This window comes from Ranitomeya imitator, chromosome 4 (genome assembly GCF_032444005.1).
Source record: "Ranitomeya imitator isolate aRanImi1 chromosome 4, aRanImi1.pri, whole genome shotgun sequence".
Classification (NCBI taxonomy): Eukaryota; Metazoa; Chordata; class Amphibia; order Anura; family Dendrobatidae; genus Ranitomeya; species Ranitomeya imitator.
In genome coordinates this window covers 344,766,853-345,055,210 of record NC_091285.1, presented here as the reverse complement: position 1 = coordinate 345,055,210, position 288,358 = coordinate 344,766,853, and positions in this window count along the sequence as shown.

The following is a 288,358-nucleotide window of genomic DNA, read 5'->3' as shown; positions in this document are numbered from 1 at the left end:
CATACCCAATTTGTAGGCCTAATGCAGTGTAGTTTTCTACAACTACTAAACGAGAGTCGGAAGACCGAAGCAATGTGGACGAAACCTGGGGAACACCTTGGAGTGTAACACACCATCTCTCTACACCCCATACCCAATTTGTAGGCCTAATGCAGTGTAGTTTTCTACAACTACTAAGCGAGAGTCGGAAGACCGAAGCAATGTGGACGAAACCTGGGGAACACCTTGGAGTGGAACACACCATGTCTCTACACCCCATACCCAATTTGTAGGCCTAATGCAGTGTAGTTTCCAACAACTACTAAACGAGAGCCAGAAGATCGAAGCAATGGAGAGGAAACCTGGGGAACACCTTGGAGTGTAACACACCATCTCTCTACACCCCATACCCAATTTGTAGGCCTAATGCAGCGTAGTTTCCAACAACTACTAAACGAGAGCATTAAGATCGAAGCAATGGCGAGGAAACCTGGGGAACACCATGGAGTGGAACACACCATCTCTCTACACCCCATACCCAATTTGTAGGCCTAATGCAGCGTAGTTTCCAACAACTATTAAACGAGAGCATTAAGATCGAAGCAATGGCGAGGAAACCTGGGGAACACCTTGGAGTAAAACACACCATCTCTCTACACTCCATACCCATTTTGTAGGCCTAATGCAGTGTAGTTTCCAACAACTACTAAACGAGAGCCTGAAGATAGAAGCTCAGGAAAGGCAACCTGGAGAACACCTTGGAGTGGAACACATCGTCTCTACACCCCATACCCAATTTGTAGGCCTAATGCAGTGTAGTTTCCAACAACTACTAAACGAGAGCATTAAGATCGAAGCAATGGCGAGGAAACCTGGGGAACACCTTGGAGTGGAACACACCATCTCTCTACACCCCATACCCATTTTGTAGGCCTAATGCAGTGTAGTTTCCAACAACTACTAAACGAGAGCCTGAAGATAGAAGCTCAGGAAAGGCAACCTGGAGAACACCTTGGAGTGGAACACACCGTCTCTACACCCCATACACAATTTGAAGGCCTAATGCAGTGTAGTTTCCAACAACTACTAAACGAGAGCATTAAGATCGAAGCAATGGCGAGGAAACCTGGGGAACACCTTGGAGTGGAGCACACCATCTCTCTACACCCCATACCCAATTTGTAGGCCTAATGCAGTGTAGTTTTCTACAACTACTAAACGAGAGTCGGAAGACCGAAGCAATGTGGACGAAACCTGGGGAACACCTTGGAGTGTAACACACCATCTCTCTACACCCCATACCCAATTTGTAGGCATAATGCAGTGTAGTTTCCAACAACTACTAAACGAGAGCCAGAAGATCGAAGCAATGGAGAGGAAACCTGGGGAACACCTTGGAGTGTAACACACCATCTCTCTACACCCCATACCCAATTTGTAGGCCTAATGCAGCGTAGTTTCCAACAACTACTAAACGAGAGCATTAAGATCGAAGCAATGGCGAGGAAACCTGGGGGACACCTTGGAGTGGAACACACCATCTCTCTACACCCCATACCCAATTTGTAGGCCTAATGCAGCGTAGTTTCCAACAACTACTAAACGAGAGCATTAAGATCGAAGCAATGGCGAGGAAACCTGGGGAACACCTTGGAGTGGAACACACCATCTCTCTACACCCCATACCCATTTTGTAGGCCTAATGCAGCGTAGTTTCCAACAACTACTAAACGAGAGCATTAAGATCGAAGCAATGGCGAGGAAACCTGGGGAACACCTTGGAGTGGAACACACCATCTCTCTACACCCCATACCCATTTTGTAGGCCTAATGCAGTGTAGTTTCCAACAACTACTAAACGAGAGCCTGAAGATAGAAGCTCAGGAAAGGCAACCTGGAGAACACCTTGGAGTGGAACTCACCGTCTCTACACCCCATACCCAATTTGTAGGCCTAATGCAGTGTAGTTTCCAACAACTACTAAACGAGAGTATTAAGATCGAAGCAATGGCGAGGAAACCTGGGGAACACCTTGGAGTGGAACACACCATCTCTCTACACCCCATACGCATTTTGTAGGCCTAATGCAGTGTAGTTTCCAACAACTACTAAACGAGAGCCTGAAGATAGAAGCTCAGGAAAGGCAACCTGGAGAACACCTTGGAGTGGAAAACACTGTCTCTACACCCCATACACAATTTGTAGACCTAATGCAGTGTAGTTTCCAACAACTACTAAACGAGAGCCTGAAGATAGAAGCTCAGGAAAGGCAACCTGGAGAACACCTTGGAGTGGAACACACCGTCTCTACACCCCATACCCAATTTGTAGGCCTAATGCAGTGTAGTTTCCAACAACTACTAAACGAGAGTATTAAGATCGAAGCAATGGCGAGGAAACCTGGGGAACACCTTGGAGTGGAACACACCATCTCTCTACACCCCATACCCAATTTGTAGGCCTAATGCAGTGTAGTTTCCAACAACTACTAAACGAGAGCATTAAGATCGAAGCAATGGCGAGGAAACCTGGGGAACACCTTGGAGTGGAACACACCATCTCTCTACACCCCATACCCAATTTGTAGGCCTAATGCAGCGTAGTTTCCAACAACTATTAAACGAGAGCATTAAGATCGAGGCAATGGCGAGGAAACCTGGGGAACACCTTGGAGTGGAACACACCATCTCTCTACACCCCATACCCATTTTGTAGGCCTAATGCAGTGTAGTTTCCAACAACTACTAAACGAGAGCCTGAAGATAGAAGCTCAGGATAGGCAACCTGGAGAACACCTTGGAGTGGAACACACCGTCTCTACACCCCATACCCAATTTGTAGGCCTAATGCAGTGTAGTTTCCAACAACTACTAAACGAGAGCATTAAGATCGAAGCAATGGCGAGGAAACCTGGGGAACACCTTGGAGTGGAACACACCATCTCTCTACACCCCATACCCATTTTGTAGGCCTAATGCAGTGTAGTTTCCAACAACTACTAAACGAGAGCCTGAAGATAGAAGCTCAGGAAAGGCAACCTGGAGAACACCTTGGAGTGGAACACACCGTCTCTACACCCCATACACAATTTGTAGGCCTAATGCAGTGTAGTTTCCAACAACTACTAAACGAGAGCATTAAGATCGAAGCAATGGAGAGGAAACCTGGGGAACACCTTGGAGTGTAACACACCATCTCTCTACACCCCATACCCAATTTGTAGGCCTAATGCAGCGTAGTTTCCAACAACTACTAAACGAGAGCATTAAGATCGAAGCAATGGCGAGGAAACCTGGGGAACACCTTGGAGTGGAACACACCATCTCTCTACACCCCATACCCATTTTGTAGGCCTAATGCAGCGTAGTTTCCAACAACTACTAAACGAGAGCATTAAGATCGAAGCAATGGCGAGGAAACCTGGGGAACACCTTGGAGTGGAACACACCATCTCTCTACACCCCATACCCATTTTGTAGGCCTAATGCAGTGTAGTTTCCAACAACTACTAAACGAGAGCCTGAAGATAGAAGCTCAGGAAAGGCAACCTGGAGAACACCTTGGAGTGGAACTCACCGTCTCTACACCCCATACCCAATTTGTAGGCCTAATGCAGTGTAGTTTCCAACAACTACCAAACGAGAGTATTAAGATCGAAGCAATGGCGAGGAAACCTGGGGAACACCTTGGAGTGGAACACACCATCTCTCTACACCCCATACGCATTTTGTAGGCCTAATGCAGTGTAGTTTCCAACAACTACTAAACGAGAGCCTGAAGATAGAAGCTCAGGAAAGGCAACCTGGAGAACACCTTGGAGTGGAACACACTGTCTCTACACCCCATACACAATTTGTAGACCTAATGCAGTGTAGTTTCCAACAACTACTAAACGAGAGCCTGAAGATAGAAGCTCAGGAAAGGCAACCTGGAGAACACCTTGGAGTGGAACACACCGTCTCTACACCCCATACCCAATTTGTAGGCCTAATGCAGTGTAGTTTCCAACAACTACTAAACGAGAGTAAAGATCGAAGCAATGGCGAGGAAACCTGGGGAACACCTTGGAGTGGAACACACCATCTCTCTACACCCCATACCCAATTTGTAGGCCTAATGCAGTGTAGTTTCCAACAACTACTAAACGAGAGCATTAAGATCGAAGCAATGGCGAGGAAACCTGGGGAACACCTTGGAGTGTAACACACCATCTCTCTACACCCCATACCCAATTTGTAGGCCTAATGCAGCGTAGTTTCCAACAACTACTAAACGAGAGCATTAGGATCGAAGCAATGGCGAGGAAACCTGGGGAACACCTTGGAGTGGAACACACCATCTCTCTACACCCCATACCCAATTTGTAGGCCTAATGCAGCGTAGTTTCCAACAACTATTAAACGAGAGCATTAAGATCGAGGCAATGGCGAGGAAACCTGGGGAACACCTTGGAGTGGAACACACCATCTCTCTACACCCCATACCCATTTTGTAGGCCTAATGCAGTGTAGTTTCCAACAACTACTAAACGAGAGCCTGAAGATAGAAGCTCAGGATAGGCAACCTGGAGAACACCTTGGAGTGGAACACACCGTCTCTACACCCCATACCCAATTTGTAGGCCTAATGCAGTGTAGTTTCCAACAACTACTAAACGAGAGCATTAAGATCGAAGCAATGGCGAGGAAACCTGGGGAACACCTTGGAGTGGAACACACCATCTCTCTACACCCCATACCCATTTTGTAGGCCTAATGCAGTGTAGTTTCCAACAACTACTAAACGAGAGTCTGAAGATAGAAGCTCAGGAAAGGCAACCTGGAGAACACCTTGGAGTGGAACACACCGGCTCTACACCCCATACACAATTTGTAGGCCTAATGCAGTGTAGTTTCCAACAACTACTAAACGAGAGCATTAAGATCGAAGCAATGGTGAGGAAACCTGGGGGACACCTTGGAGTGGAACACACCATCTCTCTACACCCCATACCCAATTTGTAGGCCTAATGCAGCGTAGTTTCCAACAACTACTAAACGAGAGCATTAAGATCGAAGCAATGGCGAGGAAACCTGGGGGACACCTTGGAGTGGAACACACCATCTCTCTACACCCCATACCCAATTTGTAGGCCTAATGCAGCGTAGTTTCCAACAACTACTAAACGAGAGCATTAAGATCGAAGCAATGGCGAGGAAACCTGGGGAACACCTTGGAGTGGAACACACCATCTGTCTACACCCCATACCCATTTTGTAGGCCTAATGCAGCGTAGTTTCCAACAACTACTAAACGAGAGCATTAAGATCGAAGCAATGGCGAGGAAACCTGGGGAACACCTTGGAGTGGAACACACCATCTCTCTACACCCCATACCCATTTTGTAGGCCTAATGCAGTGTAGTTTCCAACAACTACTAAACGAGGGCCTGAAGATAGAAGCTCAGGAAAGGCAACCTGGAGAACACCTTGGAGTGGAACTCACCGTCTCTACACCCCATACCCAATTTGTAGGCCTAATGCAGTGTAGTTTCCAACAACTACTAAACGAGAGTATTAAGATCGAAGCAATGGCGAGGAAACCTGGGGAACACCTTGGAGTGGAACACACCATCTCTCTACACCCCATACGCATTTTGTAGGCCTAATGCAGTGTAGTTTCCAACAACTACTAAACGAGAGCCTGAAGATAGAAGCTCAGGAAAGGCAACCTGGAGAACACCTTGGAGTGGAACACACCGTCTCTACACCCCATACACAATTTGTAGGCCTAATGCAGTGTAGTTTCCAACAACTACTAAACGAGAGCCTGAAGATAGAAGCTCAGGAAAGGCAACCTGGAGAACACCTTTGAGTGGAACACACCGTCTCTACACCCCATACCCAATTTGTAGGCCTAATGCAGTGTAGTTTCCAACAACTACTAAACGAGAGTATTAAGATCGAAGCAATGGCGAGGAAACCTGGGGAACACCTTGGAGTGGAACACACCATCTCTCTACACCCCATACCCAATTTGTAGGCCTAATGCAGTGTAGTTTCCAACAACTACTAAACGAGAGCATTAAGATCGAAGCAATGGCGAGGAAACCTGGGGAACACCTTGGAGTGTAACACACCATCTCTCTACACCCCATACCCAATTTGTAGGCCTAATGCAGCGTAGTTTCCAACAACTATTAAACGAGAGCATTAAGATCGAGGCAATGGCGAGGAAACCTGGGGAACACCTTGGAGTGGAACACACCATCTCTCTACACCCCATACCCATTTTGTAGGCCTAATGCAGTGTAGTTTCCAACAACTACTAAACGAGAGCCTGAAGATAGAAGCTCAGGATAGGCAACCTGGAGAACACCTTGGAGTGGAACACACCGTCTCTACACCCCATACCCAATTTGTAGGCCTAATGCAGTGTAGTTTCCAACAACTACTAAACGAGAGCATTAAGATCGAAGCAATGGCGAGGAAACCTGGGGAACACCTTGGAGTGGAACACACCATCTCTCTACACCCCATACCCATTTTGTAGGCCTAATGCAGTGTAGTTTCCAACAACTACTAAACGAGAGCCTGAAGATAGAAGCTCAGGAAAGGCAACCTGGAGAACACCTTGGAGTGGAACACACCGTCTCTACACCCCATACACAATTTGTAGGCCTAATGCAGTGTAGTTTCCAACAACTACTAAACGAGAGCATTAAGATCGAAGCAATGGCGAGGAAACCTGGGGAACACCTTGGAGTGGAACACACCATCTCTCTACACCCCATACCCATTTTGTAGGCCTAATGCAGTGTAGTTTCCAACAACTACTAAACGAGAGCCTGAAGATAGAAGCTCAGGAAAGGCAACCTGGAGAACACCTTGGAGTGGAACACACCGTCTCTACACCCCATACACAATTTGTAGGCCTAATGCAGTGTAGTTTCCAACAACTACTAAACGAGAGCATTAAGATCGAAGCAATGGCGAGGAAACCTGGGGGACACCTTGGAGTGGAACACACCATCTCTCTACACCCCATACCCAATTTGTAGGCCTAATGCAGCGTAGTTTCCAACAACTACTAAACGAGAGCATTAAGATCGAAGCAATGGCGAGGAAACCTGGGGAACACCTTGGAGTGGAACACACCATCTCTCTACACCCCATACCCATTTTGTAGGCCTAATGCAGCGTAGTTTCCAACAACTACTAAACGAGAGCATTAAGATCGAAGCAATGGCGAGGAAACCTGGGGAACACCTTGGAGTGGAACACACCATCTCTCTACACCCCATACCCATTTTGTAGGCCTAATGCAGTGTAGTTTCCAACAACTACTAAACGAGAGCCTGAAGATAGAAGCTCAGGAAAGGCAACCTGGAGAACACCTTGGAGTGGAACTCACCGTCTCTACACCCCATACCCAATTTGTAGGCCTAATGCAGTGTAGTTTCCAACAACTACTAAACGAGAGTATTAAGATCGAAGCAATGGCGAGGAAACCTGGGGAACACCTTGGAGTGGAACACACCATCTCTCTATACCCCATACGCATTTTGTAGGCCTAATGCAGTGTAGTTTCCAACAACTACTAAACGAGAGCCTGAAGATAGAAGCTCAGGAAAGGCAACCTGGAGAACACCTTGGAGTGGAACACACTGTCTCTACACCCCATACACAATTTGTAGACCTAATGCAGTGTAGTTTCCAACAACTACTAAACGAGAGCCTGAAGATAGAAGCTCAGGAAAGGCAACCTGGAGAACACCTTGGAGTGGAACACACCGTCTCTACACCCCATACCCAATTTGTAGGCCTAATGCAGTGTAGTTTCCAACAACTACTAAACGAGAGTAAAGATCGAAGCAATGGCGAGGAAACCTGGGGAACACCTTGGAGTGGAACACACCATCTCTCTACACCCCATACCCAATTTGTAGGCCTAATGCAGTGTAGTTTCCAACAACTACTAAACGAGAGCATTAAGATCGAAGCAATGGCGAGGAAACCTGGGGAACACCTTGGAGTGTAACACACCATCTCTCTACACCCCATACCCAATTTGTAGGCCTAATGCAGCGTAGTTTCCAACAACTACTAAACGAGAGCATTAGGATCGAAGCAATGGCGAGGAAACCTGGGGAACACCTTGGAGTGGAACACACCATCTCTCTACACCCCATACCCAATTTGTAGGCCTAATGCAGCGTAGTTTCCAACAACTATTAAACGAGAGCATTAAGATCGAGGCAATGGCGAGGAAACCTGGGGAACACCTTGGAGTGGAACACACCATCTCTCTACACCCCATACCCATTTTGTAGGCCTAATGCAGTGTAGTTTCCAACAACTACTAAACGAGAGCCTGAAGATAGAAGCTCAGGATAGGCAACCTGGAGAACACCTTGGAGTGGAACACACCGTCTCTACACCCCATACCCAATTTGTAGGCCTAATGCAGTGTAGTTTCCAACAACTACTAAACGAGAGCATTAAGATCGAAGCAATGGCGAGGAAACCTGGGGAACACCTTGGAGTGGAACACACCATCTCTCTACACCCCATACCCATTTTGTAGGCCTAATGCAGTGTAGTTTCCAACAACTACTAAACGAGAGTCTGAAGATAGAAGCTCAGGAAAGGCAACCTGGAGAACACCTTGGAGTGGAACACACCGGCTCTACACCCCATACACAATTTGTAGGCCTAATGCAGTGTAGTTTCCAACAACTACTAAACGAGAGCATTAAGATCGAAGCAATGGTGAGGAAACCTGGGGGACACCTTGGAGTGGAACACACCATCTCTCTACACCCCATACCCAATTTGTAGGCCTAATGCAGCGTAGTTTCCAACAACTACTAAACGAGAGCATTAAGATCGAAGCAATGGCGAGGAAACCTGGGGGACACCTTGGAGTGGAACACACCATCTCTCTACACCCCATACCCAATTTGTAGGCCTAATGCAGCGTAGTTTCCAACAACTACTAAACGAGAGCATTAAGATCGAAGCAATGGCGAGGAAACCTGGGGAACACCTTGGAGTGGAACACACCATCTGTCTACACCCCATACCCATTTTGTAGGCCTAATGCAGCGTAGTTTCCAACAACTACTAAACGAGAGCATTAAGATCGAAGCAATGGCGAGGAAACCTGGGGAACACCTTGGAGTGGAACACACCATCTCTCTACACCCCATACCCATTTTGTAGGCCTAATGCAGTGTAGTTTCCAACAACTACTAAACGAGGGCCTGAAGATAGAAGCTCAGGAAAGGCAACCTGGAGAACACCTTGGAGTGGAACTCACCGTCTCTACACCCCATACCCAATTTGTAGGCCTAATGCAGTGTAGTTTCCAACAACTACTAAACGAGAGTATTAAGATCGAAGCAATGGCGAGGAAACCTGGGGAACACCTTGGAGTGGAACACACCATCTCTCTACACCCCATACGCATTTTGTAGGCCTAATGCAGTGTAGTTTCCAACAACTACTAAACGAGAGCCTGAAGATAGAAGCTCAGGAAAGGCAACCTGGAGAACACCTTGGAGTGGAACACACCGTCTCTACACCCCATACACAATTTGTAGGCCTAATGCAGTGTAGTTTCCAACAACTACTAAACGAGAGCCTGAAGATAGAAGCTCAGGAAAGGCAACCTGGAGAACACCTTTGAGTGGAACACACCGTCTCTACACCCCATACCCAATTTGTAGGCCTAATGCAGTGTAGTTTCCAACAACTACTAAACGAGAGTATTAAGATCGAAGCAATGGCGAGGAAACCTGGGGAACACCTTGGAGTGGAACACACCATCTCTCTACACCCCATACCCAATTTGTAGGCCTAATGCAGTGTAGTTTCCAACAACTACTAAACGAGAGCATTAAGATCGAAGCAATGGCGAGGAAACCTGTGGAACACCTTGGAGTGTAACACACCATCTCTCTACACCCCATACCCAATTTGTAGGCCTAATGCAGCGTAGTTTCCAACAACTATTAAACGAGAGCATTAAGATCGAGGCAATGGCGAGGAAACCTGGGGAACACCTTGGAGTGGAACACACCATCTCTCTACACCCCATACCCATTTTGTAGGCCTAATGCAGTGTAGTTTCCAACAACTACTAAACGAGAGCCTGAAGATAGAAGCTCAGGATAGGCAACCTGGAGAACACCTTGGAGTGGAACACACCGTCTCTACACCCCATACCCAATTTGTAGGCCTAATGCAGTGTAGTTTCCAACAACTACTAAACGAGAGCATTAAGATCGAAGCAATGGCGAGGAAACCTGGGGAACACCTTGGAGTGGAACACACCATCTCTCTACACCCCATACCCATTTTGTAGGCCTAATGCAGTGTAGTTTCCAACAACTACTAAACGAGAGCCTGAAGATAGAAGCTCAGGAAAGGCAACCTGGAGAACACCTTGGAGTGGAACACACCGTCTCTACACCCCATACACAATTTGTAGGCCTAATGCAGTGTAGTTTCCAACAACTACTAAACGAGAGCATTAAGATCGAAGCAATGGCGAGGAAACCTGGGGAACACCTTGGAGTGGAACACACCATCTCTCTACACCCCATACCCATTTTGTAGGCCTAATGCAGTGTAGTTTCCAACAACTACTAAACGAGAGCCTGAAGATAGAAGCTCAGGAAAGGCAACCTGGAGAACACCTTGGAGTGGAACACACCGTCTCTACACCCCATACACAATTTGTAGGCCTAATGCAGTGTAGTTTCCAACAACTACTAAACGAGAGCATTAAGATCGAAGCAATGGCGAGGAAACCTGGGGGACACCTTGGAGTGGAACACACCATCTCTCTACACCCCATACCCAATTTGTAGGCCTAATGCAGCGTAGTTTCCAACAACTACTAAACGAGAGCATTAAGATCGAAGCAATGGCGAGGAAACCTGGGGAACACCTTGGAGTGGAACACACCATCTCTCTACACCCCATACCCATTTTGTAGGCCTAATGCAGCGTAGTTTCCAACAACTACTAAACGAGAGCATTAAGATCGAAGCAATGGCGAGGAAACCTGGGGAACACCTTGGAGTGGAACACACCATCTCTCTACACCCCATACCCATTTTGTAGGCCTAATGCAGTGTAGTTTCCAACAACTACTAAACGAGAGCCTGAAGATAGAAGCTCAGGAAAGGCAACCTGGAGAACACCTTGGAGTGGAACTCACCGTCTCTACACCCCATACCCAATTTGTAGGCCTAATGCAGTGTAGTTTCCAACAACTACTAAACGAGAGCATTAAGATCGAAGCAATGGCGAGGAAACCTGGGGAACACCTTGGAGTGGAACACACCATCTCTCTATACCCCATACGCATTTTGTAGGCCTAATGCAGTGTAGTTTCCAACAACTACTAAACGAGAGCCTGAAGATAGAAGCTCAGGAAAGGCAACCTGGAGAACACCTTGGAGTGGAACACACTGTCTCTACACCCCATACACAATTTGTAGACCTAATGCAGTGTAGTTTCCAACAACTACTAAACGAGAGCCTGAAGATAGAAGCTCAGGAAAGGCAACCTGGAGAACACCTTGGAGTGGAACACACCGTCTCTACACCCCATACCCAATTTGTAGGCCTAATGCAGTGTAGTTTCCAACAACTACTAAACGAGAGTATTAAGATCGAAGCAATGGCGAGGAAACCTGGGGAACACCTTGGAGTGGAACACACCATCTCTCTACACCCCATACCCAATTTGTAGGCCTAATGCAGTGTAGTTTCCAACAACTACTAAACGAGAGCATTAAGATCGAAGCAATGGCGAGGAAACCTGGGGAACACCTTGGAGTGGAACACACCATCTCTCTACACCCCATACCCAATTTGTAGGCCTAATGCAGCGTAGTTTCCAACAACTATTAAACGAGAGCATTAAGATCGAGGCAATGGCGAGGAAACCTGGGGAACACCTTGGAGTGGAACACACCATCTCTCTACACCCCATACCCATTTTGTAGGCCTAATGCAGTGTAGTTTCCAACAACTACTAAACGAGAGCCTGAAGATAGAAGCTCAGGATAGGCAACCTGGAGAACACCTTGGAGTGGAACACACCGTCTCTACACCCCATACCCAATTTGTAGGCCTAATGCAGTGTAGTTTCCAACAACTACTAAACGAGAGCATTAAGATCGAAGCAATGGCGAGGAAACCTGGGGAACACCTTGGAGTGGAACACACCATCTCTCTACACCCCATACCCATTTTGTAGGCCTAATGCAGTGTAGTTTCCAACAACTACTAAACGAGAGCCTGAAGATAGAAGCTCAGGAAAGGCAACCTGGAGAACACCTTGGAGTGGAACACACCGTCTCTACACCCCATACACAATTTGTAGGCCTAATGCAGTGTAGTTTCCAACAACTACTAAACGAGAGCATTAAGATCGAAGCAATGGAGAGGAAACCTGGGGAACACCTTGGAGTGTAACACACCATCTCTCTACACCCCATACCCAATTTGTAGGCCTAATGCAGCGTAGTTTCCAACAACTACTAAACGAGAGCATTAAGATCGAAGCAATGGCGAGGAAACCTGGGGGACACCTTGGAGTGGAACACACCATCTCTCTACACCCCATACCCAATTTGTAGGCCTAATGCAGCGTAGTTTCCAACAACTACTAAACGAGAGCATTAAGATCGAAGCAATGGCGAGGAAACCTGGGGAACACCTTGGAGTGGAACACACCATCTCTCTACACCCCATACCCATTTTGTAGGCCTAATGCAGCGTAGTTTCCAACAACTACTAAACGAGAGCATTAAGATCGAAGCAATGGCGAGGAAACCTGGGGAACACCTTGGAGTGGAACACACCATCTCTCTACACCCCATACCCATTTTGTAGGCCTAATGCAGTGTAGTTTCCAACAACTACTAAACGAGAGCCTGAAGATAGAAGCTCAGGAAAGGCAACCTGGAGAACACCTTGGAGTGGAACTCACCGTCTCTACACCCCATACCCAATTTGTAGGCCTAATGCAGTGTAGTTTCCAACAACTACTAAACGAGAGTATTAAGATCGAAGCAATGGTGAGGAAACCTGGGGAACACCTTGGAGTGTAACACACCATCTCTCTACACCCCATACCCAATTTGTAGGCCTAATGCAGCGTAGTTTCCAACAACTACTAAACGAGAGCATTAAGATCGAAGCAATGGCGAGGAAACCTGGGGGACACCTTGGAGTGGAACACACCATCTCTCTACACCCCATACCCAATTTGTAGGCCTAATGCAGCGTAGTTTCCAACAACTACTAAACGAGAGCATTAAGATCGAAGCAATGGCGAGGAAACCTGGGGAACACCTTGGAGTGGAACACACCATCTCTCTACACCCCATACCCATTTTGTAGGCCTAATGCAGCGTAGTTTCCAACAACTACTAAACGAGAGCATTAAGATCGAAGCAATGGCGAGGAAACCTGGGGAACACCTTGGAGTGGAACACACCATCTCTCTACACCCCATACCCATTTTGTAGGCCTAATGCAGTGTAGTTTCCAACAACTACTAAACGAGAGCCTGAAGATAGAAGCTCAGGAAAGGCAACCTGGAGAACACCTTGGAGTGGAACTCACCGTCTCTACACCCCATACCCAATTTGTAGGCCTAATGCAGTGTAGTTTCCAACAACTACTAAACGAGAGTATTAAGATCGAAGCAATGGCGAGGAAACCTGGGGAACACCTTGGAGTGGAACACACCATCTCTCTACACCCCATACGCATTTTGTAGGCCTAATGCAGTGTAGTTTCCAACAACTACTAAACGAGAGCCTGAAGATAGAAGCTCAGGAAAGGCAACCTGGAGAACACCTTGGAGTGGAACACACTGTCTCTACACCCCATACACAATTTGTAGACCTAATGCAGTGTAGTTTCCAACAACTACTAAACGAGAGCCTGAAGATAGAAGCTCAGGAAAGGCAACCTGGAGAACACCTTGGAGTGGAACACACCGTCTCTACACCCCATACCCAATTTGTAGGCCTAATGCAGTGTAGTTTCCAACAACTACTAAACGAGAGTAAAGATCGAAGCAATGGCGAGGAAACCTGGGGAACACCTTGGAGTGGAACACACCATCTCTCTACACCCCATACCCAATTTGTAGGCCTAATGCAGTGTAGTTTCCAACAACTACTAAACGAGAGCATTAAGATCGAAGCAATGGCGAGGAAACCTGGGGAACACCTTGGAGTGTAACACACCATCTCTCTACACCCCATACCCAATTTGTAGGCCTAATGCAGCGTAGTTTCCAACAACTACTAAACGAGAGCATTAGGATCGAAGCAATGGCGAGGAAACCTGGGGAACACCTTGGAGTGGAACACACCATCTCTCTACACCCCATACCCAATTTGTAGGCCTAATGCAGCGTAGTTTCCAACAACTATTAAACGAGAGCATTAAGATCGAGGCAATGGTGATGAAACCTGGGGAACACCTTGGAGTGGAACACACCATCTCTCTACACCCCATACCCATTTTGTAGGCCTAATGCAGTGTAGTTTCCAACAACTACTAAACGAGAGCCTGAAGATAGAAGCTCAGGATAGGCAACCTGGAGAACACCTTGGATTGGAACACACCGTCTCTACACCCCATACCCAATTTGTAGGCCTAATGCAGTGTAGTTTCCAACAACTACTAAACGAGAGCATTAAGATCGAAGCAATGGCGAGGAAACCTGGGGAACACCTTGGAGTGGAACACACCATCTCTCTACACCCCATACCCATTTTGTAGGCCTAATGCAGTGTAGTTTCCAACAACTACTAAACGAGAGTCTGAAGATAGAAGCTCAGGAAAGGCAACCTGGAGAACACCTTGGAGTGGAACACACCGGCTCTACACCCCATACACAATTTGTAGGCCTAATGCAGTGTAGTTTCCAACAACTACTAAACGAGAGCATTAAGATCGAAGCAATGGCGAGGAAACCTGGGGGACACCTTGGAGTGGAACACACCATCTCTCTACACCCCATACCCAATTTGTAGGCCTAATGCAGCGTAGTTTCCAACAACTACTAAACGAGAGCATTAAGATCGAAGTAATGGCGAGGAAACCTGGGGGACACCTTGGAGTGGAACACACCATCTCTCTACACCCCATACCCAATTTGTAGGCCTAATGCAGCGTAGTTTCCAACAACTACTAAACGAGAGCATTAAGATCGAAGCAATGGCGAGGAAACCTGGGGAACACCTTGGAGTGGAACACACCATCTGTCTACACCCCATACCCATTTTGTAGGCCTAATGCAGCGTAGTTTCCAACAACTACTAAACGAGAGCATTAAGATCGAAGCAATGGCGAGGAAACCTGGGGAACACCTTGGAGTGGAACACACCATCTCTCTACACCCCATACCCATTTTGTAGGCCTAATGCAGTGTAGTTTCCAACAACTACTAAACGAGAGCCTGAAGATAGAAGCTCAGGAAAGGCAACCTGGAGAACACCTTGGAGTGGAACTCACCGTCTCTACACCCCATACCCAATTTGTAGGCCTAATGCAGTGTAGTTTCCAACAACTACTAAACGAGAGTATTAAGATCGAAGCAATGGCGAGGAAACCTGGGGAACACCTTGGAGTGGAACACACCATCTCTCTACACCCCATACGCATTTTGTAGGCCTAATGCAGTGTAGTTTCCAACAACTACTAAACGAGAGCCTGAAGATAGAAGCTCACGAAAGGCAACCTGGAGAACACCTTTGAGTGGAACACACCGTCTCTACACCCCATACCCAATTTGTAGGCCTAATGCAGTGTAGTTTCCAACAACTACTAAACGAGAGCATTAAGATCGAAGCAATGGCGAGGAAACCTGGGGAACACCTTGGAGTGGAACACACCATCTCTCTACACCCCATACCCATTTTGTAGGCCTAATGCAGTGTAGTTTCCAACAACTACTAAACGAGAGCCTGAAGATAGAAGCTCAGGAAAGGCAACCTGGAGAACACCTTGGAGTGGAACACACCGTCTCTACACCCCATACACAATTTGTAGGCCTAATGCAGTGTAGTTTCCAACAACTACTAAACGAGAGCATTAAGATCGAAGCAATGGAGAGGAAACCTGGGGAACACCTTGGAGTGTAACACACCATCTCTCTACACCCCATACCCAATTTGTAGGCCTAATGCAGCGTAGTTTCCAACAACTACTAAACGAGAGCATTAAGATCGAAGCAATGGCGAGGAAACCTGGGGGACACCTTGGAGTGGAACACACCATCTCTCTACACCCCATACCCAATTTGTAGGCCTAATGCAGCGTAGTTTCCAACAACTACTAAACGAGAGCATTAAGATCGAAGCAATGGCGAGGAAACCTGGGGAACACCTTGGAGTGGAACACACCATCTCTCTACACCCCATACCCATTTTGTAGGCCTAATGCAGCGTAGTTTCCAACAACTACTAAACGAGAGCATTAAGATCGAAGCAATGGCGAGGAAACCTGGGGAACACCTTGGAGTGGAACACACCATCTCTCTACACCCCATACCCATTTTGTAGGCCTAATGCAGTGTAGTTTCCAACAACTACTAAACGAGAGCCTGAAGATAGAAGCTCAGGAAAGGCAACCTGGAGAACACCTTGGAGTGGAACTCACCGTCTCTACACCCCATACCCAATTTGTAGGCCTAATGCAGTGTAGTTTCCAACAACTACTAAACGAGAGTATTAAGATCGAAGCAATGGCGAGGAAACCTGGGGAACACCTTGGAGTGTAACACACCATCTCTCTACACCCCATACCCAATTTGTAGGCCTAATGCAGCGTAGTTTCCAACAACTACTAAACGAGAGCATTAAGATCGAAGCAATGGCGAGGAAACCTGGGGGACACCTTGGAGTGGAACACACCATCTCTCTACACCCCATACCCAATTTGTAGGCCTAATGCAGCGTAGTTTCCAACAACTACTAAACGAGAGCATTAAGATCGAAGCAATGGCGAGGAAACCTGGGGAACACCTTGGAGTGGAACACACCATCTCTCTACACCCCATACCCATTTTGTAGGCCTAATGCAGCGTAGTTTCCAACAACTACTAAACGAGAGCATTAAGATCGAAGCAATGGCGAGGAAACCTGGGGAACACCTTGGAGTGGAACACACCATCTCTCTACACCCCATACCCATTTTGTAGGCCTAATGCAGTGTAGTTTCCAACAACTACTAAACGAGAGCCTGAAGATAGAAGCTCAGGAAAGGCAACCTGGAGAACACCTTGGAGTGGAACTCACCGTCTCTACACCCCATACCCAATTTGTAGGCCTAATGCAGTGTAGTTTCCAACAACTACTAAACGAGAGTATTAAGATCGAAGCAATGGCGAGGAAACCTGGGGAACACCTTGGAGTGGAACACACCATCTCTCTACACCCCATACGCATTTTGTAGGCCTAATGCAGTGTAGTTTCCAACAACTACTAAACGAGAGCCTGAAGATAGAAGCTCAGGAAAGGCAACCTGGAGAACACCTTGGAGTGGAACACACTGTCTCTACACCCCATACACAATTTGTAGACCTAATGCAGTGTAGTTTCCAACAACTACTAAACGAGAGCCTGAAGATAGAAGCTCAGGAAAGGCAACCTGGAGAACACCTTGGAGTGGAACACACCGTCTCTACACCCCATACCCAATTTGTAGGCCTAATGCAGTGTAGTTTCCAACAACTACTAAACGAGAGTAAAGATCGAAGCAATGGCGAGGAAACCTGGGGAACACCTTGGAGTGGAACACACCATCTCTCTACACCCCATACCCAATTTGTAGGCCTAATGCAGTGTAGTTTCCAACAACTACTAAACGAGAGCATTAAGATCGAAGCAATGGCGAGGAAACCTGGGGAACACCTTGGAGTGTAACACACCATCTCTCTACACCCCATACCCAATTTGTAGGCCTAATGCAGCGTAGTTTCCAACAACTACTAAACGAGAGCATTAGGATCGAAGCAATGGCGAGGAAACCTGGGGAACACCTTGGAGTGGAACACACCATCTCTCTACACCCCATACCCAATTTGTAGGCCTAATGCAGCGTAGTTTCCAACAACTATTAAACGAGAGCATTAAGATCGAGGCAATGGCGATGAAACCTGGGGAACACCTTGGAGTGGAACACACCATCTCTCTACACCCCATACCCATTTTGTAGGCCTAATGCAGTGTAGTTTCCAACAACTACTAAACGAGAGCCTGAAGATAGAAGCTCAGGATAGGCAACCTGGAGAACACCTTGGAGTGGAACACACCGTCTCTACACCCCATACCCAATTTGTAGGCCTAATGCAGTGTAGTTTCCAACAACTACTAAACGAGAGCATTAAGATCGAAGCAATGGCGAGGAAACCTGGGGAACACCTTGGAGTGGAACACACCATCTCTCTACACCCCATACCCATTTTGTAGGCCTAATGCAGTGTAGTTTCCAACAACTACTAAACGAGAGTCTGAAGATAGAAGCTCAGGAAAGGCAACCTGGAGAACACCTTGGAGTGGAACACACCGGCTCTACACCCCATACACAATTTGTAGGCCTAATGCAGTGTAGTTTCCAACAACTACTAAACGAGAGCATTAAGATCGAAGCAATGGCGAGGAAACCTGGGGGACACCTTGGAGTGGAACACACCATCTCTCTACACCCCATACCCAATTTGTAGGCCTAATGCAGCGTAGTTTCCAACAACTACTAAACGAGAGCATTAAGATCGAAGCAATGGCGAGGAAACCTGGGGGACACCTTGGAGTGGAACACACCATCTCTCTACACCCCATACCCAATTTGTAGGCCTAATGCAGCGTAGTTTCCAACAACTACTAAACGAGAGCATTAAGATCGAAGCAATGGCGAGGAAACCTGGGGAACACCTTGGAGTGGAACACACCATCTGTCTACACCCCATACCCATTTTGTAGGCCTAATGCAGCGTAGTTTCCAACAACTACTAAACGAGAGCATTAAGATCGAAGCAATGGCGAGGAAACCTGGGGAACACCTTGGAGTGGAACACACCATCTCTCTACACCCCATACCCATTTTGTAGGCCTAATGCAGTGTAGTTTCCAACAACTACTAAACGAGAGCCTGAAGATAGAAGCTCAGGAAAGGCAACCTGGAGAACACCTTGGAGTGGAACTCACCGTCTCTACACCCCATACCCAATTTGTAGGCCTAATGCAGTGTAGTTTCCAACAACTACTAAACGAGAGTATTAAGATCGAAGCAATGGCGAGGAAACCTGGGGAACACCTTGGAGTGGAACACACCATCTCTCTACACCCCATACGCATTTTGTAGGCCTAATGCAGTGTAGTTTCCAACAACTACTAAACGAGAGCCTGAAGATAGAAGCTCACGAAAGGCAACCTGGAGAACACCTTGGAGTGGAACACACCGTCTCTACACCCCATACACAATTTGTAGGCCTAATGCAGTGTAGTTTCCAACAACTACTAAACGAGAGCCTGAAGATAGAAGCTCAGGAAAGGCAACCTGGAGAACACCTTTGAGTGGAACACACCGTCTCTACACCCCATACCCAATTTGTAGGCCTAATGCAGTGTAGTTTCCAACAACTACTAAACGAGAGTATTAAGATCGAAGCAATGGCGAGGAAACCTGGGGAACACCTTGGAGTGGAACACACCATCTCTCTACACCCCATACCCAATTTGTAGGCCTAATGCAGTGTAGTTTCCAACAACTACTAAACGAGAGCATTAAGATCGAAGCAATGGCGAGGAAACCTGGGGAACACCTTGGAGTGTAACACACCATCTCTCTACACCCCATACCCAATTTGTAGGCCTAATGCAGCGTAGTTTCCAACAACTACTAAACGAGAGCATTAAGATCGAAGCAATGGCGAGGAAACCTGGGGAACACCTTGGAGTGGAACACACTATCTCTCTACACCCCATACCCAATTTGTAGGCCTAATGCAGCGTAGTTTCCAACAACTATTAAACGAGAGCATTAAGATCGAGGCAATGGCGAGGAAACCTGGGGAACACCTTGGAGTGGAACACACCATCTCTCTACACCCCATACCCATTTTGTAGGCCTAATGCAGTGTAGTTTCCAACAACTACTAAACGAGAGCCTGAAGATAGAAGCTCAGGATAGGCAACCTGGAGAACACCTTGGAGTGGAACACACCGTCTCTACACCCCATACCCAATTTGTAGGCCTAATGCAGTGTTGTTTCCAACAACTACTAAACGAGAGCATTAAGATCGAAGCAATGGCGAGGAAACCTGGGGAACACCTTGGAGTGGAACACACCATCTCTCTACACCCCATACCCATTTTGTAGGCCTAATGCAGTGTAGTTTCCAACAACTACTAAACGAGAGCCTGAAGATAGAAGCTCAGGAAAGGCAACCTGGAGAACACCTTGGAGTGGAACACACCGTCTCTACACCCCATACACAATTTGTAGGCCTAATGCAGTGTAGTTTCCAACAACTACTAAACGAGAGCATTAAGATCGAAGCAATGGCGAGGAAACCTGGGGAACACCTTGGAGTGGAACACACCATCTCTCTACACCCCATACCCATTTTGTAGGCCTAATGCAGTGTAGTTTCCAACAACTACTAAACGAGAGTCTGAAGATAGAAGCTCAGGAAAGGCAACCTGGAGTGGAACACACCGGCTCTACACCCCATACACAATTTGTAGGCCTAATGCAGTGTAGTTTCCATCAACTACTAAACAAGAGCATTAAGATCGAAGCAATGGCGAGGAAACTTGGGGGACACCTTGGAGTGGAACACACCATCTCTCTACACCCCATACCCAATTTGTAGGCCTAATGCAGCCTAGTTTCCAACAACTACTAAACGAGAGCATTAAGATCGAAGCAATGGCGAGGAAACCTGGGGGACACCTTGGAGTGGAACACACCATCTCTCTACACCCCATACCCAATTTGTAGGCCTAATGCAGCGTAGTTTCCAACAACTACTAAACGAGAGCATTAAGATTGAAGCAATGGCGAGGAAACCTGGGGAACACCTTGGAGTGGAACACACCATCTGTCTACACCCCATACCCATTTTGTAGGCCTAATGCAGCGTAGTTTCCAACAACTACTAAACGAGAGCATTAAGATCGAAGCAATGGCGAGGAAACCTGGGGAACACCTTGGAGTGGAACACACCATCTCTCTACACCCCATACCCATTTTGTAGGCCTAATGCAGTGTAGTTTCCAACAACTACTAAACGAGAGCCTGAAGATAGAAGCTCAGGAAAGGCAACCTGGAGAACACCTTGGAGTGGAACTCACCGTCTCTACACCCCATACCCAATTTGTAGGCCTAATGCAGTGTAGTTTCCAACAACTACTAAACGAGGGTATTAAGATCGAAGCAATGGCGAGGAAACCTGGGGAACACCTTGGAGTGGAACACACCATCTCTCTACACCCCATACGCATTTTGTAGGCCTAATGCAGTGTAGTTTCCAACAACTACTAAACGAGAGCCTGAAGATAGAAGCTCAGGAAAGGCAACCTGGAGAACACCTTGGAGTGGAACACACCGTCTCTACACCCCATACACAATTTGTAGGCCTAATGCAGTGTAGTTTCCAACAACTACTAAACGAGAGCCTGAAGATAGAAGCTCAGGAAAGGCAACCTGGAGAACACCTTTGAGTGGAACACACCGTCTCTACACCCCATACCCAATTTGTAGGCCTAATGCAGTGTAGTTTCCAACAACTACTAAACGAGAGTATTAAGATCGAAGCAATGGCGAGGAAACCTGGGGAACACCTTGGAGTGGAACACACCATCTCTCTACACCCCATACCCAATTTGTAGGCCTAATGCAGTGTAGTTTCCAACAACTACTAAACGAGAGCATTAAGATCGAAGCAATGGCGAGGAAACCTGGGGAACACCTTGGAGTGTAACACACCATCTCTCTACACCCCATACCCAATTTGTAGGCCTAATGCAGCGTAGTTTCCAACAACTACTAAACGAGAGCATTAAGATCGAAGCAATGGCGAGGAAACCTGGGGAACACCTTGGAGTGGAACACACCATCTCTCTACACCCCATACCCAATTTGTAGGCCTAATGCAGCGTAGTTTCCAACAACTATTAAACGAGAGCATTAAGATCGAGGCAATGGCGAGGAAACCTGGGGAACACCTTGGAGTGGAACACACCATCTCTCTACACCCCATACCCATTTTGTAGGCCTAATGCAGTGTAGTTTCCAACAACTACTAAACGAGAGCCTGAAGATAGAAGCTCAGGATAGGCAACCTGGAGAACACCTTGGAGTGGAACACACCGTCTCTACACCCCATACCCAATTTGTAGGCCTAATGCAGTGTAGTTTCCAACAACTACTAAACGAGAGCATTAAGATCGAAGCAATGGCGAGGAAACCTGGGGAACACCTTGGAGTGGAACACACCATCTCTCTACACCCCATACCCATTTTGTAGGCCTAATGCAGTGTAGTTTCCAACAACTACTAAACGAGAGCCTGAAGATAGAAGCTCAGGAAAGGCAACCTGGAGAACACCTTGGAGTGGAACACACCGTCTCTACACCCCATACACAATTTGTAGGCCTAATGCAGTGTAGTTTCCAACAACTACTAAACGAGAGCATTAAGATCGAAGCAATGGCGAGGAAACCTGGGGAACACCTTGGAGTGGAACACACCATCTCTCTACACCCCATACCCAATTTGTAGGCCTAATGCAGTGTAGTTTTCTACAACTACTAAACCAGAGTCGGAAGACCGAAGCAATGTGGACGAAACCTGGGGAACACCTTGGAGTGTAACACACCATCTCTCTACACCCCATACCCAATTTGTAGGCCTAATGCAGTGTAGTTTCCAACAACTACTAAACGAGAGCCAGAAGATCGAAGCAATGGAGTGGAAACCTGGGGAACACCTTGGAGTGTAACACACCATCTCTCTACACCCCATACCCAATTTGTAGGCCTAATGCAGCGTAGTTTCCAACAACTACTAAACGAGAGCATTAAGATCGAAGCAATGGCGAGGAAACCTGGGGAACACCTTGGAGTGGAACACACCATCTCTCTACACCCCATACCCAATTTGTAGGCCTAATGCAGCGTAGTTTCCAACAACTACTAAACGAGAGCATTAAGATCGAAGCAATGGCGAGGAAACCTGGGGAACACCTTGGAGTGGAACACACCATCTCTCTACACCCCATACCCATTTTGTAGGCCTAATGTAGTGTAGTTTCCAACAACTACTAAACGAGAGCCTGAAGATAGAAGCTCAGGAAAGGCAACCTGGAGAACACCTTGGAGTGGAACACACCGTCTCTACACCCCATACACAATTTGTAGGCCTAATGCAGTGTAGTTTCCAACAACTACTAAACGAGAGCATTAAGATCGAAGCAATGGCGAGGAAACCTGGGGAACACCTTGGAGTGGAACACACCATCTCTCTACACCCCATACCCAATTTGTAGGCCTAATGCAGTGTAGTTTTCTACAACTACTAAACCAGAGTCGGAAGACCGAAGCAATGTGGACGAAACCTGGGGAGCACCTTGGAGTGGAACACACCATCTCTCTACACCCCATACCCAATTTGTAGGCCTAATGCAGTGTAGTTTCCAACAACTAGTAAACGAGAGCATTAAGATCGAAGCAATGGTGAGGAAACCTGGGGAACACCTTGGAGTGTAACACACCATCTCTCTACACCCCATACCCAATTTGTAGGCCTAATGCAGCGTAGTTTCCAACAACTATTAAACGAGAGCATTAAGATCGAAGCAATGGCGAGGAAACCTGGGGAACACCTTGGAGTGGAACACACCATCTCTCTACACCCCATACCCAATTTGTAGGCCTAATGCAGCATAGTTTCCAACAACTATTAAACTTGAGCATTAAGATCGAGACAATGGCGAGGAAACCTGGGGAACACCTTGGAGTGGAACACACCATCTCTCTACACCCCATACCCAATTTGTAGGCCTAATGCAGTGTAGTTTTCTACAACTACTAAACCAGAGTCGGAAGACCGAAGCAATGTGGACGAAACCTGGGGAGCACCTTGGAGTGGAACACACCATCTCTCTACACCCCATACCCAATTTGTAGGCCTAATGCAGTGTAGTTTCCAACAACTACTAAACGAGAGCCTGAAGATAGAAGCTCAGGAAAGGCAACCTGGAGATCACCTTGGAGTGGAACACACCGTCTCTACACCCCATACACAATTTGTAGGCCTAATGCAGTGTAGTTTCCAACAACTACTAAACGAGAGCATTAAGATCGAAGCAATGGCGAGAAAACCTGGGGAACACCTTGGAGTGGAACACACCATCTCTCTACACCCCATACCCAATTTGTAGGCCTAATGCAGTGTAGTTTTCTACAACTACTAAACCAGAGTCGGAAGACCGAAGCAATGTGGACGAAACCTGGGGAGCACCTTGGAGTGGAACACACCATCTCTCTACACCCCATACCCAATTTGTAGGCCTAATGCAGTGTAGTTTCCAACAACTACTAAACGAGAGCATTAAGATTGAAGCAATGGCGAGGAAACCTGGGGAACACCTTGGAGTGTAACACACCATCTCTCTACACCCCATACCCAATTTGGAGGCCTAATGCAGCGTAGTTTCCAACAACTACTAAACGAGAGCATTAAGATCGAAGCAATGGCGAGGAAACCTGGGGAACACCTTGGAGTGGAACACACCATCTCTCTACACCCCATACCCAATTTGTAGGCCTAATGCAGCGTAGTTTCCAACAACTATTAAACGAGAGCATTAAGATCGAGGCAATGGCGAGGAAACCTGGGGAACACCTTGGAGTGGAACACACCATCTCTCTACACCCCATACCCATTTTGTAGGCCTAATGCAGTGTAGTTTCCAACAACTACTAAACGAGAGCCTGAAGATAGAAGCTCAGGATAGGCAACCTGGAGAACACCTTGGAGTGGAACACACCGTCTCTACACCCCATACCCAATTTGTAGGCCTAATGCAGTGTAGTTTCCAACAACTACTAAACGAGAGCATTAAGATCGAAGCAATGGCGAGGAAACCTGGGGAACACCTTGGAGTGGAACACACCATCTCTCTACACCCCATACCCATTTTGTAGGCCTAATGCAGTGTAGTTTCCAACAACTACTAAACGAGAGCCTGAAGATAGAAGCTCAGGAAAGGCAACCTGGAGAACACCTTGGAGTGGAACACACCGTCTCTACACCCCATACACAATTTGTAGGCCTAATGCAGTGTAGTTTCCAACAACTACTAAACGAGAGCATTAAGATCGAAGCAATGGCGAGGAAACCTGGGGAACACCTTGGAGTGGAACACACCATCTCTCTACACCCCATACCCAATTTGTAGGTCTAATGCAGTGTAGTTTTCTACAACTACTAAACCAGAGTCGGAAGACCGAAGCAATGTGGACGAAACCTGGGGAGCACCTTGGAGTGGAACACACCATCTCTCTACACCCCATACCCAATTTGTAGGCCTAATGCAGTGTAGTTTCCAACAACTACTAAACGAGAGCATTAAGATCGAAGCAATGGCGAGGAAACCTGGGGAACACCTTGGAGTGTAACACACCATCTCTCTACACCCCATACCCAATTTGTAGGCCTAATGCAGTGTAGTTTCCAACAACTACTAAACGAGAGCATTAAGATTGAAGCAATGGCGAGAAAACCTGGGGAACACCTTGGAGTGTAACACACCATCTCTCTACACCCCATACCCAATTTGTAGGCCTAATGCAGCGTAGTTTCCAACAACTACTAAACGAGAGCATTAAGATCGAAGCAATGGCGAGGAAACCTGGGGAACACCTTGGAGTGGAACACACCATCTCTCTACACCCCATACCCAATTTGTAGGCCTAATGCAGCGTAGTTTCCAACAACTATTAAACGAGAGCATTAAGATCGAGGCAATGGCGATGAAACCTGGGGAACACCTTGGAGTGGAACACACCATCTCTCTACACCCCATACCCATTTTGTAGGCCTAATGCAGTGTAGTTTCCAACAACTACTAAACGAGAGCCTGAAGATAGAAGCTCAGGAAAGGCAACCTGGAGAACACCTTGGAGTGGAACACACCGTCTCTACACCCCATACACAATTTGTAGGCCTAATGCAGTGTAGTTTCCAACAACTACTAAACGAGAGCATTAAGATCGAAGCAATGGCGAGGAAACCTGGGGAACACCTTGGAGTGGAACACACCATCTCTCTACACCCCATACCCAATTTGTAGGCCTAATGCAGTGTAGTTTCCAACAACTACTAAACGAGAGCCAGAAGATCGAAGCAATGGAGTGGAAACCTGGGGAACACCTTGGAGTGGAACACACCGTCTCTACACCCCATACACAATTTGTAGGCCTAATGCAGTGTAGTTTCCAACAACTACTAAACGAGAGCATTAAGATCGAAGCAATGGCGACGAAACCTGGGGAACACCTTGGAGTGGAACACACCATCTCTCTACACCCCATACCCAATTTGTAGGCCTAATGCAGTGTAGTTTCCAACAACTACTAAACGAGAGCATTAAGATCGAAGCAATGGCGAGGAAACCTGGGGAACACCTTGGAGTGGAACACACCATCTCTCTACACCCCATACCCATTTTGTAGGCCTAATGCAGTGTAGTTTCCAACAACTACTAAACGAGAGCCTGAAGATAGAAGCTCAGGAAAGGCAACCTGGAGAACACCTTGGAGTGGAACACACCGTCTCTACACCCCATACCCAATTTGTAGGCCTAATGCAGTGTAGTTTTCTACAACTACTAAACGAGAGTCGGAAGACCGAAGCAATGTGGACGAAACCTGGGGCACACCTTGGGGCGGCAGACACCGTTAGTAGGCCCTACCAAAGTTGTACCCCCAATGCAGTTTTAAAATTCCTAGAGGCTGAAAACAAGACTATTGACGCTCAGCTTTTTTCAAAGGAACACTGAATTGAGTGGCGCAGACAGACACAGGTAGTAGGCCTTAAACCAAAAATTGTGGCTCACTGCAGCTTAAAAAAGGTTACAGGGGTACACAGGCAGCATTGCTCTGGGCAGTGGAGGACAATTTCAATAGTGGACCGCAGACAGACTTTGTACGCCTACTATTAAAAAAAGGATGCTCTATACAATAAAAAATAGGTTCCAGGGGTACACGGGCAGCAGTGGTCTGGTCAGTGTAGGAGTAGTAGAAAGAAGGGACCGCAGACAGGCTTCGAAGGCCTAACATAACAAAATAGGGCTGTTGGCAATTTAAAATTGGTTCCAGGGGTGCACGGGCAGCAGTAGAATTGTCAGTGGAGGCCTTGTGGAAGGAGGGACCGCAGACAGGCTTCGAAGGCCTAACATTAAAAAAATTGGGCTGGCTGTAGGCAATTTAAATTTGGTTCCAGGGGTACACGGGCAGCAATGGTCTGGTCAGTGTAGTAGTAGTAGAAAGAAGGGACCGCAGACAGGCTTCGAAGGCCTAACATAAAAAAATTGGGCTGTAGGCAATTTAAAATTGGTTCCAGGGGTACACGGGCAGCAGTAGAATGGTCAGTGGAGGCCTAGTGGAAGGAGGGACCGCAGACAGGCTTCGAAGGCCTAACATAAAAAAAATTGGGCTGGCTGTAGGCAAATTAAATTTGGTTCCAGGGGTACACGGGCAGCAATGGTCTGGTCAGTGTAGTAGTAGTAGAATGAAGGGACCGCAGACAGGCTTCGAAGGCCTAACATAACAAAATAGGGTTGTTGGAAATTTAAAATTGGTTCCAGGGGTACACGGGCAGCAGATAAACCGATACAAAAATACTGCACTAGACAGGATCTTAATCAAAAAGACATCTTTATTAAATACATATATAATATTAAAAGATATATTGCATAGACCAGATGGGAAATTCAAAGTGGTGACAACTACACCAAGGGCCGCAGGTAAGAGGAGAGACACTATTGCCTAAATAACAAGCATACATCCTATTGACGAACATGGTGTACTGTATAATGCCATATATGGCGTAAATATTATACCGCTGGCGAGAAAAAACCCATCCAGCACCACAAACTAGCTACTGTCAGGACAAGAAATATAAATAGTAATGGCAACGTTACCTCAAACCTGCGACGCCAACACCCCTACGCGCGTTTCGGCATGCATGCCTTCTTCCGGGGGAGTGGCGTCATCAGGTCATACTGCCGTATATAAACAATGGCTATCCAATGAGGATCGACGAGGAAATACCAATCACAGGCGGCCGTGTCGGCGCATGCCCTGTTGAGACCGGAGGAACGACCGTCACGGAGTGCGTCATCGCATAGAGGAGAGCCGGGAACACCCACAATGACGTGGGTACGCACGGCTCGCATAGAACGGTTGCGATGGAGACACCGTCCGTGACGGTAAACAACAGGACACATCGGGCATGCGCACTGGCCGAAAGGAGAAGTATGCGGAAAATAGGAGAGAAGCAACTACCTACAATATATAAAGTGCTTAAGTGCTGCAGATGTAATAGGTAACATATAGACAAAATGTCATAATATGAAAAAATAGAAAAATCACAATACATTGCAAATAGCGTACAGTGAATAAACTTAGTGCACAAACATATGCAGGGAAATGGGGAAGGAATATACAAAACCTACATAACATTAAAAACAATACCAAGCAGTGCAATTGTGTGTGAGTATACACAAGGTACATATAGTATTAGACCATAAGTATACCATAAAAACTGGTACATAAATACAAAAATGGTATATATTTCACATCGATCATGAAAGTGCAGTAATTGTAGTAGATTCTATGTTGCTGAGATGCATAGATCGATGAAAAGGATCCTCTTCAAATATAAAAGAAGTTAATCTCCATATGGACAGCCAGATAAGGTACATCATATCAAATTTATTAAACTAAAAAAGAAAAAACACACAATTAATAATTAAAAACCAAATTAAAAAACCCCTGACGAGGCCAATAAAAAATTCGATGACAGATGAATCAGAGGAATGGAGCACAGCTTATCATTTCGTTGAGACCTTGTGGGTATATTGTGCGTAATTCCCAAATCCAGCGGGCCTCCTTCTGGGCTAGCAGGCGTCCCACATTACCACCCCGAAGATTTAAGTGGACACAATCAATTCCTTTAACTTTAAGTACCGATGGATCACAAGCATGATGTTGTTTAAGGTGTCTCGGTACACTTTTCAAAAGATCCATGTTATTTTCCTCTTTGGCGGCCAAGATGTCCCAAAAATGTTCCCTTACTCTAACCTTGAGGGCCCTTGTTGTCAAACCAATGTAGATTTTACTACATGGACAAAACGCGTAATAAACTACAGCTGTTGTACTGCAAGTGATGGTATGTGTTATTTTAAAAACACGACCATCTGTTGAGGTGAAATCTTTGGCGGACACAATGTTCGGGCATGCCACACACTTTCCGCATGGCTTGCACCCCCAAGATGGCAATGGTTTCTGTTGGCCAGTACAGAAAATAGAGGGTGGAGTCTTGGGTGTATAGTAACTCCTAACAAGCATGTCCCCCAAATTCGGGGATCTCCTGGCTGTCAATGATGGTTTAGATGGTAAGTATTGCCTTAGTATAGGATCCGCCAAGAGTATAGGCCAGTGTTTATCCATAATCTCATACAAATTACGCCACTGAGAGTTATACGTGGTGACCAACCTTACCTGGTTGCTTGGTTCTCTCTTTTTGGATGAATACAGTAATTGATGACGATCCGTATTTCTCGCTCTATTGTATGCCCTCTTGATAGATCTTCTGCTATAGCCTCTCTCCAAAAATCGGGCCTTCATTTCTTTGGCTCTACTCTCGAAGTCCGATGTATCAGAACAAATCCTTTTAATACGTAGAAATTGTCCCGTAGGGACCGCGTTGACCACATGAGGAGGATGGGAGGAGCTAGCGTGGAGGACCGAGTTCACAGCCGTGACCTTACGGAAGGCATCAGAGGACAAGAGACCATCAGGACCCCTTCTGACCAAAACATCCAAAAATTCGACCTGATGATAACTGGAATTAAAGGATAAATGAATATTTAACTCATTATTATTTAGGGTTTGAAAAAACAAATCCAACTCAGTAGGGGTCCCTCGCCAGATCAGGAAAATGTCGTCGATGTAGCGGGCCCAAAAAATGACCCGCTCCATCGACACACCCCGATCTGACGAGAACAGGTCCCTCTCCCACAGCCCCAGGAACAGATTAGCATACGAGGGTGCACAAGCCGCCCCCATTGCTGTTCCCTGGAGCTGTAGGAAGAAGGACCCGTTAAAAAGAAAAAAATTTTTAGTAAGTAAAAATTCAAGCAATACCAACAAAAAATCAGTATCATCAGGTGATAAGTCCGTCATGGTCAGAAAATAAGAGACCGCCCTCAAGCCATGCTGGTGGCGAATGTTAGTGTATAACGACTCGACATCACAAGTGGCGAGGATCATATCCTCGTCAATGTGAATCGAGTCAATCTTTTTTAAAAAATCAGACGTATCCCTGGTGTAAGATGGGATCGTCTCCACCAGGGGCTTGAGGAACGAGTCAATATATCTCCCGATGCCCTCCGTAAGGCCACCCACCCCCGATATAATAGGCCTACCTGGGGGAACCTGCAGACTCTTATGAACCTTAGGCAAAAGGTATAATGTTGGTATTCGAGGATCCTTAACCAATAGAATGTCACGTACTTCCGTAGTAATTAAATGCCTCTCCTCTGCATTCCAAAGAATTTTCCGTAATTGTTCCTTATATAAAGATAAGGGATTAAATGTTAGTTTTTTATAACATGCCATATTTTTTAACAAACGGTACGCCTCAGCTTCGTACAGCTTGGTAGGCCAGACAACAATATTTCCGCCTTTGTCGGCCGGTTTTATTACAATGTCCTTCAAATTTTTAAGGCGTTTAATACATTGATGCTGAGAGATGGTCAAATTATTATGATGAATACCGGATGGAATATTGTCAAGATCATTAGTGGCAAGTTGAACAAAAATCTCAACATTCGGACATGCAGATAGAGGGGGAAATTTTGTGGATTTAGGGCGAAGGGAAGGGGGAACCTTACCCAAGGATGGACCCTGATGCTCAACAGCCAGCTCCTCCAATGTCCTCAATGCTGCTTGTTCAGATGGTAAAGGGAATAATTTTTGAATTTCCTCACTATGATACCATTTCTTAAAGAGAAGTGATCGTCCAAACACGTGCAAGTCCTTAATGACCGTAAATTTGTCACATCTTGTGCTGGGAGAAAAAGTTAAACCTTTAGATAACACAAAAATCTCCTCACTAGTAAACACATGATCGGACAGATTAATCACCTTCAGTGAATCATTCCGTGCAGTGGGGCCAGGAGTGCGTTTATTTGCATCCGTTTTCTGTTCCTTCTTCCTCTTATGATCATTCCCAAATCTAGTTCTCATAGAATGATGGGAAGTATCTGAAGTTTCACCCGAGGATGACACAGATGAGAAGGATACCGATCTTTCTCTCCTAAGGCCACGATTCCTCCACCTGTATACTATACCCTGTTGGTAATCATTGTTGTCACGCAATATCTTTTTAGAGTGAATAGTTTTAATTTGTTTCTCCCAATCATCTGAATTTTTGTCCATAGTAGCATTAAAGGTAACCAAGTTCTCTGCAGTAGATACATCTTTAAGATTACCAAACAGCTCATCTATCTCAGCTTCCACAGCCGTGACAGATTTCTTATTTAATTCAATTAATAGTTCCATAAATTGGAGAGATGATTTCGTACAAATTTCTTCCCATTTAGTAATAAAATTTTCGTCACTCACTGGGAAGGATGGGAACACCTGAATCCTCAAACCACGTGGAATGATTTTTTTCTTTAAATAGTTCTCAAGGAGAGCTCTATTCCACCACATTCGTGTGCGTTTATGTAGTAGTCTTTTGATTTTTATTTGTAAGCCACTCACATCACCCTGAACACCCGTCATCGAATTAGTAGCGTCACCATCAAAGACCTGGGCAGCTTGAACCTGCCAGGATGCATGCCTATTTTTGTAATCCATTGCCAATCAAGGAATTCTGTGAAAAATACACAGCAATAGTTATAAACCAATACAGATCACAATACACAGCGTGTCAAACTAATACAGCTGTGCCCATACAGGGAATTACTGAACCAGAAATCCCATGCAGATATAATAGATAAACCGATACAAAAATACTGCACTAGACAGGATCTTAATCAAAAAGACATCTTTATTAAATACATATATAATATTAAAAGATATATTGCATAGACCAGATGGGAAATTCAAAGTGGTGACAACTACACCGAGGGCCGCAGGTAAGAGGAGAGACACTATTGCCTAAATAACAAGCATACATCCTATTGACGAACATGGTGTACTGTATAATGCCATATATGGCGTAAATATTATACCGCTGGCGAGAAAAAACCCATCCAGCACCACAACCTAGCTACTGTCAGGACAAGAAATATAAATAGTAATGGCAACGTTACCTCAAACCTGCGACGCCAACACCCCTACGCGCGTTTCGGCGTGCGTGCCTTCTTCCGGGGGAGTGGCGTCGTCAGGTCATACTGCCGTATATAAACAATGGCTATCCAATGAGGATCGACGAGGAAATACCAATCACAGGCGGCCGTGTCGGCGCATGCCCTGTTGAGATCGGAGGAACGACCGTCACGGAGTGTGTCATCGCATAGAGGAAAGCCGGGAACACGCACAATGACGTGGGTACGCACGGCTCGCATAGAAAGGTTGCGATGGAGACGCCGTCCGTGAAGGTAAACAACAGGACACATCGGGCATGCGCACTGGCCGAAAGGAGAAGTATGCGGAAAATAGGAGAGAGGAAACTACCTACAATATATAAAGTGCTTAAGTGCTGCAGATGTAATAGGTAACATATAGACAAAATGTCATAATATGAAAAAATAGAAAAATCACAATACATTGCAAATAGCGTACAGTGAATAAACTTAGTGCACAAACATATGCAGGGAAATGGGGAAGGAATATACAAAACCTACATAACATTAAAAACAATACCAAGCAGTGCAATTGTGTGTGAGTATACACAAGGTACATATAGTATTAGACCATAAGTATACCATAAAAACTGGTACATAAATACAAAAATGGTATATATTTCACATTGATCATGAAAGTGCAGTAATTATAGTAGATTCTATGTTGCTGAAATCCATAGATCGATGAAAAGGATCCTCTTCAAATATAAAAGAAGTTAATCTCCATATGAACAGCCAGATAAGGTACATCATATCAAATTTATTAAACTAAAAAAGAATAAACACACAATTAATAATTAAAAACCAAATTAAAAAACCCCTGACGAGGCCAATAAAAAATTCGATGACAGATGAATCAGAGGAATGGAGCATAGCTTATCATTTCGTTGAGACCTTGTGGGTATATTGTGCGTAATTCCCAAATCCAGCGGGCCTCCTTCTGGGCTAGCAGGCGTCCCACATTACCACCCCGAAGATTTAAGTGGACACAATCTTGGCGGATCCTATACTAAGGCAATACTTACCATCTAAACCATCATTGACAGCCAGGAGATCCCCGAATTTGGGGGACATGCTTGTTAGGAGTTACTATACACCCAAGACTCCACCCTCTATTTTCTGTACTGGCCAACAGAAACCATTGCCATCTTGGGGGTGCAAGCCATGCGGAAAGTGTGTGGCATGCCCGAACATTGTGTCCGCCAAAGATTTCACCTCAACAGATGGTCGTGTTTTTAAAATAACACATACCATCACTTGCAGTACAACAGCTGTAGTTTATTACGCGTTTTGTCCATGTAGTAAAATCTACATTGGTTTGACAACAAGGGCCCTCAAGGTTAGAGTAAGGGAACATTTTTGGGACATCTTGGCCGCCAAAGAGGAAAATAACATGGATCTTTTGAAAAGTGTACCGAGACACTTTAAACAACATCATGCTTGTGATCCATCGGTACTTAAAGTTAAAGGAATTGATTGTGTCCACTTAAATCTTCGGGGTGGTAATGTGGGACGCCTGCTAGCCCAGAAGGAGGCCCGCTGGATTTGGGAATTACGCACAATATACCCACAAGGTCTCAACGAAATGATAAGCTGTGCTCCATTCCTCTGATTCATCTGTCATCGAATTTTTTATTGGCCTCGTCAGGGGTTTTTTAATTTGGTTTTTAATTATTAATTGTGTGTTTTTTCTTTTTTAGTTTAATAAATTTGATATGATGTACCTTATCTGGCTGTCCATATGGAGATTAACTTCTTTTATATTTGAAGAGGATCCTTTTCATCGATCTATGCATCTCAGCAACATAGAATCTACTACAATTACTGCACTTTCATGATCGATGTGAAATATATACCATTTTTGTATTTATGTACCAGTTTTTATGGTATACTTATGGTCTAATACTATATGTACCTTGTGTATACTCACACACAATTGCACTGCTTGGTATTGTTTTTAATGTTATGTAGGTTTTGTATATTCCTTCCCCATTTCCCTGCATATGTTTGTGCACTAAGTTTATTCACTGTACGCTATTTGCAATGTATTGTGATTTTTCTATTTTTTCATATTATGACATTTTGTCTATATGTTACCTATTACATCTGCAGCACTTAAGCACTTTATATATATTGTAGGTAGTTGCTTCTCTCCTATTTTCCGCATCCTTCTCCTTTCGGCCAGTGCGCATGCCCGATGTGTCCTGTTGTTTACCTTCACGGACGGCAACTCCATCGCAACCTTTCTATGCGAGCCGTGCGTACCCACGTCATTGTGGGTGTTCCCGGCTCTCCTCTATGCGATGACGCACTCCGTGACGGTCGTTCCTCCGGTCTCAATAGGGCATGCGCCGACACGGCCGCCTGTGATTGGTATTTCCTCGTCGATCCTCATTGGATAGCCATTGTTTATATACGGCAGTATGACCTGACGACGCCACTCCCCCGGAAGAAGGCACGCACGCCGAAACGCGCGTAGGGGTGTTGGCGTCGCAGGTTTGAGGTAACGTTGCCATTACTATTTATATTTCTTGTCCTGACAGTAGCTAGGTTGTGGTGCTGGATGGGTTTTTTCTCGCCAGCGGTATAATATTTACGCCATATATGGCATTATACAGTACACCATGTTCGTCAATAGGATGTATGCTTGTTATTTAGGCAATAGTGTCTCTCCTCTTACCTGCGGCCCTCGGTGTAGTTGTCACCACTTTGAATTTCCCATCTGGTCTATGCAATATATCTTTTAATATTATATATGTATTTAATAAAGATGTCTTTTTGATTAAGATCCTGTCTAGTGCAGTATTTTTGTATCGGTTTATCTATTATATCTGCATGGGATTTCTGGTTCAGTAATTCCCTGTATGGGCACAGCTGTATTAGTTTGACACGCTGTGTATTGTGATCTGTATTGGTTTATAACTATTGCTGTGTATTTTTCACAGAATTCCTTGATTGGCAATGGATTACAAAAATAGGCATGCATCCTGGCAGGTTCAAGCTGCCCAGGTCTTTGATGGTGACGCTACTAATTCGATGACGGGTGTTCAGGGTGATGTGAGTGGCTTACAAATAAAAATCAAAAGACTACTACATAAACGCACACGAATGTGGTGGAATAGAGCTCTCCTTGAGAACTATTTAAAGAAAAAAATCATTCCACGTGGTTTGAGGATTCAGGTGTTCCCATCCTTCCCAGTGAGTGACGAAAATGTTATTACTAAATGGGAAGAAATTTGTACGAAATCATCTCTCCAATTTATGGAACTATTAATTGAATTAAATAAGAAATCTGTCACGGCTGTGGAAGCTGAGATAGATGAGCTGTTTGGTAATCTTAAAGATGTATCTACTGCAGAGAACTTGGTTACCTTTAATGCTACTATGGACAAAAATTCAGATGATTGGGAGAAACAAATTAAAACTATTCACTCTAAAAAGATATTGCGTGACAACAATGATTACCAACAGGGTATAGTATACAGGTGGAGGAATCGTGGCCTTAAGAGAGAAAGATCGGTATCCTTCTCATCTGTGTCATCCTCGGGTGAAACTTCAGATACTTCCCATCATTCTATGAGAACTAGATTTGGGAATGATCATAAGAGGAAGAAGGAACAGAAAACGGATGCAAATAAACGCACTCCTGGCCCCACTGCACGGAATGATTCACTGAAGGTGATTAATCTGTCCGATCATGTGTTTACTAGTGAGGAGATTTTTGTGTTATCTAAAGGTTTAACTTTTTCTCCCAGCACAAGATGTGACAAATTTACGGTCATTAAGGACTTGCACATGTTTGGACGATCACTTCTCTTTAAGAAATGGTATCATAGTGAGGAAATTCAAAAATTATTCCCTTTACCATCTGAACAAGCAGCATTGAGGACATTGGAGGAGCTGGCTGTTGAGCATCAGGGTCCATCCTTGGGTAAGGTTCCCCCTTCCCTTCGCCCTAAATCCACAAAATTTCCCCCTCTATCTGCATGTCCGAATGTTGAGATTTTTGTTCAACTTGCCACTAATGATCTTGACAATATTCCATCCGGTATTCATCATAATAATTTGACCATCTCTCAGCATCAATGTATTAAACGCCTTAAAAATTTGAAGGACATTGTAATAAAACCGGCCGACAAAGGCGGAAATATTGTTGTCTGGCCTACCAAGCTGTATGAAGCTGAGGCGTACCGTTTGTTAAAAAATATGGCATGTTATAAAAAACTAACATTTAATCCCTTATCTTTATATAAGGAACAATTACGGAAAATTCTTTGGAATGCAGAGGAGAGGCATTTAATTACTACGGAAGTACGTGACATTCTATTGGTTAAGGATCCTCGAATACCAACATTATACCTTTTGCCTAAGGTTCATAAGAGTCTGCAGGTTCCCCCAGGTAGGCCTATTATATCGGGGGTGGGTGGCCTTACGGAGGGCATCGGGAGATATATTGACTCGTTCCTCAAGCCCCTGGTGGAGACGATCCCATCTTACACCAGGGATACGTCTGATTTTTTTAAAAAGATTGACTCGATTCACATTGACGAGGATATGATCCTCGCCACTTGTGATGTCGAGTCGTTATACACTAACATTCGCCACCAGCATGGCTTGAGGGCGGTCTCTTATTTTCTGACCATGACGGACTTATCACCTGATGATACTGATTTTTTGTTGGTATTGCTTGAATTTTTACTTACTAAAAATTTTTTTCTTTTTAATGGGTCCTTCTTCCTACAGCTCCAGGGAACAGCAATGGGGGCGGCTTGTGCACCCTCGTATGCTAATCTGTTCCTGGGGCTGTGGGAGAGGGACCTGTTCTCGTCAGATCGGGGTGTGTCGATGGAGCGGGTCATTTTTTGGGCCCGCTACATCGACGACATTTTCCTGATCTGGCGAGGGACCCCTACTGAGTTGGATTTGTTTTTTCAAACCCTAAATAATAATGAGTTAAATATTCATTTATCCTTTAATTCCAGTTATCATCAGGTCGAATTTTTGGATGTTTTGGTCAGAAGGGGTCCTGATGGTCTCTTGTCCTCTGATGCCTTCCGTAAGGTCACGGCTGTGAACTCGGTCCTCCACGCTAGCTCCTCCCATCCTCCTCATGTGGTCAACGCGGTCCCTACGGGACAATTTCTACGTATTAAAAGGATTTGTTCCGATACATCGGACTTCGAGAGTAAAGCCAAAGAAATGAAGGCCCGATTTTTGGAGAGAGGCTTTAGCAGAAGATCTACCAAGAGGGCATACAATAGAGCGAGAAATACGGATCGTCATCAATTACTGTATTCATCCAAAAAGAGAGAACCAAGCAACCAGGTAAGGTTGGTCACCACGTATAACTCTCAGTGGCGTAATTTGTATGAGATTATGGATAAACACTGGCCTATACTCTTGGCGGATCCTATACTAAGGCAATACTTACCATCTAAACCATCATTGACAGCCAGGAGATCCCCGAATTTGGGGGACATGCTTGTTAGGAGTTACTATACACCCAAGACTCCACCCTCTATTTTCTGTACTGGCCAACAGAAACCATTGCCATCTTGGGGGTGCAAGCCATGCGGAAAGTGTGTGGCATGCCCGAACATTGTGTCCGCCAAAGATTTCACCTCAACAGATGGTCGTGTTTTTAAAATAACACATACCATCACTTGCAGTACAACAGCTGTAGTTTATTACGCGTTTTGTCCATGTAGTAAAATCTACATTGGTTTGACAACAAGGGCCCTCAAGGTTAGAGTAAGGGAACATTTTTGGGACATCTTGGCCGCCAAAGAGGAAAATAACATGGATCTTTTGAAAAGTGTACCGAGACACATTAAACAACATCATGCTTGTGATCCATCGGTACTTAAAGTTAAAGGAATTGATTGTGTCCACTTAAATCTTCGGGGTGGTAATGTGGGACGCCTGCTAGCCCAGAAGGAGGCCCGCTGGATTTGGGAATTACGCACAATATACCCACAAGGTCTCAACGAAATGATAAGCTATGCTCCATTCCTCTGATTCATCTGTCATCGAATTTTTTATTGGCCTCGTCAGGGGTTTTTTAATTTGGTTTTTAATTATTAATTGTGTGTTTTTTCTTTTTTAGTTTAATAAATTTGATATGATGTACCTTATCTGGCTGTCCATATGGAGATTAATTTCTTTTATATTTGAAGAGGATCCTTTTCATCGATCTATGCATCTCAGCAACATAGAATCTACTACAATTACTGCACTTTCATGATCGATGTGAAATATATACCATTTTTGTATTTATGTACCAGTTTTTATGGTATACTTATGGTCTAATACTATATGTACCTTGTGTATACTCACACACAATTGCACTGCTTGGTATTGTTTTTAATGTTATGTAGGTTTTGTATATTCCTTCCCCATTTCCCTGCATATGTTTGTGCACTAAGTTTATTCACTGTACGCTATTTGCAATGTATTGTGATTTTTCTATTTTTTCATATTATGACATTTTGTCTATATGTTACCTATTACATCTGCAGCACTTGTAGGTAGTTGCTTCTCTCCTATTTTCCGCATACTTCTCCTTTCGGCCAGTGAGCATGCCCGATGTGTCATGTTGTTTACCTTCACGGACGGCGTCTCCATCGCAACCTTTCTATGCGAGCCGTGCGTACCCACGTCATTGTGGGTGTTCCCGGCTCTCCTCTATGCGATGACGCACTCCGTGACGGTCGTTCCTCCGGTCTCAACAGGGCATGCGCCGACACGGCTGCCTGTGATTGGTATTTCCTCGTCGATCCTCATTGGATAGCCATTGTTTATATACGGCAGTATGACCTGACGACGCCACTCCCCCGGAAGAAGGCACGCACGCCGAAACACGCGTAGGGGTGTTGGCGTTGCAGGTTTGAGGTAACGTTGCCATTACTATTTATATTTCTTGTCCTGACAGTAGCTTGGTTGTGGTGCTGGATGGGTTTTTTCTCGCCAGCGGTATAATATTTACGCCATATATGGCATTATACAGTACACCATGTTCGTCAATAGGATGTATGCTTGTTATTTAGGCAATAGTGTCTCTCCTCTTACCTGCGGCCCTCGGTGTAGTTGTCACCACTTTGAATTTCCCATCTGGTCTATGCAAAATATCTTTTAATATTATATATGTATTTAATAAAGATGTCTTTTTGATTAAGATCCTGTCTAGTGCAGTATTTTTGTATCGGTTTATCTATTATATCTGCATGGGATTTCTGGTTCAGTAATTCCCTGTATGGGCACAGCTGTATTAGTTTGACACGCTGTGTATTGTGATCTGTATTGGTTTAGATTTCAAAAACCTGACCTGCACATCCAAACATAGACTGAGTGTGAACAGGTGCTGAACCCAGAGTCGCCAACTCGTATATAGTTAAGTAAAAAGGGCAGCACACTGCAGCGCCAAAACATGCAAACTTGAAAACACGAAATTTGAACTGCATTACTGCACTAGAAATATGAAAAATGAGAGCTTTTAGCGCATAAAAATGGCCATATTTATGTGTACCTCGTAGCCACTTTACGGCATCTCTCTTATACGAGGTCCTACGCTTGACCTACCTCGCTGAGAATAAACGTCTCCATCTGAATGGGTACATGTGAAACCTCTTCTTGGACTCAAATTCTCACTCACCGTGGAGGGGTATTAGGCCTACTATAATTAAAACACCTGTGGCTAGGAGGCGGGAGTGCACGATCAGAAGGCTAGAGAATACATTTCAAAAACCTGACCTGCACATCCAAACATAGACTGAGTGTGAACAGGTGCTGAACCCAGAGTCGCCAACTCGTATATAGTTAAGTAAAAAGGGCAGCACACTGCAGCGCCAAAACATGCAAACTTGAAAACACGAAATTTGAACTGCATTACTGCACTAGAAATATGAAAAATGAGAGCTTTTAGCGCATAAAAATGGCCATATTTATGTGTACCTCGTAGCCACTTTACGGCATCTCTCTTATACGAGGTCCTACGCTTGACCTACCTCGCTGAGAATAAACGTCTCCATCTGAATGGGTACATGTGAAACCTCTTCTTGGACTCAAATTCTCACTCACCGTGGAGGGGTATTAGACCTACTATAATTAAAACACCTGTGGCTAGGAGGCGGGAGTGCACGATCAGAAGGCTAGAGAATACATTTCAAAAACCTGACCTGCACATCCAAACATAGACTGAGTGTGAACAGGTGCTGAACCCAGAGTCGCCAACTCGCATATAGTTAAGTAAAAAGGGCAGCACACTGCAGCGCCAAAACATGCAAACTTGAAAACACGAAATTTGAACTGCATTACTGCACTAGAAATATGAAAAATGAGAGCTTTTAGTGCATAAAAATGGCCATATTTATGTGTACCTCGTAGCCACTTTACGGCATCTCTCTTATACGAGGTCCTACGCTTGACCTACCTCGCTGAGAATAAACGTCTCCATCTGAATGGGTACATGTGAAACCTCTTCTTGGACTCAAATTCTCACTCACCGTGGAGGGGTATTAGACCTACTATAATTAAAACACCTGTGGCTAGGAGGCGGGAGTGCACGATCAGAAGGCTAGAGAATACATTTCAAAAACCTGACCTGCACATCCAAACATAGACTGAGTGTGAACAGGTGCTGAACCCAGAGTCGCCAACTCGTATATAGTTAAGTAAAAAGGGCAGCACACTGCAGCGCCAAAACATGCAAACTTGAAAACACGAAATTTGAACTGCATTACTGCACTAGAACTAAAAGCTCTCATTTTTCATATTTCTAGTGCAGTAATGCAGTTCAAATTTCGTGTTTTCAAGTTTGCATGTTTTGGCGCTGCAGTGTGCTGCCCTTTTTACTTAACTATATACGAGTTGGCGACTCTGGGTTCAGCACCTGTTCACACTCAGTCTATGTTTGGATGTGCAGGTCAGGTTTTTGAAATGTATTCTCTAGCCTTCTGATCATGCACTCCCGCCTCCTAGCCACAGGTGTTTTAATTATAGTAGGTCTAATACCCCTCCACGGTGAGTGAGAATTTGAGTCCAAGAAGAGGTTTCACATGTACCCATTCAGATGGAGACGTTTATTCTCAGCGAGGTAGGTCAAGCGTAGGACCTCGTATAAGAGAGATGCCGTAAAGTGGCTACGAGGTACACATAAATATGGCCATTTTTATGCGCTAAAAGCTCTCATTTTTCATATTTCTAGTGCAGTAATGCAGTTCAAATTTCGTGTTTTCAAGTTTGCATGTTTTGGCGCTGCAGTGTGCTGCACTTTTTACTTAACTATATACGAGTTGGCGACTCTGGGTTCAGCACCTGTTCACACTCAGTCTATGTTTGGGTGTGCAGGTCAGGTTTTTGAAATGTATTCTCTAGCCTTCTGATCGTGCACTCCCGCCTCCTAGCCACAGGTGTTTTAATTATAGTAGGTCTAATACCCCTCCACGGTGAGTGAGAATTTGAGTCCAAGAAGAGGTTTCACATGTACCCATTCAGATGGAGACGTTTATTCTCAGCGAGGTAGGTCAAGCATAGGACCTCGTATAAGAGAGATGCCGTAAAGTGGCTACGAGGTACACATAAATATGGCCATTTTTATGCGCTAAAAGCTCTCATTTTTCATATTTCTAGTGCAGTAATGCAGTTCAAATTTCGTGTTTTCAAGTTTGCATGTTTTGGCGCTGCAGTGTGCTGCCCTTTTTACTTAACTATATACGAGTTGGCGACTCTGGGTTCAGCACCTGTTCACACTCAGTCTATGTTTGGATGTGCAGGTCAGGTTTTTGAAATGTATTCTCTAGCCTTCTGATCGTGCACTCCCGCCTCCTAGCCACAGGTGTTTTAATTATAGTAGGTCTAATACCCCTCCACGGTGAGTGAGAATTTGAGTCCAAGAAGAGGTTTCACATGTACCCATTCAGATGGAGACGTTTATTCTCAGCGAGGTAGGTCAAGCGTAGGACCTCGTATAAGAGAGATGCCGTAAAGTGGCTACGAGGTACACATAAATATGGCCATTTTTATGCGCTAAAAGATCTCATTTTTCATATTTCTAGTGCAGTAATGCAGTTCAAATTTCGTGTTTTCAAGTTTGCATGTTTTGGCGCTGCAGTGTGCTGCCCTTTTTACTTAACTATATACGAGTTGGCGACTCTGGGTTCAGCACCTGTTCACACTCAGTCTATGTTTGGATGTGCAGGTCAGGTTTTTGAAATGTATTCTCTAGCCTTCTGATCGTGCACTCCCGCCTCCTAGCCACAGGTGTTTTAATTATAGTAGGTCTAATACCCCTCCACGGTGAGTGAGAATTTGAGTCCAAGAAGAGGTTTCACATGTACCCATTCAGATGGAGACGTTTATTCTCAGCGAGGTAGGTCAAGCGTAGGACCTCGTATAAGAGAGATGCCGTAAAGTCGCTACGAGGTACACATAAATATGGCCATTTTTATGCGCTAAAAGCTCTCATTTTTCATATTTCTAGTGCAGTAATGCAGTTCAAATTTCGTGTTTTCAAGTTTGCATGTTTTGGCGCTGCAGTGTGCTGCCCTTTTTACTTAACTATATACGAGTTGGCGACTCTGGGTTCAGCACCTGTTCACACTCAGTCTATGTTTGGATGTGCAGGTCAGGTTTTTGAAATGTATTCTCTAGCCTTCTGATCGTGCACTCCCGCCTCCTAGCCACAGGTGTTTTAATTATAGTAGGTCTAATACCCCTCCACGGTGAGTGAGAATTTGAGTCCAAGAAGAGGTTTCACATGTACCCATTCAGATGGAGACGTTTATTCTCAGCGAGGTAGGTCAAGCGTAGGACCTCGTATAAGAGAGATGCCGTAAAGTGGCTACGAGGTACACATAAATATGGCCATTTTTATGCGCTAAAAGCTCTCATTTTTCATATTTCTAGTGCAGTAATCCAGTTCAAATTTCGTGTTTTCAAGTTTGCATGTTTTGGCGCTGCAGTGTGCTGCCCTTTTTACTTAACTATATACGAGTTGGCGACTCTGGGTTCAGCACCTGTTCACACTCAGTCTATGTTTGGATGTGCAGGTCAGGTTTTTGAAATGTATTCTCTAGCCTTCTGATCGTGCACTCCCGCCTCCTAGCCACAGGTGTTTTAATTATAGTAGGTCTAATACCCCTCCACGGTGAGTGAGAATTTGAGTCCAAGAAGAGGTTTCACATGTACCCATTCAGATGGAGACGTTTATTCTCAGCGAGGTAGGTCAAGCGTAGGACCTCGTATAAGAGAGATGCCGTAAAGTGGCTACGAGGTACACATAAATATGGCCATTTTTATGCGCTAAAAGCTCTCATTTTTCATATTTCTAGTGCAGTAATGCAGTTCAAATTTCGTGTTTTCAAGTTTGCATGTTTTGGCGCTGCAGTGTGCTGCCCTTTTTACTTAACTATATACGAGTTGGCGACTCTGGGTTCAGCACCTGTTCACACTCAGTCTATGTTTGGATGTGCAGGTCAGGTTTTTGAAATGTATTCTCTAGCCTTCTGATTGTGCACTCCCGCCTCCTAGCCACAGGTGTTTTAATTATAGTAGGTCTAATACCCCTCCACGGTGAGTGAGAATTTGAGTCCAAGAAGAGGTTTCACATGTACCCATTCAGATGGAGACGTTTATTCTCAGCGAGGTAGGTCAAGCGTAGGACCTCGTATAAGAGAGATGCCGTAAAGTGGCTACGAGGTACACATAAATATGGCCATTTTTATGCGCTAAAAGCTCTCATTTTTCATATTTCTAGTGCAGTAATGCAGTTCAAATTTCGTGTTTTCAAGTTTGCATATTTTGGCGCTGTATTGGTTTAGTACACGGGCAGCAGTAGAATGGTCAGTGGAGGCCTAGTGGAAGGAGGGACCGCAGACAGGCTTCGAAGGCCTAACATAAAAAAAATTGGGCTGGCTGTAGGCAATTTAAAATTGGTTCCAGGGGTACACGGGCAGCAGTAGAATGGTCAGTGGAGTCCTAGTGGAAGGAGGGACCGCAGACAGGCTTCGAAGGCCTAACATAAAAAAAATTGGGCTGGCTGTAGGCAATTTAAAAGTGGTTCCAGGGGTAAACGGGCAGCAGTAGAATGGTCAGTGGAGGCCTAGTGGAAGGAGGGACTGCAGACAGGCTTCGAAGGCCTAACATAAAAAAATTGGGCTGTAGGCAATTTAAAATTGGTTCCAGGGGTACACGGGCAGCAGTAGAATGGTCAGTGGAGTCCTAGTGGAAGGAGGGACCGCAGACAGGCTTCGAAGGCCTAACATAAAAAAAATTGGGCTGGCTGTAGGCAATTTAAAATTGGTTCCAGGGGTACACGGGCAGCAGTAGAATGGTCAGTGGAGTCCTAGTGGAAGGAGGGACCGCAGACAGGCTTCGAAGGCCTAACATAAAAAAAATTGGGCTGGCTGTAGGCAATTTAAAATTGGTTCCAGGGGTACACGGGCAGCAGTAGAATGGTCAGTGGAGGCCTAGTGGAGGGAGGGACCGCAGACAGGCTTCGAAGGCTTAACATAAAAAAAATTGGGCTGGCTGTAGGCAATTTAAAATTGGTTCCAGGGGTACACGGGCAGCAATGGTCTGGTCAGTGTAGTAGTAGTAGTAGAAAGAAGGGACCGCAGACAGGCTTCGAAGGCCTAACATAACAAAATAGGGCTGTTGGCAATTTAAAATTGGTTCCAGGGGTACACGGGCAGCAGTAGAATGGTCAGTGGAAGCCTAGTGGAAGGAGGGACTGCAGACAGGCTTTGAAGGCCTAACATAAAAAAAAATGGGCTGGCTGTAGGCAATTTAAAATTGGTTCCAGGATTACACGGGCAGCAGTAGAATGGTCAGTGGAGGCCTAGTGGAAGGAGGGACCGCAGACAGGCTTCGAAGGCCTAACATAAAAAAATTGGGCTGTAGGCAATTTAAAATTGGTTCCAGGGGTACACGGGCAGCAGTAGAATGGTCAGTGGAGTCCTAGTGGAAGGAGGGACCGCAGACAGGCTTCGAAGGCCTAACATAAAAAAAATTGGGCTGGCTGTAGGCAATTTAAAATTGGTTCCAGGGGTACACGGGCAGCAGTAGAATGGTCAGTGGAGGCCTAGTGGAAGGAGGGACCGCAGACAGGCTTCGAAGGCCTAACATAAAAAAATTGGGCTGTAAGCAATTTAAAATTGGTTCCAGGGGTACACGAGCAGCAGTAGAATGGTCATTGGAGGCCTAGTGGAAGGAGGGACCGCAGACAGGCTTCGAAGGCCTAACATTAAAAAAATTGGGCTGGCTGTAGGCAATTTAAATTTGGTTCCAGGGGTACACGGGCAGCAATGGTCTGGTCAGTGTAGTAGTAGTAGAAAGAAGGGACCGCAGACAGGCTTCGAAGGCCTAACATAACAAAATAGGGCTGTTGGCAATTTAAAATTGGTTCCAGGGGTACACGGGCAGCAGTAGAATGGTCAGTGGAGGCCTAGTGGAAGGAGGGACTGCAGACAGGCTTCGAAGGCCTAACATAAAAAAATAGGGCTGTTGGCAATTTAAAATTGGTTCCAGGGGTACACGGGCAGCAGTGGTCTGGTCAGTCGAGGTCTAGTGGAAGGAGGGACCGCAGACAGGCTTCTAAGGCCTAACTGTTGTGAATTCTGTGGCTGAATTCACTCCTTTGGTCACAAGTGGTACTGCAGCTTCTGAGCTTCCTCCCTCAGGTGTTCTGGTGAGCTCGTTAACTGCTTCATTACTTAACTCCGCCTGATGCTGCTATCCTTGCTCCTTGTCAATGTTTCAGTGTTGGATCTGAGCTTCTCCTGATGACCTGCTGCTCTGTATAGCTAAGTGCTTTTTGTTTTTTTTGTTGCTTTTTTTCTGTCCAGCTTGTCTTTTGTTTTGCTGGAAGCTCTGAGACGCAAAGGGTGTACCGCCGTGCCGTTAGTTCGGCACGGTGGGTTTTTTTTGCCCCCTTTGCATGGTTTTGCTTTAGGGTTTTTTGTAGACTTCAAAGTTCGCTTTACTGTCCTCGCTCTGTCCTAGAATATCGGGCCCCACTTTGCTGAATCTATTTCATCCCTACGTTTTGTCTTTTCATCTTACTCACAGTCATTATATGTGGGGGGCTGCCTTTTCCTTTGGGGAATTTCTCTGGGGCAAGTCAGGCCTATTTTTCTATCTTCAGGCTAGCTAGTTTCTTAGGCTGTGCCGAGTTGCCTAGGTAGTTGTTAGGCGCAATCCACAGCCGCTTTTAGTTGTGTTTAGGATAGGATCAGGTGTGCAGTCTACAGAGTTTCCACGTCTCAGAGCTCGTTCTTGTATTTTTGGGTATTTGTCAGATCACTGTGTGCGCTCTGATCGCTAAGCACACTGTGTTTCTGGATTGCCTTCATAACACCTGTCATTAGCATACATAACAGTACAAGGAGCCAAACTAATGATTCTCAATAGAGGGAAAGAAAAAGTTCTGACATCATTTTTTTTTTTTTTCTGCTCTGTGTTCACTTTTTTTTTTCCCCTAGACATTTGGGTGATTCTGGACACAGGTGTGGACATGGATATTCAGGGTCTGTGCTCTTCAATGGATAATCTCGTTATAAATGTACAAAAAATTCAAGATACTATTGATCAGAAATCTATGTTAGAACCAAGAATTCCTATTCCTGATTTGTTTTTTGGAGATAGAACTAAGTTTCTAAGTTTCAAAAATAATTGTAAGCTATTTCTGGCCTTGAAACCTCATTCTTCTGGTAATCCTATTCAACAGGTTTTGATTATTATTTCTTTTTTGCGCGGCGACCCTCAAGACTGGGCATTTTCTCTTGCGCCAGGAGACCCTGCATTGAGTAGTGTCGATGCGTTTTTCCTGGCGCTCGGATTGCTGTACGATGAGCCTAATTCAGTGGATCAGGCTGAGAAGAATTTGCTGGCTTTGTGCCAGGGTCAGGATGATATAGAAGTATATTGTCAGAAATTTAGGAAATGGTCAGTACTCACTCAGTGGAATGAATCTGCGCTGGCAGCTTTGTTCAGAAAGGGTCTCTCTGAGGCTCTTAAGGATGTCATGGTGGGATTTCCTATGCCTGCTGGTTTGAATGAGTCTTTGTCTTTGGCCATTCAGATCGGTCGACGCTTGCGCGAGCGTAAATCTGTGCACCATTTGGCGGTACTGCCTGAGGTTAAACCTGAGCCTATGCAGTGCGATAGGACTATGACTAGAGTTGAACGGCAGGAATACAGACGTCTGAATGGTCTGTGTTTCTACTGTGGTGATTCCACTCATGCTATTTCTGATTGTCCTAAGCGCACTAAGCGGTCCGCTAGGTCTGCCGTCATTGGTAATGTACAGTCCAAATTCCTTCTGTCCATTACCTTGATATGCTCTTTGTCGTCGTTTTCTGTCATGGCGTTTGTGGATTCGGGCGCTGCCCTGAATCTGATGGATTTGGATTATGCTAAACGTTGTGGGTTTTTCTTGGAGCCTTTGCGGTGTCCTATTCCATTGAGAGGAATTGATGCTACACCTTTGGCCAAGAATAAACCTCAATACTGGGCCCAGCTGACCATGTGCATGGCTCCTGCACATCAGGAAGTTATTCGCTTTCTGGTGTTGCATAATCTGCATGATGTGGTCGTGTTGGGGTTGCCATGGCTACAAACCCATACTCCAGTATTGGATTGGAATTCCATGTCGGTATCCAGCTGGGGTTGTCAGGGAGTACATGGTGATGTTCCATTTTTGTCGATTTCGTCATCCACCCCTTCTGAGGTCCCAGAGTTCTTGTCTGATTATCAGGATGTATTTGAAGAGCCCAAGTCCGATGCTCTACCTCCGCATAGGGATTGTGATTGTGCTATCAATTTGATTCCTGGTAGTAAATTCCCTAAAGGTCGATTATTTAATTTATCCGTGCCCGAACACGCCGCTATGCGCAGTTATGTGAAGGAATCCCTGGAGAAGGGACATATTCGCCCATCGTCATCACCACTGGGAGCAGGGTTCTTCTTTGTAGCCAAGAAGGATGGTTCGCTGAGACCGTGTATTGATTACCGCCTTCTTAATAAGATCACTGTTAAATTTCAGTATCCCTTGCCATTGTTATCTGACTTGTTTGCTCGGATTAAGGGGGCTAGTTGGTTCACTAAGATAGATCTTCGTGGTGCGTATAATCTGGTGAGAATCAGGCAAGGAGATGAATGGAAAACTGCATTCAATACGCCCGAGGGTCATTTTGAGTATCTAGTGATGCCGTTCGGACTTGCCAATGCTCCATCTGTGTTTCAGTCTTTTATGCATGACATCTTCCGTGAGTATCTGGATAAATTCCTGATTGTTTACTTGGATGACATTTTGATCTTCTCAGATGATTGGGAGTCTCATGTGAAGCAGGTCAGAATGGTTTTTCAGGTCCTGCGTGCTAACTCTTTGTTTGTGAAGGGATCAAAGTGTCTCTTCGGTGTGCAGAAAGTTTCATTTTTGGGGTTCATCTTTACCCCTTCCACTATCGAGATGGATCCAGTTAAGGTCCAAGCCATCCAGGATTGGATTCAGCCGACATCTCTGAAAAGTCTGCAAAAGTTCCTGGGCTTTGCTAATTTTTATCGTCGCTTCATCTCTAAATTTTCTAGCATTGCCAAACCATTGACCGATTTGACCAAGAAGGGTGCTGATTTGGTTAATTGGTCTTCTGCTGCTGTGGAAGCTTTTCAGGAGTTGAAGCGTCGTTTTTGTTCTGCCCCTGTGTTGTGTCAGCCAGATGTTTCTCTTCCGTTCCAGGTCGAGGTTGATGCTTCTGAGATTGGAGCAGGGGCGGTTTTGTCACAGAGAGGTTCTGATTGCTCAGTGATGAAACCATGTGCTTTCTTTTCCAGGAAGTTTTCGCCCGCTGAGCGTAATTATGATGTGGGCAATCGAGAGTTGCTGGCCATGAAGTGGGCATTCGAGGAGTGGCGTCATTGGCTTGAAGGAGCTAAGCATCGCGTGGTGGTATTGACTGATCATAAGAACTTGACTTATCTCGAGTCTGCCAAGCGCTTGAATCCTAGACAGGCCCGTTGGTCGTTATTTTTTGCCCGCTTCGACTTTGTGATTTCGTACCTTCCGGGCTCTAAAAATGTGAAGGCGGATGCTCTGTCTAGGAGTTTTGTGCCCGACTCTCCGGGTTTATCTGAGCCAGCGGGTATCCTCAAGGAAGGAGTCATTGTGTCTGCCATCTCCCCTGATTTGCGGCGGGTGCTGCAAAAATTTCAGGCGAATAAACCTGATCGTTGTCCAGCAGAGAAACTGTTCGTCCCTGATAGGTGGACTAATAAACTTATCTCTGAACTTCATTGTTCGGTGTTGGCTGGTCATCCTGGAATCTTTGGTACCAGAGAGTTAGTGGCTAGATCCTTCTGGTGGCCATCTCTGTCACGGGATGTACGTACTTTTGTGCAGTCCTGTGGGATTTGTGCTAGGGCTAAGCCCTGCTGTTCTCGTGCCAGTGGGTTGCTTTTGCCCTTGCCGGTCCCAAAGAGGCCTTGGACACATATTTCGATGGATTTCATTTCTGACCTTCCCGTTTCTCAAAAGATGTCAGTCATTTGGGTGGTCTGTGATCGCTTTTCTAAAATGGTCCATCTGGTGCCCTTGGCTAAATTGCCTTCCTCCTCTGATTTGGTACCTTTGTTCTTTCAGCATGTGGTTCGGTTGCATGGCATTCCTGAGAATATTGTTTCTGACAGAGGTTCCCAGTTTGTTTCAAGGTTTTGGCAAGCCTTTTGTGGTAGGATGGGCATTGACCTATCCTTTTCCTCGGCTTTCCATCCTCAGACTAATGGCCAGACCGAACGAACCAATCAGACCTTGGAAACATATCTGAGATGTTTTGTTTCTGCAGACCAGGATGATTGGTTGTCCTTTTTGCCGTTGGCTGAGTTCGCCCTTAATAATCGGGCCAGCTCGGCTACCTTGGTTTCTCCATTTTTTTGCAATTCTGGGTTCCATCCTCGTTTCTCTTCAGGACAGGTTGAGTCTTCGGACTGTCCTGGTGTGGATTCTGTGGTGGATAGGTTGCAGCAGATCTGGACTCAGGTAGTGGACAATTTGATCTTGTCCCAGGAGAAAGCTCAACTTTTCGCTAATCGCAGACGCCGTGTGGGTCCCCGACTTCGTGTTGGGGATCTGGTTTGGTTATCTTCTCGTCATATTCCTATGATGGTTTCCTCTCCTAAATTTAAACCTCGTTTTATTGGTCCGTATAGGATTTCTGAGGTTCTCAATTCTGTGTCTTTTCGTTTGACCCTCCCAGACTCCTTTTCCATACATAATGTATTCCATAGGTCGTTGTTGCGGAGATACGTGGCACCTATGGTTCCATCTGTTGAGCCTCCTGCCCCGGTTTTGGTGGAGGGGGAATTGGAATATATTGTGGAGAAGATTTTGGATTCTCGTGTTTCTAGACGGAAACTCCAGTATCTGGTTAAATGGAAGGGTTATGCTCAGGAAGATAATTCCTGGGTTTTTGCCTCTGATGTTCATGCTTCCGATCTTGTTCGTGCCTTTCATGCGGCTCATCCTGGTCGGCCTGGGGGCTCTGGTGAGGGTTCGGTGACCCCTCCTCAAGGGGGGGGTACTGTTGTGAATTCTGTGGCTGAATTCACTCCTGTGGTCACAAGTGGTACTGCAGCTTCAGAGCTTCCTCCCTCAGGTGTTCTGGTGAGCTCATTAACTGCTTCATTACTTAACTCCGCCTGATGCTGCTATCCTTGCTCCTTGTCAATGTTTCAGTGTTGGATCTGAGCTTCTCCTGATTGTTCCTGTGACCTGCTGCTCTGTATAGCTAAGTGCTTTTTGTTTTTTTTTGTTGCTTTTTTTCTGTCCAGCTTGTCTTTTGTTTTGCTGGAAGCTCTGAGACGCAAAGGGTGTACCGCCGTGCCGTTAGTTCGGCACGGTGGGTTTTTTTTGCCCCCTTTGCGTGGTTTTGCTTTAGGGTTTTTTGTAGACTTCAAAGTTCGCTTTACTGTCCTCGCTCTGTCCTAGAATATCGGGCCCCACTTTGCTGAATCTATTTCATCCCTACGTTTTGTCTTTTCATCTTACTCACAGTCATTATATGTGGGGGGCTGCCTTTTCCTTTGGGGAATTTCTCTGGGGCAAGTCAGGCCTATTTTTCTATCTTCAGGCTAGCTAGTTTCTTAGGCTGTGCCGAGTTGCCTAGGTAGTTGTTAGGCGCAATCCACAGCCGCTTTTAGTTGTGTTTAGGATAGGATCAGGTGTGCAGTCTACAGAGTTTCCACGTCTCAGAGCTCGTTCTTGTATTTTTGGGTATTTGTCAGATCACTGTGTGCGCTCTGATCGCTAAGCACACTGTGTTTCTGGATTGCCTTCATAACACCTGTCATTAGCATACATAACACCTAACATAATAAAATTGGACAGGCTGTAGGCACTTTATAATTGGTTCCAGGAGTACACGGGCAGCAGTAGACAGGTCAGTGTAGTAGTAGTTGAAAGAACGGGCCGCAGACAGGCTTCGAAGGCCTAACATAATAAAATGGGCTGGCTGTAGGCAATTTAAAATTGGTTCCAGGGGTACACGGGCAGCAGTAGAATGGTCAGTGGAGGCCTAGTGGAAGGAGGGACCGCAGACAGGCTTCGAAGGCCTGACATAAAAAAATTGGGCTGTAGGCAATTTAAAATTGGTTCCAGGGGTACACGGGCAGCAGTAGAATGGTCAGTGGAGTCCTAGTGGAAGGAGGGACCGCAGACAGGCTTCGAAGGCCTAACATAAAAAAAATTGGGCTGGCTGTAGGCAATTTAAAATTGGTTCAAGGGGTACATGGGCAGCAGTAGAATGGTCAGTGGAGGCCTAGTGGAAGGAGGGACCGCAGACAGGCTTCGAAGGCCTAACATAACAAAATAGGGCTGTTGGCAATTTAAAATTGGTTCCAGGGGTACACGGGCAGCAGTGGTCTGGTCAGTCGAGGTCTAGTGGAAGGAGGGACCGCAGACAGGCTTCTAAGGCCTAACATAATAGAATTGGACAGGCTGTAGGCACTTTATAATTGGTTCCAGGAGTACACGGGCAGCAGTAGACAGGTCAGTGTAGTAGTAGTTGAAAGAATGGGCCACAGACAGGCTTCGAAGGCCTAACATAATAAAATGGGCTGGCTGTAGGCAATTTAAAATTGGTTCCAGGGGTACACGGGCAGCAGTGGTCTGGTCAGCGGAGGCCGATTGTAATGAGTGTCTGCCAGTTAGTAGTCCAAAACAATAAATAAATGTGAATGTCTCGCATTAAAACAAAACGAAAACACTAAAGGGTGCAATCATTAGGTTCAGGGGTGGGATCCTCTGCGTAGTTTCAGACCTACTAATTTAGCGCAAAGTATTTACTGTGGTAAATAGAGGACACTGCCCCTGACTATGTTAAGTACCATCATACATGTCAACACAATGGTATTGTCAGTGGCAGGAATGGAAGGATGTCAGCGCATAGACTAAACATTGGTGGAAGTGGGAGAGATAACTGTGGAAGTGGTAGAGCAATGTTTGACCTGGGGTTGGGTAAACTCTCTTGGGGCCGGCGGTACAGGCCCAGGGCCCCTCATGTTACAACAGTGTGTCTGACGTTGGGTGCGCACCACCACCGCCAGAGACACTTTATTGTACTATGAGGGACCCAGTGGCAGTGCCATCGACCAAAAGCGGGCACACCCACCTCTTCAGACAAACAGCACTCTCACGGGTGCTTGCGCCAAGTCGCGATACCACGGCCCCGTATGGGGAGTTTGGCCATTTAGGGAGGTGTAAACATGTCGTATGCTGGACAATCAGCTGCAGCAAATTAGACATTCGAAAAGTAATTCACAGTAGTCCACAGGCAAGAGCTTTTCGTAGGAAAGCTAGGTGTCTGCCGGGCAAGGTGGGGCAAAAGAATTCGAAATCCAGTTGTGGTTCATTTTAATGAATGTTAGATCATCAACATTTTGGGTAGCCAGACGAGTCCTTTTTTCGGTTAATATTGAACCTGCAGCACTGAATACTCTTTCTGATAGGACACTAGCTGCCGGGCAAGCAAGCTCCTGCAATGCATATTCTGCCAATTCTGGCCAGGTGTCTAATTTTGATGCCCAGTAATCAAATGGGAATGACGGTTGAGGGAGAACATCGATAAGGGATGAAAAATAGTTAGTAACCATACTGGACAAATGTTGTCTCCTGTCACTTTCAATTGATGCAGCAGTACCTGTCCTGTCTGCGGTCATAGCAAAATCACTCCACAACCTGGTCAGAAAACCCCTCTGTCCAACGCCACTTCTGATGTGTGCACCCCTAACACTCCTGGTCTGCTGCCCCCTGGAGCTCGTGTGACAACGATCACGTGCGCTGTGTGCTGGGAATGCCTGAAGCAAACGGTCAACAAGAGTTGATTGTTTGGTTGCTAATATTAGTTCCAAGTTCTCATGTGGCATAATATTTTGCAATTTGCCTTTATAGCGTGGATCAAGGAGGCAGGCCAACCAGTAATCGTCATCGTTCATCATTTTAGTAATGCGTGTGTCCCTTTTGAGGATACATAAGGCATAATCCGCCATGTGGGCCAAAGTTCCAGTTGTCAAATCTGCGGTTGTGATTGGTTGAGGGGCAGTTTCAGGCAAATCTACGTCACTTGTGTCCCTCAAAAAAACAGAACCCGGCCTTGCCACGCAACCAATTTCCAGTGCCCCCGGGAAAGCTTCCTCATTAAAAATATACTCATCCCCATCATCCTCCTCGTCCTCCACCTCCTCTTCGCCCGCTACCTCGTCCTGTACACTGCCCTGACCAGACAATGGCTGACTGTCATCAAGGCTTTCCTCTTCCTCTGGTGCAGACGCCTGATCCTTTATGTGCGTCAAACTTTGCATCAGCAGACACATTAGGGGGATGCTCATGCTTATTATGGCGTTGTCTGCACTAACCAGCCGTGTGCATTCCTCAAAACACTGAAGGACTTGACACATGTCTTGTATCTTCGACCACTGCACACCTGACAACTCCATGTCTGCCATCCTACTGCCTGCCCGTGTATGTGTATCCTCCCACAAAAACATAACAGCCCGCCTCTGTTGGCACAGTCTCTGAAGCATGTGCAGTGTTGAGTTCCACCTTGTTGCAACGTCTATGATTAGGCGATGCTGGGGAAGGTTCAAAGACCGCTGATAGGTCTGCATACGGCTGGAGTGTACAGGCGAACGTCGGATATGTGAGCAAAGTCCACGCACTTTGAGGAGCAGGTCGGAGAACCCAGGATAAGTTTTCAATAAGCACTGCACCACCAGGTTTAAGGTGTGAGCCAGGCAAGGAATGTGTTTCAGTTGGGAAAGGGAGATGGCAGCCATGAAATTCCTTCCGTTATCACTCACTACCTTGCCTGCCTCAAGATCTACTGTGCCCAGCCACGACTGCATTTCTTGTTGCAAGAACTCGGACAGAACTTCCGCGGTGTGTCTGTTGTCGCCCAAACACTTCATAGCCAATACAGCCTGCTGACGCTTGCCAGTAGCTGGCCCATAATGGGACAACTGGTGTGCAACAGTGTCAGCTGCCGATGGAGTGTTTGGCCGACTGCGGTCTGTGGAAGAGCTGTCGCTTCTGCAGGAGGACGAGGAGGAGGGGGTGCGAACGCCTACAGCCAACTGTTTCCTAGACCGTGGGCTAGGCACAACTGTCCCGAAATTGATGTCCCCTGTGGACCCTGCATCCACCACATTCACCCAGTGTGCCGTGATGGACACGTAACGTCCCTGGCCATGCCTACTGGTCCATCCATCTGTAGTCAGGTGCACCTTTGTACTCACAGATTGCCTGAGTGCATGGACGATGCGCTGTTTAACATGCTGGTGCAGGGCTGGGATGGCTTTTCTGGAAAAAAAAGTGTCGACTGGGTAGCTCGTAGCGTGGTTCAGCGTACTCCATCAGGGCTTTGAAAGCTTCACTTTCAACTAACCGGTAGGGCATCATCTCTAATGAGATTAGTCTAGCTATGTGGGCGTTAAAACCCTGTGTACGCGGATGTGAGGATAAGTACTTCCTTTTTCTAACCAGAGTCTCATGTAGGGTGAGCTGGACTGGAGAGCTGGAGATCGTGGAACTTGCGGGTGTGCCGGTGGACATGGCAGACTGAGAGACGGTTGGAGACGGTATTGTTTCTGCCGGTGCCCTAGATGCAATATTTCCTCCTACAAAACTGGTGATTCCCTGACCCTGACTGCTTTTGGCTGGCAAAGAAACCTGCACAGATACTGCTGGTGGTGCGGAAAATGGTGGCCTTACAGTGACAGAAGGGATGTTGCGTTGCTGACTAGCTTCATTGGCCGAGGGTGCTACAACCTTAAGGGACGTTTGGTAGTTAGTCCAGGCTTGAAAATGCATGGTGGTTAAATGTCTATGCATGCAACTTGTATTGAGACTTTTCAGATTCTGACCTCTGCTTAAGCTAGTTGAACATTTTTGACAGATGACTTTGCGCTGATCAATTGGATGTTGTTTAAAAAAATGCCAGACTGCACTCTTCCTAGCATCGGATCCCTTTTCAGGGATTGCAGACTGAGCTTTAACCGGATGGCCACGCTGTCCTCCAACAGGTTTTGGCTTTGACACGCGTTTTGGGCCAGATACGGGCCCGGCAGATGGAACCTGTTGCGATGTTGATGCCTGCTGCGGCCCCTCCTCCACCTCCGCTTCTGAACTACTGCCGCCTGCACCCTGTTCCCCCAATGGCTGCCAATCGCGGTCAACAACTGGGTCATCTATTACCTCCTCTTCTAGCTCGTTTGCAACTTCGTCTGTGTCACCGTGTCGGTCGGTGGTATAGCGTTCGTGACGGGGCAACATAGTCTCATCAGGGTCTGATTGTGGATCAGTACCCTGAGAGGGCAATGTTGTGGTCTGAGTCAAAGGACCAGCATAGTAGTCTGGCTGTGGCTGTGCATCAGTGCACTCCATGTCAGAATCTACTTGTAATGGGCATGGCCTGTTAAATGTTTCACTTTCTAAGCCAGGGACGGTATGTGTAAAGAGCTCCATGGAGTAACCCGTTGTGTCGCCTGTTGCATCCTTCTCTCTTGTTGTTGTTTTTGCTGAAGAGGACAATGAAGCAACTTGTCCCTGACCGTGAACATCCACAAGCGATGCGCTGCTTTTACATTTACCAGTTTCAGAAGAGGAGGCAAAAGAGCTAGAGGCTGAGCCTGAAGGTAAGCCAAAACTTGCTGTTGCTGCTCCGGCTTTAAAAGCGGTTTTCCTACTCCCAGAAAAGAGAGCGTTCGAGGCCTTGTGTAGCAAGACGACGAACCTGGCTCCACAGCTCCAGACTTAGGTGGAATATTTTTTTTCCCACGACCACCTGATGCTCCACTACCACTACCATCATTACCAGCTGACAATGAACGCCCACGGCCACGACCTCTTGCACCAGACTTCCTCATTGTTTTAAAAACTTAACCAAAGTAACTTTATTTGTTGCTGTCAAACAACTTACACGGTGACCTATAACTTCAGTATGATTTCAATATCCCTTTACAGGTTGGTGAGACCACAAGGAAAATCAGGCACAATGTTACACACTCTGTTTTCTGTGGCACCAAATCACAGAGATGCCACACACGCAGGACTGTTACTCAAGCACAAATGTCAATATTAATCTCCCACTGTTTTTTTTTTTTTTTTTTTTAGGGAGACTTTAGAAACAAAATAAAATAAAATGATTTTTTCAGGAAGAATTTAGAAACCAAATAAAAAAACAAAAAAAGGCTTTCTATGGCCCACTGAGTGAGAGATGGCACACACAGGAGTCAGGAGTGGCACACAAGCCCAGAGGCCAATATTTTTCTCCCACTGATTGATGTAGTGATTTTTTCAGGTAGATTTTGGAACCCAAATCAAGCAAAAAAAATAGGCTTTCTATGGCCCACAATTTGAGAGAGAGAGAGAGATGGCACACCCAGGAGTCAAGACTGGCACACAAGCAGAAAGGGCAATATTAATCTCCCACCTATTTTTTTATTTTTTTTCAGGGAGACTTTAGAAACAAAATAAAATAAAATGATTTTTTCAGGAAGAATTTAGAAACCCAAAAAAATAAAATGATTTTTTCAGGGACAATTTAGAAACCAAATAAAAAAACAAAAAAAGGCTTTCTATGGCCCACTGAGTGAGAGATGGCACACACAGGAGTCAGGAGTGGCACACAAGCCCAGAGGCCAATATTTTTCTCCCACTGATTGATGTAGTGATTTTTTCAGGTAGATTTTAGAACCCAAATCAAGCAAAAAAATAAATAGGCTTTCTATGGCCCACTGAGTGAGAGATGGCACACACAGGAGTCAGGAGTGGCACACAAGCCCTGAGGCCAATATTTTTCTCCCACTGATTGATGTAGTGATTTTTTCAGGTAGATTTTAGAACCCAAATCAAGCAAAAAAATAAATAGGCTTTCTATGGCCCACTGAGTGAGAGATGGCACACACAGGAGTCAGGAGTGGCACACAAACCCTGAGGCCAATATTTTTCTCCCACTGATTGATGTAGTGATTTTTTCAGGTAGATTTTAGACCCTAAATCGAGCAAAAAAATAAATAGGCTTTCTATGGCCCACTGAGTGAGAGATGGCACACACAGTAGTCAGGAGTGGCACACAAGCCCAGAGGCCAATATTTATCTCCCACTGATTGATTTAGTGATTTTTTCAGGTAGATTTTAGAACCCAAATCAAGCAAAAAAATAAATAGGCTTTCTATGGCCCACTGAGTGAGAGATGGCACACACAGGAGTCAGGAGTGGCACACAAGCCCAGAGGCCAATATTTATCTCCCACTGATTGATGTAGTGATTTTTTCAGGTAGATTTTAGAACCCAAATCAAGCAAAAAAATAAATAGCCTTTCTATGGCCCACTGAGTGAGAGATGGCACACACAGGGATGGCACTGTAGCAGAAATGCCAATCTTAATCTCCCACAAAAAAAAAAAACAGGGACTGTCCTACAATTACTATCTCCCTGCAGTATTCTCAGCCAGGTATGGCAGGCAGCAATAAGGAGTGGACTGATGCACAAATTAAATAAAAAGTGTGGACAAACAATCAAGATAGCTGTGCAGAACGGAAGGAACAACAGGATTTGTGCTTTGAAAAAAGCAGTTGGTTTGCACAGCGGCGTACACACAGCAATGCAGCTATCAGGGAGCCTTCTAGGGCAGCCCAATGAGCTACAGCGCTGAGAAAAAAAAAATGTAGCTTCCACTGTCCCTGCACACCGAAGGTGGTGTTGGACAGTGGAAATCGCTACAGCACAAGCGGTTTGGTGGTTAATGGACCCTGCCTAACACTATCCCTGCTTCTGACGAAGCGGCAGCAACCTCTCCCTAAGCTCAGATCAGCAGCAGTAAGATGGCGGTCGGCGGGAACGCCCCTTTATAGCCCCTGTGACGCCGCAGACAGCAAGCCAATCACTGCAATGCCCTTCTCTAAGATGGTGGGGACCAGGACCTATGTCATCACGCTGCCCACACTCTGCGTTCACCTTCATTGGCTGAGAAATGGCGCTTTTCGCGTCATTGAAACGCGACTTTGGCGCGAAAGCCGCGTACCGCATGGCCGACCCCACACAGGGGTCGGATCGGGTTTCATGAAACCCGACTTTGCCAAAAGTCGGCGACTTTTGAAAATGAACGACCCGTTTCGCTCAACCCTACCCCTTACCTCTGTGCCAGGGAGATGGGAGAGTCTGAGAAAACTCTCCCAGAACTTTGCCAGTGTTCCCCTGCCTCTGCTGGATGGGAGTTTTGTCTCTCTCGCCTGTACTCCTTGGTTGTCCAATGAACTATAACGTCTGCCGCCAGCGTTCTCAGATGGGAATTATTTCAGTAATTCTACAACAAGGGCCCTCTGGTACTACACCATTTTAATAGACCTGTCTGCCTCTGGAAAAGAGATTGAAAGTTCTCCTTGTAGCGTGGGTCTAGAAGTGTTACCAACCAGTAATGAGTGTCACCGAAAATTTTCATAATGCGAGGGTTACGGAAAAGGCAGCGCAACATAAAGTCAGCCATGCATGCCAGACTGCTATCAGGCAAGACTTCAATGTCCTCACCAACAGGATGACTGAACATGCTGTCCTCCTTCTCCTCCTCCCTGTGTTTAGGCCATTCACGCTGAACAGACGGTATGACAGTTGTGCTTGTAGTACCATCTATAGCGCATGAAAGTAACTCCTGTTCTTCCTCCTCCTCCTCTTCCTCATTGTCTACCAATCCACGTTGGGACGACATGAGGCTGGGGTGAGTGTAATCACCCTGTATGGTTCCTTGGTCCATGTCCTCATGCTCCGCTTGCAATGCATCCTCTTTCATTGTGAGCAGAGAGGTTTTCAGAATGCAGAGAAGTGGTATGGTGATGCTAATTATGGCGTCATTGCCGCTCACCCTCTTGGTGGAGTCCTCAAAGTTTTGTATGATGGTACAACTACAACTACCTTACAGTGTAAACGCAGACTATGGAGAGGCCTGCCCTGGATCCCGGTAGATAAGATAAATAAGTATAGCCTAGTTTGTTACTTTTTAACATACCAAACCACTGGTAAAATGTTACTTTTGCCTGGACAACAATTTTACCTGATATATTACAACTCTATACTACACATACCATAAAATATATTAATTTGTGCAAAGTCTCAAACATTGATTAATCTTTATTTATATTAGACTGAACAACCCCTTTTAGACTTTTAAGCATTAAACATAGCTCTATTCCCTTCTTTGAGTATGACTAAATATCAGCATAAATATTAAAACAAAAGATTTGAGTAGATGTGACAAACTAAACATTGCAGAAATCTATGAACAGACTACTAATTTTCAGATAGCAGCACTGTACCTTTTTGCTCAGTTCTAGTTGCTATCATTTTGCATAAATTGTAACTAAATGTGCCATCTGAGCTATCTGCATTTGGAATCCTCGACTGCTGTTATGTGAGACATGAGACAATAATATTGCTCGGCAGCTATCCTCAAGGGGTGTAAGACCTCATAATTCAAACATTTCGATTATAGCAAAGATGCTCCTGATAAATATTCCAACAGAAACAGAGCATTGACCCACTATTAGACACTGAAACTCATGTGAATTCATGATGCAGAGGTGCAGGCAGCACATTCACTTTGATTGAAGGTGTTAGACTTGACAAGGCTATATTGGGATTAGTGGAGTGCATATGATCGCACTAACATAATTGTTCTAGTCAAGGCCAATGGCTGATGGGTACAAAGGAACAAACTGTCAAGCCCAAGCACAAGGTTGTACAGACAGAATTCATTCAGAGAGAAGTCAGTCTTCTCTCCCTTGGCCTGGGTTAAGACATAGATCATTTTGGCGGTGATGTTAAAAAAAAAATCAAATATAGTATCTGGAGCAATACTGGCAGATTTCACTTTGATATCATCTGAGTAGTTTTGCAAGGTTTTATTGCACATAATTGTATTTCAAATGAATTATCCAAATTTGTCCCATTGATAATTGAAAATGTAAGGAAAATAATAGGCATATTAATCTCATTTATAGTCACAGGGGAGAGTAGCAGCAGGGAGCTCTTCTATCTCGGCCATTTATTTCCATGTTATCTTCACACTGTGCTCAAACTCTTCTCGGCACAATAATGTTGACATATTTAATTGCTTGTTTTCAGTTCTCATTCTCATAGTATTATTCCTGCTCCATGAGAGGTGTCGCGTATATCAAAATCTGAAAAAGTAGAGAGCTTTAATATGGATCCGTCACTATTCCTTTTCTAATTTATTAAAATATCATGGGATGTTAAACAGTTTTTTTTAAGAATTATACCGAGGGTCTATTTCTCCAGAAAATTAAATGAAATAGGATGGAAGATGAGAGTAAACCTATTACATCACAAAAGGAATACTTGGCTTCAAGCTAAACTTAACAGAATTTTTAGAGTCTAGGAGTCTGGATGAGAAAATTCAATTAACCCATGCTGAAGTGGGAGAGGTGAATCCACTAAAGAAGTTTAGAATATACCTGTGCAGTTTTTACATGAGCATATTGTGAAATAAATAGCATCAGTAGTGATCAATCTAGGAGCAACGAAGGAAAAAGAGACTAGAGTTGTTAACTATCATTTTTGCAGCTTTATACTTTTGAAAAAAAGAATAAGCTTAAGACTTTTGAAAAAAAAAACGCCTAAAAAAATATATTTAAAAAATGCTAGTTTTCTTTCAAAAAACCATTGATCCCCCAATCCTCTTCAAAATAGAAATATACCAAGATGGTAGAAAAAAATAATTGTTTGTAGTAGATGCTGGTATGCCAGTCAGAAGAGATGTCAATCGGGCATATACAATTTCAGACTGCCCATTGCTTTGTTCTCACTGAGATAGGCCAGAGGCAGACATGTCCATCAGCAGTTTTCTCATACAGAACACAGGAATACTCTGTCAAACAGATTCGCCTGTGTATGGCGGATATACTTATCCAATGTGAAAGGGGAGCATTAGAAGCACATGGCAGTGATGCAGCTGTAGAAACTCAATACATATGAAAATTACATAGTTCTGTATATTTTCTTTAGGGCAAATACCCAAATGTGTGTAAAAAGAACGTTCCGATATCACAACCGAAAAAACGGACGAGTGTCATGCGAGTGTCAAGCGAGTACAATGCGATTTTCACAACTAGCATCCGATTTACATCCTAATGCAGTGCGCTTGCTCTCCGATTACAATGGGATTTTAACATGAGCTTTTACATGCAGCAATTCTCTATGTCATTTACACATCGTTTTCAAAGGAAATATTCGTTAAAACACACACACATATGCATATTAGATAGATAGATAGATAGATAGATAGATAGATAGATAGATAGATAGATAGATAGGTAGATAGATAGATAGATAGATAGATAGATAGATAGATAGATAGATAGATAGATAGATAGATAGATAGATAGAAGAAAAGCCGGCAATTCATCTGCCATGTTCTGTAAACTCACTGCAGGAGCTGACAGGATAAAAGAGATGGATTACATACAATAAATGCAAATAGAATAGGTAGATACATAGATGTCTGTGACAAATACAGTTAGTGCAGTGAGTGTGCAAATTACTGGACATGTATTTAATTAATAAAAGATTATTTTTCTGAAAAAAATGGCGTGGGCTCCCATACAATTTTCGTAACCAGCAGAGGCAAAGCCAATGGTTGGGGGCAGATGTTTACAGCTTAGGAATGGGGTAATACCCATGGAGCTTCCCAGGCTATTAATATCAGTTCACAGCTGTATTATTAGCTTTTACTGGCTATTAAAATGGGGGACGCTAAAAAAAAATGACGTAGGGTCACCCTATAATTAATAGCCAGCAAAGGCTATGCAGACAGCTGCAGGCTGATATTAATAGCCAGAATGGGGCCATGGATACTGCCCCCCGGGCTAAAAACATCAGCTCTCATCCATCCCAGAAAAGGTGCATCTCTAAAATGCGCCAATTCTAGCACTTAGCCTCACTCTTCCCACTTGCCCTGTAGTGGTGGCAAGTGGTGTGATAGTTGGGGGATTGATGTCACCTTTGTATTGTCAGGTGACATCAAGCCCAGAGGTTAGTAATGGAGAAGCGTTACTAAGATGCCCCCATTACTAACCCCATAGTCACATTGTAAGAAAACACAGACACTCAGAAAAAAGTCCTTTAATTGAAAGAATGACACAGTCTCCTTTAATATTCTTAATTAAACCATACTTACGACCTCACCCTTTCCCTCAATGACCTCGTCATCTGCAAAAGAGGTAAAAATGCAAACCACAGTATTCCACACCTTTCCGCAGAGATGCTTTTAATCCATGTGTCCCACGATGGGTCCAGCTCTGCTACACCTAGATGGCAGGCTGCATGGTTGCATGATGTGACCATGTAGCATGTCATCCAGCAGACACACTGAGCACCGTGTGCTCAGTGTCTGCCTGTAAACTGCTATTACCTATCTGATGGCACTGCGAGCGTGAGAAAGTTCACTTGCTAGCGGTGCTGTCAGACAGGTCCCAGGAGTTCACAGCCAGTGAACTCACTTCACCTTTCTGACATCAGTGCAAGCGTCATGGATAGCGTTCAGCGATACCTTCCGATATTTGAAAGTATCGGTATCGGATGGTATCGGCTGATACCGGCAAAATATCGGATCTCACCGATACTGATACCTGATACCAATACAAGTCAATGGGACACAAATATCAGAATGTATCCTCGATGATTCCCAGGGTCTGAAGGAGAGGAAACTCTCCTTCAGGCCCTGGGATCGCTCACGTGACCGCTCACGTGACCGCTCACCTGACCGCGATGTCATCGAAGGTCCTTCACTCACTACATTCTCAGGAACGGAGGCAGACGCTTGCAGCGGTGACTGTCAGGGTTCTTCGGAGGGGTGAGTATAGCCATATTTTTTATTTGTATTCTTTATTTTTTACATTAATATGGATCCCAGGGCCTGAAGGAGAGTTTCCTCTCCTTCAGACCCTTGGAACCATTACGCACCGCACACTCCGATACCGATTTCCGATATCACAAAAATATCGGAACTCGGTATCGGAATTCCGATACAGCAAGTATTGGCCGATACCCGATACTTGCAGTATTGGAATGCTCAACACTAGTCATGGGAAATTATTATTTTTTTAAGACGTTCGGAGTAACAAAGATATGGACTATGTTTAGATATTTTATATTTTGTCAGATATTTATGTTTCACTACTGCCATGCCCTTCACCTTCTTTTTTACTTCTCCCACACTTTCTTCTTCATCATCCTCAGCAGCAGCATCCTTTTCATCAACTTCTTCACCTTCTTCTTCTTCTTCACCTTCTTCCTATTATCCTTTTTTTTACATTCTTCATATTCTACTTCTTCATCTTCGTCATCTTCTTCTTCTTCATCATATTCTTATTTGTGACAGGCATTCCTGTAGTGGTTATCTCTAAAAGTTTGAAGATTACACCTTCTGTTCTGCCTGTCACAAAAGATTTACAACAGGATTTGTCCGCGTTCAGTTTGGCCTGTAGCAGTAGTTTTTTTCCAGGGGCACCACGAGGAAGAACGGACTCACCCCCATACACTGCTTAGTCTTCTTCTGCTTATAATTTACATAATATCTTTTGCTCTGATTTTTAGTCTTATGCTTAATGTTCTACTGCTTTTTGTTCTGCAGCTTCTTGTTCTTCTGCTTCTTGGTCTTCTTCGGGGTGGTCTTCAGGGACGTCATCTCCGGGGTCATCATCTTCTTTTGGGTGGTCTTCAGGGTCATCATCTCCAGGGTCGTCGTCTCCAGGGTCATCGTCTCCGGGGTCGTCGTATTCCTCGGGGTGGTCTTCAGGGTCGTCATCTTTGGGGTCATCATCAGGGAGATCCAGAGTGATTACCAAAAACCATTTCTAAAAGCTTGAACTTGGAAATGTAGCAGAAGGTACAAGAAGGCTGAGGAACTGCCGAGAACCAGCTGACGGTACTGGAACCCAGATGGGTAGCAGAAGGTACAAGAGCCAAACACACTGCCGAGAACCAGCTGACGGTACTGGAACCCGGATGGGTAGCAGAAGGTGCAAGAGCCAATGGAACTACCGAGGACCAGCTGACGGTACTGGGACACGGTTACTAAGCAGGAGGTATCCGTGCCAGAAAGCACTACCAAGGACCCCCAGACATTGGTGGAACTCGGATACCGAGAAGGAGGCACCTAAGCCAAAGGCTCTGCCTGGAACCAGCTGATGGTACTGGAACCAGGATGGGTAACGGAAGGTACAAGAGCCAATGGAACTACCGAGGACCATCTGACGGTACTGGAACACGGTTACTAAGCAGGAGGTACCCGTGCCAGAAAGCACTACCAAGGACCACCAGACATTGGTGGAACTCGGATACCGAGAAGGAGGCACCTAAGCCAAAGGCTCTGCCTGGAACCAGCTGATGGTACTGGAACCAGGATGGGTAGCAGAAGGCACAAGAGCAAAAGACACTGCCGAGAACCAGCTGACGGTACTGGAACCCGGATGGGTAGCAGAAGGTACAAGAGCCAATGGAACTACCGAGGACCAGCTGACGGTACTGGAACCCGGTTACTAAGCAGGAGGGACCCATGCCAGAAAGCACTACCAAGGACCACCAGACATTGATGGAACTAGGATACCGAGAAGGAGGCACCTAAGCCAAAGGCTCTGCCTGGAACCAGCTGATGGTACTGGAACCCAGGGGGACCCATTCAAGATTGACTTCCAAAGAACCAGCTAATGGAGCTGGAACTCAGATAGAGCAGAAGGTCCACATGAAAAAAATTGCTAGGCCACGAGCCGGCCGGAGTTACCAAAAACCTACAGTCCTACAGGGGGAGCTTGTCCTACTTGCACTACGGAACCAGCCTTGATTGCCAGTTCCCGATCGCAACTCAACAGGACAACGTATTGGAGGCAAAGTGACCTTGACACTACCCGTAAACAGCAGGCGTGCTGGAACCAGGCTGGGGCAGGAGGGATGTTATGATCTGGTGGCCTAGGGGCAGCATGAGATGGACTCTGGAGAAGGTGGTCCCTGTACTGACTGCAAACCCTGAACCTAGCAGCGCAACTAGAAGTAGCCGTGGGGGGTACCTAACACTCCCTAGACCCCTCGGCACAGCCTAAGATCTAACTACCCCTAAAGACAGAAACAGGAAACCTATCTTGCCTCAGAGAAAATACCCAAAGGATAGATAGCCCCCCACAAATATTGACTGTGAGAGGAGAGGGAAATAACATACGCAGATATGAAATCAGCTTTTAGCATAGGAGGCCATACTAGCTAAAAAGAAAGAATAGAACAGAGTACTATGCGGTCAGTATCAAAATATCCACCGCAGAAAATATGAATCACCACATCTGACTAAAGACATGGGGGGTATATCTGCATCTCCAGAGAAATAGCTAGGCTGCAAAAAATCCTTCACAGACTAAGCTGGACAAGACAAAAACATGAAAAATGCACAGAGCTATAAGGTCCACAGCAGGTGGGCAGCAAAAACAAAGCCAGGACTTATCTTTGTAGAAAAACACAGCAAACTGGAGAGACCAGCAGGGAAGTGAATCCTTCAAGAACAATGGACAACTGGCACTGACTAAAGGATCCTGCAAAGCTATATACCCCAGTCAGTTTTGCAATTAGTAGATACACCTGTCCACTCCTGCAGTCCAGGCACAACTGCATTACCCTCTACAACCACCAGAGGGAGCCCAAAAGCTGAATTCACAACAGTACCCAGCCCTTGAGGAGGGGTCACCGAACCCTCACCAGAGCCCCCAGGCCGATCAGGATGAGCCCGATGAAAGGCACGAACCAAATCAACGGCATGGACATCAGAGGCAGAAACCCAAGAATTATCCTTCTGGCCATAACCCTTCCACTTGACAAGGTACTGAAGCTTCCGCCTCGAAAAACAGGAATCCAAAATCTTCTCAACAACATATTCCAACTCCCCATCGACCAATACAGGGGCCGGAGGATCAACAGAGGGAACAACGGGCTCCACATATTTCCGCAACAAAGATCTATGGAAGACATTATGAATAGCAAAAGAGGCCGGAAGCGCCAGGCGAAAGGACACCGGATTAATAATCTCAGAAATCCTACCTTCATAGGAACATGACGGGAAGATAACCAAACCAGACCACCAACCCGAAGGCGGCAACCAACACACCGACGATGGTTAGCAAAACGCTGAGCCTCCTCCTGAGACAGCACCAAATTGACCACCACATAAGTCCAAATCTGCCGCAACCTGTCAACCACAGAATCTACACCAGGAAGGTCAGAAGGCTCAACCTGCCCAGAAGAAAAACGAGGATGAAAACCAAAATTACAAAAAAAGGCAAAACCAAAGTAGCTGAACTAGCCCGATTATTAAGGGCAAACTCGGCCAATGGCAAAAAAGCCACCCAATCATCCTGATCAGCAGACACAAAGCATCTCAAATAGGTCTCCAAGGTCTGATTAGTTTGCTCAGTCTGGCCATTTGTCTGAGGATGAAATGCAGAGGAAAAAGACAAATCAATGCCCAGCTTGGCACAAAAGGCCCGCCAAAACCTAGAAACAAACTGAGAACCTCTGTCGGACACAATATTCTCCGGAATACCATGCAAACGTACCACATGCTGAAAAAACAACGGAACCAAATCAGAAGAAGAAGGCAATTTTGGCACAGGCACCAAATGAATCATCTTAGAAAATCGGTCACAGACAACCCAGATAACCGACATTCTTTGGGAAACAGGAAGATCGGAAATAAAATCCATAGAAATATGCATCCAAGGTCTCTCAGGGACCGGCAATGGCAAAAGCAACCTACTAGCGCGGGAACAACAAGGCTTAGCCCACGCACAAATCCCACAGGACTGCACAAAAGAACGCACATCCCGTGACAAAGAAGGCCACCAAAAGGACCTACTAGCCAAATCTCTGGTACCAAAAATCCCAGGATGGCCAGCCAACACAGAACAATGAACCTCAGAAATCACTTTACTAGTCCATCTATCAGGAACAAACAGTTTCCCCACAGGACAGCGGTCAGGCTTATCAGCCTGAAATTCCTGAAGAACCTGTCGCAAATCAGGGGAGATGGCAGAAAGAATCACCCCTTCCGTCAAAATGCCGACCGGCTCAAGAACCCCAGGGGAATCAGGAAAAATACTCCTAGAGAGGGCATCCGCCTTAACATTCTTAGTACCAGGAATGTACGAGACCACAAAATCAAAACGGGAGAAAAACAGGGACCATCGAGCCTGTCTAGGATTCAGCCGTTTGGCAGACTCGAGGTAAATCAGATTCTTATGATCGGTCAGGACTACAATACGGTGCTTGGCCCCCTCAAGCCAATGTCGCCACTCCTCAAATGCCCACTTCATAGCCAACAACTCCCGATTGCCGACATCATAATTGCGTTCCGCAGGCGAAAACTTCCGAGAAAAGAAGGCACACGGTTTCATCAAGGAACCATCAGAATTCCTCTGAGACAAAACGGCCCCTGCCACAATCTCAGACGCGTCAACCTCAACCTGAAATGGAAGAGAAACATCTGGCTGACGCAACACAGGGGCAGAAGTAAATCGGCGTTTAAGCTCCTGAAAGGCAGAAACAGCCACGGAGGACCAATTCGTCACATCAGCGCCTTTCTTGGTCAAATCGGTTAGAGGTTTAACCACACTGGAGAAGTTGGCAATGAAACGACGATAAAAATTAGCAAAGCCCAAGAATTTCTGAAGGCTCTTCACAGATGTGGGCTAAATCCAATCATGAATGGCCTGAACCTTAACCGGATCCATTTCTATAGATGAGGGAGAAAAAATGAAACCCAAAAAAGAAACCTTCTGCACTCCAAAGAGGCACTTTGACCCCTTAATCCTAGCAAACAAATCAGTAAGCAAAGGCAAGGGGTATTGAAATTTAACCGTGATCTTATTCAAGAGGCGATAATCAATACAGGGTCTCAAGGAGCCATCCTTCTTGGCAACAAAAAAGAACCCCGCTCCCAACGGTGAAGAAGATGGCCGAATATGCCCTTTCTCCAAAGACTCCTTAATATAGCTCCGCATGGCGGTATGTTCAGACACAGACAGGTTGAAAAGTCGGCCCTTAGGGAACTTACAACCTGGAATCAAGTCAATAACACAATCACAGTCCCTATGCGGTGGAAGGGAACTGGATTTGGGCTCATCCTGGAAGTCAGACAAGAACTCAATAACTTCAGAAGAGGGGGAAGAGGAAATTGACATCAAAGGAACCTGATCATGAACCCCCTGACAACCCCAACTAAGACATGGATTTCCAATCTAACACCGGATTATGTAGCTGCAACCATGGAAAACTCAGCACAATATCATCATGCAAATTATGCAACACCAGAAAATGACAATCTTCCTGATGGGCTGGCGCCATGCGCATGGTCAGCTGCGTCCAAAACTGAGGTTTATTTTTAGCCAACGGTGTAGCATCAATGCCCCTCAAAGGAATAGGGTTCTGCAAAGGCTGCAAGGGAAAACCACAATGTCTGGCAAGTTCTAAGTCCATTAAGTTCAGAGCGGCGCCTGAATCCACAAATGCCATGACAGAAAATGATGATAATGAGCAGATCAAGGTCACAGATAACAGAAATTTAGGTTGTATAGTACTGATGGCAACAGAACTAGCCATTCTCTTAGTACGCTTAGGGCAATCAGAAATAACATGAGCAGAATCGCCGCAGTAAAAACACAACCTATTCTGACGCCTGAATGTTTGACGTTCAGCTCTAGACAAAATCCTATCACACTGCATAGGCTCAGGGCTCCGCTCAGAGGACAACGCCACAGTGTGCAAAACTCTGCGCTCGCGCAAGCGCCCATCAATCAGAATGGCCAGAGACATAGAATCACTCTGACCAGCAGGGGTGGGGAACCCCACCATAACATCTTTAATGGATTCAGAAAGACCCTTTCTGAAAATTGCCACCAAGGCATCCTCATTCCATTTAGTAAGTACAGACCATTTTCTAAATTTCTGGCAATACAATTCTGCCGCTTCTTGACCTTGACACAGGGCTAATAAGATTTTCTCAGCCTGATCCACAGAATTAGGTTCATCATACAACAACCCCAATGCCTGAAAGAACGAATCAACATTAAGCAAAGCAGGATTGCCAGATTCCAGGGAAAATGCGCAATCCTGAGGGTCACCACGCAGCAGAGATATGATGATTTTAACCTGCTGAATAGGATCACCAGAAGACCGGGGTCTTAATGCAAAAAACAGTTTACAGTTATTTTTGAAACTCAAAAATTTGGATCTGTCACCAAAGAATAAATCAGGAGTGGGAATCTTAGGTTCTAAGGCAGGAGTCTGAACAATGAAATCTGAAATACCCTGTACCCTAGCAGCAAGCTGATCCACCCGAGAAACTAACTCCTGAACATTCATGTTAATACTAGACTCCGTAGCCACCCAGAGGTAAAGAGGAAAGGTCAGACACAACAGACTACAGAAAAAAAAATGGCTCAGCACTTTCCTTCCCTTCTTCCGAGATGCGTTTAACTCATTGTTGGCCAGTTGTACTGTTATGATCTGGTGGCCTAGGAGCAGCATGAGACGGACTCTGGAGAAGGTGGTCCCTGTACTGACCGCAAACCCTGAACCTAGCAGCACAACTAGAAGTAGCCGTGGGGGGGTACCTAACACTCCCTAGACCCCTCGGCACAGCCTAAGATCTAACTACCCCTAAAGACAGAAACAGGAAACCTATCTTGCCTCAGAGAAAATCCCCAAAGGATAGATAGCCCCCCACAAATATTGACTGTGAGAGGAGAGGGAAATAACATACACAGATATGAAATCAGATTTTAGCATAGGAGGCCATACTAGCTAAAAAGAAAGAATAGAACAGAGTACTATGCGGTCAGTATCAAAAACACTAGAAAATATCCACCGCAGAAAATACGAATCACCACATCTGACTAAAGACATGGGGGGTATATCTGCATCTCCAGAGAAATAGCTAGGCTGCAAAAAATCCTTCACAGACTAAGCTGGACAAGACTAAAACATGAAAAATGCACAGAGCTATAAGGTCCACAGCAGGTGGGCAGCAAAAACAAAGCCAGGACTTATCTTTGTAGAAAAACACAGCAAACTGGAGAGACCAGCAGGGAAGTGAATCCTTCAAGAACAATGGACAACTGGCACTGACTAAAGGATCCTGCAAAGCTATATACCCCAGTCAGTTTTGCAATTAGTAGATACACCTGTCCACTCCTGCAGTCCAGGCACAACTGCATTACCCTCTACAACCACCGGAGGGAGCCCAAAAGCTGAATTCACAGCAGAGGGAGTAACCGTGCCAAAGACACTTCTGAGCAGCAACTGGCGGTGTTGGAGCCCAGGGATTACAGGAGAAACAGAGTGTGAGGCCTGATTGGAGCAAGTTTAAAATCTGTAGTGGTGTCAATGTGGAGGGAGCAGGAGAAATTGCCGCACACACAGCTGGGGATCAGCTGATGTTACTGAACCCCACTGAACTGTGCAGCGTCAGCTGATCCCTAAACGCATGCCACGGCGATTAGGGATCAGCTGATGCCGCACTGTCTGAAGAAGTCGGAGGGAGATGAGTGAGAGGCAAAGATATGCACTGCGCATGCCCATGAATCCCAGCCCCGCAGTGTGAATAAATCAGAAGACACTGCAGGGCGGGATATCGGGCAGCATGGCCGCACAGGCGCAGTCAGCCTGACATCAAATTATGTCAGAAGACGGGCAGCGCTAACTGCTCATGGCCAAGGGATAACATATTAGCGCAGGCTCTGGGACAGATTCAAACAAAGCTCAGGAGGTGGTGCACGGCACCGAGAGGGTATGAATGACGGCTGTGCCACGTCTGATTAGGAAGGAAAGTCCCGCCTCCAGGACTTTCACGGTATGAGGGGGCCATTTAATAAGTGTTTAGTTCAGCGTGTGCAAGGAGCATAACTAAAAGACCACCTTGTCCAAATGCAGCATTAGTGCTGCACAAGTTGGCTCTTTTCATTACAAATGCCTGGTGAGGGGGACAGATTCCCTTTAAAATCTGTAGTAGTGTGAGTGTGGAGGGAGCAGGAGAAATTGTCGGATGCACAGCAGCGGATCAGCTGACATTACTGAACCCCAATAACACAGCAGCAAGTGTTGACTGCAGACGGCACTTCCGAGCAGCAACTGGCGGTGTTGGAGCCCAGGGTCAATGCTAGAAGCAGATTGTAGGCTGAGGCCTAATTGTAGCTAGTTTAATATCTGTTGTAGTCTTACTGTGGAGGGAGCAGGAGAAATTGCCGCACACACATCAGGGGAGCAGCTGGCATTACTAAACCCCAATAACAGAGGAGCAACTGTTGACTGTGCAGACAGCACTTCCGAGCAGCAACTGGCGGTGTTGGACCCCAGGGAATCCAGGAGAAGCAGAGTGTAGGCTGAGGCCTAATTGGAGCAAGTCTAATATCTGTTGTAGTGGGAGTGTGGAGGGAGCAGGAGAAATTGCCGGATACACAGCAGGGGATCAGCTGACGTTACTGAAACCCAGTAACAGAGGAGCAACTGGTAACTGTGCAGATGGCACTTCCGAGCAGAAACTGGTGGTGTTGGAGCCCAGGGTCAATGCTAGAAGCAGAGTGTAGGCCGAGGCCTAATTGTAGCTAGTTTAATATCTGTTGTAGTCTTAGTGTGGAGGGAGCAGGAGAAATTGCCGCACACACAGCAGGGGAGCAGCTGGCATTACTGAACCCCAATAACAGAGGAGCAACTGTTGACTATGCAGACAGCACTTCTGAGCAGCAACTGGCGGTGTTGGAGCCCAGGGAATCCAGGAGAAGCAGAGTGTAGGCTGAAGCCTAATTGGAGCAATTTTAATATCTGTTGTAGTGTGAGTGTGGACAGAGCAGGAGAAATTGCCAGATACACAGCACGGGATCAGCTGACGTTACTGAAACCCAATAACAGAGGAGCAACTGTTGACAGTGCAGATGGCACTTCTGAGTGACAACTGGCGATGTTGGAGCCCAGAGAATCCAGGAGAAGCAGAATGTAGGCTGAGGCCTAATTGGAGCAAGTTTAATAACTGTTGTAGTGTGATTGTGGAGGGAGCAGGAGAAATTGCCGGATACACAGCAGGGGATGAGCTGACGTTACTGAAACCCAATAGTATTGCAGCAAGTATTGACTGTGCAGACGGCACTTCTGAGCAGCAACTGGCGGTGTTGGAGCCCAGGGAATCTAGGAGAAGCAAAGTGTAGGCTGAGGCCTAATTGGAGCAAGTTTCATATCTGTTGAAGTGTAAGTGTGGACGGAGCAGGAGAAATTGCCGGATACACATCTGGGAATCAGCTGACGTTACTGAAACCCAATAACAGAGGAGCAACTGTTGACTGTGCAGACGGCACTTCTGAGCAGCAACTGGCAGTGTTGGAGCCCCGCGTCAATGCTAGAAGCAGAGTGTAGGCTGAGGCCTAATTGGAGCAAGTTTAATATCTGTTGAAGTGTAAGTGTGGACGGAGCAGGAGAAATTGCTGGATACACAGCTGGGATCAGCTGACGTTAATGAAACCCAATAACAGATGAGCAACTGTTGACTGTGCAGATGGCACAGCTGAGCAGCAACTGGTGGTGTTGGAGCCCAGGGAATCCAGGAGAAGCAGAGTGTAGGCTGAGGCCTAATTAGAGCAAGTTTAATATCTATTGATGTGTAAGTGTGGACGGAGCAGGAGAAATCGCCGGATACACAGCAGGGGATCAGCTGATGTTACTGAAACCCAATAACACGGCAGCAAGTGTTGACTGTGCAGATGGCACTTCTGAGCAGCAACTGGCAGTGTTGGAGCCCAGGGAATCCAGGAGAAGCAGAGTGTAGGCTGAGGCCTAATTGGAGCAAGTTTAATATCTGTTGAAGTGTAAGTGTGGACAGAGCAGGAGAAATTGCCGGATACACACCTGGGGATCAGCTGACGTTACTGAAACCCAATAACAGAGGAGCAACTGTTGACTGTGCAGACGGCACTTCTGAGCAGCAACTGGCAGTGTTGGAGCCCCGCGTCAATGCTGTAAGCAGAGTGTAGGCTGAGGCTTAATTGGAGCAAGTTTAATATCTGTTGTAGTGTGAGTGTGTACAGAGCAGGAGAAATTGCCGGATACACAGCAGGGGATCAGCTGATGTTACTGAAACTGTTGTGAATTCTGTGGCTGAATTCACTCCTGTGGTCACAAGTGGTACTGCAGCTTCTGAGCTTCCTCCCTTAGGTGTTCTGGTGAGCTCGTTAACTGCTTCATTACTTAACTCCGCCTGATGCTGCTATCCTTGCTCCTTGTCAATGTTTCAGTGTTGGATCTGAGCTTCTCCTGATTGTTCCTGTGACCTGCTGCTCTGTATAGCTAAGTGCCTTTTGTTTTTTTGTTGCTTTTTTTCTGTCCAGCTTGTCTTTTGTTTTGCTGGAAGCTCTGAGACGCAGAGGGTGTACCGCCGTGCCGTTAGTTCGGCACGGTGGGTTTTTTTTGCCCCCTTTGCGTGGTTTTGCTTTAGGGTTTTTTGTAGACTGCAAAGTTCGCTTTACTGTCCTCGCTCTGTCCTAGAATATCGGGCCCCACTTTGCTGAATCTATTTCATCCCTACGTTTTGTCTTTTCATCTTACTCACAGTCATTATATGTGGGGGGCTGCCTTTTCCTTTGGGGAATTTCTCTGGGGCAAGTCAGGCCTATTTTTCTATCTTCAGGCTAGCTAGTTTCTTAGGCTGTGCCGAGTTGCCTAGGTAGTTGTTAGGCGCAATCCACAGCCGCTTTTAGTTGTGTTTAGGATAGGATCAGGTGTGCAGTCTACAGAGTTTCCACGTCTCAGAGCTCGTTCTTGTATTTTTGGGTATTTGTCAGATCACTGTGTGCGCTCTGATAGCTAAGCACACTGTGTTTCTGGATTGCCTTCATAACACCTGTCATTAGCAAACATAACATGAAACCCAATAACACTGGGTCATGTGTTGACTGTGCAGACGGCACTTCTGAGCAGCAACTGGAGGTGTTGGAGCCCAGGGATTACATTTCAGGTGGTAGAAACATGAACACAACAGGAGACCTGGATACTGTTGCCAACCAATTATTTAATCGGGAAGAGGAGTGGCAAATTCCTGTGAGATCCAGGCCTTGTTCATTTTCAAAAAAGTAAGCCGGTCAACGATATCGGAAGATAGCCGCATGCGACGGTCTGTTAGTACACCACCTGCGGCACTAAAGACGCGTTCCAATAATACACTAGCAGCAGGGCAAGCCAGCACCTCCAATGCATACTGGCTAAGCTCTGGCCATGTATCCAGCTTAGAGACCCAAAACTTGAAGGGGGAAGAGCCGTCTGGGAGTACACTGAGAGGGCAAGACATGTAGTCTGTCACCATCCGATGGAAACATTGCCTACTGCTGACTGGAGCCATCTGTGATTGTGTAGACATTTGTGGCGGGCACACAAAAGTTTGCCACAGTTGGGCCATACTGGTCTTGCCTTGTGCTGAGGCACTGCTTCTGCTACTTCTTTTTGCAGAGCTTCCTCCACTGCCTCGACACACTGAGCTGCTTTGTAATGCACTAGCAGCACTGCTCTCGGTTGGAATGGAGAACATGATGAAATGCATCGGTGTGTCTTGGTACTCCCGCATTTTACGCTCCCGGTTCAACAGTGTTATGAGGCTTTCTAAGTTGTCCCGGTAGCGAGGATCTAGGAGGGTGTACACCCAATAATCAGCCGCGTTGAAAATGTGGACGATGCGGCAGTCGTTTCTCAGGCACTGCAGCATGAAATCAACCATGTGCTGCAGACTGTCAACTGTTAAAACCTACAAGAGAAAAAGTAAATGAAAACCCTGATGTAACTAAGTAAAAAAGCAAAAGTGCATTAAAATAACACAGACTGCTAACTGGCCAACAAACACTGTCCCCTGCTTGAGACGTGATCTCTGCCTACTCTGCATCACCCCACCCTCGCTCTACATAATGACTACTAAAGCATTGTGTAACCTCCTCTGGACAGATGTCTTCCTCCTCCATTTACTCCTCATCATCCTCCTCACAAAGTGTCCCCTGGCTAGGACTTTGTGAGGAACCATGTTGCGCAGACTGTCCAGAAGCAGATGGCATTTGTGACTCCTCATCCTCCACCTCTTCCACAGCCTCCTCCATCAGTGCTTGCAGTATTTTTTCAAGCAGGCAGATAAGGGGGATAGTCATGCTGACTAGTGCATCATCTGCACTCGCCATCAGCATGGAATCATCGAAGGCACGCAAAACGTGGCAGGTGTCCTTTATAGAGGCCCACTCAGTGGTGGTGAAGTGTGAACGGCGTGCAGTGCGACTTGTTTGTGCCTGATGCAGCTGGTACTTCATTACAGCTGCCTGCTGCTCACACAACTGCTCCAACATATGTAACGTTGAATTCCACCTGGTGGGTAGGTCACATATGATGCGACGTTCCAGAAGGCGGAATCGGCGCTGCAGAGCTGCAATGCGTGATCTTGCCATGCTGGAACGCCGCAAGTGAGCGCACTCTAGGCGGACCTTGTGCAGCAGTGCATCAATATCCAGATAGTCCCTCAAAAAACTCTGCACGACCAAGTTGAGCGCATGTGCCAGACATGGGATGTGAGTGAGGTTACCTAGGCCCAGAGCTGCCACCAGATTTCGGCCATTGTCACACACTACAATGCCTGGCTGGAGATTCGCTGGCACAAACCACACATCGCTCTCTTGCTTGATGGCATTCCAGAGCTCCTGCGCTGTGTGGCTTCGATTCCCCAAAGAAATGAATTTCAGTATAGCCTGTTGACATTTGGCCATGGCTGTGCTCATATTGGTCGTAACAGGTAAGCGTTCATGGGTCCATGTGGAGGTAGACTGTGACGGCTCCTGCAGCGCTGATTCAGAGGAACTGGAGTATAAGGAGGAATCAATGTGTACAGACTGGATTCCTGCAATTCTTAAAGTTGGCAGAACACGTACAGCGCCACTCTCAACATCTGTACCCAGCTCCACAACATTTACCCAATGGGCAGTGAGGGAAAGGTATCGTCCCTGTCCATGGTGACTGGTCCACGCATCGGTAGTCAGGTGGACCTTGCTACTGACGGCGCATTTGCCAAAGCAAATGTCATCTGCAACTGTGTCAAAAAGGACCAGGCACTGCAAGTCTTGGGAGTGCCCGTTTTGGGTTTTGGAAGAGACATGCTCCTAATAGGTGCTGAAGTGGAGTCTACAGGCAACGCAGTTTTCCCCCTCCTTCTCCCTCCTTTTTGGGCCATTCAGGGAATCTCTTCCTCAGAGCTGCTCCCACCTCCTTCCTGTACCTCACGGACCTCATCATCTACCCTACCCTCTTCCAACAACTGCTTCTCCTGGGTGGTCTTGGCAGCACAGTATGCACCAGAAAGTGGCACCTGAGTCTCATCATCAGATGGGTACTGAGGTGTGCTGACCGTAGGCACTGGCCCACCCGCCTCTTCAGATTCAGAGATACAAAGCAGTTGCGCATCACTGCATACTGCCACTTCTTGTTTCTCGAATTTTGCTTGGCTGGCCCCCTCGTTCAAAGCCAAGAGAATCAGAGAACAGAAGTGGAGATGGCTCCTGTCCTTTGCTCTCTGACTGACTGGGCAATTTGGCAGGTGGTGAAGAGACAGATGGGTGCTCTTCAGTGCTCTATGCCTGAGAGGATGTGGCACCAATTGAAGTCAATGCGTTAGCTGCCATCCATCTGACAACGGCTTCAATTTGTTCATCCCGCAGCAGTGGGGTACGGCGAGTTCCTACAAAGCTGTGCATGAAGGACTGTTCCCTGCTAAAAAAGTGGGAGATGATGAGTCACCGGTGCCCGCAGCAGGCACAGAATCCCCACATCCTCTCCGTGCAGAAACTCCACGCCCATGACCGCGTGCCTTACTCCCTGCCTTCTTCATCTTGTGAGACTGATAAAGATAGGCAGAAAAGTACTAAGGGCTTAGTGTGCTTATTCTTGAACAGTTGCTAACAGGTATAAGAAACACTAATTTTATAAAGTGTGGACAAGACTTTATTGTGAGCTAATGTGGCCTACTGTAAAGTGGGGTGATTGGTGAACTTTATTAACTTTTTGTTTTTTTAACAAAAAGACACTGAATGTGCCCAAAGATGTAAAACCGATAGTATCACAAACTTTTTGTAGTGATTACAATGCAGGAAGGTAACTTACAATGCAATAGATGAGGCTAAAAAAATAGGCTAATACTAATCTGGCTGGGGCTGCAGGGCACAAGGCTGCAGAAAGGCTCCTCTATGTACTCATCTATGGTGTTTTTCCACAATCTAGCAGGATACAGATGGAAATCCACTAATAGGATAAATCAGGAAAAATGTGCAGCAGGCAGCACTAATTGAAAAAATGGACAATGGAAAAGTATGAGGCAGTGACGCACGCTGAGCTGACAACAACCAGCTGTGGCTGCAGAACAGACTACAGCGTGAGCTGAACTCACACAGAGTCCTTGCAGACAGCCATGAACAGTGCTGCAAGGCCAAAAAAAGCTCCTCTACAGTTAGGTCCATATATATTTGGACAGAGACAACATTTTTCTAATTTTGGTTACAGACGTTAGCACAATGAATTTTAAACAAAACAATTCAGATGCAGTTGAAGTTCACACTTTCAGCTTTCATTTGAGGGTATCCACATTAAAATTGGATGAAGGGTTTAGGACTTTCAGCTCCTTAACATGTGCCACCCTGTTTTTAAAGGGACCAAAAGTAATTGGACAATTGACTCCAGGGCTATTTCATGGACAGGTGTGGGCAATCCTTTCGTTATGTCATTCTCAATTAAGCAGATAAAAGGCCTGGAGTTGATTTGAGGTGTGGTGCTTGCATTTGGAAGGTTTTGCTGTGAAGTAAACATGCGGTCAAAGGAGCTCTCCATGCAGGTGAAACAAGCCATCCTTAAGCTGCGAAAACAGAAAAAAACCATCCGAGAAATTGCTACAATATTAGGAGTGGCAAAATCTACAGTTTGGTACATCCTGAGAAAGAAAGAAAGCACTGGTGAACTCATCAATGCAAAAAGACCTGGGCGCCCACGGAATACAACAGAGGTGGATGATCGCAGAATAATCTCCATGGTGAAGAGAAACCCCTTCACAACAGCCAACCAAGTGAACAACACTCTCCAGGAGGTCGGCGTATCAATATCCAAATCTACCATAAAGAGAAGACTGCAGAAAAGTAAATACAGAGGGTTCACTGCACGGTGCAAGCCACTCATAAGCATCAAGAATAAAAAGGCTAGACTGGACTTTGCTAAAAAAACATCTAAACAAGCCAGCACAGTTCTGGAAGAACATTCTTTGGACAGATGAAACCAAGATCAACCTCTACCAGAATGATGGAAAGAGAAAAGTATGGCGAAGGCGTGGTAGAGCTCATGATCCAAAGCATACCACATCATTGGTAAAACACGGCGGAGGCAGTGTGATGGCTTGGGCATGCATGGCTGCCAGTGGCACTGGGTCACTAGTGTTTATTGATGATGTGACGCAGGACAGAAGCAGCCAAATGAATTCTGAGGTATTCAGAGCCATACTGTGTGCTCAGATCCAGCCAAATGCAGCAAAACTGATTGGTCGCCGTTTCATACTTCAGATGGACAATGACCCAAAACATAAAACCAAAGCAACCCAGGAGTTTATTAAAGCAAAGAAGTGGAATATTCTTGAATGGCCAAGTCAGTCACCTGATCTCCACCCAATTGAGCATGCATTTCACTTGTTAAAGACTAAACTTCAGACAGAAAGGCCCACAAACAAACAGCAACTGAAAACCACCGCAGTGGAGGCCTGGCAGAGCATCAAAAAGGAGGAAACACTGTGTCTGGTGATGTCCATGAGTTCAAGACTTCAGGCAGTCATTGCCAACAAAGGGTTTTCAACCAAGTACTAGAAATGAACATTTTATTTAAAATTATTTAATCTGTCCAATTACTTTTGGTCCCTTTAAAAACAGGGTGGCACATGTTAAGGAGCTGAAACTCCTAAACCCTTCATCCAATTTTAATGTGGATACCCTCAAATGAAAGCTGAAAGTCTGAACTTCAACTGCATCTGAATTGTTTTGCTTAAAATTCATTGTGGTAATGTCTATAACAAAAATTAGAAAAATGTTGTCTCTGTCCAAATATATATGGACCTAACTGTATGTACTCCTATATAGTGTTTTTCCACAATCTAGCAGGATACCGATGGAAACCCATTAATAGGATAAATCAGGAAAAATGTGCAGCAGGCAGCACTAATTGAAAAAACGGACAATGGAACAGTATGAGGCAGTGACGCACGCTGAGCTGACAACAACCAGCTGTGGCTGCAGAACAGACTACAGCGTGAGCTAAACTCACACAGAGATGTTGCACACAGCCGTGAACAGCGCTGCAAGGCCAAGAAAAGCTCCTTTATGTACTCCTATATAGTGTTTTTCCGCAATCTAGCAGGATACGGATGGAAACCCACTAATAGGATAAATCAAGAAAAATGTGCAGCAGGCAGCACTAATTGAAAAAAGGACAATGGAACAGGATGAGGCAGTGACGCACGATGAGCTGACTACAACCAGCTGTGGCTGCAGAACAGACTACAGAGTGAGCTGCACTCACAAAGAGACCTTGCAGACAGCCGTGAACAGCGCTGCAAGGCAAAAACAACGTTCTCACACAGATGTTGCTAAATTACCTTGGGTAAAGTACAATGAAGCAAATCGCTATCTCAAACTATCCTCAGTCAGAATAGAAGCGTTCTGTCACTAACTGAATTCACAGCAGAGTGAACCCAAAATGGCAGCAGCGGTTTTATAGTGCATCATGACATAATTTCAGCAGCCAATCAAAGTCATGCTAGTAGTTACATGCCTAACATGCCGAACAGGATGTGCCCACACTTCAAATGATTCCTCATTAGCTGAATTAAATCAAACTGGCTCATTGCATTATGGGAACTTCCGATTCCAGTATCCGATATTGCAAAAGTATCAGAACTCACTATCGGAATTCCGATACCGCGAATATCGGCCTATACCCGATATTTGCAGTATCGGAATGCTCAACACTACCATTTACCAAGGAATACATGTGTTAGGGCTGGCGGAATACACCGAGTAAATATAATGATAGTATAGGTGCGTTCGCAGCCCGGGGTCCACCCTGCAGGAGTGGAACCTGCTGCTAGTTAATGGCGGCACTATATGGCGGTACTACACCAGAATAGACACGGGTTCCATCACCCAGTCTGTATAGGAGCAAACTCTGTTGCTTCACAAAATCACAGTGAATAAAGGTAATGCTGTGCCCTGTTAGCAGTCACAGGGTACAGCAAATGGATACTAGTGGGATCCCTGCAATTCACCCCCACTATGCTGGTGATTGATCCTGCTCTGACCCTCTGTCGATTTTGAGCCGCGCCTGAGGATGCCTTGAGTCAGATGCTGCGATCAAGTGGAAGTTCCCACCCTACACTGATGGATTGTCAGGAGAAACTGAAGATAGTCGCACAGAGTGTGTACAGCACCGCAATGGCGGTCACTGCTGGTTAGACGCAGTATAGATTGTGCCTGGTGCTGGATGGCAGTATCTGATGCTCGACAGCTCCAACATTCGCGAATATTCATCAACTCTAGCGATGGGAATGATTCGGAGCTTTCACCAGAACAGGCATATACATACACACACACAATTACTGATTTATACTAGCACATGGCCGAGCGGCCATGCGAACCCTTTATAGCTGCAGCTCTCCAGTACCTTCCAAGTGGACCTATAGGAGCTGCTACAGGGCCTGAGCAAGTGACCCCCGACCTCCAATGAGAGGTCTTCCCTTGGGCATGCTCAGAAAGAGAAAAGCAGGACTTAGTCCCAGGAGCACTTGCTCGTTGCTGAACAGTGTTCGTTATAAAGGCTGAACCTGGAAGGGCAGCAGTAACCAAACGTGTAGTATCTGTCTGAGCCAGGCGCTGGGAACAACGTCCCTGCTGAGCAGGCTCTACTGCGGCCAGAGGAGAATGAGAGACCGCAGCGGAGGCGGTTCGAGATTTCCCCTGTGTATCAGCGGGAACTCGACACCTAACGTTCGTGAGCTTTAAAAATACAGCGGGTGAAATAAGTATTGAACACTTCACCAATTTTCTAAGAAAATATATTTCTAAAGATGCTATTGACAGAACATTATCATCATATATATATATATATATATATATATATATATACTAGATGGCAGCCCGATTCTAAAGAATCGGGAGTCTAGAATCCATATATACTTTATTTATTCAAATGTAAGAATAATACAATTAATAAATAATAGTAAGAAAGAACAAAAAATGGCTGCACTCACCAGCTCTTGACAATTCTTGTTATTTAAGTAAAAATTAAAAAATCACACCAAAATGGCGGGCGGAGTGTGTCACAGTATGGCACGTTTCTGATTGGTCGCTCGCAGCAGGCGGCAACCAATCAGACACTGGACACTGTTGACGTCACTTATCTCCGGACATTAGCTCCGGACATTAGCTCCGGACATGAGCTCCGGACAAAGCCACGGAAGTTGGCACAAATTGCAGGAAGTAGTATTCTAGGCAATTAATCTCCGGACATTAGCTCCGGACATTAGCTCCGGACATTAGCTCCGGACAAAGCCACGGAAGTTGGCACAAATTGCAGGAAGTAGTATTCTAGGCAATTATATATTAGATATCGGTAATAACAACCCATACAGGCAAAGAAATCAAACCATAGATGTCCATAAATGAATTTATGTGTGTAACAATTCCACCCGTCAGTGCTGAACTGGCTGTTCAGTGACTAACAGCTCAGTTGTCCAGTCTGCTGCCGTGGCATGCTGAGCTGTCAGAGTTTTGATTGACAGCCCGGCCGTCCAGTCTGAGACTGGGAGGTGCTGAGCTCTCAACAGGTGCTCTCAGTTCCTATAATTGCTCAGTTATTTAACTGAGCTGGCAGTCCCAGAAAGCTGTCAGCTACAGCTTCAGCTACGTGTGCAGGGCCGGACTGGCCATCGGGCATTTCTGGCAAATGCCAGAAGGGCCAGTGGTAGTCGTGGGCCACTCGCCAGCACCGACTACCCCCCACCCCCGCATTCAACTATACCGGCGTATATGACGCCGGTACAGTTGAATGCCATAATGGAGGAGAGAGCGTCTGCTGTCGTTCCCTCTCCCATCATTCCCCGCTCTGCCTCTGACACTGCGGGTGCGCGATGACATCATATCGCGCACCTACTGTGTGTCGGGCGGGCAGACTGCGGCCGCTGAAACTGGACCCGGGATCAGCGCGGGCACGAGGAGAGGTGAGGAGAGTGTTTTTTTTTTAAATATATCAATGAGTGATAACTGGATTGTGGGGCTATTGGGGGGGCTGTATTACATTCTATGGGGGGATTTATTACATTCTAAGGGGGCTGGCTGCATTACATTCTATGGGGGGATTTTTTACATTCTATGGGGGCTGGCTGCATTACATTCTATGGGACCTGTGCTGTATTACATTCTATGGGGGGGATTTATTACATTCTATGGGGGGCTGGCTGCATTACATTCTATGGGGGGATTTATTACATTCTATGGGGGCTGGCTGTATTACATTCTATAGGGGCTGTGCTGTATTACATTCTATGGGGGGGATTTATTACATTCTATGGGGGGCTGGCTGCATTACACTCTATGGGGGCTGGCTGCATTACATTCTATGGGGGCTGTGCTGCATTACATTCTATGGGGGGCTGTGCTGTATTACTTTCTATGGGGGGATTTATTACATTCTATGGGGGGCTGGCTGCATTACACTCTATGGGGGGCTGGCTGCATTACATTCTATGGGGGCTGTGCTGTATTACATTCTATGGGGGGATTTATTACATTCTATGGGGGCTGGCTGCATTACATTCTATGAGGGCTGTGCTGCATTACATTCTATGGGGGGCTGGCTGCATTACATTCTATGGGGGCTGTGCTGTATTACATTCTATGGGGGCTGTGCTGCATTACATTCCATGGGGGCTGTGCTGCATTACATTCTATGGGGGGCTGGCTGCATTACATTCTATGGGGGCTGTGCTGTATTACATTCTCTGGGGGATTTATTACATTCTATGGGGGCTGGCTGCATTACATTCTATGAGGGCTGTGCTGCATTACATTCTATGGGGGGCTGGCTGCATTACATTCTATGGGGGCTGTGCTGTATTACATTCTATGGGGGCTGTGCTGCATTACATTCTATGGGGGCTGTGCTGCATTACATTCTATGGCAGGCTGGCTGCATTACATTCTATGGGGGCTGTGCTGCATTACATTCTATGGGGGGCTGGCTGCATTACATTCTATGGGGGGCTGTGCTGCATTACATTCTATGGGCGCTGTGCTGCATTACATTCTATGGGGGCTGTGCTGCATTACATTCTATGGGGGGCTGTGCTGCATTACATTCTATGGGGGCTGTGCTGCATTACATTCTATGGAGGCTGGCTGCATTACATTCTATGGGGGCTGGCTGCATTACATTCTATGGGGGCTGGCTGCATTACATTTTATGGGGGCTGGCTGCATTACATCCTATGGGGGCTGTGCTGCATTACATTCTATGGGGGGTCTGTATTACATTCTATGGGGGCTACATTATATTCTATGGGGGTTGTATTATATTCTATGGGGAGGTGGGCTGTATTACATTCTATGGGGGGCTGTATTACATTCTATGGGGTACTCTATTATATTCTATGGAGGGGCTACATTATATTCTATGGGGGGCTGCATTATGCTCTTTGAGGGGGCTACCATATATTATATATGCAGGGGCTGCATTATACCCACTACTAGCCCAGACCTGGCGAGACCCAGCGACACTGAAGAGCGGTGACGGTAGTAACAGTACCGCTCTTCACAGTCCCCGAGCTCAGCGCAAGACCCGGAATATCTGAAGAGCTGTGATGTTACTGATGTCACCGCTCTTCAGAGTCACCGGGTCCCGTGCTGCGCAGTGGAACCAAAAGTGGCTGTAGGCAAAGTTTATGGAGCATCAGAATGAGGTTCCATAGCCTTTGGTCGTCTCATCCCTTCATTATCTACGAGATCCAGTTATGTAGGTAAAGTAGCGGCTTTTCTTGGTACTGCAACTAAAAGCAATAAATAGGACTAAGCTGTAATGCTGGATACAGCTGTAATTATATGTTATATAGTCGTGTTACACTCCCCTCACTTCTTGTAACCTAAAAGTGTACAAAGATATTATACAGTCACCATGTGACAAGTGGGCCTGTGTAACTTCAAATGCCAGGGCTGAATTTTAGTCCCAGTCCGGCCCTGTACGTGTGGTTGGTTTACACTGTGCCTTGTATTTTCCTCTTTGATCTATCTCTGCCTGACCTTTGACCTCAATCTGACCAGCCACCAGTTTAACCCCTTTGTCTGATCCGCTATCCTCCTGGTATTTTAACCTCAGACCATTACCTGATTATGATTTTGTCTCTTCTCTCTGTTTAAGACATACTCTCCTGGCTATTGACCTCGGACTCCTTGACTACACCGAGTCACAGCTTGTCCATTAGAAGTGTGTCAGCATCACAATGTCACAAGGAAAAGTGCAAAAAGCATTGGAAATTCATGAAACCTGCTGGAATCTATCAGTAATTAAAAAAACAATCCTGCCACTTGATGAAAAATAGCATTACCACATTTATAATTGTATTGCCTGCTGATATTCAAAGAAACTGGTCTCAAGATGTGGAAGTTCCATTTAACCCCTTCACCCCAATGCCAGTTTTCACCTTCATGACCAGGCCAAACTCTACAATTCTTACCACTGTCACTTTGTGTGGTAATAGCATAAAGACAAATAAATAGCATTTAGTCCAGGTTGATGCATTAAAAGTGTTGAAGTTTATTCCGCCATCATACAACAACATTTTGACCTTTCATAGGTCTTTATCAAGTATACACAGAAACATACAGAGCAGGTTTATATAGTGTGGCTGACACACATGCACCAATCACTACAGAAGCCAAACCCACTCATTTAAAATAGAATATTTACAAAAAAACATCAACAATACACATTAACAATATATTATATAGTAAAAAGATGGAAAATAGTCCCCATATCTAATATTTTATCAATTGTTTGCAAAAGAACATTAGGATAATCCACCAATCCATTACTAGCAACCAGTGGCATAACTACCGCGGTCGCAGCGGTCGCCAGTGCGACCGGGCCCAGCGGGACAGGGGCCCGGCAGGTCAGAGGCACCCAACACCATGTTGCAGTGCAGGAGATTCCTCCTGCACGGCAACAGTCCAAGGTGTATCTAGGAGGGGGCAGCCGGGGCATGTTAGAGACAGGAAGCAGCTCCAGTCATCACAGTGACACAGCTTCTCAGTCTGTATTTTCCCCCCCTCATACATCTCATGTACGTCTGAATGAGATCGTATTTAAGAGAAAGCCAAAATAACCCCGGGACAGAAGGCGAGAGCAGAGGGAGGTGCGGGATAGAGCCGCTTAATCAGGAGAAGCTGAAGAGCTGCAGCCGGTTTACATCAGCCACCCCTGTACCAGACAGGAGATTGTGAGTTGTGTATATGAGCTGGTATCTGGTGTGTCTGATATCTGTAGTGTGTGTGATATCTGTAGTATGTGTGTGTGTGATATCTGTAGTATGTGTGTGTGTGATATCTGTAGTATGTGTATGTGTGATATCTGTAGTGTGTGTGATATCTGTAGTATGTGTGTGTGATATCTGTAGTATGTGTGTGATATCTGTAGTATGTGTGTGTGATATCTGTAGTATGTGTGTGTGTGTGATATCTGTAGTATGTGTGTGATATCTGTAGTATGTATGTGTGTGTGATATCTGTAGTATGTGTGTGTGATATCGTAGTGTGTGTGTGATATCTGTAGCATGTGTGTGCGTGATATCTGTAGTGTGTGTGTGATATCTGTAGTGTGTGTGTGTGTGTGTGATATCTGTAGTATGTGTGTGATATCTGTAGTATGTGTGTGTGATATCTGTAGTATGTGTGTGATATCTGTAGCATATGTGTGTGTGTGTGATATCTGTAGTGTGTGTCTGTGTGTGAGGCAGGGACGTAACTACCACGGTTGCAGCGGACGCCGCTGCAAGCAGCTCTGGCAGGTCAGGGGCCCGTGTGTCCCCTTGAGCCTGTCTCCCTTGTCCCCTTATGCTTTTGTCCCTTGTCCCCGTGTGCCAGTCTCCCTTGCCCATTAGTCCCTGTGTGTCCCCATGTGCCTGTCTCCTTTGTCCCCTTGTGCTTGTGTCAGTCTCCTTTGTCCCCTTGTGCTTGTGTCAGTCTCCCATGCCCACTAGTCCTTGTGTGTCAGTCTCCCTTTCCCACTTGTCCCTGTGTGTCCCCTTGTGCCTGTCTCCCTTGTGCTTGTCCCTTGTCCCCGTGTGTCCCCTTTGTGTCAGTCTCCATTTCCCACTAGTCCCCTTGTATCAGTCTCCCTTGTCCACTAGTCCCCGTGTCCCCCTTGTGTCAGTCTCCCTTTCCCACTTGTTCCCGTGTGCCCCTTGTGTCAGGCTCCCTTGCCCACTAGTCCCCTTGTGTCAGTCTCCCTTGCCCACTAGTCCCCTTGTAACCTTCTCCCCTGCCCCCTAGCCCCCATGTGTCCCCTTGTGCCTGTATTCCTTGCTCCCTAGCCCCCCTATGTTACCCTTGTGCCTGTCTCCCCTAGCCCCCTTGTGCCCTCTCCCCTGCCCCCTCCCCTGCACCCTCATCACCATTTGCTCGTGTCTTTCTCACTGCCCCTGTATGGAGGGGCTGCATTATACTATGAGAGGGGCTGCATTGTATTCTATCGGGGTTACATTGAATTGTATGGCAGGGCTGCAGGGGGGGGGGGGCCCATTTGGAAGTTCGCACCGGGGCCCATAACTTTGTAGTTACGCCACTGCTAGCAACCCCATAGTCATAGCTACCAAGATCCAATCACTCTGGGGTGGATCATTAATATGTATCAGTCAGCAGGCGGTGAGCCAATAGAGGATTACCATCAAAGCAGCGCCAAGCTTCTAATAAGGTATGAACAAGACATGTGTTCACTCAGCCAATACTATTCAAGCATCGCATTGTCAGGGAAACATCAACCCTCTCATCAAATATCCCATTTTCTCAAACACGTGCGTCCCACCATGTCACATGACCCCTCCCTTATGAAGAGCCAGCACAGTACATATGGGCCGCTCACAGCCAGGCAACATCGCAGGGCGTCAGCAGACTTGTGGTCATGTGACCACAGCAGAGGTACACCTACCGATGTGTCCTGATCGACCCAGGTCCTAATGCTAGCAATACATATACAATGTGTTCTGACTTATGGAAGCCCACTCCATGTAGAAGGGGATATTATCGCAAAACAGAAAAGGAAAAAGAGGAGGAGTCAGAATACAGACATGGCAACCATCATCAGATTTATATCTTAACCAATACACGTTTATTATATAAACCATAAATGTATCATCTATATCCAATGGTGTCATTCATGCTCCATCCCCACACCTTACTTCATTTACATTCATTTCTGCAAAGGGGAACCATCTAAAAATAAAAAGATAAAAAAAGATTTGTTAAAAACATACTAATGACAACTACAAACCAAAAGTGAGTTGACGTAAGGCAGGCTATTATGCAGATTGTATTCAATATTTAACCTCCTTTACACCCGAGGGTGGTTTGCACATTAATGACTGGGCCAATTTTTACAATTCTGACCACTGTCACTTTATGAGGTAATAACTCTGGAATTCTTAAACGGATCCTGGTAATTCTAAGATTTAGTTTTTCATTACATATTTTATTTATTGATAGTGGTAACATTTCTTCGGTATGACGCGTTTACTTGTGAAAAAAATAGAAATTTGGTGAAAATTTTGAAAATTTAACAAATTTCCAACTTTGAATTTTCATGCCCTTAAATCACAGAGATATGTCACAAAAAATAGTTAATAAATAACATTTCTCACATATCTACTTTACATCAGCACAATTTTGGAACCCCCACAAGTGACACCATTTTGCAAACTAGACCCCTCAGGGGACTGATCTAGATGTGTGGTGAGCATATTGAACCCTCAGGTGCTTCACAGAAGTTTTTAATGTTGAGCCGTAAAACTTAAAAAATCTAATTTTCCCACAAATATGTTTTTAGCACAAAATATTGCAGTTTCATAAGGGTAACAGGAGAAATTGCACCATACAGTTTGTTGTGCAATCTCTTCTGAGTACGCTGATACCCCATATGAGGGAGAAAACCACAGTTGGGGCGCACAGCAGAACTCGGAAGGGAAGGAGCACCATTTGACTTTTTGAATGTAAAATTTCCTGGAATCATTAGTGGGCGTCATGTCCCATTTGGCAAGCCCCTGATGAACCAAAACAGTGGAAAACCCCCACAAGTGACCCCATTTTGGAAACTAGACCCCTCACAGAATGTATTCAGATGTATGGTGAGCAACTTGAACCCCCAGGTGCTTCACAGTTTATAACGTTGAGCTATGAAAATAATAAAATCACATTTTCCTCACAAAAATGTTGTTTTAGCCCCAAGTTTTTAATTTTTCTAAGGGCTAATAGGAATTTTTTTTACAACAAACTGATGACCATTTTTTCCTTAGTGCGCCAATACCCTACATGTAATCAGGAAATATATTTCAGGCACAGTTCAAAGCTCAGAAAGCAAGTTGCGCCAGATTTTACTGTTATGGTTTGCAGGTGCCATGACCCACTACAAGAGCCCATGAGGTACCAGAATAGCAGAATCCCCCATAAGTGACCCCATTTTACAAGCTACACTTCTCAATGAATTAATCTAGCGGTACAGTGATCATATTGACACCATGACTACATTTTTACCAACAAATTTTGATTTAGCCCCAGATTTTACATTTTCACACAAGAAGTTGGTAAAAATGGCACCAAAATTTGTCCCGCAATTTCTACTGAACATGGCAATACACCATATGTGGCTGTTCAGTACTACTTAGCCAAACGGAGACACTCGGGAGAAGCGCAGATTTTCCTAGAACAGTTTGTAGATTCCATATAGACAGCACCTAATTGCTAGAAGAGCAGAATTCCCCTTCAAGTGACCCTATTTGGGAAACTATACCTCTTGGGGAATTTATCTACAGGTGCAGTAAAGATTTTGACTACATGGATATTTTCCAGAAACAAGCATCAATAAATGTTGCTGAGTAAAAATTGCACACTATATTTGTATGCACTCTTAAATTAGGCAGACTCTCATCGCTTTATAAATGCCAAACCTGGCTGCAATAGGTGGTTTAGGTACACTGTGGGGCTCAGAAGGGAGGGAGGTATTTGGATTTGGGACCGCAGGGCTTGCTGAATTTCTTGTGGTGGGTGAGGAGCCATTTCACTTTTCCAGAGCCTTTGTGCTACCAGTAAAGTGGAATCCCCCTATATTTCTGTTAACAGATGATGTACCTGAGTGAGGACTTGCTTTTTTTGTGGATTGAGTTAAAGCTTTTATTGGGAACATTTTACATAACGTTTGGGATCACATTTTTCCGGCGACCTACGCTAAGCACTTACTTTGGGGTTTCCATCTAAATCTCTGAGTGATTCAGATGAAACCCTAAGGGATTCATTCATTATAATGAGGCAGCAGAGTTCCTCTGGACTCCGCTTGGCCTCTTTTCAGCGGTGTCCTTCTTTTCAGAAGTGCACAAAACTGTAGCCGATGACATTTTTTTGTAATCCTGAAAAGACGGACACCGCCAGATCGCAGGTCAGACGGCTTCCATAGTGCCTCCATCTGCCTCATTAGGCCGGAGTCACACTAGACCGTAATACGGACGAGTGCAATGCGATAAAAAAAATCGCATAGCACTCGGCCCAATGTTAATCTATGGGGCAGCTCCTATTATCTGTTGTTTTCTCGGCCGTATTCAGGATCCGAGTGAAATTGCAGCATGCTGCGATTGTCAACATATCTCGGCCGAGAATCACCAATGCAAGTCTATGGGTGCGAGAACAAAACGGATTACACACGGACCATCAGTGTGACTTGCGAGAAATACGCACCGATGTTGTATAGAAAAGCCGGCAATTCAGTGCGGTGCACAGTAAAATCACACTTACAGGTTAGAATAGAACAGATAAAATTAATGTCTACACATAGTATAGGTATATATATATATATATATATATATGTCAGTGAGACACATATATATATATATATTTATATTTCATATAGCGCTAGATAGCAGAAAAGCCGGTAATTCAATTGCCGGCTTTTCCTTTCTCCTTATCAAACTCGACAGGATATGAGACATGGTTTACATACAGTATATATGTTTTTACGAATATTTGAGGCAATGGATCCATTCTATGTCCATTTTGCAAGCTGGTGAGAAAATCTCGCTGTACGGATGCCATACGGATGCCATACGGATGACACACGGATAATTTCTGGAGAAAAAAATCGCATCCTTGCATTGAATACGGATCACTGTTTTCTGCGTATCTCGGCCATCAAAAACGGACCGTATTTTTATACGTTGTGTGTGACTCCAGCCTTATAGGGAATCTTCTGGGGTTTCATATGATTCAAGTGAGATATACACCAGATTTACAACAGAGATTTACCCCAGTGAAAGAGCTCAGCGCAGAGCACAGGATAAATGTACAACGAGCCTTACTGTTATCTTTGGGAGGCAGAATGAAAAAATCAACAGCATGTGAAGAATTGGTTTTATTTATTTTTTACGCCGTTCCTCATGTGGTATAAGTGATTAAGTGATTTCATTCTTTGAGTCAGTGCGATTACAAGGATACCAGATTTATATCGGGTTTTTATGTTTGACAGCTGTCACACACTAAAAAGACGCTTTTTATTGCAAAAAATAGTTTTTGCATCACCACATTTTGAGAGCTATAATTTTTCCATATTTTGGCCCACAGAGTCATGTGAGGTTTTCTTTTTTGCAGGACAAAATGATGATTTTATTGGTATCATTTTCGGACAAATTACTTTTTCTTATAACTTTCTATTCTGATTTTTGTGAGGCAGAATGAGCAAAAAACAGCAATTCAGGAATTTCTTTTGCGGCATTTATGCGTTTCCCTGTGTTGTAAAATTGATAAGGAAGTTTTATTCTTTGGGTCAGTATGATTACAGTGATACCTCATTTATATTTTTTTATGTTTTGGCACTTTTATACAATAAAAACTATCTTATAGAAAAAATAATTATTTTTGAATCGCTTTATTCTGACAGCTATAACTTTTTTATTTTTCTGCTGATGGAGCTGTATGGTGGCTTGTTTTTTGCGGGATGAGATGACATTTTCAGCAGTACCATGTACTTTTTTGCCTTTCTTTTTATTTTATTTTTTTATGGTGTTCACTACAGGGGTTAACTAGTGGAACAGATTTATAGGTCAGGTCATTTTAGACGCAGCTATACCAAATATGTGTACTTTTCTTGTTTTGTTTTGTTTTAATCAAATATATTATTTAGAGATATAATATCTTATGATTTTTATTATTATTATTTTTTTTTTTTATATTTTTACAATTATTGAAACTGTCTGCTCTGCACCGACAGACAACTTGTTCATCATGCACTGGGCATGATCAGCAAGTTTCCCAGGTCTGGTGACCCGGATGTTGTCATGACGACATTGGGTCACCATGACAACTATTGGGACCCTGCGTCATGCCATGAGGTCTCCGATCAAAAGGCAGGGGGCTTTCAGCCCTCTGTTGGCTCCCGGATTGCTGCTATCGAGTTTGATCACAGCATTTTGGGGGTTAAAGTGCCGGGAGTGATATGTGACCATTCCTGGCACTTAGTGCTGGGTGTCAGCTGTCAGAATCAGCTGACACCCGGCAGCAATCGCGGATGTAGTAAACCATCCCTGGTCAAATAGGCCCAGGTAACATGGGCGGATTATTATGTCTGATGTCAGAAAGGGGTTAAATGTTTGAGTTGTAAAGTCCCCAATTCAAAAATCTACTCTAATTCCTTTCATTTCAATGTTTTCTGCCTGTCACTATCCCTTCCCTGTACAGGAACACTATATCAATGGCTCTAAATCTCAACTCGTTTACCGAATGCTTGTTACCCAGAAAATGTCTGGAAACAGGCAAATCAATCGGTCTAGTCCTGATGAACTCTATTCTCTTTATTCTGGTGGCAGGTCCCCTTTAATAATTTTTTTTAGAAATCAATAGTATATAGAATCATAGAATGCTAGGGTTGGCCCCGCCCCCGTAACTGAACCTTGAACGCTGCCATGTAGAATAAACTTAATTTTCTTCCTGCAGCAAAAGGCTATGTGCAGGCACCGGGCAGGTTAGTAACACTATTTGACCTGCAGACTATTCCGATGCCTGCAGACTAAACCAATGTCTGTTCAGTTTAAAAATACATTTACACTTTACTCTTTTTCAACAGTTATATTGATGGGTTTTCTCTCATGAACTACTTTCTTCAGGTCCATCCTTCTACATCATTTCTATAAGATTCAGGTCAGGACTTTGACTTTGTCATTTCAAAACTTTAGGTTATGTGCACACGTTGAGGATTGAATGCATTTTTGCCGTGTTTTTTTCACCGTGAAAACGCATACACAACACAGCCTATTGAATTCAATGGGATTCCGCATTGCAGAAAAATATGCAGCATGCTCATTCTTTGTGTGGAATCGCGGTGATTCCGCACACATAGGAATGCATTGAACCGCTCACTTCCCACATGGGGCTATGCCCACCATGCGCTAAGTAAGCGGATCATCTGTGGATGGTACCTAGGGTGGAGGACAGTACACTCTCCTCCAGGCCCTGGGAACAATATAACTGTAAAAAAAAGAAGTAAAATTAAAAATCGTGATATTCTCACCTTCCAGCGGCCCCCTCAGCCTTCCCGCTCCTCGCGATGCTCCCGTTCCCAGTGATGCCTTGCGACAATAACCTGTGATGACGTAGCGGTCTCGCATGATGCTACGTCATCTGGAGTCATTGTCGCAAGGCATTACTAGGAACAGGAGCATCGTGAGGAGCGGCAAGGCTGCCGGGGCCGTCGGAAGGTGAGAATATCACAATTTTTTATTTTTTTATCATTTTTAACATTAGATCTTTTTACTATTGATGCTGCATGGGCAGCATCAATAATGAATAGTTGGTTAGACTTTTCAAACACTATGTTTGACAAATGTGACCAACCTGTCAATCAGTTTTCCAAGCGATGCTACAGATCGCTTGGAAAACGCTAGCATTATGCAAGCTAATTACACTTGCAAAACGCTAGTGTTTAGTGGGAATACGCATGCCATTTCTGCATGCATTATAACAGCGGCAGGGGGTTGCAGAATTGCCACTAAAATTTCTGCTGCAATTCTGCAACGTGTGCACATAGCCTTAATGTTATTCCTCTTTAACCATTATTTTGTAGAATAATTTCTGCGCTTTCGGTCATTGTCTTGCTGCATGACCCACAATCTCTTAAGATTCAGCTCATGAACGAATGTCCTGACATTTTCCTTTGTAATTTCTTGGTATAATTAAGAATTAATTGTTTCGTTAATGATGGCAAGCAGTCCTGGCCCAGATGACGGAAAACACGCCTAAACCATAATAATTCCACCAGTGTATTTCACAGATTTTATGCTATAAACTTTCAGTGTTTTTCTTTCTCCAAGTATGACATTTTTCATTTAAACCAAAAAATTCAATTTTGCTTTCATCTGCCCACAAAACATTGTTCCTGCAGCTTTTTTACTTGTTCAGTGATCTTTTGAAAACTGAAAAAGAGGAACAATTTTATTTTTGGAGAGCAGATGCTTTCTCCTTGCAATCCTGCCATGTACACAACACAAAATTAGTTTATTGTCCCCCCAATGATGGACAATGATGCACATTAATATTCATTAATGTGGGAGAGGCGCTTAGTTGCTTAGAAGTTGCATTAAGTATTATACGCCTTGCTCTTGAAGTGAACGTTATTGGTCAACTATTCCTGCAGAGGGTAATGATGGTCTTGAATTTCTTCCATTTGCACACAAATTGTCTGACTGTGGATTGGTAGAATCCAAATTCTTTAGACATGGTTTTGTAACCTTTTTTAGCCTGAAGAGCATCAACAACTCTTCTGAAGTGCTCATAAATCTCCTTTGTTCATTTCCACAAATGTGTGGTGAAGATCTGATTTGTAAAATAAAACAAGTCACCTACTCACAATTGATTGTCATCCCATTGGTTGAAAACATCAATTTCACTAATTTCACCATTACATTATTTGCTAATTTGAAAGGTTCACAAACTTTTTTATACTCACAGACACGTGATATTAGATTATCTTCATAATTTAAATAATGACAAAGTCTAATATTTTACTCGTTATTTTTACTTGGCTCTCTTTATTTAGTTTTAGGATATGTTTATTATAGAAAATCCAATATCTTCAGAAATACAGCTGCGGAACTTTAAAAAAAGATATGGACCTCACATCCAAAATATTTGCATTGATTTGTTATGGCACAACATCATTGGCACTATGGACCCCACACAGCACCAACACCAAAGAGATATAAAAATTCACAGTGCTCCAGGTGCCATTGAGCATTTTCAGTTCTGCTGTTCTTCGCTGCTCCAGATGACTAAAGGCATATCCAGTTCCAGTTGCTTGTTGCACTGACGCTTCCAGTCTGTGCTGCACGTCCATGGCTCAAAGCATGTGTCCTCATGGGGTCCCTGTTGTATGGCTCTGAGCTATCTGCTAGCTTGTAGCATTAATGTTTGGTTTAACTTACGTGACATTAGTGCATCACAATAAAAAAGGCAATATCACCTATTCTGTACAGTCTGCGATTGGGATGCAAAAGTCCTTGGAGATTCATGACTTGTTCATCTTGATGAAAGTCAGGCGGTCTACACTTTCATCAAGATGCACCACTCACCTCTGCTGACTATCATAACGTGAGGTGAGTGGTGCATCAAGTCTGTAGATAACTGCTGTGATGAGTGTATGGTTAGTAGGTATTGTGCGCCTGTCCTATTTTTTAGGACAGTAGTGTAATACCCCAGGTAACCGGTTGTTACAGTGACATTGCTTTCCTCACGGGGAGAGTGATGTCACGCTTGGAAGGATCCACTTATCAGGTAATCAGCACATACAACACCATTCTGACTTCAGAACAGAAGGGGGAGCTCTATACCCGACTTCAAAGGAGCTGCTCTCTCTGGTCAGGAGGAGGAGTCAGTTGCTAGGCCGTTGCTAGGCAGTTAGGAAGAGTTAGTTAATTGGTGAGAGGAGAGTGACGTGTGAGGAAGGAAAGCTGGAGCCGTGCAGACGAGTGATTCTGGGAAGGAAAGACAAAGCAGAGCAACTGATAAAGAGACTGAATGGGAAAAGAGGCAAAGGCGAAGTTAAGACCAGAGGAGAATAGCTGCAATTTAGCTACCTCTTGACAGAGTGCAGATACCGGTGGCCGGGAAACCGAGGTTGTGATGGGCTTTAAAACTCACAGCAGAAACTGGCAGGACAACTGAACTACAGGTCACTTGCCCACCCTAACACCTGTGTCAGTGGCGTATAGAGTCTGGGTCATGATAGAGACCCGGTGAAAAGGCTCAAGCCACCTGTCATACAGGTTAGTGTCCCACTTACACAAAAGGACAGAAACCTCGTGAGGACTTTGTTGGACAGCTATAGGCAGCAAGGAACTACACCACAGCGCTAGAGGGAAGGGTTCTAACCCCACCTGGTAAAGGGGAAATCCCAACTTGCTTCCAAGCCGGCCGGACCACCACCAGGACCTGTGATCTGGTACCCTGGACTGTGGCTGCCTGAATTGCTTCAGTAAAGCGGTAAATAGACTGCAACCTTTTCTCTTCTGTTTCTTATTACACCATCTCCATCTACACATGGGAGCCACTTCACCTGTGGGAAGTTATACAACCTGGCTGCCATAACATCACCCCAGAGGACCTCTTTAAGCAGCGTCGGTCACCCCTGACCGAATACCACAGGTGGCATCACGAACTTCACTTATTCCTACAAATCCCTCTAACTATCCCTTTAACCCCTTAAGCCCCGAGGGTGGTTTGCACGTTAATGACCGGGCCAATTTTTACAATTCTGACCACTGTCCCTTTATGAGGTTATAACTCTGGAACGCTTCAACGGATCTTGGCGATTCTGACATTGTTTTCTCGTGACATATTGTACTTCATTTTAGTAGTAACATTTATTCGATATAACTTGCGTTTATTTGTGAAAAAAACGGAAATTTGGCGAAAATTTTGAAAATTTCGCAATTTTCCAACTTTAAATTTTTATGCCCTTAAATCACAGAGATATGTCACGCAAAATACTTAATAAGTAACATTTCCCACATGTCTCCTTTACATCAGCACAATTTTGGAACCAAAATTTTTTTTTGTTAGGGAGTTATAAGGGTTCAAAGTTGACCAGCAATTTCTCATTTTTACAACACCATTTTTTTTTAGGGACCACATCTCATTTGATGTCATTTTGAGGGGTCTATATGATAGAAAATACCCAAGTGTGACACCATTCTAAAAACTGCACCCCTCAAGGTGCTCAAAACCACATTCAAGAAGTTTATTAACCCTTCAGGGGTTTCACAGGAATTTTTGGAATGTTTAAATAAAAATGAATATTTAACTTTTTTTCACACAAAATTTATTTCAGCTCCAATTTGTTTTATTTTACCAAGGGTAACAGGATAAAATGGATGCCAAACATTGTTGTACAATCTGTACTGAGTACGCTGATACCCCATATGTGGGGGTAAACCACTGTTTGGGCGCATGGCAGAGCTCGGAAGGGAAGGAGCGCCATTTGACTTTTAAATGCAAAATTGACAGGAATTGAGATGGGACACCATGTTGCGTTTGGAGAGCCACTGATGTGCCTAAACATTGAAACCCCCCACAAGTGACACCATTTTGGAAAGTAGACACCCTAAGGAACTTATCTAGATGTGTGGTGACCACTTTGACCCACCAATTGCTTCACAGAAGTTTATAATGCAGAGCCGTAAAAATAAAAAATCATATTTTTTCACAAAAATGATCTTTTCGCCCCAAATTTTTTATTTTCCCAAGAGTAAGAGAAGAAATTGAACCTCAAAAATTGTTGGCCAATTTGTCCTGAGTACGCTGATACCCCGTATATGGGTGTAAACCATTGTTTGGGCGTATGGCAGAGCTCGGAAGGGAAGGAGCGCCATTTTACTTTTCAATGCAAAATTGACTGGAATTGAGATGGGATGCCATGTTGCGTTTGGAGAGCCCCTGATGTGCCTAAACATTGAAATCCCCACAAGTGACACCATTTTGGAAAGTAGACCCCTTAAGGAACTTATCTAGAGGTGTGGTGAGCACTTTGACCCAACAAGTGCTTCACAGAAGTTTATAATGCAGAGCCGTAAAAATAAAAAATCATATTTTTTCACAAAAATAATCTTTTCGCCACCAATTTTTTATTTTCCCAAGGGTAAGAGAAGAAATTAGACCACAAAAGTTGTTGTGCAATTTGTCCTGAGTGCGACGATACCCCATATGTGGGGGTAAACCACTGTTTGGGCGCATGGCAGAGCTCGGAAGGAAAGGAGCGCCATTTGACTTTTCAATGCAAAATTGACTGGAATTGAGATGGGACGCCATGTTGCGTTTGGAGAGCCCCTGATGTGCCTAAACATTGGAACCCCTCACAAGTGACACCATTTTGAAAAGTAGACCCCTTAAGGAACTTATCTAGATGTGTGGTGAGCACTTTGACCCAACAAGTGCTTCACAGAAGTTTATAATGCAGAGCCGTAAAAATAAAAAATCTTATTTTTTCACAAAAATGATCTTTTCGCCCCCAATTTTTTATTTTCCCAAGGGTAAGAGAAGAAATTAGACCACAAAAGTTGTTGTGCAATTTGTCCTGAGTGCGACGATACCCCATATGTGGGGGTAAACCACTTTTTGGGTGCATAGCAGAGCTCGGAAGGGAAGGAGCGCCATTTGACTTTTCAATGCAAAATTGACTGGAATTAAGATGGGACGCCATGTTGGTTTGGAGAGCCCCTGATGTGCCTAAACATTAAAAACCCCCACAAGTGACACCATTTTGGAAACTAGACCCTCTAAGGAACTTATCTAGATGTGTTTTGAGAGCTTTGAACCCCCAAGTGTTTCACTACAGTTTATAACGCAGAGCCGTTAAAATAAATTTATTTTTTTTTCGCAAAAATTTTTTAGCCCCCAGTTTTGTATTTTCACAAGGGTAACATAATAAATTGGACCCCAAAAGTTGTTGTCCAATTTGTCCTGAGTACGCTGATACCCCATATGTGGGGGGGAACCACTGTTTGGGCGCATGGCAGAGCTCGGAAGGGAAGGAGCGCCATTTGGAATGCAGACTTAGATGGATTGGTCTGCAGGAGTCACGTTGCATTTGCAGAGCCCCTGATGTACCCAAACAGTACAAACCCCCCACAAGTGACCCCATATTAGAAACTAGACCTCCCATGGAACTTATCTAGATGTGTTGTGAGAACTTTGAACCCCTAAGTGTTTCACTACAGTTTATAACGCAGACCCGTGAAAATAAAAATTCTTTTTTTTTTCACAAAAATGATTTTTTAGCCCCCAGCTTTGTATTTTTACAAGGGTAACAGAATAAATTGGACCCCAAAAGTTGTTGTTCAATTTGTCCTGAGTACGCTGATACCCCATATGTGGGGGGGAACCACTGTTTGGGCTCATGGCAGAGCTCGGAAGGGAAGGAGCGCCATTTGGAATGCAGACTTAGATGGATTGGTCTGCAGGCGTCACGTTGCATTTGCAGAGCCCCTGATGTACCCAAACAGTAGAAACCACCCACAAGTGACCCCATATTGGAAACTAGACCTCCCATGGAACTTATCTAGATGTGTTGTGAAAACTTTGAACCCCCAAGTGTTTCACTACAGTTTACAACGCAGAGCCGTGAAAATAAAAATCCTTTTTTTTCCCACAAAAATGATTTTTAGCCCCCCAAATTTTTATTTTCCCAAGGATAACAAGAGAACTTGGACCCAAAAAGTTGTTGTCCAATTTGTCTCGAGTACGCTGATACCCCATATGTTGGGGTAAACCCCTGTTTGGGCGCACGGGAGAGCTCGGAAGTGAAGGAGCACTGTTTTACTTTTTCAATGCAGAATTGGCTGGAATTGAGATCGGACGCCATGTCGCGTTTGGAGAGCCCCTGATGTGTCTAAACAGTGGAAACCCCCCAATTATAAATGAAACCCTAATCCAAACGCACCACTAACCCTAATCCCAACTGTAACCCTAACCACACACCTAACCCAGACACACCCCTAATTCTAATCCCAACCCTAATCCCAACCGTAAATGTAATCCAAACCCTAACCCTAGCCCCAACCCTAGCCCTAACCCTAACCCTAACCCTAACCGGAAAATGGAAATAAATACATTTTTTTTAATTTTATTATTTTTCCCTAAGGCTAGGTTCACATTGCGTTAGGGAAATCCGTTTAGCACTAGCGGATTGCGCTAACACAATGTCTTTTTAGGTGTCGTGTTTAGTGGTCGCGTTAACGTCCCCGCTCTGGAAGATCGGGGATCGGACCTCGGGCGCGCCGCGGACGCTGCAAGCAGCGTCTGAGGCGCGCCACAAAAGAATGGCACCTTGCTAGCGCGAGCCGAAAATGGCACGCTCTAGCGATGCGCTACACCTGAAAATCACATTGCTGTCAATGGTTGTGCTAACGGACCCGTTGCACGGCGTTAATTGTGACATTTTCGCCGTGCAACGCTGTCCGTTAGCGTTAACCCATTAACGCAATGTGAACCTAGCCTAACTAAGGGGGTGATGAAGGGGGGTTTGATTTACTTTTATAGCGAGTTTTTTAGCGGATTTTTATGATTGGCAGCCGTCACACACTAAAAGACGCTTTTTATAGCAAAAAAGTTTTTGCGTCTCCACATTTTGAGACCTATAATTTTTCCATATTTTGGTCCACAGAGTCATGTGAGGTCTTGTTTTTTGCGGGACGAGTTGACGTTTTTATTGGTTACATTTTCGGACACGTGACAGTTTTTGATCGCTTTTTATTCCGATTTTTTTGTGAGGCAGAATGACCAAAAACCAGCTATTCATGAATTTCTTTTGGGGGAGGCGTTTATACCGTTCCGCGTTTGGTAAAATTGATGAAGCAGTTTTATTCTTTGGGTCAGTACGATTACAGCGACACCTCATTTATATCATTTTTTTTATGTTTTGGCGCTTTTATACGATAAAAGCTATTTTATAGAAAAAATAATTATTTTGGCATCGCTTTATTCAGAGGACTATAACTTTTTTATTTTTTTGGTTATGATGCTATATGGCGGCTCGTTTTTTGCGGGACAAGATGACGTTTTCAGAGGTAACATGGTTATTTATATCTGTCTTTTTGATCGCGTGTTATTCCACTCTTTGTTCAGCGTTATGATAATAAAGCGTTGTTTTTTGGCTCGTTTTTTTTTTTTTTTTCTTACGGTGTTCACTGAAGGGGTTAACTAGTGGGCCAGTTTTATAGGTCGGGTCGTTACGGACGCGGCGATACTAAATATGTGTACTTTTATTGTTTTTTTGTTTTTTTTTTATGTAAAGAAATGTATTTATGGGAATAATATTTTTTTTTTTTCTGCTTTATTTAGGAATTTTTTTTTTATTTTTTTTTTTACAAGTGTGGAAATTTTTTTTTTTACTTTTTCACTTTGTCCCAGGGGGGGACATCACAGATCACCGATCTGACAGTGTGCACAGCACTCTGTTAGATCGGTGATCTAACATACAGCCGGGCAGGATTAGAGCTGCAGCTGCAGCCTGATCCTGACCCGGAAGTGCTCCCTGCAGGACCCGGATGCAGCCCGGCGGCCATTTTGGATCCGGGGACTGCAGGGAGAAGACGCTCGGTACACGGTGAGCACATCACCGTGTACCGATCGTCTCAGGGAAGCCCGCAGGGAGCCCCCTCCCTGCGCGATGCTTCCCTGCACCGCCGGCACACCGCGATCATCTTTGATCGCGGTGTGCCGGGGGTTAATGTGCCGGGAGCGGTCCGTGACCGCTCCTGGCACATAGTGCCGGATGTCAGCTGCGATAGGCAGCTGACACCCGGCCGCGATCGGCCGCGCTCCCCCCGTGAGCGCGGCCGATCGCATATGACGTACTATCCCGTCCATGGGAATTAAGTCCCAGGTCACCTGGACGGGATAGTACGTCATATGGGATTAAGGGGTTAACATGGGCGCCCAGAGCCACGGACCAGGTCACAGCCGCCATGACACGTCCCCCACGGCTTTGGCGGGCGTTCCAGTTGCCCAACACCTGCTGATAGCACAATCTTCCTATCAGGTAGCTAGAGACGTGATGTGACTTGCACTGGCCGTCTCCCAAAAGGAAGTGTGCAGAGCTGCTAAAATGCTTTTAAATGTGAGTCTTTGTTTAATGAAATAGCTGAAACAGTATTAACAGATTATCCAGCTCTACTCATTTCCATATCAGAAGGTGAGACGTACTGGTGATGTCACATCTACGGATACGTGCCCGGATGCGTATGCTATTTTCCGGTATTATGCACCTGTTCTACTTAATAGAGTGGTCCATTATTATTAGAATGACTTCGCAAATAACTCTCTAACAATGAACAATTGCCCATTAATGACCATTTAACGATCATTGGTTGCAATATGGCTCCTAAGATCTCTCTCTATACTGTAGATTGTGACTTTCAACCATCTCTCAGAGCTGTGATACTTAAAGTAAAAAAAAAAGGGTGGCAGCTTAGAGAGTCCACCTCACCAGTTTAGCCTTAACAGAATACGAAATTCATGGATTCTAAAGATACAGCAGGCCCAACACCTCAACTGGTTGGGGCTGTGGAGTTTTCTGGACTTGTAATGCAGCTTGCTGTGACTCAATGGGAGGTCATTCAAGTTGTGCATAACCTCGTGGTCAATATGGATGCATTCGCTCAAACTCATGTCTCTTTACTCTCTGCTTCACATCTGTTGCCTTAATCTCCCTCATAGGCAGCTCCCACTTCTTGGGAATCATCATATATCTATCATCACCTACCTACCCCAGCAAGTTTTAATGGCAATCCTGCCCGAGTTCATAGGCAGCTCCCACTTCTTGGAAATCATCATATATCTATCATTACCTACCTACCCCAGCAAGTTTTAATGGCAATCCTGCCCAAGTTTTTCAAACCTATCTACCATCCATTTTCAACTTTGCCCACAACAATTTTTGTCTGATCAATCAAAAGATGACTTCATTTTTAAACTGTTCTGTCGAAAAACCTTGGCATGTGTTGCACCTCTTTAGGAAAATAAACATTCTACTTTGCACTCTCTCTTGTCCTGTCTCTTAACTTTATAGAAGGTGACTGATGAGTCTAATCAAGATCATTCTGCTGCTGATGCTATGACAAAAAAAAACTAATTCTGTGGGCCATTACACTACCTTATTCTGAACATTGACCACTGAACTTACATGCAATGATGCAGCTCTATTTGCACTTTGCTATGCCAGCCTTTATAGCAGTGGACAAACTTTTAGAAAGGGACATTACAACTACCCTTATTAAAGTGGTCTCTCTTGCTACTTCAATGGACTTATGCTTTAAGGAAAGGTCAAGATAGAAAGCACTAGATAGTTATATCATTAAGCCCTCTCCTTGGAGGAGTTTCATGGAAACTATGCAAAAAGACCATCTCAAATTATCTTCTGCTGGGAGAAACCGCAATTTAGATAGTGAGCCCCAACAGGGACAGCGATGATAATGTGTGCAAAAACTGTAAAGCGCTGCGGAATATGCTAGCGCTATATAAAAATAAAGGTTATAAAAATAAAGGTTATTTGACAGAAAGCTAATGTCTTTATTGGCAGTCATTCGTGTACTATCTATAAAATGAAAAAGAGAGTCTCATGAAACATCTTGCTAGTATATACAATCTGGAAGACAGAAGCTTATCTGGAGCATCGCAATATTTTTGTTGCTAAAAAAAATAAGAGTGGTGATACCCTTAAAAATATATGTATTGAAAAGGTAGATAAACCGAAGAGGTATGGGGATTGGGGAAGAAGATTCCTTAGACACGAGACGTTTTGGATACTGTCCAGTACTTCTTGGCACCTGGAGGTCTTAGCATAAGATATCTATAGACTGTAAGTCCTCTCCTTTCTGTACTAGTCTGTTATTGTTAGTTTGTTCAGCGTATTTTATATTTGAATCCTGTATGTAACCTCTTCTCATGTACAGCACCGTGGAATCAATGCTTTAAAAATAAATACTGTAATAATAAGAAAAATAATCTGGCCTATTTTTATTGAAGCTGTTTTGGATCTTTATTAATAAAGGCAGGTACACATTAATATGTAACATGCACTCTGCATTTTTCCTTATTGTTACTGTTTTCAATGGAAATTGAACAAATAATGTAATCTTGCTGCTAAAATAAATATTCTGCTTTCTGTATTTACAGTTTTAGGTGATTGTATAACGGTTTTGCAATTCTAATATTAGTGTCAATTAGTGATGAGCGAGTGTGCTCGTTACTCGAGCTTTCCGAGCATGATCGGGTGTGCGCCAAATATTTTGGGCGTGCACGTAAATTATGTTTGTGTCGCCACGGCTGCATGATTTGTTGCTGCTAGATAGCCTGAATACATGTGGGGATTCCCTAACATACAGGCAATCCCTTCATGTGTTCAGGCTGTCTAGCAGCCACAAATCATGCAGCTGCGGCGACACAAACATAATCTACGAGCACGCCCAAAATACTCGGAGAACACCCGAGCATGCTCGGAAATCTCGAGTAACAAGTACACTTGCTCATCACTACTGCCAATGTCAATTACTATAAAAAATATATACCAAATTCTTATTGCCTAATGCTCAGACTTGGGCTAGTAACAGCAGGATAATGATCTCAAACATACAGTCAATATCATTAAAAACTATCTCAAACATAAAGAATTACAAGGAGTACTGGAACTGATGACTCAGCCTCCACAGAGCCCTGATCGCCACATCATTGATACGCACGTGGATCATGGATTCACTGAACCATGATCCTGGCTTACCCTTGGAGGGACGTGGCTAAGCGGCCACCTGGTTTTTGCTAGAGCTCCTGATGTTAGAATTAGGCTTGAGCTGCAGTCAGCCACTAGGTACCACACCAAGGGCAGTTCCCACTACTGCAGCAGCTTATCCCAGGGGTCAGGATCACAGACCCAGACTCTGAGTTCAAGGCAGGACTGGATACAAATGCAGGTTCAGACACTGCAGTTCCTGGGACACTTGACAGGATGGACACTTTTGCAGGTTCAAACTGTGCGGATCCTGGAACACTTAACAGAATGGACACTGGAGCAGGTTCAGATAGTGTGAATCCTGGAACACTTGACGGGATGCACACTGGAGCAGATTCTGACAGAGGAGATCCTGGAACACTAGACAGTGGTACTGGTGTTAATGTACCACAGGAGCAGTTTCAGGTCGGGGAACCACCGGAGTGGTTTCAGGTTCAGGTACTGCCAAAGCACCCATGAGACTAGGCGGGTTCAACAACAGGTTCATGTTCTAACAATGGAATAGGAATAGGTTCAGTGACCTGACATCAAACTAGCAGGGACAAACACAAACTAACACTAAAGGGGGAGGTGCACAGACCCCTCCCTACAAGGGAGCATGCCTTAAATACCTGATGCCTCACAACTATTGGCTAGGGGCATTTCCAAAATTTGCCAAGTAGTCGGGGCAGTGAGTATGTCGATGTTCGTGCAGGGTAAAGGGAGATGAAACATACAAGGACACCGGTATTAGTGTTACATCTATCAAGGACTACATAAACAATAGAAGAATTTACATAAGCCTGCATCCACAGAAGATTTATGGTTAGTTCTCCAAAATGTTTGGAACAATCTCCAATCTAGACTGATCATTTGATGCTGTTTTGAAGGCAAGGGTGGTCACATCAAGCATTGATTTGATTTAGATATCTCTTTTGTTCAATTACCTTGAATTTTGTTAATTGACAAAAGATATATTACGAACACTTCTATTTTTTAAAACATTTTAACTTTGCAGCATTTTTTTTTCACACCTGCCAATACTATTGGACAGCACTGTATAATCTTAGGTATTGAGAAATTAGTTTTCACAGTAAGGTGAATACTAGAAGCTGAAGATCTGCATGCCCAAGCTCCAAAACGTATGCCTCTACTAGAAGATTCTGGAGTGACCATAACAGTTGATTGACTTGAAAATTCTGGGTGGAATTTGAAAAAGGTGGTTGCAGCATGCAAACCAAAGAATATTAATTAACTGGACTAACATTCCTTAGGACTGCTGCCATAAGTTGGTGTCTTACCATGCATCACATTTTCTACAGGTCATAACAAAAACACTAAGTAGTAGGGAGTCGGGGCGCTTGTAGTGAAGGTTTAATAATTCCAACTTTACATTACAGAGCACAAACAGTTCAGGCAGCACTCCATGATGAAAAACAAGTGAAAAAATGTGGTTTGATCACCTATATGGGATTAGAGAGCTTCATATACTAAACATTTTACTTCAGGAGATATTTTACATATATAGTTAATATTTAAGGTGCCAATCACTGACCTTAATGAATTATATACCAACGCTATTTGACAGGAAATTGCTATGAAACTACATTTAGAATTTCTCTATGTAAAAAATGTTACAAGCAACCTTACATTAATCAGAAAACACTTTGACATAGGAAAACATTGAAATTTCATCAAGCTAAAAGCAATCGTGCAATTTTTATCATGAGAGTAGTACAGCGATTTCGGTAAGAATATAGGATCAGAGTTGCTAACTTCAGGATTGCTTTGCCATGGGAATTTTTGTATAGATTACTATAGTTTTCAGCAAATGTTACCATGTTCATATATATTCTACAATAGTAAAGAATTAAACTAGTGATATGTGCTATTATCAGATCATTAAACAAAGATTGGCTCTCTTTACCATGCTTTATATCCAGCTGAAAATGATATTAAGATTATGAAGTAGTAAATTTAAGGAGATCCTTATCATCCCTAACCAGCACCCATAAACTCAGGCAGTGAAGAAGTCTTTTGCTTGGCTATAAAAAAAGGCAGTAGCTCACATTTCCCCAATATTTGCATTAGAACTGGCAGTTGTATAGTTAGGTCATTTGCATTTGTTTTGCCTTTTACACTTTATGACAAATTCTAATTAACTGTAAAGTGATGCTGAAAAACACCTGCAATTTTAAATGTATCACAGATTTTACAATAAAAACTGCGCTATTGTTTCAATAAATATCTTAAAACCCATGAGAATGGTTTGAAAATCCATATTATAATGAATGTATAATCCTGATATAAAAATGTATATTTTATGAGTCTAATTAAGGAGCCAGCGCTAATTTGTACAAGTGCATCCAATCCGGCTGTCCTTCCAAGCCTAACTGACAGCTGCAGCTTGTACTGAGCAGTGTGAATTCTCAGCAGCAGGAGGTACACTGAGGAGCTCGGTAGAGGAAAAGTCAAGTTAAACTTTTATAAAAGATTCTACAGTCATTCTTACATGGATTTTCCTAGTGAGTGCATCAGTTTGAGATATCTATTTAATAATATAAGCAGTTTGTAATGTGAACTACAATATAAACAAAATTAATTACGGAGAGATCCATTCTAAACATGTTCTTATTAGCAGATGTTGGTAGCATGGACTGTATAAGAAATTTGAAGAAATTGAAGCTAAAGATAAAGTAATGACTTGACTAATGATAAGTAGAGTGTGTGATGTGTGTACCATAGATGGCATGGAAGATTGGAAAACCTATGGATATAGACCTTCTTTCTTGAACACTCATTACTTGGCTGTATTTTTACTTTTCTTGTACTTCATTATTTTCCCATTGAAACAGATTGCATAATCCAACCTTTAAAGTAAAATAGGTAAACAGACTGTGAGCGACTATGAGCCCAACAGCAGCAGCAAAGTCCAAATTATAGACAAGTCTCTACTTGGGATTAGCAAATTGGGGGCGTAATTAAGAACTGTGCAAATATCAATCAATCTTACATTTACTTTAATTAAGTTTAATTAGTCTAACTTGAACAAAGCTGGTCAATGTTAATATTTACCTAGTTCATCATTGCGACGTATTTGTTGTACCGTATCATTAAATAAATCATTATGTTACCAATTATTTTATCAAGGAAAACTTTCCTTTTCTGCTACTTTTAAAAGTCGTTGTTTGCTATTACCAGTGTCTGTGAAATGACAGGGCCAGCATTTACATGAAGGACATCCACTGCCGTGATGGTGGAGGCTGACGTTAGTTGTAAGTCCACTTTGTCAATATAACTCAAGCATAATGGCACATAAAGGGTTATAAACTGTACAATGTCTTCTGATTTCCAACAACTATTATAAAAGGCAGAACTGCGGTGTAAAATCGGGTACACTGAGTACAATGACTGAACTAGTAGCAACATTACATGACCTTTTGTCTCTGATTTGTGAACCTCCAAGAATCTACGTCACGAGAATTATTACTGACACTTTTAAAAGGTAAGAACTCTAAATCTACTTTTTCTTACTTAAAGGGCAAAAGGATTGTGTTAGGCAATTAAAAAAAAAGCAATTCACATCCATATGATTGGCATTAGGGAAAAAAATCCACTGTTACAAAGAAGAGATTGTCCAATACCTGCACTTACCACATATAAAGTCATGTCATCGCTATATTAAAATATCTGATTGAGAATACTGCAGCACATTTAGTGATGTTCTCTCAAAAGCTGCAAATTCGTTATAACATATAGGCCAAGAATCTAAAGGACTGAAGAAGTAAGGGTATCACATTCGGTAAAAAGTGAAATCAATAGCACAGAAATGAAAAAAAAAATGCAATTATGGTAGTTATGTGAATAAAATGGGTATTTACAGAAAAATACAGAAGCCTCAAGCTGTTCAGAGTTTAATACGTTTTCTAATTTTTAGTTAATTTCTTGCATAATGTTATGCCCACAAATTATGATAGTAAGGTAAACAACTTCTTTATACCTAATGATCCTAAACATAGTCATTCTCTAAAGGCGCAAGGCATGTCACAATACAATCACAGTAGAAAAGCAGCAACCTTTAGAATCTTGCAGGCAACTTCTCAGTCTTTGCAAACTATGGGCAGAATGTTATAAAGCAGAAAATATCAACCATTTTTTCAGTCCTGAAAAAACGTAAATGCATCCTCTTTGAATTCAATGATTTTGCATATCGGGACATAAAATATCTGGTCCTTTAAAAGGTTTTAAAATTTAAACACAACCTCAGATGAGCTGCAAGATATGACAAACTGTACTGTGCCTTTATTTATCAAAAGCTTGGCCTAAATGCAGAAGTAGCATGTGAAAAATTAAATATATTCTTACTGCTTCCATAGAAATTAACATGGTAAGTGGCAGCTAGGTGTTGCTAAAATCCAATGCCTTTGTTTATTTTTTCATCAGTAAGTGTGATCACTTCTAAAAAAAAGCAGATGTTTGGGCAGCTCTCTGGTCTAGGGTATTCAGGTATACGTATTGTTAACACAATAACAAGAAGAAAAAATATCACCAATGATCCTCAAGAATCCAATAAATCTGGAAAGGGTTATAAGGCCATGAAAACATTCAAGGCAGTTGAAAATCTTCACATAAGTGGATGTCACAGCAAATTAATTCAAGGTAAGATTGTACATTGCTCAGAGAATACGCCCCCCCCCCAAAAAAAAAACAACAAGATCTACAGCTCAAACTCTAAAGGTCTCAGTTACTATGTTAAATGTTCAAGTTCATGAATGCAGAATTACAAAAAGACGGAACAATTATGACCTATTTGGAAAGGTTGTCAGCAGAAAGCTTCTTTCTAAAAGAAACATGGCAGGATGATTTGACACTTCAAAGTTACATATGAACAAACTACAAGAGTTATAAAATAATGTCTTTTAGATAGAAAAGGCCAAGTGGAGATGTTTGGACATGATGCCCTGTGCCATGCTTGGTGAAAATTAAACACTTCAGCACAAACACTTCATGCCAACTGTTAAGTATTAGAGTTGAGCCACCTCCCTAGTGTTCGGGTTTGGTTCGGTTCGTCGAACAGGGACGTGTTCGACGAAATGTTCGTCGAACGTTCAACGAACACCGTCGAACCCCATTGAAACCAATCGCAGGCAAACGCAAACACATACAAACACATGGAAAACACATAGAAAACACCTTTAAAGGTGTCCAAAAGCTGACAAACTGCTCAGAAGACACAACAAACACATGGAAAAGTCACAACTACATATAGTCATGCGAAAAGAAAAGAGGTGGAGACACAGATATAGGCATGTCATGCCCTTCTAAAATCAAGAAAGGCTGGAGTAAAAATGTAAACTCACTCTACCAACACCCAGACGTCTTGACAAAAAAAAGAAAAAAAGAAACATCTTTAGGTAGAATGGCGGTTGGTCCATTAGAACATTTTCCTTAAAAGACGTAGTGGTACCCCCGTTGGGAGTTGTGCCAAAAAATGAACCCAATACATTCAGACTAATCCACCATTTGTTATATCCAAGGGGCAGGTCAGTAAACGACAACATCGACGCGGAACCAAGTACAGTACTATGTACTGTACCTCCTTTGACGAGGTAATCAGGCGGGTCAAGAAGTTGGTAAGTGGCACCCTAATGGCCAAAACAGACATCGAGGGGGAGCGTTCCGGTTACTCCCTGTGCCTCCAAATAGTGTCCTCCCATTGGGCTGCTTCTGTGAAGGAGCATACTACATAGATCGCTGTTTGTCCATGGGGTGCTCCATATCCTGCTCATTATTTGAGGCGTTTAGTTGCTTCCTCGAATGTGTCGTCATGGACACTTGTAAGGCGGCACTTATTATCCATTACCTCGACGACTTCTTATGCCTGGGGCCAAAAGATTCGCAACAGTGGGAAACCATGCATTAGTCCACCTGTGAGAAGGAGAGAGCTGGAGAAAGAGTAGACACCCCAGAGCTGAGGGGTTAGATTGAGAAGGAAAGAAGGAAAGAAGGTGGTATAGCTTGCTTCATGGGTGGGGTACTCTGCTGAGTAGCAGAAATTGCTACTAGGCCCAAAAGGATTTCCTGGGCTAGATGCCGTTAAAAAATAGTACTTAGGTAAACAGGCGGTGTAGCTTGCTTTATGGGTGAAGTATGCTGTTGAGTAGCACCAAATTCTACTAGGCCCAAAAGGATTTCCTGGGCCAGATGCCATTAAAAATAGTACTTAGGTAAACAGGCGGTGGGTGGCTGGGCTACTCTGCTGACTAGCAGACACTGAAGCTTTGGAGCAGACCACTGAATCCCAGGCCATAGTATGAGGAAAGAACTCTGCAGATGACCCCACCCACCTGGAATTGACGATGGCAATGTCATGTAAAACTCATCAAGGGGACTAAATAAAAGAGTCTCCATTTTTTCCAAAAATTCGGCCACAGACAACACTTAAGTGGCATCAATTTCGCCAGAGTTTGTTTTAAAACGGTTGGTGAGGTGATTTTCAAAAATCATCAAGCTTTTAGTCTCCCCAAGATGACACAGTGGTAGAAAAGTCCTTGCGGATCCAGGATTTGTTCATCTTGATGAACGTTAGTCTGTCTACATTGTCACTGGACAGCCGCATGTGCTTATCTGTTAGCACACCAACAGCAGCGCTGGACATACGTTCAGATAGAACGCTGGCTGCGGGGCACGACAAGATCTCCAAGGCGTGAGTGGCGAGCTCAGGCCATTTTTCAAGATTGGAAGCCCAAAATGAGCAAGGGTCCAGTTCCACAGTCAAGGCATCGATGTTAACTTGAGATACTCTTGTACCATCCTCTCTAGACGTTGGCTGTGCGTCAGACTTCTTGTGTCCTGTGGCATTGCAAAGGATGGTCTAAAAAAATCTTGAAACGATTGGAAAAAATTGCTTTTACCACCAGATACGATGTTACTGTTACGGTTTAAGTGATGACTCGGTAGTCCCACGGTTGGCAAGTTAAAACTCAGAGATTCACTACGTGCACCACTGGTGTTTTGTGGAAAAGCAGATGTTAGATTCTGTAACAGTCTCTGCTGATACTCCTGCATGAATGAATCCCTTTCTATGGCAGGAATTATTTCACCAAATTTGCTTTTGTACCAGGGATCTAAGAGTGTGGCAACCCAGTAGTCGGCATTACTTCGGATTCCGACAATCCGAGGGTCATGTTGCAGGTAGTGCAGCAAGAAGGCACTCATGTGTCTTGCGCATCCAGAAGGACCAAGTCCTTGTTGTCTTGGTGGTGGCGAGGTGAGAATCATGCTTCCTTCGTCAGCCCTCTCCCCCTAACCTCGCACAACAGAAATTTGATCAAGGTCTCCCTCATCTGATGAGTCTTCCATGCCCAGCGCCAGTTCGTCCTCAACTTCTTCCTTGCCTCCTGCACCTTCCTCAACAGTTTGGCTGCTACCATGCGCCCTCGGTAATCCCTCTCCCCCAGCCTCCAATGTCAGCTGCCTTGGTGCTGCCAACCTTCTTGACCTTGGAGATATGATCCCTTCCGCATACGACTCCTCCTGTTCCTCTTCCTCCTCCTCTTGTTCCACCACCTGACTCCGAACACTGTGGAAGGTGTGCTCCAGCATGTAAATCACCGGAATGGTCATGCTGATAATGGCATCGTCAGCACTAAAGATCTTTGTCACTATTTCAAAACTGTGCAGAAGGGTGCATAGGTCCTTGATCTGAGACAACTCCTGCAGCGTGATTTGCCCCACCACTTGATCTCATTGGCCAAGGCTATACGTCATAATGTAAGGCACCAGGGCTCGTCGGTGCTGCCATAGTTGCTGCAACATGTGCAGAGTTGAATTCCACCGTGTGGGTACATCGCATTTCAGCCGGTGAACTGGCAGGCCCAACGACTTCTGTAGAGATGCAAGTTGTCAAGCTGCGGGATGCGAACGGCGGAAGTGAGCACACAGTGACCGTGCCCTCTGCAGAAGCCCATCTAATCTGGGATAGTAGGATGAAAATTGCTGGACAACCAGGTTCAAAACATGAGCCATACAAGGCACGTGTGTGAAACGGCGAAGGGCAGCACCCAGGTTTGCAGGTTGAGTGGAGACAACCATTGATGGAACTCGGTCTCCAGAGCTGAAAACAACTCCTCAGCTGTGTGACTCACATTTCCCAGACATTTCAATGTAAACACTGCCTGATGCCGTTGAGCCCTGGTGACAGCATAGTGAGGAGGTGTGCAGGATTCCTTCTGCGCAGTCACAATGCGGGTGGCATTACCAGACAGGCTTTGGGTGCAGGTGGAGGACCGAGAGGAGGTTGAGGAGGCAGAAGCAGTGGAGGAACTTCTAGATACAGAGGATCGACGAGCAACTCGTGGCGACGGCAAGACTTGGACAGCAGCCCCTTCTGATGTCGCCGTAGTTACCCAGTGCCCAGTCACCGACATGTAATGCCTCTGTCCATGTCTACTCGTCCAAGTGTCTGTGGTGAAATGCACCCTGTCACACACAGAATTTCTCAAGGAAGCAGTGATGATGTGTGCGACATGCTGATGTAGCGCAGGCACAGCTTTCTTTGAGAAGTAATGGTGGCTGGGTATCTGGTACTGGGGCACTGCGACGGACATAAGGTCTCGAAAATCCTCTGTGTCCACCAGGCGGAAAGGCAGCATTTCTGTAGCCAACAGCTTGCAGATGGATAAATTCAACCTCTTAGCTTTGTCATGGCTAGGAGGAAATGGTCTTTTACTTGTCCACATCTGAGGGACTGAGGGCTGGCTGCCATGCTTAGATGGAGTTGAGTAGGGTGTCCCCGGCAAACTGCTGGTCTGTGAGGAAGGTGCAGGCTGAGATGTTATGTTACCTTGATCAAAATGTGGTGTTGATGTCGGAGAGTGCTCAATACCAGCAGGTGTTTCCACTTGCTAATGTCCTGACGACCTGCCTATCACACTGGCTGTTGCGGGTAAAGAGGTGGAAGGTCTGCATCCAAAACCATGTGCGACTGCTGTTTCCACAGTCACAGATGATGAAGAGGACGCGGATGCACTTGATGGGGCAGACGGTGGTTGACCCGGCCCACTAGGCAGCATTGTAGCACAGTGAGCTTCCCACTGGAAAGAATCACCAAACCAGGGATTCAAGCTTGAGGAGGCTAATTTGCATATTCCAGGTGCCTTCTGGGAAAGCGAAGAGTCTCCCTAAGCTAGAAGATCGTTCGGCGCGCGAATTTTTGCCTGTAGGACATTATTGCAAGAGAGCTTGGCTGAGTAGATTACACAAGAAGGAAAACACACAGCAAGTCAGCAGGATCTAGGAGCAACATGGCAGATGTGACAACCTACATGGTGAGCTGCAGCATGTGCTACATGTTCACAGATCGAGCAGAAGAAGAATTAAATTTCACCTGTCAGAAGTGTAGACTAGTGGCCCTTTTAGAAGAAAAGGTGCGGGGTCTGGAAGAAAGAATAGCAACTTTGAAACTCATCAAAGAGAATGAAGACTTTCTAGACAGAACAGAAGCATCTCTACTGGTCACAGAAGGTGAAAAAAGTGTCAGAGAACCTCCAAAAGCAGATGAGTGGAAGCATGTGACCAAAAGAAGCAAGAAGACCATAGAGAAATCACCAACCACACAACTGAAGAACCGATATCAAATCTTTGTAGAGGATGAAGATGGCACACCTAAGGATGAAGCAATACCAGCAAGCAAAAAAGAAAAGGGCACACAGCAACAAGTGACAGCAAAAAGTACAGCCAAGAAGCAACGAAGAGTGGTGGTGGTGGGAGACTCACTATTGAGAGGCACAGAAGCAGCCATCTGCAGACCGGACATAACTGCAAGAGAAGTATGCTGCCTTCCAGGTGCGATGATCAAGGATGTGACCGATAGGATACCAAAGCTCTTCAGCTCCAAGGACGTCCACCCATTTCTTCTGATACATGTTGGCACCAATGACACGGCAAGGAAGGACCTACCGACAATCTGCAAAGACTTTGAAGAGTTGGGGAAGAAAGTAAAGGAACTGGATGCACAGGTAGTTTTTTCTTCTATCCTTCCAGTAGACGGGCATGGCACCAGGAGATGGAACAGGATCCTTGATGCAAACAACTGGCTAAGACGATGGTGCAGACAACAAGGATTCGGATTCCTGGACCACGGTGTGAATTACTTGTACGATGGACTCCTCGCCAGAGACGGACTACACCTCAACAAACCTGGGAAACACACATTCGCCAGAAGACTCGCTACACTCATCAGGAGGGCGTTAAACTAGAAGAAGAGGGGACGGGAAGAAAAACATTAGACTTGAACAAAGAAGATCCAGGAAAACAAACTCAGAAGGGAGGTAAGAACATTTCTAAAACAATCCACAGCGAGGAGATTGGAACAAAACAAAATCCTCTAAACTGCATGCTTGCAAACGCCAGAAGCCTGACAAACAAGATGGAAGAACTAGAAGCAGAAATATCTACAGGTAACTTTGACATAGTGGGAATAACCGAGACATGGTTAGATGAAAGCTATGACTGGGCAGTTAACTTACAGGGTTACAGTCTGTTTAGAAAGGATCGTAAAAATCGGAGAGGAGGAGGGGTTTGTCTCTATGTAAAGTCTTGTCTAAAGTCCACTTTAAGGGAGGATATTAGCGAAGGAAATGAGGATGTCGAGTCCATATGGGTCGAAATTCATGGAGGGAAAAATGGTAACAAAATTCTCATTGGGGTCTGTTACAAACCCCCAAATATAACAGAAACCATGGAAAGTCTACTTCTAAAGCAGATAGATGAAGCTGCAACCCATAATGAGGTCCTGGTTATGGGGGACTTTAACTACCCGGATATTAACTGGGAAACAGAAACCTGTGAAACCCATAAAGGCAACAGGTTTCTGCTAATAACCAAGAAAAATTATCTTTCACAATTGGTGCAGAATCCAACCAGAGGAGCAGCACTTTTAGACCTAATACTATCTAATAGACCTGACAGAATAACAAATCTGCAGGTGGTCGGGCATCTAGGAAATAGCGACCACAATATTGTACAATTTCACCTGTCTTTCACTAGGGGGACTTGTCAGGGAGTCACAAAAACACTGAACTTTAGGAAGGCAAAGTTTGACCAGCTTAGAGATGCCCTTAATCTGGTAGACTGGGACAATATCCTCAGAAATAAGAATACAGATAATAAATGGGAAATGTTTAAGAACATCCTAAATAGGCAGTGTAAGCGGTTTATACCTTGTGGGAATAAAAGGACTAGAAATAGGAAAAACCCAATGTGGCTAAACAAAGAAGTAAGACAGGCAATTAACAGTAAAAAGAAAGCATTTGCACTACTAAAGCAGGATGGCACCATTGAAGCTCTAAAAAACTATAGGGAGAAAAATACTTTATCTAAAAAACTAATTAAAGCTGCCAAAAAGGAAACAGAGAAGCACATAGCTAAGGAGAGTAAAACTAATCCCAAACTGTTCTTCAACTATATCAATAGTAAAAGAATAAAAACTGAAAATGTAGGCCCCTTAAAAAATAGTGAGGAAAGAATGGTTGTAGATGACGAGGAAAAAGCTAACATATTAAACACCTTCTTCTCCACGGTATTCACGGTGGAAAATGAAATGCTAGGTGAAATCCCAAGAAACAATGAAAACCCTATATTAAGGGTCACCAATCTAACCCAAGAAGAGGTGCGAAACCGGCTAAATAAGATTAAAATAGATAAATCTCCGGTTCCGGATGGCATACACCCACGAGTACTAAGAGAACTAAGTAATGTAATAGATAAACCATTATTTCTTATTTTTAGGGACTCTATAGCGACAGGGTCTGTTCCGCAGGATTGGCGCATAGCAAATGTGGTGCCAATATTCAAAAAGGGCTCTAAAAGTGAACCTGGAAATTATAGGCCAGTAAGTCTAACCTCTATTGTTGGTAAAATATTTGAAGGGTTTCTGAGGGATGTTATTCTGGATTATCTCAATGAGAATAACTGTTTAACTCCATATCAGCATGGGTTTATGAGAAATCGCTCCTGTCAAACCAATCTAATCAGTTTTTATGAAGAGGTAAGCTATAGGCTGGACCACGGTGAGTCATTGGACGTGGTATATCTCAATTTTTCCAAAGCGTTTGATACCGTGCCGCACAAGAGGTTGGTACACAAAATGAGAATGCTTGGTCTGGGGGAAAATGTGTGTAAATGGGTTAGTAACTGGCTTAGTGATAGAAAGCAGAGGGTGGTTATAAATGGTATAGTCTCTAACTGGGTCGCTGTGACCAGTGGGGTACCGCAGGGGTCGGTATTGGGACCTGTTCTCTTCAACATATTCATTAATGATCTGGTAGAAGGTTTACACAGTAAAATATCGATATTTGCAGATGATACAAAATTATGTAAAGCAGTTAATACAAGAGAAGATAGTATTCTGCTACAGATGGATCTGGATAAGTTGGAAACTTGGGCTGAAAGGTGGCAGATGAGGTTTAACAATGATAAATGTAAGGTTATACACATGGGAAGAAGGAATCAATGTCACCATTACACACTGAATGGGAAACCACTGGGTAAATCTGACAGTGAGAAGGACTTGGGGATCCTAGTTAATGATAAACTTACCTGGAGCAGCCAGTGCCAGGCAGCAGCTGCCAAGGCAAACAGGATCATGGGGTGCATTAAAAGAGGTCTGGATACACATGATGAGAGCATTATACTGCCTCTGTACAAATCCCTAGTTAGACCGCACATGGAGTACTGTGTCCAGTTTTGGGCACCGGTGCTCAGGAAGGATATAATGGAACTAGAGAGAGTACAAAGGAGGGCAACAAAATTAATAAAGGGGATGGGAGAACTACAATACCCAGATAGATTAGCGAAATTAGGATTATTTAGTCTAGAAAAAAGACGACTGAGGGGCGATCTAATAACCATGTATAAGTATATAAGGGGACAATACAAATATCTCGCTGAGGATCTGTTTATACCAAGGAAGGTGACGGGCACAAGGGGGCATTCTTTGCGTCTGGAGGAGAGAAGGTTTTTCCACCAACATAGAAGAGGATTCTTTACTGTTAGGGCAGTGAGAATCTGGAATTGCTTGCCTGAGGAGGTGGTGATGGCGAACTCAGTCGGGGGGTTCAAGAGAGGCCTGGATGTCTTCCTGGAGCAGAACAATATTGTATCATACAATTAGGTTCTGTAGAAGGACGTAGATCTGGGGATTTATTATGATGGAATATAGGCTGAACTGGATGGACAAATGTCTTTTTTCGGCCTTACAAACTATGTTACTATGTTACTATGTTACTATGTTACTGCAACTTATGCCTCATATCCATGTGACGGTTCTTGCATAAAATACTCAAGCTAGTGATTTTTTGGCCTCTAGTGAGATTTTGTTGACAAATCTAACAGACAACATGAGCTGGGTCATCCTTTGCGATGTAAAAAAATGCCCAGGCTATGCAAGGCTTAGAGCCTGTGCGAAGAGCCACCACGATTTCTGGTCTGATTCACAGTTGGGGTTGAGGATGCAGTTGTTGACATGCTTCTAGTACTCTGTCTCTGTCCAGGAAGGCGCACCATTACCTCGTCGTCAGACTCGTCACTAGCATCCTCCTCCACCTCCTCTGCTGACCTCATGGACTGGCGGACTGAGGGTTGAAAGTAAGTGGGGTCTACAACCTCGTCATCATCATCCTGTGTGTTCTCACACCCGTCGTCCTCAGAGACAACCTCTTCCTGCCCCAACCGAAAAGTCAAGTTTTCGTTCCAATCAGGTATCTCAGTCTCATCATCATCTTCCTCATTGCCTCCACCAACAGGAGTTACAGTTTGGGAACGAGGGTCTACATCAGGGGTGTCAAACTGCATTCCTCGAGGGCCTCAAACCATGCATGTTTTCAAGATTTCCTTAGCATTGCACAAGGTGCTGGAATAATTCTCTGCAGGTGATTAAATTATCACCTGTGCAATGCAAGGAAATCCTGAAAACATGACCTGTTTGCAGCCCTCGAGGAATGCAGTTTGACACCCCTGGTCTACATTATGCTCAGAACCTTCTTCATCTGGGCCTGGATACAACTCACAAAGATTTTGGGCATCAGTGCAGATAATTTCCTCGTCTGGATTCACAGAAGCTCTGGAGCAGACCTCTGATTCCCATAGTATGCGTAAAAAACAGCTCTACAGACTCAACCATGTGTGTTGTCCCATGCTCAGACGGGCAGCTGGAGAGTTGGGAGCTGTGAGGAAGCAAGTGCGATTGGGGTGACAACTCTGAGGACTGGAATAGTTGTGATGTTGAAGTTGACATGGAGGAGAGCCCACTTGAACGAGCACTTGATATCCGTTCAAGCACCTGCTGTTTTTGTGCCTCATCTGGAATTTTTGGCGATGCTTGTAGCGATGGTCGTAAGAAAAGGATAATATCAGATTGTCCACGAAAAGAAGTAGACATCTTACTTTGGCTGGAAGACGGTCTTTCTTCTGCAGATGTTACTGTTGCTTTACCACCTACCCCACGGACACAACCTTTTTTTCCCTTTCCAACATGCCTATTCCTCTTTCCACCAGCAGCAGGCCTTTTGCCACTCATTTTAGTGCTTAACTAATTGGCAACTCTGTATCTGTACTTGTAGGCACAACAACTGATGGATGAAAAACGAGCAGAACTGAGTGGCCAAACTGTGGTACTAGGCCCAAAACTAATAACTGGATTAGATGCAGTGAAAATTGAGATACAAGGCGGTATAGTTTGTTTCACTGGTGGGCTACTCTGCTGACGTGCAGACACTGCTCCTAGGCCCTAAACTATTAACTGGATTAGATGCAGTGAAAATTTAGGTACACAGGCAGAAGAGTTAGTTTCACAGGCGGGCTACTTTGCTGACGTGCAGACATTGCTCCTAGGCCCTAAACTATTAACTGGATTAGATGCAGTGAAAATAGAGATAGACAGGCAATGTAGTTAGTTTCACAGGCGGGCTACTCTGCTGACGTGCAGACACTGTTCCTAGGCCCTAAACCATTAACTGGATTAGATGCAGTAAAAATTGAGATACACAGGCGGTATAGTTGTGTCACAGGCGGGCTATTCTCCTGACGCGTAGACACTGCTCCTAGGCCCTAAACTATTAACTGGATTAGATGCAGTGAAAATAGAGATACAGAGGTGGTATAGTTAGCTTCACAGGCGGGCTATTCTGCTGACCTGCAGACAATGCTCCTAGGCCCTAAACTATTAACTGGATTAATGCAGTGAAAATAAAGAAACACAGGCGGTGTAGTTAGTTTCACAGGCGGGCTACTTTGCTGACGGGCAGACACTGCTCCTAGGTCCAAAACTATTAACTGGATTAGATGCAGTAAAAATAGAGATACACAGGCGGTGTAGTTAGTTTCACAGGCGGGCTACTCTGCTGACGTGCAGACACTGCTCCTAGGTTCTAAGCTATTAACTGGATGAGATGCAGTGAAAATTGAGATACACAGGCGGTGTAGTTAGTTTCACAGGTAGGCTACTCTGCTGACGTGCAGACACTGCTCCTAGGCCCAAAACTAGTAAATGGATTAGATGCAGTGAAAATTGAGATACACAGGTGGTGTAGTTAGTTTCACAGGCGGGCTACTCTGCTGACGTGTGGACACTGCTCCTAGGCCCTAAACTATTATCTGGATTAGATGCAGTGAAAAAAGAGATACACAGGTGGTGCAGTTAGTTTCACATGCGGGCTACTTTGCTGATGTGCAGACACTGCTCCTAGGCCCTAAACTATTAACTGGATTAGATGCACTGAAAAAAGAGATACACAGACGGTGTAGTTAGTTTCACAGGCGGGCTTCTCTGCTGACGTGCAGACACTGCTCCTAGGCCCGTTGCTCACTGACCCGCTGAAGCGCCAGCCAGGCGCGAAACGGCCGTCGTCCAGCTTCGCCGCACTCTTTGTATAGCACCCCCGGTCGTGACGATGTACTGCACAGCGTTTGAATAAAGTTCCCTGCACCGGATGATCAGTGAGTGCACACCAATTTCTTTCTCTTTTGATTTACATGTGGATCCTTTCCAACGGAGCTTCGCACCCAAGATCAGACACCTTGGCGCACTACTACACACAGGTGAGCGGATCCCACTTGATCGTTTTTGGCAGTGGTGCTGTCCGGCTGTTTTCTTTTATGCTTGCAATAACTGGATTAGATGCAGTGAAAATTGAAATACACAGGTGTTGTAGTTAGTTTCACAGGCGGGCTACTCTGCTGACGTGCAGATACTGCTCCTAGGCCCTAAAATATTAACTGGATTAGATGCAGTGAAAATAGAGATACACAGGCAGTTGTTGTGAATTCTGTTGCCAAGCTCCCTCCTGTGGTCATGAATGGTACTTCGGCTGGTTCTGTCCATGGGCTTCCTCTGGTGGTTGTGAGTGGGGCTGCGGCTTCTGAGTTTCCTTCCACAGGTGACAAGGTTAATTCGTTAGCTGGCTGCTCTATTTAACTCCACTTAGATCATTGCTCCATGCCACCTGTCAATGTTCCAGTATTGGTCTGTTCGCTCCTGGATCGTTCTTGTGACCTGTCTTCTCCAGCAGAAGCTAAGTCCCTGCTTGTTTTTCTCTTGTTTGCTATTTTTCTGTCCAGCTTGCTATTTTGATTTTTGTCTTGCTTGCTGGAAGCTCTGGGACGCAGAGGGAGCGCCTCCGCACCGTGAGTCGGTGTGGAGGGTCTTTTGCGCCCTCTGCGTGGTTTTTTTGTAGTTTTTGTGCTGACCGCAAAGTCACCTTTCCTATCCTCTGTCTGTTCAGTAAGTCGGGCCTCTCTTTGCTATATCTATTTCATCTCTGTGTTTGTGATTTTCATCTTAACTCACAGTTATTATATGTGGGGGCTGCCATTTCCTTTGGGGAATTTCTCTGAGGCAAGGTAGGCTTTATTTTTCTATCTTTAGGGCTAGCTAGTTCCTTAGGCTGTGACGAGTTGCATAGGGAGCGTTAGAAGCAATCCACGGCTATTTCTAGTGTGTGTGATAGGATTAGGGATTGCGGTCAGCAGAGTTCCCACGTCCCAGAGCTTGCCCGTATTATTATTAAATATCAGGTCTTTCCGTGTGCTCTTTACCACCTGGTCCATTATTGTCCTAACCACCAGGTCATAACAGTACAGGTGGCCCAAAGTATTAATGCATCTCAATAGAGGGATAAGAGAAGTTCTGAGACCATTTTTTTTTCTTTGCACTGTGTTTTGCCTTTCTTTTCCCCTAGACCTCTGGGTGGTTCAGGATACAGGTGTGGAGATGGACATTCAAGGTCTGTCCTCTTGGATGGATAATCTCACTGCAAGGGTACAAAACATTCAAGATTTTGTGGTTCAGAATCCGATGTCAGAGCCTAGGATTCCAATTCCTGATTTGTTTTTTGGGGATAGATCTAAGTTTCTGAATTTCAAAAATAATTGTAAATTGTTTCTTGCTTTTAAACCTCGCTCCTCAGGTGACCCTGTTCAACAAGTGAAAATCATTATTTCTTTGTTACGTGGCGACCCTCAAGACTGGGCATTTTCCCTTGCGCCAGGAGATCCGGCATTACGTGATGTTGATGCGTTTTTTCTGGCGCTTGGATTGCTTTATGATGAACCAAATTCAGTGGATGAGGCAGAGAAAATCTTGCTGGCTCTGTGTCAGGGTCAGGATGAGGTAGAGATATATTGTCAGAAGTTTAGGAAGTGGTCTGTACTCACTCAGTGGAATGAATGTTCCTTGGCAGCAATTTTCAGAAAGGGACTCTCTGAAGCCCTTAAGGATGTCATGGTGGGATTTCCCATGCCTGCTGGTCTGAATGAGTCTATGTCTTTGGCCATTCAGATCGATCGACGCTTGCGTGAGCGTAAAGCTGTGCACCATTTGGCGGTATTATCTTAGCATAGACCTGAGCCTATGCAATGTGATAGGACTTTGACCAAAGCTGAACGGCAAGAACACAGACGTCGGAATGGGCTGTGTTTTTACTGTGGTGATTCCACTCATGCTATTTCCGATTGTCCTAAGCGCACTAAGCATTTCGCTAGGTCTGCCACCATTGGTACGGTACAGTCGAAATTTCTTTTGTCCGTTACTCTGATTTGCTCTTTGTCATCCTATTCTGTTATGGCATTTGTGGATTCAGGCGCTGCCCTGAATTTGATGGACTTGGAGTTTGCTAGGCGCTGTGGTTTTTTCTTGGAGCCCTTGCAGTATCCTTTTCCATTGAGAGGAATTGATGCTACTGCTTTTGCCAAGAATAAGCCTCAGTACTGGACCCAATTGACCATGTGCATGGCTCCTGTACATCAGGAGGATATTCGCTTTTTGGTGTTGCATAATCTGCATGATGTGGTCATTTTGGGGTTGCCATGGCTACAGGTCCATAATCCAGTATTGGATTGGAAATCTATGTCTGTGTCCAGCTGGGGTTGTCAGGGGGTACATGGTGATGTTCCATTTTTGTCTATTTCATCATCCACCCCTTCTGAAGTCCCGGAGTTTTTGTCGGATTACCGGGATGTATTTGATGAGCCCAAATCCAGTGCCCTACCTCCTCATAGGGGTTGCGATTGTGCTATTAATTTGATTCCTGGTAGTAAGTTTCCTAAGGGCCGACTGTTCAATTTATCTGTGCCAGAACACGCCGCTATGCGGAGTTATATAAAGCAATCCTTGGAGAAAGGTCATATTCGCCCGTCGTCATCACCGTTAGGAGCAGGGTTCTTTTTTGTGGCCAAGAAGGATGGTTCTTTGAGACCTTGTATTGATTACCGCCTTCTTAATAAAATGACAGTCAGGTTTCAGTATCCTTTGCCGCTGCTGTCTGATTTGTTTGCTCGTATTAAAGGGGCTAGTTGGTTCACCAAGATAGATCTTCGAGGGGCGTATAATCTTGTGCGTATTAAACAAGGCGATGAATGGAAAACAGCATTTAATACGCCCGAGGGCCATTTTGAGTACCTGGTTATGCCATTCGGGCTTTCCAATGCTCCATCAGTATTTCAGTCCTTTATGCATGACATCTTCCGAGAGTACCTGGATAAATTCCTGATTGTATATTTGGATGATATTTTGGTCTTCTCGGATGATTGGAAGTCTCACGTGAAGCAGGTCAGAATGGTGTTCCAGGTCCTTCGTGCTAATTCTTTGTTTGTGAAGGGGTCAAAGTGTCTCTTTGGAGTTCAGAAGGTTTCATTTTTGGGTTTCATTTTTTCCCCTTCTACTATCGAGATGGACCCTGTTAAAGTCCAGGCCATTTATGATTGGACTCAGCCGACATCTGTGAAGCGTCTGCAAAAGTTCCTGGGCTTTGCTAATTTTTATCATCGCTTCATCAGTAATTTTTCTAGTGTTGCTAAACCGTTGACTGATTTGACCAAGAAGGGTGCTGATGTGGTCAATTGGTCTTCTGCAGCTGTAGAGGCTTTTCAGGAGATGCAGCGTCGTTTTTCTTCTGCCCCTGTGTTGTGCCAGCCAGATGTTTCGCTCCCGTTTCAGGTCGAGGTTGATGCTTCTGAGATTGGAGCAGGGGCTGTTTTGTCGCAAAGAAGTTCTGATGGCTCGGTGATGAAACCATGTGCCTTCTTTTCTAGAAAGTTTTCGCCTGCTGAGCGCAATTATGATGTTGGCAATCGAGAGTTGTTGGCCATGAAGTGGGCATTCGAGGAGTGGCGTCATTGGCTTGAAGGAGCCAAGCATCGCGTGGTGGTCTTGACGGATCACAAGAATTTGACTTATCTCGAGTCGGCCAAACGGTGGAATCCTAGACAGGCTCGTTGGTCGCTATTGTTCTCCCGTTTTGATTTTGTGGTTTCGTACCTTCCGGGCTCTAAGAATGTGAAGGCTGATGCCCTGTCAAGGAGTTTTGTGCCCGACTCTCCGGGTGTTCCTGAGCCGGCGGGTATTCTCAGAGAAGGGGTAATTTTGTCTGTCATCTCCCCTGATTTGCGGCGGGTGCTGCAAAAATTTCAGGCTGATAGACCTGACCGTTGCCCAGCGGAGAAACTGTTTGTTCCTGATAAATGGACTAGTAGAGTTATCTCTGAGGTTCATTGTTCGGTGTTGGCTGGTCATCCTGGAATCTTTGGTACCAGAGATTTGGTGGCTAGATCCTTTTGGTGGCCGTCTTTGTCACGGGATGTGCGTTCTTTTGTGCAGTCCTGTGGGACTTGTGCTCGGGCTAAGCCCTGCTGTTCTTGTGCCAGTGGGTTGCTTTTGCCCTTGCCGGTCCCGAAGAGGCCCTGGACGCATATTTCTATGGATTTTATTTCGGATCTCCCTGTCTCTCAAAAGATGTCGGTCATTTGGGTGGTTTGTGATCGCTTCTCTAAGATGGTCCATTTGGTACCCTTGTCTAAATTGCCTTCCTCCTCTGATTTGGTGCCATTGTTTTTCCAGCATGTGGTTCGTTTACATGGCATTCCGGAGAACATCAATTTGGACAGAGGTTCCCAGTTTGTTTCGAGGTTTTGGCGATCCTTTTGTGCTAGGATGGGCATTGATTTGTCTTGACTTTGGTTTCGCCGTTTTTCTGCAATTCTGGTTTCCATCCTCGTTTCTCTTTAGGGCAGGGTGAGTCTTTGGACTGTCCTGGTGTAGATACTGTGGTGGATAGGTTGCAGAAGATCTGGACTCATGTGGTGGACAATTTGACATTGTCCCAGGAGAAGGCTCAACCGGCGCTGTGTGGGTCCCCGACTTCGTGTTGGGGATTTGGTTTGGTTGTCGTCTCGTTATGTTCCTATGAAGGTTTCCTCTCCTAAGTTTAAGCCTCGCTTCATTGGTCCGTATAAGATTTCTGAGGTTCTCAATCCTGTGTCATTTCGTTTGACCCTTCCAGCTTCTTTTGCCATCCATAATGTATTCCATAGGTTGTTGTTGCGGAGATACGTGGCGTCTGTGGTTCCATCCGTTGATCCTCCTGCCCCGGTGTTTGTTGAGGGGGAGTTGGAGTATGTGGTGGAGAAGATTTTGGATTCTCGTATTTCGAGACGGAAACTCCAGTACCTGGTCAAGTGGAAGGGTTATGGTCAGGAAGATAATTCCTGGGTCTTTGCCTCTGATGTTCATGGGGGTTCTGGTGAGGGTTCGGTGACCCCTCCTCAAGGGGGGGTACTGTTGTGAATTCTGTTGTCAAGCTCCCTCCTGTGGTCATGAATGGTACTTCGGCTGGTTCTGTCCATGGGCTTCCTCTGGTGGTTGTGAGTGGGGCTGCGGCTTCTGAGTTTCCTTCCACAGGTGACGAGGTTAATTCGTTAGCTGGCTGCTCTATTTAACTCCACTTAGATCATTGCTCCATGCCACCTGTCAATGTTCCAGTATTGGTCTGTTCGCTCCTGGATCGTTCTTGTGACCTGTCTTCTCCAGCAGAAGCTAAGTCCCTGCTTGTTTTTCTCTTGTTTGCTATTTTTCTGTCCAGCTTGCTATTTTGATTTTTGTCTTGCTTGCTGGAAGCTCTGGGACGCAGAGGGAGCGCCTCCGCACCGTGAGTCGGTGTGGAGGGTCTTTTGCGCCCTCTGCGTGGTTTTTTTGTAGTTTTTGTGCTGACTGCAAAGTCACCTTTCCTATCCTCTGTCTGTTCAGTAAGTCGGGCCTCTCTTTGCTATATCTATTTCATCTCTGTGTTTGTGATTTTCATCTTAACTCACAGTTACTATATGTGGGGGGCTGCCTTTTCCTTTGGGGAATTTCTCTGAGGCAAGGTAGGCTTTATTTTTCTATCTTTAGGGCTAGCTAGTTCCTTAGGCTGTGACGAGTTGCATAGGGAGCGTTAGGAGCAATCCACGGCTATTTCTAGTGTGTGTGATAGGATTAAGGATTGCGGTCAGCAGAGTTCCCACGTCCCAGAGCTTGTCCTGTATTATTATTAACTATCAGGTCTTTCCGTGTGCTCTTTACCACCTGGTCCATTATTGTCCTAACCACCAGGTCATAACAGGCAGTGTAGTTAGTTTCACAGGCGAGCTACTCTGCTGATGTGCAGACACTGCTCCTAGGCCCAAAACTAATAACTGGATTAGATGCAGTGAAAATTGAAATACACAGGTGTTGTAGTTAGTTTCACAGGTGGGCTACTCTGCTGACGTGCAGATACTGCTCCTAGGCCCTAAACTATTAACTGGATTAGATGCAGTGAAAATAGAGATAGACAGGCAATATAGTTAGTTTCACAGGCGGGCTACTCTGCTGACGTGCAGACACTGTTCCTAGGCCCTAAACTATTAACTGGATTAGATGCAGTAAAAATTGAGATACACAGGCGGTATAGTTGTGTCACAGGCGGGCTATTCTGCTGACGTGTAGACACTGCTCCTAGGCCCTAAACTATTAACTGGATTAGATGCAGTGAAAATAGAGATACACAGGTGGTATAGTTAGTTTCACAGGCGGGCTACTCTGCCAACCTGCAGACAATGCTCCTAGGCCCTAAAATATTAACTGGATTAATGCAGTGAAAATAAAGATACACAGGCGGTGTAGTTAGTTTCACAGGCGGGCTACTTTGCTGACGGGCAGACACTGCTCCCAGGCCCTAAACTAATAACTGGATTAGATGCAATGAAAAAAGAGATACACAGGTGGTGTAGTTAGTTTCACAGGCGGGCTACTCTGCTGTCGTGCGGACACTGCTCCTAGGCCCTAAACTATTAACTGGATTAGATGCAGTGAAAAAAGAGATACACAGGCAGTGTAATTAGTTTCAAAGGCGGGCTACTCTGCTGATGTGCAGACACTGCTCCTAGGCCCTAAACTATTAACTGGATTAGATGTATTGAAATCTGAGATACACAGGCGGTGTAGTTAGTTGCACAGGCGGGATTCTCAATATTCAGTCACAACATGTTATTTGTATTTGGTACGTGAGAGATTAAAGGTCAGTATGACCCTGGGTGATGGTGGGGGCTACATGAATTGGGTTACATTTATTGTAAATGGTATAAAATATTGCTTCTTGCTCTTTTACTTCAGATAAAAGTGACTTGCTCACAGGATATGTGTGAGGTGTCTTTTTGTCTCCAAGCGTGCTTGTAAAATGACGGGCGTAACTCCACAATTTGGTCTCACTGGTGATCTGTCAGCTGACATTTGGGTCAGAACGAAAAACAGCTACGACAGTTTTGGCGCCCGACCGGGGCCGTGTATCCAGCCTATTCGGAATCCGTATGGGGGAGCTTCTGGGAGATTGGCATGCAAAACACCAGCTGCAGCAAGGTGAGAAATGTTATTCTTACAAACCTGTTTTGCACCTGCAATCTCTCATCTGGATCTCTCCATACCTCTGGGTAAAAGGCTGCGAGCATGGTTCAAAGAATCCACATCACCAGTGAGTTTTGTGTTTTGTCTATTTATGTCTGTATGAGAGTTGAATAATAGAGTTATAAGATGATAATTGTTATCTGTATCATTTGTCAGTATCCTAATTGGTTGTGTATTTGCGTAGTGTGTAATACAGAGCTGGGATAGACTCTGTGCAGTGTTGTTATTTTGGTCATTTTGGATTGGCAGTACATTATATGAAGCTGTATTTTGTATAAGGCCGTGGTTTTTGTTGTTTGGCCTTAAAGTGCTTTCAGAGTGTCAGTGGACACTGCTGCAGTTTTTGTTATATAGAGTTGTGTTAATTCCAAAGTGCAAAATAGGCAGGCTGTGTGAACCTTGTATGTATGTATGTCTATGAGAACTCTGAATGAGATGACAGGTGAGTAAATGAGTATAAGGAATAAACATAAATCCCTGATTGATTAGGGGTTCCGTTAGGTGTGGTCCTCTGTATGTGACAGAAGACATTATTCAGCGCAGTTTGAGCTGAATTAGGTGGAGTGATTGAGATAAGGGATTTTCTTCTTGCAAAAATCAACTGAAAGTGAAAGGAAAAGAAACAACAATCCCTGAATGAGCATGTATGTATGAGTGATCACATAAGTATCATTACTTATCTAACTGTTGTTAATTGTCCAGGATGAATGAGTTGTGGATATTTTTAATGTACATTTAATTTACATCTGAGATTCAGTGAAACCCGTGTTATGTGTGGTTTGACATTGGATAGGTTTCTATATGTGTTTTGGCTGGACGCGGTCAGAATCAGCTTATTCAAGTTATGCAGTGATCTGCCTGTATAGAGAAACTGTTTTTAATTCCGAGAGAATGAATGTTTTGTAGAGATTAAGTCTGAAAACTGCTGCATTCTGTTTCTGTGTGTGTAAGACTCACCAACCTCTTATCAGCGCGAAATAGCTGATGGGAGGGGTAAGCTGAGCCCCTGCACGACTTGCTTGAGATTTCTCCCTTTTGTGCTGTGGGCCAGAGGAAGGGGGGCCACATAGCTGCATTCTAAAGTTTCTCTGTCTTTGGTTTAGTACACGCTGAGAGATTTGTGTTTAAAGCAATAAGTACTGTAGGTATTGAAGAAAAAGGGAATGTTGTACAATTGAAGTTGGAAATTGAAAGTGAAAAAGGTAGAATTGTGCCTAGTATAGAGGAAAATTTGTAAGTGATTGAAAAGATTTTCCTGCTTCAAGTTGAGTGATTGATATAGCGAATTGAGGATCAACAGAGTAACATAGTAACATAGTAACATAGTTAGTAAGGCCGAAAAAAGACATTTGTCCATCCAGTTCAGCCTATATTCCATCATAATAAATACCCAGATCTACGTCCTTCTACAGAACCTAATAATTGTATGATACAATATTGTTCTGCTCCAGGAAGACATCCAGGCCTCTCTTGAACCCCTCGACTGAGTTCGCCATCACCAGGATTTGAACCTGTGCGGTTCTACGCTGTAAACAGGATTTGAACCTGTGCGGGGATTTCAAGTCCAACGCCTTAACCACTCGGCCATCACAGCCAACTCAGGAGGTAGCCAACTGCACGGCTGATGTAGTGTACGGAGTAACCTGCTACAGTCAGTCTACGGCATTAGGTGGTGTAACCTTGCCGTCCATGGAGCTGTGCTAGCCAGCTGATTTACCAAGTGGTAGGTAGTGAACCTGCTCAGTAAAATCCTTTAAGTCCACCGAGTGGTAGGTAGTGCACCTGCTCGGTGCCACCGAGTGGTAGTAGGGAACCTGCTCGGTGTTGTTGAGCGGATAAGTTGAAGCCATGGGCAACTTATTCTGTGTGCAGTCAGGGCCCCCAATGGGATCCAAAAACCGCTGTACAGATTGGAAAAAGGAAGCAGTGAAAGATGTGAGACCGATATTGAAACAGGCCAATGAGTGGATGGATGTTTGGATGTTCAAAAAGGCACAGACAAATGAGGAAAATAGCATGTGAATAAATGGCATCTGAGAGAGTGCAGCAGGACGGAAGTAAGGTGTATTATGAATGTTTTGATGCTTAAAAGTCCGACTATGACCGACACATTACTGCTACGGTCATACCTTTGTATAACCAGAAACCAAGACAAGACAGATGGACTTGTAAACATTGCGGTCAGACAAACCCAGACTGGAGAAATACTTGTATGATCTGTGATGTAACCCAACCTAAGTGAATTACACTGAATCCTCTGTAGACAAGATCACATGTAGTGACATAAGAAGCTGACACAGGATTGTGGGTAGTGGGGACATTAACTTTAGGGAGTAAGCTGACAGTAATTAATCCTTTTGGGAAGGAGCTGTAGACCAGCATGTCATGTCACCGCCAACCGGTCATCTAGTCACCCCCACCACCAGAGAACCAACCATATTAAGTAGTGTAAGACAGATACAGGAGTATTATCCCTGGAAGCCCTCTGACTAGCTAGCTACGCTAAAATAATTGGCTGACCCTGAGAACAAACCTTTCCCATTTTACAGACAAAGACAATATGCTGGACGTATAAGTGCACCTGAGCAGACCTAGATAGTTGGTGAGCACCAAAGCAGGTGACGTACTAGGATGCAAATTAAGACTTTTACAGATGTGACTAAAGGAGAGAGAGTAGAGATGTACTCTGGATGGTTACAGCTGAAATGGGCAGACATGGGGTACAGTCCAGTAAACCCACTCGATGTTAAAATATTGGTAAATACATTCATTGACGGTATGACAAAAGGCTTATGAGACGCAGTACAGACAGCCAGACCTAAATGGAGAAATGTAGATCCAAAGACCTCCTAAAGGTTGCTAAAGGAGTTGAAGAAACTAGGACAATAAGACGACGTGTCATGTATGCTGGAAAACGAGGAAAACAGTAGAGACGTAGTAAGGGACCTAAGGACTTAGAAACAGTGAAGTGCTGGAATTGTGGAGAAAATGGACACTAAGACCAATCTTCCACCTCCTTCACCTTCAGACTAGGAAACTGACAACCCAGTGACAAATGTGTGCCCTGTTCTTGTCCCCTCCGGACCTGGTCCTGCCTTGATGACCACCATACCAATGCTGGGAGGGAAATAGACAGAATTCTTGACCGATACTGGGGCAGCTGGGACTAGTACACAAAGACTTGATACTGCCAGACATGACTACTGACGAGACTGTGCAATACGTGAGGGTAGGGGGACAAGCGACTGAAGCCCCTATGACTAAACAAGAAAAGACTAGAGTCACGAGACAGCCAAGAGGTGCTTACAAACTTATTGTTAGTGACAATACTCCTATGAATTTGCTGGGAGCAGAGTTGAGTGCTGTCTAGGCACTATACAGTGCTCTCCTGAGGGTATTACAGTCACAAGTCCCCTTTTCATATAAACACTTGGGGCAGAGGGACGCCAGGGTCTTCCACATGCACATTATACCACAGGTAAATCATGCCCTATTGTAGTTACACTTAATTCCATTCATTTGCCAGTTTTAGTAGTTTCCTTACACAAGATGGTATAGTTACTGTGTATTTCTAGGTTGTCTTCATATGATATATAGTTTTTTAGCCATTCATTATATTGGCTCAAACCATAGTCACTGTTTATTTGTCTTTTCCAGTTCTTATACCTTATCGCAAGCAACTGGCATTGATATTTGGCATTTTTCAAATCCCTTCTTTTTGTATTTGGAGCTGTTAGTTATGGATTTATATAGGGCTGCTACTTTCTTAGAATAAGCTTGTGCTTTGCTGTGGCCTATGGCATTGTGCTCCCCCGTTTTATGACTCAGTATCTTTCGTAATTATATATATATAATTTTCTTTTGGTAACATTTTGTGAATCAAATTTAGTTTTTTTAAGGGGTACTCTACCCAATCAAATACGGGTATAAATATTTGGACATTAATGTGTATAAACACTTGTGTAATATTGCAGAAATGGTGTATATGGCAAGAGTAGTGAAAGTAACACCTGACACCAGAATGTCTGAGGACAGGGAAAAGAGTCAGGTACCAGACATCGTTTGGGCAAGGGGAAAACTGATATGGGTCGGCTGCCCATTCCCCCTGTCATGATAAATCACGAGAAGTAATCACTCCTCTTTGGTTAAGGCAATACCCCTTAAGTGTAGTCAAATCAATGGCCCTGAGCAGGAATATTAACCCCTTAGTGACTGAGCCAAATTTTTGAAATCTGACCAGTGTCACTTTATGTGGTAATAACTCTGCAACGCTTCAACAAATCCCAGTGATTTTGAGACTGTTTTTTCGTGACACATTATACTTTATGATAATGGTAAATTTAGTTCAACATTTTTTGTGGTTATTTATAAAAAATATAAAAAATTTGAGAAAAATGTTAAAAAATTAGCAATTTTCTAAATTTGAATAATTATCCCTTTAATCCAGATAGTCATACAACAGCAAACCATTAATAAATAACATTTCCCACATGTCTGCTTTACATCAGCACCATTTATAAAATGTTATTTTATTTTGTTAGCATTTTAGGAGGTTTAAAAATGTAGCAGCAATTTTTCATTTTTTCAAAGAAATTTACCACATTTATTTTTTTAGGGGACTATCCAGGTTTGAAGTGACTTTAGGGGTCCCATATATTGGGAAACCCCCAAACGTGATACCATTTTAAAAACAGCACCCCTAAATATATTGAAAACTGCTGTCAGGTAGTTTATTAACCCTTCAGGTGCTTTACAGGAATTAATGCAAAGTGGCATAACAGAAATGAAAATGTGTATTTTTACCACCTAAATGTTGCTAACTTCTAAACAGATTACTATAGCCGTCAGACTCTAAGGCCGCTATTTGGTCATGAATTGCCATCGCAAACATCAGGACAACAAAATCATGACATAAGGGCACCAATTGGGATAAAGAAGAAGCCCCCACACTCTGTTAACCATTTATAATGATGTAGTCACTATTGACAGCAGCATCTAAGGGGTTAAACAGATTTAGAAGGTGCAAATACTGATCGTGGCTGATACAGCAAGTTGTCAGCTATAGTGTACAACCAATAGATGCTGGATTGTCATCTGTATGGGGAGGCTATTCTCTTATATCTCAGGTCAGTTAAAAGACGTATTGACGGTCATTAAGGGGTTAAAGAGTATGTTAAGGCAGGGGTTCTAGTGCAGAGATATTCCCTCGGCAACACCCCTTTGTATCCCATTAAGAAAAAAGGACCCAAGGGTTTCCCTGACACTTACAGAATAGTTCATGACTAACGAGCTATTAATGATGTTACAGTGAGTGTGACCTCAACTGTCCCTAATACACACACTGTACGGTCACAGATCCCCGCCACGTCAAAATGTTTCACAGTTATTGATTTGGCAAATGCATTCTTCTCTGTACCACTGCACTTTGACTGTCAGTATCTTTTGTCTTTCACTCAGGAAGGTAAACAATACTGTTGGACAGTCCTCCCACAAGGGGGAAAGAACTCCCCAACCATCTATTCAACAGTGATGGCAGGGATTCTTGAGCAGTGGCAACCACCTCATCCACAGATTGTACTATTACAGTACGTGGATGACCTCTTGCTCTGCTGCCCGGACCAGATGTCTACAGTTTCCTTGCTGTGTTTTTTTTTTGGCAGAAAAGGGTTGTAGAGTCTCACGTGATTGCAAACAAAAGGTGACATTTTTAGGACATTGTATTGCTGAAGGTACAAGACACCTGACTGAAGACAGAAAACAGGCAATACAAATCTCCCTTTACCCAGGTCACACCAGCATCTACGCACTTTTCTAGGTTTGGTGACCTACTGTAGGCCTTGGATAAGGTCTGCTTCACAAATGATGCACCCACTCTATGACTGTTTGCCATCAGACCCCTACAATCTCACTCAAGAAGCAATTGACTCCTTCCACTCTCTCAAGCTGCTCATTGTGTCAGACATTCCAAACTATGATCAGCCATTTTTCTTATTTTGCACAGAGCAGGGTGGACATGCTACCGCAGTACTGACACTACAACATGGAAAGAAACAGAGGCCGATAGCTTACTACTTAGCACAATTAGACCCCGTGATTAGAGGGTCTTCTACATGTGTACGTGCTGTAAGAGCTGCTGTATTACTGAAAGGCATGTGAGATCACACTGACTTTTTCTTTTTGACAATTTGTTCCCCACGTGACATTAATGCCATACTCGTACAAGTTCAACCAAAATACCTGCCTAAGGAGAGACAGATCAGACTTGAATGTGCTCTAATACTAATTCCTGAATATGTCACCCTCAAAAGACAATGTTCTGAATCCAGCCACTCATCTGCCTGTGGATTCAGAAAAGGGGGAATTGGTGACAGCATTAGCAGGTGGGAAAGAGAACATGACATGACGTTGACATGACACATGACGCACGAACATGACTGCATAGGAACTGATGAGTCAGGAGACAGTGGGTTTTACATATGTTCGTGGCTCGTGGGAAGAAAAAACCTGTTCCTAATGCATATTTTGAGGTTTTTTATTTTTGTAGATGGCTTCAGATACCACCAGAATGGGCGACTCTACATTGGATATGCAGTAGTATCCTCACATGAGGTAATCCGAGCTGAACCACTCGCTTCTCACATGTCGGTGCAGGAGGCAGAGTTGAAGGCACTCACTGAGGCGTGTAGAGTTGCTGCAGATAAAGTCGCCAACAGTTACACAGATTCGAATTGTGCATGGGGAATTTCCCATGATTGTTGCCCTATCTGAAGAAGCAGAACGTTTCTTACATCAGCCGGTAAGCCCATTAAAAATGCAGAGCTGGTGAAACAATTAGTGGAGGCATTGACGTTATCAGTCGAGGATGGCATCGTCAAGGTAAAAGCACACACGGACGGTGACTCTGTGGAGGAAAAGGGCAACAGAAGGACAGACGAGTCTGCTAAAGTAGCAGCAGGCGGCCTAGGGAGCAGTGGACGGTGGCGGGGAGTCAGCGTATTCCAGCCACACTGAGCCTAGATGTCCTGAAATCCCTCCAGCTGCCCAAACAGAGAAGGAACACTGGGAGAATGGGAGCTGAGCTGAACTCAGAAAGAGTATGGGAGAATCAGGATAAATCGTATATACCAAGATCCCTGCTCCCAATCATGGCGCAAGCAACACAAGATGCCTTCTGGATCGCTCCTGGTTTCAGTTACGCAGCCGCAAAGCTCGTACAGTCATGCCTCATCTGTGCACAGCACAACCCAGGTAAAACAGTAAAAATCCCTAAGAAAGCGACACCCAGGCCTCTCTACCCGTTTCAGAGACTGCAGACTGGCTACATACAGCTACCCAAGGTAGGAGTGTGTGAAAAATATCCTAGTATGTGTAGATCTCTTCTCTGGTTGGCTGGAAGCCTATCTGGTAAAATGTGCAAATACTAAAGCGACTGCAGACAAACTGATGAAAAAAACTGATCTGCAGGTGTGGTGTCCTAGAAACCATAGACAGCGATAGTGACACAAACTTCACGGGAAAAATAATGAGGGAAGTCATGCAGGTCCTGGGAGTACAGCAAGCATATCATGCACCATATAGACCACAAAGTAGTGGGAAAGTGATGAGACTAAACGGGACACTTAAACTGGAAAATCAAAGGCCATGGCAGACAAAGGAAAGAGCGTGGTAGAGTGATTGTCTCTTGCACTCTTTTCAGTCACACACACTCCAAATAGAAAGACAGGCTTGTGTCCTTTTGAAGTCCTGTTTAGTAGTTTGCCAGAGGCTGGTCTGTACTTCCCACAGGTGCTACAAAAGCAACACGGTGCTATGACAGCCCATGTCCAGGCCTTACAGAAAAGACTCAATGTGGTGCATAAACATGTGTTTTCATCCATTCCAGATCCTAATGCCAGTGCAGATTTACATCAGCTGAATCCAGGTGATTGGTGGTCATACAGACACGTGAGAAGGAGCCTAGATCCACGGTTTGACGGCCCGTTTTAAAGTCCAGCTGACCACATTCACCTCAGGGAAACTTGAGGGAAAGCCCACCTGGATCCTTGCCAGTCACTGCAAAAAGATCTTTTTACCAGCAGAATGACTGTTGTCCTAATCACCTTGCTGGCAGTGGTAGGATGTTTGCACCTTACAGAGACACTGGATAAACAAACTTATTCAACATCTTGCTTTTCTTATAAAAGACGCGGAAGGACAAAAACTGCTGGACTGTTGGATCTGTGCACACAGCCCAGTATCTGCAAGGACTATGCTGTACTTAGCCTTACCCCAGGACCCAAGGAAGGTATTAACACCACACTGCATGCACAAGTGAGACTTGGACTCAGATTTTCGTGGTTCCTTAAGGCTCTTAATGAGACTAATACAATATAGAGGCTCCTTTTTAAATCCAGCCAATTGGCTTAGCGGCCTAGCGGGATGGATTATTTTTGGTGTTTTACAGACTTGTATGCAAATTTTGTTGCTTTGCTTATTCTTTTATGTAGCCATAAAAGCGCTAATATATGTATTACCTAAGCTATGGAATAATGTATGTGTAGAAAAAAAAAACCTAAGGCTGAACCTTCTGTAGTATATCATAGGCCCCGTATGGCCACTGTTGACGGGGGAGGTGAGTGTCCACACTGAGGGTGGATGGGTGAAGCAGGTAGGAAGTCCCCTTGTGGGTACTAGACCCATGAGACAGTAGCTCCTTTGTGGACATCATCTGACCCCGTAGCAGAGGTTATACCATTTACAAAAGGGGGAAATTGATATAGAAGGGTTAATAGTTTGCCTTTAAGTGCCTCTTGCCTTTAATTGTTAGAATTACTAGAATCTGTTGATGCAGTAGTCTTAGTGTCTCCGCTTCAAGGAGACCATACTTCTTATCATGTATGTTCTCAATATTCAGTCACAACATGTTATTTGTATTTGGTACGTGAGAGATTAAAGGTCAGTATGACCCTGGGTGATGGTGGGGGCTACATGAATTGAGTTACATTTATTGTAAATGGTATAAAATATTGCTTCTTGCTCTTTTACTTCAGATAAAAGTGACTTGCTCACAGGATATGTGTGAGGTGTCTTTTTGTCTCCAAGCGCGCTTGTAAAATGACGGGCGTAACTCCACAATTTGGTCTCACTGGTGATCTGTCAGCTGACATTTGGGTCAGAACGAAAAACAGCTACGACACGTGCAGACACTGCTCCTAGGCCCTAAACTATTAACTGGATTAGATGTATAGAAAATTGAGATACACAGGCGGTGTAGTTAGTTTCACAGGTGGGCTACTCTGCTGACTTGCAGACACTGCTACTAGGCCCTAAACTATTAACTGGATTAGTTGCAGTGAAAATTGAGATACACAGGCGGTATAGTTGTTTCACAGGCGGGCTACTCTGCTGACGTGCAGACACTGCTCCTAGGCCCTAAACTATTAACTGGATTAGATGTAGTGAAAATTGAGATACACAGGCGGTGTAGTTAGTTTCACAGGCGGGCTACTCTGCTGACGTGCAGACACTGGTCCTAGGCCCTAAACTAATAACTGGATTAGATGCAGTGAAAATTGAAATACACAGGTGTTGTAGTTAGTTTCACAGGCGGGCTACTCTGTTGACATGCAGATACTGCTCCTAGGCCCTAAACTATTAACTGGATTAGATGCAGTGAAAATAGAGATACACAGGTGGTGTAGTTAGTTTCACAGGCAAGCTACTCTGCTGATGTGCAGACACTGCTCCTAGGCCCTAAACCATTAAGTGGATTAGATGCAGTAAAAATTGAGATACACAGGCGGTATAGTTGTGTCACAGGCGGGCTATTCTGCTGACGTGCGGACACTGCTCCTAGGCCCTAAACTATTAACTGGATTAGATGCAGTGAAATTAGAGATACACAGGTGGTATAGTTAGTTTCACAGGCGGGCTACTCTGCTGACCTGCAGACAAGGCTCCTAGGCCCTAAAATATTAACTGGATTAATGCAGTGAAAATAAAGATACACAGGCGGTGTAGTTAGTTTCACAGGCGGGCTACTTTGCTGACGGGCAGACACTGCTTCCAGGCCCTAAACTATTAACTGGATTAGATGGAGTGAAAAATGATATACACAGATGGTATAGTTTGTTTCACAGGCGGGCTACTCTGCTGACGTGCAGACACTGCTCCTAGGTCCAAAACTATTAACTGGATTAGATGCAGTAAAAATAGAGATACACAGGTGGTGTAGTTAGTTTCACTGGCAGGCTACTCTGCTGACATGCAGACACTGCTCCTAGGTTCTAAGTTATTAACTGGATTAGATGCAGTGAAAATTGAGATACACAGGCGGTGTAGTTAGCTTCACAGGCGGGCTACTCTGTTGACGTGCAGACACTGCTCCTAGGCCCAAAACTAGTAACTGGATTAGATGCAGTGAAAATTGAGATACACAGGTGGTGTAGTTAGTTTCACAGGCGGGCTACTCTGCTGACGTGTGGACACTGCTCCTAGGCCCTAAACTATTAACTGAATTAGATGCAGTGAAAAAAGAGATACAAAGGTGGTGTAGTTAGTTTCACAGGCGGGCTACTCTGCTGACGTGCAGACACTGCTCCTAGGCCCTAAACTATTAACTGGATTAGATGCAGTGAAAATTGAGATACACAGGCGGCATAGTTGTTCCACAGGCGGGCTACTCTGCTGACGTGCAGACACTGCTCCTAGGCCCAAAACTAATAACTGGATTAGATGCAATGAAAATTGAGATACACAGGTGGTGTAGTTAGTTTCACAGGCGGGCTACTCTGCTGACGTGCGGACACTGCTCCTAGGCCCTAAACTATCAAATGGATTAGATGCAGTGAAAAAAGAGATACACAGGCAGTGTAATTAGTTTCAAAGGTGGGCTACTCTGCTGACGTGCAGACACTACTCCTAGGCCCTAAACTATTAAATGGATTAGATGTATTGAAAACTGAGATACACAGGCGGTGTAGTTAGTTGCACAGGCGGGCTTCTCTGCTGACGTGCAGACACTGCTCCTAGGCCCTAAACTATTATCTGGATTAGATGCAGTGAAAATAGAGATGCACAGGTGGTGTAGTTAGTTTCACAGGTGGGCAACTTTGCTGACGTGCAGACACTGCTCCCAAGCCCTAAACTACTAACTGGATTAGATGCAGTGAAAATTGATATACACAGATGGTATAGTCTGTTTCACAGGCGGGTTACTCTGCTGACGTGCAGACACTACTCCTAGGCCCAAAACTAGTAACTGGATTAGATGCAGTAAAAATAGAGATACACAGGGGGTGTAGTTAGTTTAGCAGGCGGGCTACTTTGCTGACGTGCAGACAAAGCTCCAAGGCCCTAAACTATTAACTGGATTAGATGCAGTGAAAATTGAGATACACAGGCAGCATAGTTGTTTCACAGGCGGGCTACTCTGCTGACGTGCAGACACTGCTCCTAGGCCCTAAACTATTAACTGGATTAGATGTATTGAAAATTGAGATACACAGGCGGTGTAGTTAGTTTCACAGGCGGGCTACTCTGCTGATGTGCAGACACTGCTCCTTGGCCCTAAACTATTAACTGGATTAGTTGCAGTGAAAATTGAGATACACAGACTGTATAGTTGTTTCACAGGCGGGCTACTCTGCTGACGTGCAGACACTGCTCCTAGGCCATAAACTATTAACTGGATTAGATGTATTGAAAATTGAGATACACAGGCGGTGTAGTTAGTTTCACAGGCAGGCTACTCTGCTGATGTGCAGACACTGCTCCTAGGCCCTAAACTATTAACTGGATTAGTTGCAGTGAAAATTGAGATACACAGGCGGTATAGTTGTTTCACAAGCGGGCTACTCTGCTGACGGGCAGACACTGCTCCTAGGCCCAAAACTAATAACTGGATTAGATGCAGTGAAAATAGAGATACACAGGCGGTGTAGTTAGTTTCACAGATGGGCTACTCTGCTGATGTGCAGACACTGCTCCTAGGTTCTAAGCTATTAACTGGATTAGATGCAGTCAATATTGAGATACACAGGTGGTGTAGTTAGTTTCACAGGCGGGCTACTTTGCTAACGTGCAGACACTGATCCCAGACCCTAAACTATTAACGGGATTAGATGCAGTGAAAATTGATATACACAGATGGTATAGTCTGTTTCACAGGCGGGCTACTCTGCTGACGTGCAGACACTGCTCCTAGGCCCAAAACTATTAACTGGATTAGATGCATTAAAATAGAGATACACAGGGGGTGTAGTTAGTTTAGCAGGCGGGCTACTTTGCTGATGTGCAGACAAAGCTCCTAGGCCCTAAACTATTAACTGGATTAGATGCAGTGAAAATTGAGATACACAGGTGGCATAGTTGTTTCACAGGCGGGCTACTCTGCTGACATGCAGACATTGCTACTAGGCCCTAAACTATTAACCGGATTAGTTGCAGTGAAAATTGAGATACACAGGCGGTATAGTTGTTTCACAGGCGGGCTACTCTGCTGACGTGCAGACGCTGCTCCTAGGCCCTAAACTATTAACTGGATTAGATGTAGTGAAAATTGAGATACACAGGTTTTGCAGTTAGTTTCACAGGCGGGCTACTCTGCTGATGTGCAGATACTGCTCCTAGGCCCTAAACTATCAACTGGATTAGATGCAATGAAAATAGAAATAGACAGGCGGTGTAGTTAGTTTCACAGGCGGGCTACTCTGCTGATGTGCAGACACTGCTTCTAGGCCCAAAACTAATAACTGGATTAGATGCAGTGAAAATTGAAATACACAGGTGTTGTAGTTAGTTTCACAGCCGGGCTACTCTGCTGATGTGCAGATACTGCTCCTAGGCCCTAAACTATTAACTGGATTAGATGCAGTGAAAATAGAGATACACAGACGGGTTATTCTGCTGACGTGCAGACACAGCTCTTAGGCCCAATACTAATAACTGAGATTCAAAGGCGGTGTAGTTAGTTTCACAGGCGGGCTACTTTGCTGACCTGCAGACACTGCTCCTAGGCCCTAAACTATTAAATGGATTAGATGCAGTAAAAATTGAAATACACAGGCGGTGTAGTTAGTTTCACAGACGGGCTACTCTGCTGACATGCAGACACTATTTCTAGGCCCTAAGCTATTAACTGGATTAGATGCAGTGAAAATTGAGATACACAGGTGGTGTAGTTAGTTTCACAGGCAGGCTACTCTGCTGACGTGAAGACAATGCTCCTAGGCCAAAAAATATTAACTGGATTAGATGCAGTAAAAATAGAGATACACAGGCGGTGTAGTTGGTTTCACAGGTGGGCTACTTTGCTGACGTGCAGACACTGCTCCTACGCCCTAACCTATTGAATGGAGTAGATGCAGTGAAAATTGAGATACACAGGCGGTGTAGTTAGTTTCACAGACAGGCTACTCTGCTGACATGCAGACACTATTTCTAGGCCCTAAACTATTAACTGGATTAGATGCAGTGAAAATAGAGATACACAGGCGGTGTAGTTAGTTTCACAGGCGGGCTACTTTGCTGACATGTAGACACTGCTCCCAGGCCCTAAACTAATAACTGGATTAGATGCAGTGAAAATTGAGATACACAGGCGTTATAGTTTGTTTCACAGGCGGGCTACTCTGCTGACATGCAGACACTGCTCCTAGGCCCAAAACTATTAACTGGATTAGATGCAGCAAAAATAGAGATACACAGGCGGTGTAGTTAGTTTCAAAGGCGGGCTACTTTGCTGACGTGCAGACACTGCTCCTAGGCCCTAAACTATTAACTGGATTAGATGCAGTAAAAATTGAGATTCAAAGGCGGTGTAGTTAGTTTCACAGGCGGGCTACTTTGCTGACCTGCAGACACTGCTCCTAGGCCCTAAACTATTAAATGGATTAGATGCAGTGAAAATTGAGATACACAGGCGGTGTAGTTAGTTTCACAGGCGGGCTACTCTGCTGACGTGCAGATACTGCTCCTTGGCCCTAAACTAATAACTGGATTAGATGCAGTGAAATTTGAGATACACAGGCGGTATAGTTGTTTCACAGGCGGGCTACTCTGCTGTCGTGCAGACACTGCTCCTAGGCCCAAAGCTAATAACTGGATTAGATGCAGTGAAAATTGAGATACACAGGCGGTAAAGTTTGTTTCACAGGTGGGCTACTCTGCTGACGTGCAGTCACAGCTCCTGCGTCCTAAACTATTAACTGGATTAGATGTAGTGAAAATTGAGATGCACAAGCGGTGTAGTTAGTTTCACAGACGGGTTATTCTGCTGATGTGCAGACACAGCTCTTAGGCCCAATACTAATAACTGGATTAGATACAGTGAAAATTGACATACACAGGCGGAGTAGTTAGTTTCACAGGCAGGGTACTCTGCTGACGTGAAGACACTGCTCCTAGGTCCTAAGCTATTAACTGGATTAGATGCAATGAAAATTGAGATACACAGGTGGGGTAGTTAGTTTCACAGGCGGGCTACTCTGCTGACGTGCAGACACTGCTCCTAGGCCCTAAACTATTAACTGGATTAGATGCAGTGAAAATTGAGATACACAGGCGGTATAGTTGTTTCACAGGCGGGCTACTCTGCTGATGTGCAGACTCTGCTCCTAGACCCAAAACTAATAACTGGATTAAATGCAGTGAAAATTGAGATACACAGGCTGTGTTATTAGTTTCAAAGGTAGGCTACTCTGCTGATGTGCAGACACTGCTCCTAGGCCCTAACCTATTAACTGGACTAGATGCAGTAAGAATTGAGATACACAGGTGGTGTAGTTAGTTTCACAGGCGGGCTACTCTGCTGACGTGCAGACACTGCTCCTAGGCTCTAAACTATTAACTGGACTAGATGCAGTGAAAATTGATATACACAGATGGTATAGTTTGTTTCACAGGCGGGCTACTCTGCTGATGTGCAGACACTGCTCCTAGGCCCCAAACTATTAACTGGATTAGATGCAGTAAAAATAGAGATACACAGGCGGTGTAGTTAGGTTCACAGGTGGGCTACTTTGCTGACGTGCAGACACTGCTCCTACGCCCTAACCTCTTGACTGGAGTAGATGCAGTGAAAATTGAGATACACAGGCGGTGTAGTTAGTTTCACAGACGGGCTACTCTGCTGACATGCAGACACTATTTCTAGGCCCTAAACTATTAACTAGATTACATGCAGTAAAAATTGAGATACACAGGCGTTATAGTTTGTATCACAGGTGGGCTACTCTGCAGACGTGCAGACACTGCTCCTAGGCCCAAAACTATTAACTGGATTAGATGCAGCAAAAATAGAGATACACAGGCGGTGTAGTTAGTTTCAAAGGCGGGCTACTTTGCTGACGTGCAGACACTACTCCTAGGCCCTAAACTATTAACTGGATTAGATGCAGTTAAAATTGAGATTCAAAGGCGGTGTAGTTAGTTTCACAGGCGGGCTACTTTGCTGACCTGCAGACACTGCTACTAGGCCCTAAACTATTAAATGGATTAGATGCAGTGAAAATTGAGATACATAGGCGGTGTAGTTAGTTTCACAGGCGGGCTACTTTGCTGACGTGCAGACACTGCTCCTAGGCCCAAAACTAATAACTGGATTAGATGCAGTGAAAATTGAGATACACAGGCGGTGTAGTTAGATTCACAGGCAGGCTACTCTGCTGACGTGCAGACACTGCTCCTAGGCCCAAAACTAATAACTGGATTAGATGCAGTGAAAATTGAGATACACAGGCGGTGTAGTTAGTTTCACAGGCGGGCTACTCTGCTGACGTTCGGACACTGCTCCTAGGCCCTAAACTAATAACTGGATTAGATGTAGTGAAAATTGAGATACACAGGTGGTATAGTTTTTTTCACAGGCGGGCTCCTCTGCTGACATGCAGACACTGCTCCTAGGCCCTAAACTATTAACTGGATTGGATGCAGTGAAAATAGAGATTCACCAGCGGTGTAGTTATTTTCACAGGCGGGCTACTCTGCTGACTTGCAGACACTGCTCCTAGGCCCTAAACTATTAACTGGATTAGATGCAGTGAAAATAGAGATACACAGGCGGTGTAGTTAGTTTCACAGGCGGGCTACTCTGCTGACGTTCAGACACTGCTCCTAGGCCCAAAACTATTAAACTATTAACTGGGTTAGATGCAGTAAAAATTGAGATACACAGGCGTTGTAGCTAGCTTCACAGGCGGGCTACTCAGGTGACTATCAGACAATGCTACAAGCCCAAAAGGATTGGCTGAGCTGGATTGCACCAAATGCTGTGACAAACACTTGCACAGCACTGGCACAGACCTGCCTGGCAAACAGTGCTATGAACTGCTGTAACTTTCCCTGAAAAGGGCTGATATTACAACTTCCTAAACCTATCTCTCTGACAATTCGCTCCAAAAAAACACTCTTAGTCTGTATAGCGCCCACAGCAGCAGCGGTGCCATCTAACACTAAGCTGCAGCAGTGAGGAAATGGTGGCGACGGGGCAAATGGCTGGTTCTTATAGGGAAAGGAGGACATGTGACATACACAGCCAATGACACATACCCTTGCTTGTGTGCATCACATGCACATTGCTGTGTGTGTGTGCACTGCTGATAGGCTGAGAGACTGCACCGCCCCACTGTAAATGCGGGAAAGAAAAAAAATGGAGATCGGCGTTATTTCAGCACAGATCTATCCCCCCCACACCTACTATGCACTGAAACAGTCTATTAACAATGATAAACAGTTTTAATGTGCAAATCAAGCTAGGCTTTTGGTAAACGAACAGTTATCGAACAGCAACTCGAACAGCCGAATTTTAAGCAAATTGTTCGGGTTCGATGAACGACTTGAACACCGCCCAAAACAGCTCAAATTTGAAATTGACGAACCGTTCGACTCAAACACCGCTCATCTCTATTAACCCCTTTCTGCCAGCTGACGGAATAGTACGTCAGCTGGCAGATCCCCTGCTTTGAGGTGGGCTCCGGCGGTGAGCCCACCTCAAAGCCGCGACATGTCAGCTGTTTTGTACAGCTGACATGTGCGCGCAATGAGCGCGAGCGGAATCGCGATCCGCCCGCGCTCATTAACTAGTTAAATGCCGCCGTCAAGCGCTGACAGCGGCATTTAACTAGCGCGGCCGGTAGTGCTCGCACTGCTGACCACCGTCACATGATCGGGGGTCAGCAGTGCATCGCCATAACAACCAGAGGTCTCCTTGAGACCTCTATGGTTGTTGATGGCCGATTGCTTTGAGCGCCACCCTGTGGTCGGCGTTCAAAGCAACCCTGCATTTCTGCTACATAGAGGTGATCTGTACTTCACCTCTATGTAGCAGAGCCGATCAAGTTATGCATGCTTCTAGCCTCCCATGGAGGCTATTGAAGCATGCTAAAATTTAAAAAAAAAAGTGATTAAAAATATAAAAAAAATTAAAAATATATAAAAGTTCAAATCCCCCCCCTTTCGCCCCAATCAAAATAAAACAATTTAAAAAAAATCAAACATACACATATTTGGTATCGCCGCGTTCAGAATTGCCCGATCTATCAATAAAAACAAAGGATTAACCTGACAACTAAATGACGTAGCGAGAAAAAAAATCAAAACGCCAAAATTACGTTTTTTTGGTCGCCGCAACATTGCATTAAAATGCAATAACGGGCGATCAAAAGAACGTATCTACACCAAAATGGTATCATTAAAAATGCCAGCTCGGCACGCAAAAAATAAGCCCTCACCTGACCCCAGATCACGAAAATTGGAGACGCTACGGGTATCGGAAAATCGCGCAATTTTTTTTTTTTTTTTTTTAGCAAAATTTGGAAATTTTTTTCACCACTTAGATAAAAAATAACCTAGACATGTTTGGTGTCTATGAACTCATAATGACCTGGAGAATCATAATGGCAGGTTAGTTTTAGCATTTAGTGAACCTAGCAAAAAAGCCAAACAAAAAACAAGTGTGAGATTGCACTTTTTTTGCAATTTCATCACACTTGGAATTTTTTTCCCGTTTTCTGTTACATGGCATGGTAAAATCAATGGTATCGTTCAAAAGTACATCTCGTCCCGCAAAAAATAAGCCCTCACATGGCCATATTGACGGAAAAATAAAAAAGTTATGGCTCTGGGAAGGAGGGGAGCAAAAAACGAAAATGAAAAAGCGGAAAAAGCTCCGGGGGTGAAGGGGTTAAGCATAGTAATGGAGAGGTGATTATTTGGGTTTGATTTGTAGCCACAGGTCCTGGGCACCTTGCAGTTAATTAGTCAACCATGAACTCCTCTATCTAACAAGGTATACTAAAGTGAAATGTGAGGCCATCTACTAAAAGCTAAAAGTTGGATCATGCAGCATCCAGCAAATCTATATCAGAATGGCTGAAAAAGAAAAGTAATAAAGGGTTGCAGTTTCCCAGTCAAAGTTCAAATCTCAATCCAATTCAAATGCTGCAGCGGAACCTTAAGAGCAGGAATTAAACAAATAGCCACACACCACAATCAATTTAACCCCTTAACACCCAATGAGATGCAGTGTCCGTCATTTGCCTCCCCCTGTTTGATGCGGGCTCCAGCGAAGAGCCCACACCTTTTCTGGCACATGACAGCTGATCTGATCAGCTGACATGTGCTCCTAACAGCCACGGGTGGAATTGCAATCCACCTACGGCTGTTAACATGATAAATGTTGCTGTCAATCACTGACAGCGGCAATTAACATGGACACGCCGGAAGCACATCACAAACCACGCCCATTGGCACCTGTGTCATATGATCGGGTCAAAGATGGGTTGGCATGACAACCTGGGGTCTGCAGGAAACCCCTGTGGTTGTCATTGCCGGATCGCTATTAGTGGCACCCAGCAGTCCACGCTCATAGCAAGTTAGCACAGGAGATCAAATTACCGCAGTTTCCAGTCTCAAATGGAGACTATTGAAGTAAAAAAATGTTTTTTAAAATATGAAAAAAATGTAAAAAAGGTAAAAGTTTAAATCATCCACCAAAAAAAATCAAAACGTCAGAATTACATTTTTTTGGTCACTGCAACATTGCATTAAAATGCAATTATTCTTCTGTATTTTAGTCTAATTCTTGTTAAATAAATAATGATGCGCTTTACTGTGTTATAGGTTCTTGGTCATCTAGAATTGTATTTACCTAATTTTTTACCTTCTTAGGACAAGATTTTTTATTATGTCCTGATATGTAAAATCATACAAGTAGAGGGTATACTTAGTTTTTCTCATCACAGTATATATAGAATGAGAATTATTTTCACTTGCACGATGAACAAGTGTTCTTGGACATCGTTCACAAGTAGGGTTGAGCGAAACGGATCGTTCATTTTCATAAGTCGCCGACTTTTGGCAAAGTCGGGTTTCATGAAACCCGACCCGATCCCTGTGTGGGCTCGGCCATGCGGTACGCGACTTTCGCGCCAAAGTCGCATTTCAATGACGTGAAAAGCTCCATTTCTCAGCCAATGAAGGTGGACGCAGAGTGTGGGCAGCATGATGACATAGGTCTCAGTCCCCACCATCTTAGAGAAGGGCATTGCAGTGATTGGTTTGCTGTCTGCGGCGTCACAGGGGCTATAAAGGGGCGTTCCCGCCGACCGCCATCTTACTGCTGCTGATCTGAGCATAGGGAGAGGTTGCTGCCGCTTCGTCAGAAGCAGGGATAGCGTTAGGCACGGTCCATTAACCCCCAAACCGTTTGTGCTGTAGCGATTTCCACTGTCCAACACCACCTTTTGTTAGCAGGGACAGTGGAGGCTACATTTTTTTTTCTCAGCGCTGTAGCTCATTGGGCTGCCCTAGAAGGCTCCCTGATAGCTGCATTGTTGTTTGTACACCACTGTGCAAACCAACTGCTTTTTTCAAAGCACAAATCCTGTTGCTCCTTCCTTACTGCACAGCTATCTTGTTTGTTTGTCTACACTTTTGATTTAATTTGTGCAGCAGTCCACTCCTTGTTATTGCTGCCTGCCATACATTGCTGAGATAACTGCAGGGAGATAGTAATTGTAGGACAGTCCCTTTTTTTTTTTTTTTTTCGTTACATCTCTTCAAGCCACTTTCTGCCACAGAAAATATATTCTAATAGAGTGGCCCACATTTATTCACTAGTCTCCCTGAATAAAAAAAAAGGGTGCAGTTTAAAATTGGCAAATCTGCATCAGTGGCAGTCCTGTGTGTGGCATCTGTGTGTCATTTTCTGGCACAGAAAACATACAGTCTAACAGTGGGCCTGATTTCTTGCCAATTCTCCCAGAAATAAAAAAAAAATAGTGGGAGATAAATATTGGCATTTGTGCTTCAGTGCCAGTCGTGTGTGCCATCTCTCTCAAATTGTGGGGCACAGAAAGCCTAGTGTCTAATACTGTTTTTTTTTTTTGTTTTTTTTAATTCTCCCTTAAAAAAAAAAAAATGGGAGATTAATATTGGCATTTGTGCTTGAGTGCCAGTCGTTTGTGCCATCTCTCTCAAATTGTGGGGCACAGAAAGCCTAGTGTCTATAATACTGTTTTTTGTTTTTGTTTTTTAATTCTCCCTTAAAAAAATTGTGGAGATTAATATTGGCATTTGTGCTTGAGTGCCAGTCGTGTGTGCCATCTCTCTCAAATTGTGGGGCACAGAAAGCCTAGTGTCTAATACTGTTTTTTTATGTTTTTAAATTCTCCCTGAAAAAAAATAAATAGTGGGAGATTAATATTGGCATTTGTGCTTGAGTGCCAGCCGTGTGTGCCATCTCTCTCAAATTGTGGGGCACAGAAAGCCTGATGTCTAATACTGTTTTTTGGGGGGTTTTAAATTCTCCCTGAAAAAAAAAAATAGTGGGAGATTAATATTGGCATTTGTGCTTGAGTGCCAGTTGTGTGTGCCATCTCTCTCAAATTGTGGGACACAGAAAGCCTAGTGTCTAATACTGTCTTTTTTTTTTTCATTTTTAAATTCTCCCTGAAAACATCTCTCTCAAATTGTGGGGCACAGAAAGCCTAGTGTCTAATACTGTTTTTTTTTTTTTTTTTTAAATTCTCCCTGAAAAAAAATAAATAGTGGGAGATTAATATTGGCATTTGTGCTTGAGTGCCAGTCGTGTGTGCCATCTCTCTCAAATTGTGGGGCACAGAAAGCCTAGTGTCTAATACTGTTTTTTTGTTTGTTTTTAAATTCTCCCTGAAAGAAAATAAATAGTGGGAGATTAATATTGGCATTTGTGCTTGAGTGCCAGTCGTGTGTGCCATCTCTCTCAAATTGTGAAGCACAGAAAGCCAAGTGTCAAATACTGTTTTTTTTTTGTTTTTAAATTCTCCCTGAAAAAAAATAAATAGTGGGAGATTAATATTGGCATTTGTGCTTGAGTGCCAGTCTTGTGTGCCATCTCTCTCAAATTGTGGAGCACAGAAAGCCTAGTGTCAAATACTGTTTGTTTGTTTTTTAATTCTCCCTGAAAAAAAATAAATAGTGGGAGATTAATATTGGCATTTGTGCTTGAGTGCCAGTTGTGTGTGCCATCTCTCTCAAATTGTGGGGCACAGAAAGCCTAGTGTCTAATACTGTTTTTTTTTTTTTTATTCTCCCTGAAAAAAAATAAATAGTGGGAGATTAATATTGGCATTTGTGCTTGAGTGCCAGTCGTGTGTGCCATCTCTCTCAAATTGTGGGGCACAGAAAGCCTAGTGTCTAATACTGTTTTTTTTTTGTTTTTTTAAATTCTCTCTGAAAAAAAATAAATAGTGGGAGATTAATATTGGCATTTGTGCTTGAGTGCCAGTCGTGTGTGCCATCTCTCTCAAATTGTGGGGCACAGAAAGCCTAGTGTCTAATACTGTTTTTTTATGTTTTTAAATTCTCCCTGAAAAAAAATAAATAGTGGGAGATTAATATTGGCATTTGTGCTTGAGTGCCAGCCGTGTGTGCCATCTCTCTCAAATTGTGGGGCACAGAAAGCCTGATGTCTAATACTGTTTTTTGGGGGGTTTTAAATTCTCCCTGAAAAAAAAAAATAGTGGGAGATTAATATTGGCATTTGTGCTTGAGTGCCAGTTGTGTGTGCCATCTCTCTCAAATTGTGGGACACAGAAAGCCTAGTGTCTAATACTGTCTTTTTTTTTTTCATTTTTAAATTCTCCCTGAAAACATCTCTCTCAAATTGTGGGGCACAGAAAGCCTAGTGTCTAATACTGTTTTTTTTTTTTTTTTTTAAATTCTCCCTGAAAAAAAATAAATAGTGGGAGATTAATATTGGCATTTGTGCTTGAGTGCCAGTCGTGTGTGCCATCTCTCTCAAATTGTGGGGCACAGAAAGCCTAGTGTCTAATACTGTTTTTTTGTTTGTTTTTAAATTCTCCCTGAAAGAAAATAAATAGTGGGAGATTAATATTGGCATTTGTGCTTGAGTGCCAGTCGTGTGTGCCATCTCTCTCAAATTGTGAAGCACAGAAAGCCAAGTGTCAAATACTGTTTTTTTTTTGTTTTTAAATTCTCCCTGAAAAAAAATAAATAGTGGGAGATTAATATTGGCATTTGTGCTTGAGTGCCAGTCTTGTGTGCCATCTCTCTCAAATTGTGGAGCACAGAAAGCCTAGTGTCAAATACTGTTTGTTTGTTTTTTAATTCTCCCTGAAAAAAAATAAATAGTGGGAGATTAATATTGGCATTTGTGCTTGAGTGCCAGTTGTGTGTGCCATCTCTCTCAAATTGTGGGGCACAGAAAGCCTAGTGTCTAATACTGTTTTTTTTTTTTTTATTCTCCCTGAAAAAAAATAAATAGTGGGAGATTAATATTGGCATTTGTGCTTGAGTGCCAGTCGTGTGTGCCATCTCTCTCAAATTGTGGGGCACAGAAAGCCTAGTGTCTAATACTGTTTTTTTTTTGTTTTTTTAAATTCTCTCTGAAAAAAAATAAATAGTGGGAGATTAATATTGGCATTTGTGCTTGAGTGCCAGTCGTGTGTGCCATCTCTCTCAACTTGTGAGGCACAGAAAGCCTAGAGTCTAATACTGCTTTTTTTTGTTTTTAAATTCTCCCTGAAAAAAAATAAATAGTGGGAGATTAATATTGGCATTTGTGCTTGAGTGCCAGTCGTGTGTGCCATCTCTCTCAAATTGTGGGGCACAGAAAGCCTAGTGTCTAATATTGTTTTTTTTTTGTTTTTAAATTCTCCCTGAAAAAAAATAAATAGTGGGAGATTAATATTGGCATTTGAGCTTGAGTGCCAGTCGTGTGTGCCATCTTTCTCAAATTGTGGGATACAGAAAGCCTAGTGTCTAATACTGTTTTTTTTGTTTTTAAATTCTCCCTGAAAAAAAATAAATAGTTGGAGATTAATATTGGCATTTGTGCGTCAGTGCCAGTCGTGTGTGCCATCTCTCTCAAATTGTGGGGCACAGAAAGCCTAGTGTCAAATACTGTTTTTTTTTTTTTGTTTTTAAATTCTCCCTGAAAAAAAATAAATAGTGGGAGATTAATATTGGCATTTGTGCTTGAGTGCCAGTCGTGTGTGCCATCTCTCTCAAATTGTGGGGCACAGAAAGCCTAGTGTCTAATACTGTTTTTTTTTTTTTTTAAATTCTCCCTGAAAAAAAATAAATAGTGGGAGATTAATATTGGCATTTGTGCTTCAGTGCCAGTCGTGTGTGCCATCTCTCTCAAATTGTGAGGCACAGAAAGCCTAGAGTCTAATACTGCTTTTTTTTGTTTTTAAATTCTCCCTGAAAAAAAATAAATAGTGGGAGATTAATATTGGCATTTGTGCTTGAGTGCCAGTCGTGTGTGCCATCTCTCTCAAATTGTGGGGCACAGAAAGCCTAGTGTCTAATACTGTTTTTTTTTTTTTGTTTTTAAATTCTCCCTGAAAAAAAATAAATAGTGGGAGATTAATATTGGCATTTGTGCTTGACTGCCAGCTGTGTGTGCCATCTCTCTCAAATTGTGGGGCACAGAAAGCCTAGTGTCTAATACTGTTTTTTTTTGTTTTTAAATTCTCCCTGAAAAAAAGTAAATAGTGGGAGATTAATATTGGCATTTGTGCTTGAGTGCCAGTCGTGTGTGCCATCTCTCAAATTGTGGGGCCCAGAAAGCCTAGTGTCTAATACTGTTTTTTTTTTTTTTTAAATTCTCCCTGAAAAAAAATAAATAGTGGGAGATTAATATTGGCATTTGTGCTTGAGTGCCAGTTGTGTGTGCCATCTCTCTCAAATTGTGGGGCACAGAAAGCCTAGTGTCTAATACTGTTTTTTTTGTTTTTAAATTCTCCCTGAAAAAAAATAAATAGTGGGAGATTAATATTGGCATTTGTGCTTGAGTGCCAGTTGTGTGTGCCATCTCTCTCAAATTGTGGGGCACAGAAAGCCTAGTGTCTAATACTGTTTTTTTTTGTTTTTAAATTCTCCCTGAAAAAAAATAAATAGTGGGAGATTAATATTGGCATTTGTGCTTGAGTGCCAGTCGTGTGTGCCATCTCTCAAATTGTGGGGCCCAGAAAGCCTAGTGTCTAATACTGCTTTTTTTTTGTTTTTAAATTCTCCCTGAAAAAAAATAAATAGTGGGAGATTAATATTGGCATTTGAGCTTGAGTGCCAGTCGTGTGTGCCATCTCTTTCAAATTGTGGGATACAGAAAGCCTAGTGTCTAATACTGTTTTTTTTGTTTTTAAATTCTCCCTGAAAAAAAATAAATAGTGGGAGATTAATATTGGCATTTGTGCTTGAGTGCCAGTCGTGTGTGCCATCTCTCTCAAATTGTGGGGCACAGAAAGCCTAGTGTCTAATACTGTTTTTTTATGTTTTTAAATTCTCCCTGAAAAAAAAAAAATAGTGGGAGATTAATATTGGCATTTGTGCTTGAGTGCCAGTCGTGTGTGCCATCTCTCTCAAATTGTGGGGCACAGAAAGCCTAATGTCTAATACTGTTTTTTGGGGGGTTTTAAATTCTCCCTGAAAAAAAATAAATAGTGGGAGATTAATATTGGCATTTGTGCTTGAGTGCCAGTCGTGTGTGCCATCTCTCTCAAATTGTGGGACACAGAAAGCCTAGTGTCTAATACTGTTTTTTTTTTTCATTTTTAAATTCTCCCTGAAAAAAATAAATAGTGGGAGATTAATATTGGCATTTGTGCTTCAGTGCCAGTTGTGTCTGCCATCTCTCTCAAATTGTAGGGCACAGAAAGCCTAGTGTCTAATACTGTTTTTTTTTTGTTTTTAAATTCTCCCTGAAAAAAAATAAATAGTGGGAGATTAATATTGGCATTTGTGCTTGAGTGCCAGTCGTGTGTGCCATCTCTCTCAAATTGTGGGGCACAGAAAGCCTAGTGTCTAATACTGTTTTTTTTTTGTTTTTAAATTCTCCCTGAAAAAAAATAAATAGTGGGAGATTAATATTGGCATTTGTGCTTGAGTGCCAGTCGTGTGTGCCATCTCTCTCAAATTGTTGGGCACAGAAAGCCTAGTGTCTAATACTGTTTTTTTTTTGTTTTTAAATTCTCCCTGAAAAAAAATAAATAGTGAGAGATTAATATTGGCATTTGTGCTTCAGTGCCAGTCGTGTGTGCCATCTCTCTCAAATTGTGGGGCACAGAAAGCCTAGTGTCTAATACTGTTTTTTTTGTTTGTTTTTAAATTCTCCCTGAAAAAAAATAAATAGTGGGAGATTAATATTGGCATTTGTGCTTGAGTGTCAGTCGTGTGTGCCATCTCTCTCAAATTGTGGGGCACAGAAAGCCTAGTGTCTAATACTATTTTTTTTTTGTTTTTAAATTCTCCCTGAAAAAAAATAAATAGTGGGAGATTAATATTGGCATTTGTGCTTGAGTGCCAGTCGTGTGTGCCATCTCTCTCAAATTGTGGAGCACAGAAAGCCTAGTGTCAAATACTGTTTTTTTTTTGTTTTTAAATTCTCCCTGAAAAAAAATAAATAGTGGGAGATTAATATTGGCATTTGTGCTTGAGTGCCAGTTGTGTGTGCCATCTCTCTCAAATTGTGGGGCACAGAAAACCTAGTGTCTAATACTGTTTTTTTTTTTGTTTTTAATTTCTCCCTGAAAAAAAATAAATAGTGGGAGATTAATATTGGCATTTGTGCTTGAGTGCCAGTCGTGTGTGCCATCTCTCTCATATTGTGGGGCAGAGAAAGCCTAGTGTCTAATACTGTTTTTTTTTTTTTAATTCTCCCTGAAAAAAAATAAATAGTGGGAGATTAATATTGGCATTTGTGCTTGAATGCCAGTCGTGTGTGCCATCTCTCTCAAATTGTGGGGCACAGAAAGCCTAGTGTCTAATACTGTTTTTTTGTTTGTTTTTAAATTCTCCCTGAAAGAAAATAAATAGTGGGAGATTAATATTGGCATTTGTGCTTGAGTGCCAGTCGTGTGTGCCATCTCTCTCAAATTGTGAAGCACAGAAAGCCTAGTGTCAAATACTGTTTTTTTTTTTTTTGTAAATTCTCCCTGAAAAAAAATAAATAGTGGGAGATTAATATTGGCATTTGTGCTTGAGTGCCAGTCTTGTGTGCCATCTCTCTCAAATTGTGGAGCACAGAAAGCCTAGTGTCAAATACTGTTTGTTTGTTTTTAAATTCTCCCTGAAAACAAATAAATAGTGGGAGATTAATATTGGCATTTGTGCTTGAGTGCCAGTTGTGTGTGCCATCTCTCTCAAATTGTGGGGCACAGAAAGCCTAGTGTCTAATACTGTTTTTTTTTAATTCTCCCTGAAAAAAAATAAATAGTGGGAGATTAATATTGGCATTTGTGCTTGAGTGCCAGTCGTGTGTGCCATCTCTCTCAAATTGTGGGGCACAGAAAGCCTAGTGTCTAATACTGTTTTTTTGTTTGTTTTTAAATTCTCCCTGAAAGAAAATAAATAGTGGGAGATTAATATTGGCATTTGTGCTTGAGTGCCAGTCGTGTGTGCCATCTCTCTCAAATTGTGAAGCACAGAAAGCCTAGTGTCAAATACTGTTTTGTTTTTTTTTGTAAATTCTCCCTGAAAAAAAATAAATAGTGGGAGATTATTATTGGCATTTGTGCTTGAGTGCCAGTCTTGTGTGCCATCTCTCTCAAATTGTGGAGCACAGAAAGCCTAGTGTCAAATACTGTTTGTTTTTTTTTAAATTCTCCCTGAAAACAAATAAATAGTGGGAGATTAATATTGGCATTTGTGCTTGAGTGCCAGTTGTGTGTGCCATCTCTCTCAAATTGTGGGGCACAGAAAGCCTAGTGTCTAATACTGTTTTTTTTTAATTCTCCCTGAAAAAAAATAAATAGTGGGAGATTAATATTGGCATTTGTGCTTGAGTGCCAGTCGTGTGTGCCATCTCTCTCAAATTGTGGGGCACAGAAAGCCTAGTGTCTAATACTGTTTTTTTTTTGTTTTTTTAAATTCTCTCTGAAAAAAAATAAATAGTGGGAGATTAAAATTGGCATTTGTGCTTGAGTGCCAGTCGTGTGTGCCATCTCTCTCAACTTGTGAGGCACAGAAAGCCTAGAGTCTAATACTGCTTTTTTTTGTTTTTAAATTCTCCCTGAAAAAAAATAAATAGTGGGAGATTAATATTGGCATTTGTGCTTGAGTGCCAGTCGTGTGTTGTGAATTCTGTGGTCACAAGTGGTATTGCAGTCTCTGGGCGTCCTCCCTCAGGTGTTTTGGTGAGCTCGTTGGCTGCCTTGCTATTTAGCTCCACCTGAGTCTGTCTTCCTTGCTCCTTGTCAATGTTCCAGTGTTGGATCTGAGCTACTGCATCTTTCCTTGGGCCTGCTGCTCTGCTAGATAAGTGCTTCTAGTTTGTTTTCTGTTTTTTCTGTCCAGCTTGTTATTATCTTTTGCTGGAAGCTCTGAGAAGCAAAGGGGTGCACCGCCGTGCTGTTAGTTCGGCACGGTGGGTCTTTTTTGCCCCTTTGCGTGGTTTTCGTTTTAGGGTTTTTTGTAGACTGCATAGTTCTCTTTGCTATCCTCGCTCTGTCTAGAATATCGGGCCTCACTTTGCTGAATCTATTTCATTCCTACGTTTGTCTTTTCATCTTGCTAACAGTCATTATATGTGGGGGCTGCCTATTCCTTTGGGGTATTTCTCTGAGGTAAGTCAGGCTTGTATTTCTATCTTCAGGCTAGTCAGCTCCTCAGGCAGTGCCGAGTTGCATAGGTAGTGATAGGCGCAATCCACTGCTGCTTCCAGTTGTGTGAGGACAGTTCAGGTACTGCAGTCTACAGAGATTCCACGTCTCAGAGCTCGTCCTATTGTTTTGGGTTTTTGCCAGATCTCTGTATGTGCGCTGATTACTGCACGCTGTGTTGCCTGATTGCCAGCCATAACAGTACAAGGAGCCAATTCAATGATTTCCAATAGAGGGAAAAAAGAAATCCTGACATCATTTTTTTTTCTTAGCTCTGTCTTCAGTCTTTTTTTTCCCCTAGACATTAGAGTGCTTCAGGACACAGCTGTGGACATGGATATTCAGGCTCTGTGCTCCTCAATGGATAATCTCGTTGTAAATGTACAAAAGATTCAAGATACTATTGATCAGAAATCGATGCTAGAACCAAGAATTCCGATTCCTGATTTGTTTTTTGGTGACAGAACTAAGTTCCTGAGCTTCAGAAATAATTGTAAGCTATTTTTGGCCTTGAAACCTCATTCTTCTGGAAATCCTATTCAACAGGTTTTGATTATTATTTCTTTTTTGCGCGGCGACCCACAGGACTGGGCGTTTTCTCTTGCACCAGGAGATTCTGCATTGAGTAATATTGATGCATTTTTCCAGGCGCTGGGATTGCTTTACGATGAGCCTAATTCAGTGGATCAAGCTGAGAAAAATCTGCTGGCTTTATGCCAGGGTCAGGATGATGTAGAACTATATTGTCAGAAATTTAGAAAATGGTCAGTACTCACTCTGTGGAATGAATCTGCACTAGCGGCTTTGTTCAGAAAGGGTCTCTCTGAAGCTCTTAAGGATGTAATGGTGGGATTTCCTATGCCTGCTGGTTTGAATGAGTCTATGTCCTTGGCCATTCAGATCGGTCGTCGCTTGCGCGAGCGTAAATCTGTGCACCATCTGGCGGTATTGTCTGAGAGTAAGCCTGAGCCTATGCAGTGCAACAGGACTATGACTAAAGTAGAACGGCACGAACACAGACGTCTGAACAGACTGTGTTTCTATTGTGGTGATTCTACTCATGCTATTTCTAATTGTCCTAAACGCACTAGGCGGTTCGATAGCTCTGCCGTTATTGGTACTGTACAGTCCAAATTCCTTTTGTCCATTACCTTAATGTGCTCTTTGTCATCATATTCTGTCATGGCGTTTGTGGATTCAGGCGCTGCCCTGAATCTGATGGATTTGGATTATGCTAAACGTTGTGGATTTTTCTTGGAGCCTTTGCGGTGTCCTATTCCGTTGAGAGGAATTGATGCTACACCTCTGGCCAAGAATAAGCCTCAGTACTGGGCCCAGCTGACCATGTGCATGGCTCCTGCACATCAGGAAGTTATTCGCTTTTTGGTACTGCATAATTTGCATGATGTGGTCGTGTTGGGGTTGCCATGGCTACAAACCCATAATCCAGTATTGGATTGGAACTCTATGTCGGTAACCAGCTGGGGTTGTCAGGGAGTACATGGTGATGTTCCATTTTTGTCTATTTCGTCATCCATTCCTTCTGACATCCCAGAGTTCTTGTCGGACTTTCAGGATGTATTTGAAGAGTCCAAGTCTGATGCCCTTCCTCCGCATAGGAATTGTGATTGTGCTATCGATTTGATTCCTGGTAGTAAATTCCCTAAGGGTCGTTTATTTAATTTGTCCGTACCTGAACACACCGCTATGCGCAGTTATGTGAAGGAGTCCCTGGAGAAGGGACATATTCGCCCATCGTCGTCACCATTGGGAGCAGGGTTTTTTTTTGTAGCCAAGAAGGATGGTTCGCTAAGACCGTGTATTGATTACCGCCTTCTTAATAAGATCACTGTTAAGTTTCAGTATCCCTTGCCATTGATTTCTGACTTGTTTGCTCGGATTAAGGGGGCTAGTTGGTTTACTAAGATTGATCTTCGTGGTGCGTATAATCTGGTGAGAATCAGGCAGGGAGATGAATGGAAAACGGCATTTAATACGCCCGAGGGTCATTTTGAGTATCTGGTGATGCCGTTCGGACTTGCCAATGCTCCATCTGTTTTTCAGTCTTTTATGCATGACATTTTTCGTGAGTATCTGGATAAATTCTTGATTGTTTACTTGGATGACATTTTGATCTTCTCAGATGATTGGGAGTCTCATGTAAAGCAAGTCAGAATGGTTTTCCAGGTACTGCGTGCTAATTCCTTGTTTGTGAAGGGATCAAAGTGTCTCTTCGGTGTGCAGAAAGTTTCATTTTTGGGGTTCATCTTTTCCCCTTCTACTATCGAGATGGATCCGGTTAAGGTTCAGGCCATCCAGGATTGGACTCAGCCGACATCTCTAAAAAGTTTGCAGAAATTCCTGGGCTTTGCTAATTTTTATCGTCGCTTCATCTGTAATTTTTCTAGCATTGCCAGACCATTGACCGATTTGACCAAGAAGGGTGCTGATTTGGTTAATTGGTCTTCTGCTGCCGTGGAAGCTTTTCAGGAGTTGAAGCGTCGTTTTTGCTGTGCCCCTGTGTTGTGTCAACCTGATGTTTCTCTTCCGTTCCAGGTCGAGGTTGATGCTTCTGAGATTGGTGCAGGGGCGGTTTTGTCACAGAGAGGTTCTGGTTGCTCAGTGTTCAAACCATGTGCCTTCTTTTCCAGGAAATTTTCTGCTGCTGAGCGTAATTATGATGTGGGCAACCGAGAGTTGCTGGCCATGAAGTGGGCATTCGAGGAGTGGCGTCATTGGCTTGAGGGTGCTAAGCATCGCGTGGTGGTTTTGACTGATCATAAGAACCTTACTTATCTTGAGTCTGCCAAGCGCTTGAATCCTAGACAGGCCCGTTGGTCGTTATTTTTTGCTCGTTTTGATTTTGTGATTTCATACCTTCCGGGCTCTAAAAATGTGAAGGCGGATGCTCTGTCTAGGAGTTTTGTGCCCGACTCTCCGGGGTTATCTGAGCCGGCGAGTATCCTCAAGGAAGGAGTCATTGTGTCTGCCATCTCCCCTGATTTGCGGAGAGTGTTGCAGAAATTTCAGGCTAATAAACCTGATCGTTGTCCGGCCGAGAAACTGTTCGTCCCTGATAGGTGGACTAGTAAAGTTATCTCTGAACTTCATTGTTCGGTGCTGGCCGGTCATCCAGGAATCTTTGGTACCAGGGAGTTGGTTGCTAGATCCTTTTGGTGGCCGTCTCTGTCGCGGGATGTGCGTGCTTTTGTGCAGTCCTGTGGAATTTGTGCTAGGGCTAAGCCCTGCTGTTCACGTGCCAGTGGGTTGCTTTTGCCCTTGCCGGTCCCGAAGAGGCCTTGGACACATATTTCGATGGATTTCATTTCTGACCTTCCCGTTTCTCAAAAGATGTCTGTCATTTGGGTGGTCTGTGATCGCTTTTCTAAAATGGTCCATCTGGTGCCCTTGGTTAAATTGCCTTCCTCCTCTGATTTGGTGCCTTTGTTCTTCCAGCATGTGGTTCGTTTGCATGGCATTCCTGAGAATATTGTTTCTGACAGAGGTTCCCAGTTTGTCTCAAGGTTCTGGCGAGCCTTTTGTGGTAGGATGGGCATTGACCTATCTTTTTCCTCGGCCTTCCATCCTCAGACTAATGGCCAGACCGAACGAACCAATCAGACCTTGGAAACATATCTGAGATGTTTTGTTTCCGCTGACCAGGATGATTGGGTGTCATTTTTGCCGTTGGCTGAGTTCGCCCTTAATAATCGGGCCAGCTCGGCTACCTTGGTCTCTCCATTTTTCTGCAATTCTGGGTTCCATCCTCGTTTCTCTTCAGGACAGGTTGAGTCTTCGGACTGTCCTGGTGTGGATTATGTGGTGGACAGGTTGCAGCAGATCTGGACTCAGGTAGTGGACAATTTGACCTTGTCCCAGGAGAAGGCTCAGCTTTTCGCTAATCGCAGACGCCGTGTGGGACCCCGACTTCGTGTTGGGGATCTGGTTTGGTTATCTTCTCGTCATATACCTATGAAGGTTTCCTCTCCTAAATTTAAACCTCGTTTTATTGGTCCGTATAGGATTTCTGAGATTCTCAATCCGGTGTCTTTTCGTTTGACCCTCCCAGACTCCTTTTCCATACATAATGTATTCCATAGGTCGTTGTTGAGGAGATACGTGGCACCTATGGTTCCATCTGTGGAGCCTCCTGCCCCTGTTTTGGTGGAGGGGGAATTGGAGTATATTGTGGAGAAGATTTTGGATTCTCGTGTCTCTAGACGGAAACTCCAGTATCTGGTCAAATGGAAGGGTTATGCTCAGGAAGATAATTCCTGGGTTTTTGCCTCTGATGTCCATGCCCCAGATCTTGTTCGTGCCTTTCATGTGGCTCATCCTGGTCGGCCTGGGGGTTCTGGTGAGGGTTCGGTGACCCCTCCTCAAGGGGGGGGTACTGTTGTGAATTCTGTGGTCACAAGTGGTATTGCAGTCTCTGGGCGTCCTCCCTCAGGTGTTTTGGTGAGCTCGTTGGCTGCCTTGCTATTTAGCTCCACCTGAGTCTGTCTTCCTTGCTCCTTGTCAATGTTCCAGTGTTGGATCTGAGCTACTGCATCTTTCCTTGGGCCTGCTGCTCTGCTAGATAAGTGCTTCTAGTTTGTTTTCTGTTTTTTCTGTCCAGCTTGTTATTATCTTTTGCTGGAAGCTCTGAGAAGCAAAGGGGTGCACCGCCGTGCTGTTAGTTCGGCACGGTGGGTCTTTTTTGCCCCTTTGCGTGGTTTTCGTTTTAGGGTTTTTTGTAGACTGCATAGTTCTCTTTGCTATCCTCGCTCTGTCTAGAATATCGGGCCTCACTTTGCTGAATCTATTTCATTCCTACGTTTGTCTTTTCATCTTGCTAACAGTCATTATATGTGGGGGCTGCCTATTCCTTTGGGGTATTTCTCTGAGGTAAGTCAGGCTTGTATTTCTATCTTCAGGCTAGTCAGCTCCTCAGGCAGTGCCGAGTTGCATAGGTAGTGATAGGCGCAATCCACTGCTGCTTCCAGTTGTGTGAGGACAGTTCAGGTACTGCAGTCTACAGAGATTCCACGTCTCAGAGCTCGTCCTATTGTTTTGGGTTTTTGCCAGATCTCTGTATGTGCGCTGATTACTGCACGCTGTGTTGCCTGATTGCCAGCCATAACAGTCGTGTGTGCCATCTCTCTCAAATTGTGGGGCACAGAAAGCCTAGTGTCTAATATTGTTTTTTTTTTGTTTTTAAATTCTCCCTGAAAAAAAATAAATAGTGGGAGATTAATATTGGCATATGAGCTTGAGTGCCAGTCGTGTGTGCCATCTTTCTCAAATTGTGGGATACAGAAAGCCTAGTGTCTAATACTGTTTTTTTTGTTTTTAAATTCTCCCTGAAAAAAAATAAATAGTGGGAGATTAATATTGGCATTTGTGCTTGAGTGCCAGTCGTGTGTGCCATCTCTCTCAAATTGTGGGGCACAGAAAGCCTAGTGTCTAATACTGTTTTTTTTTTTTTTTAAATTCTCCCTGAAAAAAAATAAATAGTGGGAGATTAATATTGGCATTTGTGCTTCAGTGCCAGTCGTGTGTGCCATCTCTCTCAAATTGTGAGGCACAGAAAGCCTAGAGTCTAATACTGCTTTTTTTTGTTTTTAAATTCTCCCTGAAAAAAAATAAATAGTGGGAGATTAATATTGGCATTTGTGCTTGAGTGCCAGTCGTGTGTGCCATCTCTCTCAAATTGTGGGGCACAGAAAGCCTAGTGTCTAATGCTGTTTTTTTGTTTGTTTTTAAATTCTCCCTGAAAAAAAATAAACAGTGGGAGATTAATATTGGCATTTGTGCTTGAGTGCCAGCTGTGTGTGCCATCTCTCTCAAATTGTGGGGCACAGAAAGCCTAGTGTCTAATACTGTTTTTTTTTTTGTTTTTAAATTCTCCCTGAAAAAAAATAAATAGTGGGAGATTAATATTGGCATTTGTGCTTGAGTGCCAGTCGTGTGTGCCATCTCTCAAATTGTGGGGCCCAGAAAGCCTAGTGTCTAATACTGTTTTTTTTTTGTTTTTAAATTCTCCCTGAAAAAAAATAAATAGTGGGAGATTAATATTGGCATTTGTGCTTGAGTGCCAGTTGTGTGTGCCATCTCTCTCAAATTGTGGGGCACAGAAAGCCTAGTGTCTAATACTGTTTTTTTTGTTTTTAAATTCTCCCTGAAAAAAAATAAATAGTGGGAGATTAATATTGGCATTTGTGCTTGAGTGCCAGTTGTGTGTGCCATCTCTCTCAAATTGTGGGGCACAGAAAGCCTAGTGTCTAATACTGTTTTTTTTTTGTTTTTAAATTCTCCCTGAAAAAAAATAAATAGTGGGAGATTAATATTGGCATTTGTGCTTGAGTGCCAGTCGTGTGTGCCATCTCTCAAATTGTGGGGCCCAGAAAGCCTAGTGTCTAATACTGCTTTTTTTTTGTTTTTAAATTCTCCCTGAAAAAAAATAAATAGTGGGAGATTAATATTGGCATTTGAGCTTGAGTGCCAGTCGTGTGTGCCATCTCTCTCAAATTGTGGGATACAGAATGCCTAGTGTCTAATACTGTTTTTTTTTGTTTTTAAATTCTCCCTGAAAAAAAATAAATAGTTGGAGATTAATATTGGCATTTGTGCTTGAGTGCCAGTCGTGTGTGCCATCTCTCTCAAATTGTGGGGCACAGAAAGCCTAGTGTCAAATACTGTTTTTTTTTTTTTGTAAATTCTCCCTGAAAAAAAATAAATAGTGGGAGATTAATATTGGCATTTGAGCTTGAGTGCCAGTCGTGTGTGCCATCTCTCTCAAATTGTGAGGCACAGAAAGCCTAGAGTCTAATACTGCTTTTTTTTGTTTTTAAATTCTCCCTGAAAAAAAATAAATAGTGGGAGATTAATATTGGCATTTGTGCTTGAGTGCCAGTCGTGTGTGCCATCTCTCTCAAATTGTGGGGCACAGAAAGCCTAGTGTCTAATGCTGTTTTTTTGTTTGTTTTTAAATTCTCCCTGAAAAAAAATAAATAGTGGGAGATTAATATTGGCATTTGTGCTTGAGTGCCAGCTGTGTGTGCCATCTCTCTCAAATTGTGGGGCCCAGAAAGCCTAGTGTCTAATACTGTTTTTTTTTTGTTTTTAAATTCTCCCTGAAAAAAAATAAATAGTGGGAGATTAATATTGGCATTTGTGCTTGAGTGCCAGTCGTGTGTGCCATCTCTCAAATTGTGGGGCCCAGAAAGCCTAGTGTCTAATACTGTTTTTTTTTTGTTTTTAAATTCTTCCTGAAAAAAAATAAATAGTGGGAGATTAATATTGGCATTTGTGCTTGAGTGCCAGTTGTGTGTGCCATCTCTCTCAAATTGTGGGGCACAGAAAGCCTAGTGTCTAATACTGTTTTTTTTGTTTTTAAATTCTCCCTGAAAAAAAATAAATAGTGGGAGATTAATATTGGCATTTGTGCTTGAGTGCCAGTTGTGTGTGCCATCTCTCTCAAATTGTGGGGCACAGAAAGCCTAGTGTCTAATACTGTTTTTTTTTTGTTTTTAAATTCTCCCTGAAAAAAAATAAATAGTGGGAGATTAATATTGGCATTTGTGCTTGAGTGCCAGTCGTGTGTGCCATCTCTCAAATTGTGGGGCCCAGAAAGCCTAGTGTCTAATACTGCTTTTTTTTTGTTTTTAAATTCTCCCTGAAAAAAAATAAATAGTGGGAGATTAATATTGGCATTTGAGCTTGAGTGCCAGTCGTGTGTGCCATCTCTCTCAAATTGTGGGATACAGAATGCCTAGTGTCTAATACTGTTTTTTTTTTGTTTTTAAATTCTCCCTGAAAAAAAATAAATAGTTGGAGATTAATATTGGCATTTGTGCTTGAGTGCCAGTCGTGTGTGCCATCTCTCTCAAATTGTGGGGCACAGAAAGCCTAGTGTCAAATACTGTTTTTTTTTTTTTTGTAAATTCTCCCTGAAAAAAAATAAATAGTGGGAGATTAATATTGGCATTTGAGCTTGAGTGCCAGTCGTGTGTGCCATCTCTCTCAAATTGTGGGATACAGAAAGCCTAGTGTCTAATACTGTTTTGTTTTTTTTTAAATTCTCCCTGAAAAAAAATAAATAGTGGGAGATTAATATTGGCATTTGTGCTTCAGTGCCAGTCGTGTGTGCCATCTCTCTCAAATTGTGAGGCACAGAAAGCCTAGAGTCTAATACTGCTTTTTTTGTTTTTAAATTCTCCCTGAAAAAAAATAAATAGTGGGAGATTAATATTGGCATTTGTGCTTGAGTACCAGTCGTGTGTGCCATCTCTCTCAAATTGTGGGGCACAGAAAGCCTAGTGTCTAATACTGTTTTTTTTTTTTTTTTAAATTCTCCCTGAAAAAAAATAAATAGTGGGAGATTAATATTGGCGTTTGTGCTTGAGTGCCAGCTGTGTGTGCCATCTCTCTCAAATTGTGGGGCACAGAAAGCCTAGTGTCTAATACTGTTTTTTTTTGTTTTTAAATTCTCCCTGAAAAAAATAAATAGTGGGAGATTAATATTGGCATTTGTGCTTGAGTGCCAGTCGTGTGTGCCATCTCTCAAATTGTGGGGCCCAGAAAGCCTAGTGTCTAATACTGTTTTTTTTTTGTTTTTAAATTCTCCCTGAAAAAAAATAAATAGTGGGAGATTAATATTGGCATTTGTGCTTGAGTGCCAGTTGTGTGTGCCATCTCTCTCAAATTGTGGGGCACAGAAAGCCTAGTGTCTAATACTGTTTTTTTTGTTTTTAAATTCTCCCTGAAAAAAAAAAAATAGTGGGAGATTAACCCCTTCCCGACCTGTGACACAGCGTATGCGTCATGAAAGTCGGTGCCAATCCGACCTGTGACGCATATGCTGTGTCACAGAAAGATCGCGTCCCTGCAGATCGGGTGAAAGGGTTAACTCCCATTTCACCCGATCTGCAGGGACAGGGGGAGTGGTAGTTTAGCCCAGGGGGGGTGGCTTCACCCCCCCGTGGCTACGATCGCTCTGATTGGCTGTTAAAAGTGAAACTGCCAATCAGAGCGATTTGTAATATTTCACCTAAAAAACTGGTGAAATATTACAATCCAGCCATGGCCGATGCTGCAATATCATCGGCCATGGCTGGAAACACTTATGTGCACCCACCCCACCCCACCGATCGCCCCCCCCAGACCCCCGATCTGTGGTCCGCTCCCCTCCGTCCTGTGCTCCGCTCCCCCGTCCTCCTGTCCGCTCCCCCGTGCTCCAATCACACCCCCCGTGCTCCAATCAAATCCCCCCGCACTCCGATCACCCCCCCGCACAGCGATCCCCCCCATGCTCCGATCCACCCCCCTGCACAGCGATCCCCCACCCCGTGCTCAAATCCATCCTTCCGTGTTCCGATCCACCCCCCGTGCTCCGATCCACCCCCCCGTGCTCCGACACCCCCCCCCCGTGCCCTGATCTCCCCCCCCTTATACTTACCCGGCCTCCCGGGATCCGTCCGTCTTCTTTCCTGGGTGCCGCCATCTTCCAAAATGGCGGGCGCATGTGCAGTGCGCCCGCCGAATCTGCCGGCCGGCAGATTCTTTCCAAAGTGAGTTTTGATCACTGAGATATAACCTATCTCAGTGATCAAAATAAAAAAAATAGTAAATGCCCCCCCCCTTTGTCACCCCCATAGGTAGGGACAATAATAAAAAAAAAAAAAAATTTCCACTAAGGTTGGGGTAAGAACTAGGGTTAGGGGTAGGGTTAGGGGTAGGGTTAGGGTTAGGGGTAGGGTTAGGGGTAGGGGTAGGGTTAGGGGTAGGGTTAGGGTTAGGGGTAGGGTTAGGGTTAGGGGTAGGGTTAGGGGTAGGGGTAGGGTTAGGGTGTCGGTATGTGCACACGTATTCTGTTCCTCTGCGGATTTTTCCGCTGCGGATTTGATAAATCCACAGTGCTAAACCGCTGTGGATTTATCGCGGATTTACCGCGGTTTTTCTGCGCATTTCACTGCGGTTTTACAACTGCAATTTTCTATTGGAGCAGTTGTAAAACCGCTGTGGAATCCGCAGAAAGAAGAGACATGCTGCGGAATTTAAACCGCTGCGTTTCCGTGCAGTTCTTCCGCAGCATGTGTACAGCGATTTTTGTTTCCCATAGGTTTACATTGAACTGTAAACTCATTGGAAACTGCTGCGGATCCGCAGCGTTTTCCGCAGCGTGTGCACATACCTTTAGAATTAGGCTATGTGCACACGGTGCGGATTTGGCTGCGGATCCGCAGCGGATTGGCCGCTGCGGATTCGCAGCAGTGTTCCATCAGGTTTACAGTTCCATGTAAACCAATGGAAAACTAAATCCGCTGTGCCCATGGTGCGGAAAATACCACGCGGAAACGCTGCGTTGTATTTTCCGCAGCATGTCAATTCTTTGTGCGGATTCCGCAGCGTTTTACACCTGTTCCTCAATAGGAATCCACAGGTGAAATCCGCACAAAAAACACTGGAAATCCACGGTAAATCCGCAGGTAAAACGCAGTGCCCTTTACCCGCAGATTTTTAAAAAATGATGCTGAAAAATCTCACACGAATCCGCAACGTGGGCACATAGCCTTAGGGTTAGGGTTGGAATTAGGGTTGTGGTTAGGGTTAGGGGTGTGTTGGGGTTAGGGTTGTGGTTAGGGGTGTGTTGGGGTTAGGGTTGTGATTAGGGTTACGGCTACAGTTGGGATTAGGGTTAGGGGTGTGTTGGGGTTAGTGTTGGAGGTAGAATTGAGGGGTTACCACTGTTTAGGCACATCAGGGGTCTCCAAACGCAACATGGCGCCACCATTGATTCCAGCCAATCTTGTATTCATAAAGTCAAATGGTGCTCCCTCACTTCCGAGCCCTGACGTGCGCCCAAACAGTGGTTTACCCCCACATATGGGGTACCAGCATACTCAGGACAAACTGCGCAACAATTACTGGGGTCCAATTTCTCCTGTTACCCTTGTGAAAATAAAAAATTGCTTGCTAAAACATCATTTTTGAGGAAAGAAAAATTATTTTTTATTTTCACGGCTCTGCGTTGTAAACGTCTGTGAAGCACTTGGGGGTTCAAAGTGCTCACCACATATCTAGATAAGTTCCTTGGGGGGTCTAGTTTCTAAAATGTGGTCACTTGTGGGGGGTTACTACTGTTTAGGCACACCAGGGGCTCTGCAAACGCAACGTGACGTCCGCAGACCATTCCATCAAAGTCTGCATTTCAAAAGTCACTACTTCCCTTCTGAGCCCCGACGTGTGCACAAACAGTGGTTTACCCCCACACATGGGGTATCAGCGTACTCAGGAGAAACTGGACAAAAACTTTTGGGGTCCAATTTCTCCTGTAACCCTTGGGAAAATAAAAAATTCTGGGCTAAATAATTATTTTTGAGGAAAGAAAACGTATTTATTATTTTCACGGCTCTGCATTATGAACTTCTGTGAAGCACTTGGGGGTTCAAAGTGCTCACCTCACATCTAGATAAGTTCCTTTCGGGGTCTAGTTTCGAAAATGGGGTCACTTGTGGGGGGTTTCTACTGTTTAGCCACATCAGGGGCTCTGCAAATGCAACGTGACGCCCGCAGAGCATTCCATCAAAGTCTGCATTTCAAAACGTCACTACTTCACTTCCGAGCCCCAGCATGTGCCTAAACAGTGGTTTACCCCCACATATGGGGTATCAGCGTACTCAGGAGAAACTGGACAACAACGTTTGGGGTCAAATTTCTCATGTTACCCTCGGGAAAATAAAAAATAGCGGGCTAAAAAATCATTTTTGAGAAAATAAATTTTGTTTTTAATTTTCATGGCTCTGCGTTATAAACTTCTGTGAAGCACTTGAGGGTTCAAAGTGCTCACCACACATCTAGATTAGTTCCTTTGGGGGTCTAGTTTCCAAAATGGGGTCATTTGTGGGAATCTCCAATGTTTAGGCACACAGGGGCTCTCCAAACGCGACATGGTGTCCGCTAATGATTGGAGCTAATTTTCCATTTAAAAAGCCAAATGGCGTGCCTTCCATTCTGAGCCCTGCCGTGCGCCCAAACAGTGGTTTACCCCCACATATGGGGTATCTGCGTACTCAGGACAAACTGGACAACAACATTTGTGGTCCAATTTCTCCTATTACCCTTGGCAAAATAGGAAATTCCAGGCTAAAAAATCATTTTTGAGAAAAGAAAAATTATTTTTTATTTTCATGGCTCTGCATTATAAACTTCTGTGAAGCACCTGGGGGTTTAAAGTGCTCAGTATGCATCTAGATAAGTTCCTAGGGGGGTCTAGTTTCCAAAATGGGGTCACTTGTGGGGGAGCTCCAATGCATAGGCACACAGGGGCTCTCCAAACGCGACATGGTGTCCGCTAACAATTGGAGCTAATTTTCCATTCAAAAAGTCAAAAGGCGCGCCTTCCCTTCCGAGCCCTGCCGTGTGCCCAAACAGTGGTTTACCCCCACATATGAGGTATCGGCGTACTCGGGAGAAATTGCTCAACAAATTTTAGGATCCATTTTATCCTCTTGCCCATGTGAAAATGAAAAAATTGAGGCGAAAAGAAATTTTTTGTGAAAAAAAAGTACTTTTTCATTTTTACGGATCAATTTGTGAAGCACCTGGGGGTTAAAAGTGCTCACTAGGCATCAAGATAAGTTCCTTGGGGGGTCCAGTTTCCAAAATGGGGTCACTTGTGGGGGAGCTCCAATGTTTAGGCACACAGGGTCTCTCCAAACGCGACATGGTGTCCGCTAACGATGGAGATAATTTTTCATTCAAAAAGTCAAATGGCGCTCCTTCCCTTCCGAGCCTTACCATGTGCCCAAACAGTGGTTTACCCCACATGTGAGGTATCGGTGTACTCAGGAGAAATTGCCCAACAAATTTTAGGATCCATTTTATCCTGTTGTCCATGTGAAAATGAAAAAATTGAGGCTAAAAGAATTTTTTTGTGAAAAAAAGTACTTTTTCATTTTTACGGATCAATTTGTGAAGCACCTGGGGGTTTAAAGGGCTCACTATGCATGTAGATAAGTTCCTTGGGGCGTCTAGTTTCCAAAATGGGGTCACTTGTGGGGGAGCTCCAATTTTTAGGCACACGGGGGCTCTCCAAACGTGACATGGTGTCCGCTAAAGAGTGCAGCCAATTTTTCATTCAAAAAGTCAAATGGCGCTCCTTCCCTTCCAAGCCCTGCCGTGCACCCAAACAGTGGTTTACCCTTACATATGAGGTATCGGCGTACTCAGGACAAATTGGACAACAACTTTCGTGGTTCAGTTTCGCCTTTTACCATTGGGAAAATAAAAAAATTGTTGCTGAAAAATCATTTTTGTGACTAAAAAGTTAAATGTTCATTTTTTCCTTCCATGTTGCTTCTGCTGCTGTGAAGCACCTGAAGGGTTAATAAACTTCTTGAATGTGGTTTTGAGTACCTTGAGGAGTGCAGTTTTTAGAATGGTGTCACTTTTGGGTATTTTCAGCCATATAGACCCCTCAAACTGACTTCAAATGTGAGGTGGTCCCTAAAAAAAATGGTTTTGTAAATTTCGTTGTAAAAATGAGAAATCGCTGGTCAAATTTTAACCCTTATAACTTCCTAGCAAAAAAAATTTTGTTTCCAAAATTGTGCTGATGTAAAGTATACATGTGGGAAATGTTATTTATTAACTATTTTGTGTCACATAACTCTCTGGTTTAACAGAATAAAAATTCAAAATGTGAAAATTGCGAAATTTTCAAAATTTTCGCCAAATTTACGTTTTTATCACAAATAAACACAGAATTTATTGACCTAAATTTACCACTAACATGAAGCCCAATATGTCACGAAAAAACAAACTCAGAACCGCTAGGATCCATTGAAGCGTTCCTGAGTTATTACCTCATAAAGGGACACTGGTCAGAATTGCAAAAAACGGCAAGGTCTTTAAGGTCAAAATAGGCTGGGTCATGAAGGGGTTAATATTGGCATTTGTGCTTGAGTGCCAGTCGTGTGTGCCATCTCTCTCAAATTGTGGGGCACAGAAAGCCTAGTGTCTATAATACTGTTTTTTTTTGTTTTTAAATTCTCCTTGAAGAAAAAAAATTAGTGGGAGATTAATATTGGCATTTGTGCTTGAGTGACAGTCCTGCGTGTGTGGCATCTCTCTCATTTTGTGCCACAGAAAACGTAGTTTGTAACATTGTGCCTGATTTTCCTTGCAGTCTCACCCACCTATATAGGGATATCTAAATCCTACAGAAGTTTGAGTTTACCTTGAAGTTGTTTTACAGTAACAAATACCATTACTTTGGTTACGTTTTGCAAACAATGAGGAAGTCTGGTGGAAGAGGTCGTGTCCGTGGGCGGTCATTGTCAGCTGGTAATGATGGTAGTGGTTGTGGAGCATCAGGTGGTCGTGGGAAAAGCAATATAGCACCTAAGTCTCGAGTTGTGGAGCCAGGTTCGTCGTCTGGCTACACAAGGCCTCGAACGCTCCCTTTTCTGGGAGTAGGAAAACCGCTTTTAAAGCCGGAGCAGCAAGAGCAAGTTTTGGCTTTCCTTGCTGACTCAGCCTCAGCCTCCTGTTCTGAAACTGGTAAATGTAAAAGCAGCACGTCGTTAGTGGATGTTCACGGTCAGGGACAAGTCGCTTCCTTGTCCTCTTCAGCAAAAACAACAACAGAGAAGGATGCGTCAGGCGACACAACGGGTTACTCCATGGAGCTCTTTACACATACCGTTCCTGGGTTAGAAAGTGAAACAGTTAACAGGCCATGCCCATTACAAGTTGAATCGGACATGGAGTGCACAGATGCACAGCCACAGCCAGATTACTATGCTGTTCCTTTGACTCAGACCACAACACTGCCCTCGCAGTGTACTGATCCAGAATCAGACCCTGATGAGACTATGGTGCCCCGTCACGAACGCTATACCACCGGCTTACACGGTGACACAGACGAAGTTGCACACGAGATAGAAGAGGAGGTCATAGATGACCCAGTTGTTGACCCCGATTGGCAGCCATTGGGGGAACAGGGTGCAGGCGGCAGTAGTTCTGAAGTGGAGGAGGAGGGGCAGCAGCAGGCATCAACATCGTAACAGGTTCCATCTGCCGGGCCCGTATCTGGCCCAAAACGCGTGGCAAAGCCAAAACCAGTTGGAGGACAGCGTGGCCATCCGGTTAAAGAAGCTCAGTCTGCAATGCCTGAAAAGGTATCCGATGGTAGAAAGAGTGCAGTCTGGCATTTTTTTAAACAACATCCAAATGATCAGCGCAAAGTCATCTGTCAAAAATGTTCAACTACCTTAAGCAGAGGTCAGAATCTGAAAAGTCTAAATACAAGTTGCATGCATAGACATTTAACCACCATGCATTTGCAAGCCTGGACTAACTACCAAACGTCCCTTAAGGTTGTAGCACCCTCGGCCAATGAAGCTAGTCAGCAACGCTACATCACTTCCGTCACTGTAAGGCCACCATTTCCTGCACCACCTGCAGTATCTGTGCAGGTTTCATTGCCAGGCCAAAGCAGTCAGGGTCAGGAAATCACCAGTTTCATAGTAGGAAACACTGCATGTAGGGCACCGGCAAGAATACCGTCTCCAACCGTCTCTCAGTCTGCCATGTCCACCGGCACCCCCGCTAGTTCCACGATCTCCAACTCTCCAGTCCAGCTCACCCTACATGAGACTCTCGTTAGAAAAAGGAAGTACTCATCCTGGCATCCGCGTACACAGGGTTTGAACGCCGACATTGCTAGACTAATCTCATTAGAGATGATGCCCTACCGGTTAGTTGAAAGCGAAGCGTTCAAAGCCCTGATGGACTACGCTGTACCACGCTACGAGCTACCCAGTCGACACTTCTTTTTGAGAAAAGCCATCCCAGCCCTCCACCAGCATGTTAAAGAGCGCATCGTCCATGCACTCAGGTAATTTGTGAGTACAAAGGTGCACCTGACAACAGATGCATGGACCAGTAGGCATGTTATGTGTCCATCACGGCACACTGGGTGAATGTGGTGGATGCAGGGTCCACAGGGGACAGCAATATTGGGAGAGTTCTGCCTAGCCCATGGTCTAGGAAACAGTTGGCTGTAGCCGTTCGCCCCCCCTCCTCCTCCTCGTCTTCCTGCAGAAGCAAGAGCTCGTCCACAGACCGCAGTCGCACAACCACTCCATCCGCAGCTGCCACTGTTGCACACCAGGTGTCCCATTATGGGGAAGCTACTGGCAAGCGTCAGCAGGCTGTATTGGCTATGAAGTGTTTGGGCGACAACAGACACACCGCGGAAGTTCTGTCCGAGTTCTTGCAGAAAGAAACGCAGTCATGGCTGGGCACTGTAGATCTTGAGGCAGGCAAGGTAGTGAGTGATAACGGAAGGAATTTCATGGCTGCCATCGCCCTTTCCCAACTGAAACACATTCCTTGCCTGGCTCACACCTTAAACCTGGTGGTGCAGTGCTTCCTGAAAAGTTATCTGGGGTTATCCGACCTGCTCCTCAAAGTGCGCAGACTTTGCTCGCATATCCGCCGTTCGCCCGTACACTCTAGCCGTATGCAGAACTATCAGCGGTCTTTGAACCTTCCACAGCATCGCCGAATCATCAATGTTGCAACAAGGTGGAACTCAACACTGCACATGCTTCAGAGACTGTGCGAACAGAGGCGTGCTGTTATGTATTTGTGGGAGGATACACATACACGGGCAGGCAGTTGGATGGCAGACATGGACTTGTCAGGTGTGCAGTGGTCGAAGGTACAAGACGTGTCAAGTCCTTCAGTGTTTTGAGGAATGCACATGGCTGGTTAGTGCAGACAATGCCATAATAAGCATGAGCATCCCCCTGATGCGTCTGCTGATGTAAAGTTTGACACACATAAAGGAGCAGGCGTCTGCAGCAGAGGAAGAGGAAAGCCTTGATGACAGTCAGCCATTGTCTGGTCAGAGCAGTGTACAGGACGAGGTAGCGGGCGAACAGGAGGAGGAGGACGAGGAGGATGATGGGATGAGTATTTTTCTAATGAGGAAGCTTCTCCGGGGCCAATGGAAATTGGTGGCGTGGCAAGGCCGGGTTCTGGTTTTTTGAGGGACACAAGTGACATAGATTTGCCTGTAACTGCCCCTCAACCCAGCACAACCGCAGATTTGACAACTGGAACTTTGGCCCACATGGCGGATTATGCCTTACGTATCCTCAAAAGGGACCCACGCATTATTAAAATGATGACCGATGACGATTACTGGTTGGCCTGCCTCCTTGATCCTCGCTATAAAGGCAAATTGCAAAATATTATGCCACATGAGAACCTGGAACAAATATTGGCAACCAAACAAGCAACTCTTGTTGACCGTTTGATTCAGGCATTCCCAGCACACAGCGCTGGTGGTGGTTCTCACACGAGCTGCAGGGGGCAGCAGACCAGAGGTGTTAGAGGTGCACAAATCAGAAGTGGCGTTGGACAGAGGGGTTTTCTGACCAGGTTGTGGAGTGATTTTGCTATGACCGCAGACAGGACAGGTACTGCAGCATCAATTCAAAGTGACAGGAGACATTTGTCCAGTATGGTTATTAACTATTTTTCATCCCTTATCGATGTTCTCCCTCAACCGTCATTCCCATTTGATTACTGGGCATCCAAATTAGACACCTGGCCAGAATTGGCAGAATATGCATTGCAGGAGCTTGCTTGCCCAGCAGCTAGTGTGCTATCAGAAAGAGTATTCAGTGCTGCTGGTTCAATATTAACCGAAAAAAGGACTCGTCTGGCTACCCAAAATGTTGATGATCTAACCTTCATTAAAATGAACCACTCCTGGATTTCGAATTATCAAACAGTGCTCTACGATTTGCAAAATTATCTCTCACAGCTCCACCAATGTTTAGTCTATGCGCTGACATCCTTCAATGCCTGGCACTGACAATACCAATGTGTTGACATGTATGATGCTACTTAAAATAGTCAGGGGCAGTGTCCTATATTTACACCAGTAAATACTTAGCGCCAAATTACTAGGTCTGAAACTCAGCAGAGGAGCCCACCCCTGTACCTAAGTATGCCACCCTTTTGTTTTTTGGTTTTATTGTATTGCGAGACATTAACATCTATTTATTTTTTGGGAGTACTAACTGTCAGACACTCCTTACAATCGGCCTCTGCTGACAACACCAATGCTGCCTGTGTACCCCTGCAATATAATTCCAAGTGCATAGAGCCTACTTTTGTTATGTTAGGCCTACTGAGTCTGTCTGCGGTCCATAATAGAAATTGTCCTTCACTGACCACACCACTGCTGCCCGTGTACCCCTGGAACCTATTTTAAAGTGCCTACAGCCTACTTTTCTTATGTTAGGCCTACTAAGCCTGTCTGCGGTCCCTCCTTCCAATAGTCCTCCACTGACCAGACCAATGTTGGCCGTGTACCTCTGGAACCTATTTTAAATTGCATTGAGCATCCTTTTTTTAATTGTAGGCGTACTAAGTCTGTTTGCGGTCCATAATAGAAATTGTCCTTCACTGACCACACCACTGCTGCCCGTGTACCCCTGGAACCTATTTTAAAGTGCCTACAGCCTACTTTTCTTATGTTAGGCCTACTAAGCCTGTCTGCGGTCCCTCCTTCCAATAGTCCTCCACTGACCAGACCAATGCTGGCCGTGTACCCCTGGAACCTATTTTAAAGTGCCTACAGCCTACTTTTCTTATGTTAGGCCTACTAAGCCTGTCTGCGGTCCCTCCTTCCAATAGTCCTCCACTGACCAGACCAATGCTGGCCGTGTACCCCTGGAACCTATTTTAAAGTGCCTACAGCCTACTTTTCTTATGTTAGGCCTACTAAGCCTGTCTGCGGTCCCTACTTCCAATAGTCCTCCACTGACCAGACCAATGCTGGCCGTGTACCCCTGGAACCTATTTTAAAGTGCCTACAGCCTACTTTTCTTATGTTAGGCCTACTTAGCCTGTCTGCGGTCCCTCCTTCCAATAGTCCTCCACTGACCAGACCAATGCTGGCCGTGTACCCCTGGAACCTATTTTAAATTGCATAGAGCATCCTTTTTTTAATTGTAGGCGTACTAAGTCTGTCTGCGGTCCATAATAGAAATTGTCCTTCACTGACCACACCACTACTGCCCGTGTACCTCTGGAACCTATTTTAAAGTGCCTACAGCCTACTTTTCTTATGTTAGGCCTACTAAGCCTGTCTGCGGTCCCTCCTTCCAATAGTCCTCCACTGACCAGACCAATGCTGGCCGTGTACCCCTGGAACCTATTTTAAAGTGCCTACAGCCTACTTTTCTTATGTTAGGCCTACTAAACCTGTCTGCGGTCCCTCCTTCCAATAGTCCTCCACTGACCAGACCAATGCTGGCCGTGTACCCCTGGAACCTATTTTAAATTGCATAGAACATCCTTTTTTTAATTGAAGGCGAACTAAGTCTGTCTGCGGTCCATAATAGAAATTGTCCTTCACTGACCACACCAGTGCTGCCCGTGTACCTCTGGAACCTATTTTAAAGTGCCTACAGCCTACTTTTCTTATGTTAGGCCTACTAAGCCTGTCTGCGGTCCCTCCTTCCAATAGTCCTCCACTGACCAGGACAATGCTGGCCGTGTACCCCTGGAACCTATTTTAAAGTGCCTACAGCCTACTTTTCTTATGTTAGGCCTACTAAGCCTGTCTGCGGTCCCTCCTTCCAATAGTCCTCCACTGACCAGACCAATGCTGGCCGTGTACCCCTGGAACCTATTTTAAATTGCATAGAGCATCCTTTTTTTAATTGTAGGCGTACTAAGTCTGTCTGCGGTCCATAATGGAAATTGTCCTCCACTGACCAGACCAATGCTGGCCGTGTACCCCTGGAACCTAGCTGAAAGTGCATAGAGCCTACTTTTTTCTTTATTTTATATTTATAAAGCCCAGATAAACTATGCTGTACCACGGTTCGAGCTACCCAGTCAACACTTCTTTTGCGAGAAAAGCCATCCCAGCTCTCCACCAGCATGAAAAAGTCTGCATTGCCAATGCACTCAGGCAATCTAAGAGTAGAAAGGTGCACCTGACAACAGATGCATGGACCAGTAGGCATGTCCACGGAAGGTTACGTGTCCATTACGGCGCACTGGGTTAATGTGGTGGATGCATGGTCCACAGGGGACAGCCTACTAAGTCTGTCTGCAGTCCCTAATTCAAATTGTCCTCCGCTGACCACACCAATGCTGGCTGTGTAACCCTGTAACCTTTTTTAAACTGCATTGAGCCAAATTTTTGTTTTAAGGCCTACTACCTGTGTCTGTCTGTGCCACTCAATACAGCTGTCCTCCTCTGAAAAAAGCTGAGCGTCAATTGTCTGGTTTTCAGCCTAGAGGAATTTGAAAACTGCATTGGGGCTACTACTTCGGTAGGGCCTACTAGCAGTGTCTGCTGCTCCAAGGTGTTCTCCAGGTTGCCTCTCCATAGCTTCAATCTTCATGCTCTCGTTAAGTAGTTGTTGAAACAACACTGCATTAGGCCTACAAGTTGGCTCTGGGTTGTAGAGACGGTGTCTGCCGCTCCAAGGTGTTCTCCAGGTTGCCACATAATCGAAGCTGCATAGAGCCTATTTTGTTATTTTAGGCCTACTAAGTCTTTCTGCGGTCCCTCCTTCCAATTGTCCTCCACTGAGCACACCAATGCAGACCGTGTACCCATGTAACCTTTTTTAAACCTGCGTCGAGCCAACTTTGTGGTGTAAGGCCTACTTGTAGTGTCTGGCTGCGCTACTCAATACAGCTGTCCTCTTTACAAAAAATGACCTGCAATTATCTGGTTTTCAGCCTATCGGAATTTTAAAACTGCAGTGGGCCTACTAGTTTGGTTGGGGCCTACTAACAGTGTCTGCCGCTCCAAGGTGTTCTCCTGGTTGCCTTTCCTGAGCTTCTATATTCAGGCTCTTGTTAAATAGTTGTTAAATGGAACAACTGCATTTGGCCTACTAGTTGGGTTGGGGCCTACTAACAGTGTCTGCCGATCCTTGTTCTCCTGGTTTCCTGTCCTGAACTTCCATTTTCAGGCTCTCGTTAAGTTGTTGTTAATGTTAGACTGCATTTGGCCTACTAGTTGGGTTGGGGCCTACTATCGGTGTCTGCTGCTCCTTGCTGTTCTCCTCCACTGAACAAAGCTGTGCCGCCTGTTTACTACTGTTGCCAATTTTGAACTGCATTTAGACTACTTACTGATTTGGGCCTACTCTCTGTGTCAGCCTCTCATTACAGTTGTCCTCCACTGAACAAAGCAATGCCCCCTGGTTAGTCCTGTTACCAATTTTGAACTGCATTTAGCCCACTTTATTCTTTGGGCCTATATCTGTGTTTCCTCCTCATCCTGCCCATTGCCCAGCCAGTGATAGATGAGTCTGCTGGTACATTGCCCCAGACCACTACATTCCCCTTGCACGCTACACAGCCAGAATCTGACCCTGCTGAAATTCAGGTTCCCCTTCCCACATAGTATACCACCTTACAAGGGGACAAAGAGGAAGGTGAAGATGAAAGTGCAAGTTCCATCATCAGGTGGGGGGGGGCTTACTCGTTGGCGACGTCACTGGCACAGGGCCCCTCATAGTACGCAAAAGTGTCGCTGCCGGTGGGAGGCGCCCCCACCGTGCAAACACACCGCCGTACTTTGAGGGGCCCTGTGCCAGTGCCAATGCCAACGAGTGGGCCCCCCCTGTTTGCTCATGATCACAGCACTTGCAAAGTTTTAATACTTACCTCACCCTGCTCCACTGCCGTGACGTGGTCCAGATTTCCTGGGCCCACAAAATATTTGAACCAGCCCTACCCCCAACAACTTTAGCCAAATGACCCCCAATTTCCAATGCCTAACTATTATTGTAAGGGAAATTAAGATTGACAAGCTTCATTAAGAAGAATGGATGTTTTTGCCATTAAAATGGGCACTCTAGGTGTTTTCCTTGCCCCAGGGGCGGATTATCAGAGGGTCAATATGGGCGGTAGCCCAGGGCCCAGTGGTCTTGGGGGGCCCTGGGCTACCGCACAGATTGACCCTCCACTAATTGTCTGAATGCCCGCCGGCATTTGTGTGCCCCCGGACCCGGTGGGCAGAGAGAGGGGGCCCGCATTGGTTGGGAGGTGCGTGTATCAGCCGGTCAGCTGAGAGCTCCGAGTCCCTGCACCAGGCCTGCACAGCAGCACACCACATAATGGCTGCTCTGTGCACAGGACCTGTGATGAGGTCACAGGATGGGAGGAGTCAGGGGTCACATGATCGGGAGGAGGACCTCCGTGTACAGGACTTTGCTGGTTGCCATGGCGCCGGAGGAGGGTAAGGTAGCATATGTGTGAGGTCAGGAGGTGTTTACAGGGTGGATGTAGCAGAGCCGTGTGTGTACGAGGTGTATGGATCAGAGCAGCGTGTGAAAGGTCTATGGAGCGGAGTCGTGTGTGTACGATGTGTACGGAGCCGTGTGCATGAGGTGTACGGAGAGCAGCCGCGTGTGTACGAGGTGTACGGAGCAGAGCAGCGTGTGTATGAGGTGTACGGAGCGGAGTCGTGTGTACAAGGTGTACAGAGCACAGCCGCGTGTGTACGAGGTGTACGGAGCACAGCCGCGTGTGTACGAGGTGTACGGAGCACAGCCGCGTGTGTACGAGGTGTACGGAGCGGAGTCGTGTGTAAGAGGTGTACGGAGCCATGTGTACAAGGTGTACGGAGCACAGCCACATGTGTACAAGGTGTACGGAGCGGAGTCGTGTGTAAGAGGTGTACGGAGCCATTTGTACGAGGTGTACGGAGCACAGCCGCGTGTGTACGAGGTGTACGGAGCGGAGCCGTGTGTGTACGAGGTGTACGGAGCACTGCCGCGTGTGTACGAGGTGTACGGAGCACAGCCGCGTGTGTATGAGGTGTACGGAGCGGAGTCGTGTGTAAGAGGTGTACGGAGCCATGTGTACGAGGTGTACGGAGCACAGCCGCATGTGTACAAGGTGTACGGAGCGGAGTCGTGTGTAAGAGGTGTACGGAGCCATGTGTACGAGGTGTACGGAGCACAGCCGCGTGTGTACGAGGTGTACGGAGCGGAGCCGTGTGTACGAGGTGTACGGAGCACTGCCGCGTGTGTACGAGGTGTACGGAGCACAGCCGCGTGTGTATGAGGTGTACGGAGCACAGCCACGTGTGTATGAGGTGTACGGAGTAGTGCCGTGTGTGTACGAGATGTATGGAGAGGAGCCGTATGTGTATGAGGTGTACGCAGCGGAGTTGTGTGTGTGCAAGGTATGCGGAGCAGTGTGTGCAATGTGTGTGGAGCGGAGCGGTGTGTGTATGAGGTGTACGGAGTAGTGCCTTGTGTACGAGATGTATGGAGCGGAGCCGTGTGTGTATGAGGTATATGGAGCGGAGCCGTGTATGAGGTGTATGGAGCAGAGCCGTGTGTGTATGAGGTGTATGGAGCAGAGCCGTGTATGAGGTGTATGCAGGGGCGGATTATCAGAGGGTCAATATGGGCGGTAGCCCAGGGCCCAGTGGTCTGGGGGGGCCCTGGGCTACCGCACAGATTGACCCTCCACTAAGTGTCTGAATGCCCGCCGGCATTTGTGTGCCCCCGGACCCGGTGGGCAGAGAGAGGGGGCCCGCATTGGTTGGGAGGTGCGTGTATCAGCCGGTCAGCTGAGAGCTCCAAGTCCCTGCACCAGGCCTGCACAGCAGCACACCACATAATGGCTGCTCTGTGCACAGGACCTGTGATGAGGTCACAGGATGGGAGGAGTCAGGGGTCACATGATCGGGAGGAGGACCTCCGTGTACAGGACTTTGCTGATTGCCATGGCGCCGGAGGAGGGTAAGGCAGCATATGTGTGAGGTCAGGAGGTGTTTACAGGGTGGATGTAGCAGAGCCGTGTGTGTACGAGGTGTATGGATCAGAGCAGCGTGTGAAAGGTCTATGGAGCGGAGTCGTGTGTGTACGATGTGTACGGAGCCGTGTGCATGAGGTGTACGGAGCGCAGCCGCGTGTGTACGAGGTGTACGGAGCAGAGCAGCATGTGTATGAGGTGTACGGAGCGGAGTCGTGTGTACAAGGTGTACAGAGCACAGCCGCATGTGTACGAGGTGTACGGAGCACAGCCGCGTGTGTACGAGGTGTACGGAGCACAGCCGCGTGTGTACGAGGTGTACGGAGCGGAGTCGTGTGTAAGAGGTGTACGGAGCCATGTGTACAAGGTGTACGGAGCACAGCCGCATGTGTACAAGGTGTACGGAGCGGAGTCGTGTGTAAGAGGTGTACGGAGCCATGTGTACGAGGTGTACGGAGCACAGCCGCGTGTGTACGAGGTGTACGGAGCGGAGCCGTGTGTGTACGAGGTGTACGGAGCACTGCAGCGTGTGTACGAGGTGTACGGAGCACAGCCGCGTGTGTATGAGGTGTACGGAGCGGAGTCGTGTGTAAGAGGTGTACGGAGCAATGTGTACGAGGTGTACGGAGCGCAGCCGCATGTGTACAAGGTGTACGGAGCGGAGTCGTGTGTAAGAGGTGTACGGAGCCATGTGTACAAAGTGTACGGAGCACAGCCGCATGTGTACAAGGTGTACGGAGCCATGTGTACAAGGTGTACGGAGCACAGCCGCATGTGTACAAGGTGTACGGAGCGGAGTCGTGTGTAAGAGCTGTACGGAGCCATGTGTACGAGGTGTACGGAGCACAGCCGCGTGTGTACGAGGTGTACGGAGCGGAGCCGTGTGTGTACGAGGTGTACGGAGCACTGCCGCGTGTGTACGAGGTGTACGGAGCACAGCCGCGTGTGTATGAGGTGTACGGAGCACAGCCACGTGTGTATGAGGTGTACGGAGTAGTGCCGTGTGTGTACGAGATGTATGGAGAGGAGCCGTATGTGTATGAGGTGTACGCAGCGGAGCTGTGTGTGTGCAAGGTATGCGGAGCAGTGTGTGCAATGTGTATGGAGCGGAGCGGTGTGTGTATGAGGTGTACGGAGTAGTGCCGTGTGTACGAGATGTATGGAGCGGAGCCGTGTGTCTATGAGGTGTATGGAGCGGAGCCGTGTATGAGGTGTATGGAGCAGAGCCGTGTGTGTATGAGGTGTATGGAGCAGAGCCGTGTATGAGGTGTATGGAGCGGAGCTGAATGTGTACGGAGCGGAGCCGTGTGTGTATGCGATGTATGGAGTGGAGCCGTGTGTACGGAGCGGAGCCGTGTATGCAAAGTTTACGGAGCGCAGCCGCGTGTGTAGGAGTAGCTATGTGTGGCCATTATCATGTGCGGCCAATATACAGTAAGGAGCATCATGTGTGGCCATTATACAGTATGGAGCATCATGTGCGGTCATTATACAGTATTATTGAGCATCATGTGCGGTCATTATACAGTATGGAGAATCATGTGTGGCCATTATACAGTATGGAGCATCATGTGCGGTCATTATACAGTATGGAGCATCATGTGCGGTCATTATACACTATGGAGCATCATGTGTGGTCATTATACAGTATGGAGCATCATGTGCGGTCATTATACAGTATGGAGCATCATGTGCGGTCATTATACAGTATGGAGCATGATGTGCAGTCATTATACAGTATGGAGCATCATGTGCGGCTATTATACAGTATGGAACATCATGTGCGGTCATTATACAGTATGGAGCCTCATGTGCGGTCATTATAAAGTATGGAGCCTCGTGCGGTCATTATACAGTATGGAGCATCATGTGCGGCTATTATACAGTATGGAACATCATGTGCGGTCATTATACAGTATGGAGCATCATGTGTGGCCATTATACAGTATGGAGCATCATGTGCGGTCATTATACAGTATGGAGCATCATGTGCGGCTATTATACAGTATGGAGCATCATGTGTGGCCATTATACAGTATGGAGCCTCATGTGCGGTCATTATAAAGTATGGAGCATCATGTGTGGCCATTATACAGTATAGAGCATCATGTGGGGTCATTATACAGTATTGAGCATCATGTGGGGCCATTATACAGTATTGAGCATCATGTGGGGTCATTATACAGCATTGAGCATCATGTGGGGCCATTATACAGTATGGAGCCTCATGTGCGGTCATTATAAAGTATGGAGCATCATGTGTGGCCATTATACAGTATAGAGCATCATGTGGGGTCATTATACAGTATTGAGCATCATGTGGGGCACTTGTACAGTATTGAGCATCACGTGGGGTCATTATACAGCATTGAGCATCATGTGGGGCCATTATACAGTATGGAGCATCATGTGTGGCCATTATACAGTATGGAGCATCATGTGTGGCCATTATACAGTATTGAGCATCATGTGGGGTCATTATACAGTATTGAGCATCATGTGGGGCCATTATACAGTATTGAGCATCATGTGGGGTCATTATACAGTATTGAACATCATGTGTGGCCATTATACAGTATTGAGCATCATGTGGTCATGTGGGGTCGTTATACAGTATGGAGCACTGTGTGGCCATTATACAGTATCGAGCACTGTGTGGCCATATTTTTTTTTTATAATTATTCTTTATGAACAGTGTGATCAGCAGTGCTAAATGGGTGTGGTTGAGACATGGATATGGGTGTGACTAGTGAATGGGTGTGGTCAGAGGTGTGTCCTAAAATGTGCGGTCATTATACAGTATTATTGAGCATCATGTGCGGTCATTATACAGTATGGAGAATCATGTGTGGCCATTATACAGTATGGAGCATCATGTGCGGTCATTATACAGTATGGAGCATCATGTGCGGTCATTATACAGTATGGAGCATCATGTGTGGTCATTATACAGTATGGAGCATCATGTGCGGTCATTATACAGTATGGAGCATCATGTGCGGTCATTATACAGTATGGAGCATGATGTGCAGTCATTATACAGTATGGAGCATCATGTGCGGCTATTATACAGTATGGAACATCATGTGCGGTCATTATACAGTATGGAGCCTCATGTGCGGTCATTATAAAGTATGGAGCCTCATGTGCGGTCATTATACAGTATGGAGCATCATGTGCGGCTGTTATACAGTATGGAACATCATGTGCGGTCATTATACAGTATGGAGCATCATGTGTGGCCATTATACAGTATGGAGCATCATGTGCGGTCATTATACAGTATGGAGCATCATGTGCGGCTATTATACAGTATGGAGCATCATGTGTGGCCATTATACAGTATGGAGCCTCATGTGCGGTCATTATAAAGTATGGAGCATCATGTGTGGCCATTATACAGTATAGAGCATCATGTGGGGTCATTATACAGTATTGAGCATCATGTGGGGCCATTATACAGTATTGAGCATCATGTGGGGTCATTATACAGTATTGAGCATCATGTGGGGCACTTGTACAGTATTGAGCATCACGTGGGGTCATTATACAGCATTGAGCATCATGTGGGGCCATTATACAGTATGGAGCATCATGTGTGGCCATTATACAGTATGGAGCATCATGTGTGGCCATTATACAGTATTGAGCATCATGTGGGGTCATTATACAGTATTGAGCATCATGTGGGGCCATTATACAGTATTGAGCATCATGTGGGGTCATTATACAGTATTGAACATCATGTGTGGCCATTATACAGTATTGAGCATCATGTGGTCATGTGGGGTCGTTATACAGTATGGAGCACTGTGTGGCCATTATACAGTATCGAGCACTGTGTGGCCATATTTTTTTTTTATAATTATTCTTTATGAACAGTGTGATCAGCAGTGCTAAATGGGTGTGGTTGAGACATGGATATGGGTGTGACTAGTGAATGGGTGTGGTCAGAGGTGTGTCCTAAAATTTGCTGCGGTGCGCAACGCGCGCCGCAAACTTTGTCCCTCTTTCCCAACTTCAAAAGTTGGGAGGTATGGTAATATGTGGTCTGGAAATGGTGCGGTGGTATTTGTCCCTTGTATGTGCTATTATTCGATCACTGTGGTTGTAATTTGTGGTCTGGTCATGGTGCGGTGGTATTTGTTCCTTGTATGTGATATTATTGGTCAAGATATACCTAAATTGTATTGCAGATTTTAACAAATATTTCCTAGGTTACAGTAGAGTAGGGCCCGGCCCTTTTTCTGGAATAATCTGGTTCGGGTATATCATGACCCCCGTCACGTGACCCCGTCACATGACCCCCGTCACATGACCCCCGTCACATGACCGGGGGGGCCCACAGTGTGTGAACAGCCCGGGGCCCTGGCTATCCTTAATCCACCCCTGCCTTGCCCCCACTCACTGCCGACTATGCTGCCCCATTGACTTGCATTGGGTTTCGTGTTTCGGTCGATCCCGACTTTACGACATAATCGGCCGATTTCACTCGACCCGACTTTTGAGATAGTCGGGTTTTGCGAAGCCCGACTCGACTCTAAAAAAGTCAAGGTCGCTCAACCCTATTCACAAGTATTATGAACATTAAGTTGCTACTGTTAGAATTTGATAGATTATTGCCAAGTGTAAATGCATGGTTTTTATGGAATAGTGTCAGGAGTAAGTGTGGAAATTATATTAGAAAGTGGTTGGAAAATTATATCTAAAACAGCTCCATTTGCCTGGAAATACAGAATATCTTAAAGCTAGATTTATACTGACTGATTATTTATAGGGGCGAATATTTTTAAAATGGCTTAAAAATCAAGGTTCTCAGCATCACATCGCAATCTGTTACTGATCTTTCTGCGGGCAAAGGAAATGCCATCTGCCTTTCTAAACAGACGACTATTATATTGAAGGTAATTTTGTTTTTAGAGTTTTTCACATAATTGTACACCACTAGAGGAAGTCATAGAAATAAAGGGGAGAAGAGAAGGATGGTATGTGAAATAAAATATAACTTTTATTAAATAAGTTAAAATACTAATGTAAGCTTACTGCAGTAGCTCTGTATGTACAAATATATATGTATATTAAAAACAGCACTTTTCTGTACCATAGAAATAAATGGGTAATCTTACAAAGGTAATCTGATAGTCCCAATCTGTAGGGGCAGGAAATAATTATTGTAGTTTGTGCCTGCCTAAATAGAATTATGGCCAAAGTCCCTTGAATATTATTGACCACTATTATAATAAATGGGTAGCCAGCTGATTAACATAAGTCAAACCTCATCTTTGAGTCTTGTGAAGAGGACATATGCCAAGTCAATGTGTGTAGATATGCAACTATAGATGGAGTAGGGGTACTACATTTGAAAAATTTTGAAGTGGGGGACCTTTTGAAGACCCTTAAAGATATGCAAATCAAACATATACAGGCAACTTGGACCAAACTGACTCTAGAGCAGTATCTTGAACAGGGCCTGATCATAAGAGGCTTACAAATTAATATTTTTCTATCCAACTCATTTTCCAAATCTAATTTAACCCCTTAACCCATGGAGCTTTTTTTCAGGTTTGCGTTTTCGTATTTCGCTAACCTTCTTCCCAGAGCCATAACTTTATTTTACCGTCAATATGGCCATGTGAGGGCTTACTTTATGCGTTACGAGTAGTGTTGAGCATTCCGATACCGCAAGTATCGGGTATCGGCTGATACTTGCGGTATCGGAATTCCGATACCGAGATCCGATACTTTTGTGGTATCGGGTATCGGTATCGGATCCATAGGGATGTGTAAAATAAAGAATTAAAATAAAAAATATTGATATATTCACCTCTCCGGCGGCCCCTGGACATCACGCTGGTAACCGGCAGGCTTCTTTGTTTAAAATGAGCGCCTTTAGGACCTGCGAATGACGTCGCGGGTTCTGATTGGTAGCGTGCCGCTCATGTGACCGCCACACGACCAATCAGAAGCTGCGACGTCATTCTCATTCACTAAACTCCTAATTCTAGGAATTAAGGACCTGCGAATGACGTCGCGGCTTCTGATTGGTCGCGTGGCGGTCACATGGGCGGCACGTGACCAATCAGACCCGCGACGTCATTCGCAGGTCCTAAAGGCGCTCATTTTAAACAAAGAAGCCTGCCGGTTACCAGCGTGAAGTCCAGGGGCCGCCGGAGAGGTGAATATATCAATATTTTTTATTTTAATTCTTTATTTTACACCTTAATATGGATCCCAGGGCCTGAAGGAGAGTTTTCTCTCCTTCAGACCCTGGGAAACATCAGAATACCTTCCGATACTTGGTGTCCCATTGACTTGTATTGGTATCGGATATCGGTATCGGATACTTTCAAGTATCGGACGGTATCGCTCAACACTAGTTACGAGTTGTACTTTTGAACTACACCATTGGTTTTACCATGTCGTGTACAAGAAAACGGGAACAAAATTCCAAGTGTGGTGAAATTTAAAAAAAAAAGTGCAATCAAACATTTGTTTTTTGTTTGGCTTTTTTACTAGGTTTACTAAATGTTAAAACTGACCTGCTATTATGTTTTTCCAGGTCATTATGAGTTCATAGACACCAAATATGTATAGATTTTTTTATCTAAGTGGTGAAAACAAATTCCAAACTTTGTTTAAAAAAAAATGCGCCATTTTCCGAGACCCGTAGCATCTCCATTTTTCATTATCTCAGGTTGGGGGAGGGCTTATTTTTTTGCGTGCCAACCTGACGTTTAATTCTACCATTTTGGTGCAGATACGATCTTTTTATCGCCCAACCAAAAAAACATAATTCTGGTGTTTTTACTTTTTTCTCACTACGCCATTTAGCCATCAGGTTAATCCTTTTTTATTGATAGATCATGCGATTCTGAACGCGGTGATACCAAATATGTGTATGTTTGATTTTGTTTTTGTTTTATTTTGAATGGGGCGAAACAGGGGTGATTTGAATTTATATATTTTTTTATTTTTTTATATTTTTAAAAACATTTTCTTTTTACTTTAGGCATGCTTCAATAGTCTCCATAGGAGACTATTATCTGCCACAACCTGATAGGCTCTGCTACATATAGGCGATGAACAGATCGCCTCTATATAGCAGATTTACTAACTTGCTATGAGCGCTGACCACTGGGTGGCGCTCACAGCAAGGCGGCACTAACAACCACAGAGGTCTCAAGGAGACCTCCAGTTTCATGCCAACACACCGGTGACCCGTGTTGTAGCTGTTTGAGTTCTGACCCAATGTCAGATATGCCAGATCACCAGTGAAGCCAAATCAGGAGTTTACGCCCCTTCATTTACAAGCGCTTGGAGAAAAAGGAAATCGAACAAGGATTGTGAGCAAAGTCACTTTATCTGATGTAATGAAGCAAGAGGCAGTATTTTATACCATTTGCAACAAATGTAATTCTCAATGTAATTCATGTAGCCCACCTCCCTGTTACCCCGGTTCTTACTGACCTTTATTTCCCACGTACCAGAACATGCTGTTTGCTGTCTATTGAAAACATATAAGATAAGAAGTATACAATCCTTGAAGAGGAGACTACACTACCTGACTACAGCGTCATAAGAATGCATTCTAGCAATTCTAGCAATTAAAGGCAAAAGACAATTAAAGGCAAAACATTAACCCTTCTATATCACCCGCGATCACATGACGAGGGTCACCGATGTGCGTATTTCCAGAAGCACTTGTTAAATGCTGCTGACAGAGTTTGACAGCGGCATTTAACTGGTTAATAGCCACGGGTGGATCGCGATTCCACCTGTGGCTATTGCGGGCACATGTCAGCTGTTCAAAACGATGTGGGCTTACTTCCAGGGCCCACATCATAGGGAGAGAGTCCGACATCGGCGTACTATTATGTTCGATGCTGGAAAGGGGTTAAAAGAGAGGTGGGAAAATGCTCTCTCTGAATGCTTGCCCACCTTAATGAATATCCAGATATTTAGTCGCCTGCTTGGAATTTAATTTCCAAGCAGGCGACTAAAAGACCAAGATCACCAAACAAGTAGCTGATTGGTAGTTGTTTATCCATACAAGTCAGATCATGTAAACTCACTGTAGCTCTCAATATTTTAGAAATCATAAAATCTATTTTACCCTTAAGAAATTGCATGAAGTAGGACTCAGAAAGGACTCAAAATGTCCAAAATGCCTAAAAGAAGGGACAAATAGGATTAATCTTCTAAAGCGGTGTCCCAAAGCTACATAGCCACTTTGGAAAAAGTTATCGATACCTAGAAAACAACATCTGGAATAAAGTTGGAGGCTAGCCCAAAATGGTGTACTTGAAGGAATGTGTTTGAGTAAGGTTCAGCTAAAATACCACCAGCCATTATTCAAAATCCTTCTATATTATTTCAAAACACTCTTTTTAGGTGATTAATTTGTATCTTCATTCATACTGCACCCACACACACAAATAATGCACCATTTGAAAGGTAAACTTGCCCCCTTCAGAAAGAAAATAGCCAAAATAGCCAAACAAACCACACATCCACAATGTGATCACAAAATACATTTTAAACATTAATTTTCATAAAACTGCAGTAAGGAAAAATGACCTGCAGGTGGCACCACTCTACCCCAAAGCACAATACCACAAGGCTGAAACAAATCCTAATATTTGCCTTGGGGGCTTTCCAGCTTGCCGAACTCCTTGCCCTGTCGATTTCAGGCAGGTACATATAAAATATTTGCTACATATGTGGAAGTAGAGTAAAAGTAAAACCTTACCTGTTTAAGACTTCAGCTTTAAAACTGAAGATATAAATGAATACAGCCTAAAAGGGATCAGACAGGTTCTGAACCATCAGATTTTCTGTATTATTGGACAGTCATTGAAAAGTCTATCTTCCTTCCTTCCTTCTAAGGTTGCAGCTTATTGGTGACCTGGAGTCACATCTGGTTCTAAGTAAAAAACTGCAGCATTGACATAACTCAGACTGTACATTGTTTCGCGATGGGAGACATTGGTGGAAACAACATTGCAAGTGATCCATATGTCATCCGTGTGCAGTGCAAGGATGCGATTTTCTTGCATGTAAGCATCCGTGTGACATCCGTATGATGAGATTTTCTCGCCGACTTGCAAAATTGATATTTAATGGATCCATGGGCTCAAATATTCGTGAAAACACACATGTATCTAATATATAAAGCTGAATGTGTGTATGTGTGTATGTATGTATGTATGTGAGTGTGTATGTCCGGGATTGGCATCTGAACCGTCGCAGCTACAGCCACAAAATTTTGCACAGTCACACGTCTGGACCCCGAGAGCGTCATAGGCTATGTTGTGAGGTGAAATTTTAACCCCGCGCGTTCCAATTCACCAAAAAGTGTTGGAGGCAAATTGACAGCTGCCAGATGTGAACAAGGGGGACTTAAAGAGTGAGAGCGATGGCGCCAAGGAGTATATACCGTACAGTTGCTAAGGTGGGGCCCCGACATGGGATACTCATCACACACGGGGATATGAACACACACACAAAAGGCGCCACACACTACCACGTGCTTGAACACATATACCACCCTCAGCACACATTTCACCACACATACACCAACCTTGCCACATAAAAGTCGAAACACAAAAGTGACCGCTCAAAACTTGCCACGCGCAAAACTCGCCACATGCAAAACTAGGCTCACGCAAAACTCGCCACACGTGCAAAATTCACCTCATGGAAAACTCGCCACATGCAAAACTTGCACACGCTGAAAAATTGCCACATGCAAAAGTTGCCTCACACAAAACTTGCACATACTCAAAACGCACCACACATAAAACTCATTATGCGCAAAACTTGCTGCACACAACTTGCTACACTAACCTGTCACATGCAACTCGACACACAAAAAGTTGCTACACGCATGTCGCCACACAAAACTCATCTCACAAAAGTCGCTACATGCATGTCGCCACATGCAACTCAACACACACAACTTGACACATGAAACTCGCCCTAAAACACACACAAGTCTGGTATTATCCTTCAAAAATAAAAATCTGATTAATAGGCAGACAAACTACAAGAGCAGCAAATGTACCATATAGGAAATATGGCAGCTGACAGTCACATTACCTGTCTATTATGTGTATGCGTGAGCTAATATATACTGCCAGGGGGGAGGGCTTCCTGTTGGCGGGGGATTTATCAGGCTGCCAATTTAGCTTACAAATACTGAGGTAAAAATACTGACCAAATAACGTGTGAACGCGGTCTAATACAGGAGGAGATGACACACAGAAATATACTATATACAGGAGGAGATGACACACAGGTATATACTATATACAGGAGAGATGACACACAGGTATATACTATATACAGGAGGAGATGACACACAGGTATATATTATATATACAGGAGGAGATGACACACAGGTATATACTATATACAGGAGCAGATGACACACAGGTATATACTATATACAGGAGCAGATGACACACAGGTATATACTATATACAGGAGGAGATGACTTACAGGTATATACTATATACAGGAGGAGATGACACATGTATATACTATATTCAGGAGGAGATGACATACAGGTATATACTATATACAGGAGGAGATGACACACAGGTATATACTATATACAGGAGGAGATGACACACAGGTATATACTATATACAGGAGGAGATGACACACACACATATATACTATATACAGGGGAGATGACACACAGGTATATACTATATACAGGAGGAGATGACATACAGGTATATACTATATACAGGAGGACATGACACAGGTATATACTATATACAGGAGGAGATGACATAGAGGTATATACTATATACAGGAGGAGATGACAACCTGGTATATACTATATACAGGGGAGATGACATACAGGGGCAATGACACACAGGTATATACTATATACAGTGGAGATGACACACAGGTATATACTATATACAGGAGGAGATGACATACAGGTATATACTATATACTGGAGGAGATGACACACAGGAATATACTATATACAGGAGCAGATGATACACAGGTATATACTATATACAGGAGGAGATGACATAGAGGTATATACTATATACAGGAGGAGATGACAACCTGGTATATACTATATACAGGGGAGATGACATACAGGGGCAATGACACACAGGTATATACTATATACAGTGGAGATGACACACAGGTATATACTATATACAGGAGGAGATGACATACAGGTATATACTATATACTGGAGGAGATGACACACAGGAATATACTATATACAGGAGGAGATGACACACGTATATACTATATACAGGAGGAGATGACATACAGGTATATACTATATAAAAGAGGAGATGACACATAGGTGTATAGAGGAGGAGATGACATACAGCAGGTATATACTATATACAGGGGAGATGACATACAGTATATACTATATACAGGAGATGACATACAGTTATATACTATATATAGGAGGAGATGACATACAGGTATATAGTATATACAGAAGAGATGACATACAGGTATATAATATATACAGGAGGAGATGACACATTGGTATATACAATATACAGGCGGAGATGACATACAGCAGGTATATACTATTTACAGGGGAGATGACATACAGTATATACTATATACAGGAGATGACATACAGTTATATACTATATATAGGAGGAGATGACATACAGGTATATAGTATATACAGAAGAGATGACATAGAGGTATATACTATATACAGGAGGAGATGACAACCTGGTATATACTATATACAGGGGAGATGACATACAGGGGCAATGACACACAGGTATATACTATATACAGTGGAGATGACACACAGGTATATACTATATACAGGAGGAGATGACATACAGGTATATACTATATACTGGAGGAGATGACACACAGGAATATACTATATACAGGAGGAGATGACACACGTATGTACTATATACAGGAGGAGATGACATACAGGTATATACTATATAAAAGAGGAGATGACACATAGGTATATAGAGGAGGAGATGACATACAGCAGGTATATACTATATACTGGGGAGATGACATACAGTATATACTATATACAGGAGATGACATACAGTTATATACTATATATAGGAGGAGATGACATACAGGTATATAGTATATACAGAAGAGATGACATACAGGTATATAATATATACAGGAGGAGATGACACATTGGTATATACAATATACAGGAGGAGATGACATACAGCAGGTATATACTATTTACAGGGGAGATGACATACAGGTATATACTATATACAAGAGAAGACATACAGGTGTATACTATATATAAGGGAGATGACAAACATGTATATAATGAGGTGAAAATGAGGGGTGTGAGGTGAAAATGAAAAGGTGTGAGTGAAAAATGAGAGGAGTGAGGGAAAATAGTGGAGTGATCGGAAAATGACAGATGTGTTAGGGGGGAATGAGAGGAGTGAGGGGAAAATGAGAGGTGTAAGGGAGAAAATGAGAGGCATAATGGGAAAATAAGAGACGTAAGGTGCTATAACTAACTAAAGATATTTACTATGCCCAGGCAATGCCAGGCTCTTCAGCTAGTATATATATATATATATATATATATATATATATATATATATATATATATATATATGTCAGTGTGTCACATACCTCTCTGTGTTCATCATCTCATTAAGTATATTAACATTTGACCAGCTTGATTTTCCTGAAATTGCCTGTGTCCCCGACAACCAATATGAGAAAATTTTGCACGGGCCAACTAGTCTTATATAATTGGCCAAATATTGGATATCTAAGAATAGTCCAACAGTACAATAATGGAAAGACATGAGTATAAAAATGTTGGTATATGAAGAGATTATAACAACCTAGGTTAGAGTACAATATTTGAACTAGCATTAATCTCTAGCTTGCATTGCTTTCCTGCAAGTGTAATGGAATTTAAATAGATGAGGAGAGGTTGGGTTTCAACGAAAGATATGCATGTTTTTTCTTCTCAACTCCAATAAGTGTGGGGAGGGGATTGCGGATTATGGGAGTGGCGAGATTTAGGGTAATTGTTTAAATATTGTATCTTCTTTTGTTTATGATGAATTATTTGTAAATGTAGTTTTTTATATAATAAAGATCATAAAAGAAAGAAAATGTAAAAACCTGTCAGGAATATATCACATATGTGAGAATCCTTACATGAAAAATGTCACAAATGGTACTTATTCTCTCTGAAGACATATTTTCCTTAAGCTGATGTCAGAGTATCTATACTGCTTGCTCCAGAGGGAGAAAATGACAGTGAAATATAACCTAGCAGAAATATACATCAATGTTAGCACCAATATATAATAGTCATATGCCTCAGATCACATAGAGGAAGGCAATAATTTATTGTTTCTAGATATCACCCAGAGACCCATAGATGGGACCCTGATATTATTGTAAATATGAGCTGCTTATGCTCACAGTCTTTTTAAATATAAGCTACACGTGGAAAGGTTGCACTCATAAAAAGCATTCAGAAAAAAGTGCATTTAGGAAGAAATTGAACAAATTGTGCATTTATAGCAGTTTACTCAAAGTGGTGACGTAGCTCCAAGTAAGAGGACAGAAGCAGCATTGACTTTTAAGAAAACCCATCCCATATTACCCTGATGACACCCTTGTAGGATACATTTGCATTTGAACCATTTGCAAGTTGTCTTTTGTAAACTAACACTTATGCAGGTAAAGGAAAGAAAAAAATATTACTAACTGGGGTAACATACGGTATAGAGTTAACTGTTGCTTTATGTTACAACTAGCTGAAGAGCCCGGCGTTGCCTGGGCATAGTAAATATCTGTGGTTAGTTATAGCACCTCACTTCTCTTATTTTCCCATCATGCCTCTCATTTTCCCAATCACATCTTTCATTTTCCCCCTCACATCTCTCATTTTCTCACTCACACCTCTCATTTTCTCCCTCACTCCTCTCATTCCCCCCTAACACTTGTCATTTCGACCTCACATCTGTCATTTTCCGATCACTCCACTATTTTCCCTCACTCCTCTCATTTTGCAATCACACCTTTTCATTTTCACCTCACACCTCTCATTTTCACCTCAGTATATACATGTTTGTCATCTCCCTTATATATAGTATACACCTGTATGTCATCTCCTGTATATAGTATATACCTGTATGTCATCTCCTCCTATATAAAGTATATACCTGTATGTCTTCTCCTTCTATATATAGTATATACCTGTATGTCATGTCCTCCTGTATATAGTATATATATGTGTGTCATCTCCTCATGTATATAGTATATACCTGTAGGTCATCTGCTCCTGTTTATAGTATATACCTTTGTGTCATCTCCTCCTGTATATAGTATATACCTGTAGGTCATCTGCTCCTGTGTATAGTTTATACCTGTGTGTCATCTCCTCCTGTATATAGTATATACCTGTAGGTCATTGCTCCTGTATATAGTATATACCTGTATGTCATCTCCCCTGTATATAGTATATACCTGTATGTCATCTCCTCCTGTATATAGTATATATCTATGTGTCATCTCCTCCTGTATATAGTATATATCTGTGTGTCATCTCCTCCTGTATATAGTATATATCTGTGTGCCATCTCTCCTGTATATAGTATATACATGTGTGTCATCTCCTCCTGTATTAGACCGCATTCACACGTTATTTGGTCAGTATTTTTACCTCAGTATTTGTAAGCTAAATTGGCAGCCTGATAAATCCCCAGCCAAAAGGAAGCCCTCCCCCTGGCAGTATATATTAGCTCACACATACACATAATAGACAGGTCATGTTACTGACAGCTGCCGTATTTCCTATATGGTACATTTGTTGCTCTTGTAGTTTGTCTGCTTATTAATCAGATTTTTATTTTTGAAAGATAATACCAGACTTTTGTGTGTTTTAGGGCGAGTTTCGTTTGTCAAGTTGTGTGTGTTGAGCTGCGTGTGGCAACATGCATGTAGCGACTTTTGTGAGATGAGTTTTGTGTGGCAACATGCGTGTAGCAACTTTTTGTGTGTCGAGTTGCATGTGACAGGTTAGTGTAGCAAGTTGTGTGCAGCAAGTTTTGCGCATGGCGAGTTTTGCGTGTGGTGAGTTTTATGTGTGGTGCCTTTTGAGTATGTGCAAGTTTTGTGTGAGGCAACTTTTCATGTGTTGCAACTTTTGTGCATGTGGTGTTATTTCCACGTGTGCAAGTTTTGCGTGTGGCGAGTTTTCCATGAGGTGAGTTTTGCACTTGTGGCGAGTTTTGCAAGAGCCTAGTTTTTGCATGTGGCGAGTTCTGCGCGTGGCGAGTTTTGAGCGGCGACTTTTGTGTTTCGACTTTTATGTGGCGAGGTTGGTGTATTTGTGGTGAAATGTGTGCTGAGGGTAATATGTGTTCAAGCACGTGGTAGTGTGTGGCGCATTTTGTGTGTGTGTTCATATCCCCGTGTGTGGTGAGTATCCCATGGTGGGGCCCCACCTTAGCAACTGTACGGTATATACTCTTTGGCGCCATCGCTCTCATTCTTTAAGTCCCCCTTGTTCACATCTGGCAGCTGTCAATTTGCCTCCTACACTTTTCCTTTCATTTTTTCCCATTATGTAGATAAGGGCAAAATTGTTTGGTGAATTGGAAAGCGCGGGGTTAAAATTTCACCTCACAACATAGCCTATGATGCTCTCGGGGTCCAGACTTGTGACTGTGCAAAATTTTGTGGCTGTAGCTGCGACGCCTCCAACACTTTTCCTTTCACTTTTTCCCCGTTATGTAGATAGGGGCAAAATTGCTTGGTGAATTGGAAAGCTCAGGGTTAAAATTTCACCTCACAACATAGCTTATGACGCTGTCAGGGTCCAGACGTGTGACTGTGCAAAATTTTGTGGCTGTAGCTGCGACGCCTCCAACACTTTTCCTTTCACTTTTTTCCCCATTATGTAGATAGGGGCAAAATTGTTTGGTGAATTGGAATGCGCGGGGTTAAAATTTCGCCTCACAACATAGCCTATGATGCTCTCGGGGTCCAGACGTGTGAGTGTGCAAAATTTTGTGGCTGTAGCTGCGACGGTGCAGATGCCAATCTCGGACATACATACACACACACACACACATTCAGCTTTATATAGTAGATGTAGAAACTGCTGTAATAGTAAATAGAGGAAGTACAAAGCAAAGTATATGCTGTGACTGAAACAATGTTATTGGCTCTTATTTATATATATGAGTATAGAGATTTTCTGTGGCATCACTTCTTACAAATATTAAGTACTAGTTGAAGAGCCTAGTGTTGCCCGAGCATAGTAACTAACTGTGGTTAGTTTTAAGAAATTATAATGATTATCCTCTATCCCATAGTCCCATGCCCATATGCAGCGCCCCAGAGTCCTGGTCGCTGCAGTAATGTCGTTCTTCCACCAGGGGGAGTGATGTTACGTCTGATGGCACCAAAGGAGTTCACCTTGCCAGGTATCACAGCCACACACACACTTCACACTCCAATCCACCAGGGGGAGCTAAGGGTTCTATCTACTAGGCCACTCCTCACATTAGGGTAAAACTGGTGGGTTGGTTAGGAAGTTAGTGAGAGTCAGTTCAAGAGAGGAGAGGAGAGTTCCTAGCTGGGGACTGACGGGGAAAGGTCTACCGTTCGAGCTGGCTGGGGTGATCCCTGGTCAGATCCAGACTGAAATCTGAGGAGGAAGGAAAGAAGGACACGGAGCTGCGCCTGCAACCCATGCGGCAGCATCCTAAGAAATGACAAGAAAGGAAATGTGCTGTAGTGAGTGAGAAAAGAAGTCAATATCAACAGGAGTGAAACATCAGTGGGAGACCAGCTAGAAGCAGGCTGCCTCCATCTGAAGCGCTGATCCGGTGGCCAGAACACTGAGGGAGTAATAGACTCTACGCTTTACTTCAGAGACCAGCAGGGCAGTTAATTCCAAGTTAGCTGTCCGACCTAAACACCTAAGCAGACACGGTGGCAATTGTGGAGGAGGGGCGTCTCTAGGGTCCCTATAAAATAGCCTCAGGCCACCACCGTCATACGGGTTTGTCCTATCCATCTGGGGGACAGAGAGAGAGAAGTAACAACAGTGAGGGCCTTATGGTAGCTTATGCAAGTAGGGACTTACTATGTTACTGTGCGCAAGGGGAAGGCTACTGATTTCCACCTGGATAAGGGGACTCTGGAATTGCCATCAGACCGGCCGGACCCTGCCTACCCTGTCATCCGGCACTCTGGACTGTGGATGCTGAAGCCTTCAGTAAAGGTAAAGAGACTGCACCCATTGTGTCCTCATTTTTCGCCGCGCCTTACATCCTTCACCACCACCATCTACACTTCTGGGAAGCCCTGGGGAAATACTTCACCTGTGGGAAGGTATACCATCTAGCTGCCATAACATCACCCCAGCGGACCCCTGAGCAGTGTCGGTCACTCTGACCAAATGCCACAGGTGGCGTCACGAACACTACTGTTATCTACGAACTCTGCCTTTTATTGGGCGCCCCTCATAGGGCCACGGTCCGGGTCGGGCCACCGTGACATCCTCGCTGAGGGAACTGAAGGACCCAGTACTGAGTACTCCATTGCCCTTACATGGGGGCGATCCACATATACTCATTATACATATCCTCCATCCCATAATCCCGTGCCCATATACACATCATGCACATCCTCCATCCCTAGTCCCGTGCCCATATACCTATCATACATATCCTCCATCCCATAGTCCTGTGCCAATATACCCATCACACATCCTCCATCCCATAGTCCCATGCCCATATACCTATCATACACATCCTCCATCCCATAGTCCCATGCCCATATTCCCATCATGCACATCCTTCATCCCATAGTCCCGTCCCCATATACCTATCATACATATTCTCCATCCTATAGTCCCATGCCCATATACCCATCACACATCCTCCATCCCATAGTCCCGTGCCCATATACCCATCATACATATCCTCCATCCCATAGTCCCGTGCCCTTATACCCATCACACATCCTCCATCCCATAGTTCCATGCCCATATACCTATTATGACATCATCATCACCATGGCAACCATTATAACATAACTGTCACCATTGCAACCTATTATGACATCATTGTCACCATGGTAACCATTATGACATCACCATCACCATTGCAACCTTTTATGACATCATAGTCACCATGGCAACCATTATGACATCACCGTCACCATTGCAACCTAATTTGACATCATTGTCGCCATGGCAACCATTATGACATCATCTTCACCATGGAAACCTTTATGATATAACAGCCGCCATGGCAACCATTATGACATTATTGTCAATACACGCACACATACACACTTACACTTGTTTATGTACTGTATATATATATATATATACTAGATTGTGGCCCGATTCTAACGCATCGGGTATTCTAGAATATGCATGTCCGCGTAGTATATGGACAATGATGATTCCAGAATTCGTGGCAGGCTGTGCCCGTCGCTGATTGGTCGAGGCAACCTTTATGACATCATCGTCTCCATGGCAACCATTATGACATCTACGTCGATACTGTGCCCGTTGCTGATTGGTCGAGGCCTGGTCTACGTCCTTTATGACATCATCGTCGCTGTGCCCGTCGCTGATTGGTCGAGGCCTGGCGTCCTCGACCAATCAGAGACGCGGGATTTCCAGGACAGACAGACAGACAGAAAGACAGACAGACAGAAAAACCCTTAGACAATTATATATATATATATATATATATATATATATATATATATATATATATATATATTCATCATACTTATCACACAAAAATAATAATAAGACAGAATTATAACACTCCCTTCTGTCTTCTTCTGGGGTAAGCCTTGTTATTGTGTTGGATGAACTAGTATGGGCAGTATTGAGCAAAAAGTTTAGGGCAAGTGTATAAAAATAGAAGGGTTAATAGTTTATTTTTATCAATTTTTATCAATTTACAAAATGCAAAGTAAATGAACAAAAGAGAAATGTAAATCAAATCAATATTTGGTGTGACCACTCTGTGCCTTCAAAACAGCATCAAAGCATCAATTCTTCTAAATAAACTTGGATGCAGTTTTTGAAGGAACTTGACCAGGAGGTTTTTCCAAACATCTTGAAGAACTAACGACAGATCTTATGTGGATGTAGGCTTGTGCAAATCCTTCTGTCTCTTCATTTAATCTTAGACATATTCAATGTTGGAATCCGTGATCTGTGGGAGCCATATCATCAATTTTATGACTCTTGTTTCTTCTTTACGATGAAGCTAGCGCCTAATGATGTTGGCTATATGTTTGGGGTCATTGCCTTGCTGCAATTTGGAGTCAATCAGGTGCCCTTTTAATAGTATTGCATTATAGACTAGAATATGCCATGTATTTCTCAGCATTGAGGACACCAATAAATCGTCAAGGTTGAAGCCATAGACAAAGAAACTTAATGCAGCAGATAAAAGACACATTATGCATACTTCCTTTCAAAAATGGAAAATATCCAACATTATCATCAGCTCAAAACTGGCAGCAACCAGTAGGCAATAGCTATTCTAAGCTATTATTCAGAAAAATGTATTCAGAAGTGGTCTTCATGGAAGAATTGTGGCGAAAAAAATCTTAAACATGGAAAAGGACAAGGCCAAGTGTCTCAGCTATGTATAAAAACATGGGAACTAGGGTGAAAAAAATATCAGCAGGTGCTCTGGACTGATTAGTCAAAATCTTAAATATTTGGCTGTAACAGAAGGCAGTTTATCACTGAAGGGCTAGGAAGCAGTACAATAATGAGAGTCTACAACAATGAAGGATGGTGGATGTTTCTTTATGATGACATTTCAGCAAATTAGGTTGGGAATTGATCAGTATTAATGATGTTCTTAATGCTGAGAAATGCAGTCGGAGGCTTATTTGTCATGCTACACGACTAGAGCGGCATTTGACTCCAACTTTATTCTGCAGCAGGGCAAAGACACCAAACATACAACCAACGTCATTAAGAATTATTTTCAGGGTAAAGAAAAAGGAATCAACATAATTTAATGTGGCTGAGACTCCTGGAAGTGCAAGGACTATTTGCTTATGCCTACATCAACAGGACATCTGTGGTTAAAGGGACACTGTCACCTGAATTTGGAGGGAACAATCTTCAGCCATGGAGGCGGGGTTTTTGGGTGTTTGATTCACCCTTTCCTTACCCGCTGGCTGCATGCTGGCTGCAATATTGGATTGAAGTTCATTTTCTGTCCTCCATAGGACACGCCTGTGCAAGGCAAGATTGTGAATGACTCAGAGGTTTGTTTGAGAACATTAGGGATCCAACGGCATCATGAAAACCAAGGAACACACCAGACAGGTCAGGGATAAAGAGGTGGAGAATGATAAATCAGGGTAAGCTTGTAAAAAAAATAGCCCAAGCTCTGAACATCTCACGGAGCACTGTTCAATCCTTGTCCAAAAATGAAAAGAGTATGGCACTGCTGCAAACCTACCAAGACATATCCACCTAAACTGACATTTCAAGAAAGGGCAACAATAATTAGAGAAGCAGCCTAGAGGCCTAAAGTCACTCTGGAGGAGATACAAAAATCTACAGCTCAGATGGGAGAATCTGTCAATAGGACAACTATTAGTCGTATACTCCAGAAATCTGTCCTTCATGGAAGAGTGGCCAGAAGAAAGACATTTTTAAAGCAAGCCATAAGAAGTTCCAATTGCAGTATTCAAAATGCCATGTATGTGAAAAAGCTAGCATGGGGAAGTGCTTTTGTCTGATGAGACCAAAGTAGAACTTTTTGGTCTAATACAAAATGCAAAACGCTATGTGTGGTGATGGATTAACACTGCTTATCACCCAGAAAATAAGATGCGCACCATCAAACATGGTGGTGGCAGCATCATGCTTCGGGATGCTTTTTTTCAATAAGTACAGGTAAGCTGTTCAAAATTGATGGGTTAATGGATGGAGCTAAATACATTGTAATTATGGAGGAAAACCTGCTAGAGGTTGCAAAACACTTGAGACTAGGACATAGATTCAGCTTCCAGCAGGACCACAACACGTAACATACTGTCAGATCTGAACTGGAATGGTTTAGATCAAATTATGTTCATGTGTTTGAATGGCGCAGACACAGTTCAGACCTAAGTATCATTGAGAATTTGTGACAAGATTTGAAAATTGCTGTTCACAGATGCTCTCCATCAAACATCACGCAGATAGAGCTAGTTTGCAAAGAAGAATGGGTAACAATTTCAGCCTCCAGATGAGCAAAGATGGTAGAGATAGATCCAAAAAGACTTGCAGCAGTGATTGTAGTAGCAGGTGGTTCTACAAAGTATTGACTCAGGGGTTGAATACAAATGCACGTCACAATTTTCAGATATATATTTTCATTTATTTTGAAAATTATGAATAATTTCCTTTACACTTCGCAAATAATACTTGCTACTTTGTGTTGATACAGTATATCACATAAAATCCAGTTTGTGGGTACAATGCGAAAAAATGCAGATATGTTCACCGGGTATGAATCTTTTTTTAAAGCACTGTATGTTTAGAGAAACCTCTCTGCTGAGTTCCAAACTCTAAAAACTGTGTGTTAATGTACTTCGAATTGATGCTTTGATGCAGTTTTGAAGGCAAAGGGTGGTCATTAGTGTTGAGCATTCCGATACTGCAAGTATCGGGTATCTGCCGATATTTGCGGTATCGGAATTCCGATACCGAGTTCCGATACTTTCAGTATATTGGATACCGGGATCGGAAGTTCCCATAATTGAAACAGCCAGAATTCAGCCAATGAGGAATGATTAGAACTGTGGGCACATCCTGTTCTGCATGGTAGGCATGTAACTACTGGCATGGCTGTGATTGGCTGCTGAAATGATGTCATGATGCAGTATAAAGGTCGCTGCTGCCATTTTGGGTTCACTCTGCTGTGAATTCAGTTAGGGACAGGACGCTGTGTTCTGACTGAGGGCCAGTTTAGAGATAGCAATTTGCTATATTGTGCTTTACCCAGGCTAATTTAGCAACTGCTGTGTGAGAACCTTGTTTTTGCCTTGCAGCGCTGTTCACATGTGTCTGCAAGGTGTCTGTGTGAGAGCAGCTCACTCTGTAGTCTGGTCTGCAGCCACCGCTGGTTGTAGTCAGCTCAGGGTGCATCACTGCCTCATACCGTTCCATTGTCCGTTTTTAAATTAGTGCAGCCTGTTCAAATTTATCCTATTAGTGGCTTTCCATCTGTATCCTTCTAGATTGTGGAAAAACACTATATAGGAGTACATAGAGGAGCTTTTTTTGGCCTTGCAGCGCCGTTCACGGCTGTCTGCACGGTCTGTGTGTGAGTGCAGCTCACTCTGTAGTCTGGTCTGCAAAAGAAAATAAAAGGAATACAGTTCACCAAACACACCACTTTACAGTTGTGTAGGCCACATTAGCTCATATAAAAGTCTAGTCCACACTTTTGAAAATTAGTGTTTCTTATACCTGTTAGGAGCTTGTCACGATTCACACCGTGAACGTCACCCCTACGTCGCAGATCGGGGTGACTTTTGGCCAACAGACGGCTATCACATGTCCAGGGGGGCTTATCTTAGTTATCCCTCCACTCCACAATGTGATGAAGACACACACACAAGGCTATTGACCTCTTAGTTTACTGCAGGGGCTTATTCTAGGTGTCCCACTGCTCTTCAATATACCACGAACTGCAGGGATTTATGTATATCCCGCTTACAGTTCCACTTAAGACTTGCAGCTCTCTGGCGCCCCCCTTACTCTCAGGTCAGATGAGGTACTGCACCTGGGTTAATTAGTCGCCAGAAAGACTGCCTGCTATGTACTGGCTATTGGGCACGCTGCAGCGACGCAATAAACTACTCCCACTCAGGCAGGAACAATAATTAATTATCAATGCCGCAGTCGCTACAACAACACCCAAAAGCCTGCACACGGTAAGCTGCCACCAGCTTCGATTAAACGGGTCCGAAGCTAACCCAAAACAGTAGCGTAATTCCCTTCAGAAGACAGGGTACGTTTTAGAACAGGAGAACCACTCTAGTATTAAATATTATTCTCCGTCAAACGTTTCAGGCAGTGTTTATAAAAGGTCATATAAAGATGCTACAATATGAGACAATTGAAAATATGTACAAGATAATTATAAAATAAACAGGGATTACATAAGAAAAGGTACAACTCACATGTTCTCAGTTCATATCAGTTCAGGCAAAAACCATGCTGGGGGGGGGGTTTCCATCTATCCCAGTGCATTAGAACAGCTCCTGGGATCTGGCCAGACAGTTATAGCTGCAGCCTGTGACATCCCAGAAAGGGGTTGGATCACCTCGTCCCTCCTACCTCTTCAATTAACTAATTTTACCCTAACTTTTATCTAATTTCTGTAACTCCACTACAGAACATGTCATAGACATAACAAACCCAGCATTCATCTCGTATTAACATGGGCATTCTAATGAGATCAAATGTCATATGTGTGATGCGTCATTACAGAGAAATCCCTATGTTTTTACCTGATGGCGTTAGAAGCTCATGTTTAGAGTGATGGATAGATCCACCAAGGGAGATTAAGAATATGCATTTTCCTGTTCCTATCTTAACTGGTTTGCCTAATATTTTACAAAAACAGAACAAAGACCTCGGGGATTCTGGGGACTTGTAATCCAGTTCTAGCTGGACAGAGTTTGAGCCTTCACTAGCGGTCATAAATTCCTTTGCTCTCAGAGCTAGAGGCAATAAAATCTCTCTTCCCCCATACCTTGGAAAGGAAAGCTCTTGGTTGAGTGAAAGGGAAGGGGGGCTTTTTAGCCCGCAGCCTGGCTAACAAGAGAAACTCAACTTATATGATATTTCATACAACATCATGACAGAGCTGTTCAGGAATAAGCACACTAAGCCCTTGGTACTTTTCTGCCTATCTTTATCAGTCTACCAAGATGAAGAAGGCAGGGAGTAAGGCACATGGGCGTGGGCCTGGTGCAGGGAGAGGATGTGGGAATTCTGTGCCTGCTGCGGGCTCCGGTGACTCATCATCACCCAGTTTCAGCAGGGAACAGTCCTTCATGCACAGCTTTGTAGGAGATCGCCGTACCCTGCTGCTGTGGGAAGAACAAATTGAACCCGTTGTTGGATGGATGGCAGCTAACACATCAACTTCAATTAGTGCCACATCCTCTCAGGCACAGAGCACTGGAGAGCACCCATCTGTCTCTTCACCACCTGCCAAATTGCCCAGGCAGTCAGAGAGCGCAGGACAGGAGCCATCTCTACTTCTGTTCTCTGAATCTCTTGGCTTGGAAACAGGGGGCCAGCCAAGAAGCATTGGAGAAATGGAAGAAGAGACAGTATGCAGTGATGCCCAACAGCTTTGTCTCTCTGATTCTGAAGAGGCGGGTGGGCCAATGCCTCCAGTCAGCACACCTCAGTATGCATCTGATGATGAGACTCAGTTGCCACTTTCAGGTGCGTACTGTGCTGCCGAGACTACCCAGGAGAAGCAGTTGGTGGAAGAGGGTAGTGTAGATGATGAGGTCCTTGACCCATCATAGCGTGAGGTACAGGAAGGTGGTGGGAGCAGCTCTGAGGAAGAGATTCCCCGAACAGCCCAAAGAGGGAGAGGGAGGGGGAAGACTGCAGTGCCTGTAGCCTCCACTTCAGCACCCATTAGGAGCATGCCTCTTCCAAAAGCCAAAACGGGCGCTCCCAATACTTGCAGTGCCTGGTCCTTTTTTGACACAGTTGCAGATGACATTTGCTTATTAAAATGCAAGGTGTGTCATCAGAAAGTCAAAAGAGGGAAAAGTGTCAGCAACCTCAATACCACAAATATGTGGAAACATGTGCGGACCAAGCACATGGTGGAGTTACAAAAACACACTGAAGACCTGGGCCAACCAGCAGCGGCACCTAGCACCTCTTCAGCTCGTCTTGTTGCCTCTTCCTCCAGCTCACACACAGCTGGTTTGGCTTCCTCCCAGGATCGCCATGGAAGAACCTCTGGCACTGTTGTCCAGAGACCCAGTGTAATTCCACCCACAGCACCACGTTCCCAGTCATCCTCACACTCCAAGCCCACTCTACAGCCATCGGTAGCACAGGCATGGAAGAAAAGGTGGCCATTCTCGGCAAACCACCCTCTAGCACAGGCTCTGAATGCTGGCATTGCAAAACTACTGTCCCTTGAAATGCTGTCATTCAGGCTGGTGGAGACTGACACCTTCCGTAACTTGATGGCATTGGCAGTCCCACAATACAACGTGCCCAGCCACTTTTATTTCAGCAGGCAAGTTGTCCCTGCCCTGCAAAAGCATGTGGAGGGAAACATTAAACATGCGCTACTAAACGCCGTCAGTAGCAAGGTCAACCTCACCACCAATGCGTGGACCAGTTACCATGGACAGGGATGATACCTTTCCCTCACTGCCCATTGGGTCATAGTAACATAGTAACATAGTAAGGCAGAAAAAAGACATTTGTCCATCCAGTTCAGCCTGTATTCCATCATAATAAATCCCCAGATCTACGTCCTTCTACACAACCTAATAATTGTATGAAGCAATATTGTTCTGCTCCAGGAAGACATCCAGGCCTCTCTTGAACTCCTCGACTGAGTTCGCCATCACCCTCAGGCAAGCAATTCCAGATTCTCACTGCCCTAACAGTAAAGAATCCTCTTCTATGTTGGTGGAAAAACCTTCTCTTCTCCAGATGCAAAGAATGTCCCCTTGTGTCCGTCACCTTCCTTGGTATAAACAGATCCTCAGTGAGAAATTTGTATTGTCCCCTTATATACTTATACATGGTTATTAGATCGCCCCTCAGTCGTCTTTTTTCTCCAGTTGTTGCCCGGAAGTGCTGTCTGCACAGTCAACAGTCGCTCCTCTATTATTGGGGTTCAGTAACGTCAGCTGTTCCCCTGCTGTGTGTGCGGCAATAGCTAAAGTCTGCTCCTCCTGCTTTCCCTGAGCTTCAACACCGTCAGTTGTTGCCCAGAAGTGCTGTCTGCACAGTCAACATTCGCTCCTCTTTTATTGGGGTTCAGTAATGTCAGCTGTTCCCCTGCTGTGTGTGCGGCAATAACTAAAGTCTGCTCCTCCTGCTTTCCCTGGGCTTCAACACCGCCAGTTGTTGCCCGGAAGTGCTGTCTACACAGTCAACAGTCGTTCCTCTGTTATTGGAGTTCAGTAACATCAGCTGTTTCCCTGCTGTGTGTGCGGCAATAACTAAAGTCTGCTCCTCCTGCTTTCACTGGGCTTTATCACCGCCAGTTGTTGCCCGGAAGTGCTGTCTGCAGTCAACAGTCGCTCCTCTGTTATTGGGGTTCAGTAACGTCAGCTGTTCCCCTGCTGTTTGTGCGGCAATTACTAAACTCTGCTCCTCCTGCTTTCCCTGAGCTTCAGCACCGCCAGTTGTTGCCCGGAGGTGCTGTCTGCACACATGTCAACAGTGTCTCCACTGTTATTGGGGTTTAGTAACGTCAGCTGCTCCCCTGCTGTGTGTGCGGCAATAACTAAAGTCTGCTCTTCCTGCTTTCCCTGGGCTTCAACACCGCAAGTTGTTGCCCGGAAGTGCTGTCTGCACAGTCAACAGTCGCTCCTCTGTTATTGGGGTTCAGTAACGTCAGCTGTTCCCATGCTGTTTATGCGGCAATTACTAAAATCTGTTCCTCCTGCTTTCCCTGGGCTTCAACACCGCCAGTTGTTTCCTGGAATTGCTGTCCTCACAGTCAACAGTGGCTCCGCTCTTATTGGGGTTCAGTAACGTCAGCTGCTCCCCTGCTTTGTGTGTGGCAATAACTAAAGTCTGCTCCTCCTGTTTTCCCGGGGCTTCAACACCGCCAGTTGTTGCCCAGAAGTGATGTCTACACAGTCAACAGTGGTTCCACTGTTATTGGGGTTCAGTAACGTCAGCTGCACCCCTGCTGTGTGTGTGGCAATAACTAATGTCTGCTCCTCCTGCTTTCCCTGTGCTTCAACACCGCCAGTTGTTGATTGGAAGCGCTGTCTGCACAGTCAACAGTCGCTCCTCTGTTATTGGGGTTCAGTAATGTCAGCTGTTCCCCTCCTGTGTGTGCGGCAATAGATAAAGTCTGCTCCTCCTGCTTTCCCTGAGCTTCAACACTGCCAGTTGTTGTCCGGAAGTGCTGTCTGCACAGTCAACAGTCGCTCCTCTGTTATTGGGGTTCAGTAATGTCAGTTGTTCCCCTGCTGTATGTGCGGCAATAACTAAAATCTGCTCGTCCTGCTTTCCCTTGGCTTCAACACAGCCAGTTGTTGCCATGAAGTGCTGTCTGCACAGTCAACAGTGGCTCCGCTGTTATTGGGGTTCAGTAACGCCAGCTGCTCCCCTGCTGTGTATGCAGCAATAACTAAAGTCTGCTCCTCCTGCTTTCCCTGGGCTTCAACACCGCCAGTTTGTTGCTCGGAAGTGCTGTCTGCACAGTCAACAGTCGCTCCTCTGTTATTGGGGTTCAGTAATGTCAGCTGCTCCCCTGCTGTGTGTGCTGCAATAACTAAAGTCTGCTCCTCCTGCTTTCCCTGGGCTTCAACACCGCCAGTTTGTTGCTCGGAAGTGCTGTCTGCACAGTCAACAGTGGCTCCGCTGTTATTGGGGTTCAGTAACGTCAGCTTCTCCCCTGCTGTGTGTGCTGCAATAACTAAAGTCTGCTCCTCCTGCTTTCCCTGGGCTTCAACACTGCCAGTTGTTGCCCGGAAGTGCTGTCTGCACAGTCAACAGTCGCTGCTCTGTTATTGGGGTTCAGTAACGTCAGCTGCTCCTCTGCTGTGTGTGCAGCAATAACTAAAGTCTGCTTCTCTTGCTTTCCCTGTGCTTCAACACCGCCAGTTGTTGCCTGGAAGTGCTGTCTGCACAGTCAACAGTCGCTCCTCTGTTATTGGGGTTCAGTAATGTCAGCTGTTCCCCTGCTGTGTGTTTAGCTATAATTAAAATCTGCTCGTCCTGCTTTCCCTTGGCTTCAACACAGCCAGTTGTTGCCATGAAGTGCTGTCTGCACAGTCAACAGTGGCTCCGCAGTTATTGGGGTTCAGTAATGTCAGCTGCTCCCCTGCTGTGTGTGCGGCAATAACTGAAGTCTGCTCCTCCTGCTTTCCCTGGGCTTCTTTCAAAGGGAAAAAAATCTCCAAGTAAATGTGGCGCTAAGCACCTACGGATTTTTTGAATGCATCCACTTCAAGTGAAAAATGTTAAAAAATTCATTTATTTTCTCAAAATAAAAAAATAAAATATATTTGTAAAATTTTTTTAAAAAACAGTACAACGCGTTTCGGCTGCTATTTTTACAGTGCAGCCTTCATCAGGTAGCAAAAAAACAAAAAGAACAAACAATACAATAAGCACTATAAAAGTTTTTTTATAGTGCTTATTGTATTGTATTGTTTGTTCTTTTTGTTTTTTTGCTACCTGATGAAGGCTGCACTGTAAAAATAGCAGCCGAAACGCGTTGTACTGTTTTTTAAAAAAATTTTACAAATATATTTTATTTTTTTATTTTGAGAAAATAAATGAATTTTTTAACATTTTTCACTTGAAGTGGATGCATTCAAAAAATCCATAGGTGCTTAGCGCCACATTTACTTGGAGTTTTTTTTTTCCCTTTGAAATCGCCACCTATGTGGATCTGAAGCACGATCAACACATAGTTCTCCAAAGTGAGCTGCACACCTTATTGGATTATACAACATACGAAGAAGAGTTGCCTAAATAATTGATTCCTTGAGAATCTCAACGTGCATTTCTTACCGATAGAAGGTGAGCATAACTACAAATAATAGAAATGTTTTTAACTTGTTGGTAAAAATGTATTACGCTCAGAGGAAGCGCCGCACTTGTCTCTTTTTTTCCCCTCTTTCCCTAAACCAGGGTATTTCTAAAGATTTCCCTGGGCTTCAACACTGTCAGTTGTTGCCCGGAAGTGCTGTCTGCACAGTCAACAGTCGCTCCTCTGTTATTGGTGTTCAGTAACGTCAGCTGCTCCCCTGCTGTGTGTGCAGCAATAATTAATGTCTGCTCCTCCTGCTTTCCCTGGGCTTCAACACCGCCAGATGTTGCCCGGAAGTGCTGTTTGCACAGTCAACAGTCGCTTCTCTGTTATTGGGGTTCAGTAATTTCAGCTGTTCCCCTGCTGTGTGTGTGGCAATAACTAAAGTCTGCTCCTCCTGCTTTCCCTGAGCTTCAACACCGCCAGTTCTTGCCCGGAGGTGCTGTCTGCACACATGTCAACAGTGTCTCCACTGTTATTGGGGTTCAGTAATGCCAGCTGCTCCCCTGCTGTGTGTGCGGCAATACCTAAAGTCTGCTCCTCCTTCTTTCCCTGAGCTTCAACACTGCCAGTTGTTGCCCGGCAGTGCTGTCTGCACAGTCAACAGTCGCTCCTCTGTTATTGGGGTTCAGTAATGTCAGTTGTTCCCCTGCTGTATGTGCGGCAATAACTAAAATCTGCTCGTCCTGCTTTCCCTTGGCTTCAACACAGCCAGTTGTTGCCATGAAGTGCTGTCTGCACAGTCAACAGTGGCTCCGCTGTTATTGGGGTTCAGTAACGTCAGCTGCTCCCCTGCTGTGTATGCAGCAATAACTAAAGTCTGCTCCTCCTGCTTTCCCTGGGCTTCAACACCGCCAGTTGTTGCTCGGAAGTGCTGTCTGCAATCATGTCAACAATGTCTCCACTGTTATTGGGGTTCAGTAATGTCAGCTGCTCCCCTGCTGTGTGTGCGGCAATAACTAAAATCTGCTCCTCCTGCTTTCTCAGGGCTTCAACACCGCAAGTTGTTGCCCGGAAGTGCTGTCTGCACAGTCAACAGTCGCTCCTCTGTTATTGGGGTTCAGTAATGTCAGCTGCTCCCCTGCTGTGTGTGCGGCAATACCTAAAGTCTGCTCCTCCTGCTTTCCCTAGGCTGCAAGACCGCCAGTTGTTGCCCGGAATTGCTGTCTGGACAGTCAACAGTGGCTCCGTTGTTATTGGGGTTCAGTAACGTCAGCTGCTCCCCTGCTGTGTGTGCAGTAATAACTAAAGTCTGCTCCTCCTGCTTTCCCTGGGCTTCAACACTGCCAGTTGTTGCCCGGAAGTGCTGTCTGCACAGTCAACAGTCGCTGCTCTGTTATTGGGGTTCAGTAACGTCAGCTGCTCCTCTGCTGTGTGTGCGGCAATAACTAAAGTCTGCTTCTCTTGCTTTCCCTGTGCTTCAACACCGCCAGTTGTTGCCTGGAAGTGCTGTCTGCACAGTCAACAGTCGCTCCTCTGTTATTGGGGTTCAGTAATTTCAGCTGTTCCCCTGCTGTGTGTGTGGCAATAAATAAAGTCTGCTCCTCCTGCTTTCCCTGAGCTTCAAGACCGCCAGTTGTTGCCCGGAGGTGCTGTCTGCACACATGTCAACAGTGTCGCCAATGTTATTGGGGTTCAGTAATGTCAGCTGCTCCCCTGCTGTGTGTGCGGCAATACCTAAAGTCTGCTCATCCTGTTTTCCCTAGGCTTCAAGACCGCCAGTTGTTGCCCGGAATTGCTGTCTACAGAGTCAACAGTGGCTCCGCTGTTATTGGGGTTCAGTAATTTCAGCTGCTCCCCTGCTGTGTGTGCGGCAATACCTAAAGTCTGCTTCTCTTGCTTTCCCTGTGCTTCAACACCGCCAGTTGTTGCCTGGAAGTGCTGTCTGCACAGTCAACAGTCGCTCCTCTGTTATTGGGGTTCAGTAATGTCAGCTGTTCCCCTGCTGTGTGTGTGGCAATAACTAAAATCTGCTCGTCCTGCTTTCCCTTGGCTTCAACACAGCCAGTTGTTGCCATGAAGTGCTGTCTGCACAGTCAACAGTGGCTCCGCAGTTATTGGGGTTCAGTAATGTCAGCTGCTCCCCTGCTGTGTGTGTGGCAATAACTGAAGTCTGCTTCTCCTGCTTTCCCTGGGCTTCAACACTGTCAGTTGTTGCCCGGAGGTGCTGTGTGCACACATGTCAACAGTGTCTCCACTGTTATTGGGGTTCAGTAACGTCAGCTGCTCCCCTGCTGTGTGTGCGGCAATAACTAAAGTCTGCTCCTCCTGCTTTCCCTGGGCTTCAACACCACCAGTTGTTGCCCAGAAGTGCTGTCTCCACGGTCAACAGTCGCTCCTCTGTTATTGGGGTTCAGAAACGTCAGCTGTTCCCCTGCTTTGTGTGTGGCAATAACTAAAGTCTGCTCCTCCTGTTTTCCCGGGGCTTCAACACCGCCAGTTGTTGCCCAGAAGTGATGTCTGCACAGTCAATAGTGGCTCCGCTGTTATTGGGGTTCAGTAACGTCAGCTGCACCCCTGCTGTGTGTGTGGCAATAACTAAAGTCTGCTCCTCCTGCTTTCCCTGTGGTTCAACACCGCCAGTTGTTGCCTGGAAGAGCTGTCTGCACAGTCAACAGTGGCTCCGCTGTTATTGGGGTTCAGTAAGGTCAGCTGCTCCCCTGCTGTATATGCGGCAATAACTAAAGTCTGCTCCTCCTGCTTTCCCTGGGCTTCAACACTGCCAGTTGTTGCCCGGAAGTGCTGTCTGCACAGTCAACAGTCGCTCCTCTGTTATTGGGGTTCAGTAATGTCAGTTGTTCCCCTGCTGTGTGTGCGGCAATAACTAAAATCTGCTCGTCCTGCTTTCCCTTGGCTTCAACACAGCCAGTTGTTGCCATGAATTGCTGTCTGCACAGTCAACAGTGGCTCCGCTGTTATTGGGGTTCAGTAACGTCAGCTGCTCCCCTGTTGTATATGCGGCAATAACTAAAGTCTGCTCCTCCTGCTTTCCCTGGGCTTCAACACTGCCAGATGTTGCCCGGAAGTGCTGTTTGCACAGTCAACAGTCGCTTCTCTGTTATTGGGGTTCAGTAATTTCAGCTGTTCCCCTGCTGTGTGTGTGGCAATAAATAAAGTCTGCTCCTCCTGCTTTCCCTGAGCTTCAACACTGCCAGTTGTTGCCCGGAGGTGCTGTGTGCACACATGTCAACAGTGTCTCCACTGTTATTGGGGTTCAGTAACGTCAGCTGCTCCCCTGCTGTGTGTGCGGCAATAACTAAAGTCTGCTCCTCCTGCTTTCCCTGGGCTTCAACACCACCAGTTGTTGCCCAGAAGTGCTGTCTCCACAGTCAACAGTCGCTCCTCTGTTATTGGGGTTCAGAAACGTCAGCTGTTCCCCTGCTTTGTGTGTGGCAATAACTAAAGTCTGCTCCTCCTGTTTTCCCGGGGCTTCAACACCGCCAGTTGTTGCCCAGAAGTGATGTCTGCACAGTCAACATTCGCTCCTCTGTTATTGGGGTTCAGTAATGTCAGCTGTTCCCCTCCTGTGTGCGCGGCAATAGATAAAGTCTGCTCCTCCTGCTTTTCCTGGGCTTCAACACTGCCAGTTGTTGCCCGGAAGTGCTGTCTGCACAGTCAACAGTCGCTCCTCTGTTATTGGGGTTCAGTAATGTCAGTTGTTCCCCTGCTGTGTGTGCGGCAATAACTAAAATCTGCTCGTCCTGCTTTCCCTTGGCTTCAACACAGCCAGTTGTTGCCATGAATTGCTGTCTGCACAGTCAACAGTGGCTCCGCTGTTATTGGGGTTCAGTAACGTCAGCTGCTCCCCTGTTGTATATGCGGCAATAACTAAAGTCTGCTCCTCCTGCTTTCCCTGGGCTTCAACACTGCCAGATGTTGCCCGGAAGTGCTGTTTGCACAGTCAACAGTCGCTTCTCTGTTATTGGGGTTCAGTAATTTCAGCTGTTCCCCTGCTGTGTGTGTGGCAATAAATAAAGTCTGCTCCTCCTGCTTTCCCTGAGCTTCAACACTGCCAGTTGTTGCCCGGAGGTGCTGTGTGCACACATGTCAACAGTGTCTCCACTGTTATTGGGGTTCAGTAACGTCAGCTGCTCCCCTGCTGTGTGTGCGGCAATAACTAAAGTCTGCTCCTCCTGCTTTCCCTGGGCTTCAACACCACCAGTTGTTGCCCAGAAGTGCTGTCTCCACAGTCAACAGTCGCTCCTCTGTTATTGGGGTTCAGAAACGTCAGCTGTTCCCCTGCTTTGTGTGTGGCAATAACTAAAGTCTGCTCCTCCTGTTTTCCCGGGGCTTCAACACCGCCAGTTGTTGCCCAGAAGTGATGTCTGCACAGTCAACATTCGCTCCTCTGTTATTGGGGTTCAGTAATGTCAGCTGTTCCCCTCCTGTGTGCGCGGCAATAGATAAAGTCTGCTCCTCCTGCTTTTCCTGGGCTTCAACACTGCCAGTTGTTGCCCGGAAGTGCTGTCTGCACAGTCAACAGTCGCTCCTCTGTTATTGGGGTTCAGTAGTGTCAGTTGTTCCCCTGCTGTGTGTGCGGCAATAACTAAAATCTGCTCGTCCTGCTTTCCCTTGGCTTCAACACAGCCGGTTGTTGCCATGAAGTGCTGTCTGCACAGTCAACAGTGGCTCCGCTGTTATTGGGGTTCAGTAACGTCAGCTGCTCCCCTGCTGAGTGTGCGGCAATAACTAAAGTCTGCTCCTCCTGCTTTCCCTGGGCTTCAACACCGCCAATTGTTGCTCGGAAGTGCTGTCTGCACAGTCAACAGTGGCTCCGCTGTTATTGGGGTTCAGTAACGTCAGCTGCTCCCCTGCTGTATATGCGGCAATAACTAAAGTCTGCTCCTCCTGCTTTCCCTGGGCTCCAACACCGCCAGTTGTTGCCCAGAGGTGCTGTCTCCACACATGTCAACAATATCTCCACTGTTATTGGGGTTCAGTAATGTCAGCTGCTCCCCTGCTGTGTGCGGCAATAACTAAAATCTGCTCCTCCTGCTTTCTCAGGGCTTCAACACCGCCAGTTGTTGCCCAGAAGTGCTGTCTGCAGAGTTAACAGTCGCTGCTCAGTTATTGGGGTTCAGTAACGTCAGCTGCTCCTCTGCTGTGTGTGCGGCAATAACTAAAGTCTGCTTCTCTTGCTTTCCCTGTGCTTCAGCACCACCAGTTGTTGCCTGGAAGTGCTGTCTGCAGAGTTAACAGTCGCTCCTCTGTTATTGGGGTTCAGTAATGTCAGCTGTTCCCCTGCTGTGTGTGTGGCAATAACTAAAATCTGCTCATCCTGCTTTCCCTTGGCTTCAACACAGCCAGTTGTTGCCATGAAGTGCTGTCTGCACAGTCAACAGTGGCTCCGCAGTTATTGGGGTTCAGTAATGTCAGCTGCTCCCCTGCTGTGTGTGCGGCAATAACTGAAGTCTGCTCCTCCTGCTTTCCCTGGGCTTCAACACTGTCAGTTGTTACCCGGAAGTGCTGTCTGCACAGTCAACAGTGGCTCCGCTGTTATTGGGGTTCAGTAACGTCAGCTGCACCCCTGCTGTGTGTGTGGCAATAACTAAAGTCTGCTTCTCCTGCTTTCCCTGTGCTTCAACACCGCCAGTTGTTGCCTGGAAGTGCTGTCTGCACAGTCATCAGTCGCTCCTCTGTTATTGGGGTTCAGTAATGTCAGCTGTTCCCCTCCTGTGTGTGCGGCAATTGATAAAGTCTGCTCCTCCTGCTTTCCCTGGGCTTCAACACTGCCAGTTGTTGCCCAGAAGTGCTGTCTGCACAGTCAACAGTCGCTCCTCTGTTCTTGGGGTTCAGTAATGTCAGCTGTTCCCCTGCTGTGTGTGCGGCAAAAACTAAAATCTGCTCGTCCTGCTTTCCCTTGGCTTCAACACAGCCAGTTGTTGCCATGAAGTGCTGTCTGCACAGTCAACAGTGGCTCTGCTGTTATTGGGGTTCAGTAGCGTCAGCTGCTCCCCTGCTGTGTGTGCGGTAAAGTGTCCTGCGACACTCTGCTCCTCCTGGATTCCCTGGGCTCCAATACCGCCAGTTGGTGCCTGGAAGTGCTGGCTGCACAGAGAAAAACACTCGCTCCTGTGTTAGTGGGGTTCAGTAACACCAGCTGCTCCCCTGCTGTGTGTGCGACAATAACTAAAATCTGCTCCTCCTGCTTTCTCAGGGATTCAACACCGCCTGTTGTTGCCCGGAAGTGCTGTCTACACAGTCAACAGTCGCTCCTCTGTTATTGGGGTTCAGTAACGTCAGCTGCTCCCCTGCTGTGTGTGCGGTAAAGTGTCCTGCGACTGCCACGCTGGCACAAGAACAGACATTAAACTGCCTCCATTGCAGGCCTCGGCCTACACTCCTCCTGGATTCCCTGGGCTCCAATACCGCCAGTTGTTGCCCGGAAGTACTGGCTGCACAGAGAAAAACACTCGCTCCTGTGTTAGTGGGGTTCAGGAACGCCAGCTGCTCCCCTGCTGTGTATCCGGTAATGTGTCCTGCGACCGCCATGCTGACACTACAACAGATAATAAACTGGCTCCAATTTGGCCTCGGCCTACACCCTGATTGACCCTGGGCTCCAACACCGCTAGTTGGTGCTCGGAAGTGCTGGTTGCACAGAGAAAAACACTCGCTCCTATGTTAGTGGGGTTCAGTAATGCCAGCTGCTCCTCTGCTGTGTATCCGGCAACATTTTCTGCGACCGCCATGTTGGCACAACAATAGACATTAAACTGCCTCCAGTGCAGGCCTTGGCCTACACTCTGCTCCTCCTGGTTTCCTTGGACACAGACACTGCCAGTTGGTGCCCCGAAGTGCTGGCTGCACAGAGAAAAACATTCGCTCTTGTGTCAGTTGAGTTCAGTAACACCAGCTGCTCCCCTGCTGTGTATCCGGCAACGTGTCCTTCGACAGCCACGCTGGCACAATAATAGACATTAAACTGCCTCCAGTGCAGGCCTCGGCCTACACTCTACTCCTCCTGGATTCCCTGGGCACAAACACCGCCAGTTGGTGCCCGGAAGTGCTGGCTGCACAGAGAAAAACACTCGCTCATGTGTCAGTGGGGTTCAGTAACGCCAGCTGCTCTCTTGCTGTGTATCCGGCAACGTGTCCTGTGACCGCCATGCTGACACAACAACAAACATTAAACTGCCTCCTGTTCAGACCTCAGCCTACACTCTGCTCCTCCTGGATTCCCTGGGCTCCAATACCACCAGTTGGTACCTGGAAGTGCTGGCTGCACAGAGAAAAACACTCGCTCCTGTGTTAGTGGGGTTCAGTAATGCCAGCTGCTCCCCTGCTGTGTATCCGGCAATGTGTCGTGTGACCTCCACGCTGACACAACAACAGATATTAAACTGCCTCGAGTGCAGGCTTCGGCCTACACTCTGCTCCTCCTGCTGTCCCTGGACTCCAACACCGCCAGTTGCTGCTCAGAAGTACCATCTGCACAGCCAACACTAGCTGCCGTGTTATTGGGTTTCAGTAACGTCAGCTGATCCCCAGTTGTGTATCCGGCAATGTGTCCTGCGACCGCCACGCTGACACAACAACATATATTAAACTGCCTCGAGTGCAGGCTTCGGCCTACACTCCGCTCCTCCTGCTGTCCCTGGACTCCAACACCGCCAGTTGCTGCTCAAAAGTGTCTTTGGCACGGGTACTTCCTCCTGCCCAGCCCGGTTCCAGCACTCCAGCTGTTTCCGGGTAGTGTCAATGTCTTTTTGCCTCCAATAGGTTGTCCTGTCATGTTGCAGTTTGGTTAGCAGACTCTATGGTGCCTGCAGTTTAGGTGCTTTCTATGTGGGCTGCGGGAACTAGCAATGAAGACTGGCTACGTTGTGCCAATAGGACAAGCTCCCCCTGTAGACTGTGGATTTTCGGTAACTACGGCGGCTCGCAGCCTAGCATTTTTTTTCCTGTGGACCTTCTGCTGCCTATCTGAGTTCCAGCACCATTAGCTGGCTCTTATCAACACAAGCTTGAATAGGTCCCCCTGGTTCCAGTACCGTCAGCTGGTTCCGGGCAGAGCCTTCGGCTTAGGTGCCTCCTTCTGGGTATCCGAGTTCCACCAACGTCAGGTGGTCCTTAGTAGTGGTTTCTGGCACGGGTACCTCCTGCTTAGTAACCGGGTTCCAGTAACGTCAGCTGGTCCTCAGATGTTCCATTGGCTCTTGTACCTTCGGCTAGCCATCCGGGTTCCAGTACCGTCAGCTGGTTCTTGGCAGGGTCTTTTGCTCTTGTACCTTCTGCTCCCCATCCTGGTTCCAGTACCGTCAGCTGGTTCCGGGCTGAGCCTTTGGCTTAGGTGCCTCCTTCTGGGTATCCGAGTTCCACCAACGTCAAGTGGTCCTTGGTAGTGTTTTCTGGCATGGATACCTCCTGCTTAGTAACCGGGTTCCAGTAACGTCAGCTGGTCCTCGGTTGTTCCATTGGTTCTTGTAACTTCGGCTAGCCATCCGGGTTCCAGTACCGTCAGCTGGTTCTCGGCAGGGTCTTTTGCTCTTGTACCTTCTGCTACATTTCCAAGTTCAAGTTCACCCTAAAGAGGATGATGAAGAAGAAAGTGTGGGAGAAGTTAAAAAGAAGGTGAACAGCATGGAAGTACTGAAACATAAATATCTGACAAAATATAAAAATTTTTAACATAGTCAATATCTTTGTAACTCCGAACATCTTAAAAAAAATATTAATTCCTGCTATTCCATTTGGTTGGGCTAAACCTCTATGCCTTTAATGTCTCCTCCACCTCCCCCAATACATCCTACATTATTCTTAGTTGTTTTCCTCCATGTAGAATTAACCTACAAGGAAAGAAAGGGTTTATTTTAATTCCAATATTTTTGTCCAATTGACTTGCATTGGTATCGGGTATTGGTATCGGCGATATCCGATATTTTTTGAATATCGGCCGATACAATCCGATACCGATACTTATGGATATCAGAAGGTATCGCTCAACACTAGTGGTCATACCAAAGAATGATCTTAATTTACATTTCTATTTTGCTCCTTCCCTTTCCATTTGTTAGTTTACAAAACTGAACTATTAACACTTTGATTTTTTTTGAAGCTTGTTTATTTAGCAGCATTTTTCCACACCTGTCTGAAACATTTGCACAGGACTGCACATTTTATAACCATAAAAGAATAAAGTAAACTTTAAAGCCAGCTAGAAATACATAGTGTCTCTTGAAAAAGTGCTTTTAGATTTTGAGGCAACCTTTCTCGCGTCTTCAGGATAGTTCCATGGATTAACAAGATTTTATAGATCTATTTGTTCATGATATTCCCACTTAGCCCGTCACCTTCCAGCTTAAGAATGTGACCCTTTCTTTAAGCGCTTTTATTTTTTTTCTATATCTTTTTTTCCTCTTATAGTCTTGTGCCTTTTATCTGCCTGAGCATCTCTTACATGTCATTACTCTCTACTCACTCTTTTAAGTTAATATGACTTATGAAAAGGAGGTTCATACTTATGTTTTTTGTACCATGGAACCTCAGGGGATGCTGTAACATTTAAGTGATGAGATCATCATAGTTAACAAAAACTGACATTTCGGATACACACCAACATGTACTGTGTAGTTCCAAGGCCGGAATCTACAGTACTGTTCAACAGTTAGAGCAACTCCGTAACATAATAATGTCCTACAAAGTAATAATGGAGCAATATGCCTTCAAAAATGAAGTGAGATGCGATATATAGTAACATAGTAACATAGTTAGTAAGGCCGAAAAAAGACATTTGTCCATCCAGTTCAGCCTATATTCCATCATAACAAATCCCCAGATCTACGTCCTTCCACAGAACCTAATTGTATGATACAATATTATTCTGCTCCAGGAAGACATCCAGGCCTCTCTTGAACCCCTCGACTGAGTTCGCCATCACCACCTCCTCAGGCAAGCAATTCCAGATTCTCACTGCCCTAACAGTAAAGAATCCTCTTCTATGTTGGTGGAAAAACCTTCTCTCCTCCAGACGCAAAGAATGCCCCCTTGTGCCCGTCACCTTCCTTGGTATAAACAGATCCTCAGCGAGATATTTGTATTGTCCCCTTATATACTTATACATGGTTATTAGATCGCCCCTCAGTCGTCTTTTTTCTAGACTAAATAATCCTAATTTCGCTAATCTATCTGGGTATTGTAGTTCTCCCATCCCCTTTATTAATTTTGTTGCCCTCCTTTGTACTCTCTCTAGTTCCATTATATCCTTCCTGAGCACCGGTGACCAAAACTGGACACAGTACTCCATGTGCGGTCTAACTAGGGATTTGTACAGAGGCAGTATAATGCTCTCATCATGTGTATCCAAACCTCTTTTAATGCACCCCATGATCCTGTTTGCCTTGGCAGCTGCTGCCTGGCACTGGCTGCTCCAGGTAAGTTTATCATTAACTAGGATCCCCAAGTCCTTCTCCCTGTCAGATTTACCCAGTGGTTTCCCATTCAGTGTGTAATGGTGATATTGATTCCTTCTTCCCATGTGTATAACCTTACATTTATCATTGTTAAACCTCATCTGCCACCTTTCAGCCCAAGTTTCCAACTTATCCAGATCCATCTGTAGCAGAATACTATCTTCTCTTGTATTAACTGCTTTACATAGTTTTGTATCATCTGCAAATATCAATATTTTACTGTGTAAACCTTCTACCAGATCATTAATGAATATGTTGAAGAGAACAGGTCCCAATACTGACCCCTGCGGTACCCCACTGGTCACAGCGACCCAGTTAGAGACTATACCATTTATAACCACCCTCTGCTTTCTATCACTAAGCCAGTTACTAACCCATTTACACACATTTTCCCCCAGACCAAGCATTCTCATTTTGTGTACCAACCTCTTGTGCGGCACGGTATCAAACGCTTTGGAAAAATCGAGATATACCACGTCCAATGACTCACCGTGGTCCAGCCTATTGCTTACCTCTTCATAAAAACTGATTAGATTGGTTTGACAGGAGCGATTTCTCATAAACCCATGCTGATATGGAGTTAAACAGTTATTCTCATTGAGATAATCCAGAATAACATCCCTCAGAAACCCTTCAAATATTTTACCAACAATAGAGGTTAGACTTACTGGCCTATAATTTCCAGGTTCACTTTTAGAGCCCTTTTTGAATATTGGCACCACATTTGCTATGCGCCAATCCTGCGGAACAGACCCTGTCGCTATAGAGTCCCTAAAAATAAGAAATAATGGTTTATCTATTACATTACTTAGTTCTCTTAGTACTCGTGGGTGTATGCCATCCGGACCCGGAGATTTATCTATTTTAATCTTATTTAGCCGGTTTCGCACCTCTTCTTGGGTTAGATTGGTGACCCTTAATATAGGGTTTTCATTGTTTCTTGGGATTTCACCTAGCATTTCATTTTCCACAGTGAATACCGTGGAGAAGAAGGTGTTTAATATGTTAGCTTTTTCCTTGTCATCTACAACCATTCTTTCCTCACTATTTTTTAAGGGGCCTACATTTTCAGTTTTTATTCTTTTACTATTGATATAGTTGAAGAACAGTTTGGGATTAGTTTTACTCTCCTTAGCAATGTGCTTCTCTGTTTCCTTTTTGGCAGCTTTAATTAGTTTTTTAGATAAAGTATTTTTCTCCCTATAGTTTTTTAGAGCTTCAATGGTGCCATCCTGCTTTAGTAGTGCAAATGCTTTCTTTTTACTGTTAATTGCCTGTCTTACTTCTTTGTTTAGCCACATTGGGTTTTTCCTATTTCTAGTCCTTTTATTCCCACAAGGTATAAACCGCTTACACTGCCTATTTAGGATGTTCTTAAACATTTCCCATTTATTATCTGTATTCTTATTTCTGAGGATATTGTCCCAGTCTACCAGATTAAGGGCATCTCTAAGCTGGTCAAACTTTGCCTTCCTAAAGTTCAGTGTTTTTGTGACTCCCTGACAAGTCCCCCTAGTGAAAGACAGGTGAAACTGTACAATATTGTGGTCGCTATTTCCTAGATGCCCGACCACCTGCAGATTTGTTATTCTGTCAGGTCTATTAGATAGTATTAGGTCTAAAAGTGCTGCTCCTCTGGTTGGATTCTGCACCAATTGTGAAAGATAATTTTTCTTGGTTATTAGCAGAAACCTGTTGCCTTCATGGGTTTCACAGGTTTCTGTTTCCCAGTTAATATCCGGGTAGTTAAAGTCCCCCATAACCAGGACCTCATTATGGGTTGCAGCTTCATCTATCTGCTTTAGAAGTAGACTTTCCATGGTTTCTGTTATATTTGGGGGGATATAGTAATATCAATGATGTATAAAGGATTTTTATTGAAAAACTCAGTCACATAAATAGTACGGATATACATAACCCACGAAACAAATCAAAACAAGACGAGTAGAAAAAGCGGGAAGAACTAGGCACCACGAGTCATCAAAATATCTCATAGCAAAAACATAATAGCACAGAGCACAAAATAAGTACCGTAAGTACAGTTGTGGCCAAAAGTATTGACACCCCTGCAATTCTGTCAGATAATACTCAGTTTCTTCCTGAAAATGATTGCAATCACAAATTCTTTGGTATTATTATTTTCATTTAATTTGTCTTAAATGAAAAAACACAAAAGAGAATGAAGCAAAAAGCAAAACACTGATCATTTCACACAAAACTCCAAAAAAATGGGCCAGACAAAAGTATTGGCACCCTCTACCTAACACTTGGTTGCACAACCTTTAGCCAAAATAACTGCGACCAACCGCTTACGGTAACCATCAATGAGTTTCTTACAATGCTCTGCTGGAATTTTAGACCATTCTTCTTTGGCAAACTGCTCCAGGTCTCTGATATTTGAAGGGTGCCTTCTCCAAACTGCCGTTTTTAGATCTCTCCACTGGTGTTCTATCGGATTCAGGTCTGGACTCATTGCTGGCCACCTTAGAAATCTCCAGTGCTTTATCTCAAACCATTTTCTAGTGCTTTTTGAAGTGTGTTTTGGGTCATTGTCCTGCTGGAAGACCCATGACCTCTGAGGGAGACCCATCTTTCTCACACTGGGCCCTACATTATGCTGCCAAATTTGTTGGTAGTCTTCAGACTTTTTTCTTTTCCATCCACATCTAGGGAGGTTAGCCACCGTGCCATGGGCTTTAAACTTCTTGATGACACTGCACACGGTAGACACAGGAACATTCAGGTCTTTGGAGATAGACTTGTAGCCTTGAGATTGCTCATGCTTCCTCACAATTTGGTTTCTCAAGTCCTCAGACAGTTCTTTGGTCTTCTTCCTTTTCTCCATGCTCAACGTGGTACACACAAGGACACAGGACAGAGGTTGAGTCAACTTTAATCCATATCAACTGGCTGCAAGTGTGATTTAGTTATTGCCAACACCTGTTAGGTGCCACAGGTAAGTTACAGGTCCTGTTAATTACACAAATTAGAGAAGCATCACATGATTTTTCGAACAGTGCCAATACTTTTGTCCACCCCTTTTTTATGTTTGGTGTGGAATTATATCCAATTTGGCTTTAGGACAATTCTTTTTGTGTTTTTTCATTTAAGACAAATTAAATGAAAATAATAATAACAAAGAATTTGTGTTTGCAATCATTTTCAGGAAGAAACTGAGTATTATCTGACAGAATTGCAGGGGTGTCAATACTTTTGGCCACAACTGTATTTATCTCTGAGAGAGAGCTACAAATACCAACCATAGATATAAGCAATTCCATGTGGAAATATGGTATGTAAGCTAGCAGGTATGCATTATCTAGGATGTATAAACAAAATGAATAAACAAGCTCATGAAATCAATCAGCATAACTACCAGCTGTGTGAATCAATTGGTAAAGATAAATATCCACTGATATAAATATGGGATAAAGCGTAAGGACGAGTCGCTAATTAACAAGGGAATAAAGGGGGTGGGAGAACCCACGAAGACAACCATGAAGTCCACACGTGTTGGTAAAATACAATTAATCTTTATTAGACACAGTGCAAAGGACAAGTGAGGGCATAGTGTACCACTAAGCACAAACCACTACATAGATGCACAACTGCTCCAGGAGTGCACGGAGCCAGAGGACCATCACCACTTCATACTACAGTCATAATCATTAAAACCTCTCCCTCTCCATAAAGGGGGCTAGTCACGGTGAGTAACATGTTATCATATGCGGACACATCTGCACAAATATAGAAAAAAATAAACACCGAATTGTGCAAAGATATTTACTGTGGTGTGTGCAGACTTACATCACTAAAGGCAAAGTATTGGCTACAAAAAGATTAAAGGCTATTACCTCAAGTAAGATGGTGACGTGTGGGTTCCCTGGATCCGTGCGCTCACCCCGACGCACGTTTCGGAAGCACTCCTTTTTCTTTTTTGGGAGATTGAGTTTGTCTTATTTTGTGCCATTCCGGTCATCTTTTATGCCTCACTTGTGTTTTTGACCCATCCTTCTCTCCTGATTATCTAAGATGTAAAGTGCTACTCATAGTGCAATAAAGAAGTGATGCTTACTCATGTGGGAGAGAGGGGATATGAGAAGCTATGTGTGCTGTGGCCCCTCATGTTATTACTCTCTACTCACTATTTTAAGTTAATATGACTTATGGAAAGGAGGTTCACACTTGTGTTTCTTATACCATGGAACCTCAGGGGATGCTGTAACATTTAAGTGATGAGATAATTTTGGTCTATATTTTAAGGATAGTGAAATCAGTCACCTACAAGGTACAAGGAATGCAGCTTACAACTGCAAAAGATGTTAGCTTGTTGTTAGATAAAATGCTATCTAACTTATGGTAAATCTCCTATGGCCTCTATCAGTCTGTGACTTGTACAGATGCATCAATCCATACATGTATTCTTGGCTCATCATGTCCCAATCTAGGAGGTACAAAAATGCCAGTTTTGAAAAAAATGCCATACTCCAGAACAGAATGAACAGAAAACAAATCTATTTGTCCTGTTGTAGTTATAAGGACACGTGACTGGTTTAGTCAATTACTCATCACAGCAGTCACAGGTCCATCCTTGCTGGAAAAGAAAGCTTAAATGGGTTGTCTCCTGCTAAGACAAGCCCTTCTCACTCTGAAAGCTTGCCCCATTAATAAAAACGCCGATACTCACCTCCCATGCCGATTCCAAGGTTCCAACAGTTCCGTTCTCATAACATGAGGTTATTATATCATGTGAAGCCTGTGTCCAATTAGTGCTAGCATCACTTTCCCCTCCTTCAGACAAATAAGCAATTTAGAAGAAGTAAGCGGCCAACCACAGCTCTCACTTACTGTTGATTAGAGTTGAGCGACTTTTACTTTTTTAGGATGGAATAGGGTGAAATTGGCCGATTACTGCGAAAGTCGGGGGCCGACTGAAACACGAAACCCAATGCAAGTCAATGGGGAATCAAAGTCGGCAGTGAGTGGAGGACAGGAAAACACCTACAGTGTCCATTTTAATGCCAAAAACATCAATTCTTATTCCTTAAGCTTGTCAATCTTAATTTACTTTATAATAATAATTAGGCAATGAAAACAGGGAGTCATTTGGCTAAAGTTGTGGGGGGGTAGTGCTGGCTGAAGATTTTCGTGGGCCCAGGAAATGCGGAATACATCACGGCAGTGGAGCAGGGAGAGGTAAGTATTTCCACTTTGCAAGTGCTGTGATCCTGAGCAAGCAGGGGGCCCACTCGTTGGCACTTGACACTGGCACAGAACCCCTCATAGTACGGCAGTGTGTTTGACAGCGGGTGGCGCCTCCCATTGCCAGAGACACTTTTGCGTACTATGTGGGGCCCTGTGCCAGTGACGTCACCAAAGAGTATGCCCCCCTACCTGATGAAGGAACTTGCACTTTCATCTGCACCTTCCTCTTTGTCCCCATGTAAGGTGGCATAGTATGCGGGAAGGGGAACCTGACTTTCAGCAGGGTCAGATTCTGGCTGTGTAGAGTGCAAGGGGAATGTAGTGGTCTGGGTCAATGTATCAGCAGACTCATCTAGCTGTGGCTGAGCAATGGGCAGGATGAGGAGGAAACACATATATAGGCCCAAATAATAAAGTAGGCTAAATGCAGTTCAAAATTGGTAACAGGACCAAACAGGCGGCATAGCTTTGTTCAGTGGAGGACAACTGTAATGAATGGTGCAAACATAGTTAGTAGGCCCCAAATAAAAAAGTAGGCTAAAAGCAGTTCAAAATTAGTAACAGGACTAAACAGGCGGCATTGCTTTGTTCAGTGGAGGACAACTGTAATGAGTGGCGCAGACACAGTTAGTAGGCTCAAAATAAAAAAGTAGGCTAAATGCAGTTCAAAATTGGTAACAGGACTAAACAGGAAGCCTAGCTTTGTTCGGTGGAGGACAACTATAATAAGTGGCGCAGACACAGTTAGTAGGCCCAAATACAAAAGTTAGCTAAATGCAGTTCAAAATTGGTAACAGGACTAAACAGACGTCATAGCTTTGTTCAGTGGAGGACAACTGTAATGAGCGGCGCAGACCCAGTTAGTAGGCCCAAAATAAAAAGTAGGCTAAATGCAGTTCAAAATTGATAACAGGATTAAACAGGTGGCCTAGCTTTGTTCAGTGGAGGACAACTGCAATGTGTGGCGCAGACATAGTTAATATGCCCAAATACAAAAGTAGGTTAAATGCAGTTCAAAATTGGTAACAGGACTAAACAGGTGGCTTTGCTTTGTTCAGTGGAGGACAACTGTAATGAGTGGTGCAGACAAAGTTAGTAGGCCCAAAATAAAAATGTAGGCTAAATGCAGTTCAAAATTGGTAACAGAACTAAACAGGCGGCATTGCTTTTTTCAGTGGAGGATAACTGTAATGAGTGGCGCAGACACAGTTTGTAGGCCCACAATAAAAAAGTAGGCTAAATGCAGTTCAAAATTGGTAACAGGACTAAACATGCGGCATTACTTTGTTCAGTGGAGGACAACTGTAATGAGTGGCGCAGACACAGTTTATAGGCCCACAATAAAAAAGTAGGCAAAATGCAGTTCAAAATTGGTAACAGGACTAAACAGGCGGCATTGCTTTGTTCAGTGGAGGACAACTGTAATGAGTGGTGCAGACACAGTTAGGAGGCCCAAATACAAAAGTTAGCTAAATGCAGTTCAAAATTGCTAACAGGACTGAACAGACGTCATAGCTTTGTTCAGTGGAGGACAACTGTAATGAGCGGCGCAGACACAGTTAGTAGACCCAAAATAAAAAGTAGGCTAAATGCAGTTCAAAATTGATAACAGGATTAAACAGGCGGCCTAGCTTTGTTCAGTGGAGGACAACTGCAATGTGTGGCGCAGACACAGTTAATAGGCCCAAATACAAAAGTAGGCTAAATGCAGTTCAAAATTGGTAACAGGACTAAACAGGCAGCCTAGCTTTGTTCAGTGGAAGACAACTGTAATGAGTGGAGCAGACATAGTTACTAGGCCCAACTAAAAAAGTAGGCTAAATGCAGTTCAAAATTGGTAACAGGACTAAACAGGCAGCCTAGCTTTGTTCAGTGGAGGACAACTGTAATGAGTGGCGCAGACACAGTTAGTAGGCCCAAATACAAAAGTAGGCTAAAAGCAGTTCAAAATTTGTTATAGGACTAAACAGGCGGCATAGCTAGGTACTGGGGTGGGCACCTCTGCTGAGTAGCAGACAGTGGTAGTAGGCGCAAAGTATTAACTGGTCTAAATGGAGGCCAGGGCCCCTGTATATTTTAACTATCATGTATCATTTCAACAAATTTGTATTGGCAGTGCCATTGAAGGTTTTAAGAGCGCACACTACACAGTGGTGGAGCAGGGAGAGGTAAGTATTGCACATGGTAGAGCACTGCTCGAGCTGAGGGGGAACACTGTCTCGTGGGTGGTGGTACTAGCACAGGGCCCCTCATATTACAACGGTGTATCTGACATTGGTTGTGCACCACCACTGTCAGAGACACTTCATTGTACAATGAGGGACCCTGTGCCAGTGCCGTCGCCAAAGAGTGGGCGCACCCACCTGTCCAGGCAAATGGCACTCGCACGGGTGCTTGCGCCAGGTGGTGACCACGGCCCTGTGGGGGGAGTCAGCCCATTTAGGGAGGTATAAAAATGGCCTATGGTGGACATTCAGCAGCTGCAAATGGCGGAATTGGAGAAGTCAGTAAGAGGAGTCCACAAGCAAGACATTTTTCAGGCAAGCCACGTGTCAGCAGGAGAAGGTGCGGCAAAATAATTTGAAATCCATGATTGGTTCATTTTAATGAAGGTTAGATCATCAACATTCTGGGTAGCCAGACGTGACCTTTTTTCGGTCAGTATTGAACCTGCAACACTGAAGACTCTTTCTGATAGCACACTAGAAGCAGGGCAAGCGAGCTCCTGTAATGCATATTCTGCCAATTCAGGCCAGGTGTCTATTTTAGATGCCCAGTAATCAAAGGGGAATGACCTGTGAGAAAGAACATCGATGAGGGAGGAAAAGTAGTTCATAAACATACTGGACAAATGCTGTCTCCTGTCACTTTGAATCGATGCAGCACTACCTGTCGTGTCAGCGGTCATTGCAAAATCACTCCACAACCTGGTCATAAAACCCCTCTGTCCAATGCCACTTCGGATTTGTGCACCTCTAACACCTCTGCCATGTTGCCCCCTACGGCTCGTGTGAGAACCATCACCACCGCTGTGTGCTGGGAATGCCTGAACCAAACGGTCTACAAGAGTTGCTTGTTTGGTAGCCAATATTTGCTCAAGGTTCTCATGTGGCATGGTATTTTGTCATTTTCCTTTATATCATGGATCCAGGAGGCAGGCCAACGAGTAATCGTCATCGGTCATCATTTTGATAATGCGGGGGTCCCTTTTTAGGATACGCAAGGCATACTCAGCCATGTGGGCCAATGTTCCAGGTGTCAATTCACTGCTTGTGCTGGGTTGAGGAGCACTTTCTTGCAAATCAACATCACTTGTGTCCTGCAAAAACCCTGTACCTGACCTAGAAATGCCACCAGTTTCTATTGCCCCCTGTGCAGCATCCTCCTCCCACAAATATTCATCCCCATCATCCTCCTCCTCCTCCTCTTCATCCGCCACCTCGTCCAGTATAGTTCCCTGAGCAGACAATGGCTGACTGTCATCAAGGCTTCCCTCCTCCTCGGCTGCAGACGCCACCTCCTTAATGTGCGTCAAACTTTGCATCAGCAGACGCATTAGTGGGATGCTCATGCTTATGATGGCGTCGTCTGCACTTACCAGCCGTGTGCATTCATCAAAACACTGAAGGACTTGACAGAGGTCTTGGAACTTCGACCACTGCACACCAGACAACTCCATGTCTGCCATCCAACTGCCTGCCCGTGTATGTGTATCCTCCCACAAATTAATTACAGCATGCCTCTGTTCGCACAGCCTATGAACCATGTGCAGTGAGGAGTTCCACCTTGTTGGAATGTTGATTATTAGGCGGTGCTGGGGAAGATTCAGCGATCACTGATGGTTCAGCATACGGCTGGAGTGTACAGGCGACCGGCAGATGTGCGAGTCTTTGCACCTTCAGGAGCATGGCTGGTAACTCCGGATAATTTTTGAGGAAGCACTGCACCACCAGGTTCAAGGTGTGAGGCAAGCAAGGAATGTGTTTAAGTTCTGAAAGGGCTATGGCTAGCTTTTCGATAATGGGACACCTCGTGTGCAACACTGGCAGCTGCGGATAGAGTGATCGTGCGACTGCACTCTGTGGACGAGCTAATGAGAGTCTCTTGTAGGGTGAGCTGGACTGGAGAGGTGCATATGGTGGAACTAGCGGTGGTGGTGGTGGACATGGCGGATTGAGAGAGGGTTGGTGATGGTATTCTCGATATTGGCCAACATACAGTGTTTCCTACCAATAACCTTGTGACTCCCTGACTGCTTTGGCCTTGCGACGATACCTCCACATTTGCTGCTGGTGGTGTCCTAACCGGTGGGGTTATTGTGAGGGAAGCAATGTAGCGTTCTGAGCATGTGCACCAACGGTACGGGTGTGCACCAACGGTACGGGACGTTTGGTAGTTAATCCAGGCTTGCAAGTGCATGCTGGTTAAATGTCTAAGCATGCACGTTGTATTAAAATTTTGAAGATTCTTCCCTCTGCTAAAGGTCTTTGAGCATTTCTTACAGATAATTTTTGACTGATCATTCGGATCTTGGTTAAAAAATTGCCACACTGCACTCTTCCTACTATGGAATACTTTTTCAGGCATTGCACACTGTGCTACATTCACTGGATGGCCACGCTGTCCTAAAACTGTTTTTGTTTTTGACAAACGTTTTTGGCCTGATACGGGCCTGCCAGATGACAGCTGTTGCGATGTAGATGGCTTCTGCAGATCATCCTCCTCCGCTTCTGAGCTACTGGCAGCGGCACCCTCTTCCCCCAATGGCTGCCAATCTGGGTCAACAACTGGGTCATCTATCACCTCCTCTTCAATGTCATGTGTACCTTCATCTGTGTCACCGTGTAAGGTGCTATAGCGTTCGGGATGGGGCACCATAGTCTCATCAAGGTCAGATTCTGGCTCAGTACACTGCGAGGGCAATGTAGTGATCTGAGTCAATGGAACAGCATTATAATCTAGCTGTGGCTGTGCATCAGTGCACTCCATGTCCGATTCATCTTGTAATGGGCAGTTAACAATTTCCGGTTCTAATCCAGACACGGTATGTGTAAATAGCTCCATGGAGTAACCTGTAGTGTCGCCTGACGCATCCTTCACTTTTGGTTTGGGTGAAGGACACAAGGAAATGTCTTGTTCCTGACCGGGAGCATCCACTGACGACTCGCTGCTTTTATATTTGGAACTTTCTGAAGAGGAGGCGAAAGAGCTAGAGGCTGAGTCCGCAAGGAAAGCCAAAACTTTTTCCTGCTGCTCCGGCTTTAAAAGCCATTTTCCTACTCCCAGATAAGGGAGCCTTCGAGGCCTTGTGTAGCCAGACGATGACGCTGGCTCAACACTTTCAGCCTTAGGTACTATTGTACTTTTGCCACCACCACCAGATGCACCACCACCACCATCAGTACCAGCTCGCAACCACCGCCTCTTCCACCTGACTTCCTCATTTTTTTGAAAATCTAACCAAAATAACAACCGTTATATGGTACTGTAAAACAAGGTAGAAGGTGTATATAAACGTGTTGAGATTTTAAATCTCCCTTTTTTTGGGGGGGAGACTGAACAAAAAATCAGGTCCTGTGCAAAAAACAACACAATGTAAGTGGCTGAAAGTGGCTGGCTGATATACGACAAACTAACAGGACAGAAGTATATCCACTTTGTGAGAATTTGAATCTCCCCTTTTGTTGGGAGACTGAACAACAACTTAGGCCCAGTGTATGTAACAACGCAATCTAAGTGGCAGAAAGTGGCTGGCTGATATATGACAAACTAACAGGACAGAAGTATATCCACTTTGTGAGAATTTGAATGTCCCCTTTTTTGGGGGGAGACTGAACCACAACTTAGGCCCAGTGTATATAACAACGCAATCTAAGTGGCAGAAAGTGGCTAGCTGATATACCACAAACTAACTGGACTTAAATTTATCCACTTTGTGATAATTTGAATCTCACTTTTTTTGGGGGGGAGACTAAACCAAACCTGAGGCCCTTTACATAAAACAACACAATGTAAGTGGCAGAATGTGGCTGGCTGATATACCACAAACTAACAGGACTGAAATATATCCACTTTATATATCCACTATAAAGGACTGCTGCACACAAAAGTGTGGACAAATAAACAAGATAACTGTGCAGAAAGGAGCAACAGGATTTTTGGTTTTAAAAAAGCAGTTGGTTTGCCCAGCGGCGTGCAAACAACAATGCAGCTATCAGGGAGCCTTATAAGGCAGCCTAATAAGCTACAGAGCTGATGCACAAAAATATAGCCTCCACTGTCCCTGCAAACAAATGGTGGTGTTGGACAGTGGAAATCGCTACAGCACAAGCAGTTTCGGGGCTTAATCTTCCCTCCCTAGCTATATCACTTCTTCTGATGAAGCTGCGGCAACCTCTCCCTATGCTACGATCGGCAGAAATAAGATGGCGGTCGACGTGCACGCCCCTTTATAGCCCCTGTGACACCGCAGAAAGCAAGCCAATCACTGTCATGCCCTTCTCTAAGATGGTGGGGACCGAGGCCTATGTCATCACGCTGCCCACACTCTGCATCCTCCTTCATTGGCTGAAAAATGGCGCTGAAAGCGTCATACGAAACGTGACTTTGGCGCGAAGATCGCCAACCTCATGTCTGATCCCACATTAGGATCGGATCGGGTTTCATGAAACCCAACTTTACCAAAAGTTGGCGATTTTTGAATTTGTCCGATCCGTTTCGCTCAACCCTACTGTTGATATGTTCAAAGGAGAGGTCAGTGATGCCAGCAGTGATTGCAAACATTGAGAGTGAGAAGAGGTTGTCTTAGTAATAATCAATCCCTTTAAGCTGGCCAAAAACACTTGATGGCTTCTGGCCAAAGGATGCTTTGCCTGATCATTCGGCAAACAGCTATATCAGCTGCTTATTTCATCCACAAGAGCACTCGCTCGCCCTTCTTTATGAAAAATCCACTGACTGCCATGTTAACTGGTGGCTTATGTCAGAGAACACTGCGATTTGCAGTCTGAAATCAGACATGTGCGATAGACACCACTGCCGACCATCAGTTGACCTTCACACACCCATACACATTAGCCCGTAAGCTAAACCTGTTTATATTAGCAGGTTCAGCCATCTGAAGTTTATTAAGTCTGGGGGCCTTTAGAGACTGGAAAGACGTGCTAGGAGAGGAGCAGCGAGGAATGGTAGGTTAGCATACATTTATAGGTATTCTGGACCTGGTTTTAGAAAAAAAAAAGGGATGAAAGCCCCTTTAATAGTCATATTTCCTTAACCAATTTTCTTTTTTTTGGTGGGGTCAAATGTTGTGCTCGGTGATACTCGGATATCATTCGAGTATCTGGATGCTCGGACATGCTCTGGACCTATGCTTCCAAATTCTGAGACACCATGAGGCACTTTCAAAAACATTTCCCAGCATAGCGTTCAGCTGTCCCAGGTCTTGGATCAAAATAGAAAGTTCCAAGCCACCCACCCAACCACCCACAGAACCTAAAGCTAAACAGACACATTTACAGACTGCTTGCTGTAGAAATATTGCCATTTAGGCTTGTAGACACAGAGGATTTTGGCCGACTCATGGCTAGAGCCATCCCTAGGGACTTGGTCCCCAGCCACCACTATTTCTCCTGGTGTGGCTTTCCCATCTCGTACCAGCATGTGTCCAGGAACATCACCCATGCCCTTACCAATGCAGTTACTGGGATTGTACTCTTAACGACTGACACGTGGACAAGCAATTGTGGCCAGGGATGCTACATTTCCGTGATGGCACACTGGCCATCTCCGATTTGGTATCTCAGAGCACGTTGTCGGCATCTGTCGAAAGATGGAAGTTCTGCAGCACTGCCTCAGCGAAGTGGCAACAGGCTTTGCTGAAGCTAAATTGTCTACGAGACAAACCACACACCATGGCAGAGTTATTGAATGAAATAACAGACCAGACAGCTCTTTGGGTTATCGCTGCTGAACCTACAAGTAGGCATGATCGTGTGTGATAATGGGCATCATCTGGTGGAGGCTGTAAAGCTTGGCAAGCTCACATATGTACCATGCTTAGCCGCCATGCTCAACTTGGTAATTCAGCGATTTCTTAAAACCTACCCAGATTTGCCAGAGCTTCTGGTAAAGGTATGCAGCATCAGCGCCCATTTCCGCAAGTCAGCTACAGCTGCTGCTGCTCTGGCAGTGCTGCAGCAGAGCATGCAAGTGGCAACGTACCGATTTTTGTGTGACATCACCATGCGCTTTAACTCTGCACTATACATGCTGGCAAGGTTTTGTGCGCAGGAGAGGCCAGTTATCGTATAACAGCTCCAACACACTTGTTGGTGTTCTGGGCTGCCTCTGCACATATCAAATGAAGAGTGGGCATTAGGGTTGAGTGACTTTTACTTTTATATTCCTATTAGGTATATACTCACCCTCGGACGCGCCCTGCTTCTTTCCGGCAGCCTTCCTTCCTAAGATTCAGCGCTTGAAGGACCTTCGGTGACGTCGCGGCTTGTGGTTGGTCGCGCGAGCGGTCACATGGGCGGTCGCGAGACCAATCACAAGCCGCGACGTCATCTAAGGCCCTTCACGCGCTGATTCTAAGGAAGGAAGGCTGCCGGTTAGTACCAGGGCGCGTCAGAGGGTGAGTATAGCAATATTTTTTATTTTAATTCTTTATTTTACACTTAAATATGGATTCCGATACCGATTTCCGATATTGCAAACATATCGGAACTCGGGATCGGAATTTCGATACCAGATTCAGAAGATCGCCGACCTCATGGCCGACCCCACACAGGGGTCGGGTCGGGTTTCATGAAACCCGACTTTGCCAAAAGTCGGCGACTTCTGAAAATGGCTGACCCGTTTCACTTAACCCTACTGGGCATGGATTTCTGACATTTGTGTGGTTCTTCAAGACTTTGAGAACTCCACAAAGATAAGCTACACTGGAATCATCAACCATGATCAGCACAACAACAATCCTGCTTCTGTGCCTAGTTAAAAAGTCAATGCTCACAATTAAAGCAGAATCTTTGCATGCGGACCAGGTGGAGATGGAGGAAGACTTGAGACAGGGAGATATTGCCAAGCCCAGTTTCATTTCATCTGCTCAGCGCAGATTGGGTAACTAACAATGAGGAGGTGGAGGCTGAGGAGGAAGAGAAACAGGAGCTTGTTGATAGAGCAACAAAGGCTAGTACCCACACAAGCTCATTCTCGTCTCTCTTTCCTAGATGGGCTGAGGAAGGGAATGAGGAGGAAAAGATGGAAGAGGAGATGGAAAGTAGTCATCATGGTGGAGACAAGGAATTGTTGGCTGTAGGGACCTTGGTACATATGGCTGAATTTATGTACTGCTGCCTTTTCCATGACCCTTGTAATTGCATTCATCTTGGCCAAAAAAGAGTACTGGTTGTTCACCCTACTAGACCCATGCTACAAGGAGAACTTTGCATCTCTCCTTCCTGAGGTGGAGAGGACTACGAAAATGGTGCTATACCAGAAGGCCATTGTGGAATATATGCTGAAAAAATTCACACCAGACAACTCTAGTATTAGGGGGCAAGTTTCCTTGCCCAACCAAGGAGAAGAGGCGAGGGAGATACACACCAAATGCAGCAGAGGCAAGGGTACACTGTAAAAAGAATTGGCCAATTTAATTACACCCTCTCAGTGTCCATGCTCTGATGACTGGGTATTTTTGTAAAGGAGGGAAAAGTTTTTAACCCCTTTCTGACATTGGGCATAATAATCCGTCCATGTGCCCTGGGCCTATTTGACCAAGAAAGGATTATTACGTCCTCACTATCACACAGTGCATAATCAGCAACTTCCTCTGTCAGTGTAGAGCTGACAGTTTGTACAGCATGGGGATGCTGCTGCATCCCCATGCTGTAAAAGGGATCATCCTGCAAAAAATGATAGTCCAATAATGGGACAAAGTAAAAAAAAGTTTTAAAAAAGTAAAAAAAATAATAATTATAAAAATCAAAAATACTAATTAAAAAAAATCAAGGTGTCATCAGTTATCAGTTTAAAAACTGTGCTGATCTACAGTATATGTCAGCATGGATTTGGCTGAACCACAGCTGCAACATGAAAACCTAGCCTAATCCTATCTGCTAATTCCTTATTGGATGGTCTTCTGATCAAACACTAGTGAGACTTCAAATATTTTGTCTTATTTTGAGCCATTCCGGTCATCTTTTATGCCTCACTTGTATTTTTGAACCGTCCATCTCTCCTGTTTCTACTGCATAAACATTTACTTGGTATAAAAGATCTCTGTCTTTCGTTTTTTTTAACCACTGATACTTGAAACGTATTGCTCTTTTTAATGTGGCCTTACAGGGATAACAATTTTACATAATTCAGTGTATGTGATCATTTACTTGCATACTTCTGTCTTCCAACAGTGTCAACAACATTTTTAGAACAGCATTAGCTTTCATAAGATTGGACATGCAGCTTTCCTTTGAGAATTTGCAAGGCATGAGACCTGTGGGATGCAAAATGTGATTCTGAAGGCTGCAGTGTAAGGCAGATTATTCTCCGCATAACCATGTTCAGTACTGTGAACAGATGAGCTGGCATGCATTTGCCTATTGGCATGTGATCATTGAGGCAGTCTGTCACATCGTCTTATTTAGGATGTTGGAACTGCCATGACATGTTTGTCGTACATGCCAAGGAACAGCTGGCACAAAAAATTAATAATCCCTGTTTATCCCTTCCTTAATGTAGTATTTTACAGCCTAATTAACCCTCCATAAGCAACACTCAGTGGATCTAAAATGCCAGTGTTTTCCCAAATCATAACATTTAAGTACAATATTATATTTAAGTGTATATTACAGTATTATCCATAAATATTGGACATCCAGCTATTTCTTCAGTGCATGGCACTGTACATTGTCTTGCCGCTTTTGTTGTGTTTCTGAACCATTCTTAAAATAATCAGAATTATGAAGAAGAGCTGTCCACACTCCATTGTAATAATTATCGCAGGATACCAAACTAAAGAGATTTAAGGTGATGCAAATTAGCTGTATCTTTCCTTTCTTAATTAGGAAATGTAACAATGCCTACAAAGTACCATTTTAACATCACAATGGCCACCTTGTCAGTCAAACAACAAATTCAGTTTAACAATGAAGCAGATGGTCTTGATGGGAATACTCTTTTTACCTCCCTTAAAAAATATGCTTAGATACAGAAGACAAAAAAAGGCATTGTTATGCCACCATTCCCAAGTAAGTATGGAGAATTGGGAATTGTAACCATGGTAACTGTGACTTGCTTAGATTACTGAATTTAGGCAAATGAAGTTTAGACTACTGGGTAGCAGTTTGCCCTAGGAAAGAACTAAAGCAAAGATATTTTTCAAAAACAAAATTTAAAAAAATGTACAAAAAAAAATCACTGTAATTCTGAACAAACAAACAGGCTCATCTGATTTTGGAAATGAATGCAGATTTTTCAGTTTAGAGTTTGCTTAAAACGTGTGTTTACCTATTTTATAAGCAATAAAGGAGAGTGAATTATACTTTCATGCATAATTAAATTATAATTACTCACTGGTGTTTTGCGCTAACATACAGAACCCTGAATAGAAACTCTAAAATAAACACTGCAGTGCACAAAATAGGGTGATAATGATATGATAAATGAAATTCTGTACAAGAGCAAATGTCCACAATGTGCATTTCGCAGTTAGGTAAATGTGTAAAACAGCATATGTAATCGTTACTGAGGACACAGAGAATATCTACAGCCAAAATACATTTGGAAAGGATTTTACACAACTGGTTTATCTCATTGGGCTGAAAACAATGATAGACATTAAATACAAAACAGAACAATATTCACGGTGATTAGTGTGCAGTGATACACTCTACTTAATCTACTGGATAGTGAATCAATAAGGAAATAATACATGCTCTCCTTTAGTATTTAAAGCCAAGAGTACCACAGGGTGTGATTTTATTAAAAGTACACCTATTATAATTATCAGGGTTATACACACACACACAGTATATACAGTGCTGTGCAAATTAATTGGGACAAAGCAAAAAATAAAATATTGTAATGCACTGTTGCATACTAATTCTGAAAATTACCTTTTTCCACTGGCTAGCTGACTAAGATTTATTTATTATATGTTAAACCTGGTTTGAATCAATGACTGGAAACCAACTTATGATTTTACTTAAAAAATGCTTTGTCCCAATTAATTTGCACAGCACTGTAGATACATATATAGACATACACAATACATTGTGACACTTCCAAATTACACTAACAGGAGCTTTTCTGAGGTCCCAGTCAAAATCTACAGGCCAGTGTTCCCCATCTCCAGTCCTCAAGAGTAGTGTTGAGCATTCCAATACCGCAAGTATCGGGTATCGGCCGATATTTGCGGTATCGAAATTCTGATACCGAGTTCCGATACTTTCAGTATATCGGATACCGGAATCGGAAGTTCCCATAATTCAAAGAGCCCGAATTCAGCCAATGAGAAATGATTAGAAGTGTGGGCACATCCTGTTCTCCATGGTAGGCATGTAACTACTGGCATGGCTGTGATTGGCTGCTGAAATGATGTCATGATGCACTATAAAAGTCGCCGCCACCATTTTGTTCTCACTCTGCTGTGAAATCAGTTAGGGACAGGACGCTGTGTTCTGACTGAGGGCCAGTTTAGAGATAGGGATTTGCTTAATTGTGCTTTACCCAGGCTAATTTAGCAACCATTGTGTGAGAACCTTGCTTTTGCCTTGCAGCGCTGTTCACAGCTATCTGCAAGGTCTCTGTGTGTGAGTGCAGCTCACTCTTTAGTCTGTCCGCAGCCACCGCTGGTTGTAGTCAGCTCAGGGTGCGTCACTGCCCCATACTGTTCAATCCATTGTCCTGTTTTGCAATTAGTGCAGCCTGCTGCACATTTTTTCAAATTTATCCTATTAGTGGCTTTCCCTCCGAATCCTGCTAGACTGTGAAAAAACACTATATAGGATTACATAGAGGAGCTTGTTTTGGCCTTGCAGCGCCGTTTACGGCTGTCTGCACGGTCTGTGTGTGAGTGCAGCTCGCTCTGTAGTCTGTTCTGCTGCCACAGCCGGTTGTAGTCAGCTCAGGGTGCGTCACTGCCTCATACCGTTCCATTGTCTGTTTCTCAATTAGTGCAGCCTGCTGCACATTTTTTCAAATTTATCCTATTAGTGGCTTTCCCTCCGTATCCTGCTAGATTGTGGAAAAACACTATATAGGATTACATAGAGGAGCTTGTTTTGGCCTTGCAGCGCCGTTCACGGCTGTCTGCACGGTCTGTGTGTGAGTGCAGCTCACTCTGTAGTCTGCTCTGCAAAAAAAAAAAATAAAGTTCACCAAACACACCACTTTACAGTTGTGTAGGCCACATTAGCTCATATAAAAGTCTAGTCCACACTTTAAAAAATTAGTGTTTCTTATATCTGTTAGGAGCTGTTCAGGAATAAGCACACTAAGCCCTTAGTACTTTTCTGCCTATCTTTATCAGTCTACCAAGATGAAGAAGGCAGGGAGCAAGGCACGTGGGCGTGGGCGTGGAGCAGGGAGAGGATATGGGGATTCTGTGCCTGCTGCGGGCACCGGTGACTCATCATCACCCAGTTTCAGCAGGGAACAGTCCTTCATGAGCAGCTTTGTAGGAGATCGCCGTACCCTGCTGCTGTGGGAAGAACAAATTGAAGCCGTTGTCGGATGGATGGCAGCTAACGCATCGACTTCAATTAGTACCACATCCTCTCAGGCACAGAGCACTGGAGAGCACCCATCTGTCTCTTCACCACCTGCCAAATTGCCCAGGCAGACAGAGAGCCCAGGACAGGAGCCATCTCTACTTCTGTTCTCTGAATCTCTTGGCTTGGAAACAGGGGGCCAGCCACGCAGCATTGGAGAAATGGAAGAAGAGGCAGTATACAGTGATGCCCAACAGCTTTGTCTCTCTGATTCTGAAGAGGCGGGTGGGCCAGTGCCTCCGGTCAGCACACCTCAGTATGCATCTGATGATGAGACTCAGGTGCCACTTTCTGGTGCATTCTGTGCTGCTGAGACTACACAGGAGAAGCAGTTGGTGGAAGAGGGTAGTGTAGATGATGAGGTCCTTGACCCATCGTGGCGTGAGGTACAGGGAGCAGCTCTGAGGAAGAGATTCCCCGAATGGCCCAAAGAGGGAGAGGGAGGGGGAAGTCTGCGGTGCCTGTAGCCTCCGCTTTGGCACCCATTCGGAGCATGGCTCTTCCAAAAGCCAAAATGGGCGCTCCCAAGACTTGCAGCGCCTGGTCCTTTTTTGACACAGTTGCAGATGACATTTGCTTAGTCAAATGCAAGGTGTGTCATCAGAATGTCAAAAGAGGGAAAAGTGTCAGCAACCTCAATACCACATATATGTGGAAACATGTGCAGACCAAGCATGCGGTGGAGTTACAAAAACACACTGAAGACCTAGGCCAACCTACAGTGGCACCTACCACCTCTTCAGCTCGTGTTGTTGCCTCTTCCTCCAGCTCACACACAGCTGGTTCAGCTTCCTCACAGGATCGCCATGGAAGAACCTCTGACACTGTTGTCCAGAGACCCAGTATAATTCCACCCATATCACCATGTTCCCAGTCATCCTCACGCTCCCAGCCCAGTCTACAGCCATCGGTAGCACAGGAATGGGAGAAAAGGTGGCCATTCTCAGCAAACCACCCCCGAGCACAGGCTCTGAATGCTGGCATTGCAAAACTACTGTCCCTTGAAATGCTGTCATTCAGACTGGTGGAGACTGACACCTTCCGTAACTTGATGGCATTGACAGTCCCACAATACAATGTGCTCAGCCGCTTTTATTTCAGCAGGCAAGCCGTCCCTGCCCTGCAAAAGCATGTGGAGGGACACATAAACACACGCTATTGAACGCCGTCAGTAGCAAGGTCCACCTCACCACCGATGCATGGACCAGTCACCATGGACAGGGGCGATACCTTTCCCTCACTGCCCATTGAGTTAATGTTGTGGAGTCGGGTCCAGATCGTGCGAGTGGCGCATGACGTGTTCTGCCAACTCCAAGGCTTGCAGTAATCCAGTCTGTACACATTGCCTCCTCCTCATACTCCAGTTCCTCAGAATCATCGCTGCAGGAGCAGTCGCGGTCTACTTCCACCTTGACCCATGAACGCTTACCTGTTACGACCAATATGAGCACAGCCGTGGCCAAACGTCAACAGGCCGTACTGAAATTAATTTCTTTGGGGAATCGAAGCCACACAGCGCAGGAGCTCTGGAATGCCATCAAGCAGGAGAGCAACGTGTGGTTTGTGCCAGCGAATCTCCAGCCAGGCATGGTAGTGTGTGACAATGGCCGAAATCTGGTGGCAACTCTGGCCCTAGGCAACCTCACTCACATCCCATGTCTGGCACATGCGCTCAACTTGGTCATACAGAGTTTTTTGAGGGACTATCCAGATCTTGATGCACTGCTGCACAAGGTCCACCTAGAGTGTGCTTACTTGCGGCGTTCCAGCATGGCAAGATCACGCATTGCAGCTCTGCAGCACCAATTCCGCCTTCAGGAACATTGCATCATATGTGACCTTCCCAGCAGGTGGAATTCCACGTTACATATGTTGGAGCGGTTGTGTGAGCAGCAGCAAGCAGTAATGGAGTACTAGCTGCATCAGGCGCAAAGAAGTCGCACTGTGCGCCGTTCAAACTTCACAACCACTGAGTGGGCCACTATGAAGGACGTCTGCCAGGTTTTGCGTGCCTTCAATGATTCCACGCAGATGGCGTGGAGGATGGAATAGGTGGAGGATGAGGAGTCACCAATTCCATCTGCTTCTGGAAAGTCAGCGTAGCGTGGTTCCTCACAAAGGCCTAGGCAGGGGACACTTTGTGAGGAGGATGAGGAGTCAATGGAGGAGGAAGACATCGGTCCAGAGGGGGTAGTTACACAATTCTCAAGTAGTCAGTGTGTAGAGCGAAGGTGGGGTGATGCAGAGCAGGCAGAGCTCATTCCTCAAGCAGGGGACAGCATTTTTTGGCCAGTTGGCAATCTGCAGCACATGGTTGATTTCATGCTGCAGTGCCTGAGAAAGGACCGTCGCATCGCCCACATTCTCAACACGGCTCATTATTGGGTGTACACCCTCCTAGATCCGCGCTACCGTGACAACTTACAAACCCTCAGGCTCTCACTCATCTCCCTCCGCCTTCTTCAGACTGTGCGCCGTCAGCTGATTCCTAATAGCATGCCACGGCCTTGACGCCGGACAGTCTGAAGAAGCCGGAAGGAGGTGAGTGAGAGGCGAAGATATGCACTGCGCATGCCCATGAATCCCAGGCCCACAGTGTGATTACATCAGAAGACACTGCGAGACGCAGTCAGCCTGACACCAAATGTTGTCAGAAGACGGGCAGCGCTAACTGCGCATGGCCAAGGTTGAACATAACAGTGCAGGCTATGGGACAGATTCAAACAACGCTGAAGAGGCTTCCCACGGCACCAAGAGGGCAGGAATGTCAGCTGTGCTGCGTCCCATTACGAAGGAAAGTCCCACCTTGGGATGGTTTCACGGTATCAGGGGACACATTTTAGAAGTGTTTAGTTCTGTGTTTGCAAGGAGCATAATTAAAAGAGCCACCTTTTCCTTGTGCAACATTATTGCTGCACAAGGTGGCTCTTTCAGTTTCAAACGCCTGGTGGGGTTAAAGGTTCCCTTTCAACTTGCTCCAATTAGGCCTCGGCCTACACTCTGCTTCTCTTGCATTCCCTGGGCTCCAATACCGCCAGTTGGTGCTCGGAAGTGCTGGCTGCACAGAGAATAACACTCGCCACTGTGTCAGTGGGGTTCAGTAACGCCAGCTGTTCCCCTGCTGTGTAGCCGGCAACGTGTCCTGCGACCGCCATGCAGACACAACAACACACATTAAACTGCCTCCAGTGCAGTCCTCGGCCTACACTCTGCTTCTCCTGGATTCCCTGGGCTCCAATACAGCCACTTGGTGCTCAGAAGTGCTGGCTGCACAGAGAAAAACACACACCACTGTGTCAGTGTGGTTCAGTAACGTCAGCTTTTCCCCTGCTGTGTAGCCGGAAATGTGTCCTGCGACCGCTACGCTGACACAACAACAGATATTAAAGGGAACCTATCCCCCCTAAGGCGTTTGTAACTAAAAGAGCCACCTTGTGCGGCACTAATGCTGCACAAGGAAAAGGTGCCTCTTTTCATTATGCTCCTTGCACATGCTGAAGTTAACACTTATAAAATGTGTCCCCTCATACCCTGAAACCGTCCCAACGGCTGGACTTTCCTTCTTAATGAGACGCAGCACAGCTGTCATTCACACCCCTTTGGCGCCATGCGCCGCCTTCTCAGCATTGTTTGAATCTGTCCCAGAGCCTGCACTGTTATGTTGTCCCTTGGCCCTGCGCAGTTAGTGCTGCCCGTCTTCAGACATCATATGTTGTCAGGCTGGCTGCGCCAGTGCGGCCATCCTACCCGAGATCACGCCCCGCAGTGTCTTCAGATTTATTAACACTGCGGGGCTGTGATTCATGGGCATGTGCAGTGCATATCTTCGCCTCTCACTCATCTCCTTCGCCTTCTTCTGACTGTGCCGTGGCATGCAATTTGGGATCAGCTGGCGCGACACAGTCTGAAGAAGGCGGAAGGAGATGAGTGAGAGGCGAAGAAATGCACTGCAGATGCCCATGAATCCCAGGTCCGCAGTGTGAATAAATCAGAAGACACGGCGGGGCGGGATCTTTGGCCGGGCAAATGATGTCTGAAGACAGGCAGCGCTAACTGCGCATGGCCAAGTGATAACATAACAGCGCAGGCTCCGGGACAAATTCAAACAAAACTGAGGAGGCGGCGCACGGCAGCAAGGGGGTGTGAATGACAGCTGTGCTGTGTCTCATTATGAAGGAAAGTCCAGCCTCCGGGACCGTTTCAGGGTATGAAGGGACACATTTTATAAGTGTTAACTTCAGCATGTACAAGGAGCATAATGAAAAGAGGCACCTTTTCCTTGTACAGCATTAGTGCCACACAAGGAGGCTGTTTTAGTGGCAAACACCTTTGGGGGTTAAATGCTCCCTTTCAACTGGCTCCAATTAGGCCTCAGCCTATACTCTGCTTCTCCTGGATTCCCTGGGCTCGATCACTGCCAGTTGCTGCACAGAAGTGTCTGTGTCACGGGTAGTCCCTCCTTCCCATCCTGGTTCCAGTACCGTCAGCTGGTTCCAGGCAGAGCCTTTGGCTTAGGTGCCTCCTTCTGGGTATCCGAGTTTCACCAACATCAGGTGGTCCTTGGTAGTGCTTTCTGGCACGGGTACCTCCTGCTTAGTAACTGGGTTCCAGTACCATCAGCTGGTCCTTGGTAGTTCCATTGGCTCTTGTACCTTCGGCTAGCCATCCGGGTTCCAGTACCGTCAGCTGGCTCTTGGCAGGGTCTTTTGCTCTTGTACCTCATGCTCCCCATCCTGGTTCCAGTACCGTCAGCTGGTTCCGGTCAGAGCCTTTGGCCTAGGTGCCTCCTTCTGGGTATCAGAGTTCCACCAACGTCAGGTGGTCCTTGGTAGTGCTTTCTGGCACGGGTACCTCCTGCTTAGTAACCGGATTCCAGTAACATCAGCTGGCTTTTGGCAGGGTCTTTTGCTCTTGTACCTTCTGCTCCCCATCCTGGTTCCAGTACCGTCAGCTGGTTCTGGTCAGAGCCTTTGGCTTAGGTGCCTCCTTCTGGGTATCCGAGTTCCACCAACGTCAGGTGGTCCTTGGTAGTGCTTTCTAGCACAGGTACCTCCTGCTTAGTAACCGGGTTCCAGTAACGTCAGCTGGTCCTCGGTAGTTCCATTGGCTCTTGTACCTTCAACTAGCCATCCGGATTCCAGTACCATCAGCTGGTTCTCGGCAGGGTCTTTTGCTCTTGTACCTTCTGCTACATTTCCAAGTTCAAGACACTAAAGATGACGACCCTGAAGACCGAGAAGCAGAAGAACAAGAAACTGCAGAACAAAAAGCAGAAGAACATTAAGCATAAGACTAAAAATCAGAGCAAAAGATATCTAAATTATAAGCAGAAGAAGACTAAGCAGTGTATGGGGGTGAGTCCGTACCTCCTCGTGGTGCCCCTGGAAAAAACCTGCTGCTGCAGGCCAAACTGAACGTGGACAAATCCTGTTGTAAATCTTTTGTGACAGGCAGAACAGAAGGTGTAATCTTCAAACTTTTATAGATAACAACTATAGGAAGGCCTGGCTGTCACAAATAAGAATATGATGAAGAAGAAGAAGATGAAGAAGTTGATTATGAAGAATAATAGTTGAATACAAAGAATATGAAGAATGTAAAAAAAATAATACAAAGAAGGTGAAGAATAAGAAGATGAATAAGGTGAAGGAGAAGTTGATGGAAAAGATGATGCTGCTGAGGATGATGAAGAAGAAAGTTTGGGAGAAGTTAAAAAGAAGGTGAACAGCATGGAAGTAGTGAATAAATATCTGACTAAATATAAAAAATCATAACATAGTCAATAGCTTTGTAACTCCGAATGTCTTAAAAAAAAATAATTCCTACTATTCCATTTGATTGGGCTAAACCTCTATACCTTTAATATCTCCTCCACCTCCCCCAATACATCCTACATTATTCTTAGTTGTTTTCCTTCATGTAGAATTAACCTACAAGGAAAGAAAGCGTTTATTTTAATTCCGATATTTTGGTCCCATTGACTTGCATTGGTATCGGGTATCGGTATCGGCGATATCTGATATTTTTTGAATATCGGCCGATCCAATCCGATACCGATACTTTTGGATATAGGATGGTATCGCTCAACACTACTCAAGAGTCATGTGCCACCAACAGATCATGTTTTCAGGATTTCCTTAGTTTTACATAGGTGATAATTCCTTCAAATGTTCAATACTAAGGAAATCCTGAAAACATGACCTGTTGGTGACTCGAGGACTGGAGTTGGGGAACACTTCTTATAGTCATTGATATGGAGTTGATTGGCCCTCTTTTTTGAGCTAAAACAACTTCCCCTCTTTAGTGAAGGTCTTCACAAGATTTTGGAGTGTCTGGATTTTTTGAGCATTTATCCAAAAGAGCATTTGCAAGGTTAGACATTGATGTTGGATAAAAGGTTCTGGCTTCCAATTTACGTTCTAGTTCATTCCAAAAGTGTTCAAGGACAAGGTTAAGAATGGGTATTTGTGTGGACCAGTCAAGTTCCTCTGAATTAAACTCATCTTTTATGGATTTTCCTTTTTGCACTAGGGCTCAAAATTGGTAAAAGCCTTCCCCAATTTGTTTCCATAAAGGTGGAAGCATAAAATTGTCCAAAATGTGTTGAATGCTAAAGCAATAAGGTTTCCCTCAAATAAGCACTACCATCAAAATGTTTGTTCTTTTCATATATTATAGTCATCATATTATATAGCACTGTGTACTTACAATTGGTCATTTTGATCTTCTACCCAGTTAATTCTTCTGTTTTCCATTAGGAATATGACATCATGTGATTGAAAGCTGACTAGCAGAATTGTTGTAAGCTCTATGTAGAAACAAGAAGCCAAATTTCCCTATATGTGTCATGAGTCACAGTAAAAGTCCTTGGCAGGGGGGAGAAGGGCGCAGCTGGGTAAGAAGTAAAAAAGGGGAATGATTTCTGCATTTTTTGTTTTTATATAGAGCAGAGAAAAGAGAAGAATTCAGTGGAAAAAAGGCAAGCTAAGTAATTGTAAATACACAATGCTACATAATATGATGATTGGTATATATTAAGAGGATAAAACTTTGATGGGAGGAATGCTTTTTCAACTATAGGTATAGGGCAACCCAGGAAAAACAACCCTATAGCATTATCACCTTCCACCTATCTTTAACCCCTGAAACCCATATGACGTACTATCCCATAGAGGTGACCTGGGACTTAATTCCCAGTGACGGGATAGTATGTCATGGTCGATCGGCCGCGTTAACAGGGGGAGCGCGGCAGATTGCCACCAGGTGTCAGCTGATTATTACAGCTGACATCAGGCACTATGTTCCAGGAGCGGTCATGACTGCTCCTGGCACATTAAGTCCCGGAACACTGCGATCAAATATGATCGCAGCATTCCGGTGGCATAGGGAAGCATCGCGCAGGGAGGGAGTTCCCTGTGTGCTTCCCTGAGACCCACGGAACAGCGCGATGTGATCGCGTTGTTCAGAGGGTCTCCTACGTCCTCCTCCCTGCAGGCCCCAGATCCAAAATGGCCGTGGGGCTCCTTTCGGGTCCTGCAGGGAGGTGGCTTGCAAGGGCCTGCTAAGAGCAGACGCCAGCAAGCCTCCTGCAGTGTCTGTCAGATTGCTGATCTGACACACTGCTTTGCAAAGTGTCAGATCAGTGATCTGACGCTATAGTATGATGTCCCCCACGGGGTAAGGTCAAAAAGTAAAAATAAAAATATTTACATGTGTAAAAACAAAAAAAAATCCTAAATAAAGAAAAAAAAATTGTTCCAATAAATACATTTCATTATCTAAATAAAAAAAACAATAAAAGTACACATATTTAGTATCGCCGCATCCGTAACGACCCAACCTATAAAACTGTCCCACTAGTTAACCCTTTCTGTGAACACAGTAAAAAAAAACCGAGGCAAAAAACAATGCTTTATCATCATACCGCCAAACAAAAAGTGGAATAACACGTGATCAAAAAGACGGATATAAATAACCATGGTGCCGCTGAAAACGTCATCTTGTCCCGCAAAAAACGAGCTGCCATACAGCATCATCAGAGAAAAATTATAAAAGTTATAGTCCTCAGAATAAAGAGATGCAAAAATAATTATTTTTTATATAAAATAGTTTTTATCGTATAAAAGTGCCAAAACATAAAAAAATATAAATGAGGTATCGCTCTAATCGTACTGACCCGAAGAATAAAACTGGTTTATCAATTTTACCAAACGTGGAATGGTATAACTGCCCCCCCCCCCCCCTCCAAAAAATGAAATTCATGAATAGCTGGTTTTTTGGTCTTTCCGCCTCACGAAAATCAGAATAAAAAGTGATCAAAAAATGTCACGTGCCCGAAAATGGTACCAATAAAAACGTCAACTCGTCCCTCAAAAAACAAGACCTCACATGACTCTGTGGACCAAAATATTGAAAAATTATAGCTCTCAAAATTTGGAGACGCAAAAACTATTTTTTGCTATAAAAAGCGTCTTTTAGTGTGTGACAGCTGCCAATCATAAAAATCCGCTAAAAAACCCACTATAAAAGTAAATCAAACCCCCCTTCATCACCCCTTTAGTTAGGGAAAAAAAATAAAATTAAAAAAATGTATTTATTTCCATTTTCCCATTAGGGTTAGGGTTAGAGTTGGGGCTAAAGTTAGGGTTAGGGCTACAGATAGGGTTGGGGCTAAAGTTAGGGTTAGGGTTGGGGCTAAAGTTAGGATTAGGGTTGGGGCTAAAGTTAGGGTTAGGGCTACTGTTAGGGTTGGTGCTACAGCTAGGGTTGGGGCTACAGTTAGGGTTAGGGTTGAGGCTAAAGTTAGGGTTAGGGTTGAGGCTAAAGTTAGGGTTAGGGTTGGGGCTAAAGTTAGGGTTAGGGCTACAGTTAGACAGTTAGGGTTGGGGCTACAGTTAGGGTTGGGGCTAAAGTTAGGGTTAGGGCTAAAGTTAGGGTTAGGTTTGGGGCTAAAGTTAGGGTTTGGATTACATTTACAGTTGGGATTAGGGTTGGGATTAGGGTTAGGGGTGTGGTCAGGGTTATAATTGGAATTAGGGTTAGGGGTGTGTTGGAGTTAAGGGTGTGGTTAAGGTTGAGATTAGGGTTAGGGGTGTGTTGGGGTTAGTGGTGTGTTTGGGATTAGGGTTAGGGGCATGTTCGGGTTAGGGGTGTGTTTGGGTAATGGTTTCAGTTAGAATTCGGGTGTTTCCACTGTTTAGGCACATCAGGGGCTCTCCAAACGCGACATGGCGTCCGACCTCAGTTCCAGCCAATTCTGCATTGAAAAAGTAAAACAGTGTTCTTCCCTTCCAAGCTCTCCCATGCGCCCAACATATGGGGTATCAGCATACTCAGGACAAATTGTACAACTTTTGGGGTCCAATTTCTCCTGTTACCATTGGGAAAATACAAAACTGAGGGAAGTTTTGTGGAAAAAAAAGAATTTTTATTTTCACAGCTCTGCGTTATAAACTGTAGTGAAACAGTTGGAGGTTCAAAGTTCTCACAACACATCTAGATAAGTTCCATAGGGGGTCTTCTTTCCAAAGTGGTGTCACTTGTGAGGGGTGTCCATGTTTAGGCACAACAGGGGCTCTCCAAACGCGACATGCTGTCCTATCTCAATTCCAGTCAATTTTGCATTGAAAAGTCAAACGGCGCTGCTTCCCTTCCGAACTCTGCCATGCGCCGAAACAGTGGATTACCCCCACATATGGGGTATCAGCGTACTCAGGACAAATTGCACAACAACTGTTTGGGTCCAATTTCTTATGTTACCTTTGGGAAAATAAAAAATTGGGGGCAAAAAGATCATTTTTGAGAAAAAATATGATTTTTTATTTTTACAGCTCTACGTTATAAACTTCTGTGAAGCACTTGGTGGGTCAAAGTGCTCACCACACATCTAGATAAGTTCCTTAGGGGGTCTACTTTCCAAAATGGTGTCACTTGTGGAGGGTTTCAATGTTTAGGCACATCAGGGGCTCTCCAAACGCGACATGGCGTCCTATCTCAATTCCAGTCAATTTTGCATTGAAAAGTCAAATGGCGCTCCTTCCCTTCCGAGCTCTGCCATGCGCCCAAACAGTGGTTTACCCCCACATATTGGGTATCAGCGTACTCAAGACAAATTCTACAACAACTTTTGGGGTCCAATTTCTCCTGTTACCCTTGGTAAAATAAAACAAATTGGAGCTGAAGTAAATTTTTTGTGAAAAAAGTTAAATGTTCATTTTTTTTTTAAACTTTCCAAAAATTCCTGTGAAACACCTGAAGGGTTAATAAATTTCTTGAATATGGTTTTGAGCACCTTGAGGGGTGCAGTTTTTAGAATGGTGTCACCCTTGGGTATTTTCTATCATATAGACCCTTCAAAGTGACTTCAAATGTGGTCCCTAAAAAAAAATAGTGTTGTAAAAATGAGAAATTTCTGGTCAACATTTAACCCTTATAACTCCCTAACAAAAAAAATGCTTCCAAAATTGTGCCGATGTAAAGTAGACATGTGGGAAATGTTACTAAATAAGCATTATGTGTGACATATCTCTGTGATTTAAGGGCATAAAAATTCAAATTTGGAAAATTGCAAAATGTTCAAAATTTTCGCCACATTTCTGTTTTTTTCACAAATAAACACAAGTAATATCAAAGAAATTTTACCACTATCATGAAGTACAATATGCCTCGAGAAAACAATGCCAGAATCATCAGGATCCATTGAAATGTTCCAGAGCTATAACCTCATAAAGGGACAGTGGTCAGAATTGTAAAAATTGGTCCGTCATTAACTTGCAAACCACCCTTGGGGGTTAAGACGTTAAAGTTGGCAAATGCCATCAGACAAGTAGCATTTTGCTCACATTCTCCACACCCTGACTTGTACAAACTGCTAGAAAGAGAAATATGAATTTTCACTTCATAGAATTTTCCACTGCTCCAGAGTTCAGTGGCAGTGACTATTCTTTCCAATGGGTGCATTGTGCTTGGTAATGCAAGATTTGCAGGCAGTCGCTGAGCCATGCAAACTTCTGGATACTGTTTATACCAGAGGAGGTTTGAAACTCTGCAGTTATTGAGTCAGCAAAGAGTTGTGACTTTTACATACTATGTGCCTCTACACTTTGCGATGTAAATGTATTTGGTCTGCTACTTTTTGGCTGAATTGTGCTTCCTAAACACTTGTACTTTTCAATAATACCACTCAAACTTGATTGTGGAATATTTAAGGTATGTGCACACGTCAGGATTTCTTGCAGAAATTTTCCTGACAAAAACCGGACATTTCTGCCAGAAATCCGCATGCGTTTTTACCGCGATTTTGACACGTTTTTTGGTGCGTTTTTTGTGCGTTTTTCCCAAATGCATAGAATTGCGGGAAAAATGCAGAAAATCCGCAAAAATAATGAACATGCTCATTTTTTTACCGCGATGCGTTTTGTTCGCGGAAAAAAACGCATCCATGTGCACAAAACATGCAGAATGCATTCTAAATGATAGAATGCATAATGTATGCATTTTTAATGAGGTTTTATAGCGTTTTTAGCGCGAAAATACGCGAAAAAAATGCGAAAAAACCTGAACGTGTGCACATGGCCTTAGGAGGGAAGAAATTAAACAAACTGACTTGTTGCAATGATGGTGTCCTGTAACAGTACCACATTTGAAATCAGTGTACTCTTTAGTACAACCCATTTTTTCAGAAAAGTTGTTTGCAATGCATCACAAAATATCAGGATTTCTGAACATTTTAAATACTGGTTAAAACAGTCCATAGACCAGTGTGTGAACATCTACTTGCGACTTTATACAGTACACAATGAAAATGAAGACAATGTATACCTTTTGGACTCTTTTTATTAGTTTGCATGTACTTTTATGACTGGAAAAATTAGCAATTTTTTTTATTAAAAACCTCTTGTATTGTTCAGTTGATATAGCTTGCATACACTGCACTACAGTGCACGTTGCTCAATCTTATTTTACTATTATTCCAACAGACAGCTCATGTTCATCTCTGTCTGCAGCTAATCAAAGCACAGATCTAAAACAATATTAAATAAATGTGTCACACACGTGGATTGTGGACCCATTGTGACCCATTGTACCTAAGAGGGGTGTGGCTAAGCGGCTACCTGACTTTTGCTAGAGCTCCTGATGGAGGAGAAAGGCTAGGTTCACATTGCATTAGTGCAGTCCGTTCAATGCATACGTTAAATGGACTGCGCTGACGCAAGTGCCGAATGTGCACAGCACTAGCGCAGATGGAGCATCTGCTAGCTCCATCTGTGCTACCGGTGACGGACCCGGAAACGCTGCAGCCCGCGTCTCGGGTCCGTCACTCAATGTTGGACGCATCGCTAGCGATGCGTCCGACATTGCATTCAATGGCACCGTTAATGGACTACGTTACACTGTGGTGTAACGTAGTCTGTTTAACGGAGACACTGAACGCAATGTGAACCTAGCCTTAGGCTTGAGGTGCAGGTAGCTGCCAAATACCCCTCCTAGACAGACCCCGATACTGCAGCTGCTGACCCCTAGGAACACAGACACTGACACAGGTTCAGAGTCACCGGCAGGACAGGATACGGATCCTATTAGACAACATTCAGACAACACAGGTTGCAAGTCATCGGGTGGGCTGGATGGACACTGACTCGAAGTCACTGACAGGACAGTATTCGGATACTGGAACAGGTTCTGACAGTATGGACTCTGGAATGCTAACCAGGACAGACACTGGTGCTGGTTCAAGTACCATCAGAATGGCTTCAGGTTCAGGTACCGCCGAAGCGATGTCAGACTCAGATACTGCCGGAGTTGATTCAGGGTTTAGGTATCACAGGAGTGGTGTCAGGCTTAAGATACAGCATGTGCGACTCCAGGGTTCAGGTATCACAGGTGTGGCCTCAGTATTCATGTACCACCAGAGCAGTGTCAGGGTTCAGACTCATACAAAATAGAATACAGGGACCTGGCAACTCACTAGTTGCACAAGACTACTTAATGGAGAACATTGCTTAGTCACCTCCCTACTGGGGAGCATATCTTATATATTTGATGGCTCCCAGCTATTGGCTGGGGGCATTTTCAAATTGCGCATGCTTCCGCTTTAAGAATCAGTGAGTGCTGGTGTGCCGCTGGGAGACCCGCGCGGCATGTGCAGGCCCATGGGAACCATTCCAGCAGGAGGCACAGCAGAGAGCTGGGACACTGCCACGTGGACACTGCCACGTGGACACTGCCACGTGGACACTGCCACGTGGACAGGCTGGTGAGTATGTTGGCGTCCCTGTCAGGAGGAGGTAGAGAAACACACAGGGATGCCAGCATTTTTGTTGCAAAATATAAATCATCCTATGAGGGCAATTAAACACAGTTCATGGTAAAATAGTCAAGTATCTACTGTGTAGATAAAAAGATTATGTAAGAAGGTTCAGCGTAATATAGCATGAAAGAGTAAAGGAAAGATGCACCCAAGAATGAGAAAGTAAAGCTAAAAAATATCATTTTTATTATTTCAAAATATTAAAATAGAACATGCATAAAAAGTGTATAAATAACATCAAAATATAATACTGTCTAGATAAATGGCAACTTCCAAAAGCAAACATAAATCAGAAGAAGGAAGCTATAGGCAGAAAAATAAAAAAAATTTATTTATACAAAAATATTAAAGACAATTAAAGGGAACCTATCACCTGAATTTGGCGGGACCGGTTTTTCGGGTGTTTGATTCACCCTTTCCTTACCCTCTGGCTGCATGCTGGCCGCAATATTTGATTGAAGTTCATTCTATGTCCTCCGTAGTACTCGCCTGCGCAAGGCAATCTTGCGTGACAGGTTCCCTTTAAATAAATAGTATAACATAGGGACAAAATATGCAAAATAAGCCCCCTATTGATGGCAAAGTGCTGCTAAAGAATAATAGAATAAGTGAAAAAAAAATCAAATAAGATTATAAATAGGCCTAACAGTGTAATAAATCTATACAGGGAATTAAAACTAAACTTCCCATAATAAGTATAGTGGGTCAAAAAGGGTTAGATGGAGATCGGGACACTTAGCAAAAAACAGTCATGATTAGTAAGTGAACAGTATGTAGTTATAAAGCACAAATGTGTCAATAATAAAGTAGCCAAGAAAACCAAATATGAGCAAGATGCATAATAAAAGTATACTGGCATATTACCTTCTACAGTTGGCGGTACCCGATGCGCGTTTCGCGTATAGCTTTATCTCAGGGAAGTACACAGTAATTTGACAATGAATGGCTTCACCCAACCACTAACCATGAGTAGAGAAAAAGTTTAGGTGTTGTCATTTATATTCTCTAAAAAAAAGGCCAAGAAAGCAAAAATTCTGCCGGGGTGTGCAAACTTTTGAGCACAACTGTGTATATATACTAAATGGAGTGAATAATAAAAGTGAAGGATTATGCTGATAACCAATAATACATATATTTAAAACATATAAAAATCAAAATCAAAATATTATAACATGATTAAAAAATGTGTGAAGGAATATATTCCTAAGAAACTTATTTACACTGCTCAAAAACATAAAGGGAACACCTAAACAACAGAATATAACTCCAAGTAAATCAAACTTCTGTGAAATCAAACTGTCCACTTAGGAAGCAAAACTGTTTGACAATCAATTTCACATGCTGTTGTGCAAATGCAATAGACAACAGATGGAAATTACTGGCAATTACCAAGATACACTCAATAAAAGATGGTTCTGCAGGTGGGGACCAAGGACATGTCAGTATCAAGGCTTTCTGGCTGATGTTTTGGTCATTTTTAAATGTTGGTTGTGCTTTTACACTCATGGTAGCATGACACGGACGCTACAACCCACACAAGTGGCTCAGGTAGTGCAGCTCATTCAGGATGGCACATCAATGTGAGCTGTGGCAAGAAGCTTTGTTGTGTCTGTTAGCTAGTATCCAGAGGCTGGATACGCTACCAGGAGACAGGCCAGTATACCAGGAGATATGGAGGGGCCGTAGAAGGGCAACAACCCAGCAGCAGGACCGCTACCTCAGCCTTTGTGCAAGGAGGAACAGGAGGAGCACTGCCAGAGCCCTGTAGAATGACCTAGAGCAGGCCACAAATGTGCATGTGTCACAAACAGTTAGAAACCGACTCCATGAGAATGGTCTGAGTGCCCGAAGTCCACAGATGGGGGTTGTGCTCACAGCCCAACACCGTGCAGGATGCTTTGCATTTGCCACAGAACACCAGGAATGGCAAATTCGCCACTGGTGCCCTGTGCTCTTCACAGATGAAAGCAGGTTTACACTGAGCACTAGTGTTGAGCATTCCGATACCGCAAGTATCGGCCGATACTTGCGGTATCGGAATTCCGATACCGAGTTCCGATACTTTTGTGGTATCGGGTATCGGTATCGGATCCATAGTAATGTGTAAAATAAAGAATTAAAATAAAAAATATTGCTATACTTACCTCTCCGGAGGCCCCTGGACATCACCGCTGGTAACCGGCAGCCTTCTTTGTTTAAAATGAGCGCGTTTAGGGACTCCCATGACGTCACGGCTTCTGATTGGTCGCGTGCCGCTCATGTGACCGCCACGCGACCAATCAGAAGCCGCGACGTCATTCTCAGGCCCTAAACTCCTCATTCTAGGAATTTAGGACCTGAGGAATGACGTCGCGGCTTCTGATTGGTCGCATGGTGGTCACAAGAGCGGCACACGACCAATCAGAAGCTGCGACGTCGTTCCTCAGGTCCTAAACTCCTCATTCTAGGAATTTAGGACCTGAGGAATGACATCACGGCTTCTGATTGGTCGCGTGGCGGTCACATGAGCGGCACGCGACCAATCAGAAGCCGCGACATCATTCTCAGGTCCTAAACGAGCTCATTTTAAACAAAGAAGACTGCCGGTTACCAGCGGTGATGTCCAGGGGCCTCCGGAGAGGTAATTATATCAATATTTTTTATTTTAATTCTTTATTTTACACATTAATATGGATCCCAGGGCCTGAAGGAGAGTTTCCTCTCCTTCAGACCCTGGGAACCATCAGGATACCTTCCGATACTTGGTGTCCCATTGACTTGTATTGGTATCGGGTATCGGTATCGGCGATATCCGATACTTTTCGGGTATCGGCCGATACTATCCGATACCGATACTTTCAAGTATCGGACGGTATCGCTCAACACTACTGAGCACATGTGACAGATGTGACAGAGTCTGGAGATGCCGTGGAGAGTGATCTGCTGCCTGCAACATCCTTCAGCATGACTGGTTTGGCAGTGGGTCAGTATTGGTGTGGGGTGGCATTTCTTTGGAGGGTCGCACAGCCCTCCATGTGCTCACCAGAGGTAGCCTGACTGCCATTAGGTACCGAGATGAGATCCTCAGAGCCCTTGTGAGACCACATGCTGGTGCAGTTGGCCCTGGGTTCCTCCTAATGCAGGACAATGCCAGACCTAATGTGGCTGGAGTGTCAGAAGTTCCTGCAAGATGAAGGCATTGAAGCTAAGGACTGGCTTGCCTGTTCCCCAGACCTGAATCCGATTGAACACATCTGGGACATCATGTCTCACACCATCCACCAATGTCACGTTGCACTACAGACTGTCCAGGAGTTGGCGGAAGCTTTAGTCCAGGTCTGGGAGGAGATCCCTCAGGAGACCATCCGCCGCCTTATCAGGAGCATGCCCAGGCATTGTAGGGAGGTCATACAGGCACGTGGAGGCCACACACACTGCTGAGCATAATTTCCTTGTCTTGAGGCATTTCCACTGAAGTTGGATAATCCTGTAACTTAATTTTCCACTTTGATTTTGAGCATCATTCCAAATCCAGACCTCCGTGGGATATTAGTTGTGATTTACATTGATCATTTTTAGGTTTTATTGTTCTCAACACATTCCACTATGTAATGAATAAAGATTTACAACTGGAATATTTCATTCAGTGATATCTAGGATGTGGGATTTTAGTGTGTAATGGTGTGATATATGATGATGTCAAAATTATGTAGAAAGTACATAGTGTTTAAGAAATAAACATCTATAATGAAGAAATAAACCATTTTGAGGGTGCCTAGCTAGAAAAAAGTATGAGATGAAAATGATAACAAATAGAGAACATTAGTGAGAAGAAATGTGATAAAAAATTGTAAAATATCAATTAAAATATTTATAATGAATAAAGTGCTGACAGTATGAAAAATACAAAGTATCCATGGTAGATGAAAAGGTTGAGACTAACAGAGGTAATAAAAAGGTAAGTCTAAAATGACATGAGGATATGTGGAAAAAAGTGAAGCCACAACAAAATTTGTGAAAAACAGTAAATTGCCATGATTAATGTTCAGAGGCATTTGCACCAATGCCTCTTCATTTCCATATGGGCCAATGGATATCCTGTAACCATAAATAAATGAAAGTCACCAGATGCAAAGATAAAATCGGATACACTAGGGGAAGAAATATAAGAGTTAAAACAATAAACACAAAATATAAAAACAAAAAAGATGCTAAACACGGAGATCATGGTGTAAATAAATCAAAGAAAAGGAGCAAAACTAAGCATTTAATTGAGACGAAGTGGTTTTAAGGTACGTAGTTTCCAAATCCAATGAGATTCTTTTTGTTCCAAAAGTCAACTCAAACTACCCCCACGTACATCAGTTTGTATGCGATCAATACCCTTAATGTAGAGGCCAGAGGGATCACACAACTTGAACAGTTTAAAGTGCCTAGGAATGGTTAATAATAGAGTTGAGCGACTTTTACTTTTTTAGGATCGAGTGAGGTTTCGCGAAACCCGACTTTGTCAAAAGTCGGGTCGGGTGAAATCGGCTGATTATTTCGAAAAGTTGGGGGCTGACCAAAACAAGAAACCCAATGCAAGTCAATGGGGAATCAAAGTCGGCAGTGAGTGGAGGACAGGAAAACACCTACAGTGCCCATTTTAATGCCAAAAACATCAATTCTTATTTCTTAAGCTTGTCAATCTTAATTTACTTTATAATAATAGTTAGGCATTGAAAACAGGGGGTCATTTGGCTAAAGTTGTGGGGGGTAGGGCTGGCTCAAGATTTTCATGGGCCCAGGAAACGCGGAATACGTCACGGCGGTGGCGAAGGGAGAGGTAAGTATTTCAACTTTGCAAGTGCTGTGATCCTGAGCAAGCAAGGGGAGCCCACTCCTTGGCACTGGCACTGGGCCCCTCATAGTACGGCGGTGTGTTTGACGGCGGGTGGCACCTCCCACTGCCAGAGACACTTTGGCATACTATGAAGGGACCTGTGCCAGTGACGTCGCCAACGAGTATGCCCCCCCCCCATCTGATGAAGGAACCTGCACTTTCTTCTTTGTCCCCGTGTAAGGTGGTATAGTATGCGGAAAGGGGAACCTGACTTTCAGCAGGGTCAGATTCAGGCTGTGTAGAGTGCAAGGGGAATGTAGTGGTCTGGGTCAATGTACCAGCAGACTCATCTTGCAGTGACTGGGCAATGGGCAGGATGAGGAGGAAACACAGATATAGGCCCAAATAATAAAGTAGGCTAAATGCAGTTCAAAATTGGTAACAGGACTAAACAGGGGGCATAGCTTTGTTCAGTGGAGGACAACTGTAATGAGTGGCGCAGACACAGTTATTAGGCCCAAAATAAAAAAGTAGGCTAAATGCAGTTCAAAATTGGGAAAAGGACTGAACAAGCGGCCTAGCTTTGTTCAGTGGAGGACAACTGCAATGTGTGGCGCAGACACAGTTAATAGGCCCAAATACAAAAGTAGGTTAAATGCAGTTCAAAATTGGTAACAGGACTAAACAGGCAGCCTAGCTTTGTTCAGTGGAAGACAAATGTAATGAGTGGAGCAGACACAGTTAGTAGGCCCAACTAAAAAAGTAGGCTAAATGCAGTTCAAAATTGGTAACTGAACTAAACAGGCGGCATAGCTTTGTTCAGTGGAGGACAACTGTAATGAGTGGCGCAGACACAGTTTGTAGGCCCACAATAAAAAAGTAGGCTAAATGCAGTTCAAAATTGGTAACAGAACTAAACAGGCGGCATTGCTTTTTTCAGTGGAGGATAACTGTAATGAGTGGCGCAGACACAGTTTGTAGGCCCACAATAAAAAAGTAGGCTAAATGCAATTCAAAATTGGTAACAGGACTAAACAGGCGGCAATGCTTTGTTCAGTGGAGGTCAACTGTAATGAGTGGCGCAGACACAGTTTGTAGGCCCACAATAAAAAAGTAGGCTAAATGCAGATCAAAATTGGTAACAGGACTAAACAGGTGGCCAAGCTTTGTTCAGTGGAGGACAACTGTAATGAGTGGCGCAGACACGGTTAGTAGGCCCAAATACAAAAGTAGGCTAAAAGCAGTTCAAAATTGGTAACAGGACTAAACAGGTGGCATAGCTAGGTACTGGGTATGAGTAGCAGACGGTGGTAGCAGGCGCAAAGTTTTAACTGGTCTAAATGGAGGCCAGGGCCCCTGTATATTTTAACTATCATCTATCATTTCAACAAATTTGTATTGGCAGTGCCATTGAAGGATTTAACAGCACAGACTACACAGTGGTGGAGCAGGGAGAGGTAAGTATTGCAAGTGGTAGAGCACTGTTCGAGCTGGGGGGGACACTCTCTCGTGGGCGGCGGTACTGGCACAGGGCCCCTCATATTACGACGATGTGTCTGACATTGGTTGTGCATCACCACCGTCAGAGACACTTCATTGTACTATGAGGGACCCTGTGCCAGTGCTGTCACCCAAGAGTGGGCGCACCCACCTGTCCAAGCAAACGGCACTCGCATGGGTGCTTGCGCCAGGTGGTGACCACGGCCCTGTGGGGGGAGTCAGCCCATTTAGGGAGGTATAAAAATGGCCTATGGTGGATATTCAGCAGCTGCAAATGGCGGAATTGGAGAAGTCAGTAAGAGAAGGCCAAAAGCAAGACATTTTTTAGGCAAGCTACGTGTCAGCAGGAGAAGGTGGGGCAAAATAATTTAAAATCCATGAAGGTTAGATCATCAGCATTCTGGGTAGCCAGACGTGTCCTTTTTTCGGTCAGTATTGAACCAGCAACACTGAAGACTCTTTCTGATAGCACAATAGAAGCAGGGCAAGCGAGCTCCTGTAATGCATATTCTGCCAATTCAGGCCAGGTGTCTATTTTAGATGCCCAGTAATCAAAGGGGAATGACCTGTGAGGGAGAACATCGATAAGGGAGGAAAAGTAGTTCGTAACCATACTGGACAAATGCTGTCTCCTGTCACTTTGTATCGATGCAGCACTACCTGTCGTGTCAGCAGTCATTGCGAAATCACTCCACAACCTGGTGATAAAACCCCTCTGTCTAATGCCACTTCGGATTTGTGCACCTCTAACACCTCTGCCATGTTGCCCCCTACGGCTCGTGTGAGAACCATCACCACCGCTGTGTGCTGGGAATGCCTGAACCAAACGGTCTACAAGAGTTGCTTGTTTGGTAGCCAATATTTGCTCAAGGTTCTCATGTGGCATGATATTTTGTAATTTTCCTTTATAGCCTGGATCCAGGAGGCAGGCCAACCAGTAATCGTCATCGGTCATCATTTTGATAATGCAGGGGTCCCTTTTTAGGATACGCAAGGCATACTCAGCCATGTGGGCCAATGTTCCAGGTGTCAATTCACTGCTTGTGCTGGGTTGAGGAGCACTTTCTAGTAGCGTGGTCAGCCAAATATGGAGGCACTCCCTACCTTTAATTGTATGTTGCGAAAAAAAAACCTCCTAACAGAAAGAGTCAAGGTACTGGTCAGTTTTTTTTTTGCAGCATGCAACTGGAGGTCATGGTGAATGCCTTCTTATCCTATTGTGCTTTAATTTTTTTAGGCCTTAACTTAGGAGAGGCACGGTGCTGACCAGCACCTTGACTCATTTTGTTAGGAAGTGCTCAACAGTTTTTCTTTTATTTCCATAGCTCCAAAAGATGTCAGAAAACAGCTGCAGAGAGATTGCTTGATGAAAAGAGGGCAGAACAAGATCGAGCAGCCAGCACTTCAGGGTATTACATGCAGGTTCAGCAAGACAAACAAATAGCAATTGTGTAGTGTAGCACATGTAAGAGAAATAAATAAAACAATTGCAATTGTGATCACAGGTATACAAAATGTTACGTCTGACACTCATTTGTCCAGAAATCCTAATTATTCAGCTTACAACATTTGTAGTTTAAATTATTTGTCCCATAATGTTAGTGTTTCTCTTTTGGACACTGAAGCATAAATAACTAGGACTTCCGAGAGATTGAAGAGTTTAGGAAATCAATTTCCAAATGTTCTATTAGGGATTGCTGAGTTACGAGGGACGGCTCGTTATTCAGAACTTGTTTATCTATTTGAGTAGAGCAGCTATAAAGATTATCTGCTGTTATGTCAAATCAACTCCTGCCATATACATTTGTATTACATAAACTTACATGTCTCAGTGTATACGTAACAATGGTAATTAGATACTGGGAGACGTTACCAGCCATCTTCAGACTGTGAATCATACAAGAACCACAATACAGATTAGATGCAGGCAGTAGCACAAATAAACATTTACATTTAGGTACTGTACCTTATAGCTGACATTTTCTCTAATGGGAGTCGTTCTCACCCCTTTTATTTCCATCTGGTCCAGACACCATGGTGACTTCTCACATCCACAGCTCTTCTCTGCAGACTTTGCTCATCACTTGTCATTTACAGCACATCTTGATATGGTGCCATTAAAAATAATAGTGTCATTATAATTCTTAATTTAAAAAAGTCTGTCCATAATGTGCCACTGATTAATAATTTCTCTTCACTATGTTCCCTGCATGAAACATAACTAACACACTGTCCACTCTTAAGAACTATGGCCAACACACTTTCTGCCCTTATTACCTATAACCTCCAGACTGTCTGTTCTTACGGCTTTTAACTGCCACAGTGCCCACCCTTATGAACCATCAATGCTACACTGTTCATCTTATGAATTATAACTGTCACATTGCCCTCTTATGAAGTAAAACCTCCTTATTGCAACATTATGAACTATGGACTCCACTTCACACAGTTCCATCTCCACTGTTTACCATCACACTGTACCTATCTCCATTCTACCCCAATTTATAGTATCCTCTCATGCTGCCCCTCTCCATAATTTCTCCCACAAGCTACCCTTCTCCATGCTCTCCCCCATATGATGCCCCATATCCATATTGTCCCTCATATGTTGCCCCCACTCAATAATGTCCCACACACGCTGCCCCCTATTCATACTGTCCCCCACATGCAGTGACTTCTCCATACTGTCTCACACATGCTGCCTCCTCTTCATTCTGTCCCCCACATGCAGTGACTTCTCCATACTGTCTCACACATGCTGCCTCCTCTTCATTCTGTCCCCCACATGCAGTGACTTCTCCATACTGTCTCACACATGCTGCCTCCTCTTCATTCTGTCCCCCACATGCAGTGACTTCTCCATACTGTCTCACACATGCTGCCTCCTCTTCATTCTGTCCCCCACATGCAGTGACTTCTCCATACTGTCTCACACATGCTGCCTCCTCTTCATTCTGTCCCCCACATGCAGTGACTTCTCCATACTGTCTCACACATGCTGCCTCCTCTTCATTCTGGCCCCCACATGCTTTGACTTCTCCATACTGTTTCTCACAAGCTGCCCCTCCTTATACTATTCCTAAGATTGTCCTGTTATGCTGCTCTCTCATATTTCTCAACCTTCTTGCACCCTGTGTTCAATATAGTGTCCTTACACTAACACCCCAGTATGCTCCCCCATCTACAATCACCGTCTTCTGTATCTTCACTTCCTATGGATAGCTATCCTTACTGCGATCTCCGCAACAGAATAGCCAAAGGGCCACATGTGGCCCATGGAAGGCACTTTGCCCAGGTCTGCACTACATTGTAAAAAAGAGATTATCTCTTTTGAATGATAAACATATGCAACAGTAGTCATCTTTATCTAACAATCAAATGTAGGAAAATCTGAGATACTTTACAGAATTCTTAATTCTCCAAATACTCTAAGCTTAAAAATCGTCAGCAATGAAAATATGACATCTGCACACTGGGTAAAATCCAGCTATATAAAACTGGATTCATTTCCACCTACAGTAAGGTCACAAAACTATAAACAGCTGTGCATAATATTCAGCTTGCTGCTAACAAAGTCGAGAGGTTTTGGCCAAGCTGTTCTTTCACACAGTGAGCACAAGGATGTGTCGCCATTATATAGTAATATTTTACAAATTATAATTTTCCATTATACGGTTAGAATATTAAATATTGGCATAAGTGAAAGTGTATTCCATTATAGAAAATCCCTCATGGAAATTTAACCCAGATAAATTATACAGCTTGTAAATTCATGACGAAAAAGATTTTCATGTCTGTTAAACAGACGATAGCTTCACTGCAAATGTGATGATATTTTTGCCACTCTACTCTGTTTCTGACTTTTTACTGCAATTCTTAGTGTGTCGTTGCAATGAAGCAATTTTACCATCTTTTGTACAAAAGGCACAAAAATGTCTTTAAAGTGCCTTTCCACCTTTCGACAAACTGTCATTCACTTTAGGTTCAACATGTGGTATTGCTTCATTTCTCATATATAGTTCTTGTTTGAAGTTCAGTTTTGCTAATGCAGGGACTGTATAATACCATTATACAGTGACTGGATAATAACTGCATAAAATGACTAAATAACAGCACTACACGGAGACCGAATGAAACTACCATACCCTAACTAGCCCAAAAAAATAAACTGGAGTATAAGTTGGTATGCATACAATGTAACAAAGGAAAAGCCACGCGGCACCAGACTCTTGGATGCTGTTCAAACATGTTCCTCCTTAACTTGGGTGTGGTGAGGGTACCTGAATTCAGGTGGTGCTCTGCTGGGACCTATAGAGTTGTACATGTAGAAATGTCTCCACAACACTGCTGTGGGTCCATCTATAGAAAATAGGAGCATGTCCACACTGACCATTTAAAAAACAAAACCTAAGATAGAAACAGAAATAAAACATATACCCGGCTGTAAGTAAAAAAGTAAAAGCAATAGGGAATATAAATAGCACAGGGTGCTTAGTAAACACTATTTTCTGATCAAAAAAGCCATCCCACCAGGTTCAAGGTGTACCTAAATCTAGATGGTCCTATCCTCTTGTGTTAACACCTTACCGTGCGGCAAAGTGACTTCAATGTGAATAAGGGCCGAGTATGATTTTCTCCTGAATATGGATACCGAGCAAATGGGAAGTTTTATAAATGTAATGCCCAGCTCAAAGAAAGGGAGACCACGCTGCAACCTGCACTAACTGCAGAAACCTGAAACTTAACCGAAAGAAATTAACTGGAGTATAAGTTGGTATGCATGCAAAGTATAGGAGCATATTCACACTGGCCATTAAACAGGCAAAATCTAAGGCAGAAGCAAATGAACATATACACTGCTGTAAGTAAAAAGAAACAGTGCATATAAATAACATAGGATACTTAGTAAACACAGTTTTTGATAAACAAAAGCATAAAAGCCATCCCACCACCATCACGGTGTACCCAAATCGGGATGGTCCTAACCTTTAGTATTAAAACCTTACAATGTAAGTATGAAAACCTTACCAAAGTGACGTCAATGTGAATAAGGACCAAGTATATATATCCCAACATAGGATATCCCATCATAGGTAAAGCCCTAGTCAATTTCCTGGCATCTACCTGGGCAGCCACCCAAATGAAACCAGATGCTCAATCTAGAATGATTCCCCTCTCTTGTATAGGAGCTGATCAATAGCATTCTGCAGCTGCCACTCTGCGTTATTCAGCTCTACTCAATGTTGGCCACCGATACAACTAATAACTGCTGAGTGGTGAAAACAGGATGTCGGACCTCCACCAAATTAATTTTGAAGCTCTATCCTAAGAATAGGTCATCAATATCCTATATTTCAACAATCCCTTTAAATTATAAATAAATATATAAATATAGCTATGTGCAGTTTACAATACAATACTGAATTGCTAATGGTACCATTGCTGTTTTTTGGTCATCGATTTACATATATGTCAATATTGAAAAATTATAGTGCTCAGTAGAACATCCTTTATATTATCTCATCCCATTGTTCTCACCCTGTCAGGAAAGCTAATGTGAGTATACCCATCACCATTTAGAAGGCTCTAGAATTGGAAACCATGGGTTAAACTTGGACCGTTAAATAAGCACAGAGGAGCACGTAGAACCTCTGAGCATTTGTTCCTCCAGTTGCAGGCTTGAATATTTTCCCAGTGGTATAAGTCTGCAATACTATTAAAATCCAAAATATTCAGCCATCCATAAATTATGATATAATACATATTACAAATTGAGTTGAATCCAAAACAAAATGAGTCTCACCACACTCAAATAGAAAATATGTCAAGATGATCAATGTGTGTTTAAAATTTCAATAATAGCGAAAAGAAGCAATTATGGGAGCTGGTTACCTTCCTGATAGGGAGAGATTTGATTGCTTGTCCTGGCTATGGGGTGCAGACCTCGAGACGTCAACATATTATTTTTTCATATTATTGTATTATTTTGCTTAAAATATTTGTTTTGCACTGAAAGCTATAGCTAGAGCATAAAATGTGATGGTATTCTTTACCCTTTCTAATAAGAATGATTCTCAGCCAGTAGTTAGAAACTAATGAAAAATGTAAAAATATTGAACCACCAAGTGTTCAGAAACACTACCTCAGACTTATTTTTTATTGTTTTATTATAACTGCAGACTTGTAACATGCTACAAATGAACAGGAAAGCCGACTATTAGATCAAATCAAGGTAGAGCACGAAGTATCATCAAAAGATGAACCTCACACCATACTAAAATAAAAGCCATATACCATGTTTACAATACAATTATTCTCAGAGAAAAGTGGCCGTGTTGCCCATAGCAACCAATGAATTCACACGTTTCAATTTGTTTTTCTAGAGCAGAACAGAGGATACTGTAAGAATTACTGGTAACTAGACCATTTTTCCTATTTTCCTGGGCAACTGTATATAAGCAACTTGTGTGGATAATTCTTTGTGAGGTTGTAATATACAAGTTACAGTATGATCTCTGAAATTAACTGACAAACTTATACAAATAACATCTGCATTAGAAGGAGGTTCTTAAAGAGAACCCGTCACCACGATTTTGTAATGTACAGACATGGCTGTACAGGTGCTGTAATTGTTACCTTTGGTGAAGAAATCTACTTTGCTGTTCTTCTGTAATTCGATTTTGATGTTTTCTGCTGATTAGCTTTGGGTGCATAGGGGCCGGACTGTACACAGGGTCTTCTCCTCCCTGTCAGTGATTCCATGGCCCCTCCGCCTGCCTCCAGTCTGTGATTCCCACTCCCTCCACCTGCCTCCGGTCTGATTCCCACTCCCTCCACCTGCCTCCAGTCTATGATTCCCCGATCCCTCTGCCTGCCTCCAGTCTGTGATTTCTCATCCCCTCCGCCTGCCTCCAGTCTGTGATTCCCCAGCCCCTCCACCTGCCTCAAGTCTGTGATTCCCGCTCCCTCCACCTGCCTCCGGTCTGTGATTCCCGCTCCCTCCACCGGCCTCCAGTCTGTGATTCCCTGGCCCCTCCGCCTGCCTCTAGTCTGTGATTCCCACTCCCTCCACCTGCCTCCGGTCTGTGAATCCCGCTCCCTTTGCCTTCCTCCACTCTGTGATTCCCCGGTCCCACTGTCTGCCTCCGGTCTGTGATTCCCGCTCCCTCCGCCGGCCTCCAGTCTGTGATTCCCGCTCCCTCCACCGGCCTCTGGTCTGTGATTCCCGCTCCCTCCACCGGCCTCCAGTCTGTGATTCCCTGGCCCCTCCGCCTGCCTCTAGTCTGTGATTCCCGCTCCCTCCACCTGCCTCCGGTCTGTGAATCCCGCTCCCTTCGCCTTCCTCCACTCTGTGATTCCCCAGTCCCACTGTCTGCCTCCGGTCTGTGATTCCCGCTCCCTCCGCCGGCCTCCAGTCTGTGATTCCCGCTCCCTCCACCGGCCTCCGGTCTGTGATTCCCGCTCCCTCCACCGGCCTCCAGTCTGTGATTCCCTGGCCCCTCCGCCTGCCTCTAGTCTGTGATTCCCGCTCCCTCCACCTGCCTCCGGTCTGTGAATCCTGCTCCCTTCGCCTTCCTCCACTCTGTGATTCCCCAGTCCCTCTATCTGCCTCCGGTCTGTGATTCCCGCTCCCTCCGCCGGCCTCCAGTCTGTGATTCCCTGGCCCCTCTGCCTGCCACCAGTCTGTGATTCCTGCTCCCTCTGCCTGCCTCCAGTCTCTGTTTCCCCGGCCCCTTCACCTGCCTCCAGTCTCTGTTTCCCCGGTCCCTCTGCCTGCCTCCAGTCTGTGATTCTGGCGCCCTCTGCATGCATTCCATTCTGTGATTCCTCGGCCCCTCCGCCTGCCTCCAGTCTATGATTCCCGCTCCCTCCACCTGCCTCCAGTCTGTGATTCCCTGGCCCCTCCGCTGGCCTCCAGTCTGTGATTCCCGCTCCCTCCACCTGCCTCCGGTCTGTGAATCCCGCTCCGTTCGCCTGCCTCCAGTCTTTGATTCCCCAGTCCCTCTGTCTGCCTCCATTCTGTGATTCCCCAGCCCCTCCGTCGGCCTCCAGTCTGTGATTCTCCGGTCCCTCTGTCTGCTTTCGGTCTGTGATTCCCCGTTCCCTCCGCCGGCCTCCTGTCTGTGATTCCCTGGCCCCTCCGCCTGCCTCCAGTCTATGATTCCCCGGTCCCTCTGTCTGCCTCCAGTCTATGATTCCCCGGTCCCCCTGCCTCCAGTCTGTGATTCCTCGGCCCCTCCGCCTGCCTGCAGTCTGTGATTCCCGCTCCCTCCACCTGCCGCCAGTCTGTAATTCCCGCTCCCTCCGACGGCCTCCGGTCTGTGATTCCCCAGCCCCTCCGCCTGCCTCCAGTCTGTGATTCCTGGCCCCTCCACCTGCCACCAGCCTGTGATTCCCGCCCCCTCCGTCTGCCTCCAGTCTGAGAATGACAGGTCACTGCAGAAATATCAAACAGTAGGCATGTCATTCACAGACAGGAGGCAGGCGGGAGGGCAGTGGAATCACAGACAGGGAAGAGAGGACTCACCCAAATCTTTTTAGCAGAAAACTTCAAATGCTGATTGCAGAAGAACAAAGCGGATTTCTTCACCGAAGGTACCACTGTAATGAGTAATAGAGCCCCATTACAGCCATGGCTTTACTGTACATTACAAAATGGTGCTGACAGGTTCTCTTTAAAGGGGTAATTCCATGAGGTTTGCTGCAGATTGGACACCAAGCATTCACATGCTCAGGGTTGCCAACTTGATTTTTTTATTTTTTCTGGACAGCTTATCAAAAAATCACAGATAGACGTTTTTTACAGACACATTGTAAATCTATAAAAAATCATTATCACAGACATAAACAATCTGAACATGCTTCTCTTCCAAAAAATTAAGGATGCATCAAATTTTTTTATGGACATGGGAAAAAGGTGTACTATTTTATGGACTGGCCAGGAATCTGAGCATTTCGCTGGCAACTCTGCACATGCTGCGGTGGGGACATTTTATGTTAACCCATTATCTACCAATGTCCTTTTTTTGGGACACCTAATCTTTAGCTTCTAGCAACTAAGATTTTATAAATTTTATAATTAGGTCCAATTTTTTGTGTTGTGTTTGTAAAATGAATGTTTTCAAAATAGGAAATCATGTCATTGTCATTTTTAAATGGGGACGCCCTTTTCTGAAAAATCCGTACTTGTAAAAAATTTTATTTGGAAAGTAATGGGTTAAACCATCATCTACTATAATTTATGTTAGACTTACCATCCACAAACTTCACAGTATGTCCTCTACATGTGAAGATCATCTTAAACTTCTTGCAGGAGATGCAACCAAACACATAACTGTAAATGAACCATAGTTATTTAAAACATTTTTCCATTTGCAAACTCATTTTTACACAATCACATAACAATTATACACTGTGCAGCCTGCTTTTGTGCCTATTAGTTATGGTGACTTTTAAAGAGGTTTTTCAGGTTTGGCATGATAGTCTACAGTCACTCTTTGTGACTGTAGACTTGTGAATCTTTATATAGCACGCACAAGATTCTTCAGTGCCGGCGGCAAGACCAGGCGGCCATGTTACCACATGCATGTGATATCCATATGTCTGGCCACATTATGAGTAGTGCACCTCACTCAATTTGCTTGTATGGAGTAAGGTGCACACCTCTTGTTAGAACGTAATAAGGAGTATGCATATTGCACTGGTGAATCTTCACAGCACATGGGACCCCTTTTACATTAACACTCCAAGACAGCTGTTTCTGTTTTAGTTACTGACTTTATTTCAACCTGCATATGAAAATGATGTTCACTATCATATGTTTGGCATAACTATTTACGTCTATACCAGACTATAACCCTACAAAATCCCTCACTTTGTGAGAGCCTACCTAGAAGAATTGATGTTAAAGACAAAGGGTGGGTAACACCAACAACTGACCTGATTTACATTTCTCTCTTGTTCATTCACTTTACAATTTGTCAGTTATTAAAATTGAACTATTAATGCATAAAAATATATTGTTTTTGTATGTATGTATCTTAATATATTCTTAGTGTCATGGCCACTTTTTTGCGGCCGTGCCTGCGGCCGGGACCATCGCCGCTCCCCCCGCTCATACTTACCCGCCGCGGCGTGCTCCTCCAGCACTTCCTCTTTCTGATTTACAGGCGCTCTGTATCTCCTTTCTGTGAACCTGGAGGACCATGACCCGGAAGTCCTTCAGCACTCCATGTATTTAAGCCAATTCGTTCCTCTGCTCCTTGCCTGTCTGTCATTTGTGCTACTGTGACTCAGGTCCACCTTTGTCTTTGCACTGCCTGTTTTGAGTCTCCTCTCTGTCCAGCCAGTTCAGCTTATCTGCCTTTCCCAGGCTTCCTTGTCTCCTCGTCCAGTCCGGCCTTCCCAGTGTCCGCTCCATACTCTGTTAGTCTGGTGTCTCTGTCCTGTCCTGCTTCCTTTGTGTCTTCCCCTTCCCAGTGCTCCTTTCGTCTCGCCTGTGCTCAGCTCTTACCAAACTGTACTTTATCTTACCCCCCTCGTCCATCCTACGCCCAGCTTCATTATTTTGTACCTCCTTCTACCTGTCTCCGGGTTCCAGCTTCTGCAGCAATAGTCTCCCTTGGGTCTGCCCCTAAAGCTCCCTGTATAGGGGTTGGTCTACCTCGTCAGCTCACCCTTGGGAGGTTTGTTGTCGTGGATCTGTGGGTCCACTCCAGGTGTTCCAAAAGATCTCACAGTACAGACAGGACATGGACCCCACTGGTACCACGACTCCTCCCCAGAAGGAATTATTGTTCCTTAGGGAGAATCAGTCTAGCATTATGTCCTTCTTGAAAACCTTGGAATCTCGTCTCTCGTCCCTGCAGGCCTCCGATCCTGGGAGCGCTTTGCAGTTAGACACTCAAGCTCATATTCTAAATTTTATGGCTTTTGTGGATGAGCGTCTTCGTGCCCTCCAGTCTTCGGCTCCTGTCTCTTCTCTGGCCTCAGTTCCTCACCTACCTCCCCATCTGGCTAAATCTCCTCACTATAGTGGGGATCCAAAATTGTGTAGAGGGTTTTTAAATCAATGCCAGCTTCATTTTTAGTTACTTCCCATGCAGTATCCCACTGACCATTCTAAAGTGGCTTTTGTAATCTCTCACTGAGGCTTTGGGGTGGGTTAATCATCTCTGGGAGTGGGATGATCCCCTTGTTTCTCAACTCTCCATCTTCTTTGATACTTTTCGCAAAGTGTTTGATGAACCGGGTTGTTTGGCCTCCACCACCGAGTCTCTGTTCAACCTTCAACAAGGTACGCTTTTGGTGTGCCAATTCGCTATCCGGTTTTGCACCCTTTCATCCGAATTAGGATGGAATAATGAGGCTTTGGTGGGAGCCTTCTGGCGGGGGCTTTCTCCTGGAATTAAGGACAAGTTGGCGGGTCATAATACTCCGACTTCCTTGGAGGATCTCATCTCGTTGGCAACCCGCATTGACTTAGGTTTTCAAGAGCGTTCTCAAGAATCCGCTAGAGAGAGGAGATTTCCTCTACTTCCTCCTGTTTCTCCTAGCTCTTCCCGTCCTTGGTCTGAGTCTTCTTCTGCTAATTCTGCCCCAGAACCCATGCAGGTGGATCGTCTTAAGCCTGTGGAGCAACATCGGAAAGAGAGACTAACTCAATGTTTCTGTTTCTATTGTGGTAGTGCGTCTCATCTCTTGCGTTCCTGTCCTTTGAGGCTGGGAAACGCCTCCACCTAGGACTGGTAAGAGAGGTCTCCTTAGGTATCCCAGAAACCTCTCAACCCCTCACTCTTTCTGTTATTTTACATCTGGGTAATAAACGTTTCTCTGACTCTGCTTATATAGATTCCTGGGCAGCTGGGAACTTTATTCAACTTGAGGCAGTTAGGAGATTTCGGATTCCGGTCAGATCCCTGGAGACTCCTCGGCAGATTGGGTCAGTCGATGGCCAACCTCTGCAGGAGTCCGTTACGTTGGTAACCGAAGAATTGGGACTCCAAATTGGAATCCTGCATGAGAAGATCGTCTTCTATGTGCGGCCTTCTTTAACCCACACGTTTCTTCTTGGACTTCCTTGGTTGAGGACTCACGAGCCTTGTATTGACTGGCGGTCTGGCGAAATCCTGTGTTGGGGACTCTTCTGCCAGAGTAATTGTCTGCTTCCGGTTTTGCCAAAAAAAACCTTCTCGTCCAATTTGGATGTCTTCAATAAGAAAGAGGCAGAGACTTTACCTCCGCTTCGACCCAACGACTGTACAATTGATCTTGTTCCGGGCTCTACTCCACCCAGAGGTTGAATCTACCTGTTGTCTTCTACCGAGACTCAAGCCATGACTGAATACGTCCGGGAGAATTTATCCAAAGGTTTTATTCGCAAATCCTCCTCCCCTGCAGGTGCGGCTTTATTCTTTGCTAAGAAGAAGGATGGGTCCCTTCGTCCTTGTATTGATTACCGTGGTCTTAACAATCTCACGATCAAGGACAAGTACTCGCAACCTCTTATTCCTGAGTTGTTTGATCGCCTGAGGGGAGCCCGAATTTTCACGAAATTTGATCTTCGTGGAGCTTACAATCTAATCTGTATTCATTCAGGAGATGAATGGAAAACCGTTTTTAACACTCGAGATGGCCACTATGAGTATTTAGTCATGCCTTTTGGCTTGCGTAACGCTCCAGCGGTTTTCCAGGAGTTTGTGAATTATGTTTTCCATGATCTACTCTACTCCTGTGTGGTGGTATATTTAGATGACATTTTGGTGTTCTCCTCAGATCTTGCTTCCCACAGAAGGGATGTCCGCCAAGTGCTGTCTCATCATAGAGAGAACCGTCTTTATGCCAAACTCAAGAAGTGCGTTTTTGAGCAGTCTTCACTACCATTTCTTGGCTATATCATTTCTAAAATCTGGCTTGCAAATAGACCCGGAAAAAGTGTCTGCTGTGCTTAACTGGCCAAGTCCTCAGGGATTAAAAGCTATCCAACGCTTCCTCGGGTTCGCAAATTACTACCGGCATTTTATCCCACATTTCTCCACTCTGGTCGCCACAATTTCTGCTTTGACTCGCAAGGGGTCCAACCCCCACATCTGGTCTTCTGAAGCTGAAGATGCTTTTCGCTCTCTAAAACAAGCCTTTGCTTCGGCTCCTGTACTCCGTCGGCCTGAGGTCAACAAGCCCTTTATTCTTGAGGTAGACGCTTCTGCCATTGGTGCTGGTGCTGTACTTTCCCAAAGATCCTCTTCCGGACATCTGGCTACTTGTAGTTTCTTTTCCAAAATCTTCTCCGCCTCGGAGAGGAACTACGCCAACGGTGGCAAGGAACTATTTGCCATAAAATTGGTGGTGGAGGAGTGGCGTTATCTGTTAGAGGGAGCTGTTCACCCTTTCAAGATCTGCACAGATCATAAGAATTTGGAATATATCTGTTCGGCACAAAGATTGAATCCTCGACAAGCCAGATGGTCGTTGTTCTTTGCCCGTTTTGACTCCGAATTACATTTTCGTCCTGGAAACAAGAACTTCAAAGCCGATGCTTTGTCCAGGTCATTTCTTGCATCCGATGTTGAGGAGGAGCAGGCACACATCGTGGATCCCAGAAAAATTATTCTTGTGGCTCCGGTCAGCATGTCTTCTTTACCACCAGGTAAAACCTTTGTCCAGATGAGTGAAAGGTCTCGAGTCCTACGTTGGGGCCATGCCTCAAAACTAGCAGGCCATGTAGGATACAAGAAGACACTCGCTCTCATCACGCACCACTATTGGTGGTCGTCTCTTCTTCCGGATGTTCGAAGTTTTGTCACCTCATGTCCTTCCTGTGCAAGAAACAAGATCCCAAGACTTCTGCCCTCCGGTCTCCTACATCCGCTTCCAGTTCCTTCGGCTCCCTGACAGCATATCATTATGGATTTTGTTACCGACCTTCCTCGGTCTTCTGGTCATACTGTCATTTTTGTAGTCGTGGATCGATTCTCCAAGATGGCTCATTTCGTCTCTTTGCCAGGATTACCTTCCGCTCCTGAATTGGCGAGAATCTTCATTGCTCATATCTTCTCACTGTTTTCCGTTGCACATAGTCTCTGATAGAGAAGTCCAGTTCACCTCACGTTTTTGGCGAGCTCTATGCAAACTGATGAATGTTACCTTGGCTTTCTCCACAGCTTATCATCCTCAGACCAATGGACAAACAGAGCGCACAAACCAAATACTGATGACTTATCTCCGTCATTTTTCCAACGGTCATCAAAATGACAGGTCTGATTTGCTTCCGTGAGCTGAGTTCGCGTACAGTAACCACATCAATGAGTCTTCTTCCAAATTTCCCTTCTTCATCGTCTATGGGCAACATCCTGGTATCCCTCTTGGTATCCCTCTACCAGTAATTCCTGTCTCGGGTGTGCCAGCTGCTGATCTTCTGTCTGAGTTCTCCAGGGTCTGGCAGGAGACCAAAATTGCCTTGGAATGGGCACATGCCAGGATTAAGAGACATGCTGATAAGAGACATCTGGATCCTCCCTTATACCGGCCAGGTGATAAGGTGTGGCTGTCCTCCAGGTTTATTCATTTAAAGATCCCCTCATATAAATTGGGTCCACGGTACGTAGGTCCTTTCGAGGTTCTGTCTCATATCAATGATGTTGCTTACAAACTGAAATTGCCCGCTTCTCTTCGTATACCTAACTCTTTTCACGTTTCCCTTTTGAAACCAGTCATCTTCAATCAGTTCCATGTTTCTCCTGCTCAAACTCCTTTACCTGTCTTCGACCCAGATGTCTTTGAGGCTGAGGACATTCTTGCCATAAAAGTCTCTAGGTAAAACTCTCCTTTTGGTTAATTGGAAGGGTTTTGGTCCCGAAGAGAGGTCTTTGGAGCCCCGTGAGAACATGAAAGCTCCTCAGATTTTATCCAGGTTTCTGTCAGGTCTTAGAAAGGATGGGAGTAAGGGAAGGGGTACTGTCACGGCCACTCCTTCAGCGGCTGTGCCTGCTGCCAGGACCACCGCCGCTCCCCCCGCTCATACTTACCCGCTGCGGTGCGCATCCTCTCCTTCATTCTTCTCCACTCCCTGGTTCTCGTTGGGTGCGCGTGCTCACCACCCACTGCAGCACTTCCTCTTTCTGCTTTGCAGGCGCTCTGCATCTCCTCTCTGTGATCTTGGAGGACCATGACCCGGAAGTCCTTCAGCACTCTATGTATTTAAGACGATTCCTTCCTCTGCTCCTTGCCTGTCTGTCATTTGTGCTTCTGTGACTCAGGTCCACCTTTGTCTTTGCACTGCCTGTTTTGAGTCTCCTCTCTGTCCAGCCAGTTCAGCTTCTCTGCCTTTCCCAGGCTTACTTGTCTCCTCGTCCAGTCCAGCCTTCCCAGTGTCCGCTCCGTACTCTGTTAGTCTGGTGTCTCTGTCCTGTCCTGCTTCCTTTGTGTCTTCCCCTTCCCAGTGCTCCTTTCGTCTCACCTGTACTCAGTTCTTACCAAACTGTACTTCATCTTACCCTGCTCTGTCCGTCCTACGCCCAGCTTCTTTATTTTGTACCTCCTTCTACCTGTCTCCGGGTTCCAGCTTCTGCAGCAATAGTCTCCCTTGGGTCTGCCCTTAACGCTCCCTGTATAGGGGGTGGTCTACCTGGTCAGCTCACCCTTGGGAGGTTCGTTGTCGTGGATCTGTGGGTCCACTCCAGGTGTTCCAAAAGATCTCACACTTACCTTGTAATGTCTTCACATCCTGTCCGGTCCAGATGAGTACGGATCACAGAATTCCAAGCGGCGAAAGTTCACCAACCTCCATATTGGGACTCCCAAGAGATCGGTGTCTCAAAATGGAAACTGCTGATGGTACCCACCTCTTGCGCAAGACCACCAGCGGAACACCATGGCACCATACACACACACACTGTATACGCTGTATGCACCACACACACACACTCTGTATATGCCATATGTACCACCACCCACACAGACACACACACTGCATATGCTGTATGCAGCCTCTTGCGCGGTACCACCAGCAGAACACAGTTGCGAACACGCCGCCGCTGGGATCAGCCGAATTATTCACTGACCACCGCCATCTTTGTACAGGAGGAGCACATGTGCAGTTTTAATGTGACTGCCGCTATCTGTGTGCACAAAGATGGCAGCAGTCTGATTTACTGTGCCTGCACGAATTCCGCACAGGCGCAGTGCATCATTCGGCTGATCCCAGTGGCAGATGCGCAATGGGTGTACAGGAAATGGAAGCCGATCACATTAAAGGGGTTTTCCCACAAATAAAAGTTCATTTTAAAAATTGTCTCTGTATGACCGTGTATGGAGCATACCACATCTCCTGGGCAGGGGAGGAAGCAAAAGACAATACTGACATTACAGCCGGGGATCACAGAGGATTTCTTTTGTCAGGTAAAATATTTCACTGACTGTTTTTAAACAAAAATTTACCTCACAAAATGTATCCTATGCGATCTCCTGCTGTAATGTCAGTATTGTCTTTTGCTTCCTCCACTGCCCAGGAGCTGTGGTATATTCTGTACACGGTCAGACACAGAAAATTTTTAAAATGAATTTTCGTTCATGGGAAAACCCCTTTAAAAAGCAAATATCAATGCTAACATGGCAAACGGGACAGCACATGAGGGGAGAACACAGCACAGGAAGGAGAGAGACAGCAGACAAGGTGGATAGCACATGGGGTAGACAGGTCAAAGAAGAGAGCACAGATGGGAGAAGTCAGCACATGGGGAAAGAGTGGATAGGTGGGTGAGCAATGGAGGGGAGAGATTCTCAACGCCTGCAAAGCCTGACCCCATCATGACTTTTCCGCCCTCTCGATGCATCGGGTCTCCATCTAATATCTATAATATAACGCTGGGAGCGTCACTCTGTCCAAAGCCTTTATAGACTGCGCAATCGCCGGCGCAGTCTGGACCCCACAGAGTGACGCAGCCCAGGAGATCGCGGTAAGCGTAAGCACTGAACGCACACCACGATCTCCAACGGAGAAGCAGGGACATGCCAGGAGGGTGAGTATGCTATATTCAGCTGTCCCGTTCCAGTGCTGCGTGCCGCTCCGTGTTCTGGGTCCTCTGCCTGTGACGTTCAGTTTAGAGGGCGCGATGACACGCTTAATGCGCGCCGCCCTCTGACTGAACAGTCACAGCCAGAGGACCCGGAAGACGGAGCTGCACGCAGTGCTGGAACGGGACAGCTGAATATAGCAAGTGTTGGGGGCCTGAGCTAGCGGCGACTCCGGCACCTGACCCCCACAGTGTACCGGTGTCCCCGCCTGCTCAGGCCCCCAGCACTCGGCGCCCAGCAACGATAGGTGAGTATGTTATTTTTTTTATATATATCGCAGCAGCATACGGGGCACATACTATGGAGCATCTAATGGGGGCCATCAACCATAATGCAGCAGCATATGAGGCATGTACTATGGAGCATCTTATGGGGGCCATCAACCATAATGGAGCAGTATTCAGGGCATATACTATGGAGCATTTTATGGGGGCCATCAACCATAATGGTGCAGCATACGGGGCATATACTATGGAGCATGTTATGGGGGCCATCTATATATATAATTGTCTAAGGGTTTTTCCGTCTGTCTGTCTGTCTGTCTGTCTGTCTGTCTTTCTGTCTGTCTGTCTGTCTGTCTGTCCTGGAAATCCCGTCTCTCTGGTCGAGGCCGCCAGGCCTCGACCAATCAGAGACCGGCACAGCATCGACGTAGAAATCCCGCGTCTCTGATTGGTCGAGGCCGCCAGGCCTCGACCAATCAGCAACGGGCATGGCGACGATGATGTCATAAAGGACGTAGAAATCCCGCGTCTGATTGGTCGAGGCCGCCAGGCCTCGACCAATCAGCAACGGGCACAGCGACGATGATGTCATAAAGGACGTAGACATCTCACGTTTCTGATTCAGCGACGGGCACAGTATCGACGTAGATGTCATAATGGTTGCCATGGCGACGATGATGTCATAAAGGTTGCCTCGACCAATCAGCGACGGGCACAGTGTGCCGCGAATTCTGGAATCATCATTGTCCATATACTACGGGGACATGCATATTCTAGAATACCCGATGCGTTAGAATCGGGCCACAATCTAGTCAACCATAATGGAGCAGCATACGGGGCATATACTATGGAGCATCTTATGGGGGTCATCAACCATAATGGAGCAGTATACGGGGCATATACTATGGAGCATCTTATGGGGGCCATAAACCATAATGTAGCAGCATATGAGGCATGTGCTATGGAGCATCTTATGGGGGCCATCAACCATAATGGTGCAGCATACGGGGCATATACTATGGAGCATCTTATGGGGGCCATCAACCATAATGGAGCAGCATACGGGGCATATACTATGGAGCATCTTATGGGGCCATCAACCATAATGGAGCAGCATATGAGGCATGTACTATGGAGCATCTTATGGGGGCCATCAACCATAATGGTGCAGCATATGAGGCATATACTATGGAGCATTTTATGGGGGCCATCAACCATAATGGTGCAGCATATTGGGCATAAACTAAGGAGCATCCTATGGGGGCCAGCAACCATAATGCAGCAGCATATGAGGCATATACTATGGAGCATCTTATGGGGGCCATCAACCATAATGGAGCAGCATATGAGGCATATACTATGGAGCATCTTATGGGGGCCATCAACCTTTATGGAGCAGCGTATGGGGCATATGGATGGGAGAAGCAAATTACAGAACGGTGGCGCAGGATGGGAGCAGCACATGACTGGATGGGGGCGCAGGATGGGAGCAGCACATGACAGGATGGGGGCGCAGGATGGGAGCAGCAAATGACAGGATGGTGGCGCAAGATGGTAGCAGCAGATGACAAGATTAGGGCGCAGGATGGAAGCAACACATACCAGGATGGAGACCATATACCAATATAAATGCTCGCCACCCGGGCATACAACGGGTTCAATAGCTAGTATATATATCCTCCCCAGTCATCTCACCTCCTCCACAGAACTATTCCTCCACATACAATCCTTTCTCGCCAGGCACACACGGCCACATCATGACCTATCCAGCTCACACCTTCTAACGCTCTGTCTGCTGCTCCTCATTGCTGGCGACATATCCCCAAATCCTGGCCCTCCTCATCACATCCCCACACTCATTTCTAATCCCCTGCCACGATCCTCTACACGTCCTCGCAACCACAGTAACCTCATACCCATTCATCCTGCCCCCACTCCCCCAATTTCCCTATCTGGAGCACTATGGAACGCACGCTCTGTCTGCAATAAACTTCCATTTATCCATGACCTCTTTATCAATAACAAACTCTCCTTCCTCGGCATCACTGAAACCTGGCTCACCCCTTCTGACACAGCCTCCCCTGCGGCACTCTCTTACGGTGGCTTCCACCTTTCTCACACACCCCGCCCCAGCAGCAAGCATGGCGGAGGAGTTGGTTTTCTCCTGTCAGATAACTGCTCCTTCACCCCAATCCCACTGCCAGCCTCTGTTATCCTCCCTTCCTTTGAGGTGCACTCTGTGCGCATCTACTCCCCCTCCAACCTCCAACTGGCTGTCATCTACCGTCCCCCAGGGCCAGCCACCACCTTCTTCGACCACTTCACCACCTGGCTACTCCACTTCCTCGCCGCTGACATCCCCACTATCATCATGGGCGACTTCAACATCCCCATTGACACTTCCCTCTCAGCTGCCACTAAACTTCTATCTCTCACTTCCTCCTTTGGCCTCACTCAATGGTCTTCTACAGCCACCCACAAAGATGGTCACACACTGGACCTCATTCTCACCCGCCTCTGCTCCCTATCTAACCTCTCAAACTCACCTCTTCCTCTTTCTGACCACAACCTACTTACATTCTCTTCCCTTTCCACTCCTTGTCTACAACCCCCACCCCACAAACTCTCACACCCTCGCAGAAATCTTAAACACCTTGATCTTCACTCAATCTCTGAATCCCTCCTCCCTCTCACAGACATAAGCTCCCTACACAATGCGGATGATGCTGCCACTCTATATAACACCACAATAGCTGCAGCTTTGGAATCTCTTGCCCCTCTCACACATACCAAAGCTCGCAAAATCAACAGACAACCCTGGCACACCAGCATGACAAAAGAACTGAGGCGAGCTTCCAGAGCTGCTGAGCGCAGATGGAAAAGATCCCACTCCATCGAGCACTTCATCGCATTCAAACAGTCCCTCACTGCTTTCAAAACCATGCTCGCCACAGCAAAACAAACCTACTTCTCATCTCTCATATCCTCCCTGTCTCACAACCCCAAACAGTTATTCAACACCTTCAACTCTCTCCTCCGTCCCCCAGCACCTCCTCCCTCCCCACTCATCTCAGCTGAAGACTTCGCCTCATTTTTCAAGCAGAAAATTGAGAACATCAGAGACAATTTTAGTAAACAACCCCCAGAACCCTTCCTCCCAACTACCCAGCCCTCCACCTCCAAAGCCAACTTCTCCACCATTACAGAAGACGGACTCTCCACTCTACTCTCAAGATCGCATCTCACCACCTGTGCACTTGACCCACTCCCATCCCACTTCATCCCAAACCTCACCACAGTCTTCATCCCAACCCTAACCCATCTCTTTAACCTATCACTAACAACTGGCATTTTCCCCTCAAGCTTTAAACATGCCACAATCACACCTATCCTCAAAAAGCCCTCTCTTGACCCATCCTCTGTATCTAGCTATCGCCCTATATCACTTCTCCCCTTTGCCTCAAAACTACTGGAACAACATGTCCATATTGAACTGTCCTCCCATCTATCTTCCTGCTCCTTCTTCGACCGCTTTCAATCAGGCTTCCGGTCACACCACTCCACTGAAACTGCCCTAACTAAGGTCACCAATGACCTATTAACCGCCAAGAGCAAGCGACACTACTCTGTCCTCCTCCTCCTGGACCTGTCCTCTGCCTTTGACACAGTGGACCATTCCCTGCTGCTGCAGACCCTCTCATCCCTTGGCATCACAGAATTGGCCCTATCCTGGATCTCATCATACCTAACTGACCGTACATTCAGCGTCTCCCACTCACACACCACCTCCTCACCTCGCCCCCTATCTGTCGGAGTCCCGCAAGGTTCAGTTCTAGGACCCCTGCTCTTCTCCATCTACACCTTTGGCCTGGGACAGCTCATAGAATCTCACGGCTTTCAGTATCATCTCTATGCTGACGACACACAGATCTACATCTCTGGACCAGATATCACCTCCCTACTAACCAGAATCCCTCAATGTCTGTCTGCTATTTCATCCTTCTTCTCCACTAGATTTCTAAAACTTAACATGGACAAAACAGAATTCATCATCTTTCCCCCATCTCACGCGATCTCCCCAACGAACCTATCCATTACAGTAAACGGCTGCCCACTCTCCCCAGTCCCACAAGCCCGCTGTCTTGGGGTAATCCTTGACACTGATCTCTCCTTTAAACCACATATCCAAACCCTTTCCACTTCCTGCCGCCTCCAACTCAAAAATATTTCACGGATCCGCACATTCCTAAACCAAGAATCTGCAAAAACCCTAGTCCATGCCCTCATCATCTCCCGCCTTGACTACTGTAACCTCCTGCTCTGTGGCCTCCCCTCTAACACTCTTGCACCCCTCCAATCTATTCTAAACTCTGCTGCCCGACTAATCCACCTGTCCCCCCGCTATTCCCTGGCCTCTCCCCTCTGTCAATCCCTGCACTGGCTCCCCATCACCCAGAGACTCCAGTACAAAAGCCTAACCATGACATATGAAGCCATCCACAACCTGTCTCCTCCATACATCTGTGACCTCGTCTCCCGGTACTTTCCTGCACGCAACCTCCGATCCTCACAAGGTCTCCTTCTCTACTCCCCTATTATCTCCTCTTCCCACAATCGCATACAAGATTTCTCTCGTGCATCCCCCCTACTCTGGAATGCTCTACCACAACATATCAGACTCTCGCCTACCATCGAAACCTTCAAAAAGAACCTGAAGACCCACCTCTTCCGACAAGCCTACAACCTGCAGTAACCACCGATTGACCAAACCGCTGCACGGCCAGCTCTACCCTCACCTACTGTATCCTCACCCATCCCTTGTAGATTGTGAGCCCTCGCGGGCAGGGTCCTCTCTCCTCCTGTACCAGTTGTGACTTGTATTTTTCAAGATTATTGTACTTGTTTTATTATGTATACCCCTCCTCACATGTAAAGCGCCATGGAATAAATGGCGCTATAATAATAAATAATAATAATAATAATAATATATATATATGCATATACATATACTCTGATGCTGTCTAGGCTAGATTTTACATCTCATACTTATAATAGTTCAAGGTTGAATAATAATGATACCTGGCTCTATATTAAACGTCAGTTACTGACGTGGAAGCATTTATTTTAATAGAAGTAGGTGAGGAGTTATGATTCAGACTGCGTCAATGTCAATTAGTCTAACATTCTCTTTTTGTAGAAAACATTCTTGATATTCTATTAGGATTACTTAAAGCATGTGGTTGGCCTTAGCAAATTCTTGCATTTAATGTCATAATTATCAAACTCTGCAAAAGTGATAAAGAGCTAGAAAAAGTTTAAAGCATTGTTAGTAGTTGAACAATATTTCCCATTCACACAACCGACGTGCCTGAAACTCATTTCAATATGCTGAAAATTTGAATTAAAAAAATTCAAGCTCACATCCAACAAACTCTTTTTTTATGCCAACTCCCTAACATTTATTTGTATATGAGTGGCAGGCAAATAATAATACCAAAGCCTCACAATAAACACAAGAGGCCCACATGCAACTCAGTATAATACAGGAATAAAACTCAACACCTTCATAAATAACTGCATTAATGGTGTTCAAAGTTTACAAAGGCCTTCCATGGTTCAAGAAAATGAATTATGTCAAACAGTTCAGCTTTCCTATAAAATCTATAAAGTTTATCACAATTTGTATTACTGTCAATGTTATATTACATACAATATTACAATTAAAAAAATAAATAACAGAATTGTTCCAACTTTCCATAATGATTACATTTGGGACACAATGCCAGCAGACATAGTGAGCCCACCATTTGATTTATGGCTAGTCTAGGTAGCAGTGTTTAAGGGATTTTTAATTCTTCACCTAGAAATCCTCCATGAGGGCTGATTAATCAAGACTGGCATAGTGCATGCTTGTGCTACATTAGTCTTGCTGGAATACAATGCACCCAAATAATTACGAGCTGCATGCCACTTAATGAATTTGGCATATCTTCTCAGTGGCATGCGCCTCCATGCAAAGCACTAATCAGGTACTGGTGTAGCATTTCTGCTCATCAAAACTCCAGCACTTTGATGACTTTGATAACCATGCCTCTGTACGGTACCCAACTCCACCTATTTTAGAGGAGCTGATTCAAATTGGCGTGAAAATGAAAGTGTGGTTGACCTGTATAAACATACCATTAACGACTGCCAATCTGCAGCTCATTGTTGTTTACATGATGGCTGAAGTCCGCCTATCTATGTGCAGCCTTATGACAGCCAGACAAACAATATACAGGCACAGGATCCGGGCAAGTAGTGCACAGATGGAAGTTAAGTCAAGTTAACGAACATCTTAAAGGGAACCTGTCACCAGGTTTGGTTGATATGAGTTACGGCTTATCTACAGCATTCTATGATGCTATAGATAAGCCCCCAATCTGATCTGTAAGAGAAGAAAAATAAGTTTTATTATACTCACCTGGGGGCGGTCCGGTCCAATTGGTGTCACAGGTCCTGGTCCGGAGCCTCCCATATTCTTGCGATGCCACCCTCCGGCTTGCTTCACAGACTCCCCGGAACTGCGCTCCTCTGCAGGCATATGGAGCGCCCCCAAGGGCTAGGGGTACTCGGATCCGGGCCCTTCGATTCTCAAAGGGGATGTCATGGTGGCTGACCCGGTGCGTGGCCCTTGGAGGTCTGTTGAAAAAGGGAAAGGTCTTCAATGGGGAAATGTTCGTGACGCCACCTGTGGTATTTGGTCAGGGTGATCGACGCTGCTTAGGGGTCCGCTGGGGTCATGTTATGGCAGCTAGATGGTATACCTTCCCACAGGTGAAGTATGTCCCCAGGGCTTCCCAGTGTGTAGATGGTGAATGATGTAAGGTGCAGTGAAGAACGAGGACACAAGATTGCAGTCTCTTTACCTTTACTGAAGGCTTCAGCATCCACAGTCCAGAGCACCAGATCACAGGGCAGGCAGAGTCCGGCTGGTCTGAAGGCAAATCCAGAGTCCCCTTATCCAGGTGGAAATCAGTAGCCTTCCTCTAGCACCTGGGTGTTGTAGTACCTTCCTGCTTAGCTTCTCGGTAAGGTCCTCACAACTGTTGTAAATGTTATGTGTCTCTCTGTCCCCCAGATGGATAGGAACAAAGCCGTATGACTGGTGGCCTGGGGCTTTTTACAGGGACTCTAGCACGTCCCGGCTCCCACAAATTGCCACCGTGCCTCCTGGGTAGAGGTCGGATCAGTAATGTGGAATTAGCTGTCCTGCCGTTCTCTGGAGCAAGGCATGGTGATGATTGCTCCCTTGGTGTTCCGGCTACCGGATCCTGCGCCTCAGAAGGAGGCAGCCTGCGTAGGGCAGAACTCCTTCTGGTTTCCTCTCCTTTTGCTATGACTTCGTTTCTTACCCTCTACAATACAATTCGCTGTTCGTGTCTCTTTCTTAGGATGCTGCCGCATTGGTAGGCAGGCGCAGCTCCGTGACCTTCTGTCTAGGCCTCTGACAGGATCCCACCCCTGTCAGGGACCACCCTGTTGGCAACTGCTAGGTGTTCTTCCTTTCCCTCTGTCTGCCTGACAGGGACTGGACTGAGTGAAGCTCAGCCAGTTTCTGACCAACTTCCTATCCAGACCACCAGTTTTACCTAATTGTGAAGAGTGCCTAATAAATAGGAGCATAGCTCCCCCTGGTGGACTGGAGTGTGAAGTGTGTTGCATGGTTTGTGATACCTGGTAAATTGACCTCCTTTATTGCCTTCAAACGTAACATCACTCCCCCCCAGAGGAGAATGATATTACTGCAATGACCAGGACACTGGGGCACTGCACATACTTATCTGCCCTATTGAAGGCAGATCAAAGTACTACAGTACCCAGGTGCAGGGAAAGGTCAGAAAGGCCCAGTGCCTGCACACTGCAGGAACGCGATGCGGGGGCGGCATTGCAAGAAGATGGGAGGCACCAGACCAGGACCTGCGACACCCATCGGACCGCCCATTCTTGCAGGTCAGATCGGGGGCTAATCTTGTCACGGAACTGCAGCACAGAACTAGGATAGAAGGGGGAAAACTGACCCTGCACTGAAACTAGGCTGATACTCTACGATGGAGTGGGTGACCCATTCCTTGCTAATAGACCCAACGACAATCCTAGGTTAATCTCAGCAAAGACCTATAGATAGGGAGAGGGAGGTCCCTGAAAGATCTAAAGACTGGGTATAAAAAACAGGTCACCTCCTAATAGAAACACAGAGACGGCTGCAGAAACCAACTGAAAACAGAAACTAAAGATAGCGGAACCAGAGATCCCAGAACTGCACAATATCAAACACAGAAAGCTATCAAAGCACCTAGCCAGCACTCAAGCAAATTAACATTGTTGTCCAGCAAGGAATGGGAGGCAGGTGCTGGGTAATAAAGGGTGATACAATCACTTGACCTAAGACAAGCCAGCACCAGGGGAAAAATACCAGTAGCCAGAAAACCACAACAAGATGGCAGATGGTCAAAAAACAAAACAGATTCTAACATGTCTATCTTGATGTGGTACTGCCAAAAATCTTCTTGGGAATGATGCAACAAGTTTTTCACACCTGGATTTGGGGATCCTCTACCATTTTTCCTTGCAGATCCTCTCCGGTTCCATCAGGTTGGATGGTGAATGTTGGTGGACAGTCATTTTCTGGTCTCTCCGGAGATGCTCAATTGGGTTTAGGTCAGGGCTCTGGCTGGGCCAGTCAAGAATGGTCACAGAGTAGTTCTGAAGCCACTCCTTTGTTATTTCAGCTATGTGCTTAGGGTCATTGTCTTGTTGGAAGGTGAACCTTTGGCCAAGTCTGAGGTCCAGAACACTCTGGAAGAGGTTTTCATCCTGGATATATCTGTACTTGACTGCATTCATGTTTCCTTAAATGACCACCAGTCGTCCTGTCCCTGCAGCTGACAAACACCCCCATAGCATGATGCTGCCATGTTTCAATGTTGGCATTGTATTGAGCAGGTGATGAGCAATGCCTAGTTTTCTCCACACATACCACTTAGAATTATCACCAATAAGGTTTATCTTCATCTCTTCAGACCAGAGAATCTTATTTCTCCTAGTCTTGGAGTCCTTCATGTTTATTAGCAAAGTCTATGTGGGCTTTCATATGTCTTGCACTGAGGAGAGGCTTCCGTCGGGCTACTCTACCATAAAGGCCTCACTTGTGGAGGGCTGCAGTAATAGTTGACTTTGCGGAACTTTCTCCTATCTCCCTACTGCATCTCTGGAGCTCAGCCACAGCGATCTTGGAGTTCTTCTTTACCTCTCTCATCAAGGCTCTTCTCCCACGATTGCTCAGTTTGGCTGGACAGCTAGGTCTAGGAAGACTTCTGGTGGTCACAAACTTCTTCCATTTAAGGATTATGGAGGCCACTGTGCTCTTACCAACCTTAAGTACTGCAGAAATTCTGTTGTAACCTTAGCCACATCTGTGCCTTGCCACAATTCTGTCTCTGAGCTCCTAGGCCAGTTCCTTTGACCTCATGATTCTCATTTGGTCTGACATGCACTATGAGGTCTTATGTAGACAGGTGTGTACCTTTCCAAATCAAGTCCTATCGGTTTAATTAAACACAGCTGGCCTCCAATGAAGGAGTAGAACCATCTCAAGGAGGATCACAAGGAAATGGACAGCATGTGACTTAAATATGAGTGTCTGATCAAAGGGTCTGAATACTTATGACCATGTGATATTTCAGTTTTTATTTTTTATTAAATTTGCAAAAATTTCTACATTTCTGTTTTTTTCAGTCAAGATGGGGTGCAGAGTGTACATTAATGAGAAAAAAAAATAACTTTTACAAATTTACCAAATGGCTGCAATAGTAACATAGTAACATAGCTAGCAAGGCTGAAAAAAGACATTTGTCCATCCAGTTCAGCCTATATTCCTTCAGAATAAATTCCCATATATACGTCCTTCTAAAGAACCTAATAACTGTAAGATATAACATTGTTACACTCCAGGAAGACATCCAGGCCTCTCTTGAACACTGAGTTCGCCATCACCACCTCCTCAGGCAAGGAATTCCAGATTCTCACTGTCCTAGCAGTAAAGAATCCTCTTCTATGTTAGTGGAAAAACCTCTCCTCCAGACGCAGAGAATAACCCTTTGTGACCGTCATCTTCCTTGGTATATACAGATCCTCGGAGAGATATTTGTATTGTCCCCTTATATACTTATACATGGTTATTAGATCACCCCTTAGTCATCTTTTTTCTAGACTAAATAATCCTAATTTTGCTAATCTCTCTGGGTATTGTAGTTTCCCCATCCTCTTAATTAATTTTGTTGCCCTCCTTTGTGCTTGCTCTAGTTCCATTATATTCTTCCTGAGCACTGGAGCCCAAAACTGTACACAGTACTCCATGTGCGGTCTAACCATAGATTTGTACAGAGGCAGTATAATGCTCCCATCATGTGTATCCAGACCTCATTTAATGCATCCCATGATCCTGTTTGCCTTGGCAGCCACTGCCTGGCACTGGCTGCTCCAGGGAAGTTTATCATTAACTAGGATCCCCAAGTCTTTCTCCATGTCAGATTTACCCAGTGGCTTCCCGTTCAGTGTGCAATGGTGATATTGATTCCTTCTTCCCATGTGTATAACCTTACATTTATCATTGTTAAACCGTATCTGCCACCTTTTGGCCCAAGTTTCCAACTTATCAACATCCATCTGTAGCAGAATACAATCTTCTTTTGTATTGACTGCTTTACATAGTTTTGTATCATCTGCAAATATTGATATTTTACTGTGTAAACCTTCTACCAGATTGTTAATATATATGTTGAAGAGAATAGGTCCCAACATCGACCCCTGCAGTACCCCACTGGTCACAGCAACCCAGTTAGAGAATATACCATTTATAATCACCCTCTGCTTTCTATCGCTAAGCTAGTTACTTACCCATTTACACACATTTTCCCCCATCCCCAGCATTCTCATTTTGTGTACCAAACTCTTATGTGGCATGGTATCAAACGTTTCAGAAAAATCAAGCTATACCACGCCAATGACTCACCTTTGTCCAGTCTATAGCTTACTTCTTCATAAACACTGATTAGATTGGTTTGACAGGAGCGATTCCTCATAAACCCATGCTGACATGGACTTAAACAGTTATTCTCATTGAGATAATCCAGTATTACATCCCTCAGAAACCCTTCAAATATTTTACCAACAATAGAGGGTAGACTTACTGGCCTATAATTTCCAGGTTCACTTTTAGAGCCCTTTTTGAATATTGGTACCACATTTGCTATGCGTCAGTCCTGTGGAACAGACCGGGTCGCTATAGAGTCCCAATGAAACAAAGAGTGAAAAATTTAAAGGGGTCTGAATACTTTCTGTACCCACTGTATAACCCTGAATAGAACTTTTATTTTAATGGTGCAGCAGCATTATACAAATACTACAATAGCAACTATATACTGCCTATATGCCTGCTCTAATTTAAGCTCTCTCTCTTAAATGAACTCTCACTGAACTGCTTCCAGAGGAGAGTGTGCCAAGCATCGTGTAACTGGGCCTTACATAAAACCCAATGATGCAATGCTGCCAGCCAATCACAGTAATGCCAGCTGCCAACATGGCTACGCAATTACCGTTTATGGCAGGCAATCTCTGCATGTTTATTGGCTGTCTAACAGCAGCGAAACATGCGGGGCAGGGACTCGAGCATGGCGCTTGAGCACCCGCAATTCTCAATTGAGTATCAATCATATATGATCTCCCCGATGCTCAATCGAGTATGGAGCAGTGGTGACCATACTCACTCATCGCTAATAAAAACCCATTTGAATGTTATCCCTTGTAGCTTGTAATCCTACCACGCAGCAGAAGAGGCACTGGAGGTAAGCTACAATATTTCTTGCAAAAAATAGCTGTGAGATAAATGAATTGTAATGGTTTGCCTGGGATGCTTAGGGCTGGAGCTGCTTGGGTTAATCTTAGGAGCCTCCCTTTGGTTTCAGTGAGGCTTTTTATAGCCTCTTTGTGGGTTTAGGCTTCATCGGTTATACTTTTGCCCTCGGCTGAGTTCGTTGACCCCGGTGTGCCTGTGCCTTAGTGGCTGAGTCCTCTTCTGTCTGTTTGGTTTTGACCTGGTTTGTTCCCCGTTGTGATTTTGCCTACTGATTCAGTACCTCATCTGCTTCTCTGGTTTCTGTCTTTGGCTGGGTCCTGGGGTTTTTGCAATGTGTCTTCTGATTCGGTACTTTCTCTTCTGACCCGGCTTCCCTGACCTCGGCTTGCCTTAACTACTCTTCCCTGGTGCCCATCCTTCCCTGGTGTCCAGTGGTTACTGTTCCTCTCCAAACCTCAGGATTCTGCTGTGCGCTTCGCTGTCTCCTTCGGCAGCTTTGCTTTAAGACGCACCTCCTTCCCTCGTGACCTGCGGTCACGTGATCGCAGGTCCTATTCCTGCATTCTACTCTCTCCAGGCTGCTCTGCCTCCACTGCGGCACCACTGTCGCTGCCCTCAGTTTCTGGACAGTGTGGGTGCCACCGTCCATCCTGGGGCATCTGTAACTCTGATCTCCTGCAGCTTGGACCGCTCAGGCTCCTGGTGAGTGTTCGCCTGGCAGGTCCTGATAGGAATCCAGGAATTCTAGTATCCTCAGGTGAGTTAATTTGCATTTGGGTATTTTTATGGAGATGCAGGTAGTTTACTAGCAGGACATACAGTTCCTTTTCTCTCTTGTAT